Source organism: Cinclus cinclus, chromosome 3, assembly GCF_963662255.1.
Source record: "Cinclus cinclus chromosome 3, bCinCin1.1, whole genome shotgun sequence".
Classification (NCBI taxonomy): Eukaryota; Metazoa; Chordata; class Aves; order Passeriformes; family Cinclidae; genus Cinclus; species Cinclus cinclus.
Window position 1 is genome coordinate 66711445 of NC_085048.1, and position 288358 is coordinate 66999802.

General features: G+C 42.5%; 2 protein-coding genes across 2 annotated transcripts; one reads left to right on the forward strand and one right to left on the reverse strand.

Moving 5' to 3' along the window:
- Window positions 1–6887: 6887 nt before the first annotated feature.
- Window positions 6888–9556, forward strand: GREM2 (gremlin 2, DAN family BMP antagonist). Its single transcript, XM_062488952.1, has 2 exons — window positions 6888–6963; window positions 9049–9556. The coding sequence occupies exons 1-2, from the start codon at window positions 6893–6895 to the stop codon at window positions 9554–9556; spliced, it is 579 nt and encodes a 192-aa protein (XP_062344936.1). The 5' UTR covers window positions 6888–6892.
- A 7602-nt stretch (window positions 9557–17158) lies between these two features.
- FMN2 (formin 2) lies at window positions 17159–169255 on the reverse strand. The gene is made up of 20 exons (XM_062488953.1): window positions 167692–169255; window positions 152714–152880; window positions 140537–140681; window positions 139163–139171; window positions 136216–136277; window positions 119344–120584; window positions 118903–119205; window positions 117736–117880; window positions 107228–107315; window positions 86521–86582; window positions 78924–79015; window positions 78649–78778; window positions 77580–77726; window positions 75679–75738; window positions 75378–75498; window positions 65102–65194; window positions 49247–49298; window positions 33270–33419; window positions 18588–18669; window positions 17159–17185 (listed from the first exon to the last, which is right to left on the reverse strand). The coding sequence occupies exons 1-20, from the start codon at window positions 169253–169255 to the stop codon at window positions 17159–17161; spliced, it is 4740 nt and encodes a 1579-aa protein (XP_062344937.1).
- Between the last annotated feature and the right edge of the window lie 119103 nt (window positions 169256–288358).

Consider the following 288358-nt stretch of genomic DNA (forward strand, 5'->3'; position numbering starts at 1 on the left):
TACCACAAGTACTATAGGATGACTTTGCTTTTACATTTCTTGCAGCTTTCAGTCCTTCTCTTCATTTCACTTTTCCTGTTTTAAAATTATAAATGCTGACGCAATTGTTGAATCAAAATCTTTGCTACTGATAAATACGGGGTCATATGAAGTTGATAGTGTCTTTCTTCACTGTCTTACCAGGCTAACATTTAGCCTTTAAAAGAACCCAAACCAGCAAAACTTGCAGTATTGTTCCCTGAACTACTTTCTTTTAGTTGGGGCCTTAGTAATTGCATCTATTATATGTGTGTGTGTTTTTTGGGAAGCACTGGTATTTATCATGGACATAATCACAGAGGACAAGTAAGGTTAGAAGGAACCACAGTGGAGCATCTGGTCCAACCTTCCTGCTCAAGCAGGGTCATACTAGAGCACATTGCACAGAATTGCATCCTGACAATTCTTGAATGTCTCCAGTCAGAGATACTCCTCTGTTCCACTGCATGGTGATACGCACAGTGAAGAAGCTCTCCGTCATATTTAGATGAAACTTCTCATGCATCAGTTTCTGTGTGTTGCCTCTTGTCTTACTGCTTGGCACCACTGAGAAGACCCTGGCTCCATCCTCTTGGCACCCTCCCTTCAGAACCTTTTAGGCATTGATGAAGTCCCTTCTCAGTTGTCACTTCTCAAGGCTGAACAGGCCCAGCTCCCTCAGCCTTTCCTCATAAGAGAGAGCTTCCAGTCCCTTAATCATCTTTGTTTTACTGAGGATACCAGAACTGGTTACAGCACTCCAGCTATGCCTCACCAGGGCTCATTAGAGGGGCAGGATCACCTCCCTCGACCTGCTGGCAATGCTCTTCCTGCTCCATCCCAGGACACCATTGACCTTCTTGGCCACCAGGACACACTGCTGGCTCATGGACAGCTTGTTGGCCACGAGGACACCCAAGTCCTTCTCCACAGAGCTGCTTTCCAGCAGCTCAGCCCCCAGCCTGTGCTGGTGCAGGGTTTATTCCTCCCCAGGTGCAGGACCCTGCACATGCCTTTGTTAAAGTTCACTCAGTCCTTCTCTGCCCATCTCTCCAGCCTGCCGAAGTCCTTCTGAAGGTATGCACAGCCTCTGGGGTGTTGGCCCCTCCTCCCAGCTTTGTGTTGTCAGTGAACCTGCTGAGGAGGCATCTGCCCCTTCACCTGAGTCATTGATGAACAAGGTAAACAGCACTGGGTGCAGTGCTGGACCTTGGGGCACCAGCCCCAACTTGACCATGTGCCTCTGGGTTACAACCCTCTGGGATCTGCCATTCAGCCAGTTCTGAATCCACCTCACTGTCTGCTCATCCAGCCTGCACTTCCCAGCTTTGCCTACATGGCTGTTGTGGGAGACAGCGTTAAAGCCTCGCTAAAATTGAGGTTGACAATATCCACTTCTCTCCCCTTATCTATACAGGTTGTTGTTTCATGGCAGAAGGCAATCAGGTCGGTCAAGCATGATTTATTATTTGTGAGTCCATACTGACTTCTCCTGATCCCCTTCCTCTCATTCATGTGGCTAGAGATGGTCTCCAGAATGAGGTGCTCCATCACTTTTATCAGGGTTGGTGTGAGGCTGGCTGGCCAGTAGTTCCCTGTGTTCTCCTTCTTGCGGCTTTTGAAGACTTGTGTAACATTTGCTCTCTTCCAGTTCTCAGGCACTCTCCTGACTGCCATGGCCTTTCAAAGATAATTGTGAGCAGCCTTGCTGTGGTGACCAACAAATCTTTCAGCACTTATGGATGCAGCCTGTCAGGGACCATGGACTTGTGGTTGTAAATTTGTTTAGGTGTTCTCTAACCCAATCCTTCTTCCTTCCAGCATTCCTTTACACTGGTCCCCCGGGTCAGAGATGCCCAAGAGATGTCATATCAGACCAATGCAAAGAAGATATTCAGTAATTCTGTGTCCTCTGTTACTAGTATCCCTACTCCATTTAGTAATGCATCCACATTATCCTTAGTTTTCCTTTTGCTGTAGTTACATTTGAAGAAGCCCTTCCTGTTCTTATTGGCATACTTGGCCAGATTTAATTCCAGATGGCCTCAACCTTCCTTGTCTCCTTTCTACTTCTCTGACAACCTCTGTATATTCACTTCAAGTAGCCTACCCCTACTTCCATCTCCTTAATGATATAAGTATGTCAAAATACCAGGGCTGACTTTATCAATACTTTCCTTCCCCTCTCTCTGGTCTTCTGGACAGGCAGTTTTACAAGCAGGTTCTTCAGTGACTCACCTCACAAACTCCTGGTCCTGGATTTTAAAACTTAGTAACTTCTTTCTATTCCTCCAGCACTAATACTACTTAAAAGAAACAAACAACCCCCCAAAAATCTACAGGTTTAAAAGCTATGCAAGACAAGGATTGAGCCTATGAAGAGCCTAATACTATAAATCAGTGATAGAAAATTTAGGTCATTATACTTTGTGGCAGGAAGAGAGTGCAAAGAACTGTTGGAGTAGTGTGATCCTTTAACACCAATGAAGTGACCAGCTGCATTTAAACAGGTTTCAAATGAGATTGTCTTAAGTTCCTGAAGGAAAGACTAGTTCAGTGGTTTTAAACATGAATTTCTGTGGGCAGTAATGGCAGTTAAAAAAGTGGGAAAATTCCAGCATTCAAGCTGGTTAGTTTTAGTGTAAAAGGTTAGTTTACTTTCCAGTTCTCTTCATTATTCCTTCTGTCCTAAAAACAGAAGTCTAGTCAGCATTGCTGAAAGACTAGAATAATTGCCTGAGTTGCTGGTTCCTCTTATATTTTTGTGCATGGATTAAGAATTCTTCTGAACTCCTAGCCTTTTCAGGGAAAATTCAAGATAAAGCTCTTGGTAGTAGAAAATCTATTCACTGAAACCTGAATTAGTGTAATGCTACTTTCTTTCAACTAGCATAGACTGTCTCCACCAGTGTCTTCTACATACTTCCATTTTGTTGATGATTTACTTTATTTTTCAATACTTTCAGTTCATTGTTTTCAGGAACTGCTTTGATAAGGAAAACTACTAAGTTCTGGCATTACTGGGGAAATGCTCTCCTGTTCTGAGGAATGCTGGCTGGCATTGTTGAAACTTAACTTCATCTACCCCTTTGAAAAAACAAAGCAAGAGCTCACACAGTACATTGTGGCTCCTGACACATCTAGTCTGCAGGAGGACCTTTCCTAGTTCTTTCAAAGCTTTGTGGTGTTCCTGTAGGCAGTCTTGACTCTCTGGGGAAGAGGTGTTGGTGCAAGAGAAAAGGATGGATCTGCTTTGTGAAAGGGAGAGAGAGAAGGATGGAGAGGAGGAAGGATCTCTATGCAAGTGAGCCTGTGAGGGTACTAGGAATTTATTAAGTCTGAAGGAAATATTTTCTCTCCCAACCATCTACTATTACAGCTGTGATGAACAAAATAGCTTTCTTTCAAATCACTATAGAAGGTTCTTAGAGGACAAGAATGGAAAACATTCTGCCTGTAAATTTTTGTAATGGCATTAATTATTTGTATTTAAATAATTGCTGCCTTCTGTGTTTTGAGCAGGGGTTTAGAAAAGAACTGCATTGTATTCCTAGAACATGGTAACTACTGCTATAATGCAGATCTGAATAACTGAATCCTGGCTGCAATATTGTATTTTTTGCATTTTTAAAAGTTTGGTCTGCTCAGCCTTCTGCATGTTTTGTTGTTGCAACTGGCCTCACTCTTGGCAATTTAGTAATGGGAATCTATTAATGATGGAATGATTTAATAAGACGCCCATGTCTCTGCAACAGGAGATACAGTACAGCATTCAGTTACTGCTAACACTGTTGGGACACAGGATAAATAGTTTCCAAAGGATAGTTAAAAAGAGAAAAGTTAGCACTAAATACCTCCCTTGCAAAAGATGCCTGATTAGTCTTTACTGAAGTCTTTATGAGAACATTGTACCATTAGAATCATGCCTAACTATTAATAAATTAAATAAATAGCATTTTTGGCTTCCTGGTAGAGAATTTGATATTTTCTGGCTTTCCACATCTATTGCTAAAGCCAAGTTTTAGTTCTTTGAAAAGCTATTGCCTGGCTTGTCTTCAAGGGGCACTTCTTGCGTCCCATCTTAAATGTGAGAACTAACCATGTACATTGTGTTCTTACATTATTACACATGTGATTTTTTTATGCAGATTCTTTTTCTGACAAGGTCTAATATGAATGTAAGGGGGGGACTAGAAAAAAAAAAAATGGTAACAGGGCTTCCTGCATTTAGCCACACTCAGGTGTTCCCTAAGGAGAGCTCTCATGTCTCTGAAGCTTGCAGGGTGGAAACTGGAAGCAAGCAATAGGGGTGGTCAAATGTGGCCATCTGTGTACTGTACTGTATAATGGGACCTGATTTAATCTAGTCTGTAATTCCTGCCTTTTGCTTTACAGTGAAATAATTGTCCAAGGGAAGCTCTTTAGCTGTTAATTAAATTTTTCCCCAAGAGAATAAAAATCTCTGAATTTGTTTATTATCTTCCCAGCCACTGGCTCTGACAATACTTGAGACAGTACTTCTGATGGGTGTATGATAGGTTTATAGTACCTATAGTACATCTTCATTAATCTATACTGTGATTAAGCTGAATAGGTTGAGTCACAAATTCCATGATAAGACAGGTTTTGCAGGTTTGGATTTTTTGGTTGTGGGCTGGGGTTTTTTTTGGTTGGTGGGGGTGGTTTTGGTTGTTGTTGTTGTGTTGTGTCTTGTTTTGTTTTAAGTAGCCTGTGACTTTTATTTCTTCATTCTCTCCAGAAAGCCTGGTAAAGAGGTGATTGGATCAGAGAGTTGGATGCTTCCAGGAACGCTGATAATGATGAGTGCTTTGTAGGTGCTACAAAGTAGGTGCTAAAGCAAACAAATGGGTTTCACACCTCCTGATTTCCTGAGCAGCTAACCTAAAATATCAGAGTGATTTTTCCATTACATCCCTCTTTCTTTCTGTCCACTTGCAGCCTTGAAGTAGGCTGATCTTCAAAGCAGGGATTCCCAGTCAGAATCTGCATCCTGAGCTGAGAAAGTGGTCATGACTTTGCAAACTAGAGGAAACATCAGTGGTCGCTCAGCACAAGTGGGCACTGTGTTACCTCCTGCCCTGCCTTTCAGACCATAGCACCCACTTATTCTCAGGGGGACTTCTCCAGAAATGATGAATCTTGAAAGCAAATCCAATGCTCCAATTCAGAGACAACTTCACTAAACACAAAACTATAAGCTATTTTGGGGGTTACATTACTGCGTGTCCTGCTCTGGAGCTGGATTACTTTCAAAAATGCACGAGTTATAGGGCCAGAAAGTCAGGATGCAAAATGGAGCCTGCCTTGGTAGGTATTCTATGTTACACAGTAATTGGATACAAAGAAGAAATAAAGCTAAGGGCAGACACAAGGATGCTGGGTCTTCCCCTTTTAGCACAGTGATCTGACCTCTGCATGACAGAACTGAATTTTGACATGCTTGCTTCCATGGTCAAGGATTTTTCACACTCCTAGGTCTTGACAGGCCAGCTCCAGCATGTTTGGTTTGATGAGTTTATGAACTTATACTTGATACTGATTTCTGTATCTCGAGAAAAAGCTTGCCATGTGATATGTAAATGCAGCCATGCTTCCTTGGGTGTCATGTCTAAGGCTAAGATATTCTCAGCTCATGCACTGGAAAAAAGGCATGGGGGGAACTGGCAGCAGCTGGCAACAATGCTTGAACAAGTTGAAAACAAAGTCGCAAACGAGCTGCCACTGGGTCTGCTATGGGGGGGACCCCCAGTGCAGCAGGAATGGGGGGCCCTGGCTGGCACTGGTGCAAGTTGTAGGGGCATTGGTCTCTTGAAGGCAATTCTCACTTGCAAGGTCTCAGCCACATGCTGTTTCATTCTGGTCCATCTAAGTAGGGCAGAACTGCCCTGCCCTTGCCAAAAGCCAGATTCTTCTCCAATACGTTTTGTGTTCTCATCCTGCTCTGTCTGCAGACAGACTGCAAAGCAAGACGGTGAATGCTTTCAAATTGAGTTTGCCAAAATGTTCTCTTTCTCTGGGAGTCCCAAAGTTTCCCTTCTCTTTGCATGTGGGTGCTGAAAATATATGTGTAGTCCTTGGCAAGTTGCTGGCACCGTGTGACCTTGTTTGCACTCTTACTTGCTTGAATAGGGGATTTGTGTGCCAGGGCTTAGAAAGGGGTGATTTGCAGGCTAGTAAGGGGTAACGCTGTGATTAGAAATTCCACGATCTGACAGAATGCACATTTGACCTGCTCATGTAGAATAGATTTTTCCTTCATTATGGAAATATTTCAAGGACCAATTTTGATAAAGGATCAATGACAGAAGTAAGTGGTGCATTCCTATTTGTCTATAGAAGTACTTGCACATATTGCAATGTTTGGTTTATAACTGGACAATAGTGGCTTTGATTAATAATGCTTTATTAGCTATAAATACAGACTTACTGAATAAATCCTACTTACGCTGCTGAATGGCTCTCCATGCCCACATAAAACCATTTAAGCAATTCGAATACTGCTATAGTATTTCTATATATTGTAGACTTTGAGTTGTTAGTTCTCTGTCAGCTTTCCTGAATTCCTGCATAGGATTTCTGCTTGACCACCACTCTTGACACAGAAAGGAAACGTCCCTTCAAGTTGCATTTTATGAAGAGAACGGGCAGGCATGGTAACACAGGGTTTCATGGAATTGCAGAGTCATGAAAGTTGGAAAAAACCTTAAGGATCATCCCAAGAAGAGGGGGTGGGGGGAAGGGTGTGTCTCTCCATCTAAATTTTGCTATTGTCTTCTATGCCAAGATCAGAGAAATGAGACTGGAGAGGCAGTATCCCTTGTGTTTCAAAAGAGTAGAAGAGTATTCCTGAGAAATGTGGCATAAGGCATCTTGTGGAGAGCTCACCTCTGTCTTTTTTCTAAAATGTTTTTCTAGAACACAAAGGTTTGTAAATCTGGTTTCTTTTCCTTCCCTTTCTATCTAAAAAACAAAGAGCTGGGAATCAGTTGTTTTATCTACTACTGAAATGCAGCCATCAGTGCAGAATAACATGAGAACAATTTAAAAGAAGCATGGAACACTATATTCAACTGAAACTAATTACCTGATTAGGTTTTGGCCTGGCTGTGTGGGTTGACATCCAGTGGACTTGGCGACAATACCTGCCAGCAAAGCCAAGTCTAGTCTTGCTTTGTTTAAAGACTCTGGACAAAACTTCTGGACTTGCATGCTGAATGCTAAGCAGTGTGAAAATAGGCCACTGATTTAAAGTACCCATGGCTACAGTGAGTGTTCAGTGGGGAGATGGCATGGTTGCAGATGAATGAACTTTTGTGTGGTTTAGAAATACTGATTTCCGTTTAAAGGTGGTTCTGTTTCAAGCATACACTCTGGTGAAATTTAACTCTGCATCAGAAAATCCTCTGTTTACAGCTATACAATTAGCGCTTTTGTTTCCTTTAGCACTTCAGGCTTCTCCCTTTAGAAACTTAGTCCAAGTCTGACATTGAGATCTTGTAGACTTAGAAAATAACCTTAAGTGATGTTATCTCACCTAGTCTGCTAGAGTAGTTTTTTTACCTCCACAGAAGTTAAACATGTTAGGTCTGCTTAATTAGGTGAGAAGCATCTGTTACTGCTGTTCTTGTCTTCTTTTGCACCTTTACTCAAACACTTTTTTAGTCTTTTGGTGTCCTGCTTTGGAAAATGTCATATTTTCCAGATGGGAGTACCTGTGCAACATCTGAAATGTCTGTAGTGTTAGACATTATAATTACCATGTGATGGTAGTTTTTTTGTCCAGGCATCTCTCTAAAGCAAAAAATTTAAAATCATTACTTGAAAGGGTTTGGAGCTTTAGTGAGGAGAGGGATAAGTCTTTCTTCTGTATACTGGAAAAATATCCACTAAGAATAAAGGTGAATAGAGCACTTCAGAAAGACTTGGAAGTGTTCTAGTCTCCAAACGGGAAGCTTCTGTGCACCCGCTTCTGGCATTGAAGAGATCCTCTGTTCTCCTTTCCCAGGGAGAGTGATATAAAATGAACTGCCAGATGAGCAGATCACTACTGAGCATTGACTTTATAAGGAAATATAGCATACCTAGTCTGATGTTCTGGAAGCACATTGAGATGCATTACTAAAATGAATTGGACAAGAGCTGGTAAGAGATGCTCCACAGAACAAGAACATGCAATAGACAACCATAGGAAAAAATTTTTTTGCCATCTGGCTGACTATTTTAACTTAGCAACAAGCTTATGCTCTAGCCTATTCCTTAAAATCTAAAATAAATATTGAATCCTCTTATGTTTACAAACCTTCTTAAACCATTTGCCCAAGAGGCCTTGCAGTTGTGAAGTCCTCAAAGTTGTGTTTAAGCATTTCCTCTTACTGCAAAAATAAATCCATCAAGGTTTTGGCCTCTTACAAAGACAACAGATACAAGCCTGTAAGTGCCATAAGAGCCCTAAGAAATGTCAGAAGCAATTTAGAATAATAAAAATAGTTTCTTGGACAGCCCTTGCTACTTCTGTGGGGAATGAGGCTGGGCTGGGACTTGGGGGTTGAAGATACCTGGGCGCGCATTTTGTGTAACCTAGCATTCCCTTCTCCTCTCCCCTGCCATCCCCAAATCAGCTCTCACCATCTTGGCAAGAGTCTCTTGAGTCTTTGCTAGCCAGGAGTATGCCCAGCTGTTTGGCTCGGGATGTGACAGAGAAGGAGGAAACGTTTCTGGCTGAAGTTTCTGTAAAACCACCACTTCAGCTTTGAAAGTGTTAGTGTCCCTGGGGGGGGGAGGGGGGGGGGAAGTAGTTGGAGAGTTTGGGGAGGGCTGAGAGAGAGCAGTGTGGCTTCCTAAAGGGCCTGCCCTCTTCATGATAAGTAATCACCCTGGAATAGAGCTAATCTAGGAAAAGTGATGGGATTATAAAGATGCTAAGATCTCCACTTCTAAAAGCACGCGCGTTGCAGTTCTGTGGTTTGAAAAACGCGTTCCTCCTGACGGTGCCTTGCGTTGCCCTTGCAGGATGGTTTGGAAATTTGCCTTGTCCGTTTTTCTGATGGCAGCGCTGGTGCGAGTGTCGGACGCCAGGAAGAACCGCCCTGCAGGTGCCATTCCCTCCCCGTACAAAGGCAGCAGCAGCAACCACTCGGAGCGGAGGCAGCAGCTGAACAAGGAGGTGTTGGCCTCCAGCCAGGAGGCCCTGGTGGTCACCGAGAGGAAGTACCTCAAGAGCGACTGGTGCAAGACGCAGCCGCTGCGGCAGACTGTCAGCGAGGAGGGCTGCATCAGCCGCACCATCATCAACCGCTTCTGCTACGGGCAGTGCAACTCCTTCTACATCCCGCGGCACGTCAAAAAGGAGGAGGAGTCCTTCCAGTCCTGTGCGTTCTGCAAGCCGCACAAGGTCACCTCTTCGACCGTGCAGCTGGAGTGCCCTGAGCTGGACCCACCCTTCCGACTCAAGAAAATTCAGAAGGTCAAGCAGTGCCGGTGCATGTCTGTGAATCTGAACAGCTCAGGCAAGCTGTGAGAACAGGCGTGTAGCTGCCGCTTTGTGTTGCCTCCATCAGCTTTACTGCTGCCTCTCCTCTCCCACTGAGCAGACTGTCCATTTTGTTGGTTTGTTTCTTCTTTTCTTTTTCTTTTCTTCTGTGTTTTGTTTTCTTTCAGGAGGCATCTCTCCAGCAAGGAAAGGAAAGGCTCCTGGTCACTTGCCTACTGGAATAATATAATGCTATTTAACCAGCTGTGTTAGGCACTTCACCATAAAGTTTCATTGTATTTTAAATATAATCCGGCAGTTGAATCTTCTGGAGTGGAGCAGGCTCACAGGAGATGGGATTGATCATCTAAGTGACCAGTTGGCTGAATCCAGCATTAAATGTTTCCACTGTGTGGAGTAAAGCCCTCTGCCCTACACTCCAGTTCCCTCCACAAGTTGAGAACACCTTCCCCGTGCTTTGGTCTGAAGCTTGCTTCTCTCACTTGGAAATGCTGGGGTGCCGCCCAGGACTGGGGGACAGAGATGAGGGAGAGTAATGAGGAGTGATGTGTGAAAAGCAAGCAAGACTCTCTGATGAAGCTCCTCTCCTTAAGACGGCTTCAGTTGTGCAATGACAAATGGTTCTGGGTTTGTTGTCTGAACGGCGGATCAGAAGCAAGGGGGAGAGGGTGAGGCACTGGGTGAGCCACGGTGACCACAGAGCAGACTGAGGGTGGGTTCTGATGCTGTTGTGGTTAGAGTATATTGAACACATGGCCTCTGCAGCAGTGTTTATTTTGTAACCTAGCTATAGTAAACAGCTGTTTAAAGTATTATAGACCTAGCCATGTATATTTTTCTTGTGGCAGAGTATGCCAGCGATTAAATATGTTAAGAGACTCAGTTGCTAGGTCGGCTGCCTGGCTTAAAATGGACGTGGTTTTATTATGCTTTTGGTAGGTTTTTGTATGTTAGATAAGTGTGTGTGTGTTTCTTACTCCAAAAAGGACAACATCCATTTATGACCTTATATTTATGCGTGCTCAAATCAGGGGAGGTGGAAGGGTAGTGGGAGAGATCATTTAAGGGAGTGATGTGTCCCCAAAGGTATAAAAGCACTGTCACGCAAAGGACAAAGCTTGGTCATTGCTGGACTGAATACAAAAGCTACGTAAGTGTCATCAAGTTTTGGGAGGGGTGTCTCTCCCCTGATTGGAAACCATGTTAATGTGTTAAAGGACAAAGGCCTCAGTCAGTGCTGCTGGAATAGGTCACTGGAATGGGAGAGAGTAGGTTGTAATTGCTACACTATTGGTGGTCCACTCAGTTTTTGAGACCTGCACAGTAAGTGTTGGTGAACACTTGCAGTTCATTTTAAATCATACTATGTTGTTATTCATTTGATGGGTTTTAACATGTCCTGTATACCCCATTTGTTACAGTTCTGATCTGTATTAGTCCCAGCTGCATTAAAATCCTGTGTCAAACCAGCCCCTTCCCCCAAACCAAAGCCAGTGTGCACGCAGTTGTCTGAACCTTACAAATTAAAAATGACACGCTGGCTCCCTGAGCATGTCTCACAGTTCAGCATCTGCAGCCTGCTGCTGGAGCCCCTCCCCACCAGCCTCTTCGCATGCCGCCACTTCAAGGGGTTAATGTGTTCAGCACTGTCGCCAGCTGGGGCTCCAGTGCCACAGGTCTCCATTATGTGACACAGGCCTCCCTAAGAGGCTTTCAGAACTGATCTCCACAAGAGCTCCAAGCGGTTTACAGGGACTGGCGTGGGCAGGGTGAGGTTGGTTGGGTCTGGCAGCCCTGTTACACAAACGCACGTCCCTTTTCTGCTGTGACCTTCCAACGTGTCAGAAGTGCACAAGGAGACACTCCTGGCACAGGGACTGCTTTAGGGGCTATTGCTGCTGCCCTGTGGCATCATGCCAGCCCGAGGATGGGCACAATTCACTAGCCTTGAGAGTGTGGGTGTGGGTGGGGTGCAGAGGGGGAAGGTGGCAATATACTCTATTAAGCCTCCGTGGATGTCAGTAGTCACTTGAAAGGATGGAACTTGGACCAGAGAGAGAAAAGCACCCTAGTAACTTCACTTAAGAAAAATGTACAAGAATCTTTACCTTTAAGCTATGCCCTGCCTGGGTTTTTCACCAGTTTGCAATATGAATATGCTGCAGCTTAAAGCTCCTTCTAGGAGCTTGTGTTTATGTAAAAACTGAGTTGAGCTTGTAATGGTTAAAACTGTATTTAATTCTTGTTTTATAAATGAAAACAAAAAATGAAGAAATGCTTTAAGTATAATGTAATTATTTTATAGGTCAACTATTAAATTATAGACTAAATAATAAAGCTACTCTAGGGTTATATGGCATCCAGGTGTTCTGCTTCAATGGTTTATGTCCAACTGCTCTCTAATCGGTATGTTCTCCAGCTTCCTTTTTACCCTCCCAAATATAGGTGAATGATGGCTCAACCTGACAGTGTGGGAAAACCTAACTACTTCTCCTCTTGTTTCCCCCTCCCTTCAGAAGTACCTGGAAGGCAAGAGGGAAAAATAAAATGCATTATTCTTAGATTCTGGAGTTGATTCTGCATGAACTTATTTTGGTTTTTTTTTTGGTAAACTGACAAGGAAAACTCCACCACTGGCTGATCACTGCCATCATTTGCCATAAGACAGGTAACTGACCTAAATAATTTTGTTTAAAATATAGATAGATCCTTTTGTAACAGGCACCAAACTACTCATAAGGGAAAAAAAAATAAATTATATCCTTAGCTATAGGTGAGCTGTAGTGGTTGCTATCAGCTCTTGAATAGGTTCACCATATGGCAGTCAAAACACAGGGTAGTATTTTGGGGTGTGTGGCGTGTTTTTCCATTACCAACCCAGAGATAATGCAGTTTCTCAAGGGAAAATTTTTGTGCAGAAAGGGAGCTGTCACATTGATTGATGAACCTCCATGTGACCAGAAGAAATGCCTGTGATGCATCTTGAAAGAAGCAGGAGAACATAACCACAAACTAGCAAGGAAGGGCTATGTCCTTTGTGGCACTACACTTGTAGGAGCCCTTTGCTGTCTTCCCTTCCCTGTCTCTTTCCCAAATCTCACAGTTCAGTGTTCGGAGAATTCTTTTGTTTTAGTGGCTGTTGCTTTAGAGAATTAGTGTTTTGCTTTGCCTTAGCTACTGAGGTGTGGTCAGGCTCCCTGCTCAGACCTCCTAAGTGCCTCTGTCACTTGGCTCAAAGGGAGCTCAGCAGTCACCTCTTTGAATGCTCCTCTCATTTCCACCCATCTCTTGGCCAGTCTCCTGCTTTGCAGGTCATGGATTCCCCAACACACACCTGAACCTCTGCTGCTGGAGGCACAACCCCGACTCCAGCTTCAGTTCTCTCACTCTGCTGCCGCCCAACTATTTAACCATTGGACCAGAGGTATATGCTGTGATCCAAAAATCTCCCCCTTGTGGATGCAATCCAAGAACATGGTGAATCTCTCAGAGTAGATGGAAAAGCTGTAGGTGAGACAGATGCAGTTACTTCTTCAATTGGACAGGTGCTACAGGACAGGGAAGGGAGGAGGACAGTGCATGGTAAACTCAACCACAATGGGACAGCCATGTCTGCAGGCCCCCAGTTTGGGGTGGGTGGCAGGTGAAGTTTCTAAGACAGTAAGCTCAAGCAACAGCTGGGAATAAATGAGATAACAGTTCTGACACAATAGGGACCCTTTCATTTTTTTAACACAATGGACTTACCCCTGGATGCTCTTACAAGTAGGTTGGGTGAATATCAGACACAGGAACAGATAGGTCTGTTGTAAGCAGGAGAATAGGTCTGAAAACCTGTTCTGTAATGAGAATCCTCTTGATGGGTGACAAGACATGAATGGCATGGGGCAGGGCTTGCTCTTTTCTCCCTTTGCTGACTTGTTTGCACTATCTTTAGAAAAACTCAATTTCATTAGTTTTCACTTATTCTGTCCATAGTAGTTTAAAATTTGTGTAACTGAAGTAACTGATAGAGTGGATTTGTCACAAATTTGGCTTTGCTTTTAACCTAGAGTTTGCAACAAATTAATTGCAGTGCAATGACTTGCTATATGTTCTCTCAATGAAATTAATATTTTCCTCCAACTATTTAACCTGGTCACTGAAAAATTGGGCAAGAAAGAGTCAGTCTGTGGAAGATCCCTGTAATTATTGTTCCCACTGCCCCTGTTGGTTAATGCTTAACTAAGTTTTGGAAGTATTTTGGGATGATGAAAGGTGCTACAAAGAAAGTTAACCTACTACAGTGTCATGACGTGACAAAGTACCATGCTTCTGAAAGCTTTAACTGGCAGGCAAAACAACATGAATCCTCTTAGCTCCTCATTAAAAAAAAAATAAAATAAAAAAATTAAAATAATAAAAAAAACATTCAGCCTTCTTTACCCAAGGAGACTATGTAAAAACTCACTTCAGCAAGTCACGTCTGCTGCTCAGGTCTGAAAGTCCTTATTTTGCTGTTTGCATTTAAGTAACAGTGAGGAATATGTGGTGTTAGCAATCAACAAAGGCTCAGAATTTTTGTCTGTGAGAAGTCTGGTAGAATTAGGGCCAACTTAAGTATAGAGCATTTGATGTTGCAGTAAAGGGGGGAATTGCAGCAAATGAGGGGAGAGGGGACCAGTGGGGTGTTCAACCCTTTTAAAACATACCAAAACAAACAAACAGAAGAGCACTGGTCCAGAATTCTGTAAAAAGTTGAGTATGCTGCTAAATACAAAGAGCAGAAGTGAAACTTGTGCTGTGAGTCCCCTTCAGATGTTCTGTGGGTTAACTGTGGTGCTGCACATCGTGGGCTACTTTGCATGTAAGTTTGAGAAAGGTTGGAGAGAAGCTATATAAAAGAGAGACATGTTCAACCAAATAGGTTTGATCTGAGTAAAATGCAGGAAAAAAAATCTATGTAGCAGCATGTGTCTTAAGATTATAATATGGCTCCAGCAGGTGCAGTCAACCTTTGACACTTCAGAGAGAGACAGTCTTGAAATAACTTCTTGCATCCATGCTGCAGATCCTGTAGAAAGGGTATGTATGTATGTATGTGACAGATTTAGGAGGTTGCTGGGCCTTTTAGGAGGTTGTTAAACACTTGTATATATATATGAAAGAATTATAATATGCAGGTAATACTTTTCAGTGCATATTCTTGATTTCATACCAATTTCTTGAGACTGTCAATTCAGCAATGTTAGTATGACCAAGTTACAAACCTGAGCCAAATGCACGACTAGGAGGCATGCACAAGCTGGAAAAGTGAGTTTTACACAGTCTCCTTGAGTAAAGAAGATTGAAGTTCTCACCACCACCACCTGGGGGAAAAGTAGTATATCCAAATAATTGGGAATCACTGTCACTACCTTTCCAAAAGGCAAGGAAAGAGAAGCTTAATTTCCTCTGCTGTCTTCACAAAGGCTCTTCCTTGATCACAAGAGCCAGAATGGGATGTGGTGCTTAGGGAGCAAACAGTTTGTAGCACACTATAGCATAGCCAGAGTGACAAGAGAAGGCAGCTATTTCATTATTATTCTTTTTATTTTCTTATAAATTAACATTCTAAAAAAATTTGAATAGAAACACTAAATACAGTATTGCACATAGTGATCTTTGTTAGATGATCTATTATTTCATTTAGTATAGTAATATACATACTGTAGGTACTGAAGAGAACAGGAAGGCTACAAATGAAAACATGCTACTGTATCCTTGCACTTAGGAGCAAAGTTAGGAGGAAAATACTATTGTTTACATAAATACAAATATGGATTTGAATCAGTGCCATTAAAATAGCTGTACTCTTTAAAGTTTATTTTTTCCATAAGTTAGTTGTAACAGCAAATAATCTCTTATTTCCTCTTCCCCAAATAGTAATGTTACTCCTATCAACACAAAATTTTAGAATTCCATTCTTGGTAATTTCTATCCCTGCCAGAAATTACTACTAGTACAGATTTTCACATAGGTTTATCAACAACAGGAGACTTGCTTTTCACACAGTGAAAAAAAACATCTTTTCTAGTGCTTGGTGTATGTGAAGAATAACAGATTCCTGAGGTCATATTTTGCACTTCCTTTTGTGACACCCTGTAGAGTATATTAGCCTCTGAACAGCTCGGAATGTCTCTTGATGTGCTAGATTAGACAGGGAATAACACAGCCCAGCAGGTTAGAGCTCATTTGCCTTACCCCAGTGTCTTTCAGGCTCCAAAGCTCCGAGCATGTTCATCCAACTGAGTTGCACACACGGTCTGCTTTCAGGAAAAATTAGCTTTGAAAGAAAGATGTTATCAATCAAGCTGATTGGTTTGGGGCTCTTAAATAAGGACTGGAGGAAGGGGTTGTTATCAGTTGAGCAGTCTAAAACTGATACAGCGAATTCTGGACTGCAAATAGGAAGGAAGCATGTAGTCTAAAATGGAAGCCCTAAGTCACATATTTCAATCATTGACCTCCTAGTCAGGGACACTGAAAGCCTGAAGGAAATGTCTGTAATTGTAAGTGTGAGATTTATGTCAATTAATTGGTAGTCTGTGTTCTGTCACTAGAATTGGCTACTGTTTTCCATAAATGTTGTCTCCGTGTGCATCTTTTAATGGCTCTCTAAAGGAGTTTTAAATTAACTGTAAAGCTAATTCCAGAAGGGAAATCACGTACATTTGGCCAAAAGCCTGTCCGACTTAAGTGATCAGCAGTTAAAACTATACTATACCTTCTAAAGTTTATGTAAAAGTATTAGCTGTTTTATATATTAACAAACTATAATAGACAAATCTCTCATACTCTCTATCGTACTTCTGTGCTTTTCTGTATTAACTTGCTTTGCTTTTGTCTTCTTTTTCCTTTTTTTTTTCTTTTTTTTTTTTTAAATGCTGGATTTCTGACTCCCCCATACCACCTGGCATTCACTATCTGGCAAAAGATGAAGTAAAAGTATGCTGCCTTATCGATTTTAAAGATAGATACAGTAAACATCTTGTTCCACAAATATTTAGTCATGGAGGGCAACCAAACAAGTTGGGAAAGCATTGATTATACTGTATAAACAAACGATTCAAAATACAAACTACAAATGCCAACATGAAACAGATACAAACAATTCACTAGGAGTAACATTTCTTTCCCTAATCTAAGTGCAGTGCCATGAAGTATTTGTGTTAGATGTTGCCGGTAGGAATGGAAATGTTTTACTGTACCAAGTAAGCATTCTTATGAAATTCAACTTAATGCAATTTTCAGCATGTTCAGAACTGATGCAGATGCCACTTTTTATGCATGCTGACTTGTCCTATTTGTAATATACCATACACTTTACAAAATACCATTTTTGAGTGGCAAAGGAGATAAAGAGTACAGGGAAGGTGTTTCAAGTCCATACCTAGTCTATTTCTGGGCACTCCATTAAAGTGATTACATTCGTGAATGAACATACAAGAACACATCAGTTGGTGGAAAACTCTAGAGAACGAAACACAAATTTTAAAAGGTCAAGGAAGCAAATGATCAAGATGATGTAGTTTCCTTCCCTCTCACTCCCCACCCACAGGCATGCTGAGTTTTGGTAACCAGGTAACAATGACTTTAGAATTTCTTCTCTCAGATCTTCATACTTATCTTTGCTTTCTGAAAAATAAATTTAAAAAATAAGGACAAAATTTGAGTGTGCACAAAACCAACTCATACAAATATGAAAAGCATAGAAATACATAGACAAATGTTTTATATTTACTGTAGAACTGACTTCACAAATAAACTTTGAAGCTAGAACTGAAGCAGACTACAGCTACACACTGCTTGTGAAATATTCTTGTTTACTTTCCTTTTCACCCATCAAATTTTCACTGAGACTGAAGGTCCGTGTTTCAGTGCAAATAAAAATGATATGGGAGTAATTGAACAAATACTTGTTTCTTAAAAGAAATCTCTCAGTATCTTCACATTCATCAGTATATAACTTAGATGGAGAAACCCAAAACAATGTAAATTTTTGGAGTTTTTTTTGAAATAACAGGTTGATCTGCTTTTAAATAAAATTGATAAAATGTTGTTTATAATTCTTTACCAAGCTAGCGCTCCATTTGCATTTCTGGCACTAACTACAGTTAACTCTCACTAAATATTCAAAATAAGAAAAAATAAATGTAATATTTTTGCTTCCTGTGTCAGATTATGTTAGTTAGAATACAGTAAATTACCACATGCTTCGTTTACAAGATGTGTCACAGATAATATGACTACACAGCTGTGACTACAAAGCACCAAAGAATTAAGTTGTGTCTTGGGGTAGTGGGGAGCAGGGGAGACAGACAGGGACACAGACACATGAAAAAAATGTTTTAATATTTTTCAAACATAAATGATGGCCAGTTGCTACAGTTATGATTTAAATGTGAGGCACCAGAATAATTTTTCTGTAAAAATCAGTCATGATCCTCACAATGGTTAGGTAGTCATAGGGGAAAGGTTTCATCGAATGAGACCAGAATTACTCCTCAATTATCACTGCAGTTATTTGGTTTCAAAAGAATGGTGAAAGCACAGTACTATATTTTTCTAGTGTTTCTCTGTTCCAAAAAGTAGTTATCAGTGATTCAGAAACCACTGTATTTGATACAGTGATCCAGCTTTAAAAATGTGTAATTAACAAAATTCTTCCTTTCATTCTGTATCTGTAGAAAAGAGAGGGAATACAAACTGAATAAGCTGGAAGACCAAAATTGCCTTTCTGCCTTCTATGTGCATCCTACACCAAGGCTGGAAAGAACACAGATTGCCATAGTGGGGCAATAATAAACTGCTCTTGCTTGTGTTACATCTATAATTTGTGGAGTAATATTTGTAGGCAGATTTAAAATCTGTTTATTTAACACCTTTAAAGAAAATGCTACACATTAAGGAAAAAAAAACCAAAAAAATCCCAACCCAGAACAAAAACATACATAGAAAATAACCTCCCTATAAAATGCAAAGAGGAAAAGGTAGAATAAATGATATAAACAGAAGTATTGCTACGATTTTTACTTACAATTCCAGAGTCGTGTTTTGGTCTAATATTGTATAGCGACTTCCCCTTTTTCTGCCTGCAGACTTCCTCTGCTTCTTTGACTCTGAAGAAAGACAAAATCTATAAATACTCCTGTACACCAACAACATTTACAAGGACAATGCAGTATATAACTCACAAGTTAAGGCCTGAGGACACAAGTGGATAACTTTATTCTCCATATATTCATTATCATGCTCCGCAAAACAGTTCTTGCACTCCAGGGCTGTTGTAGCCATACCCAGCACTTACATGGACAGGCATAATCAATTCCAGTTACAAAAGCAATCGGTACTTACTGCAGTTGAAGATTCAACTATATGAGGGTTTAAAATACACTGGATGACATGAAGTTTACATTTCAGAGCATTCATGCAAATATTGCTAAGAAAACTCATTTTTATCGCTGTTTAAAATAATTCATCTATTCCAACCCTCAGTACTTCAATTATAGTTTAAACAAAGTTTGTCACCAAGCCATGTTCCCTTCCACCCATTTTTGTTTGTAATTAAAATGGCAAAATAGCTTAACCTAATTCACCAGTCTTTACTCTCTAACTTCAAAAAAAAGGAAAATGTCCATGGAACGTGATGTTTAATCCAAGGTGATGCATGTCACTGCACAGATCTTTAATTCCAAAGCTGAGGAACCTCAAGGCTTCCATGACCACTGGGGATGAGTGCACTTTGCCTGCTTGGATGTAAAGAGAGGAGCAGGTTCTAAAAGTAAGGGTCCACTTCTTAGTGCTTCCTGACATGGCAAATAGTACCAAATTAGTGCCTTGTGAAATGCCACCACATTTTTGGTCAGAGATGTTTTCCTTTTTTCATGCAGATAGGAAACAAACTGTGAAAGGCAGAGGACTACACTCAGACTGGGAACCTGCCAGAATCAAGCTGATGGGTTCAATGTCACACTGTAAAATGTTTCTTCACAATTTTAACTCATTTTATATATCAATCTTGTAAACACACACAATTGCTGAAACACGTATAATACAGAATTATGTTCTGAATTCTATGAGCTGCAAAGACCTAGATAGAGACTTTCTGTAAGAGAACATTAAATTATGAGATCTTTAATGAGAGATATGAGAATTTTATTGATAAATAAGAAAGTAGAAAGCAAAAATTAATATCCTATATTGGCATGATCTTGCCAAAAATATGGACTTGACATGGCACTTAGTCTGGCTTTTCACCATTATCCAAGAGTGAGAAAAGAAACAACAGTTGAAATAATATATGCTTGGCTGGTTCCTTGCAGTTCATCTCCAGACTACTTGTATGTCTGTTCTTTCACTGAGGCTACACAGGGCAATCTGAGAATCCAAGTTTATGTTACCATTATTTTTTAATATCTTTTTGTGTGTTGTAAGGGCCAAAATGTTGAAAATAAAACTCTAGCTGAGTCTGCTAAACACATTTAAAAAACTGCCTTAACATTAATCTCTGCTTTATTAAACTTCAGACACACCTTGTTTTTTACATAAGTTTCAAATCTATGCTTTCAAAAATCAATCTAAATGTCAGTTCTTTTCTAGCACTTCCACAAGCTGCCCTCTTCATTTGATAGTTTTGTATGTTATCAGTGTGGAAAGACCTTCATTTGCACAGGTCGGGAGGAAAAAAGCTTTGAAACATGTTATTCCAAGCTGTAAAGCTTTCTTTCTGACTGCAAATCAGATAGACTACAGCATAATCTAGAACAAAGATGTTAAGCAGCCAGGTAATTCACCTTTAAAATGTATTTAAATAATTCAGTAAAAGTGGCAGCCAAAATGTGGTGATAGCTTCAAATAAAAACTTATGGGAATGATGCATAATGAAGAAAAATTCAGACATTTTCTTTTCCCTATAACAATTTTTCTTCTGTTTCATTTATACTTTCCTTCAAAGGAGGAAAAATGTCTGTGACATTGATCTTTCCGTGATCTTTTCTAAATATTCAGACATATTCTAACCTATCAAAAGCCACTCTTACAAAGTCAGATATAAAACAGCACATCTATCATATAATTTCCTCTTTTTCAAATACAAGTATAGGTGGCTCCCTTCACTGTAGACATCATTTTAAAAACAAAATGAAATCTTACTTGTGAGTAAACAAGTGTCAAATCCCTGTACTTGTACAGGGATTATACAAGTACTATTGAGTTTATCAAAATGACTGTTTTACCAAAGCAGTGTAATATACGCAGGCATTCGGACTACTCAACATGCAATGGCAGCATACGTAACATACAAAAATATTTACCAAACCAGTTCACACAGATCCAGATGTTATTCTTGGGAAATGCCAGGGAATTCTTCAGTTCCAGTCTTTGTCCCACCTAAATACCCCCCTTCCAGGATGGATTACCTACTGCTTGTTAACATACCAGGTCACAAAACAGCACAGCATCCTTTGGGTCTCATGTTAATTCAAAACCAAAACCCTCACGCAGTAAGAAACCCTATAATTGTTATAATAGAACTGATAATGCAGTTCTTTTCTAAAGACCAGGTCTCATTAAGTGTCACTGTCAGTGGAACATCTCTACACAGTCTGCTTCAATTAGAGAAATAGCTTTTTTGAGAAAGGCTGTCTCTGCTTGAAACAGAAAAATGTTAACAACATGCCACCTGCGAAGGAAGAAGTCAGAACTTCTGTGTCCCTGAGATAGCACTTCAAAAATAATTATCCACAACCTCCAGACTGATACGTGATAATCTTAAGGTTGTGTTACCCGAATTTCCAGGGTTATGTAAGAGGTGCTGGTCTCACTAGTATGGTTGTGGTCCTCAAGGCTTTGGGAGCTTTTATGAAATTCCTTTGAGTTTGAGCCTATTTATTCATACCAAAGGAAACACAGAAGATGAGAAGCATTACTCCCTAATGCACTTAAATCTGGGAGCTAGCACCACTCAGTTCCAGTTTCCACCATATCACTGACTCACTGTGTGGGTTTGGGACAGTTCACAGCCTCCTGGCTCATATCCTGCTGTCTGTGCAGGAAGATCCAAGTGGTTCAACAGAGTCTCAGTGAAGCCCATGTGACTCATACATATGCTTCTTCAGCAAGAAGTGCCATGAGAAGTGTACAGATAACACACCAAAGCCTCATTTCAAGGAGCTTTAGTTTGTGACTATATTAGATCAGGAATCATGGAGAACTGTATAAATCCACAGCTGTATCTAAACAAGAAAAGCCAGCAGACCAGTGAAATAGAGGCAAAGGCAACTACTAGCCTTCCACAGGGCTAAATCATAAACCAGCGAGTGTGGTTATCAATTTTTACAGTGTGCAATATATTTTGTGAAGGCTGATCATTCAGATTAGTTAATATTTTATTAAATGCAAAATTAAAATAACTTAATCCTTCTGGAAGAAGAAAAGGATGAGTTCTGTGGGAGCATCTGCACTGCTTAAACTGTGTGATCTAGAGAAACAGAAAAAAGGTTGCCTTTGAAGTAAAGACAATAGTCTCAGTTCAGTTGGAAAATAATTGCCACTGGCAAGTTTTTGTCATAGGTTTTCTCTGTTGGCCGTGAATGTTTTTTCATCTTTCCATGAAACTAAGAAGATTTAGGCAAAACCACATTGTTTCTGTCAGCTCATGCCTGGTTCAAGCCATGTTTCTCAGAGGCAAGAAAATCCCTATGTACCTTCCTCTTGTTCAGGCTTTTCCTGCACTTCTTCTCACTGGCTTCAGTAAGACCCTGATCAGCATGGAGGTGCAAGATAATAATCTAAGACAAAAAAATGCAAGAATTGCATGAACACTACTGATTATGGGTTAACTCAGCTGTGGTGAGTTGATAGAGATTATGAAGAAACTAATGGATCTAATTAAATAATGGGAGGAGGAAAAATGATTTTTGGAGAAAACAACGCAAGACTCCCAACAGTCACAAAAGGAGAAGCAATAGCATACAGCAACATATTTCCAAGCTCCAGGCCAAAATGACACCACTGTGCCAATGCAGAGCTCAAAGAGGAAAAAAAAAAAAAAAGACATTCCTAGGAAAGGAGTGGGTATTCAATTGTCAGGCCTTGTGTGGAAAGATAGGCTGCCACTGGGGAGCCTCTGGAGGAAAAGTCTGAGGAAGGTGAGTGTTCCCCAGTTCCTGAGAATTATGACCCTTAGGCAAAGGCAGGCATGTAGGCAGGCATGTGATTGATTTATTGTTCTGAAAATCTGTTTTTACTTAAACTATTTTGTTTTAAAGTACTAATACTTTCTGTTTGAGAGATTGTTCAGTCCCCTTATAAAGCCATCACTCTCAATGGCAACCGAATTCTCAGAAGCAGGACATCTTCAAGGCATGATCTGAGAGTGGGAGAGGAAGATGGAGGTGGGAGGGACATGGTGTGCTCTTGAAGAGGCCAGGTGCAACCTTAATTTGATTCATGTAGTGGGAATGACTTGCAAGCTTGCAGTGTGTTAAACTTTGCTAAACTGATGCTCAAACTATCCCACTTCATACTTTGCAGCCAGTTTTCAAACTCACTTTATTTCAGCAAACTGACTTTGGTTCATTTACTATCAATCCCTGTCCCATTTTATGCCAATTCTGGCTCAAAAGTGAACATATCTGTTTGACAGAAAAGATAACATCAACTGTGTTACTTTGAGCAATTTTTGCCTCTTATCCTTTTCCCAAGTAGTTTCTTGATTTTTATCTTAGTGAGAATATAATCCTACAAAAACTAGTCTTCCCAGCCTAGACAACCACAGAGTTGAGCAGAGTTATTCAGGCTCCTGGCATATTCGATAAATACTTATTAAGAATGTTAATCACTTGAATATCCTTAAATATTAAATTTAGCTAAAGCATTTCTTGCATTATTTCAGAAAGAATATACTTCCAAATAGGTACAACGATAAGGAAAGATGTAGGGAACATACAACACTGACGATCAGCAGATCAGTTAAAAAAATAAACAAAAAATCTACAAGGGAATGAATAGTCACTGACTTACAGAGCCTAAGAATTATAGTCCTGAAATCTGCTACTTAATAAGATTGAGTCTACCAATTGTCACCTGTAACAAAAGAAGTAGTTTCTTATTTCCATAGTAATAAAAATTTTTCTCCAGCCCTATCAGCTCCTTGTGCATCATATTTATTGTGAGACCAGCATATAAAAATTAAAGACAGCCTGCAAGATGAATAAGCAAGCTATACTTCAGCATGCACACAGGAAAAAGAAACCAGACATGCTTAAAAACCCAAAAGAGTGGTTTTATCTACCTTCTAGACCAAAAGCCAGCCTGGCCACAACCTTATCAAAGCTCTGAGACTTTCTGTCATCATTCAATCCATTGAAGGGGTAGCCACTTCCCTGCCACTAAACATTAGTAATTTTGTCTGAAGTATCTGTGGCAGACAGATTCATTTCCTACTGGCTCCATCTAGGCTTGGTCGCCTTACACTTCACTAGTGAGCACAATGACATGACAAATGTAATCACAGTGAGAGCACTGGAAAGTTATGCCTTAGATAGTAGAGCTGCTCACAAAAACTTCCATGATAAACTCAGACAGATATTACTTTTATGGGTGACAGTATAGTTTGTGAAACCCAAAATACATTTTTCTGCAGATATTCTGCATTTTTTAACACAAAACAAGGCTGAAGCCAATACTTTTTACACTACTAAGTGCTTATTATCAGTTAAATAAAAAGAATGTTGCCAAAATATTTTATGTAGCTTTATCTGGTTGAAGATTGAGTTAAACTTGTTTATAATACCTTTACATATAAAAACAAATAGAAAATTCCTCCACTAAATTATCAAATGCCAAACATCTTTCAGATTTCAAGGGCAGAAAATTTTAAAACTCTCCTTAAATTCTCCCAAGGCAATATTCCTATACTTTATTCATTGACTAAAATATTGAAAATATTTTTTGTTAAGGGAGAAACCAAAACATAAAACCCAATATGAAAAGTTACAAATTCCAACATAAAAGTCAAATAATAAAATGTAGACCTTTTACTTTCATGCCAATAGGGTTGAAGTGATGACACAGATATGATTCAGTAACTGACCGCGAAGACTTTATACAGATAAGAAGCACATTGTAATGTACCTGGTTCCCTCAAACAAACTGATGAAACCTAACCTTAGCCTACCAACAGAGAGATAATGTATTAGACTATCCTGACATCCCTGCAAGCTCCTTGCATGGTTAAGTCAAAGACCACAAGGCAGACAATGGCTGTTGGAAAGACACAGTGATTAATCATAATTTCACTCAAAGGACCACAGACAAATAGATTAAAATGTTTAAATCTGGCCACTTAACATAGAAAATAATCTGTAGGAGGACCTTGAATAAGATACCTCCTCTGTCAACAATGTAGATGTTGAGGAATACATTTCACATTATTTTAGTGTGAATCATGTCAAATAGGCCTAAAATAAAGCTTCAAGGCCAACTGAAATGAAAATTAGACTTTCTCATTTACAGTCTCACTATGCTTCACCAAACACTGAAAAATATTCTGAAAGTATTTCAATTTAGAAGTATTTAGTTTCACTTTGTTCTCTCTAGCAGTCATACTCTTGGTGATCTAGGGGTTCTGCTGTTATCTGTGAAAAGATATACAGGTGTGAATAAATAAAGAGAATATTGTGCAAAACACTATTTAAGGATTATAATTTTATAATTAAAGAGAATTCACACAGAAATGGCTATGTTTCTAATAAAATGCAGGCATACATATCCTCACTTAAATACATTAAATGTATTTAATGGCCTTTGTAATTAAATTGTCAGAGTGGTCAGTATTTCAGGTCGTACCTGGCTACTTTCAGGCAAGATGGAAATCACTTTCCTACAGACTTTGCATACCAAGATTGAAATTTATCTAAGAAAAGATAGTCATTGATTTTTCACTGTTTTTCTTGGAACTGAAGCCAGGTTGCTCTGAAAGAAGCTGGCTACATTTGGGCTAATTCAACAGGAAATTATAAGGAAAGGGAAGAAGACTAGAAGTGAGGTAAAACTAGTAACATAATCAGCAAGCAAAAGAGACATATAAGTGCACAGAAGTGTGAAACTCTGTCTTATCTGTAAAACATTTTTAAGCAGCAGGTGGAATAAAAGAAGGCAAAAACCCCAATGTGTAGAAAAGGATAAGAAAAGTGTCAGTAAATAGACTACATGTAGAAGATGATTCTTAGAGAGAATATGGAAACATACCCTGGACATAAGAGTTGCTACACTGGGTCTTTTGGGGCTACGACACTGGATAATTGATAACTACCGGATTGGTAGTTAAAACAAATATGAGAATTGAGTGAATAGAAGGGATCAGCAAAAAGAAAATAAAAAAACCTGTAGTCATCTGGAGAGCCACAACATTTAGAGTTCTCCAGTGCAGGAGTTGGGAAAGTAAGAGGCCTTGAATTTTGCTGCATGAGGTAAAAAGTGTCCATCCATCACTACGTAACAACTCAAAAATTACTGCAGACACAGAAATGTTCTGTGTTCTTACACAAATATTCTACACAAATATTAAATGTTCTTACACAAATATCTAAGAAAACCTCCTGATGTTAGACTATTTCCTATACTGATAGCATAAAACATGCCCAGAGCCATGCACTTACACTTAATGGATGTTGCCATAAAACATGCCAACTCCATGCACTGTTTTAGCAAACTTCGGGAGAGCAAGGAAATTCACATCTTCAGTAGTTCAGGATCAGTCTGGGTTACAGTAGGTTTTAAGCCTTTGTGAGCATTTCAAACATTTGGGGACTAATAATTAATGACAAATCCTGCTCATTTGTAAAACATTACAATGCTTCAATGTACCTCAAATGCCAAAGTGATCATTTTGCCTGGCAATAAAACCACTAACAAGTATAAAAAGCATATTAAGTGCCTGAAAATAGTTCTGTTTAAAATTTTTAATTATAAAATTATTTTCAACAATATGCAACTATATATTGAATATGTAGCCCCCTTTTTATCATAGACAAATGTCATTCTTTATTCAAGAGGTGGTGAACAGGAAAAGGTTAAGAAAAGATCAAAAAGATCACCACGTGGTAGGAATAAGGTATCCCATTCTATCACTACAGCTTTGACTATCACACCCAGTCTGACATGACAGCCATGAAAAGAGTCTGTAAACTTCATTATGAAATGATGGTTGTTAGCTGCCTTCTTTTTTATGCAAAACACACATACTAGGTTGCAACATAATGTGCCAGCATGATACACCACCATCACCACACAGATACTACTGAAGAACCCTTGGCTGTTTATGTGAGGGCCATTCTGGGATCCAACCTCAAACAAGTCACACAAATTAGGAAATATTACACATTTGGAACTAGTTTTTTACTAGATCCTTCACTTTGTTTAAGTTTACTATTCATAAGCACCAGTTGGCTCACAGCTGCAAATGGGAATATTTTTCCTCTCTTATAAAACACAGGATTGCTTAAAAATGTTAGAGTAAGGTATTCAAAAGGATTTTCCACCAAAGATCCAGACTGAGAAACACATCTCCAAATGCTTTTTTTCTCCCACAAACTTCTCCCTCAAAAATATGCTAAGAAATGAAAGTTCTGTTTTCCTCCCCCTAAGCAAAGTATGATGATGCATTAATTAAAAAAAAAAAATACTATCCTCCAAAAAATGCACAAGGAAGAACACAAACCATACATGTTGAGCAACCTCTTATCTGGACAGCAAACAGTGTCTTTGTGAGGTACTGCCTCACAGCTAGCTGCTGAAACTTTGATGTGTTTAGGCTTTTACAAGTAGATTTTCCAGGGCCCCTAACAGTATATTCTGACCAGAAAGCTATTAAGGTTAATGATTTTGAAATACTCCCAGAAACTGAAGATCCGTGTAATTATTCAACTCAATGTCATGTAAAATTGTCTTCTGGTTTGAAATGTTATTATAACTGAGTTGTAAACCCATGTCCTACCATCATGCAGCTCAGTTGGTTAGAGTGTAACAAACACACTGAGATTAAAGCTTCCAAAAGACCTCAGCAAATGTATCTGCCCATGACTACTCACATAACCCTTGGAGCTTTTAGTTGGCATTACAGGAGTATGCCAAGCAAAATGTGACCCCACTAAACATACTCCACATGTTCATCATTTCCCTCTCATGTTGCAACTCCATATACATTTTTCTTGTCTTTTCTTCCACCTCTGCATTTCTTTGCAAGTACCTATTCCCATGTCCCTCGATTTCTCACTCTCAAGTCTGACTCACTGGTTCATATTATATGCATTAAAAAATATCCCTTAAATTACTCTGAGAGGACATTGCTCGTGCTATGGGATTTAATGCCCTCCTCTGCAAGCAGAAGTGGCAGCTTACCAATATGCTCCTCACTGTGCAACGTACAGATATCCCATGCCAGACTTTAAATTGCTCAACAGCAAGTTTTAAATCATCCTGCCGAGGAGTCTGTAGGGAGACATACCAGTCTTTCTGCAGAGGGAGATCAATGAGCTGTGGAGACATGCTGGCCAGGAATCTCCCTTTCATCTAGATATACACAGTGTGACACACCAGGTGCCAGCTTAACTGCTATTCTTACGGGAATGGGCAACCTCTGCATTTGAGAGATGAGTGCATTTTTCTGAGTTTATAGATTATTTTTAATGTGTCAAAGATTTATCATGGGAGTTAAAGGGTTGAATAAAGTCAGCCAAAAGAAATTCTCAAGCTTAGCGTGATGCAAGATAGCAGGGACTTACAGAATTTTACCATCGTGTTGATTCTGCTTATGAACTCTCCTCTGCTGGCGTCCCTGACACAGCCTCTGTTCAGCAGCACAAGTCCTTGTAAAGGAGAGGACCTTCGTATGCCTTATGTCCACATTTACAGGGCACCTATATCTGCCCCTCGCTCCTTCCTCCTCCAGCTCTCCCATCTAGAAACACAACTAATACAAGGGAAATCCTTGCCAAGTCACAGACCCTCAAGAACAGCGAACAGTCTGGAGAGGGGAAACACATCCAGAGCTGGAGAGGACTAATAAGTGTAAACACCTCATTGGCCCCCAGAGAAAGGGAAGGTGGAGCTGTGGCCCTACATATGAGTTTCTGTCACATCACTGATCTGTTTCTAGTAAGGTCTGAGCTGGTATCTATGACCTGATGATATTGATACTAACATTGGACAGCAGTGGAACTTTAAAACATAAGATTTACTTAAGGACTGAGTGCTTTTTGCTATTGTAATGAGCCAGTGTATATTTAATGGCTATAAAGAAAAGATGTAGTCCTACACATGAATCATTGCTGCCCATAGCAATATGAGATTTTCTGACAAATAACTGTATTTTTATATTTTATTTCCATGACCAGCAGTTGCTTAACTTTTTAATTTTTTAGAGCATTTCAATACTTCTCTCTTGGGATGCTGCTTCATGAGCTCTTTTCATCTTTCATTCTTAAGACAGGATATCTTTTCCTGGTTGGTAGGAAAATGGTAGAATCTGGGCAACAATTCTGCAGGGCTTTGCTGGATGTCAAGAAAAATAAAAATACTTCTTGCTCTCACAGAAGTGCTAGACTGGAATAGAGCACTTAAGATTGTCTACTTCTAACTCAGAAACATGAAAAACATTATTAGAAGTGAAAGACAGATAAATGAAAAAGGGTTAATACATTGATAGGCCAGCTTGTAAAAGACACTTTTTCAAAACAGGAGGGAAAACCAGGCATTTGTAGATTGGTGGTCTGATTGCCTATGAGTTTTCCTAAGAAAGGGGAGACTTTTGCAGAGGTGTTACTGCAGCTGTGCATTGTCTGACTGTATTCAGAGAGCAATATGCTTCTGTGGTTATGCAAAACCTCAATTTATAGGTAATAAGGGTGCTGAACAGGAAGCTTGTCAAGATCAAAAAAATCATACTCTCTCTTTTCAAACAACATTAAAAATATTAGGGAAATTTTCACCTAGTCAGCTCTTCTAGTTTTTCTTGCTAATTAAGCACAAAAGTGCAGGCTATACTGACAGTAAACCTTTCAAGAGTTTGCAAAGTCTGAATGAAAACCACAGATCATGACTGACATTATAAGTACATTTAAAGGACAATGACAACAACACAATAACTGTAAAAACACAAAACATGCGCCATTAAGTCTGATTATGGATTTCCTTTTTTTTTCTATGGGTTTTCTGCAATTTTTGCAGGCTTTTTGTTTGTTTTGGATTGTTGTTTTTGGACTTTTTAAAAGCTGCTTAATCAGAAAGAAGTAGTATTTGAAAATTTTCACTTGAAAGGATATATATGTAGGATAGCTAGATCATCAGAAATGTCAATCTCCACAAAATAACAGAGACTTTAAAAACCCAGTATCAATTTCCAATGGAATGATCTAATCAGCCTTAACTGCAGCATGACTACAAAAAATATTACTGCTCAGAAAGCCTCTTTGCAGACCTATGCTTTTACTGCAATTTTCAGGTGCATTTTTATTTTGATTTCTAGTGTATTAAAATTATCATGCATAATTTTCCCTACAGATGATATTTTCCAGTTCTGCTTTACTTCAAGTGAGAGAAGAGCAAAAGCAATAGAAAAGTTCAGAAAAAATAATCGATTTTAACTTTGCACCATTTTTCTTTTCTCATCTTCTCGTAAGGAAATACAAAGTCAGACACTTCAGTGTTTATCTTTTGCATATAAATGCCTGGCAAACCAATATGCAAGTTGAAATGCCAGTTGAAAAGTGTTTAAAATAAGAAATGTCTGACTGCTTTCTTTAGAACATACATGCTTAACCTATCAGTAAGAAAATATAGTACTACCTTTGGAAATACCATCTCTGAAAATCCTGTGGTTAAATGATTGTAAAGGAGTAAGACACATATTTGCAGAGATTAAATAAGGAACAGCCTCTATTAGCAATCCATATGGAAACTGGGATACAAAATATTCTAGAAAAACCCAAATCAACCAGGGGTTGATAAAGATGATCAAACTAAAAAAGACAAGGGAATAAAGTTACACATTCTATAAACAGTTATTGTAAATAAAGTATGTCTCATGAGGCAGCAACCTGGTCAATAACTCGCTAAGGTAGCATACCACAGTCTTTGAAAAAGTCTCACTGTATCTGTCCTTTGATTTTGCTGCCAATGAACAATTATAGGAAGTTTCTCTCATCATTAAAATTTTAGCCTGCTCCTCAACTTATCAGCAGAAAAAAATTCAATAGCATTACCTAAAGAGGATAATCTACTTTCTTGAAATAATTATATTTCAGTGGCAATAGGCAGTTTTAAGGTTTTTGTCACCTACAGATCTTTTGATCTAGGCTGAGATTTTGAAAACCATCATGATGTACATTCTTACAACTTTGGGCAACACATGTATATTTCCATTGAGATTCTTCTCCTTTGACCTCTCAATACCAAGACACCTTCATAACACACCATCTTGTCTTTTACTAAAAGAGACAGAAATGCAAAATAAAGAAGAAAAGCCTAAAAGACAACTTCAGATAACAGCTTGAACTATGACTGGAGACAATGTATTTTCTGTGCAAAGGCTTTGATAAAAGAGTTGTTTAACCAAAGAAGATACTTAAATTTTGGGAAAATGATATGTTGTACTTGAACAAACTGTTACTCTTACTGCCAATTTGGCCAAAACATTCTAATTCCTAAAATGCAATGAAGAGAGCTTGATTTTGCCAGACCTGACACAGCAACACCAAAGATCTCTCAGAGCTGACCATAGCCAAGACATCAAAGGTCCCCAAAGTCTAAACCCTTCCTCACCTGAACAAATGAAATAGAGTGGAAGATTTAAACTCGATGAGGCAAGTAAAAGTTAAAAATTAAACCAAAAATCTACTTGTGATTTTCAGGATATATTATTTTTAGTCATAACCTCAGTAACTTCCTGGATAGAAGTTACAGAGTGAAAGTCTCCTTCAACCCATCAGTTCTGAGTCTGGGTTTGAACAACAGTTCTTCCAAGGGATGTCCCAGTTTCTTCTCCTACTGTAGGTCCTTCTCACTGCCCTTTCCCTTCCCTGTCACATCTTGCACCTGCAGACATTTTGTAGGTTACACATGTTCAGTTCCTTTCAGGCTAGAACCACACTTGCCCTAGAAGGGACAAGCTGGCAGACAGCATTTTTTCTCTGCTGCTTCAACACATCCTCTTAGTACACATATACATTGAACTCAAAGAGGGTCAAATAATCCTAATCTCAATCCCATTCTTCGCTCAATCTTTAGATGTCTAAGGAGGAAGAAGTTGTGTGCTAATTAAGTTAATGTCTTTTAAAGAAAACTATTTTTCAGTGAGAACCCTCCGGATGATTTTTTTTGGGGTTTTAAAAGACAAGTAGCTTAGTATTTTGAAATAAAATTACTTTTTTTTTTAAAATCCTTTTCTATAAAATACACAAGACTAAATTAAGGTGTATTAACTAGGCAGCTAAATCCCTGCATAAGAAACCAAAGATATTTAATTGTCAAACCAGTTTCAAAGATATATACTTAATTACATAAAATTAATTCAGTCAGTAATATGAAATAGATCCCCAGTGATCTGCTGTACTGTGTTAATATTTGCACTATACTCTTGCTATAGCAGCAAATCCATTTTTTTTCACTGTGAGACTGAGCCTTTTTGTTCCAAAACGTACCCACTTACAGCAAATATATACAGTATACACTACATTGACCATCTAGGTTCCTCAGGAAAGTTATCAGTAACTTTCTAAACCAATAGTCAGAAGTCTGTGAAAATTACATAGGATGACTGCACTTGGAAAAAGGGCCTGTTCTTGTCAATTTACCCAACAACAGGCTGAAGTCAATAATTTAATTAATCTAAAGCTTCAACCCCATCAGTGTTTAGGCTCAAATGTAGCTGCAACTCAAGCTGCTAACACTTCTAGGATTATATAACAATGCTGAGAATTTACATGTTTGAATTATCTTCATTTTTCCTTATATGACATTTATTACTTTTTAAGCAACTGATTAATTCTTGGCATAATTTTTGCAAACAAATGTGACCACAATGGACTATCCTGCATGCAGATGAGTACAGACTTCATAACTCTTCTGAATCTTGGACCAGACACCAGGGCTGATTTTTCAAAGCTACATCTAATTTTCCTTATGCCATGTTATACCACACTTGCCTTTGTGTACACCATCACCTGGGCTGTGATTCACAATACAATTCAGTCTGACTTTTTTTTAACACAGGGCTAATTGACTTATTCCTTCTGTCTTCCCTTTTCCCAGCATCGTCAAACAAATATTTACAACATGCCATGTCTTAATGCCTTGACTTTCTTTGACTAAATATGCTGATGAAAATCTTTAATCAACTTTCAGGCCTAAAACAAGTCCTTCATTCCTTGGATTCATAGTAGCATGGTAGTTACATGCTCTGCCAAAAACACTATTCAGGTAATGGACTCAAAAACTTTAGCACAAACTGGTATTAAAATCCCATTCAACAATTAGGATGACTGGGGGGTTGTGGGTGATGGGAGTGGGTGTCATGATCTGTTAAAACAACAAAACCTGAGAAAACTCCAAAAGGCATTCAGTAGGTTGTGTGTTAATGAAGTGTGGCTGACTGGTTTCTGTGCGATTGCTCCCAATAACATTCTTTGAGAAAAGCCTTTGAACAAACAAACAAATGTACCTTTCTTGAAGAATAAGTTTGTTTTCCTTCTTCCAGAAGTCTTTGAAGTCAGAACTGAATTCATGCCAAATACTGAAGAAAGAATGTGGGGACACCTCCTTCTCACCCATTTTTGGTTTCATGCAGAAATAGGCTGTAGTTTCCAAAAAGCTGTCAAAGAAAGCAGAAATATCAAATCCTTCAGTACTTGCTGTTTTTTTGTTTTTTTTTTTTTTTTTTACTTGACACTGACACAGTATTTAATTATTCTTGATAGGAGATCTAAAATAAAATAATATAAAAATGTAACAGTTCTGAGCTCTTCATATACAAGTAGGTACACAATGTAAGATGACTCTTCAGTAAAGTTTGGATCTGGGACTTGTCACAGTTTCTAGTTTTGACCAAAGTATTTTCCATTTCAAAAGCTAAAATGAACACACTGTCCACAGCCCTGCAAATCCAGATACCCACACCCACCCATATACTCCTTTTCTGTTGTGTTTAAAGCTTTTTTCAAAACACAGAGTTGAAGTCTATAAAGGACTGTAAATCAAGTTCTGTTAGATTTGTGATACAATACAATAGCTTAGGCTGGAGACTACAGAGAAGTATTAAAACTCAAACCTGCTTTGTACTAAACAAGAAATGATGCAACAGAAAACTTGGCCCAGGAACAGCTGTGCTAGGAAACGACTCCACCAGAACAATCCAACAACTCCTGAGCACAGCAAGAGTAAAACTGGGGTAGCAAACACACAAGCTACTCCTCAAGTAAAAGCTACTCCTGAAATGGAAAGGTCGTATTTCCCAAACTGAGTGAGGACTGCGAGTGCAACTAAAATTTGATATATTTCTGAGTTTGAATTGCTGCTATTTTATTTCAGGAATGTTACAGGAAGGTACAGAATAACTAGTTAATCAAGCAATATTTTAAAAAATATTATTCCATTTTGTTTTTTCACTGTGCATTTTGTAAATTCTGGAGATTTTAAGAATGTTTTCCTGATCTGAAGCTCAACATGCAAGCCACTGGAAAATTGCTTTTTTTATGAAAAATGCAGCAGAAAAAATCTCACTTGAAATATAATTGTAGGTGCTTTGCTCGCTGATCTGTTACTATTCATTGACTCCTTTCTCTGAATCATACATCACAGTTTTAATAATTTAATTATGGGAGGAAATCCAATTCCAGCTAAATGGATGGAGATATAGTTTTAGTCACAAAATTCATATCTTCGTTCATGGATTATGATGGTGAAAATAACATACAAAGATTCAACCATTCAGAATGGATACTCTCACGAGTTCTGCAAGAAAATGTTTACCCTAATTCTCAAACCTGAATATTCCAGTTGTTTTGCACAACCTAAAAAATAAGCATCTACATATATTATCAGATTGCTGAATAAAAAAGGCTGCATCTTAAAAATTTAACATCAATTTACCGACCAAATTTTACATCACATTTTTTCTCCTAATTTGCAATTAATTTTTCCAACTGCTGAAGCAAACTGAAAATGTTGAGCAACAAAGATATAGCACATAAAAATAGAGAAAACATACGAAGTTTTTAACCCATGACATTGGTACTCAAATGCCACCTTACCTGATCATGTCATTTCTCAGCTCTCTCAGGCTGCCATGGCACTCTGTTCTGCAACTCAGTGTTTAGTCAATAAATGCCTTTTTTTCAGCTGGGTTCTGTTGTGGGTTTGGTTTGGGTATTTTTCTCAAATTATTTATTAATGATGAATACTACTGGTTAAAATAATTCCTCTTACTTATTTTCCCCAGAGTTTTGTACTGGGAAGGATATTTATCATCTCTCCTCTGATTCCACAGAATCACTCTAAAAGGATATCCCTGATACTGCAGTCAGCTGCCCTGCTTTAAACTTCTTACTATTGTCACATATTTCCAGCTTTTTGCAAGACTGCAAATGTTATCAGGGAAGTATTTTTTTTCTCCCAGTCTCTTCCCTTAGACTTAGAGCTCCACAGCTGGCTAGTGTGGAATTTATATCAAAGGCTTATTTAAATTTTCAGAATTAACTGACAATATTTTTGAAGGAATGTGAGGAATGAAGAGCAAGAGAGAAATCTTGAGGCAACAGCTGAGTCAATGACTTATTTTTAAGAAGCTCTTTGAATGAAGTCCATTAATGATTTATGAAAGAGAGAATTTCATATGAGAAACCTTGTTTTGAGAAATGTGCCCTCAAAACATTGTGCAAACGACAATGATAAGAAAAGAATTTGATAGTGAATGGCCATCCCAAGTAATGCAATAACGTATGAGATAATAAGCTAGAATTCAATCACAGGAAAACATTCCAAGAAACAAGAAACCAAACAAAATGAAATTCATAATGCATAAGAGAACCCTCAATTAAAAAATAAATAAATAAACAGCACTAACATCTATTAGAGATGCAAAGACTTCCACGTTCTTCAATTATTCCAACTATCCTCTGAGAGCAGGAGGACATAATCAGTGTTTTTCCTCTGGTGACTGAAAACCTCCCTGAGGACTTCTTGTATAACCATTGCAAACTTACACATTCATACAGCTGTGTCTAACAGCTGTAACATAATTACTAGGTTTATAGAAAGCAGAGAAATGCTCATACAGGTTGCTTGACTCCCTAGCAGTTAGTTTGGGAGGTAAGGAAAATTAGCTGTCTGTGAAATGTGAAACAGCAGCAGCATAGCAGGTTGTCATTGTTAGTAGGTCACACCTTTCTAATGCCCAGAAACAATGCACAAGACATCAGCTGCAACACAATAATACTTCAGGGCACAAATCTCCACAAATCAAATATATTTTTCTATTCATGCAGATCAAACACTCATGACAGTTGCCATATTTTTTTCCAAATAGAGGGGTCTACCCTTCTTTAGCATTATAGTCTCTTAGAGTTCATTTAGAAGACATATGGAAACCTGCTTGCTATACATTTGATGCTGTCATTTTTGTAGTACAAGACAAAATGGCACAATTCATGCATGAAAGACAAAGCAAATAAAGCCAATCCAAATGAATCAAAACACGGACAGCAATAAATCCTCTCTGTTGCCATGGTCTTTAAATATCTGATTTGGAAATGTTTACATATGTCAAACTAGACATCTCTCAAGGCTAATTTGAGGAGGGGACACGCATTTTAAATACAAAGAGAAATTTTGATGACATTCCCATAGCCCCAAGATTAGATACAATCCTTTCAGACCTCAGACAGGCAATAAATATCTTAAATATCTCAGGTGCTTTTCTCTGGGACAAGTCATTCAAATTTTCCTGGTCATTCTTTAGCAGATTTTGAAACAAAGTATCTGCAAATACCAATTTTACTATTCCTAACGCTGTATCACACAGACATTTTGAATCAAGTAAGGGAGTAGCTATGAAAAGCCTTTTGTTCCTATACTCAAATTAATTTCTGCATCACACAACCTTGGGAAACTTATCTGACCTGTTTGAATTTCATTTCACCCATATGCAAAATTAAATATTTATTTTGAAACAAGTACTGCAGAGCTTGTTTAGTGTCCATTTCTCAAGTGAAAAAGTTCATACTTATCCATGCTCTGAGAGTCTAAAAGGAAAAGAATGCGCATTAGAGAAGTTCTTTGAGTCATGGAATAGGGAAAGAAGGGCATGCAACTTAGTTTCAGTGATAAAAAAAAGGTAAAGGAGGTCACTGCCTTTGCTTCTAACAGCCTGACTTTTCAAGCGTGATTAAAAATATGACAGTGATGTTCACACTACTCTCTTACCCTGATATGGTAAAAGCCAGAAATATTTAAACAGGTTTCAGACTGCATTTCATATCCCTCATACTGGCCCTGAAGGAAAACTAAATAACATCATCTTTCTCAAAACAATGGAAGAGTTGCTCATCTCTCTGACAAGTAAGGTAAGGAAATAACATCAGGAAAGATGGTTAGTTTCTTTTCTTCCTTTCTTGTCTTCTAATGTCTTTGTTTCATGTGTTTGGGTAATTCAATAAAAATCACTTCAGACTGATGTCTGAACTCACTGCTTACTCAAACGTGGAAATTTGATGAATGAATCACTGGACTTTTACATATGCTCCCTTGAGTACCACTATGAGTCTATGAAAGTGATTTTTCTATTTGGAGGAAAGAAAGGAACGGATGTACTAACAGCCAAACCAAATTTAATCATATGAAAAAGAAGCTATTCACATTGCAAATGGCTCATTGACAGCAATACTAGTTAATAGACCTGATCCATTAGGAATATCTTAAGAACAGCTACGGCTTATTCAGCCTTTTTTCCCATTCCATTCTGAAAACAGCTAGCAAAAAGTCGCAGACAACTCCAATCCAAGCCAATCCAACAGCAGTGGCTGTTTTATAAAAATATACAAAAGCAAATCAACAATACTAGAACAGCAGTAGTTTCATCTCAGCATTATTTGATCAGGCTTCCTCGGCCAAACAAATAGCAAAGCAACCACAGGTACAGACATGCCCTGGCTGACCCTTCTGAGAAATGCTGAACACACAAACACACATGTACCTGGTTTGCCCATGCAGCAAACTAAATCACCTGCAAGGGTAAAGATTTGCTCCAATATGGATTTAAAAGCAGAAAAAAGTGTTTCTATTCTGCACTGTTTAACAGACTACGTATTTCGGTTGAAGTTTGAACATGGGTATTCTTTTCTGTTTTGGCTTTATAAATCTCTAAGCATCACTTACATACATTAGCGATTAAGAGCAGTCAGTGTGAATGGTGTAACCTGTTACTTTTGTGAAGCAGTTGTGTTTCAGAAGCAGTTCTAAATCAGGCTGAAACTACTAAAGCATCTTTCAGTTCAATTAAACTCATAAATAAAATTCACAACTAAGCATTCTACCAAATAGGCAAAAGGAAAAGGCTGTATGTGCCTCCTGCTACTTAAAATCTGATGTGAGTCTTATTTAAAGCTTAACTGAGTTGATGGGCATGTAAACCCATTCAGTGTTGATCCTGAATTACTGACTATATATAGAAGGTGAGTACAATATAGGTAACAGTATTTACTTCCTGGATGCTAATAATTTGAATAATCATATTAGTATCTGGTTTGTTTTATAAAGGGGCCAAGGCTTTGTATCTATTTTCTTAGTGTATTCAACATCTGAAAGCAAGAATTAATCTTCAGACAGAATACCAACCACTGCAACAAGGTCACACAAAATTATGCAAAATAAAAGAGTAGCGGCATCCTGATGATTGAGAAAGCACAAGACTGTTAAACTTTATATGCACAGCATTTTATGAAGGCTGTAATTTTTTATTGATGTATTTTGTTGAAGGTCCTTCTCTGTACTATAACTTTACATCACTTTCTTCACCTTCTCTTTGCTTTTTTAAAAAAAGTATGAATTCCTCTCCTCAGTGCTGTCTCTTGCTCTGCATAGTTATAAGTGAAAAAAAAAAGTAAAAAAGAAATATAGGTTCATTCAAGATATCTAGTACCTAAATTCCGGTAAGAAATTTCTTCTTGTCCTTTTATTTTTCCCCCCCTTTTTTAAAGGAAGAAAAGTAACTTTCTTACATTAAAAAGAAAGTTGAGATAATATGCCATCTTAAATTAGCTGCCAGAATCATTAATCTCATTTCTTATTTGCCAATTTATATTGTGCAACTATGTATTTTGTAATATTGTTCCTTAGAAAACAAAGGTCTCAAGAGATTTTCCCTTCCCTCTAAAAAAAAACTTGCCAAGGATTTGCAATGTTTTGAATCCTAAGTCATCTCCTTCATGCCTGGTCCCTTGCCTCCTATAAATTCATATTAAACAGAAACTTTTTTTATTGCATCAACCATATGAAAATTAGCAGCTTCAGTACCAGCAAAAAAAATCCCTCTACCTTTGAAGCACCATTTTCTTTTCTCCCAACAAAAGCTCAACAAAAAACATCCAATATTAAGAACAGAAAATTATGTTTTTGACAGGCTGGTCCGTTTTGTTCATGAGAATTTTAACACCCTCCCTCCCATGAGTAGAAATACATTACTACTTTAATGATCTTCTACAATGATCAATATTATCAGTTGTACATAGTTATTAGTAAGACAAATGCAGAACTTCCATATTTTATGCTGAAGGCAGCAGACCCTGTAACTGAATGCTGTTGCATAGTACAGAGCATATACTGTGACACAGACTGTTAAATTCAACAGGTATTAGGACTACAGCTTTCCCCTAAACATTTTGGGAAAAATAAAATTTTAGGAAGAATGATGATCTCATGGTGTTAACACTGAATAAACCCTTTGCATATCAGATGGCCATTTCAACCTCAATTTAAACTGTTATTCCCTTCCCTGTAGACCCTTCCATTTACTTAATTCAATGTGAGAGTATTTCTTTGTTCCTTTCTTTCAGGAACAATGTGCCTCATAACAGCAGGTTACAAGCCAGCAAAATGAAATGCCCATAACTAAATTAAATTATAATTTTGTTGAAAGGTGAATGTGAGCACTGAGACTGTCAAAATCTTTATTTTAGAAAATATTTTTATCAGGTCCAGATTAAGGTATATTGCTTGGGTATGATGAAATTTGCCTAATCAGTTCTTGTTGCTTATATCTTCTGGAAACATTAGGCTATCAGGGATCTTAGTTAATACTACATTTAAAAGCATTCTGCAAGATCTTCCCTCACTGGTTTAATTATTTTTTAATTTGTATTTTTATTCTCATTCATCTCTTAAACATAGGCTTCAACCTGGTCCCTCTATATGTTTGGGTTGGGTTTGGGTTGATTCCAGGACTTTTTTGCATTATTTTGATGTAAACAAGTGCTCCACTGATATAACAATACTATCTTTTATCCAAGGTGGCATGTGATTTGGTGCTAAGTTTTATCAGGAGTGAGCTATCTTGGCAAACTGAACTTTTCTGGTGACCAAAAAAAAAAAACAAAACCAAAACCAAAAAACTGTGCTGCCAAAGGCATTCTGCATATACTGAGTCAGATTCCAGCCATTTGAAAAATCAAAGGTCAGGAAATGTAAGGTAGAGGTATTGTTGCTACCTTCATCATATTATATGAAAAGCATTTGTGAGCTACATCTCACCCAGTAACTGGGGTTTATGTGAACCTAAATTCTGCTTTGGATATTTAAAGGTTGCATTTCCATTCAAGACTATTATTCAGAATAAAATATGAATTGAGATAATATATTAGAAACCGAACTAACTTTATGTCTTTTTTTACCTCTGACTTTTGTATTCTAACAGGCCAATCCAAGTTATAGAAAAAAAAAGCATTTTTTAGCATGACTCTTCAAATGCATTTCTAAGTCGCATGTGCTTTTTCCATATAATTTCAAAATGACAATTTTATATCAGTTCAAACTTTCTCCCAAAACAGCTTGAGGTAGTTCTCTAGATGCATTAGTGTTAGCTGCAACCCACTGTTACCTGAATACTTTTCATAAGAGTGTATACTCTCCATCTTGAACTTTAATGATTTTAATTCACATTAGCATGGATATCATGCCATGCCTGCCAGCTAAGCTGCTCCAGACATATGGGTAGCTCTGTGCTAAGTTAGACACAGGCAATATGAGCATGTGTAAAACAATACCACGTAATTTTGTCCACTGGAGAGTCAGGCCCAGTAACATATCCAAGAGAAAACGACTTTTCTCTCTTAAAAAGACAAACATGTGAGCTTTAAACATATTAAATAACCCTTGGCTAGTTGAACGTCAAGAAATAATAAGGTGCTGTTAGACACAGAATACAGTGGTAGAATGAATTTCAACAGCAGTGGTCTGACACAAAGGCTGCTGGCCTCAGTGCTGTAAGAAACAGATAAAAATTCATGTGAAAGCCCAACTTGACTTCAGATCTTTCTATTAGCACTCCTCCTGTTCACTCAAGGCCTTCTAAGCAATCACTATTACTTAAAGAGGTTATAATTACATGTGGAAGTAGTGCAGAGCTGTTGTGCACTAAATACTGTGTTAAAAGTTTATGATTTATCAATTTACTGATTACAGCCTCAGCCTTGTAATCTGCCTGCTCCCATGGTGTGGCTTATTTTTATAACTGAAATTAATGAAAAAGCAAGGTCAGGGTTATCTACGAAAATAATAATTATATAATGGAATAATATTTTTTCTTAAATCTAGAGCAGATTATTTAGATATCTAGATGGAAACCACACACATGCCTTACAAAATTTCAAGTAAACATAGGATTAACTCATCTCTAAGAGTGATTAAGCATAGATAAAATTTTATATGTGTGCATTGACAAAAATACACTAAATACAGCAAGTGAAATGAAAATACAGGAGGTTTTTTTGGCATAATTGTAATAATTTCTATTTTGGTGCTCAAGTCAAACTTAAGTTTCAGTTTTTATTCTTTGAAGTTGTATTCTGTATAGAATAAGAATGGTCTAACATACTGGGGTATTATAGAACATGCTAGGATTTTAAAGGTCTTTTGATGCAGTTTCACCTTAACCCTTTGTAGTTGCTCTGGAGAGCATTCTTACCTAATTCAATGTGCAAGAGCTCTCTCCTTAACATGCATCCACTCATAGCATCACAGCCAGCACAACTATGAATAGACTAAATTGATCCTTTGCTGAAAACAGAACTCCTCATGGGGGCTTTCATAGTCTTAGAGTCTATTACAATAAAATCCCATGAAGGGAAATTGAAAGACTTCAAAATCTGTCTTGATGAATTGTCAGGTTACAAAGGTCTTTATTTGCATTTTTCAAATGTTAAGCACTTGAGATTCAAGTCTCAAGTTATCCCAATATATTCTCTCCACAGAAGTGTAAGAATCTTCATGTAGATGAGTACAGAAAATGGGCAGCATTTTTTATATGGACTGTCTAAATGAAAAGGTGGCAGCCACTGGAATTAATATAAATATTGTATTAAATACCATATTAACTCTAGATTTGTGAATCATCAATATTCACACATCCAAGCAAAGCTAGACAAACCATATTCTGTTGGCCTGAGAAAACTAGCTCATGGCTGGAAGAGCTGTTCCCATCCCTTCCAAGGAGGCTTCACCCCGTTTCTGGTCTGGGGTGACCACACCCTGATTGTTTTCTTTAGGGTGAAGCAGGAAACTTTACCTCCTCCACAGACCGATTAAGTCAGAACTATCCTTCATGCAGCAGCTGAGAAAAGAAGAGGCTGAGGTTATCTTTTGAGAAGCCCTCCTTTAAGACATAGTACAGAAGGCATCTGGCCCAGTAAAGATGTTTCTGAACTAGCTTGTCAAAGCAGTCAAGAAACAAGGCAGAGAGGCTGAGAAACAAGCCAAGGAAGAGCAAAGAGATCATGCTTTTTTCCCTAGTCACCTAATCTCCATAAATGAGAAGCACAGCGGAGTTTCAGCAGTAGGCTGAAGCAATCCCTATAAAGTGGATTGGCTTGTGGATGGCAGCCTTCCATCAGCTGGAAACTGTTATGGATGGAATGACCTATATTGTACAGATTATTACTGGATTGTTCCCAGATGAGTTAATACAGCAGTTGTGACCTAATTAGATCCCATCCCTGACGTTCTGCTTCTCTATTTGCATACATATGACAACAGCAACATAATATTGTAATACTTAAAGTAAATCAGAACATCCAGCAAAGAAGAAAGGAACAACTCCCGTGGCAAATCAGCATAACAGAGTAAAAGAGACACGTTATCCACGTTTAAGTCACAGTCCTTGCAAATGCAAACCCTGACTAGAAGGTTTTAGGAAACAATCTAACCAAACAGCTCAGGTAGACAATATGATGAAAGAGAAGTCCTGCTGAACATAATCAGAAGCTGATGCACAAGGGAGAGGCACTGGAGCTAATCACACATACACACACGCACACCAGCATTTTACTTCAGCTGCAACAGCTCAAGAGGAATATCTTGAATTTTTGAGGACTACTCAGTGAAACCACCTGCTGAACATAAACTGGAAGCCAAACAAAATGTGATACGTTGAAATACTTTAATTCATGTATTTTTTTCCCACTAATTTTATTAGCTCCATCGTTCTTCTATTATTTTTTCTCTTTTTTAAATCCTCAGTCTGATGCCATAGCATTAGTTTTGGGTTGATCAGATCCAAATTATTTTAACTATATTGTTATCAGGATGTTAGCTCTACTGTTATCAATGCTATTTAGAAGTGCAATTCTAGTTGCACCTTAAACTAACGTCCTTGATCTTTTACTGTAACATCTAAGAATAAACCCTCGACATGAACTTTAGAATAACTTGCACAAAAATCAGTTTACACTGCAGAACACTAGATCTCTGAATTGTACCCCAGACTGTTAGTTGTATTACCATTTGTTCATGCTAGCATTGAATGCCATTAAATGCAAACTAATTTCAAACCAATAAAATAAAACTATTTTTCAAAGCAAGTAGACCAAAGTCTTTAAAAGAAAAGATAATGCTCTTAACAGGCAAAAATCAATCACCCAAATTGGTAAGGACTTGGGAAATATTTTCAGAAAAGGACAAGGACTTCATCTTCCAGGATAAGACCAATTACCCATATTTTAGAAGAGAATTTCTGACATAACTAAACTGCTGGCTAAGTTTCCATTACTGCATATCTACTGGTCCTGATATTTTGTCAGAGACAGGATACTAAACTAGAATGATCCAAACTGTTTAACAGACTGTAAGCTTCTTCTATACACATTTCCTCTGCTCAGCAAGTATTTACTTTTTGCTGATCCAACTAATGTATACCTACGGTCTGAAATGTATTACCCTTAGCAATTCCAGCCTACATGCTGGGAGCCACACATCGAGAAATAGACATAACAGTGAAGCAACCAACAATAGATGAATGGCCAAAGAGTAGTGAAAGACAGAATCCAATAGCACAGTCTTGCCTTTCAGTTAAAAGTTTTCTCCTGGTGTTTTTTTTTTTTTTTTTAAACTACATACCTCTTCCATTCTAAGCTTTTCACCAGTTTATTTCTATCATTAACTCAATTTTCACTTTAACTGTACAGTTCACTTTTGGAAACAATCCAAAATACTGTGTGGAGGATAGGGAGGTGGGAGGAACATTTAATGTTTTAAAGGATTACCAGACTTAGGTGCTACATTTCGAGGTGTTGCTTTTCAGCAGTGCCATTGTACCATACTGTCTGCTATTTCTCTAAATGTCATCAACTTGTCAGCTCATAAGCAGGTGTAAACCTTTGTTCCTCCCCAAGTTCTCATGTTCAGTGATGTCAATGGAAGTCTGCAAAGAATGTTCTGTCAAGAATATTGGGTTTTTTTCCCAAGCAATTTAAAGGTAAACATTTCTCTTTAAAATTTATGTCATTTTGTTGCTACAGCAAAAGAAAGCAACAACACATATCTAACTGGATTATTAAAAATCCTGAAAACAGAAGAGGTGCCTGGGAGGCTGCACTCAGAAAGCACTTAAAAGCCCAAAAATCACTGGAATGTGCAAGTAATGTAAGAAAGTTACCAAAAAAAAAAAAAAAAAAAAAAAAAAAGACACACACAGACAAAACCCCCAAACAAACAAACAAAACAAAACAAAACAAATATCTGGACATGGAGAGATGAGCATTTCATACCAAGCCACACACATCCCAAATGCCCAGTTCCAGTTGATACTTATGTCAAAAGGCAAAAAGTCCTCTGAATTTTATAAAACAAATATATATTCTCATAATGCACTAAGGAAAAAAATTAAATTCTAGGACTTCTTTAAAATCAGTGATGTACAGAAAGCCAGGACAGCAAGTGGAATTTCTGTCTTTCCAGGTCTTGTTAGGCATCAACAGGAAAAACAGGTGAACAGTTTTAAACCACCAGTGTATGGGACAGTTGACTTAGTGACTTGTCACTTCAAGCAGGGTTATACTACCTGAAATACTAAAAAACCCAAACCAAACCAAAAAAAACCCAAACCAACCAAACAAACAAACAAATATGGAAAAGATCTTTAGTATTCTTTCATATTTCTGGCATACATTGTCTCTTACAGGAATGGAGTATGAGTTAATTATATGAAATATGAGTAACTGAACAACTTTCAGTGCTGCTGAATTGAATTTAGAATCTAATGCTTCATTGTTAGACAGAGATATCAGGAAAAATTGAAGATCGTCTGACTGTGTCTTTATATATATATATTAAACTTTTAATTAATTTTTTTTAGTAGTTCCCAAGGTGTTAATCCAAGAAGAAACAAATGTTTGCAGATAAAAGGGAAGGAAAATATCATCTTAACTATTTCAATGGAAGAGAGATCAGTGTTACAAGTCTGGATTTATTTGCTTTTTAAAAAGATGTGAAGCTTGAAGCCTTCTAAGGGGATGAGAACATAATACTGGGTGAGTTATAGTAAGAAAAGTAATAAAGTTACATGCTATTTCTCTAGAGCTATTCAGCTGCTCAGGTAGCAAGGCAGAGAATTAAGACCTTCAGCTTCACTGAATGCTGTTTTTAGTAACTTCAGTCAGGTTGTTTAGCTATTGGTTCTTCAGAAATGAAGTGCAAGAAGAGGAGTAACTGACTCATTTCTGATTGTAAGTCTGATAAGTGGCATTTCTGCTGTTGCTATTGCCTTTCATTCCGGCACGGCAAACAAGGTACCACTTGTCATAATTTTTGGACAATAATTTTGTTGCAATCTTGGTTCCTACTTGCTGTCTATCTCATTCTGAAATTGTATTAAGAATACCTGCAAACAATAATACTTCAATTATTTCCTTGCTGCTTAAGCAAAATCACAACTGAAAAGATGAAAGATATTTAACACTAAGTAAATGAAAATGCAGAAAACAGAGAGCATATCTATAATACAAGTCTTGGGACATAGGGCATTATTTAAAATTTAAAAATAAAAACAGAAGAAAAAATAAAGGGGCACTGAATTTAGGACTCCTAGCATACAGAAGCATCTCTCTCCCCTCCTCCTCTCTCTTTACTGTTTTACTTCTTTCACCTCCCCCCAAAACGAGTGATTTTTTGCTTTAACTTGACAAGTATTTCACAGTTTCTCAAGCATTTAGCAATGAGGATCTAATTGGAAAGTGCCAGGTTCTTTCTTATTACACTTTATCAATATTGTTAAGGGAATGATGTAATTGTTTGGGGTTTGGTGAAGACATTCCATGTCACTTCAGTGTTAATACCAGGCTGGAGCCTTCCTTGTCTGCCTGCGTAAGCTAGATAAACATAGACCTGTGTGCTTTCTTCTCATCTCAGGATACTTACTCAGAGAGATCTTGGAACATATGCCTATTGTGAGCTAAACATTTCACTTTTCATTTTATCCATGTGCCAGAAATCCATTCCTTGGATAAACACTTTACATACTGACACTCTTAAAGTCACTAAACACGATAAATAAAGAGAGAATACATCATTTCAAAACTGATTAAACATTTTCTCACTTGTGACAAATGAACAGCTATGCACTGTATGGAGTCCCTGGAGCAGACATTCCATTTTCTTTGTCTTCATTTTATGTGTAAGATTAACTTTCCATTTCAGCTCATCTATTGCACAACCGAGCTTTTTAAAAATACACGTTGCTGCATTTTCACCAAATCATTATTCACTTCAGAAACATTTTTTGTTATTGCTACAAGAGCTTTTCTTTTTGACTTTGTATTTTAATGGAGACAAACTAATAAGGAATAATAATAATAACAACAATAACAATAGTTTTTATTGAAAGCTAAAGAAATACTTCCATGCAATGGACCTGAACTTATACATGGGCTGAAGTCACCCACTTCAACAAGGAAAATCCAAGCACATTAATCACATTAACTTTGCTCCATCTAATCCATCACTTTTCCTTGCACTACTTGCTTGTCTTGTCATCCTGTGCACTGCTATCTACCTATGATTAGTCAAATGCAACTAATCTTTTATTTAGCTTCTTAAGCTCATATGATCTTTTTCACCCACCCCTGCCAAAAAGGATCCCGAACATTTTAGTTCCAAGCTAAATTAAAAATCTTACTGAAATAATCACACATAGTACTAAAACTGTATATGAAGTTGTCTTCAGTGTTCTAACAAATGCCACTAATCTGATCAGGAATTTCAGCGGGAAGGTGGAAGGAAGAAAGAAAATATCCTTGCTACATATTTACAGAAAGGAGGAGCAGTGAAGCAGAATTTTATTCTTTGACAGACTGCATTAAAGGAGCTGGGAGAAGAAAGAATTAGGGCAAGTCAGAAGAAGCAGACCTAGCTGAACAAGAATTCATGGAGCAGTTTGCTTTCTTCCCCTATCAGGCTAATAAAACCAATACAAAGTTTTTGATATGATGGTTCCAGTCTAGTCAGGGAAAGAGATTAGAAGGGAAAGTGAATTAGACAACAAAAGATAGTGATAAATCACAAGATTTCTGAACAGGTTAAAGATTTCACTGTCATTAGATTTCTGTCACATTTGGACATGTATTCAAATCCATTTTTGAAAGAACAAGTATTTTCCTTAGAAGAACAATCAGAGATCACAAAAATCTCCTAACAGTGCTGTCTTCTATCAAAGTTTTATAGTGAAGGAAAATTTCAAACATAAGAGTTACATAACTGAGCAGCTCCACAAACCTAAGAAATGTCAGGAATGCCTTTCATATACTTGAGCAAGAGGTATGATACTAAGCCAAAGCAATACCCTACCACTATGTCAGCCTGTTAAAGCATTGTGCTAATAGCACATAGGCTGTGGGTTTGATCCCTCTATAGGCCATTCATTTAGGAATTGGACCTGATGATTCTTGTGGGTCCCTTCCAACTCAGAATATTCTGTGATTCAGTAATGAACTTTAAGGGAACACAGACCTGCTCAAAGCAGCTGTCTGTGATTCTCTTATACTCCCTTACCACACCACCATGATTCTACACCACCGACATGCCACTCAAGGACCTACAATCTCCTTACAAATAAAAAGAAAGCTTCTTGTGCAGCACTCACTCCCCTTGGTTTCTCTTTCAGGTGCTATCTTTAGTACATGGCCCAAGAGAATAGAAAAAAAATGTGTTGATGTAACAGGAAAGACATCAACCGCGCTGCTGCATTACTGCAGGTAGCAAATGTGGCTGTTGAGGCCATAGAATGGAAAGCAATCTGTAGTAAAAACTATAAACTTTTATAGTGATATCTTTCAGAGGAATCCTATTGAGAGACTTCATAATTCTTGGAATAACTAATGGATACATTCATCAGTATGTATTAAGTGATAGCTGTAGCTAGTACAACAAGAAAGTGCTATTTTTAGTGAAAGAAAAACAAACAGACTGTGAGTTTCCCTAAATTTGGGCTATAAATGCTGTGCATCATATTTTGATCTCTTGCTAGGACTGATAAAAATCTGTCCCATTTAAACACTGGTGCTGGGGAACTCTCCAAAAAAAATCAGAACTAACCACATGTTGTGCAATGCAGAGAGGTTCCCAATTTTGAAAACTGTTTCAACAGCACACATCTATAATGAAATTTAATGAGGTATTTTGCTTTTTACCACAAAAGTATTTGAAGATCTATTAGCAATTCTAGAAAGGAAGTCACATTTTATTATAAATTCCATTAGTTTATTAAAAAAATTTTGATTGTTTTTTATAAAATTGACATTTTATAAGCCCAGGAAATTATACCTAATGAATCATACTTGTTTGGGGAATGCTAAATATCTCTCAAATCACCATGATTTTCGTGTAGTATAAACAGTTTTCTCTCAGTCCAAATGGTATAATCAGAATTTATTTTTACATAAGGTTAATGCATTTTCTGAAAGATGGGAGTAATGTACAATATTTCTTTAAAAAAATTCTATCTTTCTTCATTGTCAAATTAAAATTAACAATAACTAAGTATCACTTTTCTTGCTAAGTGCATTTCTATACCTTTCAAAAGCACAGTAATGCTGGCTACCAACACAGCAACTGCTAAAAATCATATTTTTCAGAGAAAGGTCTTACTACATTGTTCTTTCTTACCTTTTATGTGCTTCTGTCAGTGACTTCTCTTCATTTTCTTGGTCTACTTTGGCTGTAAAAATACAATCAAATAATTAGCAACAAGGTAAAAGGTAGAGATGTTTCAGAATATTTTCAATTTTAAATATGTCATGTGTAAAATATACTGAAACCAACTGAGGATATTCTCATGTAGGTCAATTCCAAAAAAAAAACCCCAAAACAACCATCCCCCCCATTCAACAAACAACCACACAAACAAACAACACAAATTTTGATAACTAAAACCACCACCGCAAAAAGAAACAAATCCAAAATTCAAAGCCTTGAAAATGAACAAAACAAACAAACAAAATAAAACAAACACAAAAACCCCCACATTCCAGTAATCTTAAGAGCAATCAAGTAATGAAATTTACTTAAAACCAGATCTTAAATAATGATTCCAAAAAACTCAAATAATATGAGGAGGAAAAGCTGAGTAAAGAGCAGGAAGGATTCAGCCCTATAGCTTTTCTACAAGTTGCTTGGCAATTACAAATGAAAACTCTTCCCTCTCCCTGTACACACATCCATTACTGAAGTACCTTTCAATACTAAGGCTTTATTGAAAACATGACTAGTTTTATATGAAAGACATTATCAATTGGTGGTCACGTGAAGGAAATTACAAATAAGAAACTATCATTCCTACACATTGATGAAAAACTCTATTTGCCACATGTTCTCTCAATTTTTTTTGCACACATTTCACTTAGATCACTGAAAGAACACAAAAAATCTACAGAATGTACACGTTAACTTAGGCATCACCAATGTGCAAAGCAACTGTCAATCTGTTCTGTCCATGTGCTTATGTGAAATTTATATTTATGCAGTCATTCAGGTAATACAACTTAAATCTCATTTAAAGTCTGCATGGTTAAGCAGAAATTTCTTTTAATTTTGTACTTGATTCCCTTTTCAAGGGAAGTCTGCTAGACTCTGGCCTATTAACTTGCAAGGAGAATTTTGGGATTCTCAAGAGTCAGAAAGTTTTGAAGCATGAAAAGGCTCTGAACTGTCCTGGTAACAAGTGTCAGTGGTATCAAATTCATATAGAAATCTAAAAAAGAAAATTATCAGCTATTTTCATTCCACTTTCCCTACATAGCTCTACAATATTAATTCATTAAAGTTTTTTCTGTATTATAGATACACTGCCATTGAAAATGGAAACCCTGATTTTAAATTTATTGGGGAAAAAAGCAAAGCCATGGCACAATTAGGATACAAAGATAATCACTCACTTTTTTCAGTTAAATTGTTTCAATCAACAGCAATTTACAAATATACACTCAAATAGGGATGTGAAATCTGTAGAAAACATATACAAATGGAATTTCCTTATACTTCCCCAATCACAACTATGATTAGAGCTTTGTCTAGTGCTGCAAATGCCTTTTGTTAGTAGCAATGAAGTCTTCTGAGCAGTAGCACTGCTGACTAGTGCCCAGATATTTCCAGTGGAAAACACTGGTTTTTGTTATCATTACTTGAAGACTTGGGCTCCACCATTGTTATCCTGAAAGTGAAAAAAAAGCCCTAGCAAACCACAGAAACCTTGAGGGAGAAATGGGTAAATGTTCTCAAGGAAATTGAAGAGCATGTGAATCCTGCCTGATTACAGGTTTCAATACCGACTTGAAACTTGGCCCAGATTTTTCAGAAGGTTTGTGAGGGCTCACAACCCTTTTGAGTGAAGTCGAGCCCAGTGCTGAGTGAATTTGGGCTGACTTTGAGTTTTTCTTGAAAGCCTTGGATCATTTTGGATAAGAAACCAGGTGAAATGTGGCAGCTTTTACAGAATTGCATTAATACTTCTGTTTTTCTTCATACTTCAATCCTGAAAATTAAGGTATGACCAGTAAAAACATATAGTTCAAAAGAGAAGAAGCTGCACACAAACTCTGGCGGAAATGAGATCAAATATCTCATTCTGCATTAACACAATCACTAAGTATCTGTGGATACAACTCTTAAGAGTAATAATTCTACTACTGAAAAATGCAATTTGGACATCTTTCACTTAAACAATGCTTAGACATAGAGGCTGCCATATTCCATCCTGTAACAGTCTTGTATATGTATGCAGCATTCTTAGGATACAAATCTTTTTATCATTTCCAAGACTGATGGGATAGAATGTCATTAGAGTTGCCTTGTTTTAGGTCCTTTCTTCTTCAAGTGTTCTGTACATGTTTACAAACAATTATTTACCCACCAGTAATGGAGCAAATATTCCACAATTTATTTTTTGAAAGAGTGTAAGCATAACGTATTATCCTAAGCTTATCAAAGCATATCAGAATATCCCCATTCTGGCACAAGTTTCCTTTCAACTAAAAAAGAAAGTTATTGTGGTCCAGAGAAGAAGAAAAGCAAAATAAAGCAAAACAAAACCAAATTATTTCTGGCATCTACACATTTAATAAATTCATAGATAATTGGTATTACACAATGAAAAGAAATTCTAGAAACCCTGAATGACAGAGATGCATATAATAGCACCTTTTTTTTTTTAATAGTAAGTATGTATAAGGCAGCTACTATACCCACAGAGAGAGATTTCATCCTGCATCCAAATCAACTCTTGGTACTAAACAGAATTTTGCAAGAAAAAGAACTTGCTCTGAAGAACAATTTCCTCGTAGTTTGTACCAAATGGGATGATACTTTTAAACCTTCCTCATTTTATCAAAAAGATATTATGCAGGTGAAAATCTATTTTGCAACCCTTTTGCATTATCATTTTTCTAGATAGAAAAAGTTAAAGATATTATGAAAACAATTCTGCTTCCACAAGACGACAGGTGGCACCAGTGAAAGAGAAAATATGGTATATGCTCTCAGATCTGTCCCTGTCCAAAGAAAATAATCAGATGACTGCTTTTGCACTAGACACAGTAAACATCCAAGAGCTGTGAAAAATAGCTAGTTGAAGACATGCAGTAAAATTTAATCACTAGGGGAAGAAAACCTCCTGTTATCAAAACAACAATTTTTTTATCACCTTGATACAATGGAACAACTATTAGATGTTGAAGCAGCTGAAGATTGTTATAATTTGTGGAATGGGGATATTATATCCTGATATTAGTGGTTATATGTACTTTGCTCTGTACTAATCACCCCATTGGTAAACTACTTCCAATTAAGTTTTCCCCTGAGTAGGGGAAGGAAAAAATTTAGTTCTGAGGGATCCAGTTGAAGTGTCCCAGAATGCATTATACTTCATCATTTCACTCAATATTATGCATCTTTATTATCACTTCTTCCTGCAAAGCAGTTCATCACAGGTGTAAAAAGAGTGCCTGAAAGGAACTGATTTGGCTTCTTCATTCTTGGCATATATCCATTAAATGCCAAATGCCAGCTAAAAGGTACCCACCTTAGAAGAACATTCAGGGGAGAAAAGTTTACTTCCTGTTACAAAGAGAACACCTATAACTGATGAAAATTAAAAAAAAAAAAAAAAACCAAAAAACAAACAAACAAACAAAAATACCTATACCCAGTCCACAACAATCATGATGCAGTGATCATCAATGGCCAACACATCAAAAAATAGATAAATCCTGGGATACCATGGCACCTGACCATATCTGAGCACTGTCTTCTGCCTCTACAAATAACCTCTATCTTCTGGAAGCAAGATTATTTCAAAAATACTATTTGATTTTATTAGAAAAACATTAAAAGAAATCTTGTAGTCATGTAATATCCATATCTGCTTTCATATATATTTGTAATCCATCAGCTAATATAGCAGTGACTGCTTGCAGGTTTTCTGGCAGATGTAGGAATTTCTGCTTTTGAGTGAGTTTTCCTCCTAAATATTCTACATTTTATTGGCTCATCATCTTTTCTAACACCCCCAGCTAAGAACTTGATTTTTGATGCTTATTTGCTAAAGTATATCCAAATAAACGGTTCCAAATCTATTAAAGACTACATCATACCAGAAAATACTAACACCTCTATTTTGTGTAATATACTGGTAATCAAAAGTAATGGATTTATATGTTGGCCTTCACACACACTTTATATTGTAGGCCTTTACACGCAACTTTCATAATTCTGAAAGCATATATATTCAGAAAAACTTACTTTAAATAATACAGTTGAAAAATAACCTTAGGTCATATTGAAAAACATGTCCATCTCAATACTCACAGCATTTTAGTGTCAATGTGACCTCTAACAGAGGTCACTTTGACACCAAAAACTACTTTATCAATGGTTTACAACATGTACTGATTTAGTTATATTTTCCCTTTTTAGTTTGAAAGCATCTTTAATGCCTTCTTGTTGGATGACATTCCACTGTTTGCCTGCTTTTTCCATTAAGATACCTTCAGATTATTTAAAGTTGGTCTCCTTTTAGAGCAAGGTCTATACTTCCTAAACACTTTATATATTTGGTCAAAATTCAAGTACATTCCTTCCTCCCTACGTCATTGCTTACCAAGTGTGAGGACTGTACTATATCCAAGGCTCTTATATAAATTCTTTTAACTACAGGACATATGTATCTCTTCAAAAATTACTCACATCAGATGTCCTAATTTCTATTCTATCACCTCTTTTTAAAAAATTTGCTTAAACTTACTCATTGGTGTTTTTTAATTGGGGCATAAAACTTGATTTCATGCAGTTCAAAATGAGCTTTCAAAGAAGATCTCACAAACAAAATCTAATTAACTGAACTCTCAAATCTTGGGTTCTTATCAGCATATAACCACATTCCAGAATGATACACTTCATTGTTTTGCGTGTTTGCCTTTCCAATTCTTTTTGATTATTGCAAATATTGTATATAAGCTTCTACAAAGGCACATATATGAATAATCACACTAAAGTGACCTATGCATTTATGAAAATCTCATGTATCTCACAAAATTGAATGTGAGAAATAGACACAGGAATTTTAGAAAATTCTGGTCTTCAGAAGAAGTAAAATTCATTTTTCTATAAATATTGTTTTGTTTTCAAGAAGCCTAGAAGATGAAATTAAATTAAATGGGGTTCAAAGGCAAGGATATAAACCACTGATTGACCACAAATTGTCCCCTCTGACCTCAGTGGATCATTTTGGACGTTATGCTAAGTTCTCTGCAGAAATCACGCCACAATGAATGAAGAGTACTGCCAAGTATCCTTTTCTTTTCAGTCCAAAAACCTTTCTCTGCTAGCCTCCTTCAAATTTAACCACTATACCTTGTACACTAAATCTGACTTTTAAAAAAGCTAATAACATGAATGCAGTTATTTTGTATATGTACAGACTGCTTTCTGTGTGGACAGACATTGCAAAAAACATCTACTGTCTCTGTTATTAGTTGTTGCAATTTCTTTTTTGAAAGTGGGATATTTCACTCCATCATCTCTTCCACAGGATTAAAAAAAAAAAAAATCTAAAAAAAAATATTTGACTTAGAACTAACTGGAAACTCAAGATGTACAATAACTGTTTCAGAGCAGGATTACTGTGCTCCAGTGTTATACACATATTAAAAAGCAGGACAATTCATCAAAATCCTTTTTACCGGGAAAAAAAAATAAAAAGAGAACAATTACTAATATTTTTACAAATCCTTGTTGGAGATTTACCAGGATCTTTAGAAAGGACATATTTTCTTCCACACTGGTGATGAGTGAATAGTAGCTGGGGCTTTGGAAATACACCAAACATCTCCACTGTCAGAGGCACAAATTCAAAAAAAGTCCCCACAAAACTAAACTAAGAACAAAACAGAGGGAATTTGAACATTTTTCTTGAACAGTGTATGGAACCTGTCATTTGTCACTTTAAGGCCTGAGGACCTGAGGTACCTGACAGAGGCTGTGAGGATACCTTCTGTAGGTATCTCAAGCATGTGACTAGGGTAGAAAGAAAATGGATATAGAGAAAATACTGGATGAACTACCAGCACAAGCAAGAGCACGCAGCTGCTCTGGTATTATTAGGATCTAAGGTCCAACTCTGCAAGAGCTCTGTCAGTGCTTCTGAGAAAATTCCCATAATCTTCTTGGTAGTACATATATCTTCAAACACCCTCAGGAAACACCAAAATAACACTTGAAGAATGGTGGTTTTTTTTTTTTTTTTTTTTTTTTGCCAGTTAGCATACTATTCAAGACTGTGTTTTGAAAAACCTTGAAACACCAAAGCAGAATAGCAAATATATCAGAATCAATAGAAAGCACTTGAGAAAAGTTTCTTTCTTCCCTTCCCCTTCTATCCCTACTCCTTTTTAGACTCCTGAATTTGTTTTGCCTCAATTTTTAGATTTTTGTTGGTGTTTGTTCTCTTTGCATGTTTTATTTAGTGTGGTTGGGGCATGAGAGGCACTAGGAAGAACTAAGCCATTTTAGATGGACACTATCAAAAAGAAAGTGGGTTTTGGGGAAGATGGTAACGTCAGACTATCATTAATTTTTAAATTATACCAGGGGCTTGTGCTTAGTGGCTTTGTGAAAAAAAAAAATGGCAGAAAACTCAAGCTGAGAATTGAATATGAAGTATGGAAAAGACTTGGTGAGAAAAATGGACTCAAAGTTAGCAACTAATAAGAATTGTCAGTGTTCTCTATGTATAAATGTACTAGATAAGCATAGTCACACAACAAGCTGACCTGTTGGTGGTGCCTATTCAGAAAGTATTCCAATCAGACCTTGTAAGTCTACTCAAACTGCATTCGAACACCCTGACAGAGCTTTTGTTCCATCAGAATTTTTTGTTGTTGCTTTGTGGTATGATCTTGACCCAGTGATTACTGTTTGTAGTCACCGTCTGGCCCCAGTCCCTGCTGCAATTTAAGCTATTTCTGCTGAACCAGTTTCAAAGGGCTATGAGTAAGGAGATGCACGAAACTGCCATCCCTTCTGATCTCTCTTAAGGGAATACCACATCTTCTCAGGTAATTGAATACAGGAATGCATCTGAGTAATCTCAGATGGAAGGCAACAAGAACCCTTTCATCTGCTTGTCTATGTCCTGAATCTTTTTGCTTTTTCCCTTCTCTTTTTATTTAAAGTGTTAACTAGTATTTGTTTATAATTAGCTATGAATGTGCTTTCCAGTAACTTTCAAGTGGAGACAGTTGTTTCTTTCTCTTTTTGTTCAACAGTTACAAAGCCTTTTCAATGACTCATTAGAGCCGAGTTGCTATAGTTTTGAGAATTTCTATTTACACTGAAAAAAGATCCAAGTACATTTGGATGGCTTTTTATCAGGTAAATTCATGCTAAGAAAGCTTTACAAAAGAATAAAGCAGGATTTCTTCTGGGAATCCTATCAAGAGTTACTTCCTTCTACACTTTTTATGAAAAAAAATTCCTAAAAGGCTGTAAACATGAAGAATACCTGTTTCCCCTCTCCCATTTTCTGAGATCTTTATGCATACAGGTAAGAGAACATTTAAACAGAACATGCAAATTGAAACATTCAGACTCCAATTTCTTGAAGATGACTTGGGATAGAACATCCAATATGCTGTACATTTTCCTAAAGGTGTTGTTCCTTTTTTTTTAGAGCCTATGATCATTTAAATACATTAATATATAGATTTATTCCAGCCAATTATACTTCCTTATGATATTACACCCTCCCACAACAGGAATGCAAATTATGTGCTAGCTCCACAGATTGTGAGCAAGATTTATAGAAGCCCAGCTTAAAATCTCATTGAATATGCAAGGACAGAAACTGAACTTCTTTGAAAGTAAAAAACAAACAAACAAAAAAAAAACAACAAACCAACAAAAAACAACAAAAATAAACTTAGTACTATATAAAAGGAGATTTTCTTTTGACTCAGTATTCCTCAGCAAAGGTCCACACTAGCAAAGCTGAAGACAACAAAGGCAAGGACTGAGAGAATGAAGGAGTAAAGGACTGGGTTTGAGACTAGGTAAGGAACCTGAAGGTACACAAATTCATGGGACCTGATGAGATTCATCCATGTCAGAGGAAATGGCTAAGCCATATTATCTATCTATCTAGCCATCATATTTGAGAAATTGTGGCTGTCCATTGAAGTTTCCAGTAACTGGAAAAGTGGAAGCACAAACCCCATTTTAAAAAGAGAAATAAGGAAGATCTGGGGAACTACAGACCAGTCAGTCTCGAGTCAGTGTCAGGCAAGATCATGGAGAAGATTATCCTGAAAACTGTGCTAAGGCAAATGGAAAATAAGGAAATTCATATTGACAGCCAGTATAGTTTCATTAAAGTGCAAAGACTGCCCAACAAATTTCATGGCTTTCTATGATGGGGTTCCAGTGTTGGCAGGTAAGGAAAGAGTACTGATGTCATCTGCCTGGAATCATACAAAGCATTTGACACTGTCCCACATGACATCCTTGTCTCTAAACTGAAGAGACAGAGGCTTGACAGATGGAACACTGGCTGGATGAAAAACTGGCGGATATTCACATTCAGAGACTTGTGGTTAACAGCTTAATGTCCAAGTAGAATGCAGTGACAAGTGGAATTACTCAGAGATTGGATTTGTGACCAGCCCTTTTTAATAGCTTTTTCAGCAACATGGACAGTGGGATTGAGGACACACTCGGAAAGTTTGCTGATGGCACCATGCTGTGTGATGCAGTCAACACCATAAGAGCTTTGTGGTGCTGGGAAGAGATGCCATCCAGAGGACAGGCTTGAGAGGTGGGCCTGTATCAACCTCATGTAGCTCAACAAGGCCAAGTGCAAGGTCCTGCACCTCAGTCAGATCAATCCTAAGTACAAACACAGGTTAGGCAGAGAACAGTTTGAGAACAGACAAGAGGAGTAAGACTTGTGTGTTGGTTGATGAGAAGCTCACCATGACTGGGCAATGCATGCTCACAGCCCCAAAAGCCAACCACGTCGTGGGCTGCATCAAAAGCAATGTGGCCAGCAGGTCAAGGAAGGTGATTCTCTCCCTCTACTCTGCTTTTGGGACACCCCACTTGGGGTACTATGTCCAGCTCTGGGGCCCCCAACCTAAGCAGCAACTTTTTTGAGTAAGTACACAGAAGGTGATAAAAAGGATGGAACATCTCGCCTGTGAAGACAAAAGAAAAGGTTTGAGGCCACCTTCCAGCAGCCTTCCAGCACCTAAAAGGGGCTTACAAGAGAGCTGGTGAGGAACTTTTTACAGGGACATTTGGTGATAGGACAAGGGGAAATGGCTTCAAACTGAAAGAAGATACATTTACATTAGCTACTATAATATTAAATTATAAATTCTTCACTGTGAGGGTGGTGAGACATTGGAACGGGTTGCCCATAGAGTTTATGGGTGTCCCATCCCTGGAAGTGTTCAGGGTCGGGTTGGAGGGGGCTCTGATCAACCTGACCTAGTGGAAGGTGTGCCTATGCATGGTAGGGTGTTGGAACTAGATGATCTTTAAGGTCCCCTCCAACTCAAACCATTCTGTTATTTGTCTGCCTTTGAAGGATGACATCTCTTGTCACCTGAATTGAGGGAGAGAAAAGCGGGATCCAAATCCAACATTCTAAAAAACTCCAAAATGTAGCAACAACCAGAAAACCTCCAGCAAATCACGCCATCATACTTAGTTATGTAATTTTAGCAGCTGCTCACTGTAATGTTGTCATGTCACATTCACAGAAGTAAAATGCATTGTATTTTGTGTACAGCTTTGAGCTCGATGTTCCCTGCTACTGATCTTAAATCCTACAACTGCTTAAAGGTCTCAGTCAGGTCAGGACTAGGCAGGAAACAGATGCAAGTTAGACAGCATACCTATGACTTTCAGTAAAGATCCAGAAAGAGAACTCTGAGTCTGGACTTCACAGTGCTGAAGAAGGTGTGCCATTGTAATTAGGGCTCATGAAGGACCTAAGTGCTCTTAAGCTTTAATGTCGTCTTAATTTTCATTCTCCATCCCAAGAACTATGTAATAAAAACAATTTTATTTGACTACATTTTTACTGGAGATCAGATTTAAAATGTGAATTTTCTGTCCTTCCCAACTATCCACAAGGTTTTTAGTAACTTCTTTTCAGAAGGCTTTTTTTTAGTCTTTTCAGTTGAATGACTTCATGCTGTTGTGATACTCATTTTGTCATCACATGAGAACAATGTACATCTTTTTTAACTCTACCATACCTGTGCTGTCTGAAACCACTGGGATGCCTACAAAAATGATTAGATTAGATCCTGTGCCAAGGCACAAAACAGCTGACAGCCCCAGTCTAAGAGTTTGGTCTATCATGGACTTTGAAGCAAGGTAAGGCCAATTCAGTGAAGCCTGTCTAGCATTGCAAATGCAACACAAGCTGAATTATTATGTAAAAATGCACACCAGCGGAGGAGCTGACATCTGAAGTAGGGACAAGTTTATATCATGCTGATGTTAAACTATTTATCAGCATTAAGATGTCAGTGGGAGATTTAAAAAATACTTTCAGGACTCAAAGAACAAGTTTTAAAAGCTCCTCCAACAATTCAGCAAAAAGAATACTAACAGAAAAATGTAAACATTCATAAAATTAAACTGCATAATTCCTCCGTATTTTGTTCTAGTGAGTTTATGCTGTTTGCCCTTCATATTCCTCCAACATTTTTCTCAAAGGAAAAAAAAAGTATTTTTTAGATCTTAGTAATGAGTATATTTTGGTAATCATAATAATATTTAAAGTGAGCGTCTCCACATAAATTACTAATATCCAACCTCTTAATGTTCCTTGCAATTTTTTAAAGAAAAACAAAACCACATTTATTCATATATCTTCCTAATCATGTTTTGGTCATATTTTCCTCAAATTATTTTTAGAAAAATTATGAACTACTGCTATGTTCTCCCTTATATTTATCAAATAATAAAAACAATATTTAAAGAAAACAGAATCTGCAAAATCAATCACTCTGGGTTAGAAAAGGCCAGAATTAAGATTACCCTAGCAGCACTCATTTTGTAATCATCTACAGTATTTCTGGAGCCAGGAACTTAACCCAGACATCCAAGATTCAGTCTGATGCTTTAGTCTTTTCATTCACAATCCATCATTTGATGATGCACAGCCTTTTGCTACTTGACCTAAAAGAACAAGTCATAACCAACTATCTGGTTGCAGCTACAGTGGTAAATAGAACTCATTGTGATTTATACATTCCTTTAGTAACAATTTGGAAACTGGGTTCCTGAATGCTCTTCCAGGCAAAAGAAGTAGATAGCTACAGACAGTTCAACCAACAGGACGATTTTAGCGTCTTTATTCTGTAAAATCGTGAGATGTGATTAGAATTTAGGTCTGTAGAAGAGTCTATATTCTTAGGTCCAGCAGAACAAAACCTGGTGCTGGTATTCATTTACAATAGCAGAACTGCATAATTTTGCAAAATGAGACTGGAAGGAACAAAAGATTGAATGGTTACTCTGTGGTCCCAAACTTAAAACTACACTGGAATAATTCTTATTGCTTTTAAATTAATTAGTCAAACATCAGAAATTTTTGTTGTTACTCCTGCAAGCAATGCTTGTACTTCTCCCTTGCCATAATATTTTCTCTGAAGTCTAAAACTAATTATATTGGCTTGGCTTCTTAATATGATGTAGGATGATTTACACAGATTTGAAGTCTGCAACAGTTTCACAATATATAGAATCTCAGTGGAAATCTGATTTCAACATATTGAATTTCCCACTTCCCAAACAAGACTTACCAATCCTGCCATAAGTTTCCTGCTTTATCAAGCTGACAAGAATGCCCAGCCTAGACAGCCTCCCAACAGCAAACACCCAGAGTCTGCTTTTCACTGCAAAGTTAACCACAGTCAGAACATGGGGACTACGAATCATTTGGGGTTCATGCACACACAGTTCTTTCAGCATGAGCTGGCTAACCTGTCCCGTGGGGACAAGGTTAAAGGATTACTAATTGCTAATGAAATTCCTCTACAAACTGCATGATTATTTGTACCTTCAGCATTTTCCCACTGCCTCATGTCAGACTCATTTTCACCAGGAAAATAAGTGATTTCTGAAATTTGCTGAACTAGTGGAAGTGATCTCTGGTGTATTTGCAACCCAATCTATCCACAGGTACACATGGAACAATGGAGACAAGATTCCCAAATTGGGCTTCGCTTTCAACCTCTCTCATTCAAATTGTGATAACTTGTGGGGAATAACTCAAAGATAGAAAATGTGACTATATATCCTATATTGGGGGCATGCAAATTTTAAATTCCTACAGTTTGGTATGAATACACTTTCAATGGAAAGGGACAATTGTTTTACTAAATTTCACAGTTATATATTACATATTGGAAATGCTTAGATAAATGGTTATAAAAAATTAAACAAGAAACAAAATAATGTTGAAAAGTTTTGTATTTTCTGACAACTTTTCTTCAATAGCCTTTTTTGAAGTATATTTTCCACTTATTTCCCCCCTTTTTAAATTGTATGGCTATGGAGTTCAGAAAAAAAATTACATTTGTAAGAGCAAGAAAACCACATCATACATTTGGTGATTTGATGTGACTGCAGTATGTGGACTCAAAATGAAGACAAGATAAGAAAACGAGTAGAAAAAAACATGGAAGAAAACAAGAGAACCTGGAAGAACACAGAGGACTTTGTTGGAGGTTTTGAAGCACAGACCCTCAAAAATCCAGTGCATAGGATAAAGCATGCTTGCCAATTTTCGCTACACCACTGTAGAAAAGAAAGCATAGGTAATTTAACCTTCTGTTAAGTATATTGATCATTTTAAGAATGATCTTGAAGTCCTTCAAGAAGGGACTGGTATCCTGTCACTAATCTGCATACTTTTATGCACATGCTGATTGTTTAGCCTACTGACTTGTATAGCAAGGCAAATACTGAACAGCCTTCATCACACATACATCTATAATTTTAATCTAAAAATTTAATTATTCGGAACACATTCTTGCCTCTTCTGCTTTAGCTTTCAAAGGAAATCATCTTCACAATAACGTAGTGATATACAACTTTTTTTGTCTCTGATGAATCTAATAAAAGCATTAACATTAAAAAAAAAAGATTTTCTTTTAAATTAATACATCATTAGCAACAATCAGCTAGACTAGTTGCAGTAACATAACTCAAAGTTATCTGACTGTGTGTAACAGTAACTATTCTTATAAAGCACAGCCTTTCTAACCCCTTGCCAAGGATATTTAATTTAGTGTCCAAGTTTTCTTGCCTATGGGAAAACCATTTTCCATTTTAGCTGCTTGCAACATGTACAAGTGAATATGCTGTAAGTAACTAGCTACTTTGAACTTTTGGGTCCCATTATGCACACAAGTTATCTGCTCTGAAAAGGCATCATATAAACATGCCAAATTATTCAACCTTATGAAAAATGCTTTTCATCTGAATTACAAGCTAAAACTTTTCTGACTTTAGAGAAACTGGAACTTGAAAAGATAAAAACGTAAAGCTTGATTTTTCTTTGCCCAGAGCATATGTTATATAAACAAAAAATCCCCAAAAGGTGCCAAGAATTGTCCCTCTGTTTTTCTAAATGATCACGTGTGCAGTCTAGCTGAAAAGACTCATCGATTATGTCTACACAAACAACAAAAGCCCTTAGAAAAAATATCTAGATCAAAAGCCTGTCAAACACTGAACAGGAAAGAGAAATCCTGCTTTAAACATGGCCTCTTTCAAGTCGGAATTCAATCCCATGAAGTAAAAACAAAGGATTTCATAATGAAAGGTATTTAAATTACTTTATTTTTGGAACTTAACCAGGGATTCCTTTTTGCTATATGTTAGCTTTTGTCTTTCTTACATTGGGACAGAATTCTGCATAATGGCCCCCAAGGTTTTAAAAAAATGTAGAAAATTTTTAGTCACACTTTACTGTGTTCACAAATACACATTTCCAATTATTTTCATCAAAATGAGACAGTGATATTTTTACTGAAATTATGGGTTTCTCCTTTTGTCAACCACTCAACAATGTACCATCCACTATACCACCTTTTGTAAACCACCCAACACTATTAATATGGGAACACAGCAAACCTCATAATGGTTGTGATGGATCCTTTTTTTCTTTTCTTTTTCCTCACTTTCTTAAAGCACAGACATGTAATCACAAAGGAAATTGTATATTCTTGCAAAACCAGATCACTATACAGTGTATATAGAATTATATTCTGGAAAGTATAGCCAGAAATCATAAAACAAGCACAAGTATAAAGTTAGATACTTTCTAAAGTTATCTAACTTGAAAGTTAGATACTTTAAAAATATGGTTTCTAAAAGAAAAAAACCCCACAATTTTAACAAATTTTACTGTCTGCTGAGACACAATCATATAATCATGGAATGATTTGGGTTGAAAGTGACCTTACTAGCTACAATCCCCCTGCCATAGTCAGGGACACTTCACTAGATGAGGTTGCTCAGAGCTCCATCCAAACTGGCCCTGAACACTTTCAGGGATAATCCCCATGTCTGATTTCCTACTCTGTTAATAAGGTTAAAATGACATGATTTACAACATGCCAATAGTGATATCTTACAGAAAAACTTGTGATGTCCCCTACCTATACATAAAACCCATATTATAAACCTAATGCAAAGCACTTGCTACATGTTCAATCATACCACCACTGCAAAATTTATATGCCATATAAATTACCAGAATCCAGTTTTAAATAGGTTCATACCTACTAGTGCTGGAGACAACCAGGTTTCGCTAGTAGACATTTGTCTTAGAAAACATCAGTTCATATTTGATGATTAAATATTTTGGGTATGCTCAATTTATTCCCTGTAATTGAAGTCCTATAGCATGGATCAGCACATGAGCAGCCTGGTTCAATCCCCTCCAACCCAAACTATTCTTTGATTCTATAGGTACTCCACATAGAACATTTGGATAGATAGTCATCTTGGATACTCTAACCAGGAAGATAAACAAGCAAATCTGACAGGCCTCTCAAATACAAAGCACATTCAGTTAATAGCTACTTCTAGATATGGTAGCTCTAACACATCTCTAGGTTACTGAATTAATGAACCAGCCCTAGAAACAGAATGCCTGTTCAGGAGACAACAGGTCTGCCTTCGATTATAAGAGGAAATATCAAAGCACAAGGAGCAGCAAAATGTTAAAATTATGTTGGTGTACTCATCAGGGAATTTTAACCCTGATGCACTGAATTCTGACTTATATTAAAAAGCAAATTGGTCAATGCAGAATAGTATTTCAAGAGGTGCTCTGACATACCATTAGTCAAAACCTCAAGTTATCCATATTTCCTATAATCTTGTTAAAGAAAGGTCTAGTAAAGCATAGTCTATTCATTTTTCAAGTGTTTTTCTACTAATACTCAGGATGCCAGTTGATCCTGGATATTTCTAATATCTTTTTTCCTTGAAGTGTTAACCATTAATCAAATCCAAGTATTTCATATGGATTTGCAGTGTATCTGGAAAACCTTTAAATACTTCTATTATGCCTATTCTATTTTTTGGCGAATACAAAGGAATTATCTCATTGGAATGAAGTTAATGAAACAGATCCAGCTTCAATAATTTTTCAAGGAAAAAAGGCTGTAAATTTGTTTTCTACTGGAATGTTGAACTTAGAAGATCACATACTCAAGCCAATAGCATTTGTCTTTGCTGTCATGCAAAGAGAGTGAGTCACCTATAGTACAAGAGAATAATTTTGCAAATCTGTTAGAACTGTGTGGCATCTGATTAAACTAATCCATGTCTTTCTGTGATGCCAAAATAAACAGTCCCTTTCCCACAACGTATAAACATTGTTCCCATAGCTTTCCTTTGAAATGTCATGAAAAGGTTAAGTGATGTTTCATTATTTACCTTGACTAATGAATTGCTCCATGTTGTCTTTGAAGGGCTGTAGGTGCTCTTCTAGTGATAGCTGATAAACTTTTGCTGCTTCTGTCTCACATGCTGAAATTGAAGTAACAGATTAGTTTGGGTGACACATCATAGCATGGATCTGCATACTGTATAAAAGACACTTTAATTCATATCCAGTGAAACTGCTGGAGTATGTGCCTCAAACACACCACAAGTACAAACACTATGATAATAGAATCAGGAACAGTCATGTTCCCAGTTATATCTATTTTATATGCAGATAATTTGTGGCCAGCATGCGAGTTTATATAAGTGGTAGCAAAAATTAACAAAATCGTTCAATTGTTTTGAGGGAGAAAAAAAAATTTAAGGGGCAGAATTACATGGGAACAAAATTAAAAACTCAGATTCCAGGATGTGTTGATATACCTGACCCCAGCTAATAATGCCTGAATCAAAATAAGGTTCAGATGCCAAACCATCAAATAGTAGGAATGATCTAATTTAGCAAGTTAAGCCACATGAGGGCTTGACACTTGAAAAAAACACAGATGTAGTGAAGAGTTTTGTTCAAATGCAGTAGTTCAAAAGCAGTAGTGCAAAAAGATTAAAGTGAAAGATTTTACGAGTACAGTAATCATGGCTTGAACTCTGTGAGAGAACTTGAACAAGAACAGCTTGCTTCTTATTGGACTAAAAACCACGAGAGAATTTGGAGCCTAAAGCAGCTCTGACACAAAGATTATTTGTAGGTAAAGTGGTACAATCATACTTTCACCAACTATCCAAGATAATTTAATTTGGGTCAGGAGAAGACCTAAGCCTATTATTTCAGGTGAATGTTAAACTCCAATTTCCACTATAAGGGAAATCTCTTTAAGCTGTGAAAAGTTCATATCATTCAACAGAAATTAATCCTGCTTGATACTGCCTCAGAATTTCCAGTTCAAGTGCACACATTCCAAAACACGCATTTCCTTGCTTACCATCCAAAAAGAATTATTATTATTATCATGCCTTTACAGATAGAAAACTTGTTAAAGGATTAAAAAATATTTTGAGGTAGAAGAAGGCATTTACCTAGTATTTAAAATACACGTATACCAAAAAATAGACTGACTCAATTAACTGGTAACTCCACATGAGTGGAGTAAAACCAGGGTGATAATTTTAATTAAGCTTAACAATTTTTTTAAGCTTAGAGCAAAATAGAAATAATAACAGCAGAGTTTTAGAAGAACGATAAACATGAATATATCTACTTCGACAGGTAGCCTACCTATAAAGGCATATTAAAATTAATAAAAAAATGAACACCCCTCCCCCACAAAGTCATATAAAATATAGTTATATAATGGGAAGCCTGTAGTTTTTTAAAAAAATATTAGGCAACACATGTGAAATAGGGGTGGGGATCGAAATTACCATGGATTTTCTTACAACATAAGACAAGAAGAAATAAAGGACCTATGTACTATTCTGCAAAGGGAGGTGTTCTGCTGGTAATATGTAGAATTTAGATTATTCTTTTCTCTTATGCAGAAATATGTGTCAGAGCTCAAAGAGACAACAGAACCTATCATAACATTTTATATCACCAAAATTCCATACCTTTTTAAAGAACATGGATTAAATATTTTTCAGAGCAGTACTCTCTTGAATGTCTGCAGCTTAGTTGATCCACTGATCTCTCAACCAATGTGAGTGAAATATATTACGAAGACTCATACCCACCAAAAATCTTAGCCTATACCCATTTCAACAAAACGTGTAATATCAATTGTCAAAATGAATTGGCTCTTCTTTAACTGTTCAGGTACTGGAAGAGCTCCCACAGTTGACTTGTTTGTGCACATGTGTGCTGTGGGAAAGGGTGCGCATTTAACCATAGCTTTGTTTCTCCAGTTTTTGGTGGAGTAATTTTTGTTCTTTTCTGTCCACACCCCTCTCTCTGTGAAAAGACTAAAATCAATGGTGTTCAGAAGAATAAGTTCAGGTCCATTTTTCACCTTATTCCTGAATTGCAAACACTCTGTAAATAATTTAAAACAAAAAAGAAAACACAGGGAAAAAAAATCCCTTTCTCTTGCTGCAGAGAGCGTAAATAAATTGTATGTAGCATTCAGACTTTAAAAATTTTAAAAATCCTGTCATTATTTCCATAATAATGATTATTATGGTTGTTAAACTAGTTTATCAGTTGTTTTCTTCATCAAAGAATAAACAGGCCTGTAAGCTCTTCCTAAGTTTCTCAGTTCTCCAAATCACCAAGACTGGAATTGAAGTCTCCCTGCACAACCTGTTGGATATAGCACTAATTTAGTATTTTCTGTAATTTGTCACTAGAATATAAAGCCTCACTATTCATATGAACCATTGCTATTTCTCATTGTAACTGAAGAACTTAGAGTGTCGGTCAAATGAAAGCAGTACAAAATACCATTTCCCAGTATTTCTGCCCAAATGAAGAAATAAGTTACTGAGTAAATGCTTGTGTCAGAAGGGTATTTAATATCTTCTAAGGAACATGGAGAAAAAACACAGAGAAAAAAAAACTAAGAAAGAATGCAAACAGCCCTCAATTTCTTTTTTATCCTCAGGTTCATACTCAAACACATTCATCTCCATGTAGCAGCTCAGCTAAACATCCCAAATATCAAAGGAATAGATTGGCAAAGGGAATCTGCTGTGATGACTTTGTAAAAGTTTTGTCTAAAGCAAAGGCTTGTCTGATTACTCTTAACTGACTCAAAACTTGGTATTAAGTTCCCTATTCTCATGTTTAGTTATTCTCTCATTTTAGCAAGTGTGTATACAATTGAAAAACTTAGCATGTTTTTGCATATAATTGAAAAATTCAGCAGATTTTTAAAACTCCATTTACTTCAAGCAGATTTTGAATTTTCTTATCATGAAAGAATTGAAGGGTATTCAAGGCCCCACAAATGAGACTCATATAGGCAGCCACAAAAGCCAAGTACTCGGTAGAAACTTATCTCACAAGACTGAATTGCCCAAACAGGAATAAAGAGACTTTCAGTTGCTTTGAAGCAAGGTAAAGGTTTCGATATTCTTTAGTCCCAAATCATGCACTTGAGTCCTCCTTCCAAAGATCTCAAATCCTAAGCAGAAGGTGGCAAGGGCAGAGACACCTTTTTTCCAGCCCTCTAAATCAATTTTAACATAAAAGCAATATATAAACAATGGAAGGAACTGATAATACATCTAATTTCATCTCCTCTTAAGACCATATGCTGCAGCAAGCTGTATGTCATTTTCCACAGAAGCAATCAAAATGGATTCTTGTGGACAATTCAAACTGGCACCTTTTGCCCATACACACAAAGGTGTCTCAAATGCTCCTGATCTGGAATTTGATATGAAAAATTTGTGCTCAAAACCAGTTAAAAGATTTAAACAAATTACAATTCCAGCTGTATCCAGTATCTCAAGAATTCATTTCATTCTCTGTTTCTGTGTTAGAATACAATTAATTGAATTTTTCAAACTATTGTGCCAGCTTGCTCATCCTATTTTTCTCTTTTATTTTTATTTCAGGTCAATTTACTAAAAAACAGTTTCACAACAGCCAGTATCATTTAAGAGACATCTATAAGGCAAAGGAAAATGACAAAACAATTTGTGCTTTGCATTAACATTTTCAGTAAGTGATTCTGGTAAGTGATGTAAAATGCACTCAGTCCCCTTATCATAAATAGTTAATTTAACCTTTCTGAAAAGGAGAAAAAAAAAAGTGTTTTCAACATTCAGAATATCTATCTTTCTAATGCACATTTTCCAGCTGTTTCTGTTGAATGCTAAATTTTAGCCCCTGGATGCATAAATCTCTTCTAAACATAGCAGATCTCCATTTGAACAAAATGGGTGAGGAGACGACCAGCTCCTCCTCAGGCTTACTGCATTTTCTTTGACTGGGATAACTATGGGCCACCAGATTTTTCTTTTCAAACACCCAAATTATAAAAACTAAATGAAAAATAAAAACAAACAAACAAAAGCCCCAAACTCAACACCAAAAAAGCAACAACCCATTAAAAAAACCAAGCAAGCAGACTGGTAAATTATCTTGTATTAGTAATTAACAGATCCATTAAGCTGTTTTTGTTAACTAATTCAGAAACTACATATACATGTATAGAAGTCTTCTAGAAGTCAGGAGGATTTTCAAGATTAAGATAATTGAGAGCACACCTTTAACTGAGACTTGATAGACTTTTTGCTTTTAAGCCTTTATGGAAGCTTTGAAATGATGTCCTTAATTTTCTGAGGTTCTGAGTACTCAGACTTCCACAGGAGATGTGCCTGTGTCTTACTTGTCTGAAATCTATAGAACAACAATCATTACTTTCTCAACTTCCTCAGTGCTTTCTGGATTCCTTACAACTGCAACCTGTGACTTTAAAAGAAAGTTTAGACTTTATCTAAAGGAAACAATGCTGGCCTCATCAAAAGACACACTCTGATGAACCCAGCCACAAATGCAGAAAGAGCTCTTAATTTCCTTTTATTTATTTTTTTTGGAATTGTAATGACTTACACTAAGAACTGCTGAGTCTTCAAGGGCTTCCATAGACAGCTCCTTGTTTGGAGTTTTAAGGACAGTAAAATATGACTCACAGATTGACTGAAAGACTGGGTTTAGTTTACATCTGGTTTAGGTTTAGGAATCTGCATGCAGCATAGCTGGAGCAATTAACCCTTTCAGTGATAACTGAACAAACAGAGTTTGTGCATGTACAGTTGTTAATCAGCAGGCAAATGTAAAGATTTAATTTGGTTAAAACAATACCTGTTTCTGTAAAGGTAGGTGGTACCGATAACTGAAGGACTGACCCAAACCACTACTGCTGCTATAGTATTTTGCTATTAATTAACTTGAGAGATTTGGCTTTTTTTTTATAAAAGACTGTAGGATTTTTTTCATCAGAATATGGATCTATGGATCATAGAAGAAAAATAAAAGGTCTATTTTTAATTGGGAAGTATCTTCATTCACATTTATATCAAAACTATTGACAGAGAACGACAAAACCACAAAAACTTCAAATTGTTTTAGAACAGAATGTTTTTGATGATGCAATAAAGTCAAACTGCAAAGAATACAATTTTTTTTCTCATTTCAATTCTCTCTACTCCAGCTCTGTCTTCTCTTGAAACATCAGTGTACAAACACATTAAAAAACAACCAAACAACTTTTTGGAAAATTTCTTAGTTTGCACTTCATTTCACCAAACTTTAGTTTCTAAAAGACAGAACACCAGATTAGGCTCAAGGCCTTTGCTTAACTGGAAAATCTATCAATCCTTAGATTGTCCCTCTCCTCCTTCAGGAGAGGACAATCAGATTTAGAAGGGCAAATTTAGAATCCCTTCCCTTTCTTCATCTGAAGTGGGGCCCTAAATGGCTTAAGGCTGCTCAAGTTTGTTAATTGAAGTTGCAATTAATACCACTCTTCCTTGGGATCAAGAAGCAGCATTGAAATGTTTTGAAAGTCTTACATCCATATTCAGAGCTGAGATGGAATACAGTCTTCAGAATATGAAAAGATACAAGGATACATGTGTCTGTGCATGTGAGAGAGGGACAAATAAAATGCTGCATTTAAAAAAATACTCTGAAAGCATTAATATTACTTATTAAACAACAAATAGTGGATGCAATATCATTTTGCGAAGTAATCCCTGTACCCCAGACACAGATTTGACCATGAAGAGGAAAATTCCATCTCAAAATACAGCTCAGTTGAACTCTCAGGGTTGGGAACTCTCAAGGTACTGAGGCAAGAGGAATGATTAGCAAGCCTATTGCTGTCTGAACTCTCTCAGTGACTCATTTAACACCATCCCAAATACAACCCCTAAAAACCTTTTTATTGTACAAGATGATACTTCCAATGCTATTATTCACACAGCAGGTGTTAAACGAGACAGCACATAACAGCTCTACAACTAGCAGGTCCAAACTGAATAGGTAACTTTAGGTGACTGTAAGAAGCACTGAAAAAAAGAGAGAGCATGTATTTTTCCAAGATACTCTGGGGCTTTTCTTGGAACATACTTTTAAAATACAAAATGTTCTGCAAATGCTTAACACTTTATAAACATTCTCAGTCACATTTATTCCAAATCAAGGAGATGTACTGGGCCACACAGCCTAGCTTCTTTTGGATGGAGAATTTTCAGTGAGCTGTAAACACCCAGAATAGGAAAAGAAAGCATCACTACAAAAATAATATTTAATTATCATAATTACTGCTTGTAGTCAGTTTCCAATCAAATATATTAAGTATGACATTATGACATATAAACAAGTAATGATTTCAACTCAATTTCATAGCAATCTGCATCTCACTGTACTATTAATCTCTTCTACTAGTCAGATTTACTTTCTGCCTGACATTGTTTCTAATTCCCTTTTAGCTGAGCTTCAGTTAAAGTTTTGCAATAAGTGACAAGTGATGAATTAGTTTCTGATTAGCAAGAATAAACTTAATGTTGTAAGGCTAGAATGCTAATGTGTAGCCAAAGAACAATTTCTAAACAGTTTCAACTTGCCATAATTCTGTAACTCTCAATGCCATTCTAGTGTTCTAGTTCTTTCCTAAACTAAATACATCTTGAAGAATTTCATCCAATTCCATTGTGGCTTTGGGCCACAAATCCAACATTTTCCTAAACCAAAATTTTATCTTAGGAGAGTGTCAGATCAAAGAGGTTTAGAATCTTGATTGATTTAATATGTGTTTTCCACATCTTTCTGCTCTACCTGGAGCACTCTGAAGCATCTAGAAGAAACATACTGACACTAATAGTTATATAACAGAGGTACTAATCAGTGAGAGTCACACACTGCTCCTGTGACCCTGGATGCCCAATTTTCTTTACATGGTGAGTTGATTTAAGTCATGTGGCAAGTGCTAAAGTTACTTCTGTGGAATGACATAGGAACAGAAGTCATTGCTTGGCATGACTGCATCAAGGAACGTTGCTGACAGCCAGGAGAGATCAAAAGCAGATCAAGTTGCTTAACAAACTATATGTCACTGAAGTCAAAAAGGCTAAAGTGGGAATCCTGGAGAGCTGTGAAATCCAGGAGCAACAGATGGAGCCAAACTCACTTGATTTGTTAGTAAGAGGATCTACCTGTTCTTTGGTCTTCTATGTTGCAAAAAAAAAAAAAAAAATCTGGTATATAAGTGTCATCCTTTGGATCTCAATTATTTAAAAAGCCCAATTTTCTCTCATTCATCTTGCAACAGGCACACTGCATGCTTCTAAAAGTCTTTGGGAGTTGCACATTTAATCTGAAATACTAGAAGAGATTTTCTTTTCTAAAATTTTACACACTGCCAAGGCATAAAGTTCATTAACACTTGAAAATGGACAATAGCCTTGATAGTCAAAAGTGAAGAAAACAGAAGTACGAACATCATGATTCCTTTTTCTTTCTAACCAGTCAGCATAACTCTAACCCAAACATAAGTCCAAACTGCGGAAGAGCACATTAAAAAAATTATTTTACAGAATCATAAAGATTATTTGTCTCTGTATGTCTCTGTGTATACTATGACATCTTCAGATGGAAAAATGCAGCAGTAATAAAATGAACTGCTATTGTTACAGCAATGAAACCTTTTTTTAATAACTGTCCTCTACTTTGTGGGTATTCTGTATTTTTTGTTTGTTTTGGTTTGTTGTTTTTTTAATTTTGTGAAAGGATCTTTCTGGAATTAAATTTACCTTTGAATAATGATAATAGAAAGTTTTCTAAGACAGCAATAAAATACCTGCAGACGATTTTTTTTTTCCTGGGTGAACCAACACTTTCTTCTCACATAATAAGCATGAAATAAGCATGATCTCACTGCATGGTTTTCCACATATTTAAAACTAACATGAACAGAATACCTTTAAACTGTTGATACTGCCTGTATCAGTATTATCTGCAATTTTCAGTTTCTCAGTGACAAAGAACGAATCAAACACTCACCCTCACCAAATGGGGAAATCCACTCATGAAATCTGCCATCTAATTACTGATAAATATAAGTCTAAGGTACAGTGCACATCTCAGTATAAAATTCTAATGTATCCTGGGCATTTATTTCTATGCCTTTAAAGTCACTGTTTCCCAGGAATAATCAATACTCATTTACTTGCACTGACTTCACAGGAGTAAGTTCATGTTTAGAACTTCTGTCAGAATTTTCTCAGCATCATACAACCCTCCTCCTGTTCAGACATTTGATAAGGCACCTACTAGCTCTAGCAACTCATAAGATTCCACATGTTCATTAGTAAATCTGGTAGCATACTTAATTGCAGAGAAAAATAACTCCTTTGAAGTAATTTTATGCATTCTGTTAAAGTTTGTACTCTATTTAGAAATTCTTGTCATTGAGACAGGGTATTCTATCTCACTGAAATCATTACAATTAAGCTATCAGAATACACAGAATTTTTAGTGTATTACTAAATTTTACTACTACTCTTTTACGACTACTGCTCTTGTGATCATAAAATCATTTAACACTAATGGTATTTAATTTATATTGACAGTTTTCTTTGAAAAAGAAAGTCAACACAAAAGCATTTTGCTTATCTGAAGACTATTAAGAAGTCATGACTGATATTGGAGTCTGGTATTGAAATTGTCACTTCATATTCAGGATAGGACGAAGCTGCTGATGATGGCCCCAAAAAGGTTTGTACCAAATATAATAGCGAAAGAGCAATGGTGTTCATAGTTATTCTTCAGTTTCATTAACTACAGAAAAGACTGACAACAAACTCTTGAGCCTAAGGGTTGGATTGGAAGCGCAGAAAGAATTCAACTGCAATCTGAAGGCATATAGAAGCATGTAATGTGCATTTTTCCAGAATCCCTGCTTTAATCACTTCACAGTGTGGATTTATTCTACACGAGATTTGTGTCTGCATGCAAACTTCAATCTTGATGTGAAAATATTCAACCATTAATGTACAAAACCCCATTTTTGGTGAATTTGGGAGGAATAAAATCTGCCCCCTTGTATATTCAATAACATGCTCCTGAATTCAAGTATATTTTTTTGATAAGATCTAAGTACCTTTCTTTTACATGTGCAAGCTTTGATATCAGCTCTGAGACAATCTGGAAGTTGCAAGAATTACAGAGACAAGTATTCATGACAATTCAGGGATTTTTGCCCCCTAGATTGTTCAGGAGCAGTAAATGGATGATGCTACAGTTCACTCCTCAGCGTCACATTGAATAACTTTGATACAACTTTAAATAATAAAAAAACGAAATACTTTAAATACCTAAAATATTTTAAATAAGTTTTCAAGTATAAAAACGGAAAGCTTTATAGGAGCAAGAAGAGAAGGTCAGATATTCTTCAGTAACCATATATGTTTTTTTGTTATAGAAAACCTCCCATTCTAGGTTGTTCAGGGATTAATGGATTACCAAACCTTTCTTAGGTCTCTGGAGGCATGGCATTTGAAAGCAGCAAGGCAACAGTAATATCACCCCTTGATTTTAATCTCTCCCTCAAAGATTAAGCACAGTAATGTAACTGACCAGTTTAGCAGAGATTTTTTGCAAAAATATTGAAGATCATGGATCATTTCTAGCTTTCATTTCTCTTGCTTAACAAATTTAGTGCTTAGATCCCCACATTAACAAGAAATACATGATAAATGTTCTTCATTAAAGTCTAGCAAATATATCTTAATCTTGCTGAATTCATTTAAAGAAAACATTCAATAAGAGGAGAAAAAGATACTTCCTTTGCATATTAATGTTCAATAAAGCCCATATATTTTAAGTGCCTTTAACAATTTCATATATATTATTTGATCTGCTAGATAGTATTTAGAACTTCGTACAAACCTTATTTTCATTTTTTTTTTTTTAATCACTGACATAGTCCAACTATTTGCAGTGCTCTTTATGGTCAAAGATGTGAAATCACCTTGCACAAAGGGAAAACTAAATTAGTTTTTTGGTTTGGTTTTGAAACAGAAGATTTAACCTAACTGTTTCGATGCTGTACAATCCAAAAACCTCTCACAGATTATCTACAGAAAATTGATTATGGCATAAATGATCATAGAAAAGCAAACTAAAGAAACAAGCAAGTAATTGAGAAGTTAAAAATACACAGCTATTTTTTTACAGTATCATCTGGTTTCTCAAAATGATAGAAACAAGAATAGAAGAGAGATAATTGTAACATAAAATTAGCACTTTATCTAGGTTCAGTACCTCGCAAATCTTTCTTCATTTTGCGGAGATCTTTTTGAAAATCATCAAACTTCAGTTGTGAAGCCTGGAAGAGATCTTGTGGATCTGGAAGAGGAAAGATGCACTGCTCCTTTCCAGCATCCTGACAAAAACATAAATGAACAGTCACACAGTGCTCATTATGTTTTTTCTATACTAAAATATATAACAGAAAGCACTGAGAATATTTGTACATATTTCTGCATCTTGCCTGCAGAAGAGCAAATTTAGTAAGTTGCGTTACTTAATCTGAATTTAAAAGTTAATTTGAATTTTCACTCACCTCATCAAAATTACGCAAATAATATGAGACAATGTAGGATAGAAGACTTCTGCTGTTGTCCTGTATAGAAGGGGATAGAGTTTGCTGTGTTACTGAAACTCACATTAAAAAAAAATCAGAAGAGGTAACTCAGATAAATGAGATATATTGTGTATAAAAAATACTTTGCTGGTTTGGTCCCTTTACTAAAAAGAAAACAAAAAAACAACAACAAAAAAACCCCTGGAACACACAAAAAACCCCACCCACACAAAAAATAAACAACACCCTAACGTTCCATTTAATTATTAAATAAAATGAAGAAAGAGAAAACACGTAACACACTCCTGATTTTTATAATTCTACCTGATTGGAAACCAAACCCTTATATTATGAAATTTTCAAGGAGGAAAAAGAGAAATTGTTCTGGGTTCACGTATGCAAGTTCATTTGGAACACTTCAACTATGACCAAAGCAAAGTTAAATTAAGCAAAGAAAGTTATTTTTAAAAATTAAATTTGGGGGGGCTGGGGAAGGGTATCATTGGGGGTTGAGGGAGCTTTTTAATTGCTTCCCCTCTGTAATCTCTCTAATGAAACTTCAGCAGAAAATCTTCCATTTGAAGAGGATTTTTGACAGAATTAAGTTTTCAGGTATTTTCAGAAAAAGGATTTTGTAAGGACTTTCCTGACTGATCAGAAGCAAATAAATTGAAAACGCATCTTGCAACTGCAAGCTTAATAGTCAAAATAGTTCCAGCAAATTACATACTAAGTCTTGAGTTACCAAACTAAATTTAGTGTGCCTAAATCTCCTGCTGAACAGAGCTCTAAAACTGGTGATGTATTTGATCTAGAGTCAATTTGAAGGTGCAGCTAGAGTAAACTGCCCTAAACACATTGTACTGAAGTGTCATTCACATCACACCACTCCCTTGGTTTACCAAGAAAGAAAACAGTATGCAAGAAGGAATTTCCTCCACCCATTAAAAAGGGCAAATGGCTGACATGCTCTCTCAGCTCGGGGTCTACTCACATGACCTGATCCAGCAGCTATAAAATGCATATTTAGTGAGGGACCAAGAAGGGAAACTAACTCTTTTTTCTGCCGTTTGCAGAATTGAAGATCTTGTCAGTGACTCACCAGACAGATGAAGGAACAAATTTTAATGCTCAAGAATTATTTCTATAATTTGTCACATTCAGATAAGGTTTTTCATTAGCCATAGAAACTCTAAGATTATTGTTTCCTTGTAAACAAAAGCAGATACTTGAATGAAAGCCCAAAATGATTACCCAAAGCCAGAAACTGCTGGTAACACACAAAGTACTGTTTAGCATTGAGCAAGAAAAAACACCACTTATCATTCCCTTTACTGAGATGATTAAACTAGACAAATCTTGAATCAAGAAGTCCTTTACTCAGGTGGCTGCATGTTCCCATGTCAAATACAAACTTTGTAATCATGGTGTATATAAAGAATGAATTTGTATTATCCCAAATGCTCTGGATGCCCATTCAATCATTTTCAGGAGTGACATTTTTCTCCTCACAGATATTTTCAATCAGCATGGAACTCCTTCTACTTCCACAATAAGCTTTTAACAGTAAGGTCATAGCATTGCTTCTAATTACAAGACAAGTTGAAACTATGAAGCATACTGAAAGTCAAATGTACATCAGATTAATAACTAAAACAAAATTGTAGGTATTTTTGTTTGTACAGTACTGAAAATAGATACTTAATTTCCATAATTCTACAGAAATACATCCATCTCTAGAAGCGAGATCAGATAGGCATTGTAACAAAAGAAATCTCTTCTACATGCCTTCATAAGCTTCACACCATTTATTCAGAAACAAAATAATTTTCTGAGAATTTAACCTTCTCAGGCTTTCAGGTAGTCTCAAATCAACTTACGCTGCTCTTCACATCTTTCAGTTTTGGCAGGATATCGAGTCCAAACCCATCAGCCTGTCCTCGTGTCCTGTTTCCACCATTCATGTAATTTCCAAAGGCAAGAACCAAACCCAGAACCCGCATAACTCCTGATTCATTCTTCAATGTCTAAAACACAGAGAAAAAGATTCTGTTCAAAGTCCCATTAAGATTTATAGTTAATGAGCAGATTTGTTGATGTTGTGTTTAGAAATAATACTTGTATAAAGGCTCAGATAAAGGAAGCTACCTTCTACTGCAACACACAGAAGTAGAAAAATATTAATAAGTAATTTTTTTATTAATGGAGAATGTTATCTCCAAAATGGATACTCAGAAAAAAAATAACAGTAAATCTGTACAGTATTATTAGACACGACCTGTTGAAAAAAACAAAATAGCAGTCCTTAACTGATACTGGCATTGTGAAATGTATATTTAATTTCACAGAAAATGCATAAAGAAGTTCATAAAACACTCAGATTGAACAATTAAAATATTTAATCAAATGAAAAGATATTACAGAGTAAAACACAAAACAATTGAAAGAGTTTTAAGTTATTAAAATACTGATGATACCTGCATTTTAAAGCTACGTATTTGTTTTTCATGGGACTGCAAAATTTCAGGAATCTCTTTTGACTAGATCCAACACTGCTATCTCGAGCTGATTTTAGATATCAGAGATATTAAGTTTCACATTTGTCAAGTCCAAGCCAACAGAAGGTTAGCTGAACTGGCATTCCTCAGAAGAAGAGTGATAACAGTGACTGTGAAGAGGGAAGTTGTTGCTTTAACAAAAGGAGGTGCACTGTTTTCCAGAGACTGATACTCATTGATGCTAACAGTATTATATAATTCAGTAGCAAAAGCTAATCTTAAAATTCACTTTGATATTAAGGTACAATCATAAAATGTTCTATTCTGCTATCCTTCAGATTTTGAACGAGTACTTCAAGTAAATAAAGTGAAAACTTGTGAAATATGAGTAAAGCTTCAAAAGATTAAAAATCAGAAATTTAGATACATTTTTTCACAGAGCACAACCTACCTCACACAGTTTCTGCAACAATTCAAGTTTGCGACGGATTGAACTAATGCTTTCTGAAAATGTTGATTGGAACAGGATGCAAAACACACGTTCTGAAAAGTTGGGAATCAGTGAGAGTTCATAGAGGAACCTGAAGAAGCGATTAAAGAAAATTCTATGAGTCACTGTCAGTATGTACAGACTTGGGGGGGGGGGGGTGGTTTATGCATATTTTACTACAAGAGAGAAAGTTTTTGGAAGTGAGCAAAACTGCTCTATCATAAGTATGTTCTTACTGTTCTGGCTTATCCAAAGACTTGGCGTTTTCTTTTTCCTTGGATGCCTTGCTGTGCTTTTCTATTTTTTCTAGTTCATCTGACTGTGCTCTCTGGAATAAAGGAAAAAAAGTAACAAAAAATGGTTGTGACTAGTCAAGCAACAGAGATAAATACATCCTTGTAATAAAGCAATCAACAAATCAACCTTGTAACAATCAAATTCATAGATTTTTCTTTTCTTTCTAGCATCTGCTTATGGTAAAACAATAAGAGTCCACAAAGTGGTTTCAAGTATAAATAGATATGATGAAGAATAGAACAGCTTGCAAATAATAGTATGGACTCATAGCAGTCTGCAAAGTATTTACTCATCCAATGATGCACTGAGGCAATCTTCATTCCCAATTTTGCTCATTTATGAGGACTTTGAATTGAAAGACTCAAGAGGAGAGCTGCATTTCTCTTCAAAAATTTCTTGGGTTACATTTGAATGTGATCTGTTCTTTAAATATGTATTAAAATAATACAATTTTTAAAATAAATGAAAACAGTTTTGTATTGTTTACTGCAATTTAAATTTTATTCGGGATTTGAAAAAACACTTCAGAAAAAAAATATTTATTTATAATGGAACTATTATACACCTAATACATGAGAACTATTGCATAATTCTTTGGAGTAAAATTATTTTCGTTTTTATCTTAATAAGCAAAAAAAAAAATTACACAAACTGCCTAGTTTCTTGAAGAACCTGTGGTACACTGAGAAATCTCTTCTCAAATATTGCAATTAATAGAAACTGAGCCTCACTTTCTTCTGTGCTCCAAGCTGTGGCAAAATTTGTTTTCCAAACTGTAGTACTGGAAAATGGAATGGCATGGAAAAGAAAAAAAGTGAAATGAAAATTTCTCCTTCTGACCCTTCTTTTGACAATCACAGGAGTTTTCAAAAGAGATTCAACACATTAATCTGTCCAAGAGTTAATAAAAGGTGTATCTACCTTTACTCCTTTAAGAAAAAATTACATTACTTTTTTAACTTTCTCCACCACAGAACTTTAAGACAACAGTGGAAAACTATATTCTGGTCACTCAGATAATTGCAAAGTGTAAAATATGCTGCATCTGCATTCTCTGTTGAATGCTTTTGCAGGGTTAGCAGAAGAGGGATAGAGCTGTTTCAAATTATAAAGCCTGCTTCTTCAGGAACCTGAAACCAGAAAGTTGGGTTTGGACACTTTTTCTGAGATTGTTGAACATCTTCCCATGTGAAAAGGGAGAAAATACTGATGTGAAATAGAAAGATGAAGAGATTGAAGAGTCGTATAGCAAAAGCCCTTCAGAGTTTTTCTTATTACTTCAATAAGTCTGGAAATGACTGAAAGCCACCTGTCTTGGATATTATACAACCTAAAATTTAGTCAGCATTTCTGTGGATGTTCTTCAAAGGTTATCTCTAAAGATGTCTAATCTTATATATTAAATACTTCAATAGATCGAAAATATTGCAAACATAATTTTTCTCCAGCAATCAACTTTGTTCTCAACACTAAGAAATGATAATGTTGGTAGTACCTGTACCAAAGATTACTAGAATAGCTGAGGTTTGAATGGACCCCTGGAGACTGTCTAGGTGAGCACTGACCCAAAGTAGAGGCAGCTAGACAAGCTTGCTCTCTAGCTCTCACGTCCTGCCAAGTTTTGAACATCCCCAAGGATGGACACCTTGGGGACGATTTTTCTAGGTAGCCTGTTCCAATGTTTGGACAACCTTGTGGGGGGGGGGAAACAAAAAAAAAAAAGGAAAAAAAAAGTTTCTATTTAAATGGAATTTCCAATGTTTCAAATGCAGGAGGCCCGCTATGTCTTGTCCTTACGCTGGGCATCGCTGAATCTAGATCTGTGTTCTTTACTCCACCTTTCCAGTCAAGTATTTGAACATACAGGTAAGATTCTTTTGAGCTTTCTCTTTTCCAAACTGAGCAACCCCAGCTGTCTCTCTCTCTCAGCCTCTCCTTGTATAATACTTCTCCAAGTCTTTACCCACCATTGTTGCTCTGCACTGGCCTTGCTCCAACACATCACTGTCTCTTGCCATGGAGAGGCCACAGCTGCACACAGCTTCCTAAGCGTGGCCCCACTAGCACTGAGCAGGTCACTTCCCTAGACCTGTTTGGGCCTTCCTTCATCTGCTTCTTTATATGGCATCAAGCTCTTCTCAGTTAACAAGGGCTAGGCTGAGGCTTATCTACCAGTTTTTAATTTTAGAATACTGGCAGTGGCCCATTCATAACACTTAGTTTCCTGAATTCCCTACCCTAGTTTCACTTCAGTGCAAGGAAAGAAACTTGGCGATTCATCCTCCAAAGGCACCTCTCTGCATAAAGTCAAGGCAGACATAGGACCTGCAAATATAATTACTGTAGCAATTTTTTCTTGCATAATGATATCCTGAGAAGAAGAATGTTTCCAAGATACTAGGATCAGAAAATTTAATAAATTTTAATCCAATCATAAAAGACTCTCCCAGAGACAGGATGAGGACTAGAAAAGACACAACTAACTGCGGAAGTGTTAACTTCAATATTGCATGTGCTGTTGAGGAGAAGGCTTGGGTTTGGTTTTGTGTTAAAAAAGCCACTGTAAATGGGACATGTCCACACTTAACCTAGAATACTCTTACTCAAGTGGGAGTTAAAAGAAAAAAAAGTTTCCACCACTTCTCAAATCAGTAAGAACTCTTTTGGCAATAGGTGAAATCTACAGATTTTAGAAACTGGAAGGATGCCAAGTGAGGTAGCATTTTTCCAGTGGTCATGTCATCAGAGCCACTAAGACCTAGGTGTGCAAACAACATGACTGTGTAGGAAGAGCTATTTTATTTAACCAACTTGCATGTCAAAAAGTTCATGTATTCAATTTACACTTTTGAATTTTTGAACAAAAAAAATAGCTTTTTGTAAAAGTAAACAAGTTCTCACGCTAACAATTTAAATTAAGTTCCATTATTTCTGGCCAGCCTGTAAAGTTATGTTCTCTTCTGTTAAACTTAGGGAAAATCACTTGACATTTTTTTCATTACAGTTAAAGAGAAGTATTTTAGCACAGAGCATAAAACTAACTGGTTATTTGCAAATATTTTAGAATAAATACTGAGAGTCCTCTCTCTCCTGGCCAAAAACACAGAGTGAAATATTAGAGTGCTTATCACAGCAATCTATTACATACATTCATGTTCAAGCTCTTAATGTTTTTCTCCACCAAATCCCACGAGCAAAGGTTAGGCAGATTCCCTATTCCTTAATTTAAGCCATTTTTCTCAGGTTGTGTATGCAAAGAAGTAAAAACTGTCCAAGATACAAGAGCTAAGCATGATCCACTCATGGGCAGGCCAAAGCAGAGAACTCAAGAGAAGGTTTACACCCCTCATCAAAACCAAGAAGTTGAAGTATATGCTCCAAGTTCAGAATCAAACCCGAATTTCAAGTCACTAATTATGGCTCAGGTATCCAGAAATGTGATCTATGGGTTCTTTAAATTCTGACAAAAAAGGAATACTGTGTCTTTTGCACAGGTATTATAAGAGATAATTTTTCAGATTTTTATACCAGCTTTCTTTGTTGTTAATGCCCATTTCTTCTCTAATTTACAGATGGATAATTTTATAAAAGCTTTTATATTGCCCTCCAAATTTGTTTACTCCTCATAAAAGTCATTAATCTGATTGCATTAGCAACTCTTTGAATGTTACTGCTCTATCCTTCCTTGAATTTTGGCCATACAGAGAAAGAGCACAAATTTGGTAAAAATAATATAATGTAATAGAATTTGATATTAAGGACATCTAAAATCAGACAGCATAAATCTGAATGAAATTACTGCAAAAATATTCTGCTTCAGTTTAATTATTTTCCTATTTTCTTCCAGAGTATGGATTTAGCTTGTATTTGCTCTTATCAAAGTTTGTAAGGGCCTTTTTTCCAATCTCACAACATAATTCTTATATATTTCCTGGTTAGCTTTTTCTTTCCTTGCAACAAAACCTCAGCTCTGAGTTTAGATCAGTTTAAATGTATGGAATTTTAATTTTTTGCAAACCTGACTTCAAAAGTTTGTGTTATATATTTCAAAAACATTGAGTCAGCAGTCTAAGGAATTTTGTTAATAGTAGCTGAAATGAGAAGGATATAAAGATACACCCTGGTTAATAATAAATATCATATTCTTTTTAAGCTGGATCATCAGAACTCAAGTACAATTTATAGGCTTTGCTAAAAAAAAAAAATTAAGACATCACATTGCAATTGCTAGTTAAAAAGAAAAAAAATCTCAACAAACAATTGAGAAGAAAGTTTGAATCTTAGTGGCAGAGAAGTGTCATGCACTTCAGACTTCTGGATGCCTTTCTTTCTTGCAAAGGCATGTTGAGGTTTTTGAAAGCATTGACCTAAGTCTTTTAAAGACAAAGATGGTGTGGTCAATTTGGGAGCATAATTATGAAAGTATGCATGTTTCTTTTCTGATGTAACAAGGGCAAATCCATTGATGAAAGCTAATAAATGATTCAATTGCATGTTTAATCCATTTTTATACAACTGCTTTCATGATACAGCAAAGACACAAGCAGAAGCAGACATACCTTGTTTCAGTGATACTGAGGCTACAACCCCAGCTGCTAAGAGGCAATCTGTTTTCCAATTAAAAATTCACTGATTTGATAATTGCTACATTTCTCATCACAACCAATACGTCCCAACACCATACAGCAACTGGAATGTATCTTACCTGCCTTCTTTCTCTCTCTAATTAGAGCTGTTACCTGGTAGCATTGTTATGAGAGAATCTGTAAAAGCACATTTAACTAACACTTCCATATGTAGTTTTATCTATAAAGATTCTCCTACTAAAACTGTCTAGATACTAACACACAACTGACTATAACACATATATAAATAAATCTTCACAAAGCAAGCTACAAAACCACATGTAGGAGTTGTTTGACTGTACAGTAAAGTGCTGCAGTAACACAGTCCTTCTCACTTAATGCAATTCAACTTAATAATATTAAATAAATTTTTGAGGGCTTGGGTGTTTGGTGGGGTGTGGGCTTCTTTGTTTATAAAAATTCACTAAGATATATACAATAACTTTGTGGTTTAACAGGAGTTTAATTCCTCAGTAAACAGGAATTGAACCCCCGGGACTGTGGCTTTTGAAATTAGGGTGTGTTTAGCTTTGGAGACTGCCCAAATTTCATTCACATTTAAGAAGAGACAGCACTATGCCAGACACATGCAATCAGAAAAAATGATTACATTCTGAAGGAAGACTGCAAAACAAATGCTCCCATATGTTCCATACAGATCAAATAGAAAGAATGAAGACTAGTACAGTGGTATTTAAATATCCAGGGAAAAAAAAATCTCAATCCAATAAATAAACCCTAAGAACTAAAAATTAAGTTAATGGCTACAAAGCAAATGAATGCCACAAAGTTATTCCCACTTACGACACAGGATGAGATTGAGAAATAAGGGAGGAATCAAACATGCCAGGCTCTCTGGTACCACCCATTGCTTACAACTGTTATTGAACAATATTGTTATAATTAGTGAAGCTAGCAAGGGAAGAGAATGCAAGGTCTGAAGTGTTTTGACAAAAGGCTGAAAGGAAAAGATGAAAACAAAAGTCATCTAAAAAGAAAGTTTAATTAAGAGACAGTCATATCAAAAAGAAGACCCAGGATTAAAATTCAGGTCCCCTTATAAAACCCTCTCTGTTTGGTTTTTGGTTGGGATTCCTGGTTGCAGTTTTGGGGTTTTTTCTGTCTCGTACCCAAGGAAATATAATAAAGATGGACTGGTCTGTTTTCTATTCAAAGCAAAGAAATACATTAGATATTCAAAAAATTTGATTCTTCCCTGAGATTAATATATGGTCTTTTCCTTAATCAGGACATGTCCTAGACATTTTCTGTAATAAGTGAAGGTAATTATAAAATTAACACAATGACATTTGGTTATTTCAATGAACTGAAAATTTGCAAATAATCCATTCTATTTGGATTCTGAAGTAAATTGGAGATTACATTAAGTAAACATTTGAAAAGTATTAGTACATTATCAACTTAAGAGGAATATTTTTTCAAACCAAAATTTAAAACCAAAAACTCCTGTATAAGAGAGGGAAGTATGCAAAACCTGATTATTTCTGCAGTATCTATTCCATACTTCCCACAAGAAAATCTCTCACATTCACACACACATAACACATAAAAGCAATTTTTTGCATGCTGAAAACTGCATGGCATGGGATATATCTGTACTGTGTAAGGAAGAAGATTAAAAAGAATTTAAAATAAAATATCATAGGCCAAAACAAAAATGATGTGGAGCAAAGAAGAAAAGTGTTCATAGAGATTTGGAATGTTGTTAGAATAGGTTTTTCTTTTGACCATTATCTTCCTGAGCAGTGTTGGGTAACCAAGTTCTTCAAGGATGAAAAGTAAAACTCTTTTCTAGCTCCTGTCAGTCTTTTGGTTTTTCTGTTTTGTTTAGCTCTTCAGTTTTTCTGCAGACTAGAGCTTACTGTCTCTCTTTTTCCACCTCAAAGTCGATTATTTAGAGGGACTTCATAAATCACCAAATCATTTCAAAGCAGGTGACTAAAAGCTAAAGTCTAAAACCAAATATACAAAAGATGTAAAATGAATTAACGTTATCAAAACTACACGAGGGAAGTTAAGGATCCAGTACAAGAGCATACATCGACCTCCTATGCCATTCTGTAGCTTACAGCTTTAAACCTCATATTTCCAGGTTCTTTGGAGGGCAAAGAGAAAGCCTCTTCATTCTTCCAAGAGATGTCTAGCCAGGCAATATCCAACAGATCCAGGCAATGCACTCACAGAGAGGGGAAATGTTCACTGGCCTCAGCTGAAGGCACAAAAATGCTTCTAATTCACACAGTTTTGAATTTTTATGTGACAGGCTTTGTCAAGTTTTAGAACATGTGCCAGCATATTCTGAATCCCTGATTTTACATACCTATAGGTCAAATCTCTCTGATTATTACTACCAGACATTTATGAAGCCCCTGAGAGTTTATGCTAATTTTTATTACATTGCCTTAGAGAAGTTATTTTCCTTTCAAAGAGTTAAAATTATTTTGGAGGCATTCCCTGAGGCAACAATAATTAAATGTTCCATTTTCACAAAGAGAATGATTTCTGTTATCAAAACTTCTTTTAGTTGAGCAGTATTTTTATATTAGTGAAATTACGAAATTAAGTCAAAAGTGTGGGGTGTAAGGTTTGATACCATTGATCAAAGACTGCCACACCCAAGAAGCAAAAAAAGGAGCAGAACTCATGTCTGTTTAGTCATGTAGAAGTTGATCATGTTCCTTATGTAGAAATACATGCACTTCATAAAACACACAGTGGCAACAAATGCAATTAAAATACTTGGTATTTTCATTGCTTTTGGAGAGAATAAAGTCACTTCGAAAAAGGACTTGCTCTACAAGCTTTCTGAATATTATTTATGCCAAGTGAAAATACCTTCCCATGGACACACAGTATTCCTACATTTTATGGACTTCCTCTGATTACTCACATTCTCATACAGGGCTTGCAATGTCTCTAGGTCAACCACAGAGTTGTCCAAGTTCACAACAGCTATAAAAAAGAGAAAAGAAAAAAGAGTTAGTTGTTCAGGATGATAATCCAGCTGTGAAAGAAAGACTAGTCACAATACTCAGCAACAGTTTTTATGACCTACTGGTCATACAGCTTAAGGGTTTTAACTTTATTAATGCCCTGAATAGTGCCGTTTCTAAGAGTACAGCTAGAAACCTGTCAGAGCCAGGTGTCAAGTGTTAAAGAATTTATCTCCCTCCCCCCAAACACACAAACATGATCCCACGAATATGGCTATAGTCAGAGATCAGAGATAAGCTTTACATCAGACTTTCATGGTCCAGCTGAAAGCATTATAAAAATTTGTAAATCTGCACCACAGCCACACACACACACTCACACAACAAAGCTCATTCCTGTCGCTGGTTGACTTCAGTCTTAAACTCATTAATCCATAAGTCAGCCAGTTAACTTCAAAACACCTGACAAGGGTCAAGTCTTCTATGCACTAAGCCGACACATTTAGTATGGATACAAAATATGCCTTTCCTGTTACCAACAAATTCTTGTGCCACACACATACTGTATTTTGCTCAGCATCAAAAAGCCCCAGTGAATCAGCTCAAAGACAGTGATTTCTATCTACCTAACCTGGATTTAAAAAAAATAAAAACAAACAAAAAAAACCCAAAAAACATTAAGAGGTACACACATTTAGAAATGGAACCCTGACTCCCCACTTGTTATAGAAACATTTCACAAGGCACAGGAAATATTTGTGCTAACTACTGAAAGACTGTTCTCAGTTAATATGAAAATTTAGTTTTCAAATAGTGCTTTTCAGTCTTCCTCTTACATGCTTTTGCAAGCACAGTGACCATTCATTTAAAAGATATATAAATCAATTTTCCCTCATCCAGATTTTATATCTTGATATTTAGACTATTGCATTAGAATATATGTGATGGCAATGAATAATTTTTATCATACTATACCAGTTTTTTCCCACTTTGCACTTCAATAATTTGTACCTTCTTTCTGTAATGGCCTTTGTGTGTGTGTGTGGCATGTGAGTGCACTTGCACAATAAGATGAATGATTCCCTAGGTGAGATTAATTTGGAAATTGCAACATTGATCAGAGATAGAGACCTAGGTTACCTTTTGTCCTATAAATCCCTGTCCTCAAGGTCACAGAGAAATTCTGTATACACCTAAACACTACAGAAATAATTCAAGATCATGTGTTTCTGATTGCCCTAAAGCATAGACTAGAGATGGCAATTCAGTCTGGGACTCATCATGTTTCCCCTTTCCAGGCCTGAGACACAGTTTTAGTTGCAGTATAAAAAAATTATAAACCAAAAAGTGTTCACCTTGATTAAACTAAGCAGGTCACACTATATCTCCAAGCAGGGCACAAAGCTAACTTTCAGGACTAAACCAAAACATTATTTAAAAATTCTTTGTTTTTTCAGAAATAATGTGGTTTTCCTATTTTACCCTTACCAATGTAAGCAATATAAAATGAAAGCAATGCAGCAGATAGTGCCTATGTAACAGTTAACAGTTCAGAAAGCAACATGTTTTTTGTTTTCTTTTGGGGTAGGGGGCACATGCAAAAAGCTGCTACTAATTATTTAGAGTATTTTTAAACTTCCCTCCCCCATCCAAGCATAATAATTGTTGCAACAGAGAATTAAAGATGCCCTCTACACAAGGCACGGTATTATACATTGTATTTAGCAATCCTTGTTGCTCAATAAGACTATCTGTATGCTTAAAAACATGCCAAATTTGCCTTGTAGAACTGGACACTAAAGTTAGCATGCAAATAGAAACTGGGTCTAGATAGGTTTGAGAGCTCTACTTTAAGAAAGCACTAACATCAAAGGCTATATACAAACAGCTTTATTAAACCCAGGATATATTATGAAACTCACTTTACACTATCTAACATTTCAGCATTTTTTTTGCTTATGCAATGTTTTCATATATGGACACACTCACAACCCTTCAACTATTTATTCTGAGTTGTGGCTGCCTTCTCCCTACTCCACCCCCATTCCTTCTAGAGACTATCTGCTCCTGCACTAAGAAATTTAACATAAGTTCCTGCCCTGACTTTTGCTCAATGTTAAGATCACCCACGGATTACTCAGGGAGCAATAGAACACTTTTGTTTGAATGCTTACAGGAGATAAGAGAACGCCTGGCAAACACAATGGTGCCAGGTCTGTGTACTTTCAACTAAACAGGTATGCAGAAGAGTGTACATACTTCAGGGAGCTGCTTAAAACAAATCAGTCTGAGACAAGGACATGGAGAAGTTAGGATATAACCTACAAGTCGCTGCCTTTAAAGAGAAATATATTCCTATATATTTCATATAAACCTGTATATGTTCATAAGCAGCACTCCAACATCTCACTAGGATTTTTTCATGTTCACCTTAGGTGTCCTCCGTGCACTCTGAGAAGTCAGGATATGAGCTTCTGTTCTTAGGCAAACCTGCAGCATTGCCATACGGAACATAATAGTTGGCAAAATAAATCAAAACTATTACACATTTAATTCCATTATCTAGACAATTTGAACTGAAAAAAATGATGTTTTCTTACGAAGCCAAGCTTACTAGTTAAACATGCCCCCTACAACCAGCAAAGCTACACAAACATCTAACCAAAGGATTCCATATGTGGTGGCAATAGGATGATGAAACACAGACAAAGATTAATTTCCTCGTATGAAAATATTTTTAGCCATGCTGCAGTTCTAGTATACTTTGATGCAAACAACTGGAGAAGGGTTTGTATTAGTCTTGCAGTTGCTGGATATTTTCACCCATGTCACTGGTTTAGAAAGTGATTTTTTCTTGTTTCAAAGCTGACACTGAAATTTCTTGGCCTTGACTACTATGAAAGTGAAGAATATCTATTGGCTTTTGCTCTAACAGAAAGAACTGTAATTACATCAGGCCCAGGAATTTAGTTCTTACTGTCAAGATCTCACAGTTTTGTTATTTTCTTGCATTCCTATTGCCACTGCTGCCAATAAAACCGGCTTCAGTTTCAAGCCCTAAAATTGCAAAATTATTTGATATATAAATATAATTGTGTATATAAAGAAATACACAGATATTATTAAACCAAATTTGAATCAAGTATGTCCAGATACCCACCAAAAAACAAAAAGAACCAACAAACCCCCCCCCCCAAAAATACAAAACAACCATTAATTTTTCTATTTAAGCAAACCAGGGTCAACAGATGACTAAAAAATCTACCCAGTAAAATGAGGGGCTGGGATCAATCACAAATGATTAGTTGATACTATAATGGACAGAGAAGAAGAAATTGCAGAGGATTTATAGCCAAATTGAAGGGTTTGGGGAACTCTTGTGTCTCCTATGCTTTCCCGATATTGTCACTGTTTTGGTCACAATCTACATGGAAATCTAAACTGGTATCTTTGTGACAGAAAAAATATCTTATTATCTAATGGCAGAATATAGAAATTTTAAGAGAATGGAAGAGTTTCCTTTCAATACTGTGTTTCTGCAATATAAATTGAATTATATATATATAAACTCACATTAGAAAAGCTAATTTCGATATTAGGTTGAAGATAGAAAGACAAAAGAAATATGCAAGCAGAGAAACAAAGACTCACTATTCTTATTAACATCAATTGATTTGCAAGAGTAGAAGTATCCCCTGACAGGAGGATATGTTGCTGATAAAAACATGAGATTAGGGGCACATGATCATATTTAGAGGCACATTTGAACTGAAAACTGATGGATCTTCTTCCATATACACAGAAGACAATTTAGAACAGAGACAAAATTAAAAGAAAAAAAAAGCAAAAACAAGCCAACAACAAAGCCAAATACTAAAAAATAAGTCAAATAATAAATTATCGCCATCCTCAAGTCTTCAAGGCAAGACAGTAACCAAGCCAACAACAAGATCAAATTTTTTGCCAGCAAATGAAGAAGAAATGTATGAGCAAACACCATCAGCAGGAAGCTAGCTGCAGGATGGCCAGTGTATTGTCAGGAAGACTACAAAAGGGAGTTGCTGTACTTTTTCCTTTGTTAGACAGATCACTGCTGTTGATACTCATGTATCTAGGAGCACATCAACTACCAGCTGCCACTAAACCAAAGCCAATAGGAAAGGCAGACACTGCTAACCTACATTCCCCTGTGGCTACGAATCTAACTCCATCAATAGTACCACTTACATAAGATGTTAGAGAAAAGACAACTTCCTACAACTACCCAGTCCTTGGAAACCCTATTTTGTTTCAAAGTCAAAAACTATGGAATTTCCTTTTAAAATGAAAAGGCCAAAATTCAAAGTTTCCCACTGAGTAGAATTTCAGAAAGAAAAAAAATGTGTTATAAACCAGACCTTTTGCATCCAACTTTTGCATCATAAATCTCTCATTAGCACAATCACATATGGATGACCTTCAGAAAACTGTTATTCATTTTAATTCTTAGTATTAGTCTTCCCTATTCTCAGGGCAGGTTTCAAATGACACTCAATTTCTCTGGCCTAAGTATGTTTCCTAGGCTTTTCTATCTCTGGACTCCATCTAAAATTAAGTGTCTCCTCCTTGAAACCTCCTGGAAGTACCGCTGTCTCCCAAAAAACTGACTAAGCATTTTCCAAATCCTATTTGACTGATAACTGATTACAGTTTAAGTCCTCATAAAGAAGCAGTAGCTGAATTAAAACCATGTCTGAACCTGTACTGCCCTACTCAGATCCATCCTTCAGGAAGACAAACTAGCAAACCACCCATCCAAATCCTTCCTGCTGATTTGCACCTCAATTGACTTCTCTGTGACTCTCCAAAAACCAAGCAGTATTGCTTCAGGAGGCCACTCCTTTTTTCCTCCTGCACATCTTTGCCTCCTCACTTTCACATCTGCTCTCTTTCTCTAGAACACCAGGAGTTTCGGCAAGACTCCACAACTTCTCTGACAAATGGCAGAAACAGATGGTCAGTACAGCAAAATACAAAGGCAGATCTATTCTTCTTCACTGAGTGAAGGACCTCCTGTTTCTGCAGCAACTAACCACAGTACTCTTACCACATAGTTCAGTTCTGTGTGTGGCACAGATTTGGGGGTTTCTCAGCTGTTACACCCTTCATGAGACAGTATTATTACAATACTGAGAGGTTCTAATTTCCATGATACTTTTTGCAGGCTTTGATCCCCAGATATTGCTGCCCACTGAAATCATCTATAACCCAGGAATATTACTGTAAGCTGAAGAATGAAAAACTGAAAAGGTAACAACCAGCCTCACAAAAAAAATCATATCAATATATAGAAACGTGGAAAGAATAAACTTTATATAATTAGAGCCTTGAAATTACTACATAATTTTTTAGGCAGAATGATACCATTAAAATTAATTCAGCCAAATTTCCCAGGACTTACAATTATTTTAAATTATTTAAAAAGGGTATTTTCAAGAAAAAAAGTAGGTCCAATGTGTCACTTTGAATGATCTTCCATGAATTATTATTTGAGTTAATGAAAAACAATAGTTTCCTCAAAAAAAAAAAATGTACAGGCAGTAAATTGAAAGTGGTCAAAATCCAACACCTTTAGAAAACTAGCCTACAGGCAAAACCTTAAAAACCTGAGAACTCTGACATAAGAAAAACAAATCAGATAATCTATGCCTTGATCATTTATATTTATCATAAACTAATCTGCAAAACTTTCAGTCTTTTATCGGTTACACAGGAAACCCACAACTTCCAAACTTCATATCCCTTGGTTCCTCTCTCTTTCCCAACCCCCTTCCCCCCCCGTTTTTTTTTCTTTTTTCCCCATGCCACTTTTGGCATCATTCATCTAACATTCACAAGGTCATATTTTTATCTGTAATAGTTTAAAAAAAATTGACAACTACTGCTAGTTTCTTGGGATTCTTTATCTTAAGTAACAGAAGTGTGAATCTCCAATGCAGAAAATTAAATCCCATATGGGGCTCTTTGAAATAAAAGTTGTGATTACGTGAAAGTGCTAAAACCTTATGCCCCTCTGCTAATGCAAGTTGTGGCAATCACACAAGGGTCAGGACTGTGTAATTTTTAAAGATCCTCAGAAAATAAGTGAAAGAAAAGAATTCTTAAACATAACTTGCATAACAACTACTCCCCCACAGAAAATTGGTAGGTGGGGTATGGCTGCACTGAGTAGAGTTAGCATAAATTAGTAACTTCATATTATTGCCCTCAGTACCTATGTGAGATATTTGTCTATTAAGAAATACTCTAAGTTTTCATCCTGACAATGTTAAAGTGCACAAAGCACAAGGGAGACTGGAGCTTTAAGACAGGTACATACAGCATGGATCAGAGGCAAGACACCACTTAGAACTGCTTGCACACAGTTTTACTGTGGCAGTAATTCACCTTGATCTACAGCTTCTGTAAGAAACCAGAACAGTAAACAAAATTTCCAAGCTGAAGCCATGGATTAAGTTGAACTGTTGCTCCAGCCTGTTTTTAAATGACTTAAGAATTTTAAACACCTTCAAGAACATGCACTCCCATTTCTAGGAAGCGATAAAATAAGAATCAGTTAAGCATGAAAATGTGAAGTAACATAAGTAGAAGACTTCATTGAAAGTAGTGAATCTTTGGCATGATTTTTCTCTTATAAAGATAATTCAACTTTCAGACAGTCATTCTGTTCCCTAACTTGTATCCCTAATACAAAAACTGTATCAATAGAGGTTTTCTACATACATGTAAATATATATTCACACATGCAACAAAATATATCACCAGATTTTATACAGCTGTATACAGTTAATATAAACAGTTACATTACATACATTTCAAACAAGTGCCTACTTTGTTGAGGACAGCAGTTACTGATTATGTGAAGTCAAACTTCATACACCTATAGAGTTTGTTTACAAAAAGTGTGCAAGTTCAGCTCATAGAGAACAAATATATTTTGTTTGACTCAGTATGTCGCCTTCTTGTCTAGGCAGGAAAAAAAAGTGGAGAGCAATGCTGTAATCCTTTCAGAATAAAATGTTTAAATACAAACATGATTGCCATTGTAGACTGTTTAATTTAGAGAGATTGTGTTTCAGTGCTGGCTTTGAGAGGTTTGCTGATTTGACTATAGAGAGTACTTCAATGCTTATCTTAATTGTTTAGATAAGATTTGTTTGAATTTGGCAGGTGAAAAAAACACGGGTGTGGGATATAGGAAGGTTGAGAAAAGACTGGCATGTTACCAGATTATGCGTATTTTAAACTACAGTGCATAGAGGAGCAAACAGTCTCAATGAACCTGCCAGGGGCTGGGCATTGGAGAGTGAATTTAAAGACTGAGTGGCAGGATTCAAGATTTTCAACAAACTGAAAAGGATTACTATGATAACTCCCAAAACACTACTTAAGGTTTAACGTAATACAGAAATGCAAATTATATAAGACACATTTAAATAAGTTTTTTAAAAAAATAATGTTTTATTATTATAATAGGGGGTTGTTCTTTAGGTGAACTTCCTGACCTTTAAATGTATTTTTAAAGTGTTTCAAGAACAAGATTTCAATATAAGAAAATATGCCTATATGCCAATATTAATTTATGTAAGAACTTTTTTTACAGAAAATACAATTGCTGCTGTAAAAAAAAACCTCCAAAGTTCTTGGCTTTTATTTCAGTATCGGTTTGTACTAAGCTTTTTTCACAGTCTGGGTAAGGTAGTACAGCATGCCACAGGTATTTCATTTAAAGATTCTCAAAAGAAAGCTTGTCATAGCTGTCAAGCATATATTTTTTGTTCTAGGCGGACTACTAGAACATGATATCTGAGGACTATATTTGGGGATGTTTATGTGTCAGTATGTATTTACAGTGCACATTATAAAAACAAACTGTACAAACACATCAGCTGCAAAAGAACATATGCAGTAGGTCTGGCATTGTGTATCAATCTGTCTGAAGACAGACATGATTTGTAGCTTTAAATTCATGATTCAGGTGACATAAAATCTGGGTTTCCTGTGTGTTAAACCTTTCTTTTAGATCCTTGGTTTCAATGGCATTAAGACCAGGAGTTCCACAGGCTAATTGTACCTGTGATCATGTAACTGGAAGACATTAGCAAGACTTATCTGGAATACAGATGAGACTTCAGGCTTCAAACTAATTGAGACTTCAAATTACATGTGGATTTCTTTCAGAATTCAAATTTGCTATCTTTTGATTTAATCCCACCTAGTCTATTTCTATTGGAATAGCTCACAGTAAAAAAGTCATGTCTAACTCTGAGAAGTGCAGCCCATAAGCAAAGAGACAAGATTTTCATTTCTTGCTTTAGGGAGCTAATTATAAATTTAAATAAAATGCAGGAGGAGGAGGAGGAAGAAGAAGAAATTTATTTGGAACTATCCAGCAGTGAACCACTGGATTTGATAATTTTATCAGGGCTAACACACTTTTCGTTCCCCCCCCCCCCCAAATAATAGATTGTCTGCAGGAGCAGCTAACTTGGGGTCTTAGCTATTTTTTCCCAATTTACTCACAGTTAGTGCATAGTTAATGGAGCTCCTGGTATGTCCAGAATACTTATATTGAAATATTTGTTAATACTAAATGAGCTAACAACAGCCCAGCTCATAGATCTGAAAACATAATTGCTCCTGAAACATTACAGCAAAGGAGAGAGTATTTTTGGCTTTCATAGGACTCTGCTCTCAGTTTACTGCAAATATCTTTATCACCCTTAAAAAGAAAAATATTAAAAATAGTGATTAATCCTCAATGAATTCCAGGTGGCAACGCTAATGGGAGAATTACTCTTTGCTGAGCAGACCAAAACTCAACCAAAGAACTGCTTTGATTGCACTCTTTGTAATCATGATCAATGACTAATCTAAAACTCTCAAGGAGTGGCTAGAAGTTAAAGCAATTTTTGGACTAGAGCTAGAACCAGTGTAGTATCAAAAAGACCAACAAAGGAGACAGAAAAATGACCTCAAGAACTTGTCTTTCTACTGAATTGCTTGATCTATTTAACTTACACAAAGAAAGTTAAAAAACTACATGATTACATACCTGCATGACAAGATAACTGAAAGTAGACAGCTCTGTAGCTTCACGGACCAAAAGCATGAAAGAATGAAGGGTATCTGTAAATTAATCTGGCAAATTCACTATGGAAAGCATATTTAAAGTGTTAAAATTGAGGGAAAACAACCTTTTGAACATTGTTTTGTGGGATATGTTGACTTCTCCATCACTTAAAGTATTTCTATGAAATCCTAGACTCACCAAAGCTAACTGCAAAAATTTCAGCAACTTCAAAGAAAGCAAGAGGTTGAAGGATCAGAATTTCAGCTGGAACTCAAGATCATTTATAGTGCTAAAACATTCATATTTATATAGACTAACAGCCTGAGGTAGAAATTAGCAGGCAGTATTACATAACTTGCCTTATTTAGCAGCCAGACTAAACGCTTAGAATGTTCTTTCTAAAACCTTAGACTTGAGCTGCATGTCTGCCCTTTGCTAAGTCTCTCTGAAATTCTCTACCAGTCTTCTGTAACATCACCAAGCTTAAATCATTTTACACAGACTACATGGAATGCTGTTACCATTTGATGATTTACAAGAGGAAGTACAGCAAGTTATTTTAGCCACAAAGACACCTATTATCATTCAGAAACATTCATTCCCTGCTTATAGTTTCATCTAGCCTGTTGTGTGTGATATCAGTACCCATACTAGCAGAATTAGCTAGGAAGCACTGTGTGGAAACATACATCTCAAACATCATGCAAAGCAGGTCCTCATTTGCCTATAATTGCTGTACAAGCAACTGTTTTAGTCAACTCAAAATGCAAATTTGCTTTGTCAAGAATTACAAAAATAAACCATTTGAGAGATTTCCTCTCAAATCTAAATTTCTTTCCTTCTGTCAAATGGTAGTGGTATCTTACTGAAAAAAAAATACATACTCCCAATTTAGTCTCCAAATCAAATTAAAATTTTATTTTTGGCACAGCAGAGAGCATATTAGATTTTGCCTAATATTCTAGATGACTGTCCTGTCTGATGTCTGGATAAACACACCAAGGATTTCATCGTATCAAAGCATGTTAAGCCTTTCACCAAACATTCTGAAGTTAGAGTACTAAGGAGCTACAGATGCTAAGAAAGTGATGTAATGATCTTGTGACACCACGTTGTAAGTGTGGTAGGATTATAAAAATAATGCAAAAAGATTTTTGGCTAGGTACATGACAAATGACGCAGCTTTACTAATTCAAATCACAATACTGTGATAGCTGAGTGCAGACGGATGCCTGTATATGGTTTAAGTTCCATCTTTTTTTCACACTCCAAAGCATTTTCTAAAAGCTGGCATTAATCCAAGGAAATAGAGGCTGGAATAAAAGAAAAAAAATGGGCCATGTATGCATAAAACCAAAATACATAGATTAGAAGGAAAAAAAACCTAAAAGTTAGTTAGAATCACATATGCACATTTATTACAGTGTCATGACTAGCTCCGGCCTACTGAGTACTTCAGGATTATGGGAGGCAGTCAATATTATTTCAGTTCAATAACACTGAGCTGCATTTTGTGTCTAGGTAGCAAAAGAAATTGCAACCTCATTAAAAATAGAAAACACATTACACTGAAACAGATCCTAACACCCATTGCTTGGGGAGCTGTCCTGTGAAACAGCAGAACAACAGAAATTAACCTGATCTTTCATTGCTTGTGGATAACAAGACGGAAAACAAAACAAGACGAGAGAGCAGTAAGTAGGAGAAATCCAGGTACCTCATAAAGTGACAGGTACAGGAACACCAACAGACTGACTGCAGCATGGGGAGCAGCGGGCACTCAGACTAAGCAAAAAACCATCATTTCTCCGGCACTCCCTCTTACCCTCCCCTACCATGAATGATGCATGGACACAGCAAACAAGCCACTCTACCATCTTCGCAACGTGCTTTCTCTTCCCTGCACCCGGAGTTACTGTCTAAAGGAGCTCTTCCCTGCGTGCGGACCGTGCCGTGAGGCAGCGCCTGCCGGAGCCGCAAGGTCGAGCGCCTTGCCCGGCCGGGAGCTCTCCCGGGAAGGAAGAGCGGCGGAGCTCCCGGCGGCGGCAGCGCGGGCCGCTGTTGCCACCTGCTGCCCGAGCGGGGAGCCGGGCCCGGGAGCGATCGGCCGGGCAGGCGGCGGCGGCCCCGGAGATGGGCCGGGGGGGGGGATGGACGGGGACACACCGGAGATGGGGGACGGGGACACACCGGAGATGGGGGACGGGGACACACCGGAGATGGGGGACGGGGACACACCGGAGATGGGGGACGGGGACACACCGGAGATGGGGGACGGGGACACACCGGAGATGGGGGACGGGGACACACCGGAGATGGGGGACGGGGACACACCGGAGATGGGGGACGGGGCGGGGGGGACACCGCGACCATCCGCCCTGCCCGGGGAGGAGCGCGGAGCGGGCGAGGCGGAACAGCGGCTCGGGTGAGCCGTGCTCGACGGGGAAAGGCCGGGCTGTGTGGATGATGTGTGTCCCTAGAGTCATCTAACATGTGCAAAGGGAAGATTTGTATTCACTGGAGGATGTAATGGCTGCTCCGAGCGGAACAGAAGGACGATAATCAGTGACAGTCGCGATGTAAGGCTGTACGCGGTGCCATAAAGGCTCACAGCGAAGAAAGGCAGGGAATACTGAAGAGAGCATTAGCCGGGTGAGACAAAGCAACTGAGTGTAAAAGATCTACCTCATTGCCTGTGGAGGAAGTTCACGCCTAAATAGAAGAAACACAGTCAGTGCCCCTCTTACAGGTCATTCAACAAGCATCTTAATAATGACTCCTAAATGGCATTTTACCATTTATGTATAAGCCGGTATGCCACATTGAAAACACACTAATGTGCGGCTTAATCTGTTAACCATATTGCTTGAGCCATCATTTGGATCTAAATCTTACAGCATCAGAGTTATTAGTCAAAGGAGCTGGGCAGATTTACCAAAAGAGGTGAAGTAACACTTGGTCTACTTCTGAATAAAGTACAAAGGACTTGGAGACACCAAACCAGCCTTTACCGAACTTTTTCCATAGGATGAGGAAGTAAGATTTTTAGGAGTGGCACCATAAATTTAGGTTTTACAACCAGAAAATAGCTTAAATGAGATGACAGTTGAAAGCCTTAGAGAAGGTCGAGATCAGAAGAAAGATTAAAAACACTTCATTAGAGCCACAGAGAAAAAAAGTCAACTGATAAATTTAAATGCACCTTTCCCCCCTCTCTTGGTCTTTTCACATCCCCAACATTCCTACTTCTCAACCTCATACATATGATTAAGTACAAGAGCATGGGGGACACCTGTAAATAAAAGATACTCTTCAAAAGTGGAAATCAGCCAAAGAAAACAAAAAAAGCAAAGTCTTGGAAGTTCAATGTAAATTGGACAAGAACAGAAAGGTCTAAACCCAACTTGCCAAATGCATAAAGCTAGTAATAAAAACTGCTTTCAAACACATCACATGTATGAAGCCTGACAGGAAACAGCTGGGCATGCAGATAATCTGGCTGTAAAAAGAGCACAAAAGAAAGACAATCAGAAAAGGTTAAACAAAGTATTTGTGTAAGGATTCACAACCACAGTAAAGGTCAAAGAGGTTCTCAAGTTCAGACAAGTTCTATACATCTCAAGTGATATGTTTTGGGCACTGCCTCAAATTGAACAAGCTTCAGAACATACAAATAAAAATGTTAAGAGGATTCCTCAGTTGATACTGGAAACTACAAACCAGCCAATCTCATTTTTATGCCTGGAAAATGCCTACGTATTATACAGAAGGTTTTTTAAAGGACATACAGCTAAACCACTGTAATGAGAAAGCAACGTAACACAGTTTGTAGCAGGCACTCACGAGCAACAAATTAAGTAGTACTGCTTTAATGGAGTCTCCACAAAGAATGAACAGGTTAATACTGAATTTGCAAAAGGCTCCTCACTATACTTACCTAATGTTTCAGAAAAAATTATGCTATGGTGGTATAAGAGGAAACATCTACTTGGATTAAAAGCACCCAAACCAATAAACAGCAAGCAACAACAACAAAAAAAAATAGAAAACCAAAACCTGCTAAAAAAAATAAATCAATTACTAAAATGAATTAATAGTTTTCAAAGTAGAAATTTACAGCAAAGAATCCTTACCAAGACCTCTAAAAGTTACTGTGCTGTTTAATGAACATGAGGTGTCAATGTTCTCAGATAGTAACACCACTTAAAGCTGACCACAAACACATATAAAAGGATCTCTCAAATATTCAGTGTTAATACATGCAAAGTAGATGGGAAAAAAAGGACCCAGACTGTAAAAATCCTGTGATCCATACAAAATCAGCAACTGCTGCCCCCAAAAAGACACTCAGACTTTTTTCATAGTTTCCTGAAAACACAAGCTCAAAAATTAGAGCCGTGAAGGGCAAACAAAATATCAGCAACAATACAGAAAAAACAGAGCCTGAAGGATGATGATGTGACATCTTGGCACAGGCATATGGTGCACAAAGATCTTGAAAGCAGCCTGCAGAGCGAGTCAGTCACCTCACAGGCAAAGAGAAGAAAGAATCATGGACTGGAGACTGGGGACAAGGAAAAATCTAAAGAACAGATAACATGAATGAAAGCCGTTCCAAATAAACTTTTCAGTATGAAGTGAACTACTGCAATAAGATGAGATCTACAAAAATTACAGAATGAGTGATCAGTGCCACTCACCTTTCTATTTTTACTTTATGGTTATCTATGGAGTAGATCAGGTAATGCTAGGTAGATTTCCTCTTGGTTAAATATAACATATTTTTAATTTATTATTTTAAAGGCTGATAAAAAATATCGTTAAATATAAAAATACAGATAAAAATACACAGAATGTAAAAAAAAATTACCTGATTCTTGCAGTGATACTAAACCCCCATTTAATTTACCTTGTATTTAATTTGTTAACTGTTAGCAGCTATATACCTATAAGTAGCATTAATTTTTGAATGCAAATTTTTTGTATGTATAAATGTATTCAAATCTAACAAACACATGGAAAAAAAATCAAACTGTTGTGGCAAATATCCTTTTCTTTTAAACCTTTTGATTTAATGAAAAAATAGGTAATTATATTATTGGAAGTACTTAATTAATAGGCATTTCTTAATAAGAGTATGACCAGTGGAAAATACTTCTGCTATAAAAGAGACACAAGGGGCTCTTTTTCTCCCTCCTGCCACTCAATTTTACATGGTACTAATGCTTATGGCACACAATTTGTTGCTTTTATGCCAAGAATTTAATAATACTCACTCTTCTGAGTGAGTACACAGTACTGTGGGGTTTTTTTTTTCCTTTAGTGAGAAAAGAACGTTCCTGAAACTTTTCTCTAACTTTCAAAGTTAGCTCAGATTTGCAAGAAAAAGCCCCATGGTTTCAACTGAAACAACACAGACAATGCAGTTACATTTTCTTACAAAACTTCTCTATTAAATTACATTCATATGTTCTTAAAAACAACAAAAATCTTTAATTATACAAACTGTCCAATGTGGCAGTAATTAGTCTCTGCTGATTCAAATATTGTGAAGAAAACTCAATATTATTTTCCTCATTTAAAACCCTAAACTTATGTTCTTTTCTTCAAAATGAATTTTGCATTATAGAAAAAGGAATGCATAATTCTATAAATTTGTTTTTAAGTGTAAATTACAAAGGGGTATATGACATAAAACATTTAGTTCCTTTCTTGATGATGCTAATACTTCTGTTCTTCACTATCTTGATGTATCATACATATATTTAACAGAAGATTATTATTGAAGGTGTATTTTCCCCTTAACTACTGTTGCTAATGCTTTGTTGACCTCTGGTCACTGTAAACTAAGTTTCAGAAAATCTTAGAAGATAGAAAGAGGAGTGGAGGCATGCTTTAAATACTCAGACTTTCAGGACCTTCACCCACAGATCAGGGGTTTATGCCAAATTAATTGGAAACTCCACCTATCTCCAAGGACCCTTGTTGTCCTTCCTCCCTAACTGCATCTGACAAGAGTGGCCAGACAAGGGCTCCAAAAATCACTGCTCAATACAGAACACTGTGGGCATAATAACAGCATCAAAGCAATAGAAACATCTGCAGCAATACATTTGTGTGACACTCTAATTTAACTTTAGCCTGTATTCTATACAAGTAATTTTATGTATTCCATTGTTTTCCTTCCCAATAATTTCCCAATAGGAGCATCTAAAATAATTATAAGTGAATAAAACATGTAAGCATACAATCTAACAGCAGGCATAATGTAATGGATATGGCAGCATAAAGTCAAGAAGTAGAGGAGTAAGACTCAGAATTATGGTATTAAGTTTTGAGGAAGTGCTAGTACACGAGATAAAAAACTGCTGAATCAAACCTTGGGTGTGTCTCCGAGGAATCTAAATAGGTGTTGGAAAGGCTATCAGAAGTTTACACCATAATCCTTTAAGGTTTTGGGTGTTTGCATGCACAATATTTGATTAGGAAAAAAAAAAAGAGAAACATTTAAAGAATTTCAATTCCCTACTAATGAACCAGAAGTAACAGATAAAGTTTCAGACTTTGTAATTAACCTGCACTGATTGTAAGAATTTTATCCATCAATAATTTAATAAAGAAATAAAGACTTGCCACATAAGAAAAAAAAAATCTGCATATCTTCCTCCAGACAACATTTCCCCCCATAATTTTAATGGACAGAAATAACAATTTTGGGCAGCAGATTTACTTATATTTTCTGGTATGACAGTGGCCATATAACTTGATCCAATCATGTATTGTTTTGTCCTTACAATGTGTTTAATCATGTTAAAGATGTCTCTTAGGAAGGTACTGAAATATTTGTGAAGAATGGGTACTGTAAGTTTCAAATGATTGTGCTTGTGCACACACATTGTTAGGATAAATAATGCTCAGATCACTTCTGGACTCTCTATAAAATAAACTAATCCTGAGTCTTATTTCCCAGATGTTCAGTCATTCTTTCCTGATTGTTTTCCATTTAGAGCATCTCTTGGACCCAGACTATGTGATTGTTCAATACATGAATAATTCCTGGTCAGAACATTAAAATAATGCAGTGTAAGAAACATTTTTTCATCCTTCTCTAGTGAAATCATTTAGTTAAACCTTTGACAAAGCTTCTCCTTGCTCATCATTTCTCCATGACAGCCTGAGTGGTCAAGTAAGAAAACAAACCCAAGATTTTTCTCTTGTTCTTTTGTCACTAATAGTCAAATACTAAGAATAAATATTTCTTTTTCTTGCTAACATTTAAAGTATGTTCACTTCCTGCACATCTGTCTTGAATTCAGGGCAAAAGATATGTTTGTTGTTCAAAGTTGTACTGCTGTTAGGAGAACAGACTCTGCTGCAGATAAAACTTCCAGTAAAATAAGCTCAAATCCAGATTACAAGGTTGGTTTTTACCAGCTGTTAGGTGAATCTTCCTGCCCTTTCTGTAATTGTTTTTCCTATTTCATTTTTTTTTTTTGAGGCCTGTAATAGACAGTGTCTTGGCCTTCCCTTTTTCCCCCTACTGCAGATACCAGAGTGCGACAGGTAGTTCCATCAAATTCTGCAGACAGCCAGTGCCTGGGGGCAGCGGGGGGGGAAATGACTTATTAAATGAGGAAAATGAAAGTCATCCAAAATTCAGAGGCAGAAATCTCCAAACTACTTCCAACAGAGCCAGGGCAACCACAAGGCGCTATACAAAATTTTACAGAAAAATAGTTAAGAGTGTTGTAGCAACACAGTCCCTGAAGTGACAAACCTTGTGGAGAGAAACTTAATGAATTGGAAAAGATAACAGACAACTTCAAAAGTCAAAGAATTGCATGTGCCATTTTTGAGAAACTTTTACTTTCAGCATTTTTCATGGCATGCTTAGAACTAAGACAATTTTCATGTCCCAAGGAATAATTTCCATATATGTAATAAATACTAGATTAAAATTATCACTGTGTAATAAATTTAATATTTAGCTGCGCAAAATACCAAATTTGCCTTTTTTCCTAGCCGACATCTTCATTTTAGTTTTTACCTTCTACTTTTATACATACACAGAAAAACTTTTTTGCTATTCTTACAGCACTTACAACCAGTCGTAAACATAGAGGAAGATACACTGTTGCTTTATAAATAAGGGGATTGGGAAAGGCGCTGACAAATTTAACTGCACCATGGCTGCAATTTCAAACAGTTGTTATATTTCAAGTGCTGACGGACACTTTGAACAAAGACAAATTATTTACAAACACGGTCCCTAAATGCAGGCACAGGCTTAACATGTAAATATATTTTAACATATAGGGGGTTCATCATAGGCTACTCTATGCAGTTACACCAGAATCTTACTGTATCCCTAATCTGAGCACAACTAGCATCTCTGAAATGTTAATAAACCCCCCCTCATCCCCCCCCAAAACATTAATGCTAAACCCCCAGTCTTTTCTCCAGGAAGAAAATCTGAACTGTAAAGGAAAAGGTAGTAAGAAGTGCTTGTTTGGCATTTCTCAAGTTTTGGCCTTACCGTGCAGCCAAAATACAGCAATATTTCCATTGGGAACATAACACTGGATAAAGAATATTTGCGGTATAGTGAAAACACAAAAGCAAGCAAAATACCTGGATAAAGTGTTTTGCATAGTTGATAGATGATTGCAAAAAGACCAGGCATCAGTAAGACCTTACATGAAATCAGAAAAACCACGAGTATTCGTTTTAGTGCTAATAACAGAGAAAGAAAGGGCACTGCAACTAACGAACCAACCTTTCTTAAACTTCTAGCCTTGTCTGCATAAAGTAGATGGGAGTTCTGTTAGCAATTAGAATTTACTAAAAAAAAAAAAATAAATCCCCAAAGCAACAAAAATTAACCTAGCAAACTTTGAAGCACTACTAGAAAGACACACTAGAGTTCAGACCAAATACGCTCTGATTATTACAACTAGTCCTTCCACACTGTAAAAATATTTTAAAAGCAGACAGGCTCTGGGCATTTGTCTTACTAAACCTATTTCCAAAGCTGGAAGCAGACAAATGCAATTCTACAAGCAGACACTTAACAACCATATAATAAAAGAAGTCTATTTAAGATGTATTACAATATACTGAGATCTTCTATTAAATGCCACATCTGATCAGATATGCAGACAATATTTCATCATTATTTTGTATCTTAAAAAGCAAATAAAACTACACCAAAAACACCAACCAAAGAACAAAATTTTACAAGACATTAAATACAACATTTGACAAGGTCTCAAGCTATTTTAAGGTCTTCATCTAAACATAATATGATTTAAGACTTGAAATCCTAAATTTATTGGTTGGATTAGTACCCAGTGTAATTGTTTTCGCTTCTGTTCATGTAGAACTTCAAAATTTTACAAAAGCACCAGAAAAATACAACACAGTAAGTAGCATGCAAAGCTAGAAAAAGAATATCACTCAGCACTGAAAGTTTCTATCTCCTTCAAGGTGCCTTTCTGAGACCAGTAGGAAAAAAAAAATTACATTCCTGTGATTTGCATGAACACTGCATCCCAAAAATATGCTTTATGTTTGATACAGGGAATATGTACAAGAAAGCTGTAAGTTGCCTAGTACCACATATTGTCAGGAGGGGATGGGGGAAGGTTTCATTGGACTACAGTCCTTATTTATGGAAAACAATTGCTTGTACTGTACTGAGATATGCGTAAGTTTGCAAGTGTACATCAAACATGAAAAAAAACTCAAGACCGCTACTAAAACCCTGGGTCAGGGGACAAAGAACATTAATCACATTTTTTACTATATTCATTGTCATGCAACTTAAATATTAATGTATAAAAATGCAAATACATCAACTGATTATTTTTATTAACGCAGGCAATCGAATTATTTGAATCGTTAGTACATCCTTGTTAGTACATTCAAATTGCAACAGAAAACCCTGTTATAACGCTAAAAAATATGGAAACCCTTTATTTTTAATAAGGCATTAACAACCTGTGTACATAAAAGCAAAATTAAATACTTGGGGTTGTGATTCTATAATTTCCGTATGGGCTCTATGATTAGATCACTCAGAGACCTCTGCATAGAGTGAATTATGACAGAAATACTTCTGGGCAATATCTCTAGTTTCCTTGTCCCCACCATGCAAATTTATTTCCTTCTCCTCCCCACATTTCCTCCATGCCTATTTTATGTTCTTAAAAAAACACCAAAATTTCTAGCACCAACAATTTTTACAAATTCCTCCACCGGAAAAAAAATTTTCTGGTGTTTGTTCAATCACATTTGCACAGCAAGGGAATAAAAGAACTATGAAATTCCCTTTTGCAAAGATTTTTGGTTTTAGAAAACAGCTATTGAAAGAGGAATATATGAAATCTGCACACAGCTCTTAGATGATCATGTGTGCTTAATATTGTAATAGGATAAAGGTTAAGAATAATATTGTTTGACCCCTTCAACTACTGACATTCATGCCATGTTATTGTTAGTGTTGCATGTTAAGCAAGCAAATTTTCAATGAACTTGTGTTGGCTTTACCACAGACACAGATGTTAGGCGGACTCCTTTTTTCATAAGGTTCTCATTATTAACTGAAACCAAGTTGAATATTTGACTGAAGGAAAGGACCATATCATTGTTTTCAGATTTTGCTCTATGACTTAACTGAACTACATCTGCCAGCTTTGGAAATACCAAGTACTTCTTGGCGCCAGTACTGGCGCCTTGCTCTATGACTACCATCTTAAGTGCTTCAGCTTGAGGAAGTCTAGTAACCATCAAAACAGTTTAGTAAAACCTTAAAACTGTGATTACGAGTTACGCACTAGCTGACAGAGTGCTCTCAAATTTGTTCTATTTATGAATAGTTTTGCAAAATAAGTAAATCATGGTAAACTGAATGCATGGTTGTAAATATGTAGCCTAGAAAGTTCACAAGATGTTTTTGTGATTTATGAAGTCTGTGTTATACTTGAAACCACATTTATTTAATAGATAGGCTGGCACTTCACAGGACAATTCAATCTGCTTCAAATCTATCCAAAGCCTTTGGGAAACATAAGGGATGCTCTGAATATAAATGCAATTCCACTTTTCACCTTTTTGCACTACTGTCTCTTAGCATAAATGTGAAAAGTATTACACTCTCCTAAAAGATCTCACTTTGTAAAAAATGCTGTTGAAGATGAAAGAATGCTACAGTTTGTGCTAACCCAAATATAGGAACTATTTTGTAAAACAAATAAATTGAACACTATAATTCACTTTTCTGGCTATATCCCAAGGTTATCTGAATTAAAATAAACAACACATCATTCTTTCCTTTCTCAAGAAGACCAAAAATCAAAATGTCTGTATTATATACCACTTATAGAGCTGATGCTGAAAGGGGAATATAAATGCCAGAACGAGCCATTTTCAGAAAATACAGTGTAAAAAAGGCCCCATAATAATTTATGTTATATATCAAAATATATAAGTATTTAGCATTTCCAGATAAATAATTATGTGATCTGAGAATAATCAATAGTTACTTCACTTACCATGCTGAATGTCCTTCATGTCTAAATGAAGGCTAGACATTAATATTCCAACAGCTTGAGATCTTTTGTTACTTAACAACTTGACAACCTGCCAAAAGAAACACAAGTATTGTTATATTATGCAGGATAATGTACGAGACATTTTGCATTACTAATGACATATTCAAGAAATAGTTCTTTGTAAGTCTATATGCATATCCAAAAATGAGCAAATTTAATATTCTTAAAGTTTGCTTCTACTGAATAAATCCATTACAAGTGTACGTAACTTTGTCACCTAGTTGAATTTAATCCTAAAAAGGTCACTATAAAGGTCGCCCTAGTCTTCCTTCTTTGTTAGAATGCACACTTCACACTGATGTTACTAAGCGTATGAAACGTTGTCAAATAAAAAAAAAAAAATCAAATTGTGTCTATCTTGGAATTGCTTTGATTTCCAAAACCACACAATGACTTCCATCTTTGATATAAGTTAAGGCTGTGAGAATTTGTATTTTATTTGAATGTTTGACGTAGTAGGCGCCAATATGAATTTTATTTTAAAATCAAAACAACCACGTACACATTGGGGTTGTCTTTGATCATTTTAAGGATTATAAAAGGTCACAAAGCTTTTTTTTATTTTCAAAATAGGAAAAAAATAACCAAAATCAAGCCATCAAAATGTCTTCCTTTAGGGGGTTAAAATCAGTGGTTAAAATAGACTTTCATACATGGTTTTGCAAGCATAAAAGCAGCATGCAATTCACTGACTATCTTACACAGGGCTCTAAGTTGTTTGAGTTCAACTTGATGTAAATTTTATATCATTGTTAGGAGAAACAAGTAATGCCAGAAAAGGACTCTTATCTGTAAAACAACATGATTCTAGATGAAATAATTTTCAATGCCGGGATTCAACTATTGCATAGAAGAAAAAGGTTAATTTTTACTCTACATAGGTTGCTGAGTTTTACACTGTACTAAATGCACTGACGGAAACCTTTGTGAGTCACTTGGAGGAAAAAGACAGACAATTAAAACTGTTAGTACATGTCAGGAAGTATATGCACATTTTTTTCAAGTCACACTGCTACCGTTGTAGTAACAAGAAGCTGTGTTATCTACAGACACACTGGCAAAATTATTTACAAGTTAATTAATAAAAAAGATATTAGAAAAAGCAGAATTAAGTTATCCAGAGTAAAGAATTTCATGATCCTATTCACATCTTAAAAAGTCAAAAAAGGGCCCATAAGATGCCCTGTGATTCACTGATTCATTGCCAACTTTGATTCACTTACATTTTCATATGCAGGTCTGTACACTGATGTTTGAACAGTAGAAAGAGAAGGAAAAGCCTGGCTCTGAACTCTGCCACTGGAACTACTTAGGAAAGGAAACTTGAGAAATTTACTGTACATACAGTATATGTTTTCTGAGGATGTGGTTGGCGGGCCAACTGTTACATCCCCCCCCCCTTCTTAAATCTTCATTAACATTGATTAGGAAGATATTTCATCCCCCTTTTCTAACAGATGTCAAACTAGCTGTAGTGGACTGCAAATACACCTATAGAAGCCCTGAAGATGAGGGACTAATGTCTATGTCTCAAACATGATCAGCCAGATCACTGTGTGGCCAACCAAAAGATCCTTGGTAATAACATGCTGTGAGAAGTAGCAGGATGTGGCTGGAGAAGGGGGCCTTAACTGGGGTAGGGCAGCAGTTTTCTGGGACAGAAATCCTTGTTCTGGCTCCTGGAGCTAAGCACAGCATGGTACAGTGCACATGCAGGAATGAGATTAAGAAAATGGATTGTTGACTAAAAGCCAACCCAGCAGAGGAGGATCAAGACACCAGAGACTGCCCGAAGCCCTTCAACACATCTCCAGAAAGGTCTAGAGGAATGAACTGTGCATGATTTGCATAAAAACAATAAGCTTATCTCCAGGGTGTGGAAAATTTATCTATAAATCGGTAGCCTCATGAAGCTCAGGTATACATGCTCCAGGACTCCAGAAATATCATTAGCTGGATAGACACTGGAGCAAGGACTGATGATCTTTCTCCCTCCCTCTTTCCAATTTTTCTCACTCACTCTACCTCTTTGTTCAAAACCCACAAATGCGTGCTTATGCTGGAAAATAAGGGAATAACATATCAATTTCCATGACAAGTGTATAATTTACTAGTAAAACTTTGTAAGCTTTTACAGACCTTCTGGCTTTTGTCATTCTGTTTTGACCATAAGAATCTGCACACCTATGTGTTACCTTTTCTTTTGGGGTGGGATGCCTCAACAGCAAAAATGCTGCTCATTAACTGAAAATTTTAACATTGGAAAACAAGTATGTCAGAATGATGTTCACAAGGTCAAAGACCTAAATTCAGGGCATGGCTACAGACATCACCTGTCAAAAAACAGCAAGAAATTCCTATGTACTTCTTTAACCCATTTAATATACTATTAGGAATTTAAAACTGAAGTCAAATGGACTGAAATAGGATAGCCTAGTCAGATTTTTCTGAATTCAAATGTAAAACTAACATAATTCAGAAAAATACAATTATGATAATCAGCACTAGTCTTCTAATAGGCTATAATCACTCTAAATATATATTTTTTTTAATGGAACAAAAATTTCATTCAAGCCTGGAACTGAGATAAACCTGGGTCAATATGAGATTTTCTTGTAAAGAAAAGCTGTTATCAATTTGTTTCTTTGCAGCTACAAAAGGATTACAAAATAAAGTAGATCTTGGGTAGCAAGGTATACATCAAACCTTTCTAACAATTAAGTTGCAATCTGTAATAGCAATCAACCAAGTATCTTCCACTGTATTAAAAAAAGTGTGTACAAAATGTCAAAAATAATAGAATTCCTTCATCTGATGTTACAAAACCATACTTGCAGGACAGGCAGAGCAACAAAAGAAACAATACCATATGTTACATAAAAAAGTTCAAAAACCTCACCCTCAAGTTGTGTGTTCCAACAACATTGAAAAGAGTGAATTTGGTTGATTTCAGCTCCTATCATTATTGCTCAAGTCTGAAACATCTTGTATTAATAGCATAACTAACTTGCTGGTGTCAGCATTTAGTGGGAGTCCTTTGTTGCCTTTATTTTGAACTAGAAAACGATCCCAAAGCTGGCAAATAAAGTGAATTAAAAAGCAAATGCAAAATTATTGCAAAAGTGCTATCAGAAACAACAATAATCACATGAAGTGGCAAGAGCTCATCTGAAATAAGCTTGTGTCTTTCCTGTCCCTCAGATTCTACAAAAATGGAGTAAAAATGGAACTGATGCAGGATAGTATGTTAACCAGGAGTAGAACAAAACAAAAGAAAATCAAGAGTAAAAAATTAAAAAAAAAAAAAAATTACAACTGCATTCAGGTGTGAACCTACCTAGAACCAACTTGACCTTTCCAAAGGAAGCCATACTACACTGTTCCCTCTTGGAGGCCCAAAGAATAGGGATGAGTTGGAGCCTGTTCTTGGGAATGTCCCACTTCTAGTTCATCACCCATGTACTATTATATTTGCTTCAAAATGTGAAATCAGTTTCTATCTTCCATCAGAATTCAAAAGCTCAGAGAGCTACTATAATCAGTCTTACAAATACAACAAGGGGATCAACACTAGAGAAAAAAGAAAAAAATTAATTAACTATGTTGTTTTCATGCAGGCTAGAACATGATCCCTGTCAGAGAGCAAGACCAGACTTAGTGACCTGGTAGATCCTTTCAAGCTGTGGCTTAAAAGTTAGCAGGAAAAAGAAGCTGCTTTTTCTGAAAGTGAGCTGATAGACAGGAGAATAATTAATTGCTGAGTGCCATATCTTGACAGTGATTAGAAGTAAAACAAAACAAAAAAAAAAAAAACAACACTGTCCACATGAAGAATAACAATCTTTGCTGCCAAAATTCTGAACCATGATGATCTCAAAAGGGTGACAAATAGCATGACTGTCAGGTGAATGGGTGCAAAACAGCAATAGATAAAGCAGTTTCACATAGCAGCTACCAAATTCCTCTGGTTTTATTTAAAATGTAGGGTTTATGTCAACTTCTATACTAATCTCTATTATGCAGTTCATTCTCATTTCAGCCAATTGCATTTATACTAGACTTTCCTCCAATAGAATGAATGTAACAATACAACACTAATTCAGAAAATATGAATATTAGCATAAATGCCTAGAGCAATTCCCACATTTAAAAGAAAAACAATAAAATAAATCAGCTGCATAGTCTGGGCCTACAGGCTACAGACAAGTGACGCCATTTAAAGGCAGAACAACAAAAGTTCGATAAATCCAATCTCTACAAGATCTAAAGCCTCAGACACAATACACAGCTCCTTTTTAGTCTGGATTCTGGAACTCTGCTTTAAACAAATTTTTAAAAAAATAAATAAAAAGGAAGCTAGAGATATTATCTGCAGCCTTAAGTCTAGGACAAACTTTCTAATTGTTGAGTAGTTCTCATTGTTGAGCAGTAAACAAACTACTTGCCAAATTTGTTCCTGATTGTTTAACACAAGCAAAAGCAGTCAAAGGGATATTTAGTGAAAGGTAATACAACACACATGTTTGATGAGAGCCCCGAAGCAAAAAATATGAAGATTCCTTTTCACCAGAATAATATTTAGTTAATGCAGGGAATTTTTCAACAATTCTTGCTTTCTGGTTCTGATTTTGAGAGTTTAGAAAAATTATCCCAAAGTTCTCACTGGTTAGGAAAAACTACTGTACATTACACAAAGTCACATGCAGGAAACCCCACTTTACAGAGAGCTATCGCTCATACATGCAACAGAGAAAAGGCAGAAACAACAAAGTTCCAAACATAACATTAAGAGACAGGATCAGGGCAGTAATGCAGTCACATTCTCACCAGGCATTGAGACAGCAAGTCTTTTCTCCAGATTCAAGTGTATTCCAAGTGTGAAACAGGCAATCACAGAAGTGGACCTATCATATCTTTTCCATGTATATCCTTCTTATAGGTATAACAGAATAATATACTGCTACAGGTGGGGCGTTTTATGCACGTTGTGGATTTTAGCAAACCTTTTGTTTGCTTTCATTTAAAGGTAAATTCAGAAGTAACTTCTGGCTAGTAATGGCAATTGTGAGAATAGAAACAGGGACTACTTCAAGTAGTGTGGTCACTTTGGTGTAATAGGAGATCAAAAACTTTTCCTTAATATCTACAAAAAACCTCCTAGACCCCCCGAAATTAACCCCCAATCCCAGCAGTCTAACAATATATCCATACTGATGGCACATAATTATTTAACTGAACTCACAGAGCATCAATAACAAAGCACAATTTTCAGTATCTCTCTGTCTCCTGTCCTAACAAAAATGGAAAATCCCCTCTGGAAATGAGCTAGTTTCTTTATCCATTGAAGAATTCCATAATCTATATCTTTCTCTTTCTCATATAATTTTAGATGCAGATTGTTGACATGTTATGCAAATTAGTGAAGTCAAGCAGCCATGTCTGAAACTTTATGCTTGAGGGTAGTGATGAAACATAATATTTACTTTTCATGCATTTTCTCTATTATCCTGTTGGGTTATTTCATAAATAAAGCTTCTACCAATATGGATGGGAAACAATTTGTGCCCTTTCATGCTGTTTTAACACTAAAATAACACTGTTTGAAATTAACATCTTAAAACTAATGTTGTTTTACTAAGAGATTAATGCGCCAGTTAATATTCATCATTGGTGACATTAAATGAAAAAATACTTACTTTGCTTAAATTCAGTTAGAAACTAGTTAAGTTAGATAAGCACTGTGTTCCTCAAAGGAGGCAGAGCAATAATAAAATGTCCTTTACTAAAAAACAAGAACCATATTCTAACTGTAAGGACTGGCATTTTATTTCCAGAAGTATTCTCTTCACACAGCTTCTTTATGACCAACTTAAAGTTCAAATATCCTGAAATCATAATGTAAACGGTTTCATTGATACATCTTTTGAGCACCTAAGTCTTTTGAAACCAAATTAAATTTTAGCAACCTGTTATTCATAATCTGGGGTCAAAACAGTGTTTAAATCTTAATGCAAAAAGATTCATAGTGGACTTTCCACATGAGAAAAATCTTTAACATTTTTTTCATTTATATGATAGATTATAGTAATGGTTTGTGATTGAAAAGTTCATTGCAGTTACTTCAATAATATTTTCCAAAAGTACAGTTAGAGGATTACCAGTAAAGTTTCTAAAATGACTGTTCAAAAGTTAGGAAAAAGTAACCTATGCAAGTCAGCTCAGTCCATTCTATATCCTTATTATGCTGACTGGTATCAAGGTTTTCTGGTTACGTACCATTTTTCCACTGAACCCATTCAATGTACAGTGGCCAATGTTTGCCGTGCAAGTATATTCAATATGTTGCATTTACCATCATTCTTGAGTATGTGGCCTTAATCATGAGACCATTTTCTTATTGCTTTACTAATTACTTGTATTTTAAGTGCTGCAACAACTGCTACAAAGCATTTTTTGACACAGGTAACAGGTTAATTTAATAAGTAATCATTATGGACTGTGCTCATTCCACACAGATGACATGAGCTATGGAGAGGGTTCTGTGAAAAAGACTACCCAGCCACATAATCAAAACTAGTATTGTAACTAAGTGGCACAGCTGAACAAGACACAAGAGTGAGTTTTACCCTCTGCTTGGGTCAGACTCCACAGGTTTGATGAGACTGACAATCTGGTTTAAAGGATCATCCAGGTCAAAATCACCCCAGTCTCACAAAAAGTTTGAGTGAAATTACATTTGACAGAATAAGAGGTGACACAGAACCACAGCTAATATGTTCTGTATTTTCAGCTGTCAGAACTCCTCAGTTATTCATTCTTTCCCAAGTTACTTTCCTAATCTTCCTTTGCCTCCTACCTCTTGGCTCCCATTTTCCAGATTACCACCAGTAAAAAATCAGAGAAAAATCTTCAGGATTATACCTGAAGCCCCTCCTAAGCAACAGGAACAGACCTATAACCTATAGAGTATCAAAATTCAAGACACCCTTTATACAAGTAGAAATATACATAGAATAAAATTTCTCCATAATTCAAGTCTATGAAACTATGCAGACATGAGCAAAACCAGACCTTGTTTCCCTTCTTAACATTGGCAAAATGAAGGAGACAGAAACTGGGGGGAAAATCCCAACCCAACAAAACTTGCAGTCTAAAGAGCTAAATTTTGGCAACATTTTAACAGGGACCTTTCTAATGAAAGTCAGACTACTTTAAGAGGTAGCAATGGCAGCCCCACCTACAATACAGGCTATAAAGGGCTTTCTTTGAAGATTTAGTAGGCATTCTCATTGAGTGAGCCTGCACACATTTACAGCAGCTGAGAATTTGATATATACACATTAACAGAGCAAAATAAATTACAGTTTTTACCATAGCACCAAATAAGAGGTGGTAAAAATAAAATCAGTTGCATTCACAAATAAATAATAATACTTCATTCTTTCTCTTTCTTTAAAGTTCCGGAATGGATTTTAATGCAGCCTTCATTCAATGCTAGCTATAATATTGATTTCTTAAAAAGCATTATAGATCTATATTGTATTATTTGCAGATGATCATACCGAGAAAACAATTGCAACCAATGGTTGGGTAGGATGAAATTAACTCATTCATTAACAAAAAAACCCCCAAACCAATCAATCCAGAGCAATAAGAAAAAAGTGCTCACTATTCAGAAATAATTATATCATGCATATGTATGTACATGCACAACAAACATATGCATACCCTCTCTGGCTTAGAGGATGAAAGCCCTGTGTGCAGAATAACAATGTACTTAAAAATCATTAATCTTTCACCCACTAAAACATCCCAAAACTATCAGATCTTTCTACAGATTAGCTAGAATTCTCCCTCCTGCCATGAGCAAAAATACATTTTTATTTCAGCTTGCAATAAAAAGAAGTTTTATTAAAATCATATGTTTATACAGAGTACCAAATACCTTATACATTTGAAAGTTATCTGTACATTTTTGCATGACTACTCTTTCCACTGTAACCAGTACTTTACATCCAATCCATCTAAGCAATGCATTCACTCAGCAGACCCTGCACATCAACACAAGAAACAAAACCAATTGCCAGACAAGAGTTTTTCCAGAAAGCAGCACAATGTGGGTGAGAGTCTTGGTTCTGTTCTGTACAGTGCTTCTTCATAGTTCAACAGGTGACAAAACACATCTGCTTTGCATAATGTGTCCCTGTAAAAATCACTATAGAAACACCATTTGTAAGATCTTTACAGCACCCAGAACTATCATAGAAGCCATGCAAGTCAGTAACCACTTAAAGTGTACTTGGTGCGCCCTGTAAAAAGCATACTTGTGGAATTAGAGCCCTGCTTTCCCCAAATAACTGCTTCTTCTCCTAAACATGGATAGACTTCATTATCCAAGTGTTTACTGCAGTATAAATCAAGAGAATTCTAAAAATGAAGTCCTGCATTCCAAATTGCTGAGAGGCTGTATGTGAAATATATTTGTGAAGCTGTTCTATTTCAATTGTTTTATGGCAGTACTCTAACTGGATTCTCACACATGTGCATTTAACTTTGACATCTGCAATAAATGATAGCTCTAACCATAGTTCTAATGAAAGCCTGTTTATCTGTTTAGTCAATCTTTTCTCCCCAGATACTACAATTCAATAGGCCAGACTTCTCTATTAGGCAATTTTTTTGTATTTTTGAGAGCAGTACGTTTGTTTGATTATCAGAGGAAAAGAAACAGAATTCTTTCCTATGAATTAGGTGGCCCACACGAATGTTTGTCCTAGCTAACAGCAACTGCTTGATTGCCTTAAACTACTGTGTGGAAATTTCTGTCAGAAAAAAAAAATGTTCTTTTTAAATAAGCTAAGTACAATCAGTCATTTTAATTTAGCTTTCACTACCTTTTTTTTAATTTACTGACAACATATTTAAATTTATGGTATTTCAAGAAAAAAAAACAACTTAGTATTAAAATCTATATCTAAGGTTTCTTCATAATCACTGTCTGTCTTTAAGCTCTCTGTATATTAGAGAAGTAAACAGTCATGCTTTCTACTCTGTTGAGAGATTTTCATCAAAATGACCAAATCTTATAATCCTACTAAATATGCAGGGACACATAGCATCACTTTTGCATTCCTTTTTTTTTACAACTATGATAGTAATTAAGCTAAGAATAACCATTAAAATGTGTTTTTCTAGAAGGAAGAAAGAGGAGCAAAGGTCTTGCACTTTGGAGATTTACTGCAGGACAGCAAGATAGCAACAGAACCTTTCATGTCCTCCCATCCCAGTTAGTACAGCCTAGCACAGCACAGTGGTACATGTGTTTGCACTATTCTTCCCATCCATCCAGAGACAGGTTTTATCCAACACCTTGGGATAAACATCCTAACTTCATTAGCAGTTCTGCTGCCTGCCACAAGTTGTCATCACAGTAAAGCACCTGGCCAAAATGTGTGTATGGGGGCAAGATCTCCAGAACCAGGAGGTGGAGAACTAATAGGTCCAATTCAGATATAAGGTCTAGTGAATTGAGATTTTAAAGGGTTCCACTGTGTATCCCATGTGGAATAAAGTCTTGTACAGCACTAACCTGCATGTCAAATGATGATGGAAAGAACTGCCTAGCTTTGAATTGAGTACAGGAACATGAAACCAAGATGAAACAAGAGCATTAACTGCTTTTTAGGAACTCAGAAAAGACCATCCCCCTCTCTGACCTGAAAGTTTAATTGAAAATTACTTAGCATACTACCACAATTTGATTTTTACATGGATACCAAGAAGATTACAGACAAATAGTCATATAAACATTCAGATTAAATTCTTTTACTCTGGGGTTTAAACTTCTACATTTTAAAGTATTCTTCCCATTTTTATTATATTGAACACCATTCTGTCTCAAGAAACCGGTTTGATTAATGTTGGATTTTTCCCAGTTGTGCTTGTCATTTATTGTCTGTATAAACTTCATATTCTTTATATACATAAACACAACACAAACTTGAAACCATTCTTATTGGTATAACACTAGGAATTAGATTCTGAAGCATAATTTTTCTCTGAAGTCATGGTACTTCATATGCAACTCATTATTTAATGTATAAAATTAATCAGAATAATATATATACATTACTCCTTGCACATCTGCAGTCAATTTCAAAGCATCATATATGCACCTAATTATTATAGTATTATTTTTGTTAAAGTGGATAAAGATATTTTTAAGAAAATGCATATTTGAAAAGTAATTTATGAAAAAAAAACTTCAGCCTTTAACATGCACAGCTTTGAAATCCATCCTACATTCTCTCCTTCTCTAATATTTCTATAGCGTGTATTTATATATAGTAAAAATACCACACCAGGCATAATTCATCTCAGCTGCATGCAAAATCTGTCTTTATGTAAAAAACAGCCTAGAAAAGATCTGAAATTAAATGAATACTCACTTGTTTAGTCTTTGTTTTTGTAATGGTGTCCGAAATGGGTTTCTTCCTCTCTTTAACAGCTGTTTTAGAAAACAGTTCTTCAAACTCATGATAATCTATGGAAGGCTCTTCAATTTTTTCCCACACAAGTGAAGCACTAGAATCTCTAAAGTTAAGCAAAAGACCTATGTAGGGCAATGTCAAACTAAATAAGGTCATAAATGGAGGAATTAAAAAAATAAAATAGCAGCAATTTAAAAGTTGTTGCCTAAATTCTACTAGCAGCATTTTGATAAGAACTACTTTTGATTCTTCCTCATACTGCTGGGTTTTCTTCTTTTTTCATATATGATACGGTCAGGCCTATTTATATTCACCCACTCTACATGCACAGGAAGAAAAATAGGCTGTATATAGGCTATAAAACATATAGACATGGACAGGAAGAGAAATAGTAATAGACAGTTATTTACAAACCACCTGTGTAACAGTGGCAAGAGCTTGAAAAGAAGGAATGAAATCATCATTAACTTAGAGCAGATGGGTTTTATAATTACTAGTCAGAGATATAAGGAAAATATTTATAAGGAAACTTTTTTCATGACCAGCAATAATATTTTACAAACAAAAACCCCCCAAAAAAACACCAACAGATGAAACCAAGTCATATCCAAGTAAGAGCTATCAGAATCGCTTTATGCAGATAAATTGCAGATTGAATCTGAGTCCGCTGAGTGTACTTCTAGGTCACTGAAGAAAGAGAAGGATTGGATACATTCAGCATACATTTCATCTAGAAGGAAGACACTACCAAAACTTGCAAGCTGCTCCAGAGAGAGACCAAAGCGACTTTGACATTAGAGTGGAATACAAATAGGACATTTTGAAAAACATTTCACAGAGAACTTGGTGCCACACCATCACCTCCGGATCTGATCCACATGTGATATGTAGCAGCCCCAAAGGACACTGAAAATGCTACCATCAAAGAGTTTCCATGTGTAAATTACATTTGCGCACTTTAAAGAAAACGGGCACCCTATTTACGTGTCCAACTACACATAAAATCCTATTTGCACCGATGTCCTCTCAAACATATACCCAGCAGGAAAGACTTTTGCTAATGACAAACAACAGTATGAAGACAGCCATAAAGCAAAACCATCACTCTACACAACTCTGACTTACCTTTTACTGTGGAGCTGAATTCTTGTCCAGTAAAGAGGCTTCATTGGCCGAGAAGGCTCTATCACATGTTTCCTGCTCCCTTTCTCCTGATTCATCCCCATTGCAAATAAACCAGATGGTAATGGAGGAGGAAGAAAACCACAGCCCTGTGGGACTGCTGGGTAGCTGCCACCTTGGATTGGTGCTGGAAGGAGTGGTGCACTTCCAGGCAATGGTGGTGGGGCTGGAGGAGGCATCCCCAACCCAGGCAAAGGAGGGGGTGGTGGAGGGACACCAGCACCAGGGAGAGGTGGTGGAGGGGGCACAGCCATACCAGGGAGAGGTGGTGGAGGGGGCACAGCCACACCAGGCAGAGGTGGTGGAGGGGGCACAGCCACACCAGGCAGAGGTGGTGGAGGGGGCACAGCCACACCAGGCAGAGGTGGTGGAGGAGGAGGGGGTGGAATGCCCACTCCAGGCAGAGGTGGGGGAGGAGGAGGGGGTGGAATGCCCACTCCAGGCAGAGGTGGGGGAGGAGGAGGGGGTGGAATGCCCACTCCAGGCAGAGGTGGGGGAGGAGGAGGGGGTGGAATGCCCCCTCCAGGCAGAGGTGGGGGAGGAGGAGGGGGTGGCAGTCCTGCTCCAGGAAGCGGTGGTGCTAGCGGTGGCAATCCCAGCCCAGGCAGAGGAGGAGGTGGAGGAGGCACACCAGCTCCAGGCAAAGGTGGTGGTGGAGGTGGAGGTGGGATACCCCAACCAGGCAGAGGAGATGGGACTCCTGCTCCAGGCAAAGGTGGTGGTAGAGGTGGTGGAGGGAGTCCAGGACATGGGAGGAGAGGAGCTGGAGGCAACATCGGGATCTCCCCACTTGGCAAATGTGGAGCAGGAGGGAGAGGTGACATCATGGTTCCTGGGAAAGAGTGGTCCAGATGTGTCACTGCTGAGGCAGCAGAAGGGAGTCCTGAGTCAGGTAGTGGTGGTGGCAGTGGTAATCCTGCCATAGACATGGGAGTAACAGAGGAATGGCCATGTGCTCCAGACAGTGGGGCAGCCTGTTCAGTCGCTGGCAGTGATGGGGGAATGCTACACGTGGGCTCTGGGGGCATGGAAGGGGGATGTTCACCACAAGTTACATGTACAGTACTTAGAGGCTGATGGGAAACTGACATTTCAGTCTCTCCTTCAGATGCAAGGGACAAATCAGCTTTGGGTCCTGGAAGAGGTGGCTGCGGTTTACTCTGTACTGACTGGCTTGCATCCAGTGGCACTGAGATTAGCTTCGGTGACAGAATTAAGGAGATTTCAGAACAAAATGTGGGCTGTAGTTCTAGAGCTGGCAATTTCTGAGTAGGCCCTTCACTTTTGCCCCCTTCTAAGTGCAGTGGTGGGGGTGGCTGTGGCAGTGCACTGGCTGAAGGCATTGTATGTGTTAAATAATCCTCTGTTGGTGACGTCTGTACAGATCTCGCCTGTGACACAGTCCTGGGTGCGGTCTCCTCTTCATTCCTTTGAAGAGTCACACTGTTGAGTTCCCCAGAGTCTGCGTGTGCGTGCTTATTTTCCTGGTCCCTCCCAGCAGTCTGCACCTCTGCGGCAGGAAACTGTTTCTCTAGTTCTGCAATTTTTGTCCTCAGATCCTCAATAGTTTGCTCAAGCTGTTGGATGACACTGGCACGCTCCTCAGATTTCACCTCAAAATCATCCTTTCAAAGAAAACAAATAATAAGCTCAAAAGAGGATAACATTCATCATCATATAAAAAATAAATTTAGATCAAGAATATTAGATCAAGAATACTAGTATTCCAGAGGTTAAAAAATAAGCCAATTAAGTCAAGGCTTTAAAAAGTGAGGAATCATTTTGGCTAGCTACGTTTTAAGAGGAAGATGACAATTTGAGAATATTACTTACTTCAGTATGACACTACCTTCATCAGTACAAGCATATTTTAGACTGTGATTACACTTGTTAAGAGCAAAAGTCAGTAGCTCCCCCTCCCTCCCTGCAAATACCCTGACAGAGGAGAAAACCAACCACTGAGCACAAGTACTGCAAAAGCATTTGCCTGCATGTGGATATGGTGGTGGGAGGGCTTAGCATGACTTGAATTCTCTTAATTGAAAAAAAATTTTAGTGTTTCTTTAAAGGGATGCACCATGAATAACAGACTCAACATAGTATTGACCCGCTGCATTTCAATATACACTTTAATGATACTACACAGATCAGGAATGCAGAACACTACAAATGCTATCTTTTGGAAAACAGCTAAATCTCAGAACAGAATAATTATGCTTTTCTCCAGCCAGTATGACTAGGGAAGAAAACAAGCAAGAAAGAGCTAAAGGAGAACTTTGATCCTACCCCAAATTTATAACTTGTTTGCCAAGTGACAGACAGTGATAAGAATGATTCCTGCCTAGAATAATTATTCTGTATTTGAAAGGTTTCACTTTTTTAATCTCTTTCTCTAAAGCATCTGACCCTGCTTTCTGTAGTCTGAGTAGAGGAACCATTAACCTTAAAGGCAGATTAATTCCTACATTTTTAAAGAAATACCTGTAACAAACTAAATTTAATAGATATGCACTTTCATTCAAACATGCCAATAGAAGCAATCTTATCCAAAAGTAGCCACTTGTGCTTATTCAGGATTGATGAACTAGAGAAAGACAACCTGACAACCAAACTCTTCTAATAAATAAATTATTTTCTAGCTGCATACATTTACTTTATAGTACTTTTGTTTTCTCTTTCAATTTAAGATATTAGCCAGCACTTCAAGTATTTATTTGAATTAAGTTGGTCACACAACAGGTTTCACAAGTGGTTACAGCAAAACTTTAGTGTCTTTTTTTTCCCCTTTACCAAATCATATGCTTCTCAGATGAGACCAATACTTGATAGACCAATTGCCTTGATTTGTTTCAGGAAAATGTTTCTCTCATCTCATGACACATGAAACTATTAAAAGTATTTTTTTTCTGGAAAAGAAAATTGTATTTTTTTTCTGGAAAAGAAAGTTATAACTTAATAATCCTGGGGATTATGAATAAAATATAATGTTCAATAATACCTTAAAAATGTTTCTGTACAGAATTAGTTTTCAGACATAAAATTTCAATTTCTTATTTATCTTAGAATTTCTTTGTTGACCTATAGCAATTCCAAAAGTAAACAAGTAACAGCATTTAAACCAATTATTGTTTTTGAAGTACCATTATCAAGAAACTTACAATCTCTTAGATTGTTTGAACTTTCTGGAACAGCCGTTTGAACCAAAGGTTATGTATTACAACTAGATCTCCCTGCCACAGGCTGACCAAAAATGTAAAACAGAGAAAGGAACATGAAAAAATGAATAGCCAAGCAATTAACACAGACATAATAGCAAACAGTATAATAAGAGGGAAAAAAGACTGAGAAAGACATTTCCATTACAAATTACTCATAATGCTTCAGTCCATTCAGTTTCCTTTAATAACTCAATACTTCATAGCAGCAACAGTTTTGTTGAAGAATTTCTTAATAAAGGAGGAATAAAATATTATTTATCCCTTTGTTTCATCTGCTCTTATCCCCCTACCAGTCATCACCTGCAAATACAATAAGGCCTATCAGTTCTTCAAAAGGTAACACTATCAAAGGAAATATGTTGCCAGGATTAATAAGGACACACACCAGTTTTCATCCAGGGTCAAATCCAGTTTCCCCAGACTGTAATTCTCCTAAGCTCCCATTTTACACTTTAGGAACGCTCCACAAGGGCTTTATAAGAGATACAGTAAATTCATTTCTACCATAAACAAACTGCAGCCAACAGGATTAAGCACAATATTCAATGGCTCTGACGAGATTTGCCTTAAACATGGCTGATCTCAGAACAGTTCAGTGTTTTAAACACTATTTTACTTGGGAGATTCGGTTCAACTTTTAACAAGAAAAAGAAGTAATTAGTGAGTACTGTAATTCTATGTTAGCTGCAGGAAAAACCTTAGAATTCACTGTTCTACAAGATAATTTACCCTGCAGATAATGAAATTTGTTTCAAGAGTAGAACTATTTTTATTTTTTTTTTAAATGAGCAATCCAGTGAGATGAATTGACAAGTCAGACAAGAAATGAAAATGAACTGATGAATTAAAGGGCCTGTTTAACCATGCCCTAAAAAGCAGTGTTTCTGCTATCCTTGAGATACAGCACTCCAAACAAGCTGGTGATTTCCTATCATGTTATAACTAAGAATCACCAACATATCCAGATTTTCATAGAAACAACAGCAGTATGAACAAACAAAACTTTGATATTAATGAAGAGATATTTATCCAGAGGATGCAGTATACTTAAATTTATTTGGTGTAAAAAACCAAGGAAACCAAAAGCAGGAAAAATTACTGCCCCATATTTATGTGTTTCAGTAATTATTTTAGACATTTTTCATTTAGATTTTTAAAGTGCCCTCAGAGCATTTTAATTAGATTTTTGCCTTTGTCCTCCTTTAAAGTCTATCTCTAGATTCGAAACGGCATATCAAATAAAAGTACGTTACAGAATGCTTCCACTAGCTTCAACAGAGAAGGAAATCAAAACTATATAAATCCAATCAGAAATGAAAATTCTACAATTTCCTTAGAGAATAAGCAAGAGAATACTGAATTTTTCACACATGTAAAAGATGATAAAAAGCTGTAGACAAAGACCAGAAGACTGAGATTAAAAAAACCCACATGTAATAAAAAGAAGTTTCATTTTCAATTCAGGGGACAATTCCACTGCAGAAACCTATGGGGTTTAAAAAAGATATGAGGAAACTCTCTCTTGCCTATAGTTCTTACCCAGGACCCAGGTACTGTGGAACAGTCTTCTTTCTGTAAAGAAAGAAAGAAAGAAAGGTGGAAGCTTAACCCTTGCTTTATCCTGGTGGCTTGAGTATGAAAGAGTGAGCAGGAAAAAACATTTCAGAGGTGTGTGGCTATAGAACAGTGCCCTGCATTTCTCAAACAGGCTGTACATGTTCCATGTGCAATGAGTTGGATGCTCAGTCTGGGACTGATATCTTTGGGTTGCATTGATAGGATTGTTTGTACACAGATCTGGAAATATTTGCTTTACTGGCTAAAGGTTGTACACTTGGATCTGCACATGTACATGACGTACAATTCATTCCAATCTTGTCAGGTTTTCCACATGTGCATTTCAGATGTCCAGCATGAGCTGATCTATATAGACAGAACATGTCCAGGATCTTTGAACACGTAAAAGATCAGATTGCAGCTACCTTCTGCTACAGAGTTGACAACCTAGTTTCTCAAATGAGTGACTGAAACCTATAGAGCCTTCCATAACTAAATTTCCAGATAGAAAAGACCCCACATTTGTAAAAGTTAACCCTAGTCGTCTATATGTATATATAGACATACAGGTATGTGTGTCTGCATATTTGTCTGTATCTTTCTATCTCAGCTTTCATTCACTCACATGCTTTATGAACAGTCAATGTATATTTTTTTTAATAAACATAATGACAGTTTTTACTGGTAATTCTGGCATATTTGAAAAATAAAGACAAATTACAGTTTTGTTTTAGAAGTTAATACCTTATACTATTACAAGTCAAGAAGTTGCATCAGCAGTTTGATAATTTTCAGCAAGGTGTCAGTGTCATGAAATTTCCTCTCTGGATAGAATTTGTATTTAGATGATAGGATTATATTTGCTTTGATGTCTATTTTTTGCTTGTTTGTTTGCCAAAAAACTTGAATTTTTAGTTTCTCCACATCACAATTCATGAATCAGTCTGTGCTGCTACCTAGTTGCAAGAACACAGAGGAAACAGAAGTATACAGTTAAACAGGATTAAGATGGCAAAATAAGGCCCCTCATGTCTTCTACTAGAGTAAGTGTCCCTGGGAACACTTAGTAGTACTAGCAGTGCACAGGAACTTGGAAGGATGCTCTGCCCAACTGCTCTATTAATAAACGCCTCTTTTCTACGCGAAGTGAAACATTTTTGAACGCGCACGCTCACCGAATGGCACAAAGTAGAGCCACAGTAAGAATTTAATTCAGTCAGAGAAATGTGATCTCTATTCAGGTTTCTCTCTTTAAAGCTGTCTCATTTTCAAAGCTACTTCTTGCAACTGCAGATCAACCTTAAGAAAAGGAGACACAACATTTAACAGGCATTTTTAGTGCTACAGAAATTGGCAAATGAGAAGTACTGGTGGAGACTTGATTCGCATTCAAATAACATACATCTAATTAATTCTCACATCTCAATCTCAAGGCCCATTGCAGCATTTTATTTTTACAGCAGTAGAAGCTGAGTCAAAAGTCAGCAAACTTGCCAATAGCATCGGGGAGAATTGCTGGAGTAGAATCAGTATTGGATACCAGTTTCTTCCTCAGACTACCTAATTAAATCTTTTTGAGAGAAGCCTTTTCTATTCTGAAGTTGCACATATGGCAACAAGGGATACATGTTTTCACAATAGTTCATTTTTCTTCCTACAACCACAATGAAACGATGCAGAGCCCCCCAGCATAGCAATGAACAAGCAAGCCCTGAAACAAAATCAATTCAGTGAATTGCCCTGCCTCAATTCCTAAAACTTAATTGGTGTGAGCTACTCACCCACTCTGTGACACATTGCAACTGATGGATTACACCAAGCTGCACTGCACTGGCAATGGGCTAGGTAGCTCTTCCTGTCTCTCAACAACCTAGTGGTTTTGTAATAGCCTATCATCTGTGACAAAAAAAAAACAAAAACCCAAACCACTACATGCAGAGATTAATAGTTATTGAAAGTCAAATAGTTCAAATAAACAAACAGAATCAACAGGGAACATACACCTTTGAAGAAAGATACATGCATTGCAAATGCTGACTTTGCTGACTAGGAAAGCTGGAAGTCAGAGGAAAAAAGAGCTTAGTTTCCTGAAGTTTCTGTTCCAGAAACAGAATTCCTTATCCCTGAGCTAAGCACATTTCAGAGGATAAGAGCTCAGTTCTTTACAGTACTCATTTTAATGAATAATCAACTTGAGATACATCAAAGATTGAAAGAGATTTCTCTTTTTAAGGTGTAACTCTTAACTTAGTTGGAAAATAACCTTAGGTTATCCCCAAGTTTTATTACGATAGAAACTTCAAAAGAATTTTCGTAGACTACAGGCAAGACATGGTAAAATAAAATCTCACAGAGCCACTGACCACCCTAGGAGATCCACAGGAGTCAAGTTTAATTACTCTAGTATTACATAGTATTACTTTAAACCTTCACAAATAACACTTGTGGAAGCTTAACCCCCACTTTATCCTGGTGTATCCTTGAGTGTGAAAGAGTGAGCTGGAAAACAATACACTGAGAGGTGTATGGCTATAGAACAACCCCCAGGATTTCTCAAACAGGCTGTGCATGTTCCACATGCAATGAACAATGTCCTGACTATCCAGGCTGAAAAACCAACCAAAAAGTCCCTCTCAAATCTTAAAGGTTTCTGTCCTGGCCTAGATGAAATTTAATTATCAGAGAGGTACGAAACAATGCAGCAATAAATAAGACTCTGAAAAGGGTTTACCAATCCACATATCTTAATTTAGCTCAGAAATTCATTTAACTGTTCCATCGTTCATCCAGTGTAAAACAAGTATGTAAATAAGACTGGGCATTGAAAGAAAAGTTGAATTTGATTAATTTCAATATAACCTCATGTTACATCTTTCTGGTGTCTTATTTATTGTGCTGTGAATTGCAAAGAGACTGCAAGTACAGATGCAAAGATAACTAGAACCTATCCACTTATGCCAGCAGTCCATAAGCAACAGGTACCTTAAAAGTCACAGACTTCCTTAAAAGTTGGGATAAAAACTATCTGGATTTATTTTCTCCTCCATATTAGATTGCTTACTGAAATGCCTAACACATGATGAATTGCTTCCTTTCTACTGTCACCTGTGTTTGTTCTAAAGTATTCAACTATGATACTAAAGTGTTTGGTTCGTTTTCCTGTGCATCCAGGCCAAGGCAACAATTCATCTCTCTGTCAAAACAAAATCTGGCATACCTTCAACATTACTGCACTGACATATAGAGAAAGGTGTTAAACTTTTTCACACCAGATCTTTCCCTGATTTTCAATTCCACTCGAAACTGACCAGCAACCTGGAAAGCAGTCACTGTACAAACTAATTCTATTATTTTTATGCTTTTTATATGCAACAGTTGTAAGCCTTTATGCTAGAAATAACAATATGGATTCTATGAGCCAAAATGTGAACATTAATGGTTTAAATTTGAAGGGCTTGGAATGCCTTTAATCTCTAGTAGGGAAGACCAAGAAAGTTAATGGTTTTCCAGATGAACTTTGCCACTTCCTGATAAGCAACTGTCCAGAGTATGATACTTCTACACAGTTCTTGCCCTTCTCATCCAAGAGTTCAGCCAGACCACAAAATGGGAGGTTCACATGCTGTTTTGTCTTAGGCCTCCAACAGGGAATAAGCAGCAAAATATATCCACAGTAAGAATAAATCTTTGTAGATATGCTGAACCACGAGCCTGCCACTCACAACAGAAAAGGTCTGATGAAATGGAATAAGAGCCTTCACAAATGTATCCACAAACATGCTGAGGGCGGGGGCCTGCAAGCCTTATCTTCTTTAACCCTTTAAATGTGTGAAAGCTATATTAAAAACAAAGCTGTATCACTGAGTGAAAGAACCTTAAAAAATTTAATTAAAATCAAGTAATCAAAAATGAACTTTAGGTATTGAGAAGTTAACTAAAGTCTTTCTGGTATCATGGACATTAGAAAAAAAAACAATTTGTATATTTAGAAAAAGTTGAATAATCATAAAGAGCAATTACACATTCTGGAATATGTGAGTTTTTATGAATAGTTTAGAGCTTGTTCTCTAAAAAATTAATACAAAGAAAAACAGGTATTCAAAACACAAAAAAAGGAAAAAAGTGATTTTATGGCTTTTATTTATACCAATTTAAGATGGAAAACGTAATAACTTTTGACCTAAATACAAGCAAAAGATAAACTGGTTACTCAGCCTTGTATCCAAAGAGTAAAAATTATTCTCAGCCTTACTTTTAAGTTCTCATTCAGGCTTGGTAGTATATAATAGTTTGGGGGTTTTTTTGTTGTTGTTTATAAATTATTTAGAATATTTACAAGTTAAATGAATACTTATTTTTGCTAAGAAAAGCATTTCTTATCTCCCTTCTACATTGAGGGTCCTGCGGAAAATATCAGGAACTACACCACTAAAAGGTAGCACCTGATATTTTGTACCAAGAGAAATATAAGAAGAGCTTGAAACTTTTCTCACTTTTAAATGAAGGAGGTCTCTCAAATAGCTTAAGTCCACTTGCCAAATGAAATGTCCTGCTAGGAAAGTCACAGGAAGTTTTCTTCTCACATACTGATACATACACATACACACACTCACACATGCTCTTCTTCAAATGGCTTTCTTGTATTTCATGTAATTTCTTCATCTGTTCTCTTTAATTTTTGTGGAATTCTTTTTTGGAAAGCTTGAAAAGTAAATACTATAGTACCAAAAATATTCTGCATAATCCAAGTATAGGATGTCACCACTGAACAAACAAAATCTGTTTTCACTGCACTCCAAAAGATGAGAAAATTTTCATATGTAAATAATAGAACTGACAGTACAAATAATATCTTGGTATAAGGAGTTTACAGATTTTCATCTGAAATAAGATTTTTGATTCAGAGCATTTAAGAAAAAAAAAATTGTACTTTAACAATTAATGAACACAGCTCATATATTTTTCTCTAATTGGGAAGGCATAAGCACTACTTCAATTTATCTATTTTCATGAGCAAAAACAGTGAGGAGTCAGAGGAAAAGAGTAAACAATTTAAATAGAATTTTCAATAAGTATATAGCTATGATGCCTTTCCATTCACTGCTTCCTAAAGGAAGTTACAATACTCTACTATTATTTTACAAGAAACTCACAGTAAAAGGCAAGAGAAGAAATATATTAATGCTTGGAAACACACACAGACAGAAAAGTGATCATTCTTTCTATACAGTACCTATCCCATAGTTCTCCTTTTTCAAGAAGTGAAAGTCTCTGACATTATAGTCAAGGATTTAAAGTATTGCCAAACAATTCTTGTTAAAATAAATTATTTTCTCAGTTTTACTCACATTCTCCTTTTTCCCCATCACTTATTGCCCAAACCCTAAGGTTGGTGCTACATGTCCAAGAATTTGTACCTTAAAAGAAAAAAACCCCGTCTTCGTTTAAGTATAAAACATAGTCAACATTGAAAAAGGAGAATGCCCATTGTGGTTAAAGGATGCAAAATCTATATTATTACTACTTTTGTTGTTGTTATTATTATTAATATACCTTCTCATAAAACCCGTGATGAAGAAGCTGTGAAATGAGATTAATCACAAGAACTTCACCGACAGTTTCTTAAGAATTTTAATCAGTGCCTGAAATTACTTGAATTAGGATTGACTCACAGGAAATACAGGTTTTTAGAGCATACATTTCCATCTCTTTTAGCTATTATCAAAACAATGCATCAGAAACAGAGCAAGACTTACTATTTTACCACTGACTAGGCAAAGCAGGAAATATATCACCATTACCTCATACCCATACTCAGAGATGAGCAAAGTCCTGAGAAAAACCATCAAGCATCTAAGCTAACTTTGCTTGGAGGAAGGTGTTAGTGGAAAAGGGTTTGTACATCATGACCTCCTAATGTCCACTCAACCCTGAACCGTGCTATATATTTTTATGTGTTCCAGATCTATGATATATGGGTGTCTCAATAAAAACGGAAAAACAGAAAAAAAGGACCTTTAAAACTAAAATGAGCACAGAAGTAAAACTTCATCTTGACATTAAGAACACAGATTGGAAAAAACAAATTTTAGTCTCACCATGACTAGGAGGAAGAGTGCAAAAATGTGTTATTGTAACTCTGCTGAAAATAATAAAATGTATTGTTTCTTTTAGAAAGGCAAACACTGCCTTCAAGCAAAATAACGGAAGTCAATCCAAGTATTGTGAAGTCTGGATATAATACAAAACACTAATGTTTGTCTGAGAATTAACTGCTTACATTTTTCTACACAAAGGGATGACATTCTATACTCCTGTATTTTCATTTAAATATGTAGTCTTTAATTTATATTCTATATATATGTCAAATAATTATGTCCGATGTAATTTTTTCCTTTTTTTTTTTAAACGTCAGCTTCATCAGAACTAAAGAGAAAATGGGTTCACAATTGTGGTTGAAGAAACAAATTTTGTCTTCAACAGAATATTGGCCTCTTTATTTAAATGATGGCAATTCCCTGATAATTTTCTAATTATCACTTCAAAGGCAGTCATCCAGAAGGCTGTAGACCAAACCAAATGTTTTCCTTTAACTGGTTTAAAAACAAACAAACAAAACAACTGAACAGTGACAGAATAGTGCTTTCTAAATACTTAAGTGTTCTGAGGGGTCGGAAGGGTAGAGGATCAGCTTTGAGAGAATCTCCGATTGCTACATCTTGGTTAGATTAAACCAAACAAGTGAGCAAGTGTACGTAAATGCTAAAGGCTAACTTCCTAATTAGCAGAAAGCCACTCTTTTGACTGGGACAAAATAAATTAAAATTCCCGCTGCAGGGTGTCTGCAGGACCGCCTGGAAGGGCTCGCGAGTGCCTTGCAGTCCATTCAAAAATACTCACCTGCCATCTAGTGGCTGAGGGGGCAGACTTCTTCAGGGAGCCCTTCAGACTCTAAAGAACTACTTATTCCCTCGTTTCTAGTATTTCTATTTGTCTTGCCATCCTTGTCTCACGGCCTAAGAAATCCAAACTGTGTCAGATGACAGTATTTAATTACAAAGTGGCTACTAGCCGTGTAGGAAGCAGCAGAGTCTCTCTGGAACTGCCAGTCTCTGCTTAAGCTACGTTAAGGTTTCAACTCAGAATCTCACTACACATTTCAAAATGTTTAGTCAACTTACCTGCTACAGTTTTAGGAAATAAAATATCTATTTTTGCTTGTAAGGCTTTCTGAAAACAAACCAAAAAAATCTGAAAACAGCAGCATGTTTCAACTGAAAAGTAACTTCTAATATTAAGAATCTAAGAACTCTATCAAGAAAACTTGAAACCTCTGCATAAAAATTATTTTTCATGAGCACGAGCATAAAAGACTTGATTTGCCCTGGAATTCCACAAGTCGAATTCTCCTTTACTACCTGAGCAAAACACTCTGCATTTCAGCAGTTCTTATGACCCTGGCATTAAAGTCTTCTGCCAGGTTTGTATCACCTCGTTTCCTACAGACTCTGTTTCCTTTCTGTACTTTTCTCATAAAATGTCATTTACTCTGAATGCTAACAAGAAAACACTATCTACATATGCTTCCTGAAATTCATCTACTTAAAGCTAAGATACACCAATTCTAACATTGGACCTTCATATATAATATATATAAACTCCTCAACAACACGTACCACAAATTTGGGGTTATATTTTGCAAGATAAAAAACCCCCAGATATATACCCCTGAATTTCTGAACCTCCTTCTTTTCTGAAATGTTGGTGTGCTGGCATGATTTCTCAGAAATTTTACGTCGGTATGGTTCTTAAAAGAAGATATACAGTTCTATCCTCTATGATTTGATTCATATGGAAACATCAAAAAGTATTTGTTTCTGTCATAATCCTTTATTTCCTCAATGAAACAACTGTATATAATAGATCCTTTTGGTTATGCCATACATTTTTTCAGTTGGCTTTTTTTTTTACCCGAGTATGTAACTTATTTTTCCCTGTTGAAATCTAAGATTCTGACTGTCATAATCTTTATAGGAAAATAATTGTTTTAGAGTAACTGTTCATTGCTTCCTCAAGCCTTCTCTTGCCCCCTACAAAAAGTAATCTGTCAAATAGCAGAAAGATGGAAGGGGAATGACACTTCTTCACAGGTTTTTTCTTAACAAATAACTCCAGGAAGAACATGCAAAATCAGGCAGTGTTAAAAGTGCCACAGTCATAGAACTGTTTGTGAGCCAACAGAGGAAGAGTTTCCAATTTTCCTCAGGTTCCTGTTGAAGCCAGTGGTTCACTAGTCTTGTGTATAGTTGGTCTATATGCTGATGAAAACCATGTAATACCAAAATAAAACACGTTTGATACCAGACAACAAGTGTCATAACAGTCTAAAGCAAGTCTATAAAAGCACCCCTTTTTAAAAATTCTTTTTTGTATTTCACCATTTCAGACTAATCTTTCATTTACCTTCTTTATCTTACTTTCACCTATAAAGAATAATCTCTGAAATTTCTTTTAAGAGAGTTTTCGGCAGTATGTATGTTTCTGAGACAAATTATAGCGCTGACATTTTATAATAATGAAAAGTAAATTCCAGTCCCACCAATGTTTTATACTTTCTAAACAGACTGATTATGTATTTATCTTAAAGAATTTCAGATCCTTTTTGCTTGTATTACTAAGTGTCAAAATTGGAACACTTCCAATATCACTAAGCTGTTACCCTAAGGGATTATAGTAAGTCCTAGTCAAAAACTAGCATAAAAAGAAAGGTCCCTGCTGAGAGAGGAGCTACCAGCAAAGCGGGGTGGATAGGAATATCTAAAGATACTTTCTGCATTATAGAAACAGATTCATGGAGTGTAGCTTCAAGACGGCAAAACCTGGTTTGTAATTTAGTTTAAGATTAGCATTGTTTCCTTATGATATTGCTGAAAAGTGCACCAACAGATTATGCAGTAGAAACCCATCTTCAGCACCTCAGAACTGACAAAAACTTTGTCTGGCTTTCAGTAATAGCGGAAGTACTTGGAATTCCAAAAAGGCATATAATTTTGGTTGGGGATTTATTTGTTGGGTAAAATGTGGTGAACCAAACCAAACTAAGATGGAAACATTATGAGCATAAGAATTTTTTGATGACAAGGTTTTCCAAATTAAATATAGTTTAAATAGTCAGTGCAAACTATCTTATAACCAAACTGCTAGAGACTGCAACAGTCTGGCAAAACCTCCTCTCCTGAGGTGGGATTACAGGGACTGGGCGTGAAGTGGCATAAGTATTCATTATATTTATGTGCTGACAAATAAATAAATGTAATAAGGGATTTGTTTTTAAAATTGTGTGGTCCACAGAACAGACTCTCATCACAAATGATCCAAAATAGACATTTAAAATAATTTTATATGGTGTATAAGATAATGCTTTTAAGCACCTTTTAAACAACTTGTGGTTTCTGGCTCTGCGATGTCCCACTACTAACCAAAGCCTAGTTTATATGTACTCATTTTACAATTATTTTCTTGTTTTCTTCATCTTTTTTGCTAATAATCTATTTTTACCTACCATATAAACAAAATCAAGGTACTCTGAAAAATGAGTTAAAATGTAAGGAAAATTGTGAGGATAGTACAAAAGATCGGGGTACAAACAGAACAGAAATTGACTCTAGCACAAAGTATGCCTGTCAAATTTAAAGACCAGGTTTGAATCTGGAGTTTTTAAATTAGGGCACTCAATTTTTCTCTTCTTCCTTCACTAAAGGAGTTAAACCTAACAAAACTTTCTCTGTTCGTATCGGGAAAACTAAGCAGACATCACTGCTATTTGCCATTTCAAAACCAGGTATTGAAATGGCTGACAATTTTTCTTATTTTTCCACTGCTTAAACAATTCCTGTACTAAAAGCATGCACACACCCAAATCCTAATTTTTAACTGAAATTTTAAGAAATTAGATATTTTGGAAAAAACACTCTTAAAAAATCTTTCAGGAATTATACTGTAAAGCATGCAGATTATACCTAATATTGTAAAGATAAGGAAATTGAGAGGATATATATAAAGAAGCACCTTCAAATGACAAGAAAGTACAGAATCTAGGCTATAGTAGTTTTGCCATTAGTTTGATATTATTCTGATTCTTTCAGTTAACTGTTTACCATAACAGATAACTTACCAGCACATTATGTTACAACTGTTCTGGCCAATAATCTTTGATTATATTAGTATTATGTGGGAAATATCTTTTTCCCAGAGAAAGGAGAAGGAAGAAGTCTGTAAGAAGACTTTGTAGGTCAATTCGAATTTTCAACTAGAGCTCTCTCTCATTTATGTATGAAAAGGAGAAAAATCACCTACTAGGCCACATTCAGACAACGCTTCCTTTTTTCAGAAATTAAAACTGTAGACAACAAAAGAGGGTAATCGCTAATAGAAACACGTTCATCACTTAAAATATGTAAAATAACACCAAGAATGATCTCATTGCAGTAAAAGATTTACCTACAAACATGAGGGCTATTCTACTTTCTAGATGTTTTTATAGACGGATGCAGTTAAACACTGATGGATAGGTAGAACATGCTTGACTGCTTGGTACACTACAGAAATAATTTAAACATTTGACAGCATTTTATTCACATACAGTTCCTCAAAAGAAAAAAAAAGCTCCATTCTGATTTTTAAAATAAATCAGGATGATGATGACATAATACAGCAAAAGCTTGAGATGACTTTCTGCAAATGAGGTGATCCTGTTAGTTCTGCAGGTTGTTGATGAATAATAGTATAGAATGGAAGAAGTCCATGTTACTGCCATAAGAGATCACCACAGAGTAAGAGGGATAGGGATCTCCTAAACACTAGCAAATGGAATCCAGCAATTGGACAACATACTCTGCTAGTTTTAAAAATAAAACTACAACTACAACTAAATCCCATTCAACCAATCATGCAGTGCTCCAGAGCTCCTGGTTAAACTTCATTCTCATAGTAATTCTCATAATTCTTTTTTTTTAAATAGGTAAGATATCTGCATATTTATAAACCTATTTCAATTAATTACATTTCCAATAGGAAAATAATTTATATAGGTAACTTCTTGCAATGAATTCTAATACTAGAGACTGTTTAAATATGCTTCTTACATGCAATAACTTTCTGTAAGTATAAGGGAAAAGTGCTTTTCCACAATAAATATTAGAAACCATTGTTAGCGAAACCTGGGTGACTGGAATATAATAATAGCATGCAAAAATATTTTAGGTTACACTTAAAATACTGCAATGAAGAATTATTTTGCAATATTGTTTTAATTAATGAGCTGCAGTTTTAAAATACTACATATTATGGAGGCAGAAGAATTTAGGTAACCAACTAGAAGAACTCTTTAAAGTTGTTTGGAAAGGCAAGCTATAAAGTTAATACACATACTCTCCCTGCCCATAGCTCACAAAGTATGTGATCAAGCCCAAATTAAATTTGCAAGTCTAAATTTCCAAATGATCAGTAGAATGTATTTAACTACACATTCCTTATTTTTCCCTGAAAAGCAAATCACTAACCATTTTCACAAATACTGCTTGATACAGTGATGCTTGAATTTTCTTGGCACTAAGACAAACTAATTAACACCAAAAAACAAAACAAAAAAAAAAATAAATCCTAAATCCCACAACAAAACACCTAGCAAACCAAAAGAAACAAAAACCCCATAAAAAACAAAAACTAAACAAACCCAAAGGGGGGGAATATGAAGGAAACAACCTGGGAAACAGAGGAGGGAGAAAAGAGATTGCAAGAGCTTTTGGTTGCTGCTTGCTTCAAACCAAGATTTCAGAAATTAACCTTTCTTCTAATGACTTGCAGAACAACTGAATAGTGTTTTCCACCAGTAAGAGAACTCTGTTTCCTGTTGAGGAATCAGAATTTGAAGTTCTCAGCCCCATTAAACTGCACCACCTTTAAAGATGACTACAACACGTATGGTGATAAGCTAAAAAAATATGATAAATAAGATAGTCTGGGTTGGACTAATGCCTCAGAAACACAGTCTATCTCCATTGTTCCAGTATTACATTATCTCCTTTTTAAGTCCAGCATGGCCCTCTAAACCTGTTTGCAAATACCACTGCTGTAAGCTGGAGGAGAGAGTCAGAAAAAAATCCCTGCTGCTATTACTTACATGCACCTTTGTAGATTAGCTATGATAATAAGATCTTTTGTAATTATTCCTTACTAATGCCATCAGAGGGTCAACTTACTCTTGAGTGGACAATAACATTTTTTAAGAATCACCTTTGGCAGGCAGGAACCTTCAATCCTTATAGCTAGATACACTATGGAGCATATTAAACACCCTCACTTTGGACTTTTTTCATACAGAACATTCAGCGCACAAAGCTATTTCAAATATGTCTGGAAAAAAGTACTGCTTTTCACCCTCTTTTAAAAAAAAGATAAAACATTATTGTTAGATTCTTACCTGTGCCTGCTGAACACCACCTATGCCTTGCTTCTCCGTTTCTAGGACTGTAGATTTCAACTCTGAATTCAGAAAGAAGATACAGATTTTAAAATTCTATAAATAAAAAAAAGACCAATCTTTTGAAATACACATTAAGAAACTAGTAAAATGAGTGTAAAGTTAAAAAGGAAATAATATTAACTGTCGCACTTTCCAAATTATCCCAAAAATTATCTGTCTTTAAAAACAGATGACTCTTGCCAACAGTTTTCCTTTCTTCCACTACTCCAGAAATCTGAAAACTGCACAATGACATAGGTAGCAATACAGATCTTAAACACAGAGCAAAGTATAAGACACTCCACAACTAGATCCTGTTTCTTATTTTAAAAACCATATTACTTTTCTGATCTTAAAGAACCACACTATGTCTCAGTTTCCTTGCCCAATAGGAAATAATCAGAAAAAGGAAAACAAGCAAGCAAACAACTCCAAGGCAGCTACACAGTGCAAAGACTTTTAATCAGTTTAGGAGCTACTGCTAATGATGCCTCTTTACTGATCAGAGCTCAGCCATTTACACATAAAAAGAATTGCAATATGCGAGCCTATATGTGCGGCCTCTTCCCTATATGTTTATAGGTACCACTATTAAACAGGGAAATCTCTTTGCAGAAAGAGTGAAGCAGCTGTGAACCAGAGCCTCTGGATTTGTAATTCCTAGACACTTGGCCTCCTCACAGCTTTCTGACAATCCCAGGTGTTGGGAAGCGAGACGTACAAGGAAGAGATTTTATTGCAAGTGTGAGTTATGTCACAAGGCTTGAAAATTTACAATCCACAGCTTTTTTTACCTGGATGTGGATAAGCTGCACCTAACAAGAAATAACTAATCATTTAGATTTCAGATTTCTGCCTGAAACTTTAGTATCTATTTGATTTTTTCTCACAACAGGTTTATTCTGTGCTGACTTTCTAGTATTAGATATGCACCCACAATGCTTAATGTTTTCTGCTGTCCAAATTAACACAGTTACCTGGTTTATATAAAAGTACTTAAGAAAATAGGAACAGACTGCTCCTATGTATTGGTCAATATTTAACAATTTGACAGAATTGTCTAGCTTATTTTTACCTCAGAAATGTTATTCTTCTAAAAAGAATTCTGAATATAAGCTGAAGTCAGGGCGAGCTGAGCAGTTAACTTTAAGACTAGCTACATGAAATTTAGCTAATATAATCTATTCCCAGCAAACCAACCATTTCTTCAATGCAAAATGGAAAAACAAAAACCACTACCAGGAAAAAAAAGGGTTTGGGAAAGGAGAAAAGTTCTGTTTGAGAAATGAAATCTTTCCTTTAAACCAAATAATTTTTGTTGTTGTTGTTGTTTCTTTATTTTTTTTTTATTTTTTTATTTTTTTTTTAAGATACTAACCTATGTTTCAGGTTGTAAACCAATACTGATATTTAGTGGGCTGAGACTGCTTCATATTGCAGAAGTTCCATAGTCTTTGAAGGCCTTCACAGGTGGTGAAACAGCCACATTGGAGACAGGATGACTGGGCTCTAGTGTCTGCCTACTTGCCTTTTCCAATATGTTAAGTAGAATACTGTCACCAGCAACTAATTAAAATAATTGAATTCCAAATACCCTGTTGAGTTTAGATTCAGGCAATGTGCTGAGATGTGATAATGGTAGTGTGAAATGCCATAAGAAGAGACAGGAACAGATTTGTGTATTCAAATAGAAAATTAGTACCATACACATTGATCCTACTGGTTATGTTGGCTCATTTTGTCCTAAACTTTAAAGGAATCCAGAACTGAAAAATGTTTTTAGCGTAAGTACTTGCTGACTTGAACCCACATTCATATTAGCTATTTCCAAATGCCTGTTTTAAAATAAATAACAGACCTAAAAATCCCCAAACATCAAAAATCAACCTGACTAAACCCACTGCCCTAAAATCCCAAAAACTCCCAACCACTCTAATAGCCCTTTTCACACATCCAGCAATTCTTCACATGATACAGAGCACACAGCAAGACTATTAAATAAGAACTATACTAAACAGATGATTAACTACTTTGCTTATTTAGGATGGATTACCTAAAACCTTTCAGAATTTTGTTTTGCCTTCAAGTTTGAAGGCCTACTATTTTTCAAATGCTAATGTATACAATAAAAACAAAGATTCTATAAAAATGTCTTGCTGCATTCCTCTCTCAATCAATGCTTTTGTCTAAAATGTATGTTTTTGTTTATGAGCTATTGTTTCTAATACTAATATATCTCTTTAATCCAAACAGCAATACTTACATATAAAGCAAAATACAGCTACCCTGCACATAATAATTTAAACCTTTAAAGAAAAATTGTCCGCTACACACTGCAAAGGTGTAAATACACAACAATTTAGTTATTAGTTACAAATTTTAAGGAAGGTGTTTATCCTCATGTTTCACATCACTCACCTCCAGGTTCTTCCAAATGGCAAGTGCGTGAACAATTAAAGAAAGTTTAATTATTCATCTCTCTGAGTTGTATTCAAAAGAACTATAACTTTTCCTTTTCCTCCATGGCCTACATTGAAAAATCTCACAAAAATTTCAATAAGCACACTTAATAACTACCTGTATTAAACTTAGTAAAACCCCCAATACACAATTTTAAACTTTACTTCTAATTCTATTTCTTAGTATGTTTGCTTTTTTTTGAGAGGGCAATGGCTGAGATAAGGAACAGACAAGTCCTGTACACAATGCATCCATGTAGTAGGTATAATGAACAGAAAAACATAGGACGGAAACAAGTCACATACAAAATGAATACATTTAAAAAATATTAGTATTGTCTTTTTGATAGAAATATACTTCTAAGTGTATCTTTAAATTTAAAAATATTTTACGCTATCAACGTTCTTCTAGATTTCAGAGAAACTAAACCCTTGTTGATTTACACCAACCTCTGCTGGGTTAAAACCTCAAAATAACTTAATTTGAAATTCACCTTTTTGTTTCTCTAGTGCACAGTATGTTTATAAATACTGTGATCACACATCCATTAGCTAAGTCTTCCTGCTGAGAAACACAACTATCAGAAATCACTGCCATCTACTCTATCACCAATTATGGCAGCAATTTCATTGAAGAAACAGGAGAACATTGGTTAAAAACTGGACTAGCTCAACAGTTGAGCACTGCAGAGTTCCACACTCTGAATTACATTAGTGAGATGGATGCAGGAATGTTTCCTCAATCTCCAGTTGAATTCCTTTGGTAAAAAGCACAGCATAAACAGAATAATACAGCAGTGTTGCCTTTTTTTTTTTTTAATCACTTGTTTTGCTTGTGAACACTGAAATAAGTGATACCAGTAAAAGTAAAATATTGCCATGGTTTGAGGTGTCCATGCAAGAAATACTTTGCTCATGTTCCAGAGGAAGTGGCAGAGAAGTCCCAAAGAGAAGCAAATCTGAAATTAACTCCACCCAAAGCCTACAAGTAATGCAAAGAGATCTGTTGATATAATGACTTAACTCTTCAAATCTGAGCAATGAAAAGGAGGAGTGTAAAGGAGTGAAAAATTTGAGAATACTCAGTGGCTCTCCATGGGGGACACAGCAGTCTACGGTGCTGAGAGCTGCTGAATACTAATAGAAAGCAAAGCCTCTAAGAACCTGCAGAATTTATGGATCAACACTACTAACAGAAAACAGGCTTGAAACCCTCTTCAGAATTTCTTTGTCAACTACAAGGCTGTTCTTTTCTTGTTTGGTTTTAATTTTCAGTATAAACAAAGATTTTAGCGAGCATGAAGACTGCAGAAATTTGGCTGGTAGCATAAGCTCACAAATTTTAAGGTAAACTGACTTTGTAAACAAGACATCATTTTATTTTTTTCAGATACACTTTTCCTACCCCTCTGTCAGCACAGGACTTCTGAATCTGCAGAGGAATGCCTTACACCACTAATAACTTTCAGAACAGCACTAGTCAACTTCTGAAGTTTTCCATATTTTTAAGAAAAAAGAACTCATATCTCACAGCTCTGGAGGTATGCAAACTGGAAAAGAATAAAGTTCATAGCACCTGGCAAAATCCATTACTCAGCAGATGCCAGGTACACATCTTGGTTGCTAACAAAAAGAATGCATTTTTGGTGAATATGTCTTATTAAATTCATACTAGCTGACATTATTTCTGATGCTAATCCAAGTTTCTCAAAACTAGGTGTTTGTTAGTGGCTAAGATACCAAGTTTATATTTTGGATTCTAAAACACAGCAGGTTTCCCTATCCTATACATTTATCTTCTCTGTATCCAAGAACTGTACCTTCTGAAATTTTGAGCCTTTGTTCTTCATCTGGAGGTTTGGGTGGAGGCCATGCAGATGGAATTCTCCTTGGAAAGCTTCCTTCAATGTAATCTGTTGAATGTGTGGGTTGGCTAACTGCAGCCCAAGTATAAAGCTGGTCTTGCTGTGATTTAAGGAAAAAAAAAATAAAACAACAAAAACAAAACAAAAACAAGATGGAAAAGTTAATATAGAAAGACAAAGTCAAAATATCTAGGCTTTTGTTTTCAGTACAAATAACTCAATATCCCCTTTATCAAGAAAGACTTGGTTTTATGCTCTTCAGTCTGATAAAGACTTGAGAAAAATCTACATTAAAATAGTTATCTTCATTACAAAGAGAAAAATCGAGCTTTTAGTTTTCTACGACCCAACAACATGTTAGGACACAGTTCATCACTTTTTTGAATAAGGAACGCTTTGACACTTCTTACAGCAATAACACATTCTGTCCATCATGATTGCACTTCGTCACATACAGCCAGTTTGATGGCTTGGAGGGAAATATTTCTCCCCACACAGTACATAATCATTTTACACCAAACACACAAGCAAGGAAAATGAACAGAATTATTTCAGAAGAAATTAAACTGATATATGCATCTTTGAAACCCTATTTTTATAATTTCCATTTTAATATTTTTAGAAAAGCAGGTAAAAAGATAGATTTTTCTTTCAGAGTAAAATGAAAAAAAAAAACCCCAAACCAATAGCAAGAGCTATTCTCAGTCTGCTAGGCTCAAATCAGATTATACCCTTATCACTCAACAACTTTGAATTTGAGTCTATGATTAAAAGCAGGACACAGAGTTTCTAATGAAAACTGGGGTAAACTTATGCTTAAAGCTAACAGCAAGATTTTAGATGACCACAATTCAAGTAGTTATTCTTGTGATCCCTAGTCTGCATCAACATGCACACCTTGTGATTAAACATTTAGAATACTGTAAATTCTATAGAGCTCATTCACAGCAATTGCACAAGTAACCTTGTAAATTATCTGGAAAGATGCAAATATTGTAGCACAAAACTAGAAAAAAAAATCAAGTCACCAGCTGAAAATACAGTCATATCACAGTAATACCTTTTTACAAAGATGTTTATCAGACTTCATTCATTCTAAGGCTTGAATAAAAACTGGTATATATTTAATTTTTAGATTAACATTTTTTACATTTATATTAATTTTTCTTTTAATTTTGTCAGATAAACTTTGAAGAGATATGCAGGAAGAAAATTTTTCTTGTTTTTGGGATAAACACTATTCTATTCTAAACATTAAGTTTCTACTTGCCTAGAAATAAATTGCTGTAAGAGTGAAAATATTATTTAAGGAGCAACTTACTTGAAACAGACAAATGCTGATAATAAAGTAAAAAGCTTTGTTGTAGAGAGGGTCAGGGTCAAAGGAAACTCATTAGACCTTCCCAGCATGAAAAACATGGCAAAAATCCAGACACGTACATTGACTTTAGATAAGGGTAAAAATAAATGGATAAAAAGCTTAATAAAAACTAACATCAGGTTCTTTACAAAGCCCTGAACTCTATGTTCCTCAAAAAGCTTGTCCATTAGGACAGCAATACCTTGCTATTCTATTTGAACATCTGAAAAGGCTTGATTAATTCAGTCCTTTGAGCCACTTAATTCTTTCCCTTTGTCTTCTTCTAGCTTTTTAAAGGATACGCATTTCTGAGTTACTGTCCAATTTCCAACACTGCTTAAGTAAAAAGGAGAAGGACTCCGACCTGTACATGTTGTGTAAAGAAAAAGTGCTGGATTTTGCTATTTGTCATTTTTCTGCACATTTTAAGTCTCAAAAACACAGAGGGAAATGACATTGAAAAAAGTCACTGAGACAAATCAGTTTTTCCTTGCCCACTCTACCACCTTTTACAGTCCAGGGAACACAGGAAAGAACATGCTCTGCACAGAGTTAACTAGCTAAGCACAGATGACTTTCAATAGGATTACATGTAGGGTTATAAGGCAGTAAAAGAAAACACAACCAACTGTAAGATACTGTTGACATAGCATAAATGAGGAAGACAAACAGTTAAACAGTTCCTAGACATGACATTTCACCATGCCAATTCTTGAAAGATATAATAATTTAGCAACAGATTCTTGAAATGAGATGCATTAAAAAAACCCCCAATGCTCAGAATTATTGTACAGATGGTATACATCATGAAGGTAAGAAAATATGAAGTACCTATGTTCTTGCTGACACAATTTACAGCATATAAAATATGAGCAGTTATAAATTAGCAGTTATAAATCACACGACTTGATAAAAAAACTCTTAACCCAGCATGAGAGCTTTGTTTGTGAGTATAAAAGACAGCATTTTTTGTTTGTATTGCATTTGGGGGGGGGAGGATTTAATGGTTTTTTATTCAATACAGAGAAGGACAATAGAATAGACTCCTCGTGTAACGGAAATTTACAGATGTAAATATAGATTTTCAAAAATGCCTCCAAGGGACTTGCAGTACAATGAAAACATCCATTTTCAACAGATAAATAAGGTATTTAACAACAACTACCTTAGATTACTTGCAAATTTATAAACATAATTTAAAATATGAAAAACTCTTACAACAGAAAGGTAGTCTGAAGGTCTGGATGGAAAGCTGATAGTCCATAAATTACACTTTAAAAGGGAAAAGATTAACCCTGTCTCTACTTTCATGCCCTTCAAAAGATACAAATCATTTGAATGTTCTAATTCCTATATACTGAAGCTATGGTCCAAAACCTAATCCTCTTTATGTTTTGTCTTTAACTCCTTGTCAGTTAATATAGTAACCCATCTAACGTCTCATTTTTCAAATCTGATAATGCCATAAATGTGCATGATTATTAGAACAGTTTAAAGAAAGAGGTATGAGCCCATTCTGTGGTGCTGAAGTCCTGTTGAAGTAAAATAAACAAAAAAATCCAAATTTAAAAAAAAAAATCCAGACTTGTTTTTAATATTAATAATTACAAAGAAATTATCCATGAACCTAGATTTCCACATTCAATTTTTTATCATTTAGTCTTTTCATTTCAGAGGAAATTTTTACTAAATATCATTGTACTTACAGTCAGTGAATATGCTTACCATGATCAAGTTTTGGATATATCTGGAATTTCCCCTTCATCTTGCACAAACAGCACTATTTAGTCTTTAAAACATCTCTTTTGAGGAAAAAATATACATATATATCCTTGTAATGAACCCAGTTTTATTTATTCAGACTCATATCTGGGCAGACACTGGAAGCTTCAAGCTGTCTGAGTCCAGTGCACTAAACATGATGTCAGGAAGAGTTCTCATTTCCACACATCCTTACACAGCACTTTCCACTGGTTCTTAAAAGTGCAGAGCATCTGCACATGGGCAAGGCAAACTGCCTGCAGGATCTGATGGTACCTAATCAATATACATTTTACCATTTATAGATGCTAGCATTTAGAATCACAGAGAGTCGGGTCTGTACTTTAACTCACTTTCTTCCCAGACCTAAGTATGCACAGAGAATGGCTTTTTGTTACAACTTTTTCTTCTCTGCTACCACAGTGTTACACTTCAACAACGCAATAAATGAAACATTAAATATTTGCTTCACTGCTTGAGCTGGAGGTTCTTTCTGGCTCATCTTTAAAGATGGAAATGAATGTTGGAAACTACTCAAAGAAAGGCCTCTAGTAAATACCATGTGGCTGGTGAACCCAAAACTAGAGCCATGAGTTGGACCTGCAGCAAACATCAGAAGTCATTTTGGTGGACCTTTCAGAAAAGGAGTCACATGTTTTTCACACAGAGACCAGTTTTGTTCCCTGGGCCACAGCCTGAATTACAGAGTAGTACGTCCTTCACTGTAGGAATATAATTTGCAACTTCAAATATCTGCTATATTGCTCCTGGCCATATACAGGTAGTTCAATCTTCTGTTCAATGTCATTTCAGTTTTTAATCAGCTGTTTATCTGTTTCCAGTCCAAAGAACAAAAAACAGCCATTGTGAGAAAGGCTTAAAAGCTGTATAGGAGACGGAGTTGAAATAGTTGAATAGGTGTATACACATTTGCCCCAAATGGCTGCAAAAGCATGAATTAGCAATGTGAGGATCAAGGGGGGAAAATCTGACCAGATTTATTGAGACAGTTCTCAATAAGTCAGGTGGGAAGGTGAGGCAGTACAGCAGCACAGTGCTCTAGTATTGGGAAGCAGTATAGGGAGGAAACATTTTAGCAGTACCTCTAAATTTTCTTACATGAGAGTGCATTGATACTAACTTGCCTGATGGTTCCTGTGCTAAACTGTGATGCAGTAGGGCTCCTTTCTGCAGAACTTCTCTTTTTTAATAGCAAACTTCAATTTTTTTTTCACTAGAACCATAAATGTTCAATGTTATCCTGAATAGGGAATAACAGAAGTGTTGGTGTGTTCTCAGGCAATTATAAATGGGTCAGGAGTAAACAGCAAAGAGTACTTATGAGAAAGTTCCTACTCACCAAATAATTCAGAATAACATTTTTTCCATGGGAAGAAGTTGAAGAATGGGGAGAAGAAAAAGTATATCTGCATTTAAGATGGAACGAAACTCATAGAGGAATTCCACCTTACGTTACTTGGGATAAGAAGGGACCAGCCTCCATGTTTCAGAGGTATTTTCCAGGCTAAGAGCTCCAAAGAGGTTGTCCACATTTGTATACAATTTCTTGGCATTTAGTCTGTTTCAAGTGTGTGGAAGGAATTTTTTTTTCCATGCAGGAGGTTTAACCATTCTAGTATACCAAGTATACAGCCTCTAAAATGAAAAACTTCATGTTCTCCACTGCATACAAAGAGTTAATTGTAGAAGCATGGTTTTAGTCTGAGAAACTAGAGCCGGACTACCTCAAAATGCTCTTATCAGCAGGAGGCTGCTTTATTTTAAGCAGCTTTTCAAATAAAGAAATCAATACTTTTAAGAATGGGAAAAGTGGTTTAGTTTTTGAGGACAGGTTCAGTAACAAAGCTCTGTCTTGCCACTGACAGAACCAGAGCAGTGATTAAACACAGCCCTTGACTTGTGTTACCTTTGGCTGCACTGATGAGCCCAGATGCTTTCCAAAGCTGAAAAACAGCAAGTCCTTCATAATACTGTAATATATAGCTGAAGCAGCACTATCCTCATGAACTAAATTTGTTACATAAGAATTTTACTTGAATTAAAGGGTTTTATTTTTATTTTTTCTTTTCAGGGAACCAATGTGCCTCAACAATGAATTTAAAAATACGTCAGGTGACAAAAATCATGAAACATTTATTTCCCATGAAATTACTTCACCCTCCTCAATTAAAGACAAAAAAACCATGTTTGATCACATCGAATTTAGCTCAGAATTCTACACTATATCCCAGGAGAGGCAAAGAGAGCCAATAGCCCTGCAGTTAGAGCTCCCATGGGGAAAGGAAATCAGGAAACTACATTTCAGATTTCCACATCCATTCTCATTCTGTTCTAGAGTTGTTGCCTTGGTGTTCCTGTTCCCCAGTAACTTCTACATTTAATAGAGTTGAATAGATTCAACTGGTGAGCTTACACTAAACTTTCCATGGAAGAAGGAACAGTGGCTAGCCTTTAAGAAAACAGGTCAAGACCTAGCCTCCCTACACATCCAACTAGAACACCAACTTGGAATGTCACATCCCAAGGCCAGCAGGTTATCAGCTACTACTGACATGACCTGAGGGTTTGTCTTCTCGCTGACTCATCAGAAAATGCAAGCTGAGACAAGAGGTTGCTTCCTCAGAAATTGTTTTTATTTACACTGACACAGTTCTTCCATAAGTTTGGATTCTGAAAAATTTGAATTTCCCAAATCAAACTGCTTCCTTAGAAAATTCATTTTCATCTCTCTGTTATTCAATAACGTGATTTTTACTACTGTAAAATCTCTCTTTGAAAAAGATATGCAATATATTCAAATTCAACCTCCAACATATTTGCAATTCCAAGTGAGAAAAGACATCTTTTTATGACTGATGTTGTGAAGGAAAAGAACTAACCTACAGAAAGTCATAAAATATAAATATGTCTTGAGGTGACAGGCTGACCACCACCTTCATCATATGCACAATGATGCTAAAAAATTTAAACAGGTGGTATAAGCTTAAATTAAGTATATGGCTCTTGAGGCAGTTATTCAGCACAACAAGCAAGCAAGCAATGTTCATTACAAAAAGAAACCTGAAAACCTAGCAACATCCTACACATAAAACATCTACATTGAAAGTGTACACAGTAGCACCACCACAAGGAAGCAGAATGGAGAGAGAGAGAGAGAAAGAAAAAAAAAGGAGTAAAAGGAGTAGAAGACTGCTGGGCCTCAGCTAAAAACCCTTAAAACAGAATAAATTTTTTAAGAGATCGAAGCAGGGAAGTAGCTAAGAGCAATACTTCAGCCCAATGATAAACCAACTGTTTGCATTTTACTACACTCAAGAACATTCAGAATTGCTCACCACAGAAGGCAAAGTATCACAATGTGTCACTGGGCGATGGAAGAGGAGACACGGGGGGCTTTGATTTAGCCAAAGTGAACCACCATGGTAACCTACACTACAAACAAAGATTAACACAGCAGATTAACCATCTATTTTCTCTGGTCTAGTCCACAATTCTCACTTGTTCACTTTTAAAGTTTTATTGACTATTGACTCCAAGGTACTACGCTGATAAAATTGAGTACTCCAGTGTACTGCTCTGAGATGGGCCTACATTCAGTCTTACATAATAGATGCCCAAGCATTGAAAGCATGCTTGAAAAAATGCTGTATGCATTGTTGCCAGCTGTGTGCTCGTATTTTGGCTCTCTGTCTTCTGAGAAAGGAGTCTATTTGCAGTCAGTTTACCTACTAATTTTCAGACTGATATCAGCAGTACAAATATACTAAAATTAAGTCAAGCCTTCATGTCACTAATTTCTCTTCTTTCCGACTTGCTAAATCCCACCATCTGCTACTACTCAGCAGAAAGAAAGCAGTGTCTTTATTTCCTTAGAAAGCATTTGCATCACCACAGGTGGCCAGGAGATAATAGGAAAACAGCCGTTTTTTCAATGTTTTCCATTCCTGCTGTCTCTCTGCTTCCTTGGGGAAGCACTATTTCAGAAACAGATGACAGCCTAGTCAGGCATCATAACTGCAAATGGCACAAGGGGCAGAGCCTATCCAAACTGTCAAACACGGCTGTATAAGATCACATCGTAACACAGCAAAGAAAGATACCATCCAGAACAACTTATGTAGCCTTTTCATTATAGAATGTGCTGAAACTGTTGATAAATCAAGAAGGCACTAACAGCTGTACTTAACACAATAAGAGCATTAAATAGAAGAACAAAAAGAGATGTAGAGATATAGCCAAGTCAAAACCACAAACAAAGATGAAAGAAGATATTTTTTGTGACTGCCACTCGAAAAGTAGTCATTACTGGAACCTTCAGTGCGAAACAGAGATTAAGTTCCTCAAACAAGGAGAAGAGTAAGTATACTAAAGGATGCTTGCTTTTCTTCTCAAAAGCACGTACAAAATTATAAAAGAAAGCCCCTGTCACAAAATAATTTTTAATTCAGAAATTAGGAGTTTTAAGCCTAATGCTCAGAAGCAACACAAAGTTACTTGAAAAGATTATCAGAAAAAAAAGTAGGAACTTGCTATGAAAGAAAAAACTGCCCATACCTTAAGCTTGAACAGGCTGCCCAGGGAAGTGGTAGAATTACCATACCTGGAAGCATTCAAAAGGAATGTGGATGTGGCACTTGGGAATATGCTTTAATGGTGAACACCATGGTGTTGGGTTAAAGGTTGGACTTGATGATACTGGAGCTCTTTGCCAACCTTAATAATTCTATGATTCTACGTTTTGTGAATGGAAGACTTTTTCACAAGGCATTAATGTCTTGCATATCATTCACTCAGAAGATATTTTATCTTAATTTGAATCTTTAGAAACCCTCTTGAATAACTCACAACTGCTGAAAAGGGAAAAATTTAAAAGGCAATAACTATTCAAAATGCAATAAATTTTTTCAGAGAACTTGCTTTATGTAGGTTTTTCCTAATCTATCTTTCTATAAGTTGCCTATTTACTTGCTTGACTTTATTAATTTTTTAGTTAAACCCCTTGTTTTTCTTTGATAAAATACTAGCAGGAGCATAACAGATTAAAGATAGCTTGATGAGTACATTCTCATGACATACACGAAGTAATAATTAGCAGCCTCCCTAGCAAATGGGAAAATAGCAGTAAGGGCAACATATGTCTGGAGAGAGTACCTGCCACTTAATATTTATTTACTTGTTAAGATACTCTTTACATTGCAAGAGTAGGTAAGAAGAGCTATAACAAAAGTTCCCACTGCTTCTCAACAGCAAAATCTTAAAAACATGAATCCTTTTCTATTTATGTTACTTTCAAAGCTTTGTTCAACTTGTATTTTTCAGACTAAACTTTCATTCTGAGCTACTGCCATCAACTGTTTCAAAAGAAATAATTGATAAAACAGGCCAAGACTGAGCATGCAAGTTCTCTCCTAAGTTCTTAAAACAGTTCTAAAATTTCTGTCCTTTGGGCTAATTTGACAAAAAGTTCAGAGACAGTTCATGAACATGTCATCTCCAATCATCATTAAAAGCTATCCAAAGACCTGAGTAATATATAAGCCTTTGGAAACTGAACCCTATCCTCAGCATAAATGTGGTGACAGCTGCTATTTCTGTGAAGATTATGTGCTGTCATTCAGCATTTGTTGATCCTTCACATTTGCCTTATATGAAAAAAGGAGCAAGCATCACGTTCCCAAAGCACAGTGTACAGCAGAGACACAAGTGCTAAGAATTTAAATTGAACTGAATTCTAGGACCTATAATAAAACTAGCCCAAGAAACTAAGAGCTGTGAAAGTTGTCTTTACTTTTAATGCACTACTTAATTTCAGTCAGACAGATGGGAAGAGAAATATGTAGTATCCAATAAAAAAAAAAAAACAGGGTATGTACTATTCTTTAATGGCCTACACTGAAGCCTGGAATACCTTGGGAGTAAAAAAAGAAACCAGATTTCTTGTATTACTGAGAAAACAGACACAAGATTTGAATAAACATTTCTAAGATAGGGAGAAGTAGAGGTGACCAGCAGCATGATTAATAAAGAAAATGAGAATATAATCAAAATGCACAAATGCAAATATTTCAAGAGATTTCAGCATTAGTCACGTTAAATTAAATTCACTAGAGGCAAACCAGAAAAAGGGATTAGAGTGACAGAATAGGACTTCTAAATAATCTGTTTATATTAATATCAAGCCATGAGCAATAGATCATAAAGTGAACAAAACTTACTGAATTACTTTCATAAACTGTAACCTAACATCTTCAGAAAATAAAGTCTGTGGGACCACACTTAAGCAAGAAGGGAACAATGCATTTTATTCCATTTAAAAAAAATAGTACTTTAAAGTTCAGAAGTACGAGGGCTAAGTCACAAAAGAAGAAAAGGACTCCAGGATGGGTTTCACCAGAAAAAGTTTTGGAAATTCTGTGGAAAAAAAAAAAATCTGAAAGAGTGACCTAAGAGACTTTACAAGCACCAGAATAAGCTGAAAATCAAAGTAGCCAAAGAAGTAACATTAAGGAACAGGCAAGCACCATGGCCTCATGAAGAAGGGAGGAACAAGGTGGCAGGGACCAGGACAGGGCTACAGGAGCTTTGCTGATGGCAGTTTGCGCTAAGCGAAAAGAATATCAGCCAAACAGGAGGCAATCCAAAACTGAACTGGGGGTCTGATGAACTCAGAGATTAATGAAGAATATAGGTTTGGCTCTGCTCCAAACTTTGGAGAAAGGTCAAAAAAGATGTACCTCTTAATTCTAGATGGGTGAAATTTAAGTATTAAGGCTAGTCCTCAACTAAGTCTAATTCCTAAGTCTTTAAAATAAACCATTAGATCAACCTTGAAGTTTTGCTCTAATGATTTTTTAAAAATGCAAACAAACAAGAAAAATGTGAATAGGAAAAAAAAAAAAAAAGAGTACACACATGGCAAGAGATTCAAGAGAGGACGTGACTCCCCAACTTTACATGTCCTTTTTAAAATAGTATTCAGTATCACCATAATTTTTTTGAAGCTAAGTTTTAATTGTTTCATTCCCTTACATAAAAATTAGCATTAATATCCTGCAAAATTCTCTAAAATTACACTAAGAAGCAAGGAGGTGCACAATTTTCAAGTTTCAGCCACTAAAATTTATACTTCAAGTTGTAAATATTTTTGTTTTAGAAAGCGTGTAGTGATAAGTATTCCTGTACTGTGGTCACCAAGGCTGAAGTAGAAACATAGTCCAAAACTCAGCATCAGCAGCTCTCAGCTCTGCACCATGTGGAATTCAATTATGGAGATCTGGTGTTCCAGACAGCTGTGTGCTCCTTTGAAGTCCAATGAACTGCTGGTTACATAACAGTGCTGTACACCACTTCTGACACTGATTTACCAGGAGTGCAATCTATTTAGGGGATTCATATGGAAAAATCGTCACAGAAGCTGTGATATTCGTGGCTTACTGATAGACCAAGTCAAACTAAGATCACTGCTAATCCAGCCACTTCTTAAATTCCTTGCCTTGACAGATGGTTGACATGGCACTAGGCTACTACTATGTCCCTCCTTTTGGACACGTTAAACAAAAAATAACTAAAATGTCTGTTACTCAGACAAAGCACGGTATATCAGTTTAAAAAAGAGCCTTTTCTGTTTCTTTGCAAACTTTGAATTTGATAAAAACATCTATTTAGAATGCAAGAGAAGCCTTTAAAAATACGATATTCAACAATCAAAAGGAGATTGCTGAACATATGGTAATAGCAGGAGAGTGGAAAATGCTACTAGACTCTTCTGAACAACCTGAAAAAAAAGAAACTTATCATTTCCAGTAACTTTTATGAGTATATCTAACCACAAGCACTTTCAAATGATGTGTGATTTTAAATTGCCTGGGTAATCTCAGTTTTATAGCTAAACTGCATTTTTAAATTAATTTCAAACACCAGTTAAAAAAGTGTTTCAAATGTTCTATCTTAAAAATACCAAACAGTAACACCAAAGCCAAAACACAAACATATAATATTGCTAGAGGCACCATGGGATGACTTTGTAGATAAACTGGGCTATTTAAGAAAGTCTGCATAAGAAGTAATTGGAAAAAAAATTATTCACTGAGTTTTCCCTTCACCATTTGTGCTAAATTATTCTTTGGGAAAGATGAGAAAGACTTAAAGAGTTAAGACGTAATCATGTTCTCTCATATCTATGCCAATCCTTTTTTGAGAGTTTGTAACCAAACTTCAGTTTAATGTGTAGAATAAGAATGATCTTAACTGCACCAGCAAGACTTTATGTTGATTAGTTAATATTTGTATACTCTTTTGAAGCTAATTAGTGAAGAGAAAATTATGTTTAGCCACATAAACCAGTACAAAGCATGATAGGCAACAACAAGAAGACACCCTAATACTGAATTAATTATCCAAGAGAACAGGAAAGCATGTAAGGTGATGTCTACACTCAGACTTGCAACCGTAGGTAAACACCTGGCCAGATAGCCCACAGGTACAGATAACACTACAGCTGGAATGCCAGCATATTTGCATTGATCCCTGCACTATTTTGTATCAAAAGTATTTTCAGGGGGAAAAAAAAAAAACAAAACAAAAAAAACCCAACCCAAATAAAGCCTAGCATGGACATCCAGCTTGTGTTCTGCAAAATTTTGTGACATGGTGTTCTCTGTTTTTCCTTTAATTTATATTTTTTGGTGAAGCAGCTATTGGGGGAAACTTTGGTAGTCGCAAAGTGCTTTGATTCAAAAAAGACAACAATGAAAACTACAAATGAAGAACAGACTAAGACTAAAATATGACTTAAAAATTTAAGAAATCAAGTTATAGGGGAACATGCTTATGTGAATACAAAGGCATGCATACCTGAGCACAGAAAAACAGCTCTCCTAAGGGCAATTTCCATTAAAATGACAAACTGAATTCTTTCAGGGGGGATAAACTATTAGAAAATCATGTCCTGCTTCACAAAAGAGACAAAACACAACTTCTTCAGTACTTACATCAAACGTGGGTGTGCTTTGCTTGGCACTCTGGTTACATGGCTCTCTGAAGCAGTCAGTGAATGGAAGTAAAAGACCCATGGCAATAATACGGGAACACAGTTTTTCTGCTTCTTCTTGTGGTGCATTTTCCTGCTGGCTGAAGAGCTTTTCCAGGAGAGTTCGTCCTGCCAAAGTGATGAAAGATCAATAAGAATTGGTAGCTATATGCAGGACACAAGTATTTAGGCATTACAGTGTGTAATTAAAACCTTAATTATTAGAAGTGAAGAATATTAAATTTAAAAAACTTCTTGGGAAGTGTATCTGATAGTCTTTAATACAAAATATTTCTACATAATGATTGCAAGTGATCTGGAGCCTGATTAATTAGGCTATTCAAGAAAATATATGTATATAATATATGTGCCAGCTGCACCGTGAAGTAGGAACAAAAAACATGAGTTTTTATTGTAGCATCAATTTCCTATACAATTGTTCTGAAGGGGAAAAAAACAAGATATTAGCAAAAGATGAAACAATTTCTTCCAAAGATGTCACAAAAAAGTTAGTGCAGAGTTTAGCCTCTCAACTTCTGGAATGAGCTTTTTTTTTGAATCATAAAATTATTACAGTCTTTAAGAAATTCTGCTGTGTTTCTTTGGAGAAAGTCTCAATAAAAGAATAGTAACAAAAAAGCTTCATAACTATTCTGTAAAAATTTCATTGTATACAGCTCCAGAGTGGTGGAGTGCTCCAAACTAAAATGCAATGTCACAAGCAGCAATTCAGAGAAGTAAAGCTTTTAAAGAGCAGGAAGATACTTATTCCTCTTATAGGGTCAGATTTCATGATCGAAGAGTTTTCTTTTGTTATCCAACTAGAATATGAAAGGAAAGCATATGCTATAAGATATATTAGAGGAGAAAATGTTAGTGGTTTGAAATATGACAATACTTAGTGAGTTTAGCCAGATATAGACTATAAAAATTAGTTACACACGCAGGTTGCAGTAAAGTCTACATTGTAAGAATATTAAGTTGTTTAAGCTCTAAAATGTCAGATATAAAAAGATAAAATTCAGAGTCACATAACATTGATAAAGAGATGAAACAGATCTACTGAAAGAGAAAAGACAAATGGAGTAATAAAGTTAATTTCGTGTTTTATTGCAAATTAGCTGGGAATACAGTTTGTACCGAAAAAAGTTTCTATAGCTTGTTTTTCCAACCACTCATTGAAAACCAAAGGTATTTAAGAAAAAACAAAAAAACAAACAACAAATAAAAACCAAAAACAAACAGAAAAAAACCACAAAAAACCTGTTGAAAGCATTTTAGTGTAATTTAGCATAATAACAATAATACTGATGATTATAATTCTACTGGGTTTTACATGCAAGATTTCTGATTCAACATTGACTTTTTTCAAACTGTAAAATTCCCCAGACTTTCTGAACATACTAAAAAGATTTTTCTCTTAAACATCTGGAAGCAATTTTAAAAAGATACTGAAAGTGACATTTGGCTAGAAGTTCTGTAATATTTGAACTCCATGTGGCAACACAACCTAAAATAAACAGTGTATTAAAAAATATTGGAAGTTGTTTCTAGGATTTTCTTATCCACATCTAAAAAATCTGATATTTATCTGACTATTACTCCAGGTTTGCTAGCCCTTTATTAGACAAAATAAAATACATTCAAGGGAATAAAACAGGAGATAAGCTTTGAGATAAACTTGTACAAGACTTAAATTTGGATACGTTCGCCTCTGCTCCTTGGTTACACCACCTAAAATGCAAGGCCAACAAAACTGCTTATTCAGCATATCCCTCCATCACAGTTCAGCTACTAATTCTTCAAAATTATTTATTAGTTCAAGGCAGTCTTTCTTGCTGACCACAGGGACCACTTTGCTCACAATCAAACAGAAAGAATTATGCAAGAAAACGACATTTCTGCATGCTATATTATACATTGAAATGTTATCCATGACTACTTTACAGCAGCCTTGATAGATTTTCTTCCCCCCCCACCCCCCCCCGGAAATTTCTCCATTTGAATAATCTTGTCATGTTTAGAGAGTCTTCTTCTATTTAGAAGCAGAATAACACCTTCCTTCTCCTTTGACATAATTAGTAGGAACAATATTTGTAAATTATTAAGCAGGAAATGAGGCTTTTTTCCCTTTTAATCCACCCATTAATTTGCTAAGTTTTAGAGCAATTAACTGTCTTGCTCATGTTCAAATACATTTTTCAGAATCTTAGCTGCTATTCAGTTGGAGTTTAATTTTTATAGTAGTTTTTGACTATTTTATGAAAATAATTTAGTATACAAACAACATAAAATATGTGTTTAAGAAGTCATTAATGAATTTAATGTAGATTATAGTAAGAGAAATTATATAATTTTGTCCCACTGAGCACGAAGGATAGCAAAAATCATTTAATTATTAGCAAGTATTTTATAACCTAGAAGAATCAACAATTTGATTTAAACTGATTTCAGGCTAAATTTCAGTCAACTACAATATTATGAGTTATAATTTTACATTGTTAGTTTATAAATAAAAGGCATCAGCCACATCACCTCATATTCATAAATTATGGAGGTAATACCTTCAGGAGGTGAAGCTGTTTGCAAATAATCTTGAATAATTAAATTATTAATAATTTCATAATTATTAGATGATCAGCTGATTTCTCCCACAGGTTTAAATGGAATGGCAAAAGATTTCTCTTGACTGCCCTTACCTGCAATGAAAACGGTAAAAACTAAAACCAAGGTCTCCGAGATCTCTTTTTTTCCCTAAGAGGTTACATTACCACTATTCATACTTAAAATATTTCTTCCTAGAGATCCCAGGTCATGAAGCTCCTGAACCCTATTCTTACCTTTCCCCTAACTATTTTGGCAAGGGATGGGAAGCATACTAAATTTTGAATTATACAAGAACTTCATCTTTAGAATAAATCATTATTCTGAGGATCCTGCCAAAAATCTTCAGCAAGTAAGATGACTATAAACTCATAAGATATTTTTAGGAGCTTAGAATGACTTTTTAAACCCCAGTAAGGGATAAAAAGACTTAGTTTGTCTTCTCTTGAAGGGATTAAAAAAAAAAAAAAACCCAAAAAACCCAATCAACTGAAAGATGGGAACATGAGATTAAGGTTTGAAGTATCAGGTATTCTGGCCTTCTATGGATATTTCATTGCAATTTTGCTAGAGTGACTCAGCCAGAATCTTCTGCCTCAGCTCCCAAGTTCCTTGTTCACCTCTGTATGATCTCCCTCTTTCATTCCCATGAAGACGAAGCACTATTGATCTTGTCTCCTCCACTATGACACAACAGGTGCTCATCCAATCCCTATGATCAAGAATTGAACACCCCTGTTCATGAACGCCATCTCTGCAGAATATATAATCTATTCACTCTTGAATGAAAATTCACATGCTCCAGTATGGTTTCCATTGATACTGTTTCCATGGATGAAAAACATGGGTACAAGTGTTCATTCAGTATTGTCCACAGAGAAATAGGAGCAAATCCTGACACAATGAATTCACCTTATGGATCTTTGATATGCTCAGAATACAAGCCTTTCAAAGAGCTGCAAGGTAAGCAAGATAATCCTTAAGAAGCAGCAATATCTTAAAAATGTTGCTAGCTTTGAATTTGTTTACTTATCGAGGGGAGGAAAATACATGAATGGAAGTGAGAATTGGAAGAAAACTAGAGTGGTCATAGTTGTACTAAAACACACACATACACACACACACACACACACACACAGGCACTGAGGCACTGCTCCAGAGCAGGGCTTGCAATAATGCTTCCCTGAGGATCTTGCTGTTATAATCTCACATTTATCTTTAAAGATGTGTCTTCTATCCTCCTCACACTGGATATGCAAAAGCCTGGGAGCACAGCTGTCAGCGAGCACCAGTTGAGACTAATGATCAAAATGAGTTATACTCCAAAGGCTCCCTCTTCTGCCAGACTCAGTGATCGTCTCTCCAAAAATCCAGAGCAGTACACCACACTTTGACCATTAACAGAGCAGTTGCATCAGTCCATCTTAACCTACACACACTGGAGACAGACTTTCCATGTTTATTCTTCCTAACGCAGACTGAGCGGCTTCAGTATAACACCAGCTGTGAATGCCCTATTCAGTCACCTCAAGAGTTAACTTGATTTATGCACATATTGCTCCCATCTTCAAAAGCTGAAATGTGCTTGCTTTCTTTTCCCCAATTTACTCCTTTTTTTGTCCATTTCAGAAAGATCAGAAATGCTCACACAGCAAAGTAATTTCATAAGCTTTGAAGCCAAATATACCATAGGCCTTACTCTATTTTTGGAAGGCAGTACAGGAAATAAAGGAAAAGGAAGAAGAAACAGACAAAATGGTGAATTTCTATTTACAATATTTTCTTTTAGTCCTGCAAAATGTGAAAAGGCAATTGTAGTCTTCTTACGGTTTCTCACTTAAAAAGGATTTCAATTATGTAGTTTTAGAAACAAAGAATAACAATAGCAAAACCCTAACTAAAAACCAGAGAGAAAATAGGAGGGGGGAGGGGTGGGGTGGGAAAGCTGCATTCAAAAGTTAGGAAATGCAGTACTTCAGCTATCTGCTGTTCCATACTAGTCTAAATTATTCCTTCGTTCCAGTCCTTTTCCTGTCTCCTTTTCTATGTTTGCTCCCAGCAAGGTGGCACCTAACTCAGGCCTTGGTCATCTGGCAAAGCACCCAGACAGTGCAGCCCCAAACATGCCCCAGAATGCCAGAAGAAGACAAATGTGTCAGAGAGATAATAATACTGCAAAGACACTCCTATTTTTAGCTGAGACAGCAATTGCAACTACATGTAATATCTTAAGTAATTCCCAGTACATATTCACACTGTATTCACACAAAAAACAGAGCTTAATTAATTTTTCAGGGCAAATTGATCACACTCCATTTTCAACTTTTTGCTGTTCAACATACTTTACCAGGGACTCAAATGTATCAAACATACTAATATTTTCATATAAAATTACTACCTAAATAATTAAAAAAAGTATTAAAGCTCTTTAATGTTTTCCTTTCATTTCAAAATCTTTTCAGATTTTCAGTTTTTCAGATAATGTGTACCACTCAGCCTAGACATAAATTGCAACATGTGACTGCTGAGAAAGAGGTTTTCCAAAATACACATGTAACCTGGGGAATGAAACAGAAATCGGTATTCTAGCCAACTTTTCTTCAAATAATAAGCCCAAGTACTGCATAAGTGCATATTAAATATGCACTGGCAGTATGAAAGAAGCAATTTAATTTTGTCTGTTATTTGTCTGAAGACTGACCTGGGAGATTACACCAAATATTCCAGGATTAGTAACTTCATTTATTCTTCTTTTTCACTGCAGAATTTCTAATCCTCTTCTGATTCGTAAACTGTTCTAGATTTTTCATCCTGTGAGCTTGCTTTAGCAGTTTTGTTTCCTTTTTTCTTTTTTTTTAAATTTTTTTTAGGGGATTGAATTTTTATTGACAGATAGTTTCCTAAAGTCATGTGACAGATTTCCTGGTTACATAAACCATGGAACCCCTAGTAAGCAACGGCCTCCACACAATATAGTTTCATAACAAAAAGAGAAAAAAAGCACCACCTGCTTTGAACAAGCACAAAATAAAATATGATAAAGTCTATAATTTCCAGGCAACATAAACATTAAATTTAACAAAATCAGTCAAGTTCGAGGGTTAGGACACACATTGCCATAACACTGTAAAATATATTTCCTTTTGTTTTTATTATCAGTGTAAGAGCTGATCTCTGCCTTCACTGGTTGTATAAAAGCCTATGTTTCTAAGGAGGGAAAAAAACCCAGAGATGTTCTGTAATTATATCTTTATCTATTTATACTGTATATTATCATATTATACATAAAATATTTTTTCATATTGATACCCTTTATTTTATTATTTAGAACATTATTATAGTTAGCGATGTGCGGAAATACCAAAGAAGATTATCCTTTCTTCTCTGATGTTCTGCCTACAGATTTCCTGGCTATGTTTACATGGATGGTATGAACTAAACCCACACATCATCTTAAATTCAGAAGTCAAAGTAGAAAGCCTGTCTAAGCCCGAGAATTAAAAATAGAGATATATATTAACACTATCTCCCTCATTCCCACATTTTTCTGTCTGCCTACACACAGTTCAATGTAATTTCAAAGTCAGAAACATCTATTTATTACACTGAATAATGTATTGAATGAATAAATTCAAAAACTATTCAAACAACGAGAATAAAACTATCAGTTACTAATTTTACATTTGTCAGTCCTGTACTTAATTGTTACAGTAAACACTATGCTTTATTCTTGCCAAGCTGTCTGAATTTCTTGGCATCTCAATCTCACTCCTTTTACCATGTCGTATCTCTCACAGGAGACTTGTTTAGTGTTAAAAATTTTCTATATAACTCTTCTCTATCTTTAAGGATAGGACCAGAGTACATCAAACCCCGTGCAACTTAAGTATTTTTTTCCCTTTATTTTAGCCTTACAATTATTACTAAAAATTTATACAGATTCTGGGTTGTGCAAGGCAGCTTTATTAAGTGTATAACAGATTTCAACTCAGCCAAGAACAAGCAACACGTCACAAAGTAAAAGAAAGGGCATCACATAATGCTAACTGCCTCAAGTGCCTGAGATCCCAAAGAGAGCTAAGGAACACGTATGCATGTTCCCTTTTGGAAGCAAGGGCATTAGCTGCCACTGGAAGAGAATCCTGCCACTGCCCCTAGGGCCACCGCAATGCACACAGGGCACAAGTAACACCTCATTCAAATGGTCCTGAAATTCTGAAATTCTTCCAGAAATGCCCTGATGGAAAAAGCTGAAGTCTGACAAAATTTGAAAAAAGGATTCTCCAAAATTAAAGGTGAGAAAGAGAGATCACTGAATTTAGGAAGTAAAAACTCACAGCAGAAAGCATGTTACAGACAGCTTTTGAAAAACCCACATCTCCTATTTGATCTATAGCTTGCTTTAACTGAACCAAGCAGCTGTATTTTAAAACAACCTGATCATTTGTTCCTACTATGAGGCATGACAACACCACCAATTTCAGAATATAACCCAGTGGTCTAAGATTACTTAAACCATGCTAGAAAGCATCTGAAAATCCAATTAATGCAGACATCCGTCCTGATGAATGAAATCTCAAGGCCAGCTCAGTTCCTAATTTTGAAATTTGTGTTGTATATAGAAAGACAGAAGTAGAATAAAAATTTTACTTGGTAGTGAAAATACCAAGTCCTACAAGTGCTATGGTAAGGACTAAGGTCAGGACACAGGTCTACTCTTGTGTTAATTATGTAATAAACTTTCCACAGCCTGACTGAGCCCATCAATCACTACACTGCAGGGAGCATGCCAAAATGACCTTGTTCCTCTGGTGGCAGTGAAGTAACATGACAGAGTCCCTTATCTAAAACCACCAGGACTTTTCTTCTTTGGATAAATGATTTGAGTGTTGCGTTGTGTATGGAAATGTAGATTAATGCCTTCTTACCACTCTTGTGTTGTCTAGAAAGCAGCTGTAAATAGAATGTTATCCAAGCAGTCTTACTCATCTTTGCCAAAACCATGCTGCATTTTGTTTTTCTTCTTTACCCCTTTGTCATATACGCAATAGTTAATTATATCCTTTGCTCCTTCAAGATTTGTTCCAAGGAGTTTCTTGCCACTGCAGTCAAATACAGATGAAAATTGTTATTTACAATAACAATAGTTTAGTTTCTATAAAAAACAGGTATTATAGTGCTGCCATCACCAGAGCTTCAAAATATATTAAAATATTTGTGATTTTCGGCTGTGACAGTGCTTTCAGCATTCTTCCAGATTAGAAAGTCTGTGAAGCACTCTGTCTCCCTAACTTGAACATAAGCTCCATGAAATTTTGCTTCCATGGTGACTAAGATTTTACACCTTTCCCACACACTGAATTTTCTTACATATGACATACGTATGACAGAATAAGCTGAGACAGAATATTAAACTATTCTTTTATCCCTACCTTTTGCTATACATCATTTATACTTGTCATTTAGTGTCTTACCTTTTCCTATGTATGTCACATATGTATATGTACCTCTTTTAGAAGCTGAAGATTAAAAAATTATTTTTAAATACCAGACAATTCCTCAATTATGATATAGCAGTGGCACAGACTATAAAATATCTTCCTAAAAATATCAACAAGATGCCCCCCACCCCAACAATTAAATGGTGCGTGTCCTTCCACCTTGATTTCTCTTCAGGTTCTAATGCAATGTCATTGCAGCTTACAGAGGTATATTTATAAAACTTCCCTAATTATGCCAATTTATTATGAAGGAGAACCTGTATGTGTTTGCCTACCAAATCTTTTAAGCACCATATGTATCTTTGGCAGGTTTCATATTGCGTTTTCTGGGTACTTAGCTTTCTCTCAGCAAGCATTTAATGCTGTCCTCTTTACCCTTTTAGTTTCTGTGGTGATTTGTGATGCTAAGGCAGCAGTCTGTGCCAGGTTCTCACAGACTGCTGGAAAGCCACAATTCTTTCTGTCTAGTTCTTTTAAAGTAAGAAGCTCCTCTGTCTTTTTGGACATCTATTACTAACAGAATCTTTTGTTAACTGAACTCAACCAAACTAGGTGGTCTTTACAGGGGAACACAAATAACACATTTCCTTCAACCTACTCATTAGCTACCAAGCATGCCTTAGCTTTCTTTCCCTTCCAGGACCTGTGTTCCCAGCTTTAGTAACTGCTTTTTAATATTTATCAAGGTGTACAAAAGCTTTTCTTTGTGTCCATAAACAAAAACATTTAGATAAAGAAAGGGGGAAAGCAGGAAGTTAAAACTATATTCCAAAAAAACCCAAAACTAGATGTGCACATCTATGTATTTCTGCAGATATGTTCTAGACTTCATTTGAAGAGAACCTAGGAACTGTTCCCTTGCTATAACTGGGTCTTTATATTCTTTCACTGATGTAATCAAATATTTCCCTCAACAATTTCTCAGGGTAAATTATTTCTTGACTCTCTGCATGACAAAATAGAACTTGGATGTACAACCTCCTTTATGAAGGCAATGTTTTGGGTTTTTTCCCTTTTTTAAAATGAAAACTCCCTTTTCTTCCATGACTTTTAAGAGATGTTAGTGTAGACAGTTATTGTCATACTACACCATAGATTTATTCTTTACAGTGATTTTTTTCCCCTAATCAGTGCAAGAGGAAAGGATAGGTGTTACTTTTTCCCTGGTACATACTGTCTCTGCCTCTTCAAGGGACATCTGAGATCTCAGCATCAAATGAACTCTAGGATGAAAGGTGCCTTCTGTAATTAGTTCCACAGTAAAGTTATCTGTGTTTTCTCCCAATTCAAGTTCACACCAGGTTCAGAGCTCTGGCATTCCTGCTAACTTCATATAGATCCTGAGGCCAAAAAAATTCATACTGACAAATAAGAATGTCTCAATAAATCTCTCTCTTTTTTTTTTTTTGACTAGGCTCTCCTGCCACTATTTAGCTATATACCAAGATGCCAAAAAGACTAAATTCTCAATAATTATGTAATTCTTCTATATTTATGTATTTACATTAACTTTATACATACACTTTTGCAACTTTTTATGTTTACCCACACAGTCTCATAACCACTGCTTCTTACTATTGCAAAACCACTCACTTACATAATGGTTGTACTGCTGCGATCTACAGATGAAAGAAGTCATGGTCAGTATTTCCCTAAAAATAAAACAAGGCTTAGCATCAGAAAACATAACCCACTTCCCAGTCAGAAAGCCTAGTTATTCCATCAGTGTGAAGAAAAAATTCTGGTCAGAAGCAACACAAATACAAGGAGGAGCAGTAATTTCTTCACTCAGGGTAACACGGCCCACCTTGTTGTCCCTGATTTTCTTTACATGAACTACAGAGTAGGAATGCAGGAAGCTGCTGCTCCTGCTTAGAGAAACTAATAGCATGACACAGCTCCTGAACCCACTTTTCTGCCTTTTCTCAAGTATTTAATGAAATGCAATTGGCCTTCTATAATCATATGAAGAGGAAGGAATGAAGTGACAATGTAAAGTCCTAACACCTGTCTTTCACTTTCCTTTCACAGCTTCTTTCTGTTTCTGCCCTGTACTCTTTGTACCAACTCACTCCATTCCCAAAAAAGATCAGCTGCCTGCATAAAAGTAAGTTTCTGGAAACTTGAAGTCCAGCTAACTTTTACAGAATTATGATTTCAAATGTACCTAAAAATAACCAGAGCTGCAGTCACCCACACCTACACATATATGGTTCATCACCATCCTTATGTAAGCTGAAATTTTGGCAGAAGTAATAAGGAATACACTTGGCCATATCCTGAGCTTCATTAAAACACTAAACAAACAAAATATCTTGGATAATTAGTATTTCTGTAGTTTTTAATTGACATGATTTACATTAAAACTTAATCCTTCATATACAGTCAGCCTAAAATATCCCCAGTTGCTTTTCAAATCTAAGGTTTTTTTTCCTTAGAACAGCACAGGGGAAAAAAGGGCCTGTTTCAAGAAATAGGGGTATTTTCCTGCAAATATGTCCTATACACAGTTGTTAGTTTTTTTAAACTAGACCAACCATGCCCCAAGCTATTTAAAAATACATGCATATTTAAAAAAATAATAAAGCACGATTAGATCCAAGAAATAGAATCAAACGAACTCCACAGAATTATTCCCACTGGAATAATCCACTGCTTATTTCACAGAAATGAAGTCACTGAAGCACACAACACCCTTTAATGATCAGTTCCAGACAGATGCCTTGTGTGATGGATATCCTAGTACTGAGTCCCAGAACCAAGTAGAGATGCACAGACCTCAGTTATAAATTGCCCCTTTTCCTTCCCCCTGTTGCACCCCCAAAAAGACTATCAGACAACCAAGACCACACATTCCTACTCCAGACATGTCAGGCTGCCAGCCATACCCCAGAATGTCATACTGCTCAGAATGTGGTTGCCCAATAGACAGAACCACTCAATCCCATGACCAAAACCTGCTACTCCCAATGAAGTTCTAGATAAAGATCAAAGTATTAATCATGAGATCCCATCAAAACAAGCTTGTGGCAGCACTGAATTCCAGTGAAATTACTCACGTGGCTCCAAATCCTATGTTGCAGTGTTGGCACAGTAACACTAAAGTAACTTATCAGCGCTCAGCTGTGTTTCAAAAATATATTGCAGCCCACCTTCAAACACATTTTAGTAGAGTTGAAGTGCAGTATTGGAGTTGTCCCCCACCCCAAGTCGATCTTTCCCTTCATATGCTTGCTAGCAACACTCAGTCTAGCGTGTGATCACAGGCCACATGTAGGGTTGCTGTTGGGCAGCTCCCTTAGTTAGAGAAGGCTACACCCCATCTGATAAAAGAATAATTTATATTACTGCTAACAAACAACAGCAGTGAAACAGCAAACATAAGTAATGTTAAATAACAGCTGCATGGTCAACAGTCCACTCAGGATGCCAACAGATACAAATCCATATTGTGTGCAGCATCATATGAATCAGAAAGAAAAAAAAAGCCTCGAAAAAACATGTTAAAAGATATACTTTATGCCTCAGAAGCAAACTTTGATCCAACTTTTTCAAGTTTTCACATACTTACCTATACAAAATCTGTTTATATGCCTGTAGACGCTGCACTGCAATTGCAAGTGGTAAGATGGGGTTAGCACAGTACAAAAGAGAAATAAAGTGGCAGGAATCAGAAAGCAGATATGAGTACACAAGTACAGTACTGACTTCAGGTTTTGTTTTATGGTAGCCAGGACTTTTTGTTTGTCTCCTCTTTACAGACAGAGAAGAAAAATATGAAGATAAATTATCTGTTTGAAAGAGATTCATGCAGCAAGTGCGTTACAACCAGCCAACAGAGAATAGGAAGGACATGGGTTTGTCTGGGTCAAGTTTAATTATCATCTGGGGCAGCTGATGGTACTAATTCAATTTATGTAAAAGACACCCTTATTAGCTCCTCTGGAATCACTGCACTTCAAATTAATTCAAGAATTATTATTTTCTTTTTTACTAAATCTGTCTATTGGTTCTTTCATTTCAGTTACGTTAATGTTTGGAAGCAACAATTTCATTTTGCCACCAAAATACTCTCTTCACATTAGTGCAACCATTCACTGCCACACACCAAAGTGAGGGAAACAACTCTTATTGAGCTCTCGCCCTCCTGGGACCATGATATAAAAACCATGACTCCACTGTGCATTGGCAAATCTAGAACTCGTAACTACTGTCACTACAAATTCAAATACAGCTGTCCACATAATACATGAAATAAATCCAATGCCTCAATTACAAAATGCCCATAAACTTGTCCACACCACTTTGCTGAGAAATGCATCAAATTGAAAATACTGTACTTTCCTTCTTATATAAAACAAAATTAAAATACACAAAGTCTCTGCCATTCAAGTCCTTGGCTTCCATCTATATTTTACATTAAAGCACTCGTTAAGAGTTCATATGGCTCACTGTGAAAACCAAATGACACACAGCCAAACCACAACATGGTGCAAAAGTAAGCCAATCATCTGCATAGAACCTGCTGTCATTGAAATTGATGATAAAGTAGTGTGGAATATTTTTCTAGATTCCAGTTAGAAATGCAAAGCAACACTACAATCACCGCACAGCAAAATTGGATTTAATGCTGTAGGCAAGAAGCTGTTTTGGACTGGCTTTGCTTTGTTTTTGGGTTTTTTAAAGCTAGAAATAAAGAATGCTATTTCTAAAAGCTTGATGCTAATCCCCAAATCAATGTATCTCATGCATGCAAGTAAAATACATTTTTCACAAGTAGTATCAAATTAACAAGGAAATTATTTCTGTAATCACTGCTGTGCAGAACGGTTTATTTAAAGAGGCTTTTCTGCTCTTACAGCAATGGCAGTTTATGGAAATAGTAATGTGAAGTTTAATTTCCCTTGCTCATGTACACTAGTTGTTGTTTTTGAAATTCTTGGTAAATTTCAGCTTGTGAATATATTTTTTAAAACTATGACCAGCCAAACAGAGATGAGTCATTTCCAGTTCCCTCACTTTAGGCTTTTCTGCATGAACTCAAAGATATAATTGTCCTCTGCCTGTAAAGACAGCTGGTATGTACATGCAAATGAGGGTCACTGTAATTTCCATAAGAGATAGAACTACTGTTGCACTGGACACTGGTCCCTCCACAATAACAGTCTAAAGCATTGGTGGGAAAAAGAAACAAACTGAAACAAAAATTATTAGCAAGTAAATCAAAACCTTGTGAGGAAATGTGAAAAAGTCTATTTCCCAGAAAACAGGTATCTAAAAAGAAATAGCACGTTCTTGAATTTTGACATACAATTTATTTTCATCATAGCACCACCATAATGCCTAATTACTGATGCAGAAATTTAAAAAAATTTTAGTTGTTTATAGGCTGTCATATGTTGATAGCTTAGAAAAAGCCCAGTGTGCCTTTTATATGCTACAGATCTGAAAGGAGTGAACACCTCAAACTAGAAAAGTTTAGCTAGCATGTCTGAAATTAAGAAACAGGTGAAAGAGATTTAAGACAAAAGAAAAAATATTCAGCTCACTTCACAGAGGACTAGTCTCAGAGAAGGGACTGGATTTTTCTATTAAATATTTTGAATTCTAATTTTCTAGACTGAAATTGGGGATTTTTGTTTAAGACCACTGAAGAATGAGAGCATTGTGATTAGAATCTGGAAAATAATTTTAGTTATTTACTTCCTAAATCATACTCTTTTGTTTATTTTTCATAAAACCACAAAAAACTCACTGCATTTTTTGCAGAGCTTGTGCATATATATGGTCACTGTGCTCATGCATCTAGAACTGACTTCATTCAAAACAAAACTGATTTTATCTAACAGCAGGTGCTTTTAGGGTATGTTCTCTTAGTTCTATAGGTTTCTTAAATGAAAAATATATGGAATATGTTGCTGAGTTTTCTCTGTATACATACCTCAAATGTGGCAGAAGTGCTCCTATTTATGAATATATTAACTTCAGAAAGAAACTTCAGGTAGGTGGGGGGAAGAGAATGGGGAAAAAACCTCAGAGTGCAGAAAAGTATAGCCATCTACTCACATTCCCTCATTTTTGAACTTTCTATTCCCATGTCTTTGTGACAAAGGATGCAAGCTGCGTAGCAGGCAAGGTAAAGAGTACTTTACTCTACTGTTACGTAGCCTGAGCAGCAGCCTGTCACAGCTACCAAATTGTACAACCCTCAGATTCCCTCCCCCTCCCCTGTTTTTGCTGCCTTTCAATACATTAACATTTTTTTCTTCTCCTCCTTCCCACTTCTGAGGAGGAAATTGGTTCCTCTCTGGAGTGCTGTCCATCTGTGCTTGCATGGCTTTTTCCTTTTTGTACTAAGCAAATCCTCATCATTGCCTCAGTCTAACACCAGGTGCAGCTCTCATATGTTTAGAGTACACTAGAAGAGCACCTAGAACAAGAAAACCCCAAACAGGATCCTGGTTACAGAAAGCTTTGCATTTGAAAGACCTATTTATGCAGAGAGCTGGTCTGCTGACAATAGTGCAGCTTTTAGCATTTTCAACAAGAATTATTTAAGGCATTCAGCCTTTTCCTACAGGATGTAGACAAAGGAGGCAAGTAGAAAGAAAAACTTCAAAGAGTTATGCACTTCCTTTACTGGCAGTACTGCCAGACTGATGAAATGTGACTGTGTTTGTAAGATCAGGCCTTGGATTTTAAAGCTGTCAGCACACAAAGATGACAATGCATGAAAAGTACTGCATGCAAAGAATTAAAGTATTTTAAAAATATTTTCAAAGCTGTTGTGGGAAAAAAAAAATCCCCAAAACAACCCTTAATACATATAACTCACCTGAAAAGACATTGGGAAATGTCTCTGTAGAAGCCTGGACCCCTGAGGACTTTCTTGAATGAGTCAAAGGCACTCTTTCTGCTTGAAATTTCTCTCTAAACCCCTTGTGCTCCAAATAGTCGGCAGAGCTCACTTTCTCTGTTATCTCGCTTTTGTGATTAGACACCTCTTCTGTCCAGTCTGCAGAACGACTGAACAAACCTGCCAAACTAGCAGACCTCTTCTTTCTGATTGAGACTTTTTCCTTTTGGTGGATGGACTCCTGCCTCCTTGTGAAAAGTGGGCTCTGGGATGGGGAGGGAGAAGGGGAATGGTTGGGAGAACTCAGTTGCCTAGTTGTGGTTTTGATGTAACAGGGATTAATTAGATAGGGTTTAAAACATCGGGTGCCAAGCATCGGACTGTCAGCTGTTCCTTCAGAGGACAAACTGCCATTTTTCATTTCTGTGGATAAACCATTATGCAGCTGCTCTTGACTGGCTGACAGAGTGTGTTTCCCTTCCTGAATCTCAGCAGCATGATCACAGCCTGCATCTGAAATACCACCCTCTGATACTGAGCCCTGAAAATCATCAGCCTGCACTTCTGCAGTTTTAGCCCCAGCATCTGCCACTGAAGCTGGACAGGGTTGTGTGGAGCTGTGTATCTGAGACCCGTTTTCTACCGCAGTTCTACTCAAACCATCGTGTAGTTCACTGGCTACAGCATCCGCTCCAGCAACGAGCTCTTCCTCAAGCAGTGGCTGGCGTTCCTGTGTTCCCAAGAAGCTGTTACCAGGAGAGCCTGTGCCATTTACTGCTTCTTTCGGTTCACGTTCAGTTTCACAGGACACCGGAAGGTTTTCCACAATTTCTGATACCGCTGGAAAAGCCCCCTCAGTGTCTGGGCTCCTCTCTTTGTCAGTGGTATTTAGTGAAAAAAAACGTTCAAAATCCAAGGGGGTTGCTTGAGAATCAGCCATGTGTCGGCCCATTGTTTTGGTGACAAGGTCCTCAGTTCCAATGTTAATTGCCCCCTGCTGCTGCTGCTGCTGCAGTCTAATAGCTTGCTGGATATCAGAAAGCAAATCCTCTTGTTCTGCAGCTGAATGGAAACTATATATATCCGTATCAGAGCCAGAGCTGGTCCTTTGTCCATCCTGTGTCTCTGCAGCAGCTGGAACAGTTTCATTTCTGATTTCAAAATGTTCAACATCTGTGTCTGAGAGACCCCCTTCATCTGCAGAAATGCTTATATCTGGAGTTTTGGTTACAATCGAATGAGTACTGTCCAGCTCCCCAGGCTGCAAGGCCTGGCTTTCCAAAACATCCTCCCGTGAGCTGCTATTCCCATCTTTAGCCTTGGACAGATTTTTTCTGATCCTCAGATTTGAAAACACAGAGGGCCTGGAGTCTGACTTACCCTTCTTCTTACCCGATTCGCTTCCTTTTGCATGCTTCCCCAGTCCCCTTCTGCCTCCCGATACCTTCTTTGTGCCGTCCGTATCCTTGGGCCCAGAGGCATCTTCTCCTCCTTCCTGCACATCACCTGTATTTTTCTTTAGCTTCCCATCTTGATTCCCCATGATTTTTCGCAGTGCAACACCTTTGGCAATCAAGCCATCCTCCCGGATTTCATTCCTTTGGCCTGCTGGCGAGATCCCCTCTAGCGACCCAGGTTTGTTTTCAAGCGGTGGTGATGCAAGTGAAGCAAATGCTCGCTGTGCCTCTCTCCCATCTGCTAGAGCTGCCTTTTTGCATAATGTGCTGCTTGCACTGGGCTCCGCTGGGACATGCTCAGTACAGCACCGAGAGCTGCAGACAGCTCCTTCCAATGGCTGCTTCTCTCCGAGCTGCCTGCTCACTGGGTTTCTGCTGCACTCTCGTTGCTTTAGGAAAGATTCTGTGAGAAGTGTTTCCTTTATAAAAGTCACTTCTTTTTCCACGGTTTTTATTGCCTGCATTGCAAGCTCAGCTTGTCACCAAATCATTTATAATTTCAGTACTTCAAGCTCCTGAAGGGAGAAAGGAGAAAAAAAAAGGTGAAGCAAAGTACTTTAATTACTCTGCAACTTCTTTGCAATTGCTTAAACAAATAACCTAACACTTGGAAAGAGAAATATTGCTGTTATTTAATAGTTTATAAGGTGCTTAACCATATGCTGGTTTGACAGATTACACAATACCTCTGGTGATTTATATGCTTGTTTCTTAATGGCCCCCAAAAAAATACAGAATTGTAAAAGAAGAATCATTCTCCTTTTAAAGTAGACAAAATAAAGATTAAAGCAAAGTTCTTTCCACTGCTTTAAAGAGTTGCACTTAAAATTCAATTCATAGTGGTAATTATGCTATAAAAAGCCTCCCACGTTTTGTATTCAGAGAAGGTAGATATACTGTTATTCCCAGGAGAATCAGATCATCAATATTAAACACATCACCATTGTTTTCCCTGATAAGAACATCTGGCATGAAACAAGATAAAACAAACAAGAAATATAACAGTATTCAAATACTACTAAGGAAAATGTTATGGTAAAATATTCCTCTATTTCACCCTACATATTTAATAATTGATTTAGATGCTGACACTTCCTAACTACTTTGGAAACTTGTGCAAAAGTTTTAATCAGTTGCTGCTTCTCCTTCATTTTTGCTTTAGATGTATAAGCTTCAATATTTCATAAATACATTTCCTGAACTTCTGGACAGATATTTCCTTCCACTTTTAATATTTAGAATTCAAATAACTACAGTGGAAACCAAACGACTTGAGAATGCCAAATTGTCAAGTTGGATCAGTTCAGCTGTTTAATACCAAAAAAAGTAGTAATTAGATAAATTTTCTGTTTATAATTTACCATCTCTAAACTGCCCAATCCATTAGGTTCCATTTCTGTGAAAGACTTTATTCCTTATGGCTATGAAATTCTTCACTTGCAATTTCCTTTTCATCAAGGATTGCTCAAACCAATACATCATTCCAGGCAAACATATTCTACTGGTTTATCTGACTCTTACTTTTGATGTAATTCCTACCAGAGATTTTACTTCTTTCCTCTGCCTTAACAGACATTACAGAAGAAGAAGGAGTATCACCCACATTTTTAAAACAATACAGGCGTATCCCACCCCACCTCCCCCCCCCCCCCCCCCTTCCTCCAAGGCACACACTATCCCAAAGATTTCTAAATACATTTAAAAATCTAGGCTCTGGTTATGTAAACAGCAAATAATTGCTGTTTATTTGGTTTGGAAACAATAACACTATTAATAACACATGCAAATTAATGATTTTGAACTATTGTAATTTCTTCCTTGTGATTCTTGGTCACTTACTGCTCTGATGTAAGTCGTGTCCTGAGGGGCTTGTGGTTCTGACATGAGAAACCTCTTGTCTACAAAAACTTGAGTGCTTTATATGGATCAGATGACTGTATACTCAGTGGGATGAGTTGGTTGTTTTTTAGTTTTTTAAAAATTATTTTTCCTTATCTAAGTCAGACACCTAATTTTCCCCCTTTTACATACAAACAAGAACTAGCATAGCAAAACCTGCAGGAGCATGTTATGTGATTTTGCTTTTTTTACTTCATTCCTGCTTTTGCTTTCTGTTATCCTACTTAGTTTCTACCTCGTTGCAGTATTTTACCTCTTACATCATTATTATATATTTACAAAAGGCTTTTGAAAGCACATACAATTACAGTCCAACTGAAGATACACAGTAAGAATTAAGGCACAGTTTGAGAGAAACATTGTAGTAGAATAATACCTTGATGGGTATTTTCACTGACTAGAACTGACAAGGATCTAAGCCTTGATTATAACTGGAATACCTGCATCTTCCAACCTCACTTAAAAACTCTTTCCCCCATAAAATCTGCCAGAAATTAACATAATGCAGGAGTAATATAAAGATACAATGGACTGAATGTACAAGGGAACTGCAGATTTAGTGTCATGTTCTGAAACACTCCCTTTCCTTCCTTCTCTGTAAGCTTGCCTGGCAGATCCTATACACTTCCATTACAACTAATGATAACTCACTAGCAGTGATTGCTTTGCAAATTGTGTTGCAAAACCAAGTCATCAACAGGTAGGTTTATAAGAGAGCTAAGTTCATGCCTTAATTAAATGCTAGAAGCTTGTAATAGTTTTAATCATCTAGGTGCATTATTTCCTTGAAATTTTCATGCATCACGTCCTGATGAGTCAGTTCTTTAAAAAGCCCCACATAATGTGTAACCATAGATATTTCCAAAATTTAAATATATTGCAATAAAAAAACAAATGTCAATATTTTGGGGTCTGTTTATTTTCAGTCAGTCTTTTAGCTTTTTAGAGAGAGAAAAACATGCTATCAAAAGTCAGCAAGAAACCAGAACATTTTTGCATCAGTGTAAGCTATGCTTTAAAATCTAACATGGTATTTAATATTCTACACAAAAAAAAAAAAAAAAAAGAAAAAAAAAAGAGAGAGACTTTTAACAGACACTAAATGGAGAAAAGTATTTAGGTGTTCAAAAAGTATATTTAATTTTAAAGAGTGATAATAACTCATTCTGAGTTACTATAACTTTTTCTTAGCTTCTTATAAATTGCCAACAAACTACTGAGGCTAGTCTGGCAGCCTGCCTGAGTCATTCAATACTTCCTGGTGCTCAAGCAAAAACACTGAGGGATGAGACTACAAGCATAGGCCTGAGAGCCTCCTCATCTCTCACTCTCCTACTAAGCTCAGGAGGTGCAAATAGCAACATAGAGAGGAGAGTCAAAACTTACAACTCCAGACGCATTGTCCTTGCACTCCCAGAGGCCCCCACCTTAACACATTCCTGCTAAAAACACAAAACTCTGCTCCAGGACTGCGACTATTTCCAAGACAGTTACCATCTCCTGCAGCCTCTTTGGAAAGGTGAGCAGCTTCCCCAGCACTGCCTGCCTGCCCCTTGATCAGCTGGGAGGGGAAGGGCAGCACGGATTGCCCACACCTGGGTTCAGGACTCAGCCTCCTGGAGCACAGCCAAGGCAGAGTGCTGCCCTTCGGTCCCATCAGGAATTCTCCCTCCAATTCCTTACAAAAAGGCTGGGTGACCAGTTTGGACCTATGGCAAACATGGAGGAAAAGAGGGCTGCCTAGGGGAGCCTGCTCCATGGAGACACAGTTTTCTTGGGGTGAACGAGTTTTCACTGTGCTTCCCTGACTGTGATATTTCATTCTGCTCTCCACAGCAGTTGTTGAACTTGTCCCAGTACAGTGAAGACAACATCCTGTTACTGCCTCAGGCTGTGCCTGCTGGAGTCCAAACCATTGGGCAGGGTTGGGCTTCACCCACAGGGCCCCAGGAAAAGGTTTAATGCTCAGGGGTCCTGGCAAGTCACAAAGGACCCAAAAGCAGCATCCCAACAGGGATGCTGCACCATCACCACTGCGCAGCAAAGATGTGGAGGACAGAGAATGAACTGTGCTATGTACTCCAGAGACTGAGAGACACGCTCTGTAGTCACAGCCAGCTCTTCCAGGAGCCCAAAGGGGCTGGTCAGGCTGCACAGGTGTGTGTACGTGGGCTCTGTGCCTCGCCACTTCCCTGCTGGGAGACTCAGGAGAGATGAGGCTGCTGCAGCCCAGGGCAGGTGCTCTCCTGGGTGTAAGACACAACATGGCAGGCCAGGGTAGAGGTGGCTTAGAGGGAGCTGAATCTCAGTCTCCAAGGACTCAGGCTCCACACAGAGATAGGCTGAGGCTGGGGCAGCAGCAGTGTGAGAGCCCAGCACTGTACTGCAGGCCCTGGGAGCTGGGCTCTGCTCCCCAGCACTGAGTGCTCTCCAGCCTCCTTTCACACCAGAGAAGACCACCTCTCACCTCTCACTGCCAGAGAAGACATGGCTGCAGGGGATCCTCACGTCTGCCATACACACTTTGCAGAGATTAATTTTAATGAGTGGCTCAATGTGCGTGGGTTTGGTTTGGAGATAAAGGCACATAGAGCGACAGAAGGATTTTAAAGTACTCTAGTGTCACATTACTGACTGGGAAATGGCAATGTAAATGGTGTGAACAAAGGCCTGTTTAAAGCAGACCAAAACATTCCATCCATCTATATTACTAAAGCTTCAATTTTCATACTCATTCTCATTCAGCTCAGTGCTGGAATCTGCTCCCAGTTCCTGCTGTCCTGTGGCAGCAAGAAGCCTTCCCTGGCTGCCATTCTGAGTGTGATATAAAATTTATCTTCCCAGAAGGTATCAGCTACCATTACATATTCCCTTATGTTACTGCAGTCATGCTCCAAGCAGTTGAAATTTTTTTCCTGCCCCCATACTTCCATCTCTTTCAGCTATAGGGAGAATTGCCTTTTAGGACTTCACAAGCTCTAGGGAGTGACTGGCAAGTTAGGAGATCAGAAAATATAGTGAATTAAGAGACCATAGTGGCCAGGATTAAAGCTAGTCCTGCCCTTGCTTCATTTAGTTTCTAGTGGATATGAAATTCTGCTCATTCTTTTGTTACTTGTTTAAGCAGTATGAAACCATGCCTTATGCATCATATTTATATTACGTAGAGGTGATCCAGCTACTAGGAAACCTAGTTTACCTACTAAAATGCTTCCTTTAGGAAGGTTCAAGGAGCTTGAACCTAGCAAGCAATGGTCCTAGGTGAGATTTGACTTGCTTAGGAACTTTTCTTTATTGCATGAAAACATATTGACTAGGATTTTCCTTTCTTTTATTTTCTTTCTTTCTTTCTTTCTTTCTTTCTTTCTTTCTTTCTTTCTTTCTTTCTTTCTTTCTTTCTTTCTTTCTTTCTTTCTTTCTTTCTTTCTTTCTTTCTTTCTTTCTTTCTTTCTTTCTTTCTTTCTTTCTTTCTTTCTTTCTTTCTTTCTTTCTTTCTTTCTTTCTTTCTTTCTTTCTTTCTTTCTTTCTTTCTTTCTTTCTTTCTTTCTTTCCTTCCTCCCTCCCTCCCTCCCTCCCTCCCTTCCTTCCTTCCTTCCTTCCTTCCTTCCTTCCTTCCTTCCTTCCTTCCTCTTTCTTTCTCATGATTTCTTTCTCATAATTTCTATCTAGTAAGAACTATAATTTAAAATTAATGTATCCTAAGATGCAGCGTCTCCAGCAATGCAATGTTTGCCAGCTACATGCTGCAGAAGGGCAATGGCTGGGAGCCAAAATCTCTGTGAAGCATTTAACCCCCTGAATTTTTCACCTAAATGCAATAATACATTTATGCATTCTGAAATAGAGCGGGTTTTGTTTAAAAATATGATCAGCTCGACATAGCAAAACTCATACACATTCTAATAAGTCACTTTATTGTTTTCCCTTTGCATTTCCAAATTCTTACTGCTTCTTCATTGTAGAATATACTTTTCATCATAAAAGCTGCACAGAACCTATCACAGTTTCATATATGGGAGGAGTTGGCTGAACAGCTGCACTCAAACCTCTGCCAGCATTCTGGAGATTTGTGCATTGCATTTCAGGGTTAGGTCATAGAAACAGGCTCCAGAAGTCCAGGCCCCCACAAATATTACAGCCAGAGACTCCTGTATTTGGAGCACAGTTTACTACACTGCTACTGTACCTAAACCCAAGCAGTGAGGAAGTCTGGAAATCTGGTTTATTCCCTATTACAGACTGAAAAGTGAGGTATCTTGCAGGGCAGCTTCCCCTATTCCTCGCACAAAGGTTATTTCAGTCAAACTGTATGCTGAATGCAGATTGCCAGCACTTGTTTGCTAGTATATGCTGAAAGAATTCAATGCAGCACATTTTTTGGCTACACCAAGAAAAAATAATTAGTAAAATATCAGTTTATCAGATTGTTAAAGTAAAGAAAAAAAAGCAGTTTCTACCCTTTAAGCCACTGTTTAAGTACAATCAAAAAATTGGAAAAATGGTCTAAGTTATAATTTTATTTTCTAAGGAATGAAATTTACGCACTAAGGTTGTTTCTTCAGACCTCGTATTAGCTTTTGAACACAGTAGGATATATCAACCAAACTTTTAAAATGGAAATCATTAAACCCCTGCAAAATTCGCACATGTACAGAATGGCTGTTTAGAGGGGGAAAGAGAAGCAGAACTGACTGTGTCAGTTGATAAAACAGGATTAACGTAGTTTAGAACTACCCACCACAAGTAAGTATTTCATAGGAAAAAATGAGAGTGGACAAGATTTATTGTACTAGAGGATGGAGAAAGGAACAAAGAACACAAAACTGTAGGAAACTGGGCCTCCTCATTTTCATTCCTTAGAAAAAGAACATATTCCGTTAAATCAAGCGGAAAATTACATATTGTCTTGTTGGTTTTCTTGGACAACTCCCAGAGTACTTAATGACAGGTTTGAAAAATGTGGACTTTGATCCTATCAGTGAACCTTTTTGCCTGCAGAGAGCCCAAAACGCCGTGAAACAATGGCATATTTTTGAGCCTACTCCTTTTCTGCAGGAGACAAGGGATTAACTAAAGTACTTAGTGCTCTAATTTTATCTTTCCTACTGGAGAAATGATCTACTAGTCTGAAGGAAAATTTGAGAAAGATTTCCTGAGATTAATTTTAAAGTTTTTAAAAATCTCAACCGAGTACATAGATTGTTTTTAAAAATATGTGAAGAGAAGAAATAATATTAATTTTTACCCTCTTTTTTAGGCATCAGTTATTGTTCTGATGTATACACATATATGGATGTGTAAAATTTGGATCAAATTAAAAAAGAGAGCATTTGATCTGCTTTCATTTCTTGTTGAAACACCAACTGTCAACTGCCATAAGTATGTTATCCATAGAGGGAACAACCCTGAGGTAAAATCTGTAAAACCCTTGGACAAGTTTATAAAATGTGATAAGTTTTATTTTGCACTTTTTTTTTTTTGCATTGTTTCAAATACTTTTGGCAATTAGAAAGCAGAACAATGGACATCAGGTGGTCTAGAAGTCTACCTAGACACAGTACTTGCCCAAGCAGTCCTGGTTCTCTCACTAGGCTGAACTAGCTGTGATAAGAATTACTTGCACTGAGAGACCTGCAACTATGCAAAGAGGGCTCAATCCATAATTTATGTTTTATGTCCTCAGCTAGACCTTAGCATGAAGGATATAAAGCCTAGTTAGCACACTGAATTTTTACTGATTTTGTAGTTAAAATGGCTTTCCTTTTGTCAGCTGAATGGTTATCATAATAAGCTGAGCAAAGGTCCCAATCATCAGTAATGATCAGTAATCATCAGGCGGCAAACTAACTACAGTAAGACAGAAAGAAACATGGTCCAGATAAATAAGACAAATGCCTAGATAAAGGTCATGAAATTCAATTAGGATGATAATGTTTTTATATCAAAAGTGTTATGATATGTATCGAAGCCACCACTGAATTACAGAATTTGTAGGGCTAAGTATGTAAAGAAATTAGTGTGGTCCAGCCAATAGAAAGCTAAATTTTACCACATGGCTGTTCTGCTCACTATATCTATTCCCAATCTTTCATAGTCTTATGCCTTCTTCCTTAACTTCAATATCTTCATCTGAATAAGTATTTAATGTCCTACTGAATATTTTGTCCTGAGCAGCTTTCCTTTGACTTAGTCTCCACCACTGCTGCATGCAAGGTATTTTTGTTGGATGACTCTTCTCATTTCATGATTTATCCAAGATCATCCACAGACCAAGAATATCTTCAATATGTTGTGTGACCTGCTTCTAGACACAAAACGGCACCTCTTTTTCTATATTGGTTTATCATCATTAATTCCTTTTTCTGAAATCGTTGATCATTTCAAATGCTTACATTCATTTGCCAGTTTCTACTGCACCTCCCCTTGTAGTGACATTTCTCTCTTCCACTCACTAACCTCATTCTCTTGTATACTTGATAACTGTCCTGACCTTAAATGGTGTATCATCAGGATATATTACCTTAAAAAAGTTAAACACATTTCCCCCCCCCCCCCCAGGATTTGGACTGGAGATGCCTCTGGTTCAACATCAAGTTTCCAGCAGTTGTCAGTCTGACAGACGCAGACAATGATGTAGGAAATGCTCTACGTGTAAGCAATGAGAAATTTATTTCCCCAAGTCTGTCATTCAGGTTAATGATGTCCTTTGATAAGGGGGTTGGTTTGTTTGTTTTAATTGTCTCACAACTCCAAATAGTCTGGTGCTGGACACCTTGTTCAGGGTGTGCTATCATGTTAGCTGTATTTTGTGATCACAGACACATCAGTCAAAGGTGGGACCAGCTGCACTGAACACTAAGCAAAGTGCTGCAAGCTCACTGTTCCTACACCAGAGAGCTGATAATCTAAGCAGACTCACATGGATAACCTCATTAACTCAATTACATTTATTCTCTTCCCCCTGCCTTTCACCACTTTCACTTTTGCATCACAGTGCAGTGAAAAGGTATTTGACGGACAAATATCAGTAGCCATCCAGAAATAGATTCTTAATGTGGAAAGGATAGACATCCTGACATAATAAAATTAAGTGGATGTTTCATGTTTATAGAAAATACGTGTAAAGTGGGAAAAGAGGGTGCTAAATCTGTCAGGACTTTCAAATCAAAGGACAATGAAGGGCTCAGGTCAGTACAGATCATAGGTGTCAGTGACGTGGGATGAATATGACAGGAAATGATCAATCACAACATAGCATTATAAGGAAGTGAAGGAAAGTAAAGAAAGAATTGGAAAAGGAAAACTGAAGACAGATGGAAGATCTGTCTTTTCTGTAATACATCATAAGGAAGTATTGCCTTGAAGTGCCTTGAACTCTCTGATTGCTGGGTGGTTTAACTGTGGCTTTAGACATTAATCTCATATTTCCATTCCATCCAAATACATGAATTCTCAAGCTCTGAAAAAGCAAGGACAACCTTTGCTGTCACACAGATACCAAAGTCCTGAATTCCTGCTGCAGAATCGCAGGAAATATAATTACTCACGTGGCTGTACTAAGCTTTATTTTCAACCATTACTGTTACCAGTGCTACTTTTGTGGCAAGACACTGTAGCTCAATCTGAGTAAACAAAAGAGAAGGAAACAGGACTGATATTGACATTAGGCTATAATATAGACCAAGGGCTCACTGTGCACTGAGCATCCTGTAAGAAGAGTAGAAGACAAGGTTTGGGGTTTTGGCCAGTCTGCTTGGTGATTTTCATTGGTGGTGTGTTTGGTTTCTTTTATTTATATATCTTTTAAAAATTAACTTGGGGCACAAGACAATTACTGATAAAGCAAAAATATGCAATATTAGAAAATACACTTATTTTAACCCTGTCAGATAAATATATTATACCAGTCTGAAAAACAAGGAGAAAAGAATTTGATAGGATATTTACAGATACTGCTTTCTTTCTGTTCCACTCCACTGACCTTATTATTATTCACTCCCATTAGGGACTATTAATGGCACAATTGTTTTCCTTCTTCCATCATGTCACTATCTGTAGACACAAAGAAGCTTCTTCTGTTCCTTCTAATTTAATGCTAAACAAAAATCTATCAAGTGCTGTAACAGGCTTCTAAGCAGTCCAAAGTTTCAGTGTGAAATGTTATATTACAGTCGGACATTTCTCCCTCTGATGTGGAAATCCAGCTGTGTCCCAGAGAGAAAATCAGATGACTTTCCATTAAGCCACAGCTCTCAAGATTGTTTGCACAGTCAGGAATAAGCCATTTGGAAATAGTTGTGAATAAACATCAGTTTACCAGTATGCTGGATATACGAATTTTTCTGATAATAGAAGTTGAAAATTTTCCATATATATATATATACATATACATATATATATATATATATATATATATATAAAGTCCTTTAAAAGATATAAAAAGCATAGAAGATACAATTTTTAAATTCAAATCCTATAGTCGTCAGCACAGTTACAGTTCTTTAAACTGACATTAGCCCAAATCATGTATTAAGAAGCCTATGCCTATTTTGCCAATTAAATCCCTAAGTTCATGGAAAATTTCAGGGAGACCTTAAGGCAAAACCCACACCAAAGCCATTTTTATTTTTAAATATACATGTATCTTGACACAGCTGCCTTGATCCCTCAATTAGAGTCTTCTCCAGCTGTGTCCTAGAACCCCTGATACTCCTGAAGCTGTAGCTTGGAATGAATAGATCCTGCCCATTGTTTTCTGGGGAAGGCATGCAGATAAAAGACAGAAGTACCTGGTTCATGACCTAGAAAACCATTTCTTACTCAAATATGAGCATGCACTATAGCTTATATTTCAAAGAGATAGAATGACATGTTACTTAGAAATTTTACTAATAATAATGTCTGCTGTGAGTTATTCTATTTTGATTATGTTTCATTACACATTTTCTTCTGATTCTATCCTGAAACGAAGTGCAGAAAAGAGAGCCTTGAAATATTTATAATGAGTATATGTAAAGGCTGCTTTAGAGAATGCAAATTTAAACTCTCCATTAAAATATAGCGTGCATATAAACTGCTGTGTTTCAGAGTATAACATTCAAGGAAGCCATAAAGTTCTGACAGAAAAGATACTAAAGGCCCAGGCTATTGCATGAAGCAGAGAAACCTCCATATCAGAATGCCATGATTAAAGCATTGGAAAGAAACTGAGTTTTCTTATGTAAAATTGTGAAGACATAAAGAAGGTAGTATAAGTAAGGATTAAAATTTTGAACATGCAATATTTTTTAAAATCAGAATCTTCCTGGAACAAAGAATTATTTTCACAGGCTGCAAAATTAATTTCATTTAAAAAAAAAGAAAAGAAAAGGAGTTTGATCCAGGCCAGGGATATGCGTGCACATAAATCGCAAAAATGATTGTATATGTTCAGTATGATGATAAACCTCGAAAACTGCTGGGTTTTGGGGGGATTTTGAGTTGTTGTCATCTGATGACTCAGACTTACAGATATTTTGTAAATACCAAGAATTTTAGTAACTGCAATTGATTGCAAGCCTATTTCAGATCTATCTAAAATAAGTTCTCACTACTTAAATGTCCTTTTACCGGGCACATCTAGGTTTTTCTGTTATAGATGCATTTGTATAAAAACTTCCTAAAAGAACATTCAGTCTCACTTTTCTCTGTTAAAAACATTTCTTAATAAAACCTCAAAACAAGATGCTTTTCAATTCTTCTCTACTCTTGACTGCAACTGGTTTCTACAGGAGCACAGATGTAACTCTGTATGTGTGGTATTAGTTATTTCAACAGTTTGTGGCTTTTTGCACACATATTACACTGTTTCTTCTGCTAAAGAAATATCCACAGAAACTAGGTTTGTATTGCCACCTCATTTATCGTCTCAAACCAGATAAAACTTGTCTGATGTAGTAAGCCACCTACATTGTTAGATATTTTTAAACACTGGGGGTATAGCTTTTTGTCTGTGGTAAGATTTCCCCCTGCTTCTCACTCAACATCTCTAGACAACTCATACACTTTCTATCAGTTAAAAATGGTAAGATAATGATGGCAAAATCCAGCTTAGGGGAAACAATTGCAGATCTTGGAAGACTGAACAGGAGCTGCTTTAAAGCATCATTATCTGTTATTTAACACACACATCAGGTTTTCCTTTGAGGATTTGTCTTCAAATCAAAATCCACATCCAGACTAGATAGGATAAGCACAAACAGTCTGACACTACACCAAGGCTATTTTGGAAATATTAGTCTCCTTTGTCAAATTAATTGACAGCTAGTTTTCCTAGTTTACCCATACCATACCTCCTCTTGGAGGCATGTAGGAAAGAACTTTTTTGATGAAAGAAAATTATAAAAAAACCCCCCAAACAATCCATCCATTCAATCAGGTAGCCTGGGTCACATAAATATAAGTTAGTCCAGTGTTATGTGGGCAGCCTAAAGATCGTGCCATGCAGTTACAAAGAAAAAAGTGCTGTCCTGCCAAAGCAGCAAACCTTCTGTGTGGTGAAGCTGCTTCTCTGTCCTGTTCCTCTCCTACTTGTGCACATGCTGTAAGCAGGATGCAGAGCAGAGAGAAGAGAAACCAAACACACAGGACTGCAGCTGTCGTGCTCTGAAGGTACTCTTGCTTCCATGTAGCCAGGAACATGCAAACAGAATTGGGTAACAAGAGAACGTAGCTGAAGACTGGGGAGAAAGAATCAATTACTCTTCCCTGTTTGTCCTTTCAGAAAAGTGGTATCTTAACACACACCCTATCTGCACTGGCCATTCAGTGTTTAGTCTTAAAAAATGTCCTAAATGACAGATAAAGTTTAGAGAACTTATCTGAGCATGTAATTATGATCAACCTTTTTACAACAACAAAAAAACCCTTTTTTTTTTTTTCCTCTTTTGGACTGTGAGTTTCATAGGAAGCTAGGAATTCAGTTACAGATCTACTGCTATGCTTTTAGACCTTCCAAATTCTCTGAAAGTATGTGCTTATGTCTTAAATATATTTAGCTACACTAACACCTTTGGAGGCAAGTGCAAGTCTGCAGCTGCTCCTAGTCCAACCATCTCTGACTGGCACAGTTTCCTGTCCTTGATACCACCCATGCAACACCCCAAATAAATTTCATTCACATGTGCACATAGTTCAGCTTATCTCTCAGTCTTCATTGCTAAAATCACCCTTTACCCTTATGCACAGCTGGTTGCCTTGTGGCATTCCCTCTACTTAAAAGGTGGAAAACCTCTTAAGAGCCTAAGGCTGCCCAGAACTCTTCCCTGGAGCAGTTGTCCCAAATTCAGCCTTCTATCCTGTGAGATAATTCCAATGTAAGCCCAGAAGAGTTTCAGATACTGCCAACAACATGTGAGCCACTTAGCCTTGTATCCAGCCGCAATCCTTATTTAGATAATTGTGGTTTTCTTCAGATCTTAGACCATCTATTTCCCAAACATACCTTAATTAAAAGTAATAATGATAATAAAGTGCTCATAATGCAGACTTACTTTTTTTCCTGCCAAAATGTATTCTGATGTGAACTCAGGAACTTCTACTTCTGCTCAGAGAAACATTTCCACACAGACTATACTTATATGAGAGTCAGAATGTCTGGCTTTTTTGCTCTGGGCACCATTTCCAGTCACATGAACTGGGAACAGTTTGATTCAGAGGTTAACAGCCACGGACATTTGCAGGAATGTTAATAAAAATAAATCATAAATGCCTTAAAAAATTTCACTGCTTAAAAGACTTAGCACAAAAGTTGTTGAAAATGTGCCGTATGTTTTTTTTTTTTTTTTTTGAGGAATATAGGTGTTCATAGTAATATGTCACATAACTATCTATTACATTATGGAGCAAACCACATTGAATAAAGTTTTTTTCCAAACTTTTATGTCTTTACAGTCTCACTGAAGTAGAACTTATGTACAAATCAGGAAAGAATCTGACATTTTAATTTCAAATATATGTTGGAGTTTGAGAAATTAAATGGGATGAATTCCACAAACTGACAAAAGTAGTGGATTTCTGTAAATCTGTGATTGGCGCCTAAGCTTCCAGTAAGCTCCCTTCCCTCCCTTTACTTATTTTAAACACAGTTTTTAATTCTGTAAAGTGATTTATTTTTATTGTCTCGATTTGAAGGAGCTCTGCATCAGGGGGAGGGGGGAAGATGACAGATTTGTGGTTTACATTTCATAGGACTGTGGTAATGGAGCCACTCAGAATACAGCTCCCTGTTCCAACCCATTTCATGCTCTGAGAAAGTCTCATGCTCAGAAGGTGACCTTTAAGGGGCATTGCTCTGTCCCTGAATCACTGTATTACAGGATAAGTCTTAGCTGACAGATTCTCATTCCTCTCAGTATAAATGGAAGTTGCATGGATTATTTTAAGCCTTCTTCCTACCTGAGATGCTTTCTGCACTGTCTGGCTTTTTGATGTGAAAAAAATAAAATAAAAAAACCTCATGAAGCCTACAAGGAGTATTCAGAAGTTTTGAAACTTTTTCCCTTTTAAAATCAGTGAGAGAGGAAGAAATAATTCAAGCCATCAAAATGTAGATAAAAGCAATACATGCACATTGTTCCTTTACAACTTCTGCGTGGGAAGAGAATATTGGTAATTTTATAAGAAGAAACAGAGGAATAGAATCAATATATTTCCTCTTTCCTCTTAATATGATTCCCACAGCTCTTGCACCTTCACTAAAGAGGTAACCAAATGATTAGAAGACCAAGATTCTGTACTATGTACCAGAGGAAAAATAAATTGGTAAGTGTGCAGTAACAAGTTGTTCTAACACAGCTGGTAAACTCCTGCTGTCTTGTGCAAGTTTTGCAGGAAAAGCATGTACATATTTTGTGGCCATGAGACTTACTAACTAGGCACAGATCACCTGAATCATAATTCTGCATTAAGTCCATCAAACATTTGTCAGAAAGGGCATTTTTTTGGTCAGATTTTTTTGTGTTTGAATGAGCAAAGGACAGAAGCAAAGAGTATCCCTTTGCAAATTACTTTTTTTTTTTTTTTGTTCAGAAGCTAATGGTAATCTAAATTGATGATCACGTCTTTCAAAGATTAAGTACTGACAGGAAACTGCTTCTTCCATAAGAATTTGGGATACCAGCAGCTTGCTGTAGTGAATAAGAACGGGCAACACAGCCAGTGCCATTATTCCACAACCATGGTGGGGGTGTGGTGTTTCAGTAAGAGCTACTATCCTTTTGGTGTAGCACCCACACCGGAAAATCAGTTGGATGCCTGCAAGTAATTGAGAGTAGATACGATCTTGTAATTTGTTTTTAAAATTCTCCTGAAAGATATACAGTTCTTGGGAATGACTCTGCATGTACATCCCAAAAGTTATATGTAATGAGGCAGCCAAGAGAACAGTAGTTTCATTTAATTTGGAAGCATGAGATGTTACTGTTTATTTGCCATATTTTCAGTCTAGATTACAGCTAAACTGTTTCTTAAAAAGTATCTACACTTTTAGCCAAAAGGTGTGAAATTTCCATACTCTAGAATAAAGAATTCCAGCAACCTTCAAATGCAGCCATGTGAGCATGACAGTGTTCCTGCTTCATAAGATTTCTTCCCCAATCTAAGATTTAAAGGACTAGATCTAAAGGATATTATTGAGCTCACTATTTTTCCCCCTCATGCTGACTGCATCATCGTTATTAAGACACAGAATTAGACAAAGAAATCATGACCATCTGAAAACTCCACTATTCAAAACAGGGGGAATTAACCTGCCTGAGGGGGTTATGTAGAGTAGGTTAGCAAGATTATCATTAGGACATCATTTGAGCTTATTTCATGAAGACAGCTTAGAAAATGAAGATATTGAGAAGAAGGAAGATAGCATAAACAATCAGAAAAATCAGAAAATAAATTTTCTAAAAAAAAAAACCAACAAAAAAACACCACAAACCCTGAACACCCTCCAGCCCCTAAAAAAGCCCCAAACCAAAACAACAAAAAGACACCCACAAATTGTGGTAAGATTGCTTTAGAAATTGAATGGGAACATTTCCTTTTGACTACATTCTGTCTATAGATAGAGCTGCCACCACAGTAAACTAAAGAGACACTGAATATGCTACATCTCACCAGCCTACAAAGCTCCCTCCACTTCAATTATAAGACTTGATGTGGGATCCCCTGAACTTACAGGCCTGGTTTCAACCCTCCATGGAGGGCTGTATACTGATCATTTACTGAGGGTGGATTTTGTATCTTTAGCACTACATGAGCTAATTTAACTGCAGGTGCAAGTCAAAGAAATTGCTCCTGAACCCGTTTTCCTCCAATTATTAAATGATTCTATCTTAATGTTTAGCCAAATATGATGAGAACTAATGTTTTGCAAGAAAAGTGCCTCTATAGAGGTGTTGTGCTTCATCTCCCAGTGTTACAATCAAGAGAAGAAAGTGGATTTTGGTTTTTCCTATCTGTCAGGAAAAAATAATATATGAATTTGTGATATTTAGTAACATTGTCAAGAAAAACACAGCAGTGGAAGAGTCAGAGAACATAGGATTTTATTTGGTTTTTTGATTGTGCTTTCTTTCTTGGTTGGTTGGTTGTGGGGATTTGTTCATTTTTTTGCTGGGATTTTTTGGTGTTTTTTTTTGTTTGGTTGGGTGTTTTTTTTTTGAGGGTTTTGTTGGTTTGGTTTTTTTAGGGGGGGGTAGTTTTTTCTTTGCTGTTGTTTTTATTTTGTTTTTTGTTTTTTTGCATGTAAGTGTTCTGGGTTTTTTTGGTTTTTGTGCAGGACATAAGTAGAAACCTAACCTTGGTGAAATATAAGTAGAAGGCAGTATGCATTAATACCATTGCCCTGCCAAAAGTCATGTCTAGGATAGCAACACTGGAGTGGTTTTTCACTTCCCAAAGCAGCATCTAGAGTGAGATGGAATGAGAACAGTTGCCTTTTTCCCCCACAGACTGTTGAAGGCAAGCTACAAATGTTATTCCTTGGAAACTGAGTTGCCAGGTTCCATAGCTTTTCTGAAGAAGAATCTTGCAGAGTTTCTCAGTATTAAGAAACCAGAACTCAGGTTTCTATATGTAATACAATCTACCCAAAGGAGAAGATCCCATAAGCTGGAAATGAAATGTTACATTATATTTTGAAGGACAACAGGGTACATAGCTGTAACAAATTCTAATCCTACCCCTATTACCAAAATAGGGCTTTAAGACTGAAAGCCATGCACGTGACTTAAAAACTGTAACTAGGAACACATCACTCGGATGTTTTAGGAGTGCAAAGCAACAAACAGACTAGTTTTAATGTAAGGAAATGTGTTCAGCAAGTACACTTTCCTTTGTTGGAGAGCTCAACACTGGGTAAGCTCTTTCACTGCTCTCAAATACTGTGATACCATATTTGACTTGATTTATTGGTTCTGTTAGATGTATGATGCACCAGTACTTGTGATGGTCTAGGCACAGAAATTCTTGCATACAGAAATATAAGCATTTTTAAATTGAGTTGTTGATCAAGATAGAAGAGGATCACACCTCAGTGAAGGCACTTCAAGGACACAAGAAAAAAAACAGATTATGGAGAAACATAAAGGTCTGCACTGTCATTAAAATTCTCAGAAGTATATCCTTACACATACAGGAAAAGAGAGACTCTCCTAATATCCTTTTCATTTTTTTTTATTTTATTGGATATTTTGCCAGGTGAATAATTTCTCTAGCAGAAAAACCCATAAAAGATTACGTGATAAATTTCTATAAAGCTGTCTTTAATTTTCAGTCTTTACTTTCTGGTCATTATTTCAAGCCCATTTATGGAAATACTGCAGTACATACTGTTTTGTCAGAGTTCCTGAAGAGTAACTTAAGGCAGTTACTTTGAATTAGCATTTTTTTTTATGTGATATAAAACATCCTCAGAACACCAGATGGATATTATTAAATTTTATGATGGCCAATACAGAGATAACACTCATTTTATGGAGACAGAAAAAGTAGTAAACCTATTAGAGCATCAACTTGGTCTTTACATTATGTTCTGCATTTCAGAGGCAGAATTCCCAGTAAAGTCCCATTAGAGAGCACAAATGGCCAGGAATAGTGCAGAATATGTCTACAATAACAGTATTATTGAAAAACATGCAATTCCTGCCCTCAGCCAGAAATAGCAACCTCATTGCTCTACCAGCTGCTGTCAGCTGCAGGGAAAAGTACCAGGCAGGGGATTCTGAGGAGAATCATAATCCCAGTATATGGGATAATACCCTATTACCTCAGAAATTAGGGGCATGCCAGTGAATATACTCCAAATTTTAACACTGTGCCTACTGGCTCTTTCATGCAGCTTCTGAAAAAGAATTTGTGTGATAGGAGAGAGAAAGATAGCAAGAAGTTAAAGGGAAGATGAAAGATGATAATTAAGAAAATAAAGCTGTTGGCTTTGTTTACAAAAAACAGAATTTCTTTCTGAAAATTGCAAGGATTGGAAAAGCGTTTCACAGTTCAAACTGAAACTTAATTCTAGTGTCTGTCATTGTTTTCTGGGCAGATCCAGGGTAATTCACACAGCTGAACTTGTATGTAATGCTCTACATGCTTGACAAACACACAAATCAGGAGCAGTCTAGCAACAGCACCCTCACTGACACCTCAATATTGTTTTGTCCTTTTTACAAGCATGGAAGCATGGACAGACAATATACCTTACAAAACCTGTCGAACAATTAAGCAGCATGAGCTGCTTAATTAAGCAATGCCTTGAGCCAAAGGCCCATGCCCAATCCACTGAAGACCACAGTCCTCACAAAAACTCTCATTGCTTTAACTAAAGCTGTATCCCTGTTCTGGGGACCCAGCTGGTCCTCAGACTCCACTTAGAAAGATCTAAAGCTGCACCTGCGTGGTGGTGCCAGTTGCACCCAACAAGACAGACACTATTTGAGGACAGAGGAAGATTTGGCTGTAGATGCATCTCCTTTTAGGTGCTTCTCAGGGAAGAGATGGAGATGCCATTTGCCAGCAGTCATACAGATTTTTGTTCTCTAATGTTTGTTACAAGAACAAATCCTGCCTAAAACTGAGGCTACGAGTGCTGTGATGGATGTTCTCATTGTTTTCCAAACTCACCCACCAGCCAGAAGTTTTCTACTGATGAAAGAATATTGTTTTGCTGTACAGTCTGTATACCTTATATGCCACTTCCTCACTCTTCAATTATTTTTTCATTTAGTGCTCAGTTCCTTGTTTAAAGAAAAAAAAAAACAAAACAAACAAATTTGCCTATAAATATTTACCTCCCTCCACAGCAAGCTCTGAATATTTTAAGATACATGCATCAATGAAGCTTTCCATAATATTCCTGTTCTTGAACTTGCTGACCTTCCTTGGTGTTTTAGTTTGAAATAAAGCAAGTTATGTTTTGCTACCAGTTAAAAGGCTCCTACCCTTAAGATGTAAAACATTAATTGTACACACGTTTTTAAAAAAACATAATTATTTCTGTTTTCAAAAGGCTTCTTACAAGACATCTTTATGGTGTAAATATAACTTTTACAGAGATAATACTGTCTAAAAACCATAAAAAGATAATAATACCTCCTGGAAACATTTTAAAAATCCTGATTTTAATAAATATATAAAGATACATTTCCTGAGATGCTAACTTAAGACCCAGTAGAAATCCAAGGAATTCACTAAAATGACAGCGAATCTTACCTTAAGAAGAATCAGCACAGAGGCTCTAGTTTTTCTCTTACCTCATATTCAACCAAATGCTTATGGCAAGACTTAATGCTGATTCCTTCCACCTCTCTAGTGGTCAAAGAACAGACAGCCAGAATCTAAGCGCTCCTATAGGTTTGTCAAACTGAATGGGAGTAACATCTGGCTTTCTGCCTGAAATTAATTGGAGAAATGTATTACAGGCTGTGTACTTATCATCAGCTGCCAAGAAGCATTTAGATTATGCTTCTTTACAAGAGGAGAAAGGAAGATTTTTCATTTTATTTCCAGAGAGATGCATGTACACTGTCAGGCAGATAACAATTAAGGACTGACTGGTGAATATCAAAAGAAAAAAGTGACATAATTTGTTTTTTCCTTTAAAAAAATGTAATAACAAATATGGAGTGGGACAGTTACATTTTTTTATTGATTTCAGCATGAAGAACCCACTTGATAAACTTTCAGTTTTAAGGTGCTTTGCCTTTGTGTCTTGTTTAAGCACTGAATGTCAGACTTAATTTTCCCTCTTTCGATAAATCATCAGTAGAAACTACCATTTCTTCAGGGTTGTGAAATTGCACCTGTGACTCTTTAGCATGTCTCCAGACTCTGCCTCAGGTGTAGCAGTGCCTGTGTTAGGGCTGCATTACTACTGTCAGCAAAGGATAGTCAAATAGATTTCTCTGTGGGCTGTATTAAGATCCTACAGAGAGGAACCAGAAAACAATAAAAGCTGAAAAATATGGGCAAAGGGGAAAAGAAGAGCTCCCTGAAGACCATAAGCTGAAACACTCTTTCCTGTTAAAATGCCATTAGCTTTACAACGTATATGGTACTCAAATATCATAGTGATCTCTGTTTATTAGTAGTATTATGTTATATATAATATATATATTATTGTTTATATTTATATTATTATTATTATTGCTCTGAAGCAAGCAGCTCAAACCAGACATACTTTCCGAAGAAAATGGTTGAATATTGTGGCAGAGAATAGAGCAGGAAATAAGAGAAGCTAACAGAAATAAAACAGGCAAAAATCAAGCAGGAAAGAAAGAAACTAGAATAGGATGCAAAAAGAGTTTGGGTAGAAAAAATATGGCACAAATTTTTTATATTCCCTTTGCTTCTTGGATCGCAGGACATGTCAGGAAAGGCCTGGAGTGGCAGGAATTCCTTAAGAGCATGTCCATCAGCCTGGCTGCCTTGAGAGGAGGGTCCCAGCAGGATGCTTTAGGCAGCAGGAGGGTCTCCCCAGTCCAGGATCAGCTGTGTGCTCAGTGTGACTGGTGGGGGACCAGGGCTTAGCCAGGCACACAAGGCTGTGTGGAAGGAGACTCAGCATTTTGCTAAATTAAATGCTGTGGGCTGCAGAAACAGCCACAGTCTTTCAAGCAGGATGGGGCTGTTGAATGCCTCCCCATAAGACTGGCAGTCCCGCTGGCAAAGCAGAAGGGATTTTTTGCCTCCTCGCTGGTAGCAGATCCTCTCTGCTCTGTCTGCATGGTGAAATACAAAAATGTGAGGGCAAGCACTGAATTCTTCTGGAGCTGTTTTAGGCAGAGCAGATGCAGCATGGCTTTACAGTCCAGAGCCATTCACCGTAGACTGGCAAGGCAACTGGAAAGGTGGCTGTATGATTCCCAGTATTTTGGCATTAACATTCATGAGTAGCACCAGTTTACCTCACACATAAAAACTCCTGTAAGTCATCCCTGCAAATTTACCTTGAGCTAGTCTGAAAAAGTCAAGAAAAGTTTTTTTTGTGCACAGTAACATCTGTTGCAAGTTCTGAAGCACTGGAGTATTGGTGAGGCTCAGTAAACTCACAGCTATGAAACAGGGAAGGTGCTGCCCACACAGGGAGCTGGATGCAAGCAGAGTAATGAAGAGAGGAGAGAGCTGTGCTACAGCACAGTAATTAGAATATAAATCAAGATTAGTCCCTATGAAAATATTTTTATTTGAGTCCTGACAAATACTTTATTTCAATTAAAAGCAGTCCTACACATTATCAAATTATTCCCAAATTAATTTTTGCAAAGTTTACTGTATTACTGATTAAATTATTTTATGTTTTTATTCCAAAATGTGGCATAAGTGATCACACATGTAGCAGACTTTTATGCTTGCACAGAGCTGACTTTTCTATCACTTAACCGAAAACATTACAAACTAACTCAGCCATGAGTAAGGATGATGGCCCCAGTATGAGAATACACATATACATCAGCTCCTATACTTACATTTTAATCAAATAAGGTGTAAGGTAAATATTGGTGCAAAGGCAAGCATGTGGATGGTTGAACAGTAAAAAGCTGTCCATATCTCTGATAATGATTCTACCAGCTACATTCTCATCAGAAAGTCATTACAGTTAAGCTATGAAAAACTTTGTGCGTTTTGGATGATACTAAGCATGCCTGTTTCATTTGGTTTCATATGCATTTGTTAGGCTTTTCTGCATAGCTTGATTAGAAAAATAGCATAATGGAAAAATAAACAGTCCACAGGCAAGGGTTGTTTTTCACATTTATTGATATAGCAAACTAATTAAGTGGAGCTAGGGTAAGCCACCAAATTAAAAATCTAATGCTGAACTTGGGGATCAATCTCCCTGTTAGTATTGCCAGTGATGTCAGCAGGACAGCACTTAGGAAAGGTTATATTGGTCTCCTTACTGTTCAATGTTATGTTCTTTTCCTCTGCATCTAAATAAATAAATATGGCTAAGTTAGCAATCTATTTTAATAATTGCTATTGTTCAAATATAGCTCATAGATTTTGAATCAATTTTCTCTCCTCTAAACCACACATGTAGGAAATTTCATATAAATATCCAACCCCAGACAGTGGAGCATTAGGAAAACACTGCTGCATAACACCAAGCTGATGGAAGCTTTCCGTCCTGCACCTTTTAGAAATCACTGTATTTCTCTTTCTGTTCCCCAGTTTTCCCTTCCTAGGGTCCTTTTCTGATCCTTCTTTTTGTATACCCTAAAGCTGCTCTCTTTCTCTAGGCCCTGTTTCTTTGTTCTTCCACTTCTTGGCTCTTATTAAGAGTTGTCTTTTTCTGTTTAAATGATATGAAAAAATTCATACCTGGAAATGAATGTGAGAAACTCCAGGTATGATGATGGGACTGTTAAGAAGTTACAGTGCTTTTATTTGTCACTTGGGTTTAACAGGGAAAACAGGCTGAAAAAAATGATTGTTTACTGCCAGGGCAGAAAGATTATATATGCTACAGACTATTACTTCTTGGCTTGGTTGAACCTGAAGGAAGCAATATACTAAGGTAAATACTTTTAAAATGAAAGCTTTTGTACTAGCAGAGAAAAAAGAAATATTTCTTGATGTCAGTGGCCCACATAAATGTGCAAAGTTTTAGAGCTTGTTGTGAGGTGAAGGTTGCTGATAGTGGTAACTTATTGTCCTGTAATATTGAAAAAGCTGCCTAAATCAAGCAAGCAGAAAACCCAAAGCCTGGGATAAAATGTCAACAGTTCTCAGTTTCTGAGATAGGTGTATCCATGCACATGGGGTTCAAAATTTCATGTGCCCCCAAAAGAACAGCTTTCTAACCAAAATGGGCATGTTCTTGTGTATGCATGAGAGTCAGCAGTGTACAGTGCTTTTGCAGAGCAGGAATTGGGTAAACATGTAGGAAACATAGTAAAGGTCAAGCTCCCAGTCAGTATGGCCAGGGGAACTCACTGGCCACCAGTTAGAGAAGGGTAGGAGCTGGGAGAGGTAGGAGACAGCTCCTGCCCACTTGCTGAGCCTGGGTCACAGCCAGTCTGAGCTGGGAGGGTAGGAAATCCAGCACAGGGGACTCTGACTTGCTCCAGCACAGTTAAAGGTGAACCTCTCCTTCCAGTCCTTTCTTCCAGGAGTCTGTATGTGCATACAGGGCCTTTAGAAATAGAGACATTTTGTGGAGGCAGGTACAGATCACCCTCCTCAGGTCAATGTCTCAGCCACATTTTCATGGGCACCTGGAGAGCTGGCAATAGAGTGTAGGAGTCTGTAGTAAAATTAATGTATTTTGCTTAGAGTGGAAAACCCTAAGATGACACTGACCCCTCATGATTAACTCCTGGTTGTTCTGCCTTTTGAGAAAACACCGGATGAACAATATTAAGTAGTTGTGTTACAAGTTTTCCCCTGTCAGCATGTAATATTCACTTTCACATCAAGAACCATGATCAATGACTGTTTTACCATAGAGATACTTTTATTTTTTTCCCCAGTAGGTAGAATTTAGGAATAAATGTCAGTTAACATTGCATACTCATTTATTTGGAGAGTGTATATGGTGTACATATGTATAGGATACAGATACTCATACAGCTAGATATTTAATATTAGACACTTCAAGTGAATTTAATAGATTATATTTAATCAATTTTTAACAATCTATTTTTTAAAAAAATTCAGATATTAACTATCTTGTTATATTTTCATGCTTTCTTACCTTTCTTATATTTTTATTTCTCTCAAATGATCATGCAGTGCCACCTAGTCGTTGCTGCTGAGTTTGCAGAGAAAGCACTTAATTGAAAACAACTGCTTCTCTAAAGGGTTATTAAAGAGGTTATTTTCTTCGACTCTTGGGAGGAAAGGTGCTTATGTTGATCCCTCCTACTCTCCCTAATTAATATTCTAACATCATTTATTTACAAAATATTTTAAAATTTTACTTCTATGTCATCTTAAAAAGCTCATGTTTATTACTATGGCATGTAAAACGTATTTATCCAAACAACATGCGAAGTTACCAAACTTCCAAAAGACAATTAAGAAGTGATGCTTGAGAGGAGCAGTTCTAAAAAATATGAATGACCATAGAAAAATAATTTCCCTCTACATGTTACATGTAGAGGTCAGAGCAAGAGGTTGCTTTCATTGCAGCCACAGGAAAATGTGAGTGTTGGCATGAACATGTGGCAGTAGCACAGCTACTCCTTGGGGCTGATCCTGCAGTTAATAGAAGGACACCCCTGAGCCCTAACAAGAGCAGCCATATGGTCAGCCTCAACTAAAATATGCAGGTATAATATAATCATACGAGGAGCTTGACTGGTTGCTTTTCAGTTCTTAAAATTAGGGTGTATCTTGTCAGAGTTGTATGAAAACTTCCCTGTTTTTGTGAGGATCTGCATCTCAAATGCTTACATGGTAATGAGGACCTTCACGTAAGCAATCAAAAGGCAAATCAAACAAAAAAGTAGGATTCCAGAATCTAACAGGTACAGAACAGAATCTGAAAACACAGACATCAAAGGCTTAAAAGGTGAAGTGTTAAATAAATGATTTCTCATATACATTAATATTTTTCAAAGTCCCTAATTCTGGGTGTACTAATGCATGACTTTTGGATTTTTAGTGTGGAACGTGATTATATATCCTGAATCAAAATATTTTCCCCTCAGAGAGATGGTGAATTAACAGATTTTTGCAGAGGAGTCATTTTGTGCAGGTTTCTGGGTACCCTCTAGAGTATGTAACAGGTTCAAGGAGTAATGCGTGATAGTAGTTAAAATTCAGGTCCTTTATAAATTAATAAAGGCTAATATCTCATATTAGCCATATTAACCAGTATTGTCCATTCCATCTGGCTTTTAGACTTTTTCTTGATATTGGAATTTTTGAAAGGTGAGTATAAGGAAGTGTCTAATTAATACAGGACAGCTTCCTGTAAAACTGAGAAACTCCATGCAGATATAAGAAACGAATCCATTAAAAAGCTAACCAGAACATGAAATAGGCTTTTTACTTCATTATTTCTCGATCTGTTCAAGAGGATCCTGTTCTTTTAAGCAAGTATCCTTAAAAAAGCTTTTAGGATAACCTGTTGGCTAAGAACATCTTAAGAATATCTGCGTGAAAACATACAAAAAATCAGTGGATGGCACTGTACGCTTGCATGTAAAGAGTCATCTCCTAAATTACAAAATATATATGGATTTTAAGGTTAGCTGTATATATATATATATATGGATTTGTGTTTGCCTATTACTTTACAGATTTTGCTGTATTTTGTATTTTCCATTTTTTTTAAAGTGTATTTTCATGCTAAAGTCCCCAAAATTAAGAGTAATTTAATTATGACATTTTGTGGCTCACCTGAAACAGAAAGTTTTTGGACTAAGTATTGGACTGAACAAATCATTCCTTACAATCACTGCAAAGGACATAGTTGGTTTTGCAACACTGAAAAATGCCTGATTTTACCTCTTTAGTCCATAAGTACAAAGCATGAAAATTTGGTTTACTAAAATCTTGTACAAAAACACACCCTTTCTGACCTTAGGAACTTATTCAGGCTCTGATCACTTATTTTCCATCCATCACAAGTTCCTTAGAGCCCTCAAACACTCTTTGAAACAAGGTAAGACAGAGAAAATTATGTTGATGGAAAAGCATCACGTGGTCAGTGATTGAACGCTTCCTCCTTCCAAAAACAGTTTTATTCAGCAAATCTCCTTTCTCCATGCATTCTGTAATAGTTGTCTGTGCCAGTAATATAAATAAGCTTTGTCCCCTGCAGAGCCAGTGCAGCTAGGAAATACCAAGCTTCAAATTTTGTTTCATCTTGTACGATGTCATCAACAGACCTGTTTAATAGCTTTCATCTGCACACACCTCTGCAGTTGTGTTGGGGGAAATGGGCTGATGGTGCCAAACACAGACAGCTTGATTTGGAAGTTAGTGTTGCACAGATGCATCTTGGACCTCATTTGCTTTGCACAACATTGATAACAAGCACTGATAAGTGACATGAAAAGAGCACTAAAAAAATCTTGCTGGCTTCTAGGGAAAGCAGAGAAAGCAGTCAGGAAAAAAACCCGAACCAAACAACATAAACCAAACATGGACACCCCATTTTACTGCTAAACTAAGCACATCTGATACAGAAATTCTTGAGAGGTAATGATGTGGTATCCACAATACCATTAGCACAGCTATTTTTTTAGGACAGGACCATTCATATTAAAAAATCAAAAGCTACAGACTAAAATATTGATTAGTGTACACAAGGCTTTTTTTTTTTACCACTTGGGAAACACTTTTTATACAAAATTGTCAAATCAAAATTCATATTTATGGAAGGTTTATCAAATATATTAAGCATGACAAAAATTAAAATTAACTTAGTTTTATAATAAGAGCAGTTATTTCAAAGGCCTTAAAACATTTCATAAGACATCTAAGTGAGAGCCTTGTTTTAGGGTGAATTTTGCTTGAAAATGAGCTATATCATGATTTGTGTGGTCCTGTGAGTAACAGGAGAGCCATATAGTAGAGGAATCCAGTTCTTCTAAACTCCCTAAGAAAACGTGTTCATTAATTGTCTTAGCCAGTGTGAGCTGCTGCTGTCCAACATCCGTGCATGTTATAAAATGTGGCCAGAGGATTTGATTTGTCTGAACCTGCCTGTATATATAGCCTGATCACAAGTTGTGTAGAGTCTGCCTTGCTGCTAATCAATAAGTCAAATCTACAAAGACAAATATTTGTGTTTGAATTCTTCATTATTACAATTATAGGCATTTATACATTAAGTGTTAGTAACTTTTAATTTATTCAGGAAGCAAGGCAATTTTTCTGACAGTGAGCACACATAGGTCTGTTAGTAGACTTTAAAGTTAAATCATGAAAATATTTTTGTTTATATATAATGAAAGAATATCTTGACTTTTATAATTGTATATTTTCATATCATGCATTATATCAGTATGTTCTCAACATAACTCAATATTTCAATTTATACAACAGTTCTTCTATGACTTTTTCATGTATGATATCAGTTCTGCAAGTCTGACTGAATTCATCATGTTATATATAAACTGTGATCAGATTTGCAGATATCAGAATTCTCAAAGCATTTCATGTAATAGGTAACGTTCTGCTGCTTTGGTGGAAGAAATACTAAGATCTTCAACAGATGAAAAAAAATCTCACTTTCAAATAATTATTGTTTTCATTAATTATGCATATCCACCTATATTCTGGGTCTTGATCGAAAAGTATAACATAAATATGCTGAAGTTAAAAATTTAGTTCAAATGCACTTTTCAATGTTCTTTTACTTATATCTTTACCTCTGCCTTCTCTGAAAGAAAGATCTTGTCTGATCTTTCCTTGCCTGCTCTGATTTGCATTACTATGATCTTTTTATATACTCTGACCTTTTTATTAAGACTTCCTCCAGAGTGGATAGCCAACATGATATATTATCACCTGTTTCATGTGATATAAGCATTTCTCTCATGCCCAGCAAAAGCTGACTTGATATGTGCACAGGCAGAATTTACAACACTTGCTTTTAAATTCAGAAGTGTTAATTTGGTCTCTCACCAGGTGAAGTAGAACATGCAGTTTAAGTAACTGTGCTGGAACAGCAGATGTATCAGTGTCCCTGTCTCTCACTCTGAAATCCAAGCCTGGGTAAATCTTCCCTATAGTCTCATCTTCTTAAGCTGCGTGACTTTTAAGAATTTTCAGAGGTTGTATGAATTTTCAGACTTCCTATGATCCTAGAATCAAGCAAAATAAATGAAAACTATTGGTTTTAATTCCACAGTTTTAAAGATTTGGTGATATGACTCAAGACTTTGGGACACTGGTTGGCAGTGATTAATAGAATCCTTCTGGCCAACAATTACAACAGAGATAGAAGTCCAGCAGTACACTCAGTTTTAAAATGAGTCTATATTGAAAGAGAGGTAGACATGAAGAAGAACAGAAGTGAGCAGACAGAAACAATGACTCTTCCAGACAAAATCAAATGAGTATAAATGAGGACGGTTGCATAATGTTAGGTATGCCTTCAGCTCCTTGATGTATTTCTAGTGTTAAAACCTGTAACTGCTGTTGCTGAGCTGCTATCCAAATTCTAGCAGTTCTTAGACACAAATATATCCCAACTTACTGGGAATTCTAATCCGTACTACTCAGTTAGGAAAGTGAGTTCATTATCTTCCTATGTTTGCTAAAGTTAAGAGTCATCTGCAGAAAGAACGCATGAAAAAAATTTGTTGAAATCAGACAGGGTGTTGAGGCATCCATTCTGCAGACCCCTACCGAGTCCTGAGCTGGTTGGTTGCCCCAAGTGAAGTCAAAACTGAAGGTCAAAATCCCCCATTTGCTATAGGAAGGTAATGACAGAGAATATTCTAAGATTTAAAACACTAATACTCAGGGATGATCCCATGAAGCAGAATGTTTTCCACACGGTGAGGAAGAGACTTAAACAACTAAACTGTCAACTCTCATTGATTACAGAAGTCATTAACTTGCAACATTATGTGTCAGTATAAACAATGTGGATAAACCCATAATCTCATAGCTGGGTATAGATCATACTCTCACAACTTTTATCTAAACAATCTACACTTATATTCCTATATATCAATTTTGTATATCAAAACATTTAAAAGTTACATGGTCGAACATCTCAGTTATGAAATGCAAGTATATAGTAAATATGTGTGTTCAGAATGCATCTTCTTAGGAAGAAGCTGAAGACAACAGTATTCTATCGTGCTTAGCATCTGCCAGTACAAATATCCAATGGGAAAAGACTGTTCTCCAATAATTATTTATTTATATGCATACTGGCAATATCTCAATCTTCAGTCTGAATCTAGCAAAAGACATTTTTCTCCATTCAATGACATGTTAGAAATCAGGTTTCCTAGATAAATGATTATCATAATGTAGTAAAAATTGTGATTTTAAATTATTAAATCAATGTCTCCTCAAGGGACTTGAATGTGAAATAGCATATCACAGGCAACCAAAAAGAACATCACAGTTGAGATAATTTCTCAAGCCACAAAGTGGAAACAAATGGGGAATTGCTTTTTTTGTCTCTGAATAAAATTGAATGTAAAGTAAAAGTTTGGCAGAGATATTTTGTATGATAATGTGGACATGTGTGAGAAACTTCAAGTTCTGAGTTATTAATAATTAGTTTTTATCAAATTACTTAAACTACCTCACAATGAAGTTGATTCAAACTTTCTGCATTAAGCCTGTTGCTGAGTACAGTCACAATAATATAGTCATCGAATATTCTGCTGTAAGCTTTTACCTAGTCCTCCTTCTCTGCTAAAAGGAAGCTTGTCTGGAAAAAACTGTTAATGAAATGGTAGGCTAGAAAGAGTAACATTAGTAAACTCCGTGTAAAGAAAATATTTTAACAGTGAATGACTGCCAAGAAATTCAGAAAGTGATTCTCAGCAGATATATTTTTAATTCCTGGTTTTGCAAATATATCCAAGTGTGATTAAAATAAGTCTATTTATATGAAAAATAAATAATATAAACTTTTTTTTTGTGAGATAAAGACATTTTTTGAAAATATTTATATATGCTTGGAAGAGCCGAATCCTGCCCACAATTTACGAAAAGCAGAACCTTTTAAAACAGCAGTCTAAAATTTACGCTATGATAGCAGTGAGTAAAATGAAGTAAAACGTTCCTTATCCAGGAAGGCATTGAAGCAGAATCTGAACCTTACCTTTATTGGTTAATATATTAAATACACTCAACAGAATGTTCATTAGAGACCATAGCACCTACATCCCACTGGCCTAACTGGTTCCTGAGGGAGCTTCTGTTTCCTTCTCCTTCTCCATCTACAGACATTATACTTGAAGTCCTGAACCACACTTGTCTTTACTGCATGACATAGCTTCTACTTTTATAAAATCAAGCTTGGGAGCAACCAGCTCAGAGAAGATAATCTCTCAAACCTGTCTAAGGTGGACCTTTTCTGCTCCTACTAAAATGCTGTTAAAGTACAGTAATTTGCAGTAGTTTGATATATATCTCAAAGCCATAACTTGTGGCTGACATTGTCTAAACATATAAGATATAATAGAAAATCCAGAATTTAGTAGAATGTATTTTTATTATAAGTCTTGCTCCTGTGATTTTTTTCAGGTTTTTTCCATTTTGGTCCTAAATATATTTTATTTTGTTTATTATTTTTCACAGCACAATGGACTGAAGTACCTAGAGAAAATAAAACAATATTGTGTGTTCATGTAGTCAGGGAAGTTTTGGTTCATACGGATCTGCTACTCTGATGGCCACCTCAGTCTAAGTGTAGGCACTTTTCTCAATACTTTAAGAAAGAGCAATTCAAATAACTGAAGTGAGAAAATATTGTAGCTAAGGTATTCCATTGCTCTTTCCATGTCATATTTTTATTACAATAAATTTCTCAAACTTTTAACTGCTTTGAATATTTCACGCTATCCCAGACAGAAAATACAATGCCTCTAAGATTCCAGAGGCTTTTTGCACCTCTATTTTAAAAGCTATAATGTTGTTGAGGTTTGGTTGCAGTCTGATTTTGGTGTGAAACACAAATGGCTGGGAAGTTTTGAGGAAAGTTTGTGTAGAGAAGGACTGAAATTATTCTGCTACATGGGAACAGTATCTGCATTACATGCCATGTCCATGTCGATCTTGTGTAATTCAAACAAGAAGTTTGCTTTCCAGCAGCTGTTGCACCTGCTGTCCCACACTGACACCTAGCTGACTGTAATGACTCACTGGGGAGTTTTCCTCCTTTTCTGGCAGACAGGTATTGGAAGGTTACACCCAACCAGAAAAGAAATCACACAAATAAGTGAATCCTATTGTAACTAGTTTAATAAAGAAGAAAATAAATTATCAGATTAATGTTTGTTTTTTTTTTAATTTGCATCTCATTCTGCCTTAAAAATAGAAAATGCTAGAATCTCTGGGAAGTAGCCTCCATCAGAGCAGCCACTTCTATGGAGTCCAATAAAACACAGAATGGGGAAGCTAGTAATTACTGTTACCCATCACTGCAGAGAGATGGCTTCTGATTCTCACTGCTCTGATAGTCAGAAATATTGTCTCAATTTTTAACCTAATTTTACTCCTGACAATTTTGCATATGCATTCTTAATTCAGCAATGGCCTTTATATTGTAAAGACGGTTACATTGCTTATTCATAGGGGAAATAGTCTATCACAGTTTTCAGTCGGTACTCCCCAGAATTCAAGCCTTCCAAACATGCCAGGTTTTCCACTTGATGATACCTTTCATGAAATAAAGCTTGTGCTGGCACCAGAGATGCACACAGAGTGGACTCCTCCATGACTGCTGGCCCACATGGCTGAGCTCAGCAGCACATTACACTGGTGTGCAAAGCAAGTGGCTGACAGCAGCAGTGAGCAGCTGAGAGCTTTGCTCAGAAGTTACAGTAGGCTGCATGCACATGGCTGTGCTGCTTCTGGATGCAAGACAACTTATGTGAAACTTGTATATCTATTCACCAAATTTTCTCGTGATTCAAGCTTCAGAACTAACTTATGTGAACAAATGCAGATACTTCTTCAGTATCCTCAAGTTTTTTTTCATTTCCGGAGTACAGAGAAGGCATAACTTTCCTTGCCCTTAAAAAATGCAATTGTCCAATTACAGGATAATTAAATTTGTCTTTTCTCTCAGGGAAAACGTGTCCCCCATACTGTGAAAGAGCAGTATTTTTCTGCATTTTGAATTCATTAGTCCTCCTTGCTTGACATCAATACCTAAAACAGAAAAAACAAAAAAATATTCCGATTGCCTTTTTTATAGACATATTGATTAAAAAAAGATATTACTAAATGTTTCTAGATCCTGTAATACTATACATACAGTCTTGTGGATACTGCAGTCTTCCAAGAAATAACCATCAGAGCAAGCTCATGGCATCATTCCACAAACAAAGGGATTTCTATTTAGTTTTGCCTCTTAATGATGCATTTATCTTTAAGGGCTTTCTTTGCCTTTTCACTCTCTAATATTCCAAAGGCAGTATAAACTGTATCTTAACAAAAAATTACATGGATTTTTATAAAAAAAAATAAGGGAAATAATGAATTATATAATTTCCTATATTCCTGAGATGTATGAGGAGAATTCTTCTATACATACAATTCAAAATGCTCCATCTATTTTCAGAATGAAGTTAAACATAATGACTGCCAATTCTATAACGGGTTTCAGTTAACTGCTATTGTGCCAGCAGAGTAAGTGATATTCAGTGCTCTTGTTGCACATAAAGAAAACAAAGATGCAATCAAAGCATCCTCATCAAGATGAATGCTGCTCTTCATTGATGCCCATTGTTAGGCTGGAAATGATTATTAGATACACTAATGTCTTCAGAGGTTAAATAATTGAGGGAGTGTTAGACCTGGGTCATAGATAAATTAGTTTTTGGTTAGTGGTTTGATTTGTGTTGAGGTGTTCTAACTGTAACCCTAGACATGGATTTATTGGGACCACAGGTCCTTGGCCAAAGAAGAGAAGCTTCTCCTTCCTTCTCCTTCCCCCAAAGGCAAAAAAGCTATTAGTTGGCAGCCTTAAATATCTTCACAGTTGCTTATGGGCAGTTGAGAACTTCCACCCCCTTTGCTGCACAGCAAGAACAAGTTAAATCCCCCATCTTTTCTGTCAATCTATGGTCACAGATCTGCCACTTCAGCTGTCTCTGTCTCAGTTTGATCACTCACCTCCATGCTTTGCCTCTGCTATCCAAAAAGAAGCACAGTGCAGGACCACAATATTTTTAGTCAGTTTTTTCAAATACCTCAACTAGGGTCAGGATTTTAAAATCAACAAAACATTTTTAAACAGGAAAAAAAAGCAATGTTCTAATGTATTTTTATTAATCTAGGGCTAATGTATATCCCATCAGCCTGAGTAGTATCTGTGTTTCAATTAATAAATATAGTAATTTAATATATTAATGTCTAATAATTAATATATTTAATTGATTCAGTTGAATAAATGCTTCCATCTGCAACTAGCTTTTAACCAAGAGTAATTTTTTCAACATATATTCATGTTCTTTAACATTTTCTTGATAAGGTACTACATTCTCCCACAGCTCAATCTATAAAACTTAATTTTTGAACATTTCATCCTATTCCAAAATGTTATTTGAATTTTCAAGATTATTTAAACTATTATCTGCTCCACTCAATTTACTTCACAGATACAGAGAAAATGAATTCACACTAAAATGTTGAGGTAACATGGTTTTGATTTTTTCATTATCATTCTGGATTGGCAGCTAACCATTATAAAGTAGAAATTAATCTTATGTTCTCTTTTATCATGCAAAACTATTGTTATTAGTCCAACTAAACTGAAAATAGCTCTATAAGAAATCAGAAAACTGTAACTCGATGTGAAACAATGCAGAAAACAATTTCCACTTTTTTACTCATTGGTGAGAGCACTCAGGTGGGAGTGAGAGACCTGTCATACACAGGTCTCTCAGGAAACATTGCTGTTGGGGTCTAACCCCAGGTAGCAACTAAGCACCACACAACCACTTGGTCACTCTCACCCCCAACACTTCCCTGAGGAGGAGAATCAGAAAAATTCAGTAAGTCTTATGGGTTAAGAACAGTTCAATAATTGAAACAAAATAAAATACAACAACAATAATGATGATAATAATAAAAATAATAGTTGTAATGAAAAGGAGGAAGAGAAGAATAAAACACCAAAGAAATAACAAATGGATGCACAGTCCAGCTGCTCACCACCCACTGGCCATGCCCAGCCTGTCTTTGAGCAGTGATCACCCCTTCCCACCAATTCCTCTCATTTTATATTCTGAGCTTAATGTTCTGTGGTATGGAATATTCCTTCTGCCAATTCTTTCTTGTTCATGCTCCCTTGTGGCTTCTTGTGCACAGTCTCACTGGCAGAGAATGGGAAATGAAAAAGTCTTATTTTGGGTAAACGTTACTTAGAAACAACTAAAACATCAAGGTGTTATCAACATTATTCTCACACTAGATCTGAAACACAGAACTGCACCAGTTAGTAAAAGGAAAGTAAATTCTATCCTGGGATGAGAGAGGAACAATTGCCCTGAAGATTTTTGCCAAGTCATTCCCATGCTCAGCTTTGCGAGACACCACTGAGCTTTGTGCATTCCTGGGTCAGTTAATATGCAGGATGAGTACTGCACATGTAGGTGTGCAGCTCCAAGAGATGGGACCAAGAATTCATCCCACTGATGGTTAGGTCATGGTGTCAGAGGAAGGAGGTCATTTGGCCTGAGATTATATGCAGGCTATGCAGGCAGGCAAACATTTCAACCCTAATCTACGGACAACTGGATAAAAGTGAGGAGGGAGATGAAAAATTTCAGTTTTGTTCTGTAACCTCCTCCCTGACTCTTTAACAGTATGTCTATAGAAATGACCTCCAGGGGTACCTCCTGTAAGAGCCTGAGGACAATATTCTGCAGAGCATTTCCGTGGTCTGAGTTTTCCCTCATTCAGGACTGTATGAAGAAAAAATCTGATATGTTGATATATAAAATTAGCTCTGGGCACCTTAGCAGTGCTCATGATTTACTGTCTTTCCTGAGAGCAGATCCTAAGGCCAGAGCAGCAGCTCTGATTTGTCCAATTTGACTAAACTTTGCGAATTACCTAGAAGATGTAAAATGCTTAATCTGGAAGGGACATTACTGCAGGCATGGACATTGGAGCCTGCATTTAACGGTGCCATTGGTGAACAATTGCTTTTTCCCATTCAACTCTGAGTCTCAGATAAAATTTTAAAAAAAGGCTAGGTTACGGTATTAAAAAATCCACAGGCTAAATGATACTACATGGCTAACGTCATCCCACCAAGACAATTTTTTATGGAAAAACTGTGGCTGCAGTCATAGTGCCCTTTTGGGAACAGTTCTTATCTTAAAATCCTGGTGAACTGTGCCTGGCACTGTTTGTAATATGTTGCAACAATACTAAACAGCTAAACCATGACAGCAGGTGTGCTGGTAATTAAGCAATATATCATGTCATTTCTTAGGGCTGTTCCTTGTTTTTTTATTAGTTTAGTCTGTGAGAACATTGACTGCATTTTCATTGTGTGGTTATGCTATAGTTAGCTGTAGGCAGCTTTTTGAGATTTTTGTATACACACACACACACACACACACACACATATACATATATATATATATATACATACCAGCCCCAAAATAATCCTTAGCAACCTCTAGATTTTTCTTACAGAGATATTATTTTGTGACTCAACAAGCATTCAGTGTATCAATTATTTTGTGACTCAACAAGGATTTAATATATTACGATATATTGCCTTAATTAGGGGGCCTATTAAAAAGTAATGGCAGGATAATTTCATACAAGGATTATTTTACCTGGGGGACTGATCATTACTTGATTACATTATGCTGCTGTCTATTCTTTGTGTAACTTTTTTACAGGTGATAGTGAAAACAAATAGCCAATGAATAATTATCTCCCATGAATAGGTGGCAGCATAGGGACAGTGTGGCCCAGCATTATTAACAGCTATGATGGACAGACAGACACATGCTTGACTTTCTCAGCACTCACAACACTTCACCTTCCCCTCTACTGACTACCTCCTCTCCATTCTTTCATCTGCCATACTGGATGAGTGATTAACTAACATCCAGTCTTTCAAAACTTCATCTATTATGAAATTTACACATTGACAGGACAGTCACAATTCCAGTGGCAGCCAGCATACTTTTGTTGCAGTGTTGGAAGGAAGTGAGGAAACTAGGAAGGTGGGACAGAATAGTAGCCACCTCTGGATGCAGGGTATTAGTCTGCAGCAGCCACTGGTAACTGAAAGGAAGAGGAGGAACGTCTCTTTTAGGAATGTTCATGCTAACGAAAACGGCATTGTCCAGCTTTGCTATTTGAACACATTGTCTTCATTTTCTTGGGATCTGATCTTCAAATCAAGGTTTTTGTCAATATTTCTAGAGATGATAAATCATAATGAGCCACTTTCAGAAGTAATCAGACATAGCAAGGCTACTTCAAAGCAGCCCTTCAAAAGATGATTTTAATACACAACCTAATGAGAGGTAAAAGGTAAAGTGGAATTTTACATGGTGGATGGTCATCTTTCCTCATTTCTTCAATGAGCTTTATTCATTCAGATGTCTGAGAAAATGAAACTCTATGAAGAGTTTAAAACTCTGCTATTTAAACTATTAAACAGATACAACTGATACAACTGATATAGTTACACATTTAATAGCTCCAAAGTGTTTATTATTTAAAGCCTTTGCAATGAAGATTGCTTTAAGATGTAGAGGGGAAGTTGTGCCTGTTTAATTTTATGAATTACACTGGGTAAGGCTTGATTTACTTGCTGAACTCAATATTGTAAAAAACTCACACTGGATGTTTGATAACATGGAGTGTCATTTCACTGGCTTGTGTTGATTGCTGTCTAGATTTCAGAAAAATCTTTCAGCGTAGTTATGGTATCCTCATGGGAGTTATATAAAAAAACAGAAGATCCTATTTAATATAGTTAAGTGGGTACTCTAATAATTGCCTTCAGAACTGCTGCCTGTTAATAACAATGGATTCTGCTGCTTTGGCTTTCTTTTTACGTTTGAAATTAATTGTGAAACTGCAGTTCAAAACTCCTCCAATATACCAGGAGCTGCAATGGAAGAAGCATCTACTGTCTAAATTTGCCTTTTGTTTTCTATTTCCCTCCTGCTGCCCTTGTATGTGCAGAGATGTTCTAGGGTTGGTTTAACTATTCCTTGTGAAAATAAACTTGGAGACGTTAAAAAACTGTTACGTGGCATGGAGTGAAATAGGTATTTCCAGAGCATAAATTCTCTGTCTCTTTAGGCAAACATCATGGATTGAGATTAACTGCCCTCTCTAGAGTCTTACTTCTCTTCATGGAATGGGATGGGATGGGATGGGATGGGATGGGATGGGATGGGATGGGATGGGATGGGATGGGATGGGATGGGATGGGATGGGATGGGATGGGATGGGATGGGATGGGATGGGATGGGAGATCACAATGACTAAATTAAACTTAAATATATAATCTTGGCCCCTTTTATTTTGGGTACTTATACTGCACTCTTCAATCCAACATATTTTTATAATACATTTTAACTTCTAAACACCCACACCAGACTCTTCCTTCTTACTATATGCACACTGTATATTTTTTTTCATCCTCACTGGAATGCTCAACCTCTTGGGATAATATTTTATTTGTGTTTCTGTATGTTCAGATTCAGATATTATTTTACCTTAAGTGAAAACCCACCACTGTTGCAAGCTCTGATTAGGACTTTGACTTGATGGCTCTGGAAACAAGACAAGATGATAATGTATGTATTTTAATATTATGGCCCCATTTTATTTTTGCGCCTTGAAATAAATTCAGGACATTGGACATTCTGTCTTACAGAAAAACTATAAGCTATTTTACTCTTTAGTGAAAGACTTATCACTGAAGAACTATCTGACTAAGAAGCACTGTCAAGAATTCTGTGGAAAGGAAAATTTCATTATATTATAATTTGTGTGAAAGAGTTATACCTTTTTTGTGGCTGAAGCGCAAAATTTTTCTCTGACAGATGGTATGCACATTCAGTCTCTAATTACATGGTCACTTAGATGCAACACAAGTTTCTGATCCCACCCTCTTTATTCCTTTTTCCTGATGGTGTAATTTCCCTTGTACTAGATTTTGTGCTGGCTAATGAAGGAATTGTATCTAGATGAAAATTAATTCTAAAAAATACATTTTCTTTTCAGATGGATCATTACATCAGCTTACTGTTCAGAAGTCTGAGCCTGCTAAAAGAGGACAGAACAATGAGTGTTGAGAGCAAGGCCAGAGTGACATTTCCAAGCTGTTTTCCAGCTGTTTGTCCCTGGGCCTCTACTATGCCTGGAGTTATTTGTCCCAGGTTCAGGACTTGATTGTTTCTCTTGTTGAACTTCATAAAATTCCTGACTACCCAATTCTCTAACTTGTCCAGGTCCCTCTGGATGACAGCACACCCATCTGGTGCAGCAATCTCTCTTTCCAATTTTGTATCATCTGCAAATTGCCTGAGGGTCTACACTGTCCCACCACCCACATAGTTAATGAACAGGTTATAATATTGGCCTCTGTAGCAACCTCTAGGATACCCCACTACTGCCTTGTCTGCATCTGGACTTAGTGTTACTGATCAGTTCTGTTTGGGACCAGCTGCTCAGGTGTGTCCAATCCACCTCACTGTCCACTCATCTAACCCATATCAGCATCTACAAGAGACGTTCAAGCCTTCCATGTACATGTGATATAACTGGACACCTCGCAATTCCCTTCAGCCTACAAAGAGGTTTTTAATATTATTAATGCATTTAACTTTATAAAATTATTTTAATTTTTTTTTTTAAAAATTTACCTCCATGCCTAGCTGGTAATATAGATTCAAGAAGCAGCAGATTTTTAATGGTCCTTTCTACTTCTCTTCCACTGCAGTGTGCATGGCATCTGATTTATCTCCTCCTGGTGACATTGAAGAGATCTCTGCTGACTGAGAGTGAGCAAGATTCTCTTTGGTGGTGCACTGCCCACAAATATTCGGCTATGTCCACAGGCTCCACTGTTTCTGGAGACTGAATACAATATTAAAGCAAAGAAATACAAACAATCCTTGTCTTGTATTATCCCTTGCCAATCTATCTTAGGGCAGAAAAAGTATTTTTAGAAGAACATATCAAACAAAATAATCTGCAAACTCTTTTTTTTCTTTTCTTTTATTCATTTTAGTGAATGCAGACTGCCTTACAAACAGCAAGAGATTTCATAAGCTTCAGCTTTGCTCATGGTAGAAGAACACAAAATGTTGACAGTTGGAAAGTGGCTCTTTTTATCAAAGCTGTTTCTGCTTACTGGATTTATAAATGACTGAATCCAGATGGATTTTTATCTTAGCTTTCACCCTGATTCTATTTCACTTGGATATCACCAAAGTAGTAGTAAGCTAAAGAGACTTACATGGTTACCAGAGGAGAAAGTTGTATTTTACTGTATTGACAAATATATATATTATTTGTCTGAACTGTATACATCAGTGAGTCCTATCCCCACGTTTCAGAAGTAACATAGCTGCCAGTAGAATTAACAAGACTTGTCCTTGGCTGCAATGTAATTTTTGTTCCTTTCTCCAAATAGCTCTCCTCAAAGTAGTGTAGACAACTTATTTTCTAATTTTCATTAAATAAAGTTTTGCATATAATATTATAGAATAGCATCAGTCTGTATTTAATATTAGAAAAAATGTAATTACGACTGTCCTGAAATTGATTTTCTTAATTTTCAGTCTGAAGTTCTGGGAAAAATGTTGACCTGGAAAATCTTCTCCAGCAGAACTCCCTTTAGGAAGAGATCTCACCAACTAATCAACAATAATCACTTTTAGAAGTGAAAACATTTGGACAGTTCATCAGGGCAGGCTAAACAAAAAAAGTATGCGAAAATAAAACCTTCTAACCTGGATAAGATACAGACAAATGAGCCCTTTGTTTCACAGGAATCTCTGAAATGGTATTTGCAAAAGAATAATGAGCCATTATTTTCCCATAGTTGTTGGCATTAATAGAATTTTCTCTAGAAGGAGGAGATAGACAAGTGACAGTAAATGTTGTTCACAAATATTTATTATGTGTTAATTGAACTATGTCTAGGCTACGTTATTCATGCTTGCATAACCATAAAGTGATCATTAGGCACATAATCCCATTATCCCACTACATATTATGTTCTGTTTCATTTGAATCTGGTTGCATGTTTATAACTTCAGTGTAAGCACTTTAATTTCAATTCCATTATTCTTATTTTAAGATGAAAGACATGCTTTTTTTCTAGTTTTACTTGAAATATTATGGTCTCAGCTGTGTCTTTTTTTCAGTCACAGATCCTAGGAAAAATCACAGAATCCTTTAGGTTGGAAAAGACTCTTCAGTCATCGAGTTCTACCTTCGACTGATCACCACCTTGCCAATTAAACCTAGCACTAAGTGTCACATTCAGTTGGTTCTTGAACACCTTGAGGAACCATGGCTTCACCACCTCTCTGAACAGTCTGTTCCAGTGGTTTTCTTGCAGGAGCACAGACACATTTTGGCATTTAATAGGGAATGTCATATTTGGATTAAACTGTACAATTTTAAGTTAGGCACCATCAGAACCAGGCATGCCAAAAACTGTACCCCCGAGTCAGATGACCAGAGGCACTTGACATTCCAACTTCCTAAGAAGTATCCACAGGCTCCAAAAACAACAGTTTAAAGCACGAAAGATAAATTCTCCAGAAACAAAAGAAATTAAACTATTTTCTAAGTGAGTTTTCATTTGTAAAAATACCTTCATTTATTCTTGCATGCTTTTAGATTTCATTGTTCTTGTGTACATTATACTGATGTTTACAGATACCATCCAGATGAATAACTATTAGCACAAAAAAACAATAGTCATGGGATGTTGGTGTTATTTATTATTAATTAAAATAGAAATTAAATTAGTTATTTGATAATTCACATTTTCTCCCCAGGTGCACATCATACTAAACAGCACCTGTTTCTCACACAGCTTTTCTACTTGTGAAAAATCCATGGAGAAAAAAACCCTGTAGTCTTTTCAAAAAAGGCCTGTCACAAACTGTCTAGCTCTTCTACCAAGCACAGGTGATACTTCTATAGTTTGATAAACTTTTTATCATATTTATGCAGCATTTTTATGTCATCAGTGATACCCTCATTATGTCATCTCAGGTATTAATTACTTATGCATATTAAAATTACACAAAAATTACATGGCAAGTGAAAAATTAAAATACTCCAAAATCTTTAGATCTGAGGCAATGAAGTATATATTACTAACTGTTCTTGCATTAAAATTTGCACAAGGACATGAGACATCTGAGATCTTTTATAAAGTACCTCTCATTTTGTGTGCAATCATAGGCCTTTCACTCACCACTCATTTCTCCTTCTGAAAACGACTTGAAACTTGAAAGCACATTCACTCCCCTAAACTCATCAGAGATATTTACAATGCTGGAGGTGCTTTTCTCTCCAAGAAATCTCCCTGTCCTGGAATTGCTGGTAACATAGCCAGGCTTTCCAGCTTCTCTGTTTCCTAGTGAGGATGGATGTTTGGTGTGTGGGTATGGAATTTGATTTACATGGATACTGATTCATATTGTATTTATTTTTATGGACATCCGACAATCGCACTCACTGCAGTCAAGACAGTATGTCCTTCCAGGAACAAATCTAGAAATTGGCAAAAGCCATTTTTTCTTCCTATCAGGTCAAAATAAAAGGTAGTTGTACAAAATTGCTTGCAATTCATATTCATTATGAATTACTACTTTTGTTCCTTCAGGAATTCAGTAACTTATATAAAAGCTGGATATCTCACTATAAACTAAAACGTGCAGTGAAAGAACTTTAAAAACCATTGATGTTCTGCTGTTGGGCTTAGGAAGCCCAACTGGAAGACAGGTGAAGTTGTCAGCACAGTAACTACTGAACTAGACTACTCAACTACTGAACTAAAGCATGTCTATGCAATCTACTGAGCAGTCTCACCTAGAGCTCAGATCATATTAATATGGAATACTTTTCTGTGGAAAGATTCATCACACAAAAATTTTCTTAGAAGATTTGCATCTAAGAGGCTTTCAAACTTTTTCCCCAACAGCAAGTTCACTGGGTTGTAATGGAAATAGATATGACAAATATTTATGTCTGTGTACAAAAATTTCCCCACCCCCATCTTGTGAACCAAAATAAACTCTCCAGCAAAAAAATAAAAGACATCTTTTTCTGGATGACAAGTTGCATCTCTTGCTTCTCTAGATATAAGGACTTATTTAAACAACCACACAGGACTTCCGGAACTTTTTCCTCTTCTCCATTGGCTAATATACCTTGGGGACTGATTCCTGGGATAGAATCTGTTGAAGCTACATGATGAATTTTGTCAAGGAAGTGTTGTTCTCGTGATGTTCCCCATACAAGCACATTCCGGCCACAAGGATTGTTGCGTAAAGATTGCTGTTGGCGCTGTTGCTCAAAGCAGGGAAGGGGGAAGACTACCACTCTCCACAAATTACACCAGGAGAAAAAGACTTTCAGCCCAGCTATAAACAGACAATTACGAGAGGTTATACATTACCATCCTCAGGCAACCAGTGGTACTAGGAGAATGAGTCGGTAATGAGTAACACATATTGAAAAGTGTTTAGATTTTTATAAAATATATTAACAATAAATTATCTCCAGATTAAAAAAAAAAGTGTACAGAGTTTAATGTCAAGCAATTATGTACATGGAGCTTGTTATTATCAAGTGTTCTTACCAGGAGAAAAGTTATTTTACTGAGTAGCAAGATATCACAGTTCCTATTTAGCAAAATATTCAGAAGAAAATATATGGGATCTTGCCTTTCCCAGAAGCTAGCGATAAACTCTTTAGGTTTAGAGAGGACAACTGTTCACAACACATTGAGAGTCTTCTCCTTCTCTTTGCACCATTCACTTTCACACAGGCACTCTGCCACAAATACGTAAATCATAAACACCCCCTCACACACAGTCTTGCATTCACTGTTCTTGGAAAAATGTATAGTATAATCTTTCTCTCTTTTCCCCCCTGATTCTTCATTAAAAGGACATTTCTGAGGGATGTTAATTGCAAAAGGAGTTTGAAGCTCAATCTTCAAGGTTTTCTTTTGAGATATACAGTGCAGCAGAGACAATCTTACTTCTTAAATTCTCTTAAAGAGGGTACTTGCATGTCCCACCACCAAGGATAAATAAGACACTGGCTATCCAGAGACTTCAGAGATCAAATGAATCTGAAAATGGATGGGTTGTAACTGGAATATTAAATGAATACAGAACCTACTAGCCCTGGGTATACTACACAGGAAGATTGTTAAACCTTCATCTATCCTTACTTCTGTTACTAACATAAGAAGTTACTTCTGAAGCCAAAGACAGGAATGGATGGCTAATTCTTTCCTTGTTCTTATAACCATAGACTGATAGTGTCATGGAATGGCTTGGGTTGGAGGAAACTTTAAAGATCACCAAATTCCAATCCTGCTGTGGACAGGGACATCATTCCCTAGGTCAGGTTACCCCTAACCCCATCTAACATTATGCCCCAGAGGCATCCACAGCTTCCTTAGGCAGCCTGTTCCAGTGTTTCATCACCCTCAGAGTAAAAATTTCCTTCTTAAGCATCTAATCTAAACCTACCTTCTTTCAGTTTAAAACCATTAGCCCTTTGTCCTGTCACTATCTGCCCACATGGAAAGTGCCTTTCACTTCTTAAAAAGAGAGGGACAGAGAGAGATGAAGTGATTTGCATAGTTCTGTGCTTTAATCACAGAGCAACCTTTGCCTGATGACACTACTATCCTAATTAAATACCATTATGCTACCCTTGGGACCTTTCTGATTAAGCCCCAATTATGTAGAGTATTTATGACGATGGTAAAAACCATCCCATTTTCTAACTGTTGCAGCACATGATAATGATGTAAGCATGTCTCCTGGGTTGAAAGGATATAGTTAGATGGTGCTTTTAGAGACCCAGTAACAATTTCCAAAGCTGAAGATTTCTAAAACATTGAGAAATGTTCTAAATTGTATTTAAGGTAATCTAAGCCTTTTAAAAAATACTGGAAGAGCGGATATGCAGTCAACAATGGATTTTTGAAGACCTAAACCCCAGTTTTCATCCACCTTTCTTAGACTTCAGTGGCAGATGTTAATGTTCTTCAAACACCTGTCTTCAGCGCTGGACTTTAGTCATGCACAAGATATTTCTCTTATCAGCATATTTGTCAGATTTTTGCCTAGTCTTTTGACTCTGTCTTATATGACTGATCTGTTGCCTCAGAGTTCTTACTCTGAACAACATATATAACAAGTCTTAGAGAAAGGCACATGAAGGAATAAATGTTGCATAATGCTGACTAGAAATGCTGCAATTTCCCCATTGATCTGAATGAGGGAAGAAATGTTTCTATTCTGATTAAAGAAGATGCATTTAGCCAACAGACACATACTGATGCTTGAAAATTTCATTTCATCAAGCAGCCACTAGCTTGAAGCAATAAAAAGACCTTTGAAAGTTACCTTCTTCAAAAAGTAGAACAATGTGACAGTAACAGCAATTTCGGACACATTTGAGTTCTCCTTTTATGAGTCTTTGTCTATTTAAAAGGTCCAAGGTAGAACACTTGCCATGGTGATCTTCTCTACTCCCTTGGACTTTGACAAATGTAAATGAAAGCTTGTCAAGATAATATTAAGACTTATTGCTAAGTTTATGGATATAAACAGGCAATAAATTTTAAAGCTGAAGAAAAATTAGAGTGTAATATTGTCAAAGGAGCAGCTAGATAATTTCCCCTTTGTTCAGTTCTCAAATGTAAAATTGAGTTGTTTTCTTAAGCAAAAGAGTAATATAAATTAAAATATGATGAAGGCTAGAAAGACTAAAAGACCATAATTGCAAATGAATTGCATTAAAAAAAAAAAAGTGGGATCAATCCTTAATACTTAAAACAGTGAAGCCAGGCATTAACATATTCTGAAAATCTAACCAGGCTATAAAATAGGTTCTTTAAACAGTCCTGATAGAGCTTGCATTACACTTCATTAATCAAGTTGTTCAGTAGCTCAACATTTATAAAGAAACCGAAAGGCAACCCACATACTTGCCTAAATTATTCCTTTGACCATGAGGGATTTTTTTTTTCTCCAAATCACACCTGTTCATAATAAATAAATGTGTTTTATTGCCAGAATATGAGCTGTTCAGAAAATTGTGTGGACCTGTGAGATGAATGCCTTACTCTACTCTTTTTTTACTTTACACAGATATGTGTATCTTAAGTGATACATGTGTGCATATTAAGATGATGTTGAAAATGTTACCTCCTAATTTCCTCTATCTGCTGGAATACCAGTGCAGTACTATGATAATGCAGGAGAAGACAAAGTTAAAGTGAAGATTTTTTAAAAATATAAACCAGTGCCTTAGGAGGTAACGTAATGGTTTTATTTCTGACTTGTATCAGCAGCCTCTCTGTTCCAGTCACACACAGTAACTTCATTATGCAGGCCTTCAAAATAGTATTAATACCTGTAAGCATGGGGGGCAAAAATGTCAAATAATGGATGCAGCTGGAAAGAAGTTATTTAGTCATTGAGAAATGCATCTTCAAGTCAAACAAGGAATTAATAGCTATTTTTTTGCTGAAACAAAATTGTCCAACTGTGTAAAATTTTCTTCATGAAGAGTAAAGAAACTTCAAACTCACCACCATCAGTAAAGTCTTTAGCAGGGTGAAAACCTAGCTCAGTCTTCCAAGGATTTGGAATAGGAAGCAGAAAATTGTGAACAGGGGCTCAGCTCCAAAGTAGGGTGAGCAGTGGGATTGCACCATGAGAGAAGCACAGGCATCGTCCCCACTGCCCACAGGGATACTGAACATGGTCAGACACACAACTTACTTTGAAGCTATTACATGGGGTTACCAACCACTGAAATATGTCTTATGTACCTTATGTGTATGTCAAGACTAAAACATTCCTTTTTTCCACTGTCTTTTCAGTCCTTTTTCAGCCCTGCACAAAGAGATCTGGGGGTGCTGGCTGGCATCAGGCTGAATGTGAGCCAGCACTGGCAGTCCCCATCCCATCCCTTCCTCTCTTATTCTAAGAATAGGTTGCAAATTAGATTGAGAACTATACTGGCAGGTATGTCCATTTTTTATCTGTGTCTACCTTTTCTGGGTCCCTAGATGCAATCAGCAAAACTAAAGCAAGTGTTTGAAAAGGCTAAGAAATGCCAGTCTGCAACTACAAGTTGACTTGTTGCATCTTTTCCACCACTGTATGCGAAAATGTGTCTTTTTAAAAAAAAAGTCATTTTTTATCATCAGTTTGGTACTGGCATCTGCCACCCCAACAGCTGTCACTCTTACCTAATTGGCCATTTTGGAACAGAAGAGGAAATTCTCTTAAAAAATGCTTACAGAGCGATGCTATGAAGTGAGTCCAATATTCCATTTAATTAGTCCAAAGTGATGGTTAAAGAAACAATTTGCATCTGCCTACTAATGGCAAAAAAAATTAGTTTCTTAACCAGTCAATCTCAGGATGAGTAATTCTGGCATAAAAAACTAAAGTTCTACTGATGACTCAAGGAAATAATTATCTTTGAAAACAATTCTGTTCATAATGAAAATAAGCTTATTTTGATTTTTCCTGCTTTATATCTATGGGTATAATCAGGAAAATAAGACATTCATTGGATGAGAAATTAAATATTGTATGATTTGTTGCTTAGTTCAATTAGGTCTAAAAGTTGAAGCTGCTTGGCACGTCAGCCAAGAGCAATGAAGATCTTACTAGCAAGTTTGCTACACCTGTTTTTAAAAGCTGGAGTTAGTGATTTTAATTTCCTGCCTCCTTGCTCTTTGTGACTGTGAACTATTTTCCTTATATATGTTAGGCAGGAAAATGGCACAGTGTTAAATCTGTGTGGCTCTGGATTCAGGCAATTAGGACAGAAGCAGTGAAACAAAATCAGGCTGTTTGCATGGACACAGGTTGAATATGAATTTAGGTGAAAAGGGACATGTTCAAATGTGTCTTATTAAGCAGAGGCAATATCTCAGGTTAGCAAAAGCTTGTGCTGTGACTAAGAGATAATTAATCATATAATTTAGGGCCTTTACTTTTTACAGATCTACACCTGCTAATAACTGCATACAAGTACCTTTACACCTGCACATAAGTACCATTTTTTGATGATAGTATGATGGCTCAGGGTAAACACTTATTCAGATAAGCACACCCCAAAATCAAACAACTGGAAGCATTGTCACTTGAAATTTTTATTGAACTGAGTAATATTGCAATGCAGACATAAAAATGGTGCCTCATACTCAGGATCAGATTGAAGCCTCTTACAGAAAAAAATGTTGGCATGTAGGAGCTGCAATATTTCAACCCAGCATGGCAACCTTCAAATGGCTGTATAAGTGTGAAAAAATTGTTTTTTTTTTCCAGCAGTAGCTTAGGGGAGGGAAATGGCCCTCAGTATGAAGCCCTGCATGTGACAGTCAAGTATACTGAAGAGCATTCAGGGACCTTACCAGCCACCACAAACTGAAAATCTATTCAATTTAACTGTGAGATTGGTCCCTGAGTTGCCTTGGGCTCAGGCCAACTAATATTCTCCCAAACAAAACTGGACACGATTCAGCACTCGGGAGGTCTCAGGTAACATTCTCACAAGGAAGTTTTGCCACCACCCCTTTGGAAACTCTGGCTTGCATAAACATAGTTTTTATTATGCCAGCTGCTCTTTGTGCCTAGGATATTCCTAGACATGTTTCATATATTAAGATAAAAGTAGGGAGTGAAAGTTCAGTACATTTGAAAACTGATATGCAGAAATAAGGGAAACAAAAAGGATAAATAGCAGAAGCTATTAGAGCTTCCTGGTCTGGGGTGATCTGTAGGTTTTTTCCAGACTAGCTGATGCTGTATAGTCTGGTTGGCTGTTGTCCAGAACTCAGGTTGAAACCTCTTATTCTTGATACCATAATTTGCACTTCTGACCCTTCATCAGGTTGTGTACCTCAAAACCATTCAAAAAATTACATCTACCTGAGTGGTGCTTTCTTCCAAAATTCGTAGTTTGTAACCCTGTTATTTCACCCACAACATTTAGCAGTCAGTTTCAATGGTAGATTTATAGATTTGGCTTTGATATTTTCCAAAACATTTTGAATACTGTTTTTTTGGAACTAATTTCTCCACCAATAACGGGTCACAGAAGAGATGGAATTACCAGAGAAGGTCTTGATCAAATGAAGGGCACTGATCAGACGTAAAATTTTTGTTCTGAACGCACTTTTAGTTTGTCAACATTTGATGTTGGTTACTTGAAAAATATATTTTGTTTTTTCCAGGGTTTTGCTTTTAGATGATGATGTTGATTGGTTGACTGAATGATGTCTATTTTAGGAGAAAGAGATTGCTTCAGACTGGTGAGACAGAAACAGATTTGTATATATGCATACTATATGTACTTTGGTACTACTGATAATGAAGCACCTTCACAAAGAATTAACCTGTGTTTATTTACCACCATGTAAAAGGGTGCTATTTGTGTTGCTGGATTTTCACAGTGTATTTTGCTGGGGTTAGGGTTAGTCCCCCTGCACCACATTTAAAATATAGCTAGATCTCTGGAAAAAAGAGAATCTCATTAACCTACACTTAGGAATGGCTTGTGTTCTGACATCACTACTAACTATCCAGTGTGTTTCTGAATCACACTAAAATATAGAAAAATTCAGACTTGAAACTGAATTCTTTTATTCTGGTGATGGCAAAAAGTAAACTTAAACAACTCTAGCAATTTCCCAACCAGTAAAAATATTAAGAAATAATTTCATTAGATTTGAATAAATTCTGAGAACTCTAGAAGGATTGCCTTGATGCATGTATCTACCATCCCTCTAAAAATAAGAGATGAATGAAAAATAAAAAAGAAGCCCATATATCATCAACATGAAACGTCTGGGGTTTTTTTGCTCTGAGACATTTCCCTGTTTATGACACCATTATCCAGGCTGTCTGAATAGATTCAGCAAAACCATATTTTCTGCTGTTATTTGGTAAGGAGTTGCAGAGCTGCCTTTTATTCATAATCTGATTCTTTTAGAAAAACACTTTTAGAAATCTGTTGGCAGTTACCATCTGAAGGTCAAGCACAACAAAAGTTCGGTACCATGAAGGACAGTAGGGCTCTCTGTGGTAAAATAGTTGTCTATTTTTTGGTAAAATAGTTGTCTATATTGTTTAACTGTGAGTACAGAACATAGATAAGAGATTTTTATTGTTTGAAAATCATCTAGAGAAGAAATATAAATAAAGACAGAGCAACCAGCTTTTCACTAATTTCATTATTTGAGAAATCTTCAAATCCATTAGTTGGAAATCTTCAAGTCTTTTAGTCCGTTGTCTTTCCTGCTGTATAACACCTTTGGAAGATAATTACACTCAGGACCACAAAGACTTCCAAACAAAGGAATACTTTATTTTCATTGGTTTAGTGAAGGTAGATCATGCCAGAACGAGTATTTGTCTGATGGATCTACAATGCTATACTGAACACAAGAAATGTGTGCTTTTAGTCCACATATTTTAGCTGTCTGCTTTGGGATTGAAAGAATCATGTTGATGCAATCCCAGTTTGCTCTCTTGCCTAAGAAGGAAACCCAGGATGCCCAGGCTGGTCTTGCAGCTGAACTACAAATAGTACACTATGATCAAGGATCCATTGATTAAATAAGCAATACACAAAATATGATTTTAAGAAGCACACGTGAAGATTCCACACTTAAATTCTTAAAGTGCTCCTTTCCAGTCTCTTAGTATGGTACTCAAAGGTACCGTTCTACTAATTTGAGGTGCAAACCACCTAAAGATGATGGAGATTTATTCTGCTTGTTCACCTGAACACTAATATTTTAAACTTTAAATTTAGCAATTTTTCACACTTCCGTTTTTTCTGCACTGAATATCCATTGACTTTTTTTCAAAAATGAAAAGATCTGGGGATTATGATTCAGCACTGAACCACATTTCTACCATATTTAATCATCCACTTCATCAAATTTCCACTGTTGTATTCCACCTTACTGTCAAAATTAGGCAACATAAGGTTACTCCTTATCTGAAATTTAGTCATGATCATTTAGCCTGAAAACAAGAAAAATTGGAAGATACTTTTGGTGACTGAAAAATTGAAAACTGGAAAACGTGTAATAACAGACCCATATAAGATAGTTTAATACATCGTGGTGAAATGTTCATGCTACAAGCATTTATACATCCACAAAATAACAATATGACAATGTTGTATTTTATTCAAAGGATTTTGTGTTTAATGTTCAGATTTTTTTTTTTTGCAAAATAAAATATTTCACTTTGCATGTTAATTAGGTTTATCTAAAAATTAACATTTTAGCATTTTATATCTTTGAAATTATGCACATTTTTAATGTCTCATGTCTGAGAATTAAAATCTGTATAGCAAACTTTACTTTTGTGTGTTGCTGAAATGCTGAAATGCAGAGAAATTCTGAATACTTTCTTTGCTATTTGTTGACAATAAAATATTAATTAATTTTAATGCCATTATAATTATGATTGTCTGGCAAAGGTGTATTTCTCCGTGACAACAGGAATTAGTCAAGTGATTAGTTCTTTGTGCTTCTGCCTCTGTTGCTCTTTTTTTAAAATGTAGTTCTCATTCCCAGGTGGTTATTACTTGTTAGGTGCAGACATGTGCATGAAATATTCTTTTATTACATAAACTTTCAACACACAGTTTGAGACCTGAAGGAACCTGTGATTATCACTTACTAATTGGATCATTCCATTACAGATTGTAAGTGATAAGCTACATAAAAGGCACCCAGCTCCGTTGTTTGTGAGACCCAGATTCCTCTAGGGAAACAGCACATTTTACAATAAGACAACCATCACATGCAGCAAAAATGCTGCTCCCTATTCAAATGCAAAATGCACTCAATTGCACCATACTACTTTACACCTTATGTAACAGTTCTGCTTGCTGGCAAGAAGGAAGGAAGGAAGGAAGGAAGGAAGGAAGGAAGGAAGGGAGGAAGGAAGGAAGGAAGGAAGAAAAAGAAAGAAAGAAAGAAAGAAAGAAAGAAAGAAAGAAAGAAAGAAAGAAAGAAAGAAAGAAAGAAAGAAAGAAAGAAAGAAAGAAAGAAAGAAAGAAAGAAAGAAAGAAAGAAAGAAAGAAAGAAAGAAAGAAAGAAAGAAAGAAAGAAAGAGGAAATAAAATATATAGAAACCTTTCTGATCAAGTTTATTCATTAAAACTCCAGTTCTTCTTTTGGACTAACTTCCACAAATCCCACTGACTCCATTGAAAATGAAATTCCTAGTTAGAGGATTGGTTGGGATTTAGCCCAAACATACGCGACTCAATTCTCACCATAATGAGAATGACATCCATGGAAATGCTTTGACAATATACAAAGATGAGATCACATCTTGCATCTTTGATCTTTGAAACTGAGGATGAATATTTCCACCAAGCCAGGTAGAAACAAACGTTTGGTTATGATACTTCATGTAACTATAAATGTGTGTGTGGATTAAAGTTGAGCCAATTCTGAAATAGCACCAAAGACTGTAACAGAATAGTTTAGATAAGACTGTTCTTTCTTTCTGTAATAAAGTATTTATCTGTATTCACTTCAATATGTTAATATATTTTTCTGCTGTAGAAGCAGGTTTGTGCACTATGCATTTATCCTCCCAATAACTGAGTTCAATGTTCAATTACTTTAAGGTTTAATTTTTTTCCTAATTAGAGGTGGCTGCCTTGAATTAAACCTTGGTGACATCTTACTGAACAGCTGCAGAAGAAGAGTGGATTTAATTTGCATTTGCATTGGGCCATACCTTGAATTATTTGATATGGTTAAAAGTGTAAAAGTACTAAACTAATGTAGAAGAAGCACTTACTAGTAAATACATACTCTAGTGGAGAAGTTTACAGCATAGAGCGTTTCTTCCTTTTTATTTCATTTGAATTTTCATAAAAACATGCAAATATTACCTTTGATTGTTACATAGAAAATAATTCAAAATTAAATAACTGGGTGGAAAAATTCACTTAGTGTGCTTAGATGTTTCAAGTCACACCAGAGATGCATGCATGGGCACACACACACACAAACTCACACACATACATGTTGATAACAAATATATGAGTAGAAGACAACTAGAAAGGTCTGTACATTTTTTTTAAGGCCTCTGAATTCACTCCCTCATGAGCTCATCAGGAAACAGCACACCCCTACTGACAGTAAGGGAAAAAAATCAAAAGCTGACTAATTCACCAATCTTTTGGGATTTCTGTGTTACTGCACATCCCTAGAAAGAGAGCTGAAAATTTAATTTGGAGCAGAGGGACATGGCAGGGTATTTCTGACTAAAATTTCTGCTTAAGCTACCAGCCTAGTCTCAGAGTGCTGAGGTCACTGAGCTATTGCCATCCAGTATGGCTTTGCTGGAGATTTTGAAGTATTGGCAGAAGAAGCCAACAGAGGCAGGCAGGAGATTGGTACTGGCTCAGTTAACTGAAACACACAGAATTGATGAGCACTGTCAAGAGCTCACTATGAGGATGGCTACCAGAGGAGCCTAATGAAGTAACTGGAAGAGATCAAGATTATTACAGAAGTTGAGGGAAATGGCTGAAAGCAACAAAAAACAAAGGGACAGCACAGTGAAAGAAAGTAGAACAGTACTTGTAAATCAAATCATGCATTCAGGAGTGGGTATGATGCTGGTGGAACTGAAACACTGCACAGTAAATAATGGTTTCTACTTATTAATGAACAAGGTATCACATGAGAAGATAATATTAACTTATTTAGTTCTGTGATACCATGATCCTTATCTTTCAGATACACTTAATGACAGATATAACAGCTGTGCTGTTGCTATTTTCTTTATGGCTGAATTTCCAAGACAGAAAAACCAAAACCAAAACCAAACCAACCAGCCAACCAAACAAACAAAAGAACACACACACAAAAAAATTAGTACTTTTTTTTTTCCAAAGATACCATGCTGAATGTATCTTTCAAGTATTATAAGTAGCTGTCATCTCACTGAAGAATGTGCTTGGCCAAATGTAAAAGTAGTAATGGATAGTTTACAAAAAATATTAAAAAGAAAATGCAGGTAATATGTAGCAATACACCAGAGAGAGGAAAAAGGGCTAAAGCACACAGAATGAAAGGCAGAGAGAGAGAGAGAGACAGTGAAGACATTTTACCAAGCAGTCTAATTATCTGATAATTAATTTGGATAACTACAGAAAAAAAAAAAAAACAAACCTGCTAGCAGGTTCCATGGGGGTCTGAAGATGGATTGTGTGTCCTGCTTCCTCTGTGTTCCTGTGCTGAGAATGTCTTTTTAAACTGCTGATTTCACAATCTATGAAAGGGCTGATGAAAGAGGTATTGGCTGCAATCTAGAAATAAGACTGAAAGGTTCAGAAACCACCTTGAGAACATGATAAATATTTCTGTTTCTCCCAGCACTTCAAAGAAGCACAGTCACTGAAGATGTGAACTCCTTGATTGATAACAGCTAGCTCACATAGCATAAGCCTTCACTTTACAGCTGAATCAAAGAGACATAAAACTAGAAGTCCTGGAATAAGAATGATCAAGTCAACCAAGCCAATGAATTTTCTCAAAATTTATGTATTTTCCCTACTCAGTAGACATCAGTGAAACTTAGTATAGTACCAAAATGAACAATTCTTCCCAAATTTTTGTGACGGAAACACAACCACAACATCCATTAGATGAGGACCTGGCATAAGAATTTTTCTTGAGTTATTTGACTCAAGCTTTTAATGAAATAGCTTCCTTCCATTATTCTTTCCAAATGCTGGTTAAACTCAAAGCAACATTTAGATTTGTATTCTGCTTCTGTTTGTTGGCTTGGTTAGTGTTGGGTATTTTCTTATTTTGTTTTGTATTTCCTGGATTGAAATTATTTGTCACTTTGCCAAAATATTTGCTGGATCAATCTCCTTCTTTTATTAGACCCTGTGGTCAGTGTTTAAACAATAATGTATTTAAACTTTAGAATCAACTCTTTGATCCCTCTGACTAGATGTTGTAATCATATATGTGGCAAGGAAGAGGAAGAAAAACCAAAATGTTCAGTATTGGCCAAAGAACTGTAAAGAAACTAGTCTTTCAAAGTACAGTAATATAATATAACATAACAGTCTGTAACACAGTACCAAAACACAATTCTGTGCTATCCAATATACTAGTGTTATGTTGCTAAATCCTTATCTATCTTAGAAAAAAATTGTCAAGTATCCTGAAATTCATTGTGATTGGACATCTACATTTTACATGTTTTAAAATCTACTTCAGAAAACCCTTAATATCGGGAATTAAGGAATTTCTTCCTCCAAAATGTGGTCATATTTAACTTTCAAATTGAAAAATTTAACAGGACTGCTCATTTTATGATCCTAAGGAAAAGTGACATAAGATATTCATTGTAAGCATCATGTTCTCAAAAATTTGCATATTCAGCATGCAATTAAGAATATCTGATTGCTTCATTGGAAATGTATAGTTGGAAAGAATATTGTGAATTGCAACTTTTCTGCTAGAAACTGGTATGCAGCCATTCCTGAAAAGATAATCATGATTTTTTGCAAGAAACATGTATAGTACTTTCATTACTTGATTCTGTTTATATAAGAATTGAGGCCACCCTCATTAATAGTAATGCCACAGTTTTTTAAGTTTGGTCTAAAGATTCACTGTGACCTGTTATAAGGTTTCTACTGACTTCCCTGGGATAACAGCAAGGAAAAAATATTACAAATTCAGTAGATATCAGTAATATTCACAAGCACTGTTCAAATAGTTTCAAAAAATTAATGGACTTGTAATCACATAAAAATATTGATCCCATCAGACTGTGATCTTTAATCTGAGAATTCTGAAATACTTGAGGCAAAAGGAACTTAAAACACCATGAATAACATTTAGAATATACTTTTGTAGGTGATACACACTGAGCATCTGTAGATGTTGTAAGGATATATGAGGGTATGGAGGAAAAGAGCAAACTCAGAAACAGTGCATTGCAACAGACCTGCTGTGGTTTTATAATGACAGATTAACTAGTGAAGTACCAGTTTTGCAAAGGGACCTGAAACTGAAAAACACATGAAGGTGTCTGTAGCTTAAACAAGAAATTGACAGTTCCTATGCAGTATGCTGAGCAGTGTGTGAAATCAGTTCCTTCTGAGTTTTGAGCTATCTCATTTTTGCAATAGCAAAACAGCATTTACTGCTGTCCAATCGGACAATAATTTTAAAAATTTGAGACAATTTCTGTATACATAAAAAAAGAAAAAAAACCCAGCTTATTTCTCCTCACTGTTTAATTATTTCCTCAGTCCTGAGGTGATAAAAAAAAGGTCTTTCATTCACAAAGTGGAAAGGCATTCAACAGAGCAGTGAAAATATTTGAACCCTACAGCTACTGCTATCAGGACCTTCATGTTCAGCCTTTACTAAGTCAGTTATTGTCCTTACATCTTCAATTGCCCAGCTGACAAATGAGCAAATCCTAATGCACTGAGTGCTGCAAAAAATAGTTATTATCTTTTGAAAAGCACTTTCTAAAGGGTCTGGTGTAGTATAAATGACAGATACTCATTTTAGACAAGAAAGCAACAGATATGACCATTTTGCTTCAAGAACTTTCTGAAGGAAAGCAGCATTGTTGTCTGTGTAAACTATTTTCTAAAATAGCAGCAATACAGAGGTGGAAGCCTCTCTATTGTAGGTGAATACAGTAGATGTAAGGCAGCTACTTTTAACTTGACACATTAAGAAGCTGAAGTGGTTCTATGAGATAGCTGAGGGAGTGTGCTGACATTCATGCTGCACCTCAGGTTATGCCAGCATTATTCTACATGCCATGGAACATACAGACAGCACACGTAAATTATTACCAGGAGCTTTGTGGAAAAATTAATAGAATTTTATTCTTGACATTAATATACTAGCATGAAATTCCCTGTGGTGTGATGAAAGGTATTTTCCAGTGAATACATCTCAGCACAGATCACATGGACTGAAAAAGGATTTTGGAATTGTCTGTAATGCTCTCACTGTGAAAGGATCAATTTCTTCCAAGCCTGGCATAATGGACCTTAGATGTATTAGAAACTGCTAATTAAAACAGTCTTCACTTCTGAATGCCTCTCAGAAAAAAAAAAAAAAAAGGAATGAAAAATTGGATCAATTTCTGGGGTATATGTTTTCAATAAAAACATATGAGTAGAATGAACGATAGAGTTATGTGAATGAGGATGGCAATATATTACTTTTCATTATTTTTTACAAAATTTTAAGCTTTTCAGAATTCCCCTTCTCTCTCCAAAACTGTGGCAGAGAATTTGGTTTGGATCCAGAGCCAGATGAGGGAACTGACAATTAGTAGAGAACATAACAGTGACACAGTTCCCCTCTCTTGCTCATTGCTCTACTTGCAGTGGCAAGGACACAGCACTCATGGCTACTTATAGCAGGTTAGAGATCATAGTTTCACATTTCAACCAAATCTCATATTCTGAAGTGGAAGTCTAGCATTTCAGATTATTTTTCCTAATTACCACAAAAGCATGAATTTTTAATTTATCAGTGAAAAGAGCACTTCCCTCAGTCCCCCAGAAGAATGAACCTGGAATTCTGAAAACTCCACATGTCAACAAAAGCAATTTTCTGATGTTAAATGCCATGTAAATGAAATATTATTTCATCTATATACTATGAAACAAAATAATTTAAATATAAAATAAAATTCAGAACTGCCTGAATGTAAACAAGGACTAGAAAAAATATGTTTGAAACACTACCACTACAGGAAAATAGAGGTAATTAAGTAACTTTTTTTTCCCCCCAGATAAACATTAACCTATTACTAATAAATGTTATTCCAAGTGTGATGAAACTGTAATTTCCAGTAGGATATAATTGCGTAACTTCTTGTTACAATCACAACCTTTCCCATGAGAAAGGAACCTTACCCAAGAGAATTCATCAACAAAGTATCAGCTGGTGTTATTCATGCCTGAGAATACTAAATGTTAGTGATTTATGAATTGCATAAGTCTTTCCTTATTTTCTGGTTTTGGATAAACTGAGAAGTGTCCTGAGTTTTTAACAACCATTTCAAAGGCTTAGAACCTTATTAACAGAGAACAGCAACTTAACAGCAAAGCAAACATTGCTTTCTCAAAATATATCCTGTGTTAAAGGCAAGTGGATATTTCTATCTCTAGTTGGTCAATTGGTCAATACCGAATGAATCTGGAATCACTGAAAAGGTACTTGTGCTTGATTCAGACACAGTGATTTTTGAAATAGGAGAATCTAGTGTCATAAAGATGTAAACTTTCAGACAGCTGACAGGTATGACACAGGGCCTACAGGAGACCCAAATCCATCTAAAATAGCAGCAAATGCTAGTCAGGAGAGCCTAGGACATTTCATCTGATACTAAGTGTCCGAGTGTCTAAGTGTACTGGCAGCTGGATCCAGCCTAGACACTGGGCTTTATCTCCCTGCTAAAGAGATGCAGCATCTGCATGTACACGTGACTAAGCTTCATATAGCTCTCCCTTAGGCAACAGAAACATTTTCAATATGTGGCTAGGGGTGTCCTGTGACTCCTGCACAGGACTGTGTCACCCATAAAGCATGCCTAGGTTTAGTTTCCTGCTGTCCAGAGTAATTTTTCTAAGAGTATTTAGCCTAACTAGCTCTAGAGAAGAGAGGGTGGGCCTTTAAAATTCTAAGACTACTCCTATGAGATGTTTTGGATCTGACATGATTAAACTTGAATTCTAAGGCTTTAAAAAATTAAGAATCTATTAAATTTTCTTCATGAGCAATGACCAGGAAAAAACATATAAAACATATTCTAGGCAATAAATGTTAAAATGGCTTTGGTTCTTAATCCCACACCCTTAATTAAATAAAATAAAATGAAGACAATTCAATTAAGACTGTAGTTTTATTATTGCCACATGTATTATGGAAGTCCATTGTCCTTTCCTGTGCCAAGAATGAACTGGCCAAGAATGAACCCATGAGCACTGCTAGTGGTATTTCTGTGATCATGTAGTTAGGAAATGGGGAAAAGCCCCGTGCATGTCAGCAAGTGCAGCCAGCAAGAAGAGTGAAAATATGTGAGAGAAAACTCTGCAGACACTTTCAGGGCAAGGAAGGAGGAGGCAGGTGCTTGAGGCACTGGAGCAGAATATGCCTGCCTGTGGTGAAGACCATGGTAAAGTCTGCAAGCATGGAGGTCCGTGGTGGAGCAGAGATCCACCTGCAGCCCATGGAAGACCCCCGCACACCAGAGCAGGTGGATACCCAAAGCAGGCAGTGACTCCGTGGGATGTCTGTGCTGGAGCAGGCTCCTGGCAGGACCTGTGGGGGACCCGTGCTGGGGCAGAGGATGAAAAAACTGTAACCCAAGGGAAGGACTTGTTTGGAGTTGGTGCTGGACTGTCTCCCATGGGAAGGACCCCCTTGCTGGAGGGGGAGAATGTGAGGAGTCCTTCATGTGAGGAGGGAGGAGAGGCAGAGACAAGGAGTGCCTGACTGAGCCCCTGTTCCCTGCCTCACCAGGGGCTGCTGCAGGGCAGTGCGGAGAGAATTCAGGAGGGAAGCTGAGCCTGGGAGGATGGAGGAGTGGGAGAAACATGTTTCAGCTTTTGGTTTTCTTTCTCACTACCCCCTCTTGTCACAAAGGCAGGCTTGTTACCTGGTGGCAGCAACAATTCACGCACCCAGGCGAGGTGTTTCTATTTGTTATTGTAGTTCGTGCAAACTAGGGAGCTAGGTGGCAACTCAGAAAAGCACAGCTCTCCAATAATCAAAATTTACACAATTGTTACACCTTTACATGCAAATTTATACAGGCAAATCAATCACACAGGGCAGATACCTTGTTGCTGAGGGGACATGAAGGGCATCTGAGGGGCAGGCGGGCACTCCTCGAGTCGCTGTGGAACCACGATGGGGTCTGAGAGGAACACGGGGACCCTGCGTGGAACTGAGCGGGCGGCAGGTGCCCTGCGTGCCACGGAGGGGACGTGAGGATCTCTGAGGGGAAAGCTGGTTTGCCGTGTGTCTCCGCCGGGACGTGAGGGTCGCTGGGGACGCGTCCTGAGGGAGACCGGGCGGATCCCGCCGGGCGTGCGAGTCGGCGCCGGGCGGGCTCGGGTCGAGCGTGTGGGACAGCCGCTGTGCCGAGGCACGGAGGGCGAAGGGGCAGCGCTAGCGCAGCCCCGGGATTGCCCACACGGTCGGCGTGAGCCCGCAAGGCGCCGGGCGCGCTCACGTCGAGGGTGTGGGGCAGCCGCTGTGCCGGGGCACGGAGGACGAAAGGACAGCGCGGGCAGGACTGCACAGTGGTTCATCTTCTGAGGGGAAAAGCTGAGGTAAGTCAGAGGGGGTAGAAAGAACTTAATGGGGGGAAGAATGCTGGAATTCCCTGGCATTACCTGTAGGGAACGGAATCAACATTCTGGGGTAAAACTGAGCGGTGGGGGAAGAAAAGCTGCTGTAACCTGTGGAGGATGTGTGGCCGCCATTTTGTTGGGAAAATCTGAGGGGAACTCAACCAGAGCAATTGGCTGCTTGAAAATTTTTTTGGGGGGGAAAAGTCTGAGGTAATTTGTGGTGGAAAGGCAGATAAAATTTTGTTCTGAAGCCTGAGGTAATTTTTAAGGGTCAGAAGGAACATTTTTTGGGGTAAAATCTGAGGTAATTTTTGGGAACTGAATGAATATATTGGAGGCAAAACCTGAGGTAATTTGTATAGGAGAAATTGAGAACATTTGTGAGGAAAAATTGAGGGGAATTAGTAGGGGACAAGAAGGAGGTTTTGGGATAAAACTGAGCAGTGTGGGAAGAAAAGGTGCGGTAATCTGTGGAGGACGTGTGGCTGCCATTTTGTTGGGAAAATCTGAGGGGAACTCAACCGGAGAAATTGGCTGCTTGAAAATTTTTTTTGGGGGGAAAAGTCTGAGGTAATTTGTGGTGGAAAGGCAGATAAAATTTTGTTCTGAAGCCTGAGGTAATTTTTAAGGGTCAGAAGGAACATTTTTTGGGGTAAAATCTGAGGTAATTTTTGGGAACTGAATGAATATATTGGAGGCAAAACCTGAGGTAATTTGTATAGGAGAAATTGAGAACATTTGTGAGGAAAAATTGAGGGGAATTAGTAGGGGACAAGAAGGAGGTTTTGGGATAAAACTGAGCAGTGTGGGAAGAAAAGGTGCGGTAATCTGTGGAGGACGTGTGGCTGCCATTTTGTTGGGAAAATCTGAGGGGAACTCAACCAGAGAAAATGTCTTCTTGGGAAAACTTATTTTTGGGAAGTCTGATGTAGCTTGTGGAGGACAGGCAGGCAAATTTTGTCCTGGAATCTGAGATAATTTTTAAGAGGCAGAAGGATCTTTTTGGTGATAAAATAATCTTGGTGAATGTAAAATGTGAAGTAATCTGTAGAAGATATTATGGAGGGAGGATCTGAAGAAGTTTTTGGGGGACAGAATGGGTATTTTGCTTGCAGAACCTGGTGTAATCTGAAGGGACATTTTGGAGGGAAGACTTGAGGTTGTCAAAAAGGGACACAATGAACGGTTTTTGGGATAAATCTTAGGTGAACTTAAGAGACAGTTTGGAGGTGTTTTTTAGGGAAAATCTGAGGTGATCTGTAGTGGAGAAAATGATTCTTGGAGAAAAGTTGGAGGTAATTTGTGGAGGATAGGCAGATAAAATTTCAGATAAATAATAAACAAAATCAAATATAACCAGATAATCTGCAGAGCATTGAATGAGTGCAAAATCTGAAGTAATCTCAATGGAATAAAATATTTTGGAAGGAACATATAGAGTGATGTGTAGAAGATATTTTGAAGGGAAAATCCAGAGATGTTTTTGGGGGACAGAATGGATATTATGTGTGTAGAATCTGAAGTAATCTCTAGGAGACATATTGGAGGGGAGACTTCATGTAGTTTACAGAAGACAGACAGGACATTTTTTGGAAAAACATTAGGTTACCTTAAGAGAAAGCTCGGAGAGGTTTTGGAGGGAAAATCTGGTGTAAGCTATTTGGAGGCAAAAAGTCACCTGTTGCACAGAAAACCTAATGTAATTTAGATGAAAAAGAATTCTGGGGTTTTTAAGGGCAAATTAGCGGTAGTTTAGAGAGAAAAAGCCTTTCTGAGGGAAATTATGTTGTAACAGAGAAGACAGTGGCAGAAACATTGACAGAGTAACTCCCATAATTTAGAAGGGAAGTAGAAGACATGTTGAGCTGAAAAGATGCATTTGGCTGAAAATCTGAAACTTCAGAGGGGTACTGTCATAGGCAGAATGGTAACTGCAGACAAAATCTGATAGAAAAGCTCAGCTACTAAATCATGAAGTGCAAAAATGAATCCAGTGATTTTCTACACTCTACAGAGCGGAAGCTGGGTGTGGCTGAATCCAGTCTTAGCCCAACATATTGTCATTGTTATACATAAAGGATTTTAGAGCTGTAATATGCCCTCTATAGGAATATGTCCTCCAAGAAAAAATAAAGCAACGAAAATCAAATAAGTAAATGGAAATTATAAGATGCGTTATAAATACAAACAGGCAAAAGTACCTCAAGAAGGTGTATTTACCAAATGGTACAACAGCTACAAAAAACATTGTCATATAAAAAAGAATTTTAAAGTAACACACAAGTGATTACAAGAAAATTAATTCCGTTCAGGTGCGGGAGCTGGAGCTTTTGAGGCCTGAGTGTGCGGCCGTCCATTGGCAGGAGCAGCGGGACACCGAGGCAAGAGCGAGCAGAGGAGAGCAGCGGCTTCGAGCTCAGGAGCGGAACGGCGAGGCAGGAGGGAGCCAGAAGAGGCAGCAGGCTGGAGCCGAAGAGGGGGCGAGAGAGGCCCTCTGGGCAAAGGGCATTCCTGGCACGGCCAGGGCACCTTGTGGGTGCTGCAGCTGGTTTTGCGCTGGGCAGCCATCCCTGTAAGCAGGGCTTGGTGTTTGCTGTCGTTGGCCTTTTGCCGTTGTGCTCCTTTGGCTGCCTGGAGAGAGGGGCAACCCTGTAAGGAGGGTGAGAGCCCCTGTCTCCACACCGGACGGGGAGAAACGGAGCTCTGCCGGTCCCTAGCCCAGCCTGTAAGCAGGCCAGGGCTTTCTCCCAGCTCAGCAGCTTTCTGCCTGCTGCTGGCCGCTGGGCAGCATGAGCCCCTGTAGTTGGGGAAAGAGGGGCTCTGTGTAGCCAGAGGCCCATCCCTAAAAAGGCCCGGGTGGAGAAAAGGTCCGGCCTCGTCCCTGGTTCCTGAGGACGGAGCGAAGCCGCTTAGTGGTAGCGTGGGCAGCAGGACCCACCTGTAGCCAGGGCCTGGGTCTCTGCCTATGCTGCGTGGCTGCCGGTCCTGCAGATGAGCTGCCAGGCGTGCCGGCCCTGTACTCGGGGCGCGTGTCACGACTTTGTGGAGCCCTTTGTCCCCAGGAGCCGGCCCAGGTCCCTGTAAGCAGGGCCGGGGAGGCTCCTTTAGCCAGGTGACAGGAACGAGCACTCCCTGTCCCTTCCGAGGGTGCAGGTTGAAGATGCGCTGCGTCCGCAGGGCGCAGTCCCGCCTTTGGCGCTGCTTTGGGCTCCGTTTTTGAAGAGGCTCCCCGGGCTCCTGCAGCCGCATGCGTTGCTGTGCTGCGCTGTGCCGGGCCGGGCTCCGGCCGGCCCCTAGGTGGGGGCGCAGGCCGGAGCCTGTGCTCCGTGGCACTTGCTGGGAGTGCCGGGCTGCGGGGGGCGGCCCTGTAAGTGGGGTTGCGTGCGTCCCCTGCCCTCGGCGGGCGGTTGGAGGGACCCCCTGTAATCAGGCGGGTATCCCTGGCCTCAGCCTTTCAGAGGCGTGGGGCCAGGAGTCATGGGGCCGGGCGCGTGCCCTCCCTGTCGTTGGGGCTGGGAGGCCCGGCCCCTCGGCCTTAGGCCGTGAGCTGGAGCGCTTGACTGTCGAGTCTCGTTCCTGTTGCCGTGGGGCAATGCCGAGCTCTGTGGCTCCTCGGGTGTTGACCAGCCTGTAAGCAGGCTGCAGGTCTGGGATCCTTTGTGCTCCCTCAGCTGGCAGCCTGGGTGGGGCGACCGCCCCATTAGTGGGGGGTGCCCCGGAAGCGGAGAGAAGGAGCCTCCGTAGGCCTTGGGGACCAGGGCCGCCCTGTAAGTCGGGGCCAGTGCTCTGGAGTCCCGGGCGGTTTGCAATCCAGGCAGCGGCCTGAGCTCCCTGTAAGCAGGGGTGCAGGCTCTTTGGGCGCTGCTTTGCATGCCCAGCCTCATTTGCCCAGAGGGCCTGGCTCCCAGCAGCGCGCGGGACTGCGCCGGACGTGGCTGTGGTGAGTGAGGCTGAAGTGGGAGGGTTTTGTGGAGTTGGGGGTGTGTGGGTGGTGGCTGGAGGATTTCTCTGCGGGGCAGCTGGGAGGCGGATGGTTCCGTTCAGGTGCGGGAGCTGGAGCTTTTGAGGCCTGAGTGTGCGGCCGTCCATTGGCAGGAGCAGCGGGACACCGAGGCAAGAGCGAGCAGAGGAGAGCAGCGGCTTCGAGCTCAGGAGCGGAACGGCGAGGCAGGAGGGAGCCAGAAGAGGCAGCAGGCTGGAGCCGAAGAGGGGGCGAGAGAGGCCCTCTGGGCAAAGGGCATTCCTGGCACGGCCAGGGCACCTTGTGGGTGCTGCAGCTGGTTTTGCGCTGGGCAGCCATCCCTGTAAGCAGGGCTTGGTGTTTGCTGTCGTTGGCCTTTTGCCGTTGTGCTCCTTTGGCTGCCTGGAGAGAGGGGCAACCCTGTAAGGAGGGTGAGAGCCCCTGTCTCCACACCGGACGGGGAGAAACGGAGCTCTGCCGGTCCCTAGCCCAGCCTGTAAGCAGGCCAGGGCTTTCTCCCAGCTCAGCAGCTTTCTGCCTGCTGCTGGCCGCTGGGCAGCATGAGCCCCTGTAGTCATGGCGCAGGACAGCTTTTGTCCCTGTTCCGGCCCTGGAGTGCCTCAGTGTGTCGAGGCCTCTGTATCCTGCCCGCAGGACAGGGGCAGGTCTGAGGCTTTGATCTCCCACTCAGCGGTGGGGATGGCTCCCCCGCATGTTGGCTGCACAGAACTTGCTCCCTCTTCTGGGACTGTGTTCCCCTCCCCTGTGTTCCCCTTAGTTGGTGTGAGTGAGCGAGTGAGTTTATGGGTTAGGGCCCCTTTAGATGTAGAGCAGTGTGGTTTAGATGTCCCAGGAGGGAAAGAGGAGCTCTGTGTAGCCAGCGAGCCATCCCCAAAAAGGCCCGGGTGGAGAAAAGGTCCGGCCTCGTCCCTGGTTCCTGAGGACGGAGCGAAGCCGCTTAGTGGTAGCGTGGGCAGCAGGACCCACCTGTAGCCAGGGCCTGGGTCTCTGCCTATGCTGCGTGGCTGCCGGTCCTGCAGATGAGCTGCCAGGCGTGCCGGCCCTGTACTCGGGGCGCGTGTCACGACTTTGTGGAGCCCTTTGTCCCCAGGAGCCGGCCCAGGTCCCTGTAAGCAGGGCCGGGGAGGCTCCTTTAGCCAGGTGACAGGAACGAGCGCTCCCTGTCCCTTCCGAGGGTGCAGGTTGAAGATGCGCTGCGTCCGCAGGGCGCAGTCCCGCCTTTGGCGCTGCTTTGGGCTCCGTTTTTGAAGAGGCTCCCCGGGCTCCTGCAGCCGCATGCGTTGCTGTGCTGCGCTGTGCCGGGCCGGGCTCCGGCCGGCCCCTAGGTGGGGGCGCAGGCCGGAGCCTGTGCTCCGTGGCACTTGCTGGGAGTGCCGGGCTGCGGGGGGCGGCCCTGTAAGTGGGGTTGCGTGCGTCCCCTGCCCTCGGCGGGCGGTTGGAGGGACCCCCTGTAATCAGGCGGGTATCCCTGGCCTCAGCCTTTCAGAGGCGTGGGGCCAGGAGTCATGGGGCCGGGCGCGTGCCCTCCCTGTCGTCGGGGCTGGGAGGCCCGGCCCCTCGGCCTTAGGCCGTGAGCTGGAGCGCTTGACTGTCGAGTCTCGTTCCTGTTGCCGTGGGGCAATGCCGAGCTCTGTGGCTCCTCGGGTGTTGACCGGCCTGTAAGCAGGCTGCAGGTCTGGGATCCTTTGTGCTCCCTCAGCTGGCAGCCTGGGTGGGGCGACCGCCCCGTTAGTGGGGGGTGCCCCGGAAGCGGAGAGAAGGAGCCTCCGTAGGCCTTGGGGACCAGGGCCGCCCTGTAAGTCGGGGCCAGTGCTCTGGAGTCCCGGGCGGTTTGCAATCCAGGCAGCGGCCTGAGCTCCCTGTAAGCAGGGGTGCAGGCTCTTTGGGCGCTGCTTTGCATGCCCAGCCTCATTTGCCCAGAGGGCCTGGCTCCCAGCAGCGCGCGGGACTGCGCCGGACGTGGCTGTGGTGAGTGAGGCTGAAGTGGGAGGGTTTTGTGGAGTTGGGGGTGTGTGGGTGGTGGCTGGAGGATTTCTCTGCGGGGCAGCTGGGAGGCGGATGGTTCCATTCAGGTGCGGGAGCTGGAGCTTTTGAGGCCTGAGTGTGCGGCCGTCCATTGGCAGGAGCAGCGGGACACCGAGGCAAGAGCGAGCAGAGGAGATCAGCGGCTTCGAGCTCAGGAGCGGAACGGCGAGGCAGGAGGGAGCCAGAAGAGGCAGCAGGCTGGAGCCGAAGAGGGGGCGAGAGAGGCCCTCTGGGCAAAGGGCATTCCTGGCACGGCCAGGGCACCTTGTGGGTGCTGCAGCTGTTTTTGCGCTGGGCAGCCATCCCTGTAAGCAGGGCTTGGTGTTTGCTGTCGTTGGCCTTTTGCCGTTGTGCTCCTTTGGCTGCCTGGAGAGAGGGGCAACCCTGTAAGGAGGGTGAGAGCCCCTGTCTCCACACCGGACGGGGAGAAACGGAGCTCTGCCGGTCCCTAGCCCAGCCTGTAAGCAGGCCAGGGCTTTCTCCCAGCTCAGCAGCTTTCTGCCTGCTGCTGGCCGCTGGGCAGCATGAGCCCCTGTAGTTGGGGAAAGAGGGGCTCTGTGTAGCCAGAGGCCCATCCCCAAAAAGGCCCGGGTGGAGAAAAGGTCCGGCCTCGTCCCTGGTTCCTGAGGACGGAGCGAAGCCGCTTAGTGGTAGCGTGGGCAGCAGGACCCACCTGTAGCCAGGGCCTGGGTCTCTGCCTATGCTGCGTGGCTGCCGGTCCTGCAGATGAGCTGCCAGGCGTGCCGGCCCTGTACTCGGGGCGCGTGTCACGACTTTGTGGAGCCCTTTGTCCCCAGGAGCCGGCCCAGGTCCCTGTAAGCAGGGCCAGGGAGGCTCCTTTAGCCAGGTGACAGGAACGAGCGCTCCCTGTCCCTTCCGAGGGTGCAGGTTGAAGATGCGCTGCGTCCGCAGGGCGCAGTCCCGCCTTTGGCGCTGCTTTGGGCTCCGTTTTTGAAGAGGCTCCCCGGGCTCCTGCAGCCGCATGCGTTGCTGTGCTGCGCTGTGCCGGGCCGGGCTCCGGCCGGCCCCTAGGTGGGGGCGCAGGCCGGAGCCTGTGCTCCGTGGCACTTGCTGGGAGTGCCGGGCTGCGGGGGGCGGCCCTGTAAGTGGGGTTGCGTGCGTCCCCTGCCCTCGGCGGGCGGTTGGAGGGACCCCCTGTAATCAGGCGGGTATCCCTGGCCTCAGCCTTTCAGAGGCGTGGGGCCAGGAGTCATGGGGCCGGGCGCGGGCCCTCCCTGTCGTCGGGGCTGGGAGCCCCGGCCCCTCGGCCTTAGGCCGTGAGCTGGAGCGCTTGACTGTCGAGTCTCGTTCCTGTTGCCGTGGGGCAATGCCGAGCTCTGTGGCTCCTCGGGTGTTGACCGGCCTGTAAGCAGGCTGCAGGTCTGGGATCCTTTGTGCTCCCTCAGCTGGCAGCCTGGGTGGGGCGACCGCCCCGTTAGTGGGGGGTGCCCCGGAAGCGGAGAGAAGGAGCCTCCGTAGGCCTTGGGGACCAGGGCCGCCCTGTAAGTCGGGGCCAGTGCTCTGGAGTCCCGGGCGGTTTGCAATCCAGGCAGCGGCCTGAGCTCCCTGTAAGCAGGGGTGCAGGCTCTTTGGGCGCTGCTTTGCATGCCCAGCCTCATTTGCCCAGAGGGCCTGGCTCCCAGCAGCGCGCGGGACTGCGCCGGACGTGGCTGTGGTGAGTGAGGCTGAAGTGGGAGGGTTTTGTGGAGTTGGGGGTGTGTGGGTGGTGGCTGGAGGATTTCTCTGCGGGGCAGCTGGGAGGCGGATGGTTCCGTTCAGGTGCGGGAGCTGGAGCTTTTGAGGCCTGAGTGCGCGGCCGTCCATTGGCAGGAGCAGCGGGACACCGAGGCAAGAGCGAGCAGAGGAGAGCAGCGGCTTCGAGCTCAGGAGCGGAACGGCGAGGCAGGAGGGAGCCAGAAGAGGCAGCAGGCTGGAGCCGAAGAGGGGGCGAGAGAGGCCCTCTGGGCAAAGGGCATTCCTGGCACGGCCAGGGCACCTTGTGGGTGCTGCAGCTGTTTTTGCGCTGGGCAGCCATCCCTGTAAGCAGGGCTTGGTGTTTGCTGTCGTTGGCCTTTTGCCGTTGTGCTCCTTTGGCTGCCTGGAGAGAGGGGCAACCCTGTAAGGAGGGTGAGAGCCCCTGTCTCCACACCGGACGGGGAGAAACGGAGCTCTGCCGGTCCCTAGCCCAGCCTGTAAGCAGGCCAGGGCTTTCTCCCAGCTCAGCAGCTTTCTGCCTGCTGCTGGCCGCTGGGCAGCATGAGCCCCTGTAGTCATGGCGCAGGACAGCTTTTGTCCCTGTTCCGGCCCTGGAGTGCCTCAGTGTGTCGAGGCCTCTGTATCCTTCCCGCAGGACAGGGGCAGGTCTGAGGCTTTGATCTCCCACTCAGCGGTGGGGATGGCTCCCCCGCATGTTGGCTGCACAGAACTTGCTCCCTCTTCTGGGACTGTGTTCCCCTCCCCTGTGTTCCCCTTAGTTGGTGTGAGTGAGCGAGTGAGTTTATGGGTTAGGGCCCCTTTAGATGTAGAGCAGTGTGGTTTAGATGTCCCAGGAGGGAAAGAGGAGCTCTGTGTAGCCAGCGAGCCATCCCCAAAAAGGCCCGGGTGGAGAAAAGGTCCGGCCTCGTCCCTGGTTCCTGAGGACGGAGCGAAGCCGCTTAGTGGTAGCGTGGGCAGCAGGACCCACCTGTAGCCAGGGCCTGGGTCTCTGCCTATGCTGCGTGGCTGCCGGTCCTGCAGATGAGCTGCCAGGCGTGCCGGCCCTGTACTCGGGGCGCGTGTCACGACTTTGTGGAGCCCTTTGTCCCCAGGAGCCGGCCCAGGTCCCTGTAAGCAGGGCCGGGGAGGCTCCTTTAGCCAGGTGACAGGAACGAGCGCTCCCTGTCCCTTCCGAGGGTGCAGGTTGAAGATGCGCTGCGTCCGCAGGGCGCAGTCCCGCCTTTGGCGCTGCTTTGGGCTCCGTTTTTGAAGAGGCTCCCCGGGCTCCTGCAGCCGCATGCGTTGCTGTGCTGCGCTGTGCCGGGCCGGGCTCCGGCCGGCCCCTAGGTGGGGGCGCAGGCCGGAGCCTGTGCTCCGTGGCACTTGCTGGGAGTGCCGGGCTGCGGGGGGCGGCCCTGTAAGTGGGGTTGCGTGCGTCCCCTGCCCTCGGCGGGCGGTTGGAGGGACCCCCTGTAATCAGGCGGGTATCCCTGGCCTCAGCCTTTCAGAGGCGTGGGGCCAGGAGTCATGGGGCCGGGCGCGTGCCCTCCCTGTCGTCGGGGCTGGGAGGCCCGGCCCCTCGGCCTTAGGCCGTGAGCTGGAGCGCTTGACTGTCGAGTCTCGTTCCTGTTGCCGTGGGGCAATGCCGAGCTCTGTGGCTCCTCGGGTGTTGACCGGCCTGTAAGCAGGCTGCAGGTCTGGGATCCTTTGTGCTCCCTCAGCTGGCAGCCTGGGTGGGGCGACCGCCCCGTTAGTGGGGGGTGCCCCGGAAGCGGAGAGAAGGAGCCTCCGTAGGCCTTGGGGACCAGGGCCGCCCTGTAAGTCGGGGCCAGTGCTCTGGAGTCCCGGGCGGTTTGCAATCCAGGCAGCGGCCTGAGCTCCCTGTAAGCAGGGGTGCAGGCTCTTTGGGCGCTGCTTTGCATGCCCAGCCTCATTTGCCCAGAGGGCCTGGCTCCCAGCAGCGTGCGGGACTGCGCCGGACGTGGCTGTGGTGAGTGAGGCTGAAGTGGGAGGGTTTTGTGGAGTTGGGGGTGTGTGGGTGGTGGCTGGAGGATTTCTCTGCGGGGCAGCTGGGAGGCGGATGGTTCCGTTCAGGTGCGGGAGCTGGAGCTTTTGAGGCCTGAGTGTGCGGCCGTCCATTGGCAGGAGCAGCGGGACACCGAGGCAAGAGCGAGCAGAGGAGATCAGCGGCTTCGAGCTCAGGAGCGGAACGGCGAGGCAGGAGGGAGCCAGAAGAGGCAGCAGGCTGGAGCCGAAGAGGGGGCGAGAGAGGCCCTCTGGGCAAAGGGCATTCCTGGCACGGCCAGGGCACCTTGTGGGTGCTGCAGCTGTTTTTGCGCTGGGCAGCCATCCCTGTAAGCAGGGCTTGGTGTTTGCTGTCGTTGGCCTTTTGCCGTTGTGCTCCTTTGGCTGCCTGGAGAGAGGGGCAACCCTGTAAGGAGGGTGAGAGCCCCTGTCTCCACACCGGACGGGGAGAAACGGAGCTCTGCCGGTCCCTAGCCCAGCCTGTAAGCAGGCCAGGGCTTTCTCCCAGCTCAGCAGCTTTCTGCCTGCTGCTGGCCGCTGGGCAGCATGAGCCCCTGTAGTCATGGCGCAGGACAGCTTTTGTCCCTGTTCCGGCCCTGGAGTGCCTCAGTGTGTCGAGGCCTCTGTATCCTTCCCGCAGGACAGGGGCAGGTCTGAGGCTTTGATCTCCCACTCAGCGGTGGGGATGGCTCCCCCGCATGTTGGCTGCACAGAACTTGCTCCCTCTTCTGGGACTGTGTTCCCCTCCCCTGTGTTCCCCTTAGTTGGTGTGAGTGAGCGAGTGAGTTTATGGGTTAGGGCCCCTTTAGATGTAGAGCAGTGTGGTTTAGATGTCCCAGGAGGGAAAGAGGAGCTCTGTGTAGCCAGCGAGCCATCCCCAAAAAGGCCCGGGTGGAGAAAAGGTCCGGCCTCGTCCCTGGTTCCTGAGGACGGAGCGAAGCCGCTTAGTGGTAGCGTGGGCAGCAGGACCCACCTGTAGCCAGGGCCTGGGTCTCTGCCTATGCTGCGTGGCTGCCGGTCCTGCAGATGAGCTGCCAGGCGTGCCGGCCCTGTACTCGGGGCGCGTGTCACGACTTTGTGGAGCCCTTTGTCCCCAGGAGCCGGCCCAGGTCCCTGTAAGCAGGGCCGGGGAGGCTCCTTTAGCCAGGTGACAGGAACGAGCGCTCCCTGTCCCTTCCGAGGGTGCAGGTTGAAGATGCGCTGCGTCCGCAGGGCGCAGTCCCGCCTTTGGCGCTGCTTTGGGCTCCGTTTTTGAAGAGGCTCCCCGGGCTCCTGCAGCCGCATGCGTTGCTGTGCTGCGCTGTGCCGGGCCGGGCTCCGGCCAGCCCCTAGGTGGGGGCGCAGGCCGGAGCCTGTGCTCCGTGGCACTTGCTGGGAGTGCCGGGCTGCGGGGGGCGGCCCTGTAAGTGGGGTTGCGTGCGTCCCCTGCCCTCGGCGGGCGGTTGGAGGGACCCCCTGTAATCAGGCGGGTATCCCTGGCCTCAGCCTTTCAGAGGCGTGGGGCCAGGAGTCATGGGGCCGGGCGCGTGCCCTCCCTGTCGTCGGGGCTGGGAGCCCCGGCCCCTCGGCCTTAGGCCGTGAGCTGGAGCGCTTGACTGTCGAGTCTCGTTCCTGTTGCCGTGGGGCAATGCCGAGCTCTGTGGCTCCTCGGGTGTTGACCGGCCTGTAAGCAGGCTGCAGGTCTGGGATCCTTTGTGCTCCCTCAGCTGGCAGCCTGGGTGGGGCGACCGCCCCGTTAGTGGGGGGTGCCCCGGAAGCGGAGAGAAGGAGCCTCCGTAGGCCTTGGGGACCAGGGCCGCCCTGTAAGTCGGGGCCAGTGCTCTGGAGTCCCGGGCGGTTTGCAATCCAGGCAGCGGCCTGAGCTCCCTGTAAGCAGGGGTGCAGGCTCTTTGGGCGCTGCTTTGCATGCCCAGCCTCATTTGCCCAGAGGGCCTGGCTCCCAGCAGCGCGCGGGACTGCGCCGGACGTGGCTGTGGTGAGTGAGGCTGAAGTGGGAGGGTTTTGTGGAGTTGGGGGTGTGTGGGTGGTGGCTGGAGGATTTCTCTGCGGGGCAGCTGGGAGGCGGATGGTTCCGTTCAGGTGCGGGAGCTGGAGCTTTTGAGGCCTGAGTGTGCGGCCGTCCATTGGCAGGAGCAGCGGGACACCGAGGCAAGAGCGAGCAGAGGAGATCAGCGGCTTCGAGCTCAGGAGCGGAACGGCGAGGCAGGAGGGAGCCAGAAGAGGCAGCAGGCTGGAGCCGAAGAGGGGGCGAGAGAGGCCCTCTGGGCAAAGGGCATTCCTGGCACGGCCAGGGCACCTTGTGGGTGTTGCAGCTGTTTTTGCGCTGGGCAGCCATCCCTGTAAGCAGGGCTTGGTGTTTGCTGTCGTTGGCCTTTTGCCGTTGTGCTCCTTTGGCTGCCTGGAGAGAGGGGCAACCCTGTAAGGAGGGTGAGAGCCCCTGTCTCCACACCGGACGGGGAGAAACGGAGCTCTGCCGGTCCCTAGCCCAGCCTGTAAGCAGGCCAGGGCTTTCTCCCAGCTCAGCAGCTTTCTGCCTGCTGCTGGCCGCTGGGCAGCATGAGCCCCTGTAGTTGGGGAAAGAGGGGCTCTGTGTAGCCAGAGGCCCATCCCCAAAAAGGCCGGGGTGGAGAAAAGGTCCGGCCTCGTCCCTGGTTCCTGAGGACGGAGCGAAGCCGCTTAGTGGTAGCGTGGGCAGCAGGACCCACCTGTAGCCAGGGCCTGGGTCTCTGCCTATGCTGCGTGGCTGCCGGTCCTGCAGATGAGCTGCCAGGCGTGCCGGCCCTGTACTCGGGGCGCGTGTCACGACTTTGTGGAGCCCTTTGTCCCCAGGAGCCGGCCCAGGTCCCTGTAAGCAGGGCCGGGGAGGCTCCTTTAGCCAGGTGACAGGAACGAGCGCTCCCTGTCCCTTCCGAGGGTGCAGGTTGAAGATGCGCTGCGTCCGCAGGGCGCAGTCCCGCCTTTGGCGCTGCTTTGGGCTCCGTTTTTGAAGAGGCTCCCCGGGCTCCTGCAGCCGCATGCGTTGCTGTGCTGCGCTGTGCCGGGCCGGGCTCCGGCCGGCCCCTAGGTGGGGGCGCAGGCCGGAGCCTGTGCTCCGTGGCACTTGCTGGGAGTGCCGGGCTGCGGGGGGCGGCCCTGTAAGTGGGGTTGCGTGCGTCCCCTGCCCTCGGCGGGCGGTTGGAGGGACCCCCTGTAATCAGGCGGGTATCCCTGGCCTCAGCCTTTCAGAGGCGTGGGGCCAGGAGTCATGGGGCCGGGCGCGTGCCCTCCCTGTCGTCGGGGCTGGGAGCCCCGGCCCCTCGGCCTTAGGCCGTGATCTGGAGCGCTTGACTGTCGAGTCTCGTTCCTGTTGCCGTGGGGCAATGCCGAGCTCTGTGGCTCCTCGGGTGTTGACCGGCCTGTAAGCAGGCTGCAGGTCTGGGATCCTTTGTGCTCCCTCAGCTGGCAGCCTGGGTGGGGCGACCGCCCCGTTAGTGGGGGGTGCCCCGGAAGCGGAGAGAAGGAGCCTCCGTAGGCCTTGGGGACCAGGGCCGCCCTGTAAGTCGGGGCCAGTGCTCTGGAGTCCCGGGCGGTTTGCAATCCAGGCAGCGGCCTGAGCTCCCTGTAAGCAGGGGTGCAGGCTCTTTGGGCGCTGCTTTGCATGCCCAGCCTCATTTGCCCAGAGGGCCTGGCTCCCAGCAGCGCGCGGGACTGCGCCGGACGTGGCTGTGGTGAGTGAGGCTGAAGTGGGAGGGTTTTGTGGAGTTGGGGGTGTGTGGGTGGTGGCTGGAGGATTTCTCTGCGGGGCAGCTGGGAGGCGGATGGTTCCGTTCAGGTGCGGGAGCTGGAGCTTTTGAGGCCTGAGTGTGCGGCCGTCCATTGGCAGGAGCAGCGGGACACCGAGGCAAGAGCGAGCAGAGGAGAGCAGCGGCTTCGAGCTCAGGAGCGGAACGGCGAGGCAGGAGGGAGCCAGAAGAGGCAGCAGGCTGGAGCCGAAGAGGGGGCGAGAGAGGCCCTCTGGGCAAAGGGCATTCCTGGCACGGCCAGGGCACCTTGTGGGTGCTGCAGCTTGTTTTGCGCTGGGCAGCCATCCCTGTAAGCAGGGCTTGGTGTTTGCTGTCGTTGGCCTTTTGCCGTTGTGCTCCTTTGGCTGCCTGGAGAGAGGGGCAACCCTGTAAGGAGGGTGAGAGCCCCTGTCTCCACACCGGACGGGGAGAAACGGAGCTCTGCCGGTCCCTAGCCCAGCCTGTAAGCAGGCCAGGGCTTTCTCCCAGCTCAGCAGCTTTCTGCCTGCTGCTGGCCGCTGGGCAGCATGAGCCCCTGTAGTCATGGCGCAGGACAGCTTTTGTCCCTGTTCCGGCCCTGGAGTGCCTCAGTGTGTCGAGGCCTCTGTATCCTTCCCGCAGGACAGGGGCAGGTCTGAGGCTTTGATCTCCCACTCAGCGGTGGGGATGGCTCCCCCGCATGTTGGCTGCACAGAACTTGCTCCCTCTTCTGGGACTGTGTTCCCCTCCCCTGTGTTCCCCTTAGTTGGTGTGAGTGAGCGAGTGAGTTTATGGGTTAGGGCCCCTTTAGATGTAGAGCAGTGTGGTTTAGATGTCCCAGGAGGGAAAGAGGAGCTCTGTGTAGCCAGCGAGCCATCCCCAAAAAGGCCCGGGTGGAGAAAAGGTCCGGCCTCGTCCCTGGTTCCTGAGGACGGAGCGAAGCCGCTTAGTGGTAGCGTGGGCAGCAGGACCCACCTGTAGCCAGGGCCTGGGTCTCTGCCTATGCTGCGTGGCTGCCGGTCCTGCAGATGAGCTGCCAGGCGTGCCGGCCCTGTACTCGGGGCGCGTGTCACGACTTTGTGGAGCCCTTTGTCCCCAGGAGCCGGCCCAGGTCCCTGTAAGCAGGGCCGGGGAGGCTCCTTTAGCCAGGTGACAGGAACGAGCGCTCCCTGTCCCTTCCGAGGGTGCAGGTTGAAGATGCGCTGCGTCCGCAGGGCGCAGTCCCGCCTTTGGCGCTGCTTTGGGCTCCGTTTTTGAAGAGGCTCCCCGGGCTCCTGCAGCCGCATGCGTTGCTGTGCTGCGCTGTGCCGGGCCGGGCTCCGGCCGGCCCCTAGGTGGGGGCGCAGGCCGGAGCCTGTGCTCCGTGGCACTTGCTGGGAGTGCCGGGCTGCGGGGGGCGGCCCTGTAAGTGGGGTTGCGTGCGTCCCCTGCCCTCGGCGGGCGGTTGGAGGGACCCCCTGTAATCAGGCGGGTATCCCTGGCCTCAGCCTTTCAGAGGCGTGGGGCCAGGAGTCATGGGGCCGGGCGCGTGCCCTCCCTGTCGTCGGGGCTGGGAGCCCCGGCCCCTCGGCCTTAGGCCGTGATCTGGAGCGCTTGACTGTCGAGTCTCGTTCCTGTTGCCGTGGGGCAATGCCGAGCTCTGTGGCTCCTCGGGTGTTGACCGGCCTGTAAGCAGGCTGCAGGTCTGGGATCCTTTGTGCTCCCTCAGCTGGCAGCCTGGGTGGGGCGACCGCCCCGTTAGTGGGGGGTGCCCCGGAAGCGGAGAGAAGGAGCCTCCGTAGGCCTTGGGGACCAGGGCCGCCCTGTAAGTCGGGGCCAGTGCTCTGGAGTCCCGGGCGGTTTGCAATCCAGGCAGCGGCCTGAGCTCCCTGTAAGCAGGGGTGCAGGCTCTTTGGGCGCTGCTTTGCATGCCCAGCCTCATTTGCCCAGAGGGCCTGGCTCCCAGCAGCGCGCGGGACTGCGCCGGACGTGGCTGTGGTGAGTGAGGCTGAAGTGGGAGGGTTTTGTGGAGTTGGGGGTGTGTGGGTGGTGGCTGGAGGATTTCTCTGCGGGGCAGCTGGGAGGCGGATGGTTCCGTTCAGGTGCGGGAGCTGGAGCTTTTGAGGCCTGAGTGTGCGGCCGTCCATTGGCAGGAGCAGCAGGACACCGAGGCAAGAGCGAGCAGAGGAGATCAGCGGCTTCGAGCTCAGGAGCGGAACGGCGAGGCAGGAGGGAGCCAGAAGAGGCAGCAGGCTGGAGCCGAAGAGGGGGCGAGAGAGGCCCTCTGGGCAAAGGGCATTCCTGGCACGGCCAGGGCACCTTGTGGGTGCTGCAGCTGGTTTTGCGCTGGGCAGCCATCCCTGTAAGCAGGGCTTGGTGTTTGCTGTCGTTGGCCTTTTGCCGTTGTGCTCCTTTGGCTGCCTGGAGAGAGGGGCAACCCTGTAAGGAGGGTGAGAGCCCCTGTCTCCACACCGGACGGGGAGAAACGGAGCTCTGCCGGTCCCTAGCCCAGCCTGTAAGCAGGCCAGGGCTTTCTCCCAGCTCAGCAGCTTTCTGCCTGCTGCTGGCCGCTGGGCAGCATGAGCCCCTGTAGTTGGGGAAAGAGGGGCTCTGTGTAGCCAGAGGCCCATCCCCAAAAAGGCCCGGGTGGAGAAAAGGTCCGGCCTCGTCCCTGGTTCCTGAGGACGGAGCGAAGCCGCTTAGTGGTAGCGTGGGCAGCAGGACCCACCTGTAGCCAGGGCCTGGGTCTCTGCCTATGCTGCGTGGCTGCCGGTCCTGCAGATGAGCTGCCAGGCGTGCCGGCCCTGTACTCGGGGCGCGTGTCACGACTTTGTGGAGCCCTTTGTCCCCAGGAGCCGGCCCAGGTCCCTGTAAGCAGGGCCAGGGAGGCTCCTTTAGCCAGGTGACAGGAACGAGCGCTCCCTGTCCCTTCCGAGGGTGCAGGTTGAAGATGCGCTGCGTCCGCAGGGCGCAGTCCCGCCTTTGGCGCTGCTTTGGGCTCCGTTTTTGAAGAGGCTCCCCGGGCTCCTGCAGCCGCATGCGTTGCTGTGCTGCGCTGTGCCGGGCCGGGCTCCGGCCAGCCCCTAGGTGGGGGCGCAGGCCGGAGCCTGTGCTCCGTGGCACTTGCTGGGAGTGCCGGGCTGCGGGGGGCGGCCCTGTAAGTGGGGTTGCGTGCGTCCCCTGCCCTCGGCGGGCGGTTGGAGGGACCCCCTGTAATCAGGCGGGTATCCCTGGCCTCAGCCTTTCAGAGGCGTGGGGCCAGGAGTCATGGGGCCGGGCGCGTGCCCTCCCTGTCGTCGGGGCTGGGAGCCCCGGCCCCTCGGCCTTAGGCCGTGATCTGGAGCGCTTGACTGTCGAGTCTCGTTCCTGTTGCCGTGGGGCAATGCCGAGCTCTGTGGCTCCTCGGGTGTTGACCGGCCTGTAAGCAGGCTGCAGGTCTGGGATCCTTTGTGCTCCCTCAGCTGGCAGCCTGGGTGGGGCGACCGCCCCGTTAGTGGGGGGTGCCCCGGAAGCGGAGAGAAGGAGCCTCCGTAGGCCTTGGGGACCAGGGCCGCCCTGTAAGTCGGGGCCAGTGCTCTGGAGTCCCGGGCGGTTTGCAATCCAGGCAGCGGCCTGAGCTCCCTGTAAGCAGGGGTGCAGGCTCTTTGGGCGCTGCTTTGCATGCCCAGCCTCATTTGCCCAGAGGGCCTGGCTCCCAGCAGCGCGCGGGACTGCGCCGGACGTGGCTGTGGTGAGTGAGGCTGAAGTGGGAGGGTTTTGTGGAGTTGGGGGTGTGTGGGTGGTGGCTGGAGGATTTCTCTGCGGGGCAGCTGGGAGGCGGATGGTTCCGTTCAGGTGCGGGAGCTGGAGCTTTTGAGGCCTGAGTGTGCGGCCGTCCATTGGCAGGAGCAGCGGGACACCGAGGCAAGAGCGAGCAGAGGAGATCAGCGGCTTCGAGCTCAGGAGCGGAACGGCGAGGCAGGAGGGAGCCAGAAGAGGCAGCAGGCTGGAGCCGAAGAGGGGGCGAGAGAGGCCCTCTGGGCAAAGGGCATTCCTGGCACGGCCAGGGCACCTTGTGGGTGTTGCAGCTGTTTTTGCGCTGGGCAGCCATCCCTGTAAGCAGGGCTTGGTGTTTGCTGTCGTTGGCCTTTTGCCGTTGTGCTCCTTTGGCTGCCTGGAGAGAGGGGCAACCCTGTAAGGAGGGTGAGAGCCCCTGTCTCCACACCGGACGGGGAGAAACGGAGCTCTGCCGGTCCCTAGCCCAGCCTGTAAGCAGGCCAGGGCTTTCTCCCAGCTCAGCAGCTTTCTGCCTGCTGCTGGCCGCTGGGCAGCATGAGCCCCTGTAGTTGGGGAAAGAGGGGCTCTGTGTAGCCAGAGGCCCATCCCCAAAAAGGCCCGGGTGGAGAAAAGGTCCGGCCTCGTCCCTGGTTCCTGAGGAAGGAGCGAAGCCGCTTAGTGGTAGCGTGGGCAGCAGGACCCACCTGTAGCCAGGGCCTGGGTCTCTGCCTATGCTGCGTGGCTGCCGGTCCTGCAGATGAGCTGCCAGGCGTGCCGGCCCTGTACTCGGGGCGCGTGTCACGACTTTGTGGAGCCCTTTGTCCCCAGGAGCCGGCCCAGGTCCCTGTAAGCAGGGCCGGGGAGGCTCCTTTAGCCAGGTGACAGGAACGAGCGCTCCCTGTCCCTTCCGAGGGTGCAGGTTGAAGATGCGCTGCGTCCGCAGGGCGCAGTCCCGCCTTTGGCGCTGCTTTGGGCTCCGTTTTTGAAGAGGCTCCCCGGGCTCCTGCAGCCGCATGCGTTGCTGTGCTGCGCTGTGCCGGGCCGGGCTCCGGCCGGCCCCTAGGTGGGGGCGCAGGCCGGAGCCTGTGCTCCGTGGCACTTGCTGGGAGTGCCGGGCTGCGGGGGGCGGCCCTGTAAGTGGGGTTGCGTGCGTCCCCTGCCCTCGGCGGGCGGTTGGAGGGACCCCCTGTAATCAGGCGGGTATCCCTGGCCTCAGCCTTTCAGAGGCGTGGGGCCAGGAGTCATGGGGCCGGGCGCGTGCCCTCCCTGTCGTCGGGGCTGGGAGCCCCGGCCCCTCGGCCTTAGGCCGTGATCTGGAGCGCTTGACTGTCGAGTCTCGTTCCTGTTGCCGTGGGGCAATGCCGAGCTCTGTGGCTCCTCGGGTGTTGACCGGCCTGTAAGCAGGCTGCAGGTCTGGGATCCTTTGTGCTCCCTCAGCTGGCAGCCTGGGTGGGGCGACCGCCCCGTTAGTGGGGGGTGCCCCGGAAGCGGAGAGAAGGAGCCTCCGTAGGCCTTGGGGACCAGGGCCGCCCTGTAAGTCGGGGCCAGTGCTCTGGAGTCCCGGGCGGTTTGCAATCCAGGCAGCGGCCTGAGCTCCCTGTAAGCAGGGGTGCAGGCTCTTTGGGCGCTGCTTTGCATGCCCAGCCTCATTTGCCCAGAGGGCCTGGCTCCCAGCAGCGCGCGGGACTGCGCCGGACGTGGCTGTGGTGAGTGAGGCTGAAGTGGGAGGGTTTTGTGGAGTTGGGGGTGTGTGGGTGGTGGCTGGAGGATTTCTCTGCGGGGCAGCTGGGAGGCGGATGGTTCCGTTCAGGTGCGGGAGCTGGAGCTTTTGAGGCCTGAGTGTGCGGCCGTCCATTGGCAGGAGCAGCGGGACACCGAGGCAAGAGCGAGCAGAGGAGAGCAGCGGCTTCGAGCTCAGGAGCGGAACGGCGAGGCAGGAGGGAGCCAGAAGAGGCAGCAGGCTGGAGCCGAAGAGGGGGCGAGAGAGGCCCTCTGGGCAAAGGGCATTCCTGGCACGGCCAGGGCACCTTGTGGGTGCTGCAGCTGTTTTTGCGCTGGGCAGCCATCCCTGTAAGCAGGGCTTGGTGTTTGCTGTCGTTGGCCTTTTGCCGTTGTGCTCCTTTGGCTGCCTGGAGAGAGGGGCAACCCTGTAAGGAGGGTGAGAGCCCCTGTCTCCACACCGGACGGGGAGAAACGGAGCTCTGCCGGTCCCTAGCCCAGCCTGTAAGCAGGCCAGGGCTTTCTCCCAGCTCAGCAGCTTTCTGCCTGCTGCTGGCCGCTGGGCAGCATGAGCCCCTGTAGTCATGGCGCAGGACAGCTTTTGTCCCTGTTCCGGCCCTGGAGTGCCTCAGTGTGTCGAGGCCTCTGTATCCTTCCCGCAGGACAGGGGCAGGTCTGAGGCTTTGATCTCCCACTCAGCGGTGGGGATGGCTCCCCCGCATGTTGGCTGCACAGAACTTGCTCCCTCTTCTGGGACTGTGTTCCCCTCCCCTGTGTTCCCCTTAGTTGGTGTGAGTGAGCGAGTGAGTTTATGGGTTAGGGCCCCTTTAGATGTAGAGCAGTGTGGTTTAGATGTCCCAGGAGGGAAAGAGGAGCTCTGTGTAGCCAGCGAGCCATCCCCAAAAAGGCCCGGGTGGAGAAAAGGTCCGGCCTCGTCCCTGGTTCCTGAGGACGGAGCGAAGCCGCTTAGTGGTAGCGTGGGCAGCAGGACCCACCTGTAGCCAGGGCCTGGGTCTCTGCCTATGCTGCGTGGCTGCCGGTCCTGCAGATGAGCTGCCAGGCGTGCCGGCCCTGTACTCGGGGCGCGTGTCACGACTTTGTGGAGCCCTTTGTCCCCAGGAGCCGGCCCAGGTCCCTGTAAGCAGGGCCGGGGAGGCTCCTTTAGCCAGGTGACAGGAACGAGCGCTCCCTGTCCCTTCCGAGGGTGCAGGTTGAAGATGCGCTGCGTCCGCAGGGCGCAGTCCCGCCTTTGGCGCTGCTTTGGGCTCCGTTTTTGAAGAGGCTCCCCGGGCTCCTGCAGCCGCATGCGTTGCTGTGCTGCGCTGTGCCGGGCCGGGCTCCGGCCAGCCCCTAGGTGGGGGCGCAGGCCGGAGCCTGTGCTCCGTGGCACTTGCTGGGAGTGCCGGGCTGCGGGGGGCGGCCCTGTAAGTGGGGTTGCGTGCGTCCCCTGCCCTCGGCGGGCGGTTGGAGGGACCCCCTGTAATCCGGCGGGTATCCCTGGCCTCAGCCTTTCAGAGGCGTGGGGCCAGGAGTCATGGGGCCGGGCGCGTGCCCTCCCTGTCGTCGGGGCTGGGAGCCCCGGCCCCTCGGCCTTAGGCCGTGAGCTGGAGCGCTTGACTGTCGAGTCTCGTTCCTGTTGCCGTGGGGCAATGCCGAGCTCTGTGGCTCCTCGGGTGTTGACCGGCCTGTAAGCAGGCTGCAGGTCTGGGATCCTTTGTGCTCCCTCAGCTGGCAGCCTGGGTGGGGCGACCGCCCCGTTAGTGGGGGGTGCCCCGGAAGCGGAGAGAAGGAGCCTCCGTAGGCCTTGGGGACCAGGGCCGCCCTGTAAGTCGGGGCCAGTGCTCTGGAGTCCCGGGCGGTTTGCAATCCAGGCAGCGGCCTGAGCTCCCTGTAAGCAGGGGTGCAGGCTCTTTGGGCGCTGCTTTGCATGCCCAGCCTCATTTGCCCAGAGGGCCTGGCTCCCAGCAGCGCGCGGGACTGCGCCGGACGTGGCTGTGGTGAGTGAGGCTGAAGTGGGAGGGTTTTGTGGAGTTGGGGGTGTGTGGGTGGTGGCTGGAGGATTTCTCTGCGGGGCAGCTGGGAGGCGGATGGTTCCGTTCAGGTGCGGGAGCTGGAGCTTTTGAGGCCTGAGTGTGCGGCCGTCCATTGGCAGGAGCAGCGGGACACCGAGGCAAGAGCGAGCAGAGGAGATCAGCGGCTTCGAGCTCAGGAGCGGAACGGCGAGGCAGGAGGGAGCCAGAAGAGGCAGCAGGCTGGAGCCGAAGAGGGGGCGAGAGAGGCCCTCTGGGCAAAGGGCATTCCTGGCACGGCCAGGGCACCTTGTGGGTGCTGCAGCTGGTTTTGCGCTGGGCAGCCATCCCTGTAAGCAGGGCTTGGTGTTTGCTGTCGTTGGCCTTTTGCCGTTGTGCTCCTTTGGCTGCCTGGAGAGAGGGGCAACCCTGTAAGGAGGGTGAGAGCCCCTGTCTCCACACCGGACGGGGAGAAACGGAGCTCTGCCGGTCCCTAGCCCAGCCTGTAAGCAGGCCAGGGCTTTCTCCCAGCTCAGCAGCTTTCTGCCTGCTGCTGGCCGCTGGGCAGCATGAGCCCCTGTAGTTGGGGAAAGAGGGGCTCTGTGTAGCCAGAGGCCCATCCCCAAAAAGGCCCGGGTGGAGAAAAGGTCCGGCCTCGTCCCTGGTTCCTGAGGACGGAGCGAAGCCGCTTAGTGGTAGCGTGGGCAGCAGGACCCACCTGTAGCCAGGGCCTGGGTCTCTGCCTATGCTGCGTGGCTGCCGGTCCTGCAGATGAGCTGCCAGGCGTGCCGGCCCTGTACTCGGGGCGCGTGTCACGACTTTGTGGAGCCCTTTGTCCCCAGGAGCCGGCCCAGGTCCCTGTAAGCAGGGCCGGGGAGGCTCCTTTAGCCAGGTGACAGGAACGAGCGCTCCCTGTCCCTTCCGAGGGTGCAGGTTGAAGATGCGCTGCGTCCGCAGGGCGCAGTCCCGCCTTTGGCGCTGCTTTGGGCTCCGTTTTTGAAGAGGCTCCCCGGGCTCCTGCAGCCGCATGCGTTGCTGTGCTGCGCTGTGCCGGGCCGGGCTCCGGCCGGCCCCTAGGTGGGGGCGCAGGCCGGAGCCTGTGCTCCGTGGCACTTGCTGGGAGTGCCGGGCTGCGGGGGGCGGCCCTGTAAGTGGGGTTGCGTGCGTCCCCTGCCCTCGGCGGGCGGTTGGAGGGACCCCCTGTAATCAGGCGGGTATCCCTGGCCTCAGCCTTTCAGAGGCGTGGGGCCAGGAGTCATGGGGCCGGGCGCGTGCCCTCCCTGTCGTCGGGGCTGGGAGCCCCGGCCCCTCGGCCTTAGGCCGTGATCTGGAGCGCTTGACTGTCGAGTCTCGTTCCTGTTGCCGTGGGGCAATGCCGAGCTCTGTGGCTCCTCGGGTGTTGACCGGCCTGTAAGCAGGCTGCAGGTCTGGGATCCTTTGTGCTCCCTCAGCTGGCAGCCTGGGTGGGGCGACCGCCCCGTTAGTGGGGGGTGCCCCGGAAGCGGAGAGAAGGAGCCTCCGTAGGCCTTGGGGACCAGGGCCGCCCTGTAAGTCGGGGCCAGTGCTCTGGAGTCCCGGGCGGTTTGCAATCCAGGCAGCGGCCTGAGCTCCCTGTAAGCAGGGGTGCAGGCTCTTTGGGCGCTGCTTTGCATGCCCAGCCTCATTTGCCCAGAGGGCCTGGCTCCCAGCAGCGCGCGGGACTGCGCCGGACGTGGCTGTGGTGAGTGAGGCTGAAGTGGGAGGGTTTTGTGGAGTTGGGGGTGTGTGGGTGGTGGCTGGAGGATTTCTCTGCGGGGCAGCTGGGAGGCGGATGGTTCCGTTCAGGTGCGGGAGCTGGAGCTTTTGAGGCCTGAGTGTGCGGCCGTCCATTGGCAGGAGCAGCGGGACACCGAGGCAAGAGCGAGCAGAGGAGAGCAGCGGCTTCGAGCTCAGGAGCGGAACGGCGAGGCAGGAGGGAGCCAGAAGAGGCAGCAGGCTGGAGCCGAAGAGGGGGCGAGAGAGGCCCTCTGGGCAAAGGGCATTCCTGGCACGGCCAGGGCACCTTGTGGGTGCTGCAGCTGGTTTTGCGCTGGGCAGCCATCCCTGTAAGCAGGGCTTGGTGTTTGCTGTCGTTGGCCTTTTGCCGTTGTGCTCCTTTGGCTGCCTGGAGAGAGGGGCAACCCTGTAAGGAGGGTGAGAGCCCCTGTCTCCACACCGGACGGGGAGAAACGGAGCTCTGCCGGTCCCTAGCCCAGCCTGTAAGCAGGCCAGGGCTTTCTCCCAGCTCAGCAGCTTTCTGCCTGCTGCTGGCCGCTGGGCAGCATGAGCCCCTGTAGTCATGGCGCAGGACAGCTTTTGTCCCTGTTCCGGCCCTGGAGTGCCTCAGTGTGTCGAGGCCTCTGTATCCTTCCCGCAGGACAGGGGCAGGTCTGAGGCTTTGATCTCCCACTCAGCGGTGGGGATGGCTCCCCCGCATGTTGGCTGCACAGAACTTGCTCCCTCTTCTGGGACTGTGTTCCCCTCCCCTGTGTTCCCCTTAGTTGGTGTGAGTGAGCGAGTGAGTTTATGGGTTAGGGCCCCTTTAGATGTAGAGCAGTGTGGTTTAGATGTCCCAGGAGGGAAAGAGGAGCTCTGTGTAGCCAGCGAGCCATCCCCAAAAAGGCCCGGGTGGAGAAAAGGTCCGGCCTCGTCCCTGGTTCCTGAGGACGGAGCGAAGCCGCTTAGTGGTAGCGTGGGCAGCAGGACCCACCTGTAGCCAGGGCCTGGGTCTCTGCCTATGCTGCGTGGCTGCCGGTCCTGCAGATGAGCTGCCAGGCGTGCCGGCCCTGTACTCGGGGCGCGTGTCACGACTTTGTGGAGCCCTTTGTCCCCAGGAGCCGGCCCAGGTCCCTGTAAGCAGGGCCGGGGAGGCTCCTTTAGCCAGGTGACAGGAACGAGCGCTCCCTGTCCCTTCCGAGGGTGCAGGTTGAAGATGCGCTGCGTCCGCAGGGCGCAGTCCCGCCTTTGGCGCTGCTTTGGGCTCCGTTTTTGAAGAGGCTCCCCGGGCTCCTGCAGCCGCATGCGTTGCTGTGCTGCGCTGTGCCGGGCCGGGCTCCGGCCGGCCCCTAGGTGGGGGCGCAGGCCGGAGCCTGTGCTCCGTGGCACTTGCTGGGAGTGCCGGGCTGCGGGGGGCGGCCCTGTAAGTGGGGTTGCGTGCGTCCCCTGCCCTCGGCGGGCGGTTGGAGGGACCCCCTGTAATCCGGCGGGTATCCCTGGCCTCAGCCTTTCAGAGGCGTGGGGCCAGGAGTCATGGGGCCGGGCGCGTGCCCTCCCTGTCGTCGGGGCTGGGAGCCCCGGCCCCTCGGCCTTAGGCCGTGATCTGGAGCGCTTGACTGTCGAGTCTCGTTCCTGTTGCCGTGGGGCAATGCCGAGCTCTGTGGCTCCTCGGGTGTTGACCGGCCTGTAAGCAGGCTGCAGGTCTGGGATCCTTTGTGCTCCCTCAGCTGGCAGCCTGGGTGGGGCGACCGCCCCGTTAGTGGGGGGTGCCCCGGAAGCGGAGAGAAGGAGCCTCCGTAGGCCTTGGGGACCAGGGCCGCCCTGTAAGTCGGGGCCAGTGCTCTGGAGTCCCGGGCGGTTTGCAATCCAGGCAGCGGCCTGAGCTCCCTGTAAGCAGGGGTGCAGGCTCTTTGGGCGCTGCTTTGCATGCCCAGCCTCATTTGCCCAGAGGGCCTGGCTCCCAGCAGCGCGCGGGACTGCGCCGGACGTGGCTGTGGTGAGTGAGGCTGAAGTGGGAGGGTTTTGTGGAGTTGGGGGTGTGTGGGTGGTGGCTGGAGGATTTCTCTGCGGGGCAGCTGGGAGGCGGATGGTTCCGTTCAGGTGCGGGAGCTGGAGCTTTTGAGGCCTGAGTGTGCGGCCGTCCATTGGCAGGAGCAGCGGGACACCGAGGCAAGAGCGAGCAGAGGAGAGCAGCGGCTTCGAGCTCAGGAGCGGAACGGCGAGGCAGGAGGGAGCCAGAAGAGGCAGCAGGCTGGAGCCGAAGAGGGGGCGAGAGAGGCCCTCTGGGCAAAGGGCATTCCTGGCACGGCCAGGGCACCTTGTGGGTGCTGCAGCTGTTTTTGCGCTGGGCAGCCATCCCTGTAAGCAGGGCTTGGTGTTTGCTGTCGTTGGCCTTTTGCCGTTGTGCTCCTTTGGCTGCCTGGAGAGAGGGGCAACCCTGTAAGGAGGGTGAGAGCCCCTGTCTCCACACCGGACGGGGAGAAACGGAGCTCTGCCGGTCCCTAGCCCAGCCTGTAAGCAGGCCAGGGCTTTCTCCCAGCTCAGCAGCTTTCTGCCTGCTGCTGGCCGCTGGGCAGCATGAGCCCCTGTAGTCATGGCGCAGGACAGCTTTTGTCCCTGTTCCGGCCCTGGAGTGCCTCAGTGTGTCGAGGCCTCTGTATCCTTCCCGCAGGACAGGGGCAGGTCTGAGGCTTTGATCTCCCACTCAGCGGTGGGGATGGCTCCCCCGCATGTTGGCTGCACAGAACTTGCTCCCTCTTCTGGGACTGTGTTCCCCTCCCCTGTGTTCCCCTTAGTTGGTGTGAGTGAGCGAGTGAGTTTATGGGTTAGGGCCCCTTTAGATGTAGAGCAGTGTGGTTTAGATGTCCCAGGAGGGAAAGAGGAGCTCTGTGTAGCCAGCGAGCCATCCCCAAAAAGGCCCGGGTGGAGAAAAGGTCCGGCCTCGTCCCTGGTTCCTGAGGACGGAGCGAAGCCGCTTAGTGGTAGCGTGGGCAGCAGGACCCACCTGTAGCCAGGGCCTGGGTCTCTGCCTATGCTGCGTGGCTGCCGGTCCTGCAGATGAGCTGCCAGGCGTGCCGGCCCTGTACTCGGGGCGCGTGTCACGACTTTGTGGAGCCCTTTGTCCCCAGGAGCCGGCCCAGGTCCCTGTAAGCAGGGCCGGGGAGGCTCCTTTAGCCAGGTGACAGGAACGAGCGCTCCCTGTCCCTTCCGAGGGTGCAGGTTGAAGATGCGCTGCGTCCGCAGGGCGCAGTCCCGCCTTTGGCGCTGCTTTGGGCTCCGTTTTTGAAGAGGCTCCCCGGGCTCCTGCAGCCGCATGCGTTGCTGTGCTGCGCTGTGCCGGGCCGGGCTCCGGCCAGCCCCTAGGTGGGGGCGCAGGCCGGAGCCTGTGCTCCGTGGCACTTGCTGGGAGTGCCGGGCTGCGGGGGGCGGCCCTGTAAGTGGGGTTGCGTGTGTCCCCTGCCCTCGGCGGGCGGTTGGAGGGACCCCCTGTAATCAGGCGGGTATCCCTGGCCTCAGCCTTTCAGAGGCGTGGGGCCAGGAGTCATGGGGCCGGGCGCGTGCCCTCCCTGTCGTCGGGGCTGGGAGGCCCGGCCCCTCGGCCTTAGGCCGTGAGCTGGAGCGCTTGACTGTCGAGTCTCGTTCCTGTTGCCGTGGGGCAATGCCGAGCTCTGTGGCTCCTCGGGTGTTGACCGGCCTGTAAGCAGGCTGCAGGTCTGGGATCCTTTGTGCTCCCTCAGCTGGCAGCCTGGGTGGGGCGACCGCCCCGTTAGTGGGGGGTGCCCCGGAAGCGGAGAGAAGGAGCCTCCGTAGGCCTTGGGGACCAGGGCCGCCCTGTAAGTCGGGGCCAGTGCTCTGGAGTCCCGGGCGGTTTGCAATCCAGGCAGCGGCCTGAGCTCCCTGTAAGCAGGGGTGCAGGCTCTTTGGGCGCTGCTTTGCATGCCCAGCCTCATTTGCCCAGAGGGCCTGGCTCCCAGCAGCGCGCGGGACTGCGCCGGACGTGGCTGTGGTGAGTGAGGCTGAAGTGGGAGGGTTTTGTGGAGTTGGGGGTGTGTGGGTGGTGGCTGGAGGATTTCTCTGCGGGGCAGCTGGGAGGCGGATGGTTCCGTTCAGGTGCGGGAGCTGGAGCTTTTGAGGCCTGAGTGTGCGGCCGTCCATTGGCAGGAGCAGCAGGACACCGAGGCAAGAGCGAGCAGAGGAGATCAGTGGCTTCGAGCTCAGGAGCGGAACGGCGAGGCAGGAGGGAGCCAGAAGAGGCAGCAGGCTGGAGCCGAAGAGGGGGCGAGAGAGGCCCTCTGGGCAAAGGGCATTCCTGGCACGGCCAGGGCACCTTGTGGGTGCTGCAGCTGGTTTTGCGCTGGGCAGCCATCCCTGTAAGCAGGGCTTGGTGTTTGCTGTCGTTGGCCTTTTGCCGTTGTGCTCCTTTGGCTGCCTGGAGAGAGGGGCAACCCTGTAAGGAGGGTGAGAGCCCCTGTCTCCACACCGGACGGGGAGAAACGGAGCTCTGCCGGTCCCTAGCCCAGCCTGTAAGCAGGCCAGGGCTTTCTCCCAGCTCAGCAGCTTTCTGCCTGCTGCTGGCCGCTGGGCAGCATGAGCCCCTGTAGTTGGGGAAAGAGGGGCTCTGTGTAGCCAGAGGCCCATCCCCAAAAAGGCCCGGGTGGAGAAAAGGTCCGGCCTCGTCCCTGGTTCCTGAGGACGGAGCGAAGCCGCTTAGTGGTAGCGTGGGCAGCAGGACCCACCTGTAGCCAGGGCCTGGGTCTCTGCCTATGCTGCGTGGCTGCCGGTCCTGCAGATGAGCTGCCAGGCGTGCCGGCCCTGTACTCGGGGCGCGTGTCACGACTTTGTGGAGCCCTTTGTCCCCAGGAGCCGGCCCAGGTCCCTGTAAGCAGGGCCGGGGAGGCTCCTTTAGCCAGGTGACAGGAACGAGCGCTCCCTGTCCCTTCCGAGGGTGCAGGTTGAAGATGCGCTGCGTCCGCAGGGCGCAGTCCCGCCTTTGGCGCTGCTTTGGGCTCCGTTTTTGAAGAGGCTCCCCGGGCTCCTGCAGCCGCATGCGTTGCTGTGCTGCGCTGTGCCGGGCCGGGCTCCGGCCGGCCCCTAGGTGGGGGCGCAGGCCGGAGCCTGTGCTCCGTGGCACTTGCTGGGAGTGCCGGGCTGCGGGGGGCGGCCCTGTAAGTGGGGTTGCGTGCGTCCCCTGCCCTCGGCGGGCGGTTGGAGGGACCCCCTGTAATCAGGCGGGTATCCCTGGCCTCAGCCTTTCAGAGGCGTGGGGCCAGGAGTCATGGGGCCGGGCGCGTGCCCTCCCTGTCGTCGGGGCTGGGAGCCCCGGCCCCTCGGCCTTAGGCCGTGATCTGGAGCGCTTGACTGTCGAGTCTCGTTCCTGTTGCCGTGGGGCAATGCCGAGCTCTGTGGCTCCTCGGGTGTTGACCGGCCTGTAAGCAGGCTGCAGGTCTGGGATCCTTTGTGCTCCCTCAGCTGGCAGCCTGGGTGGGGCGACCGCCCCGTTAGTGGGGGGTGCCCCGGAAGCGGAGAGAAGGAGCCTCCGTAGGCCTTGGGGACCAGGGCCGCCCTGTAAGTCGGGGCCAGTGCTCTGGAGTCCCGGGCGGTTTGCAATCCAGGCAGCGGCCTGAGCTCCCTGTAAGCAGGGGTGCAGGCTCTTTGGGCGCTGCTTTGCATGCCCAGCCTCATTTGCCCAGAGGGCCTGGCTCCCAGCAGCGCGCGGGACTGCGCCGGACGTGGCTGTGGTGAGTGAGGCTGAAGTGGGAGGGTTTTGTGGAGTTGGGGGTGTGTGGGTGGTGGCTGGAGGATTTCTCTGCGGGGCAGCTGGGAGGCGGATGGTTCCGTTCAGGTGCGGGAGCTGGAGCTTTTGAGGCCTGAGTGTGCGGCCGTCCATTGGCAGGAGCAGCGGGACACCGAGGCAAGAGCGAGCAGAGGAGAGCAGCGGCTTCGAGCTCAGGAGCGGAACGGCGAGGCAGGAGGGAGCCAGAAGAGGCAGCAGGCTGGAGCCGAAGAGGGGGCGAGAGAGGCCCTCTGGGCAAAGGGCATTCCTGGCACGGCCAGGGCACCTTGTGGGTGCTGCAGCTGTTTTTGCGCTGGGCAGCCATCCCTGTAAGCAGGGCTTGGTGTTTGCTGTCGTTGGCCTTTTGCCGTTGTGCTCCTTTGGCTGCCTGGAGAGAGGGGCAACCCTGTAAGGAGGGTGAGAGCCCCTGTCTCCACACCGGACGGGGAGAAACGGAGCTCTGCCGGTCCCTAGCCCAGCCTGTAAGCAGGCCAGGGCTTTCTCCCAGCTCAGCAGCTTTCTGCCTGCTGCTGGCCGCTGGGCAGCATGAGCCCCTGTAGTCATGGCGCAGGACAGCTTTTGTCCCTGTTCCGGCCCTGGAGTGCCTCAGTGTGTCGAGGCCTCTGTATCCTTCCCGCAGGACAGGGGCAGGTCTGAGGCTTTGATCTCCCACTCAGCGGTGGGGATGGCTCCCCCGCATGTTGGCTGCACAGAACTTGCTCCCTCTTCTGGGACTGTGTTCCCCTCCCCTGTGTTCCCCTTAGTTGGTGTGAGTGAGCGAGTGAGTTTATGGGTTAGGGCCCCTTTAGATGTAGAGCAGTGTGGTTTAGATGTCCCAGGAGGGAAAGAGGAGCTCTGTGTAGCCAGCGAGCCATCCCCAAAAAGGCCCGGGTGGAGAAAAGGTCCGGCCTCGTCCCTGGTTCCTGAGGACGGAGCGAAGCCGCTTAGTGGTAGCGTGGGCAGCAGGACCCACCTGTAGCCAGGGCCTGGGTCTCTGCCTATGCTGCGTGGCTGCCGGTCCTGCAGATGAGCTGCCAGGCGTGCCGGCCCTGTACTCGGGGCGCGTGTCACGACTTTGTGGAGCCCTTTGTCCCCAGGAGCCGGCCCAGGTCCCTGTAAGCAGGGCCGGGGAGGCTCCTTTAGCCAGGTGACAGGAACGAGCGCTCCCTGTCCCTTCCGAGGGTGCAGGTTGAAGATGCGCTGCGTCCGCAGGGCGCAGTCCCGCCTTTGGCGCTGCTTTGGGCTCCGTTTTTGAAGAGGCTCCCCGGGCTCCTGCAGCCGCATGCGTTGCTGTGCTGCGCTGTGCCGGGCCGGGCTCCGGCCGGCCCCTAGGTGGGGGCGCAGGCCGGAGCCTGTGCTCCGTGGCACTTGCTGGGAGTGCCGGGCTGCGGGGGGCGGCCCTGTAAGTGGGGTTGCGTGCGTCCCCTGCCCTCGGCGGGCGGTTGGAGGGACCCCCTGTAATCAGGCGGGTATCCCTGGCCTCAGCCTTTCAGAGGCGTGGGGCCAGGAGTCATGGGGCCGGGCGCGTGCCCTCCCTGTCGTCGGGGCTGGGAGCCCCGGCCCCTCGGCCTTAGGCCGTGAGCTGGAGCGCTTGACTGTCGAGTCTCGTTCCTGTTGCCGTGGGGCAATGCCGAGCTCTGTGGCTCCTCGGGTGTTGACCGGCCTGTAAGCAGGCTGCAGGTCTGGGATCCTTTGTGCTCCCTCAGCTGGCAGCCTGGGTGGGGCGACCGCCCCGTTAGTGGGGGGTGCCCCGGAAGCGGAGAGAAGGAGCCTCCGTAGGCCTTGGGGACCAGGGCCGCCCTGTAAGTCGGGGCCAGTGCTCTGGAGTCCCGGGCGGTTTGCAATCCAGGCAGCGGCCTGAGCTCCCTGTAAGCAGGGGTGCAGGCTCTTTGGGCGCTGCTTTGCATGCCCAGCCTCATTTGCCCAGAGGGCCTGGCTCCCAGCAGCGCGCGGGACTGCGCCGGACGTGGCTGTGGTGAGTGAGGCTGAAGTGGGAGGGTTTTGTGGAGTTGGGGGTGTGTGGGTGGTGGCTGGAGGATTTCTCTGCGGGGCAGCTGGGAGGCGGATGGTTCCGTTCAGGTGCGGGAGCTGGAGCTTTTGAGGCCTGAGTGTGCGGCCGTCCATTGGCAGGAGCAGCGGGACACCGAGGCAAGAGCGAGCAGAGGAGATCAGCGGCTTCGAGCTCAGGAGCGGAACGGCGAGGCAGGAGGGAGCCAGAAGAGGCAGCAGGCTGGAGCCGAAGAGGGGGCGAGAGAGGCCCTCTGGGCAAAGGGCATTCCTGGCACGGCCAGGGCACCTTGTGGGTGCTGCAGCTGTTTTTGCGCTGGGCAGCCATCCCTGTAAGCAGGGCTTGGTGTTTGCTGTCGTTGGCCTTTTGCCGTTGTGCTCCTTTGGCTGCCTGGAGAGAGGGGCAACCCTGTAAGGAGGGTGAGAGCCCCTGTCTCCACACCGGACGGGGAGAAACGGAGCTCTGCCGGTCCCTAGCCCAGCCTGTAAGCAGGCCAGGGCTTTCTCCCAGCTCAGCAGCTTTCTGCCTGCTGCTGGCCGCTGGGCAGCATGAGCCCCTGTAGTCATGGCGCAGGACAGCTTTTGTCCCTGTTCCGGCCCTGGAGTGCCTCAGTGTGTCGAGGCCTCTGTATCCTTCCCGCAGGACAGGGGCAGGTCTGAGGCTTTGATCTCCCACTCAGCGGTGGGGATGGCTCCCCCGCATGTTGGCTGCACAGAACTTGCTCCCTCTTCTGGGACTGTGTTCCCCTCCCCTGTGTTCCCCTTAGTTGGTGTGAGTGAGCGAGTGAGTTTATGGGTTAGGGCCCCTTTAGATGTAGAGCAGTGTGGTTTAGATGTCCCAGGAGGGAAAGAGGAGCTCTGTGTAGCCAGCGAGCCATCCCCAAAAAGGCCCGGGTGGAGAAAAGGTCCGGCCTCGTCCCTGGTTCCTGAGGACGGAGCGAAGCCGCTTAGTGGTAGCGTGGGCAGCAGGACCCACCTGTAGCCAGGGCCTGGGTCTCTGCCTATGCTGCGTGGCTGCCGGTCCTGCAGATGAGCTGCCAGGCGTGCCGGCCCTGTACTCGGGGCGCGTGTCACGACTTTGTGGAGCCCTTTGTCCCCAGGAGCCGGCCCAGGTCCCTGTAAGCAGGGCCAGGGAGGCTCCTTTAGCCAGGTGACAGGAACGAGCGCTCCCTGTCCCTTCCGAGGGTGCAGGTTGAAGATGCGCTGCGTCCGCAGGGCGCAGTCCCGCCTTTGGCGCTGCTTTGGGCTCCGTTTTTGAAGAGGCTCCCCGGGCTCCTGCAGCCGCATGCGTTGCTGTGCTGCGCTGTGCCGGGCCGGGCTCCGGCCGGCCCCTAGGTGGGGGCGCAGGCCGGAGCCTGTGCTCCGTGGCACTTGCTGGGAGTGCCGGGCTGCGGGGGGCGGCCCTGTAAGTGGGGTTGCGTGCGTCCCCTGCCCTCGGCGGGCGGTTGGAGGGACCCCCTGTAATCAGGCGGGTATCCCTGGCCTCAGCCTTTCAGAGGCGTGGGGCCAGGAGTCATGGGGCCGGGCGCGTGCCCTCCCTGTCGTCGGGGCTGGGAGCCCCGGCCCCTCGGCCTTAGGCCGTGATCTGGAGCGCTTGACTGTCGAGTCTCGTTCCTGTTGCCGTGGGGCAATGCCGAGCTCTGTGGCTCCTCGGGTGTTGACCGGCCTGTAAGCAGGCTGCAGGTCTGGGATCCTTTGTGCTCCCTCAGCTGGCAGCCTGGGTGGGGCGACCGCCCCGTTAGTGGGGGGTGCCCCGGAAGCGGAGAGAAGGAGCCTCCGTAGGCCTTGGGGACCAGGGCCGCCCTGTAAGTCGGGGCCAGTGCTCTGGAGTCCCGGGCGGTTTGCAATCCAGGCAGCGGCCTGAGCTCCCTGTAAGCAGGGGTGCAGGCTCTTTGGGCGCTGCTTTGCATGCCCAGCCTCATTTGCCCAGAGGGCCTGGCTCCCAGCAGCGCGCGGGACTGCGCCGGACGTGGCTGTGGTGAGTGAGGCTGAAGTGGGAGGGTTTTGTGGAGTTGGGGGTGTGTGGGTGGTGGCTGGAGGATTTCTCTGCGGGGCAGCTGGGAGGCGGATGGTTCCGTTCAGGTGCGGGAGCTGGAGCTTTTGAGGCCTGAGTGTGCGGCCGTCCATTGGCAGGAGCAGCGGGACACCGAGGCAAGAGCGAGCAGAGGAGAGCAGCGGCTTCGAGCTCAGGAGCGGAACGGCGAGGCAGGAGGGAGCCAGAAGAGGCAGCAGGCTGGAGCCGAAGAGGGGGCGAGAGAGGCCCTCTGGGCAAAGGGCATTCCTGGCACGGCCAGGGCACCTTGTGGGTGCTGCAGCTGTTTTTGCGCTGGGCAGCCATCCCTGTAAGCAGGGCTTGGTGTTTGCTGTCGTTGGCCTTTTGCCGTTGTGCTCCTTTGGCTGCCTGGAGAGAGGGGCAACCCTGTAAGGAGGGTGAGAGCCCCTGTCTCCACACCGGACGGGGAGAAACGGAGCTCTGCCGGTCCCTAGCCCAGCCTGTAAGCAGGCCAGGGCTTTCTCCCAGCTCAGCAGCTTTCTGCCTGCTGCTGGCCGCTGGGCAGCATGAGCCCCTGTAGTCATGGCGCAGGACAGCTTTTGTCCCTGTTCCGGCCCTGGAGTGCCTCAGTGTGTCGAGGCCTCTGTATCCTTCCCGCAGGACAGGGGCAGGTCTGAGGCTTTGATCTCCCACTCAGCGGTGGGGATGGCTCCCCCGCATGTTGGCTGCACAGAACTTGCTCCCTCTTCTGGGACTGTGTTCCCCTCCCCTGTGTTCCCCTTAGTTGGTGTGAGTGAGCGAGTGAGTTTATGGGTTAGGGCCCCTTTAGATGTAGAGCAGTGTGGTTTAGATGTCCCAGGAGGGAAAGAGGAGCTCTGTGTAGCCAGCGAGCCATCCCCAAAAAGGCCCGGGTGGAGAAAAGGTCCGGCCTCGTCCCTGGTTCCTGAGGACGGAGCGAAGCCGCTTAGTGGTAGCGTGGGCAGCAGGACCCACCTGTAGCCAGGGCCTGGGTCTCTGCCTATGCTGCGTGGCTGCCGGTCCTGAAGATGAGCTGCCAGGCGTGCCGGCCCTGTACTCGGGGCGCGTGTCACGACTTTGTGGAGCCCTTTGTCCCCAGGAGCCGGCCCAGGTCCCTGTAAGCAGGGCCGGGGAGGCTCCTTTAGCCAGGTGACAGGAACGAGCGCTCCCTGTCCCTTCCGAGGGTGCAGGTTGAAGATGCGCTGCGTCCGCAGGGCGCAGTCCCGCCTTTGGCGCTGCTTTGGGCTCCGTTTTTGAAGAGGCTCCCCGGGCTCCTGCAGCCGCATGCGTTGCTGTGCTGCGCTGTGCCGGGCCGGGCTCCGGCCGGCCCCTAGGTGGGGGCGCAGGCCGGAGCCTGTGCTCCGTGGCACTTGCTGGGAGTGCCGGGCTGCGGGGGGCGGCCCTGTAAGTGGGGTTGCGTGCGTCCCCTGCCCTCGGCGGGCGGTTGGAGGGACCCCCTGTAATCAGGCGGGTATCCCTGGCCTCAGCCTTTCAGAGGCGTGGGGCCAGGAGTCATGGGGCCGGGCGCGTGCCCTCCCTGTCGTCGGGGCTGGGAGCCCCGGCCCCTCGGCCTTAGGCCGTGATCTGGAGCGCTTGACTGTCGAGTCTCGTTCCTGTTGCCGTGGGGCAATGCCGAGCTCTGTGGCTCCTCGGGTGTTGACCGGCCTGTAAGCAGGCTGCAGGTCTGGGATCCTTTGTGCTCCCTCAGCTGGCAGCCTGGGTGGGGCGACCGCCCCGTTAGTGGGGGGTGCCCCGGAAGCGGAGAGAAGGAGCCTCCGTAGGCCTTGGGGACCAGGGCCGCCCTGTAAGTCGGGGCCAGTGCTCTGGAGTCCCGGGCGGTTTGCAATCCAGGCAGCGGCCTGAGCTCCCTGTAAGCAGGGGTGCAGGCTCTTTGGGCGCTGCTTTGCATGCCCAGCCTCATTTGCCCAGAGGGCCTGGCTCCCAGCAGCGCGCGGGACTGCGCCGGACGTGGCTGTGGTGAGTGAGGCTGAAGTGGGAGGGTTTTGTGGAGTTGGGGGTGTGTGGGTGGTGGCTGGAGGATTTCTCTGCGGGGCAGCTGGGAGGCGGATGGTTCCGTTCAGGTGCGGGAGCTGGAGCTTTTGAGGCCTGAGTGTGCGGCCGTCCATTGGCAGGAGCAGCGGGACACCGAGGCAAGAGCGAGCAGAGGAGAGCAGCGGCTTCGAGCTCAGGAGCGGAACGGCGAGGCAGGAGGGAGCCAGAAGAGGCAGCAGGCTGGAGCCGAAGAGGGGGCGAGAGAGGCCCTCTGGGCAAAGGGCATTCCTGGCACGGCCAGGGCACCTTGTGGGTGCTGCAGCTGGTTTTGCGCTGGGCAGCCATCCCTGTAAGCAGGGCTTGGTGTTTGCTGTCGTTGGCCTTTTGCCGTTGTGCTCCTTTGGCTGCCTGGAGAGAGGGGCAACCCTGTAAGGAGGGTGAGAGCCCCTGTCTCCACACCGGACGGGGAGAAACGGAGCTCTGCCGGTCCCTAGCCCAGCCTGTAAGCAGGCCAGGGCTTTCTCCCAGCTCAGCAGCTTTCTGCCTGCTGCTGGCCGCTGGGCAGCATGAGCCCCTGTAGTCATGGCGCAGGACAGCTTTTGTCCCTGTTCCGGCCCTGGAGTGCCTCAGTGTGTCGAGGCCTCTGTATCCTTCCCGCAGGACAGGGGCAGGTCTGAGGCTTTGATCTCCCACTCAGCGGTGGGGATGGCTCCCCCGCATGTTGGCTGCACAGAACTTGCTCCCTCTTCTGGGACTGTGTTCCCCTCCCCTGTGTTCCCCTTAGTTGGTGTGAGTGAGCGAGTGAGTTTATGGGTTAGGGCCCCTTTAGATGTAGAGCAGTGTGGTTTAGATGTCCCAGGAGGGAAAGAGGAGCTCTGTGTAGCCAGCGAGCCATCCCCAAAAAGGCCCGGGTGGAGAAAAGGTCCGGCCTCGTCCCTGGTTCCTGAGGACGGAGCGAAGCCGCTTAGTGGTAGCGTGGGCAGCAGGACCCACCTGTAGCCAGGGCCTGGGTCTCTGCCTATGCTGCGTGGCTGCCGGTCCTGCAGATGAGCTGCCAGGCGTGCCGGCCCTGTACTCGGGGCGCGTGTCACGACTTTGTGGAGCCCTTTGTCCCCAGGAGCCGGCCCAGGTCCCTGTAAGCAGGGCCGGGGAGGCTCCTTTAGCCAGGTGACAGGAACGAGCGCTCCCTGTCCCTTCCGAGGGTGCAGGTTGAAGATGCGCTGCGTCCGCAGGGCGCAGTCCCGCCTTTGGCGCTGCTTTGGGCTCCGTTTTTGAAGAGGCTCCCCGGGCTCCTGCAGCCGCATGCGTTGCTGTGCTGCGCTGTGCCGGGCCGGGCTCCGGCCGGCCCCTAGGTGGGGGCGCAGGCCGGAGCCTGTGCTCCGTGGCACTTGCTGGGAGTGCCGGGCTGCGGGGGGCGGCCCTGTAAGTGGGGTTGCGTGCGTCCCCTGCCCTCGGCGGGCGGTTGGAGGGACCCCCTGTAATCAGGCGGGTATCCCTGGCCTCAGCCTTTCAGAGGCGTGGGGCCAGGAGTCATGGGGCCGGGCGCGTGCCCTCCCTGTCGTCGGGGCTGGGAGCCCCGGCCCCTCGGCCTTAGGCCGTGATCTGGAGCGCTTGACTGTCGAGTCTCGTTCCTGTTGCCGTGGGGCAATGCCGAGCTCTGTGGCTCCTCGGGTGTTGACCGGCCTGTAAGCAGGCTGCAGGTCTGGGATCCTTTGTGCTCCCTCAGCTGGCAGCCTGGGTGGGGCGACCGCCCCGTTAGTGGGGGGTGCCCCAGAAGCGGAGAGAAGGAGCCTCCGTAGGCCTTGGGGACCAGGGCCGCCCTGTAAGTCGGGGCCAGTGCTCTGGAGTCCCGGGCGGTTTGCAATCCAGGCAGCGGCCTGAGCTCCCTGTAAGCAGGGGTGCAGGCTCTTTGGGCGCTGCTTTGCATGCCCAGCCTCATTTGCCCAGAGGGCCTGGCTCCCAGCAGCGCGCGGGACTGCGCCGGACGTGGCTGTGGTGAGTGAGGCTGAAGTGGGAGGGTTTTGTGGAGTTGGGGGTGTGTGGGTGGTGGCTGGAGGATTTCTCTGCGGGGCAGCTGGGAGGCGGATGGTTCCGTTCAGGTGCGGGAGCTGGAGCTTTTGAGGCCTGAGTGTGCGGCCGTCCATTGGCAGGAGCAGCGGGACACCGAGGCAAGAGCGAGCAGAGGAGATCAGCGGCTTCGAGCTCAGGAGCGGAACGGCGAGGCAGGAGGGAGCCAGAAGAGGCAGCAGGCTGGAGCCGAAGAGGGGGCGAGAGAGGCCCTCGGGGCAAAGGGCATTCCTGGCACGGCCAGGGCACCTTGTGGGTGCTGCAGCTGTTTTTGCGCTGGGCAGCCATCCCTGTAAGCAGGGCTTGGTGTTTGCTGTCGTTGGCCTTTTGCCGTTGTGCTCCTTTGGCTGCCTGGAGAGAGGGGCAACCCTGTAAGGAGGGTGAGAGCCCCTGTCTCCACACCGGACGGGGAGAAACGGAGCTCTGCCGGTCCCTAGCCCAGCCTGTAAGCAGGCCAGGGCTTTCTCCCAGCTCAGCAGCTTTCTGCCTGCTGCTGGCCGCTGGGCTGCATGAGCCCCTGTAGTCATGGCGCAGGACAGCTTTTGTCCCTGTTCCGGCCCTGGAGTGCCTCAGTGTGTCGAGGCCTCTGTATCCTTCCCGCAGGACAGGGGCAGGTCTGAGGCTTTGATCTCCCACTCAGCGGTGGGGATGGCTCCCCCGCATGTTGGCTGCACAGAACTTGCTCCCTCTTCTGGGACTGTGTTCCCCTCCCCTGTGTTCCCCTTAGTTGGTGTGAGTGAGCGAGTGAGTTTATGGGTTAGGGCCCCTTTAGATGTAGAGCAGTGTGGTTTAGATGTCCCAGGAGGGAAAGAGGAGCTCTGTGTAGCCAGCGAGCCATCCCCAAAAAGGCCCGGGTGGAGAAAAGGTCCGGCCTCGTCCCTGGTTCCTGAGGACGGAGCGAAGCCGCTTAGTGGTAGCGTGGGCAGCAGGACCCACCTGTAGCCAGGGCCTGGGTCTCTGCCTATGCTGCGTGGCTGCCGGTCCTGCAGATGAGCTGCCAGGCGTGCCGGCCCTGTACTCGGGGCGCGTGTCACGACTTTGTGGAGCCCTTTGTCCCCAGGAGCCGGCCCAGGTCCCTGTAAGCAGGGCCGGGGAGGCTCCTTTAGCCAGGTGACAGGAACGAGCGCTCCCTGTCCCTTCCGAGGGTGCAGGTTGAAGATGCGCTGCGTCCGCAGGGCGCAGTCCCGCCTTTGGCGCTGCTTTGGGCTCCGTTTTTGAAGAGGCTCCCCGGGCTCCTGCAGCCGCATGCGTTGCTGTGCTGCGCTGTGCCGGGCCGGGCTCCGGCCGGCCCCTAGGTGGGGGCGCAGGCCGGAGCCTGTGCTCCGTGGCACTTGCTGGGAGTGCCGGGCTGCGGGGGGCGGCCCTGTAAGTGGGGTTGCGTGCGTCCCCTGCCCTCGGCGGGCGGTTGGAGGGACCCCCTGTAATCAGGCGGGTATCCCTGGCCTCAGCCTTTCAGAGGCGTGGGGCCAGGAGTCATGGGGCCGGGCGCGTGCCCTCCCTGTCGTCGGGGCTGGGAGCCCCGGCCCCTCGGCCTTAGGCCGTGAGCTGGAGCGCTTGACTGTCGAGTCTCGTTCCTGTTGCCGTGGGGCAATGCCGAGCTCTGTGGCTCCTCGGGTGTTGACCGGCCTGTAAGCAGGCTGCAGGTCTGGGATCCTTTGTGCTCCCTCAGCTGGCAGCCTGGGTGGGGCGACCGCCCCGTTAGTGGGGGGTGCCCCGGAAGCGGAGAGAAGGAGCCTCCGTAGGCCTTGGGGACCAGGGCCGCCCTGTAAGTCGGGGCCAGTGCTCTGGAGTCCCGGGCGGTTTGCAATCCAGGCAGCGGCCTGAGCTCCCTGTAAGCAGGGGTGCAGGCTCTTTGGGCGCTGCTTTGCATGCCCAGCCTCATTTGCCCAGAGGGCCTGGCTCCCAGCAGCGCGCGGGACTGCGCCGGACGTGGCTGTGGTGAGTGAGGCTGAAGTGGGAGGGTTTTGTGGAGTTGGGGGTGTGTGGGTGGTGGCTGGAGGATTTCTCTGCGGGGCAGCTGGGAGGCGGATGGTTCCGTTCAGGTGCGGGAGCTGGAGCTTTTGAGGCCTGAGTGTGCGGCCGTCCATTGGCAGGAGCAGCGGGACACCGAGGCAAGAGCGAGCAGAGGAGAGCAGCGGCTTCGAGCTCAGGAGCGGAACGGCGAGGCAGGAGGGAGCCAGAAGAGGCAGCAGGCTGGAGCCGAAGAGGGGGCGAGAGAGGCCCTCTGGGCAAAGGGCATTCCTGGCACGGCCAGGGCACCTTGTGGGTGCTGCAGCTGTTTTTGCGCTGGGCAGCCATCCCTGTAAGCAGGGCTTGGTGTTTGCTGTCGTTGGCCTTTTGCCGTTGTGCTCCTTTGGCTGCCTGGAGAGAGGGGCAACCCTGTAAGGAGGGTGAGAGCCCCTGTCTCCACACCGGACGGGGAGAAACGGAGCTCTGCCGGTCCCTAGCCCAGCCTGTAAGCAGGCCAGGGCTTTCTCCCAGCTCAGCAGCTTTCTGCCTGCTGCTGGCCGCTGGGCAGCATGAGCCCCTGTAGTCATGGCGCAGGACAGCTTTTGTCCCTGTTCCGGCCCTGGAGTGCCTCAGTGTGTCGAGGCCTCTGTATCCTTCCCGCAGGACAGGGGCAGGTCTGAGGCTTTGATCTCCCACTCAGCGGTGGGGATGGCTCCCCCGCATGTTGGCTGCACAGAACTTGCTCCCTCTTCTGGGACTGTGTTCCCCTCCCCTGTGTTCCCCTTAGTTGGTGTGAGTGAGCGAGTGAGTTTATGGGTTAGGGCCCCTTTAGATGTAGAGCAGTGTGGTTTAGATGTCCCAGGAGGGAAAGAGGAGCTCTGTGTAGCCAGCGAGCCATCCCCAAAAAGGCCCGGGTGGAGAAAAGGTCCGGCCTCGTCCCTGGTTCCTGAGGACGGAGCGAAGCCGCTTAGTGGTAGCGTGGGCAGCAGGACCCACCTGTAGCCAGGGCCTGGGTCTCTGCCTATGCTGCGTGGCTGCCGGTCCTGCAGATGAGCTGCCAGGCGTGCCGGCCCTGTACTCGGGGCGCGTGTCACGACTTTGTGGAGCCCTTTGTCCCCAGGAGCCGGCCCAGGTCCCTGTAAGCAGGGCCGGGGAGGCTCCTTTAGCCAGGTGACAGGAACGAGCGCTCCCTGTCCCTTCCGAGGGTGCAGGTTGAAGATGCGCTGCGTCCGCAGGGCGCAGTCCCGCCTTTGGCGCTGCTTTGGGCTCCGTTTTTGAAGAGGCTCCCCGGGCTCCTGCAGCCGCATGCGTTGCTGTGCTGCGCTGTGCCGGGCCGGGCTCCGGCCGGCCCCTAGGTGGGGGCGCAGGCCGGAGCCTGTGCTCCGTGGCACTTGCTGGGAGTGCCGGGCTGCGGGGGGCGGCCCTGTAAGTGGGGTTGCGTGCATCCCCTGCCCTCGGCGGGCGGTTGGAGGGACCCCCTGTAATCAGGCGGGTATCCCTGGCCTCAGCCTTTCAGAGGCGTGGGGCCAGGAGTCATGGGGCCGGGCGCGTGCCCTCCCTGTCGTCGGGGCTGGGAGCCCCGGCCCCTCGGCCTTAGGCCGTGATCTGGAGCGCTTGACTGTCGAGTCTCGTTCCTGTTGCCGTGGGGCAATGCCGAGCTCTGTGGCTCCTCGGGTGTTGACCGGCCTGTAAGCAGGCTGCAGGTCTGGGATCCTTTGTGCTCCCTCAGCTGGCAGCCTGGGTGGGGCAACCGCCCCGTTAGTGGGGGGTGCCCCGGAAGCGGAGAGAAGGAGCCTCCGTAGGCCTTGGGGACCAGGGCCGCCCTGTAAGTCGGGGCCAGTGCTCTGGAGTCCCGGGCGGTTTGCAATCCAGGCAGCGGCCTGAGCTCCCTGTAAGCAGGGGTGCAGGCTCTTTGGGCGCTGCTTTGCATGCCCAGCCTCATTTGCCCAGAGGGCCTGGCTCCCAGCAGCGCGCGGGACTGCGCCGGACGTGGCTGTGGTGAGTGAGGCTGAAGTGGGAGGGTTTTGTGGAGTTGGGGGTGTGTGGGTGGTGGCTGGAGGATTTCTCTGCGGGGCAGCTGGGAGGCGGTTGGTTCCGTTCAGGTGCGGGAGCTGGAGCTTTTGAGGCCTGAGTGTGCGGCCGTCCATTGGCAGGAGCAGCGGGACACCGAGGCAAGAGCGAGCAGAGGAGAGCAGCGGCTTCGAGCTCAGGAGCGGAACGGCGAGGCAGGAGGGAGCCAGAAGAGGCAGCAGGCTGGAGCCGAAGAGGGGGCGAGAGAGGCCCTCTGGGCAAAGGGCATTCCTGGCACGGCCAGGGCACCTTGTGGGTGCTGCAGCTTGTTTTGCGCTGGGCAGCCATCCCTGTAAGCAGGGCTTGGTGTTTGCTGTCGTTGGCCTTTTGCCGTTGTGCTCCTTTGGCTGCCTGGAGAGAGGGGCAACCCTGTAAGGAGGGTGAGAGCCCCTGTCTCCACACCGGACGGGGAGAAACGGAGCTCTGCCGGTCCCTAGCCCAGCCTGTAAGCAGGCCAGGGCTTTCTCCCAGCTCAGCAGCTTTCTGCCTGCTGCTGGCCGCTGGGCAGCATGAGCCCCTGTAGTCGGGGAAAGAGGGGCTCTGTGTAGCCAGAGGCCCATCCCCAAAAAGGCCCGGGTGGAGAAAAGGTCCGGCCTCGTCCCTGGTTCCTGAGGACGGAGCGAAGCCGCTTAGTGGTAGCGTGGGCAGCAGGACCCACCTGTAGCCAGGGCCTGGGTCTCTGCCTATGCTGCGTGGCTGCCGGTCCTGCAGATGAGCTGCCAGGCGTGCCGGCCCTGTACTCGGGGCGCGTGTCACGACTTTGTGGAGCCCTTTGTCCCCAGGAGCCGGCCCAGGTCCCTGTAAGCAGGGCCGGGGAGGCCCCTTTAGCCAGGTGACAGGAACGAGCGCTCCCTGTCCCTTCCGAGGGTGCAGGTTGAAGATGCGCTGCGTCCGCAGGGCGCAGTCCCGCCTTTGGCGCTGCTTTGGGCTCCGTTTTTGAAGAGGCTCCCCGGGCTCCTGCAGCCGCATGCGTTGCTGTGCTGCGCTGTGCCGGGCCGGGCTCCGGCCGGCCCCTAGGTGGGGGCGCAGGCCGGAGCCTGTGCTCCGTGGCACTTGCTGGGAGTGCCGGGCTGCGGGGGGCGGCCCTGTAAGTGGGGTTGCGTGCGTCCCCTGCCCTCGGCGGGCGGTTGGAGGGACCCCCTGTAATCAGGCGGGTATCCCTGGCCTCAGCCTTTCAGAGGCGTGGGGCCAGGAGTCATGGGGCCGGGCACGTGCCCTCCCTGTCGTCGGGGCTGGGAGCCCCGGCCCCTCGGCCTTAGGCCGTGAGCTGGAGCGCTTGACTGTCGAGTCTCGTTCCTGTTGCCGTGGGGCAATGCCGAGCTCTGTGGCTCCTCGGGTGTTGACCGGCCTGTAAGCAGGCTGCAGGTCTGGGATCCTTTGTGCTCCCTCAGCTGGCAGCCTGGGTGGGGCGACCGCCCCGTTAGTGGGGGGTGCCCCGGAAGCGGAGAGAAGGAGCCTCCGTAGGCCTTGGGGACCAGGGCCGCCCTGTAAGTCGGGGCCAGTGCTCTGGAGTCCCGGGCGGTTTGCAATCCAGGCAGCGGCCTGAGCTCCCTGTAAGCAGGGGTGCAGGCTCTTTGGGCGCTGCTTTGCATGCCCAGCCTCATTTGCCCAGAGGGCCTGGCTCCCAGCAGCGCGCGGGACTGCGCCGGACGTGGCTGTGGTGAGTGAGGCTGAAGTGGGAGGGTTTTGTGGAGTTGGGGGTGTGTGGGTGGTGGCTGGAGGATTTCTCTGCGGGGCAGCTGGGAGGCGGTTGGTTCCGTTCAGGTGCGGGAGCTGGAGCTTTTGAGGCCTGAGTGTGCGGCCGTCCATTGGCAGGAGCAGCGGGACACCGAGGCAAGAGCGAGCAGAGGAGATCAGCGGCTTCGAGCTCAGGAGCGGAACGGCGAGGCAGGAGGGAGCCAGAAGAGGCAGCAGGCTGGAGCCGAAGAGGGGGCGAGAGAGGCCCTCTGGGCAAAGGGCATTCCTGGCACGGCCAGGGCACCTTGTGGGTGCTGCAGCTGTTTTTGCGCTGGGCAGCCATCCCTGTAAGCAGGGCTTGGTGTTTGCTGTCGTTGGCCTTTTGCCGTTGTGCTCCTTTGGCTGCCTGGAGAGAGGGGCAACCCTGTAAGGAGGGTGAGAGCCCCTGTCTCCACACCGGACGGGGAGAAACGGAGCTCTGCCGGTCCCTAGCCCAGCCTGTAAGCAGGCCAGGGCTTTCTCCCAGCTCAGCAGCTTTCTGCCTGCTGCTGGCCGCTGGGCAGCATGAGCCCCTGTAGTCATGGCGCAGGACAGCTTTTGTCCCTGTTCCGGCCCTGGAGTGCCTCAGTGTGTCGAGGCCTCTGTATCCTTCCCGCAGGACAGGGGCAGGTCTGAGGCTTTGATCTCCCACTCAGCGGTGGGGATGGCTCCCCCGCATGTTGGCTGCACAGAACTTGCTCCCTCTTCTGGGACTGTGTTCCCCTCCCCTGTGTTCCCCTTAGTTGGTGTGAGTGAGCGAGTGAGTTTATGGGTTAGGGCCCCTTTAGATGTAGAGCAGTGTGGTTTAGATGTCCCAGGAGGGAAAGAGGAGCTCTGTGTAGCCAGCGAGCCATCCCCAAAAAGGCCCGGGTGGAGAAAAGGTCCGGCCTCGTCCCTGGTTCCTGAGGACGGAGCGAAGCCGCTTAGTGGTAGCGTGGGCAGCAGGACCCACCTGTAGCCAGGGCCTGGGTCTCTGCCTATGCTGCGTGGCTGCCGGTCCTGCAGATGAGCTGCCAGGCGTGCCGGCCCTGTACTCGGGGCGCGTGTCACGACTTTGTGGAGCCCTTTGTCCCCAGGAGCCGGCCCAGGTCCCTGTAAGCAGGGCCAGGGAGGCTCCTTTAGCCAGGTGACAGGAACGAGCGCTCCCTGTCCCTTCCGAGGGTGCAGGTTGAAGATGCGCTGCGTCCGCAGGGCGCAGTCCCGCCTTTGGCGCTGCTTTGGGCTCCGTTTTTGAAGAGGCTCCCCGGGCTCCTGCAGCCGCATGCGTTGCTGTGCTGCGCTGTGCCGGGCCGGGCTCCGGCCGGCCCCTAGGTGGGGGCGCAGGCCGGAGCCTGTGCTCCGTGGCACTTGCTGGGAGTGCCGGGCTGCGGGGGGCGGCCCTGTAAGTGGGGTTGCGTGCGTCCCCTGCCCTCGGCGGGCGGTTGGAGGGACCCCCTGTAATCAGGCGGGTATCCCTGGCCTCAGCCTTTCAGAGGCGTGGGGCCAGGAGTCATGGGGCCGGGCGCGTGCCCTCCCTGTCGTCGGGGCTGGGAGCCCCGGCCCCTCGGCCTTAGGCCGTGATCTGGAGCGCTTGACTGTCGAGTCTCGTTCCTGTTGCCGTGGGGCAATGCCGAGCTCTGTGGCTCCTCGGGTGTTGACCGGCCTGTAAGCAGGCTGCAGGTCTGGGATCCTTTGTGCTCCCTCAGCTGGCAGCCTGGGTGGGGCAACCGCCCCGTTAGTGGGGGGTGCCCCGGAAGCGGAGAGAAGGAGCCTCCGTAGGCCTTGGGGACCAGGGCCGCCCTGTAAGTCGGGGCCAGTGCTCTGGAGTCCCGGGCGGTTTGCAATCCAGGCAGCGGCCTGAGCTCCCTGTAAGCAGGGGTGCAGGCTCTTTGGGCGCTGCTTTGCATGCCCAGCCTCATTTGCCCAGAGGGCCTGGCTCCCAGCAGCGCGCGGGACTGCGCCGGACGTGGCTGTGGTGAGTGAGGCTGAAGTGGGAGGGTTTTGTGGAGTTGGGGGTGTGTGGGTGGTGGCTGGAGGATTTCTCTGCGGGGCAGCTGGGAGGCGGTTGGTTCCGTTCAGGTGCGGGAGCTGGAGCTTTTGAGGCCTGAGTGTGCGGCAGTCCATTGGCAGGAGCAGCGGGACACCGAGGCAAGAGCGAGCAGAGGAGAGCAGCGGCTTCGAGCTCAGGAGCGGAACGGCGAGGCAGGAGGGAGCCAGAAGAGGCAGCAGGCTGGAGCCGAAGAGGGGGCGAGAGAGGCCCTCTGGGCAAAGGGCATTCCTGGCACGGCCAGGGCACCTTGTGGGTGCTGCAGCTTGTTTTGCGCTGGGCAGCCATCCCTGTAAGCAGGGCTTGGTGTTTGCTGTCGTTGGCCTTTTGCCGTTGTGCTCCTTTGGCTGCCTGGAGAGAGGGGCAACCCTGTAAGGAGGGTGAGAGCCCCTGTCTCCACACCGGACGGGGAGAAACAGAGCTCTGCCGGTCCCTAGCCCAGCCTGTAAGCAGGCCAGGGCTTTCTCCCAGCTCAGCAGCTTTCTGCCTGCTGCTGGCCGCTGGGCAGCATGAGCCCCTGTAGTCGGGGAAAGAGGGGCTCTGTGTAGCCAGAGGCCCATCCCCAAAAAGGCCCGGGTGGAGAAAAGGTCCGGCCTCGTCCCTGGTTCCTGAGGACGGAGCGAAGCCGCTTAGTGGTAGCGTGGGCAGCAGGACCCACCTGTAGCCAGGGCCTGGGTCTCTGCCTATGCTGCGTGGCTGCCGGTCCTGCAGATGAGCTGCCAGGCGTGCCGGCCCTGTACTCGGGGCGCGTGTCACGACTTTGTGGAGCCCTTTGTCCCCAGGAGCCGGCCCAGGTCCCTGTAAGCAGGGCCGGGGAGGCCCCTTTAGCCAGGTGACAGGAACGAGCGCTCCCTGTCCCTTCCGAGGGTGCAGGTTGAAGATGCGCTGCGTCCGCAGGGCGCAGTCCCGCCTTTGGCGCTGCTTTGGGCTCCGTTTTTGAAGAGGCTCCCCGGGCTCCTGCAGCCACATGCGTTGCTGTGCTGCGCTGTGCCGGGCCGGGCTCCGGCCGGCCCCTAGGTGGGGGCGCAGGCCGGAGCCTGTGCTCCGTGGCACTTGCTGGGAGTGCCGGGCTGCGGGGGGCGGCCCTGTAAGTGGGGTTGCGTGCGTCCCCTGCCCTCGGCGGGCGGTTGGAGGGACCCCCTGTAATCAGGCGGGTATCCCTGGCCTCAGCCTTTCAGAGGCGTGGGGCCAGGAGTCATGGGGCCGGGCGCGTGCCCTCCCTGTCGTCGGGGCTGGGAGCCCCGGCCCCTCGGCCTTAGGCCGTGATCTGGAGCGCTTGACTGTCGAGTCTCGTTCCTGTTGCCGTGGGGCAATGCCGAGCTCTGTGGCTCCTCGGGTGTTGACCGGCCTGTAAGCAGGCTGCAGGTCTGGGATCCTTTGTGCTCCCTCAGCTGGCAGCCTGGGTGGGGCAACCGCCCCGTTAGTGGGGGGTGCCCCGGAAGCGGAGAGAAGGAGCCTCCGTAGGCCTTGGGGACCAGGGCCGCCCTGTAAGTCGGGGCCAGTGCTCTGGAGTCCCGGGCGGTTTGCAATCCAGGCAGCGGCCTGAGCTCCCTGTAAGCAGGGGTGCAGGCTCTTTGGGCGCTGCTTTGCATGCCCAGCCTCATTTGCCCAGAGGGCCTGGCTCCCAGCAGCGCGCGGGACTGCGCCGGACGTGGCTGTGGTGAGTGAGGCTGAAGTGGGAGGGTTTTGTGGAGTTGGGGGTGTGTGGGTGGTGGCTGGAGGATTTCTCTGCGGGGCAGCTGGGAGGCGGTTGGTTCCGTTCAGGTGCGGGAGCTGGAGCTTTTGAGGCCTGAGTGTGCGGCCGTCCATTGGCAGGAGCAGCGGGACACCGAGGCAAGAGCGAGCAGAGGAGAGCAGCGGCTTCGAGCTCAGGAGCGGAACGGCGAGGCAGGAGGGAGCCAGAAGAGGCAGCAGGCTGGAGCCGAAGAGGGGGCGAGAGAGGCCCTCTGGGCAAAGGGCATTCCTGGCACGGCCAGGGCACCTTGTGGGTGCTGCAGCTTGTTTTGCGCTGGGCAGCCATCCCTGTAAGCAGGGCTTGGTGTTTGCTGTCGTTGGCCTTTTGCCGTTGTGCTCCTTTGGCTGCCTGGAGAGAGGGGCAACCCTGTAAGGAGGGTGAGAGCCCCTGTCTCCACACCGGACGGGGAGAAACGGAGCTCTGCCGGTCCCTAGCCCAGCCTGTAAGCAGGCCAGGGCTTTCTCCCAGCTCAGCAGCTTTCTGCCTGCTGCTGGCCGCTGGGCAGCATGAGCCCCTGTAGTCATGGCGCAGGACAGCTTTTGTCCCTGTTCCGGCCCTGGAGTGCCTCAGTGTGTCGAGGCCTCTGTATCCTTCCCGCAGGACAGGGGCAGGTCTGAGGCTTTGATCTCCCACTCAGCGGTGGGGATGGCTCCCCCGCATGTTGGCTGCACAGAACTTGCTCCCTCTTCTGGGACTGTGTTCCCCTCCCCTGTGTTCCCCTTAGTTGGTGTGAGTGAGCGAGTGAGTTTATGGGTTAGGGCCCCTTTAGATGTAGAGCAGTGTGGTTTAGATGTCCCAGGAGGGAAAGAGGAGCTCTGTGTAGCCAGCGAGCCATCCCCAAAAAGGCCCGGGTGGAGAAAAGGTCCGGCCTCGTCCCTGGTTCCTGAGGACGGAGCGAAGCCGCTTAGTGGTAGCGTGGGCAGCAGGACCCACCTGTAGCCAGGGCCTGGGTCTCTGCCTATGCTGCGTGGCTGCCGGTCCTGCAGATGAGCTGCCAGGCGTGCCGGCCCTGTACTCGGGGCGCGTGTCACGACTTTGTGGAGCCCTTTGTCCCCAGGAGCCGGCCCAGGTCCCTGTAAGCAGGGCCGGGGAGGCTCCTTTAGCCAGGTGACAGGAACGAGCGCTCCCTGTCCCTTCCGAGGGTGCAGGTTGAAGATGCGCTGCGTCCGCAGGGCGCAGTCCCGCCTTTGGCGCTGCTTTGGGCTCCGTTTTTGAAGAGGCTCCCCGGGCTCCTGCAGCCGCATGCGTTGCTGTGCTGCGCTGTGCCGGGCCGGGCTCCGGCCAGCCCCTAGGTGGGGGCGCAGGCCGGAGCCTGTGCTCCGTGGCACTTGCTGGGAGTGCCGGGCTGCGGGGGGCGGCCCTGTAAGTGGGGTTGCGTGCGTCCCCTGCCCTCGGCGGGCGGTTGGAGGGACCCCCTGTAATCAGGCGGGTATCCCTGGCCTCAGCCTTTCAGAGGCGTGGGGCCAGGAGTCATGGGGCCGGGCGCGTGCCCTCCCTGTCGTCGGGGCTGGGAGCCCCGGCCCCTCGGCCTTAGGCCGTGAGCTGGAGCGCTTGACTGTCGAGTCTCGTTCCTGTTGCCGTGGGGCAATGCCGAGCTCTGTGGCTCCTCGGGTGTTGACCGGCCTGTAAGCAGGCTGCAGGTCTGGGATCCTTTGTGCTCCCTCAGCTGGCAGCCTGGGTGGGGCGACCGCCCCGTTAGTGGGGGGTGCCCCGGAAGCGGAGAGAAGGAGCCTCCGTAGGCCTTGGGGACCAGGGCCGCCCTGTAAGTCGGGGCCAGTGCTCTGGAGTCCCGGGCGGTTTGCAATCCAGGCAGCGGCCTGAGCTCCCTGTAAGCAGGGGTGCAGGCTCTTTGGGCGCTGCTTTGCATGCCCAGCCTCATTTGCCCAGAGGGCCTGGCTCCCAGCAGCGCGCGGGACTGCGCCGGACGTGGCTGTGGTGAGTGAGGCTGAAGTGGGAGGGTTTTGTGGAGTTGGGGGTGTGTGGGTGGTGGCTGGAGGATTTCTCTGCGGGGCAGCTGGGAGGCGGATGGTTCCGTTCAGGTGCGGGAGCTGGAGCTTTTGAGGCCTGAGTGTGCGGCCGTCCATTGGCAGGAGCAGCGGGACACCGAGGCAAGAGCGAGCAGAGGAGATCAGCGGCTTCGAGCTCAGGAGCGGAACGGCGAGGCAGGAGGGAGCCAGAAGAGGCAGCAGGCTGGAGCCGAAGAGGGGGCGAGAGAGGCCCTCTGGGCAAAGGGCATTCCTGGCACGGCCAGGGCACCTTGTGGGTGTTGCAGCTGTTTTTGCGCTGGGCAGCCATCCCTGTAAGCAGGGCTTGGTGTTTGCTGTCGTTGGCCTTTTGCCGTTGTGCTCCTTTGGCTGCCTGGAGAGAGGGGCAACCCTGTAAGGAGGGTGAGAGCCCCTGTCTCCACACCGGACGGGGAGAAACGGAGCTCTGCCGGTCCCTAGCCCAGCCTGTAAGCAGGCCAGGGCTTTCTCCCAGCTCAGCAGCTTTCTGCCTGCTGCTGGCCGCTGGGCAGCATGAGCCCCTGTAGTTGGGGAAAGAGGGGCTCTGTGTAGCCAGAGGCCCATCCCCAAAAAGGCCGGGGTGGAGAAAAGGTCCGGCCTCGTCCCTGGTTCCTGAGGACGGAGCGAAGCCGCTTAGTGGTAGCGTGGGCAGCAGGACCCACCTGTAGCCAGGGCCTGGGTCTCTGCCTATGCTGCGTGGCTGCCGGTCCTGCAGATGAGCTGCCAGGCGTGCCGGCCCTGTACTCGGGGCGCGTGTCACGACTTTGTGGAGCCCTTTGTCCCCAGGAGCCGGCCCAGGTCCCTGTAAGCAGGGCCGGGGAGGCTCCTTTAGCCAGGTGACAGGAACGAGCGCTCCCTGTCCCTTCCGAGGGTGCAGGTTGAAGATGCGCTGCGTCCGCAGGGCGCAGTCCCGCCTTTGGCGCTGCTTTGGGCTCCGTTTTTGAAGAGGCTCCCCGGGCTCCTGCAGCCGCATGCGTTGCTGTGCTGCGCTGTGCCGGGCCGGGCTCCGGCCGGCCCCTAGGTGGGGGCGCAGGCCGGAGCCTGTGCTCCGTGGCACTTGCTGGGAGTGCCGGGCTGCGGGGGGCGGCCCTGTAAGTGGGGTTGCGTGCGTCCCCTGCCCTCGGCGGGCGGTTGGAGGGACCCCCTGTAATCAGGCGGGTATCCCTGGCCTCAGCCTTTCAGAGGCGTGGGGCCAGGAGTCATGGGGCCGGGCGCGTGCCCTCCCTGTCGTCGGGGCTGGGAGCCCCGGCCCCTCGGCCTTAGGCCGTGATCTGGAGCGCTTGACTGTCGAGTCTCGTTCCTGTTGCCGTGGGGCAATGCCGAGCTCTGTGGCTCCTCGGGTGTTGACCGGCCTGTAAGCAGGCTGCAGGTCTGGGATCCTTTGTGCTCCCTCAGCTGGCAGCCTGGGTGGGGCGACCGCCCCGTTAGTGGGGGGTGCCCCGGAAGCGGAGAGAAGGAGCCTCCGTAGGCCTTGGGGACCAGGGCCGCCCTGTAAGTCGGGGCCAGTGCTCTGGAGTCCCGGGCGGTTTGCAATCCAGGCAGCGGCCTGAGCTCCCTGTAAGCAGGGGTGCAGGCTCTTTGGGCGCTGCTTTGCATGCCCAGCCTCATTTGCCCAGAGGGCCTGGCTCCCAGCAGCGCGCGGGACTGCGCCGGACGTGGCTGTGGTGAGTGAGGCTGAAGTGGGAGGGTTTTGTGGAGTTGGGGGTGTGTGGGTGGTGGCTGGAGGATTTCTCTGCGGGGCAGCTGGGAGGCGGATGGTTCCGTTCAGGTGCGGGAGCTGGAGCTTTTGAGGCCTGAGTGTGCGGCCGTCCATTGGCAGGAGCAGCGGGACACCGAGGCAAGAGCGAGCAGAGGAGAGCAGCGGCTTCGAGCTCAGGAGCGGAACGGCGAGGCAGGAGGGAGCCAGAAGAGGCAGCAGGCTGGAGCCGAAGAGGGGGCGAGAGAGGCCCTCTGGGCAAAGGGCATTCCTGGCACGGCCAGGGCACCTTGTGGGTGCTGCAGCTTGTTTTGCGCTGGGCAGCCATCCCTGTAAGCAGGGCTTGGTGTTTGCTGTCGTTGGCCTTTTGCCGTTGTGCTCCTTTGGCTGCCTGGAGAGAGGGGCAACCCTGTAAGGAGGGTGAGAGCCCCTGTCTCCACACCGGACGGGGAGAAACGGAGCTCTGCCGGTCCCTAGCCCAGCCTGTAAGCAGGCCAGGGCTTTCTCCCAGCTCAGCAGCTTTCTGCCTGCTGCTGGCCGCTGGGCAGCATGAGCCCCTGTAGTCATGGCGCAGGACAGCTTTTGTCCCTGTTCCGGCCCTGGAGTGCCTCAGTGTGTCGAGGCCTCTGTATCCTTCCCGCAGGACAGGGGCAGGTCTGAGGCTTTGATCTCCCACTCAGCGGTGGGGATGGCTCCCCCGCATGTTGGCTGCACAGAACTTGCTCCCTCTTCTGGGACTGTGTTCCCCTCCCCTGTGTTCCCCTTAGTTGGTGTGAGTGAGCGAGTGAGTTTATGGGTTAGGGCCCCTTTAGATGTAGAGCAGTGTGGTTTAGATGTCCCAGGAGGGAAAGAGGAGCTCTGTGTAGCCAGCGAGCCATCCCCAAAAAGGCCCGGGTGGAGAAAAGGTCCGGCCTCGTCCCTGGTTCCTGAGGACGGAGCGAAGCCGCTTAGTGGTAGCGTGGGCAGCAGGACCCACCTGTAGCCAGGGCCTGGGTCTCTGCCTATGCTGCGTGGCTGCCGGTCCTGCAGATGAGCTGCCAGGCGTGCCGGCCCTGTACTCGGGGCGCGTGTCACGACTTTGTGGAGCCCTTTGTCCCCAGGAGCCGGCCCAGGTCCCTGTAAGCAGGGCCGGGGAGGCTCCTTTAGCCAGGTGACAGGAACGAGCGCTCCCTGTCCCTTCCGAGGGTGCAGGTTGAAGATGCGCTGCGTCCGCAGGGCGCAGTCCCGCCTTTGGCGCTGCTTTGGGCTCCGTTTTTGAAGAGGCTCCCCGGGCTCCTGCAGCCGCATGCGTTGCTGTGCTGCGCTGTGCCGGGCCGGGCTCCGGCCGGCCCCTAGGTGGGGGCGCAGGCCGGAGCCTGTGCTCCGTGGCACTTGCTGGGAGTGCCGGGCTGCGGGGGGCGGCCCTGTAAGTGGGGTTGCGTGCGTCCCCTGCCCTCGGCGGGCGGTTGGAGGGACCCCCTGTAATCAGGCGGGTATCCCTGGCCTCAGCCTTTCAGAGGCGTGGGGCCAGGAGTCATGGGGCCGGGCGCGTGCCCTCCCTGTCGTCGGGGCTGGGAGCCCCGGCCCCTCGGCCTTAGGCCGTGATCTGGAGCGCTTGACTGTCGAGTCTCGTTCCTGTTGCCGTGGGGCAATGCCGAGCTCTGTGGCTCCTCGGGTGTTGACCGGCCTGTAAGCAGGCTGCAGGTCTGGGATCCTTTGTGCTCCCTCAGCTGGCAGCCTGGGTGGGGCGACCGCCCCGTTAGTGGGGGGTGCCCCGGAAGCGGAGAGAAGGAGCCTCCGTAGGCCTTGGGGACCAGGGCCGCCCTGTAAGTCGGGGCCAGTGCTCTGGAGTCCCGGGCGGTTTGCAATCCAGGCAGCGGCCTGAGCTCCCTGTAAGCAGGGGTGCAGGCTCTTTGGGCGCTGCTTTGCATGCCCAGCCTCATTTGCCCAGAGGGCCTGGCTCCCAGCAGCGCGCGGGACTGCGCCGGACGTGGCTGTGGTGAGTGAGGCTGAAGTGGGAGGGTTTTGTGGAGTTGGGGGTGTGTGGGTGGTGGCTGGAGGATTTCTCTGCGGGGCAGCTGGGAGGCGGATGGTTCCGTTCAGGTGCGGGAGCTGGAGCTTTTGAGGCCTGAGTGTGCGGCCGTCCATTGGCAGGAGCAGCGGGACACCGAGGCAAGAGCGAGCAGAGGAGAGCAGCGGCTTCGAGCTCAGGAGCGGAACGGCGAGGCAGGAGGGAGCCAGAAGAGGCAGCAGGCTGGAGCCGAAGAGGGGGCGAGAGAGGCCCTCTGGGCAAAGGGCATTCCTGGCACGGCCAGGGCACCTTGTGGGTGCTGCAGCTTGTTTTGCGCTGGGCAGCCATCCCTGTAAGCAGGGCTTGGTGTTTGCTGTCGTTGGCCTTTTGCCGTTGTGCTCCTTTGGCTGCCTGGAGAGAGGGGCAACCCTGTAAGGAGGGTGAGAGCCCCTGTCTCCACACCGGACGGGGAGAAACGGAGCTCTGCCGGTCCCTAGCCCAGCCTGTAAGCAGGCCAGGGCTTTCTCCCAGCTCAGCAGCTTTCTGCCTGCTGCTGGCCGCTGGGCAGCATGAGCCCCTGTAGTCATGGCGCAGGACAGCTTTTGTCCCTGTTCCGGCCCTGGAGTGCCTCAGTGTGTCGAGGCCTCTGTATCCTTCCCGCAGGACAGGGGCAGGTCTGAGGCTTTGATCTCCCACTCAGCGGTGGGGATGGCTCCCCCGCATGTTGGCTGCACAGAACTTGCTCCCTCTTCTGGGACTGTGTTCCCCTCCCCTGTGTTCCCCTTAGTTGGTGTGAGTGAGCGAGTGAGTTTATGGGTTAGGGCCCCTTTAGATGTAGAGCAGTGTGGTTTAGATGTCCCAGGAGGGAAAGAGGAGCTCTGTGTAGCCAGCGAGCCATCCCCAAAAAGGCCCGGGTGGAGAAAAGGTCCGGCCTCGTCCCTGGTTCCTGAGGACGGAGCGAAGCCGCTTAGTGGTAGCGTGGGCAGCAGGACCCACCTGTAGCCAGGGCCTGGGTCTCTGCCTATGCTGCGTGGCTGCCGGTCCTGCAGATGAGCTGCCAGGCGTGCCGGCCCTGTACTCGGGGCGCGTGTCACGACTTTGTGGAGCCCTTTGTCCCCAGGAGCCGGCCCAGGTCCCTGTAAGCAGGGCCGGGGAGGCTCCTTTAGCCAGGTGACAGGAACGAGCGCTCCCTGTCCCTTCCGAGGGTGCAGGTTGAAGATGCGCTGCGTCCGCAGGGCGCAGTCCCGCCTTTGGCGCTGCTTTGGGCTCCGTTTTTGAAGAGGCTCCCCGGGCTCCTGCAGCCGCATGCGTTGCTGTGCTGCGCTGTGCCGGGCCGGGCTCCGGCCGGCCCCTAGGTGGGGGCGCAGGCCGGAGCCTGTGCTCCGTGGCACTTGCTGGGAGTGCCGGGCTGCGGGGGGCGGCCCTGTAAGTGGGGTTGCGTGCGTCCCCTGCCCTCGGCGGGCGGTTGGAGGGACCCCCTGTAATCAGGCGGGTATCCCTGGCCTCAGCCTTTCAGAGGCGTGGGGCCAGGAGTCATGGGGCCGGGCGCGTGCCCTCCCTGTCGTCGGGGCTGGGAGCCCCGGCCCCTCGGCCTTAGGCCGTGATCTGGAGCGCTTGACTGTCGAGTCTCGTTCCTGTTGCCGTGGGGCAATGCCGAGCTCTGTGGCTCCTCGGGTGTTGACCGGCCTGTAAGCAGGCTGCAGGTCTGGGATCCTTTGTGCTCCCTCAGCTGGCAGCCTGGGTGGGGCGACCGCCCCGTTAGTGGGGGGTGCCCCGGAAGCGGAGAGAAGGAGCCTCCGTAGGCCTTGGGGACCAGGGCCGCCCTGTAAGTCGGGGCCAGTGCTCTGGAGTCCCGGGCGGTTTGCAATCCAGGCAGCGGCCTGAGCTCCCTGTAAGCAGGGGTGCAGGCTCTTTGGGCGCTGCTTTGCATGCCCAGCCTCATTTGCCCAGAGGGCCTGGCTCCCAGCAGCGCGCGGGACTGCGCCGGACGTGGCTGTGGTGAGTGAGGCTGAAGTGGGAGGGTTTTGTGGAGTTGGGGGTGTGTGGGTGGTGGCTGGAGGATTTCTCTGCGGGGCAGCTGGGAGGCGGATGGTTCCGTTCAGGTGCGGGAGCTGGAGCTTTTGAGGCCTGAGTGTGCGGCCGTCCATTGGCAGGAGCAGCAGGACACCGAGGCAAGAGCGAGCAGAGGAGATCAGCGGCTTCGAGCTCAGGAGCGGAACGGCGAGGCAGGAGGGAGCCAGAAGAGGCAGCAGGCTGGAGCCGAAGAGGGGGCGAGAGAGGCCCTCTGGGCAAAGGGCATTCCTGGCACGGCCAGGGCACCTTGTGGGTGCTGCAGCTGGTTTTGCGCTGGGCAGCCATCCCTGTAAGCAGGGCTTGGTGTTTGCTGTCGTTGGCCTTTTGCCGTTGTGCTCCTTTGGCTGCCTGGAGAGAGGGGCAACCCTGTAAGGAGGGTGAGAGCCCCTGTCTCCACACCGGACGGGGAGAAACGGAGCTCTGCCGGTCCCTAGCCCAGCCTGTAAGCAGGCCAGGGCTTTCTCCCAGCTCAGCAGCTTTCTGCCTGCTGCTGGCCGCTGGGCAGCATGAGCCCCTGTAGTTGGGGAAAGAGGGGCTCTGTGTAGCCAGAGGCCCATCCCCAAAAAGGCCCGGGTGGAGAAAAGGTCCGGCCTCGTCCCTGGTTCCTGAGGACGGAGCGAAGCCGCTTAGTGGTAGCGTGGGCAGCAGGACCCACCTGTAGCCAGGGCCTGGGTCTCTGCCTATGCTGCGTGGCTGCCGGTCCTGCAGATGAGCTGCCAGGCGTGCCGGCCCTGTACTCGGGGCGCGTGTCACGACTTTGTGGAGCCCTTTGTCCCCAGGAGCCGGCCCAGGTCCCTGTAAGCAGGGCCAGGGAGGCTCCTTTAGCCAGGTGACAGGAACGAGCGCTCCCTGTCCCTTCCGAGGGTGCAGGTTGAAGATGCGCTGCGTCCGCAGGGCGCAGTCCCGCCTTTGGCGCTGCTTTGGGCTCCGTTTTTGAAGAGGCTCCCCGGGCTCCTGCAGCCGCATGCGTTGCTGTGCTGCGCTGTGCCGGGCCGGGCTCCGGCCAGCCCCTAGGTGGGGGCGCAGGCCGGAGCCTGTGCTCCGTGGCACTTGCTGGGAGTGCCGGGCTGCGGGGGGCGGCCCTGTAAGTGGGGTTGCGTGCGTCCCCTGCCCTCGGCGGGCGGTTGGAGGGACCCCCTGTAATCAGGCGGGTATCCCTGGCCTCAGCCTTTCAGAGGCGTGGGGCCAGGAGTCATGGGGCCGGGCGCGTGCCCTCCCTGTCGTCGGGGCTGGGAGCCCCGGCCCCTCGGCCTTAGGCCGTGAGCTGGAGCGCTTGACTGTCGAGTCTCGTTCCTGTTGCCGTGGGGCAATGCCGAGCTCTGTGGCTCCTCGGGTGTTGACCGGCCTGTAAGCAGGCTGCAGGTCTGGGATCCTTTGTGCTCCCTCAGCTGGCAGCCTGGGTGGGGCGACCGCCCCGTTAGTGGGGGGTGCCCCGGAAGCGGAGAGAAGGAGCCTCCGTAGGCCTTGGGGACCAGGGCCGCCCTGTAAGTCGGGGCCAGTGCTCTGGAGTCCCGGGCGGTTTGCAATCCAGGCAGCGGCCTGAGCTCCCTGTAAGCAGGGGTGCAGGCTCTTTGGGCGCTGCTTTGCATGCCCAGCCTCATTTGCCCAGAGGGCCTGGCTCCCAGCAGCGCGCGGGACTGCGCCGGACGTGGCTGTGGTGAGTGAGGCTGAAGTGGGAGGGTTTTGTGGAGTTGGGGGTGTGTGGGTGGTGGCTGGAGGATTTCTCTGCGGGGCAGCTGGGAGGCGGATGGTTCCGTTCAGGTGCGGGAGCTGGAGCTTTTGAGGCCTGAGTGTGCGGCCGTCCATTGGCAGGAGCAGCGGGACACCGAGGCAAGAGCGAGCAGAGGAGATCAGCGGCTTCGAGCTCAGGAGCGGAACGGCGAGGCAGGAGGGAGCCAGAAGAGGCAGCAGGCTGGAGCCGAAGAGGGGGCGAGAGAGGCCCTCTGGGCAAAGGGCATTCCTGGCACGGCCAGGGCACCTTGTGGGTGTTGCAGCTGTTTTTGCGCTGGGCAGCCATCCCTGTAAGCAGGGCTTGGTGTTTGCTGTCGTTGGCCTTTTGCCGTTGTGCTCCTTTGGCTGCCTGGAGAGAGGGGCAACCCTGTAAGGAGGGTGAGAGCCCCTGTCTCCACACCGGACGGGGAGAAACGGAGCTCTGCCGGTCCCTAGCCCAGCCTGTAAGCAGGCCAGGGCTTTCTCCCAGCTCAGCAGCTTTCTGCCTGCTGCTGGCCGCTGGGCAGCATGAGCCCCTGTAGTCATGGCGCAGGACAGCTTTTGTCCCTGTTCCGGCCCTGGAGTGCCTCAGTGTGTCGAGGCCTCTGTATCCTTCCCGCAGGACAGGGGCAGGTCTGAGGCTTTGATCTCCCACTCAGCGGTGGGGATGGCTCCCCCGCATGTTGGCTGCACAGAACTTGCTCCCTCTTCTGGGACTGTGTTCCCCTCCCCTGTGTTCCCCTTAGTTGGTGTGAGTGAGCGAGTGAGTTTATGGGTTAGGGCCCCTTTAGATGTAGAGCAGTGTGGTTTAGATGTCCCAGGAGGGAAAGAGGAGCTCTGTGTAGCCAGCGAGCCATCCCCAAAAAGGCCCGGGTGGAGAAAAGGTCCGGCCTCGTCCCTGGTTCCTGAGGACGGAGCAAAGCCGCTTAGTGGTAGCGTGGGCAGCAGGACCCACCTGTAGCCAGGGCCTGGGTCTCTGCCTATGCTGCGTGGCTGCCGGTCCTGCAGATGAGCTGCCAGGCGTGCCGGCCCTGTACTCGGGGCGCGTGTCACGACTTTGTGGAGCCCTTTGTCCCCAGGAGCCGGCCCAGGTCCCTGTAAGCAGGGCCGGGGAGGCTCCTTTAGCCAGGTGACAGGAACGAGCGCTCCCTGTCCCTTCCGAGGGTGCAGGTTGAAGATGCGCTGCGTCCGCAGGGCGCAGTCCCGCCTTTGGCGCTGCTTTGGGCTCCGTTTTTGAAGAGGCTCCCCGGGCTCCTGCAGCCGCATGCGTTGCTGTGCTGCGCTGTGCCGGGCCGGGCTCCGGCCAGCCCCTAGGTGGGGGCGCAGGCCGGAGCCTGTGCTCCGTGGCACTTGCTGGGAGTGCCGGGCTGCGGGGGGCGGCCCTGTAAGTGGGGTTGCGTGCGTCCCCTGCCCTCGGCGGGCGGTTGGAGGGACCCCCTGTAATCAGGCGGGTATCCCTGGCCTCAGCCTTTCAGAGGCGTGGGGCCAGGAGTCATGGGGCCGGGCGCGTGCCCTCCCTGTCGTCGGGGCTGGGAGCCCCGGCCCCTCGGCCTTAGGCCGTGAGCTGGAGCGCTTGACTGTCGAGTCTCGTTCCTGTTGCCGTGGGGCAATGCCGAGCTCTGTGGCTCCTCGGGTGTTGACCGGCCTGTAAGCAGGCTGCAGGTCTGGGATCCTTTGTGCTCCCTCAGCTGGCAGCCTGGGTGGGGCGACCGCCCCGTTAGTGGGGGGTGCCCCGGAAGCGGAGAGAAGGAGCCTCCGTAGGCCTTGGGGACCAGGGCCGCCCTGTAAGTCGGGGCCAGTGCTCTGGAGTCCCGGGCGGTTTGCAATCCAGGCAGCGGCCTGAGCTCCCTGTAAGCAGGGGTGCAGGCTCTTTGGGCGCTGCTTTGCATGCCCAGCCTCATTTGCCCAGAGGGCCTGGCTCCCAGCAGCGCGCGGGACTGCGCCGGACGTGGCTGTGGTGAGTGAGGCTGAAGTGGGAGGGTTTTGTGGAGTTGGGGGTGTGTGGGTGGTGGCTGGAGGATTTCTCTGCGGGGCAGCTGGGAGGCGGATGGTTCCGTTCAGGTGCGGGAGCTGGAGCTTTTGAGGCCTGAGTGTGCGGCCGTCCATTGGCAGGAGCAGCGGGACACCGAGGCAAGAGCGAGCAGAGGAGATCAGCGGCTTCGAGCTCAGGAGCGGAACGGCGAGGCAGGAGGGAGCCAGAAGAGGCAGCAGGCTGGAGCCGAAGAGGGGGCGAGAGAGGCCCTCTGGGCAAAGGGCATTCCTGGCACGGCCAGGGCACCTTGTGGGTGTTGCAGCTGTTTTTGCGCTGGGCAGCCATCCCTGTAAGCAGGGCTTGGTGTTTGCTGTCGTTGGCCTTTTGCCGTTGTGCTCCTTTGGCTGCCTGGAGAGAGGGGCAACCCTGTAAGGAGGGTGAGAGCCCCTGTCTCCACACCGGACGGGGAGAAACGGAGCTCTGCCGGTCCCTAGCCCAGCCTGTAAGCAGGCCAGGGCTTTCTCCCAGCTCAGCAGCTTTCTGCCTGCTGCTGGCCGCTGGGCAGCATGAGCCCCTGTAGTTGGGGAAAGAGGGGCTCTGTGTAGCCAGAGGCCCATCCCCAAAAAGGCCCGGGTGGAGAAAAGGTCCGGCCTCGTCCCTGGTTCCTGAGGAAGGAGCGAAGCCGCTTAGTGGTAGCGTGGGCAGCAGGACCCACCTGTAGCCAGGGCCTGGGTCTCTGCCTATGCTGCGTGGCTGCCGGTCCTGCAGATGAGCTGCCAGGCGTGCCGGCCCTGTACTCGGGGCGCGTGTCACGACTTTGTGGAGCCCTTTGTCCCCAGGAGCCGGCCCAGGTCCCTGTAAGCAGGGCCGGGGAGGCTCCTTTAGCCAGGTGACAGGAACGAGCGCTCCCTGTCCCTTCCGAGGGTGCAGGTTGAAGATGCGCTGCGTCCGCAGGGCGCAGTCCCGCCTTTGGCGCTGCTTTGGGCTCCGTTTTTGAAGAGGCTCCCCGGGCTCCTGCAGCCGCATGCGTTGCTGTGCTGCGCTGTGCCGGGCCGGGCTCCGGCCGGCCCCTAGGTGGGGGCGCAGGCCGGAGCCTGTGCTCCGTGGCACTTGCTGGGAGTGCCGGGCTGCGGGGGGCGGCCCTGTAAGTGGGGTTGCGTGCGTCCCCTGCCCTCGGCGGGCGGTTGGAGGGACCCCCTGTAATCAGGCGGGTATCCCTGGCCTCAGCCTTTCAGAGGCGTGGGGCCAGGAGTCATGGGGCCGGGCGCGTGCCCTCCCTGTCGTCGGGGCTGGGAGCCCCGGCCCCTCGGCCTTAGGCCGTGATCTGGAGCGTTTGACTGTCGAGTCTCGTTCCTGTTGCCGTGGGGCAATGCCGAGCTCTGTGGCTCCTCGGGTGTTGACCGGCCTGTAAGCAGGCTGCAGGTCTGGGATCCTTTGTGCTCCCTCAGCTGGCAGCCTGGGTGGGGCGACCGCCCCGTTAGTGGGGGGTGCCCCGGAAGCGGAGAGAAGGAGCCTCCGTAGGCCTTGGGGACCAGGGCCGCCCTGTAAGTCGGGGCCAGTGCTCTGGAGTCCCGGGCGGTTTGCAATCCAGGCAGCGGCCTGAGCTCCCTGTAAGCAGGGGTGCAGGCTCTTTGGGCGCTGCTTTGCATGCCCAGCCTCATTTGCCCAGAGGGCCTGGCTCCCAGCAGCGCGCGGGACTGCGCCGGACGTGGCTGTGGTGAGTGAGGCTGAAGTGGGAGGGTTTTGTGGAGTTGGGGGTGTGTGGGTGGTGGCTGGAGGATTTCTCTGCGGGGCAGCTGGGAGGCGGATGGTTCCGTTCAGGTGCGGGAGCTGGAGCTTTTGAGGCCTGAGTGTGCGGCCGTCCATTGGCAGGAGCAGCGGGACACCGAGGCAAGAGCGAGCAGAGGAGAGCAGCGGCTTCGAGCTCAGGAGCGGAACGGCGAGGCAGGAGGGAGCCAGAAGAGGCAGCAGGCTGGAGCCGAAGAGGGGGCGAGAGAGGCCCTCTGGGCAAAG

What these genes read in the sequence shown, in the direction of transcription:
- GREM2 (XM_062488952.1), top strand. Translation starts at nt 6,893, where the DNA reads ATGTGGCATAAGGCATCTTGTGGAGAGCTCACCTCTGTCTTTTTTCTA. An exon ending in TGTTTTTCTAGAACACAAAG is followed by an intron (nt 6,964 to 9,048) that starts GTTTGTAAATCT and finishes TTGCCCTTGCAG; the next exon opens with GATGGTTTGGAAATTTGCCT.
- FMN2 (XM_062488953.1), bottom strand. Translation starts at nt 169,255, where the DNA reads ATGGGGAATCAAGATGGGAAGCTAAAGAAAAATACAGGTGATGTGCAG. An exon ending in TGCAAGCCCTGTATGAGAAT is followed by an intron (nt 79,016 to 86,520) that starts GTGAGTAATCAG and finishes CCTTTATTCCAG; the next exon opens with AGAGCACAGTCAGATGAACT. An exon ending in CTGACAGAAGCACATAAAAG is followed by an intron (nt 33,420 to 49,246) that starts GTAAGAAAGAAC and finishes TTTCTTTGACAG; the next exon opens with CTTTTTGGAAACTACAGCCT.